General features: G+C 40.2%; 9 protein-coding genes across 12 annotated transcripts in view; 5 read left to right on the top strand and 4 right to left on the bottom strand.

The window, feature by feature from the left end:
- Positions 1-5,432: 5,432 nt before the first annotated feature.
- Positions 5,433-11,009, bottom strand: LOC134538809 (uncharacterized). Its single transcript, XM_063380311.1, has 2 exons — positions 10,935-11,009; positions 5,433-7,418 (listed from the first exon to the last, which is right to left on the bottom strand). The coding sequence occupies exon 2, from the start codon at positions 7,414-7,416 to the stop codon at positions 5,584-5,586; it is 1,833 nt and encodes a 610-aa protein (XP_063236381.1). The 5' UTR covers positions 7,417-7,418; positions 10,935-11,009; the 3' UTR covers positions 5,433-5,583.
- Positions 11,010-16,498: 5,489 nt separating this feature from the next.
- On the bottom strand, positions 16,499-57,247 carry LOC134538810 (uncharacterized). Its single transcript, XM_063380312.1, has 10 exons — positions 57,107-57,247; positions 55,134-55,199; positions 50,987-51,218; positions 50,820-50,839; positions 50,604-50,639; positions 46,474-46,597; positions 44,288-44,373; positions 41,901-41,928; positions 37,995-38,125; positions 16,499-16,634 (listed from the first exon to the last, which is right to left on the bottom strand). Exons 1-9 carry the CDS (start codon positions 57,146-57,148, stop codon positions 38,010-38,012), a joined length of 750 nt encoding a protein of 249 aa, XP_063236382.1. The 5' UTR covers positions 57,149-57,247; the 3' UTR covers positions 16,499-16,634; positions 37,995-38,009.
- Positions 57,248-69,805: 12,558 nt separating this feature from the next.
- LOC134538812 (chromatin complexes subunit BAP18) lies at positions 69,806-85,079 on the top strand. The gene is made up of 4 exons (XM_063380314.1): positions 69,806-69,944; positions 73,803-73,894; positions 80,356-80,454; positions 83,674-85,079. Exons 1-4 carry the CDS (start codon positions 69,927-69,929, stop codon positions 83,912-83,914), a joined length of 450 nt encoding a protein of 149 aa, XP_063236384.1. The 5' UTR covers positions 69,806-69,926; the 3' UTR covers positions 83,915-85,079.
- Positions 85,080-87,778: 2,699 nt separating this feature from the next.
- On the bottom strand, positions 87,779-120,018 carry LOC134538811 (protein king tubby). Its single transcript, XM_063380313.1, has 9 exons — positions 119,789-120,018; positions 118,613-118,760; positions 114,225-114,314; positions 113,578-113,756; positions 112,694-112,861; positions 106,458-106,691; positions 103,425-103,542; positions 102,669-102,821; positions 87,779-101,272 (listed from the first exon to the last, which is right to left on the bottom strand). Exons 1-9 carry the CDS (start codon positions 119,828-119,830, stop codon positions 101,139-101,141), a joined length of 1,266 nt encoding a protein of 421 aa, XP_063236383.1. The 5' UTR covers positions 119,831-120,018; the 3' UTR covers positions 87,779-101,138.
- A 506-nt stretch (positions 120,019-120,524) lies between these two features.
- Positions 120,525-160,063, top strand: LOC134538813 (RNA-binding protein 28). The gene is made up of 12 exons (XM_063380315.1): positions 120,525-120,651; positions 122,304-122,425; positions 124,336-124,504; positions 136,445-136,713; positions 137,388-137,556; positions 139,040-139,295; positions 142,707-142,926; positions 149,244-149,418; positions 149,764-149,981; positions 151,422-151,571; positions 152,478-152,819; positions 159,769-160,063. Exons 1-12 carry the CDS (start codon positions 120,642-120,644, stop codon positions 159,889-159,891), a joined length of 2,223 nt encoding a protein of 740 aa, XP_063236385.1. The 5' UTR covers positions 120,525-120,641; the 3' UTR covers positions 159,892-160,063.
- Positions 160,064-172,293: 12,230 nt separating this feature from the next.
- Positions 172,294-177,423, top strand: LOC134538784 (basic proline-rich protein-like). The gene is made up of 2 exons (XM_063380275.1): positions 172,294-172,297; positions 176,186-177,423. The coding sequence occupies exons 1-2, from the start codon at positions 172,294-172,296 to the stop codon at positions 177,421-177,423; spliced, it is 1,242 nt and encodes a 413-aa protein (XP_063236345.1).
- A 6,171-nt stretch (positions 177,424-183,594) lies between these two features.
- On the bottom strand, positions 183,595-196,179 carry LOC134538814 (probable cytochrome P450 6a14). Of its 2 annotated transcripts, XM_063380318.1 has the most exons (6): positions 196,088-196,179; positions 190,321-190,414; positions 188,803-189,776; positions 188,071-188,292; positions 186,224-186,475; positions 183,595-184,158 (listed from the first exon to the last, which is right to left on the bottom strand). In XM_063380318.1, the coding sequence occupies exons 3-6, from the start codon at positions 189,770-189,772 to the stop codon at positions 183,986-183,988; spliced, it is 1,617 nt and encodes a 538-aa protein (XP_063236388.1). In that variant the 5' UTR covers positions 189,773-189,776; positions 190,321-190,414; positions 196,088-196,179; the 3' UTR covers positions 183,595-183,985. The 2 variants fall into 2 exon arrangements, with proteins under 2 accessions (XP_063236388.1, XP_063236386.1); XM_063380316.1 differs by lacking the exon at positions 190,321-190,414 and having other exon boundaries at positions 196,088-196,173.
- A 7,637-nt stretch (positions 196,180-203,816) lies between these two features.
- LOC134538815 (probable cytochrome P450 49a1) overlaps positions 203,817-288,358 on the top strand; it is a 123,224-nt gene continuing 38,682 nt past the window's right edge. The window contains exons 1-13 of one of the 3 annotated variants that reach the window (XR_010076213.1): positions 203,817-203,902; positions 212,360-212,541; positions 246,266-246,512; positions 253,602-253,718; positions 258,414-258,490; positions 261,355-261,556; positions 263,146-263,302; positions 266,352-266,521; positions 267,446-267,524; positions 268,710-268,931; positions 280,097-280,240; positions 282,607-282,914; positions 283,034-284,087. Coding sequence is in view for 2 of the 3 variants with exons in the window: in XM_063380320.1 (XP_063236390.1) it covers positions 212,394-212,541; positions 246,266-246,512; positions 253,602-253,718; positions 258,414-258,490; positions 261,355-261,556; positions 263,146-263,302; positions 266,352-266,521; positions 267,446-267,524; positions 268,710-268,931; positions 280,097-280,210 (1,533 nt within the window). In the remaining variant the exon portion in view is untranslated. Of the gene's footprint in view, positions 203,903-212,359; positions 212,542-246,265; positions 246,513-253,601; positions 253,719-258,413; positions 258,491-261,354; positions 261,557-263,145; positions 263,303-266,351; positions 266,522-267,445; positions 267,525-268,709; positions 268,932-280,096; positions 280,386-282,606; positions 282,915-283,033; positions 284,088-288,358 lie in introns of those variants that run through there. The other 2 variants (XM_063380320.1, XM_063380319.1) reach the window with 2 other exon arrangements.
- Positions 283,252-288,358, top strand: part of LOC134538816 (endo-polygalacturonase-like) — a 47,288-nt gene continuing 42,181 nt past the window's right edge. Inside the window, exon 1 of the mRNA XM_063380321.1 lies at positions 283,252-283,339. Within this exon, the coding sequence (XP_063236391.1) occupies positions 283,252-283,339 (88 nt within the window). The remainder of the gene's footprint in view (positions 283,340-288,358) is intronic.

A 288,358-nucleotide genomic window follows, 5' to 3' on the forward strand; every position in this document is an offset into this window, starting at 1 on the left:
GCTAGCTAGAAGCCTGCGTGCTCCGGTGACGTCAGGAGACGACTGCAGCGCCGCGGAGCGAGCGTGGCGAAGCGGGCAACTAGAGCGCCGCTAGCTAGTAGCCTGCGTGCTCCGGTGACGTCAGGAGACGACTGCAGCGCCGCGGAGCGAGCGCGGCGAAGCGGGCAACTAGAGCGCCGCTAGCTAGTAGCCTGCGTGCTCCGGTGACATCAGGAGACGACTGCAGCGCCGCGGAGTGAGTGCGGCGAAGCGGGCAACTAGAGCGCCGCTAGCTAGAAGCCTGCGTGCTCCGGTGACGTCAGGAGACGACTGCAGCGCCGCGGAGCGAGCGTGGCGAAGCGGGCAACTAGAGCGCCGCTAGCTAGTAGCCTGCGTGCTCCGGTGACGTCAGGAGACGACTGCAGCGCCGCGGAGCGAGCGCGGCGAAGCGGGCAACTAGAGCGCCGCTAGCTAGTAGCCTGCGTGCTCCGGTGACATCAGGAGACGACTGCAGCGCCGCGGAGTGAGTGCGGCGAAGCGGGCAACTAGAGCGCCGCTAGCTAGAAGCCTGCGTGCTCCGGTGACGTCAGGAGACGACTGCAGCGCCGCGGAGCGAGTGCGGCGAAGCGGGCAACTAGAGCGCCGCTAGCTAGCAGCCCGGGTACTGGTACTGGTACTGGTAGGTTGACGAGCAGAAGAACTGTAGCGATTCCCACCGGTCGCCCAGTGCTATCGTCGACGAATCACAAGAGGAATGACGCCGCGGACTGAAAGGTAGGTGTCTATGGCAGGCCTTACCGACCTTCCAGTGGCGTCAGCTGCAACAGGTGGGTCGTGAAATGGCGCTACAACACAGTCTGCAACGATCATGCCCGACGCCCCGGACTTGTACCGTGAACCCCAAAGAAAATTATATTTCGTGAGTGGAAGAGTGCGTTAACGAAAAAAAAATTGGTTGTCTGTAAACTCGGTTTACGGACGATAGTTAAACGTGACGACGTCATAACAAAACATTAATAAAATGATTGCATACTTTGATGAATAAAATTGAATATTTTTTATTAAATTATCACTATTTTGTATGGATACAAAGGAGTGAACTGAAATCTACAATTCAATTGATGAATTAACTTTTATTTGCACTCATTAATTCAAATATGTTTATTATTTTAACGAACAGATTATTTTAACTATAACTTTTATCCAAAGAAGGAGTGAAATTAAATCTACAATTTAATGATAAATTTACTTTTATTTGCACTCATTATTTCAAATATGTTTAACGAACAGATTATTTTAACTATAACGTTTATACATGTTTGCTATTTAACTTCTTCCAATCTGTGTTATTCTGTTAAGGATAGGACGATGGTAGGAAAAGTAGGAACGAATGGGAGTGTTTCAAGTTTAATGTGCCTCGAAAAAGTCAAAATTATGGTTGTTCCAATCGAATGGAAGAGATTGATGCGGCGCAAGCGTACAATGAGCGTAACGGGACAAAGCATAACGGGACAATGAGTCATCCTTTTTCGTGCGTGCAGCCAGCGTTCAGCGATTTATTAGACGTTGTCACGTCAAAAAACTACAAGGAATCTCTAAATTGGGATCCAACCGGTATACATGATATAATATAGTGCGCGCAGTTAAAGACTTATCCTAAAAGAACTATTTGGTTATATTAATTTTAAAATTTGCTAGTTATGCTTTTTTAAGAACATTGTTTTGGAAGTGAAAACTTATTTAGCCGCGTTGAGCGATTTTCGGTAGCGGCAAAACTGATGGGTTCGCGTCACCGACATGCTAGTGACGTGTTGCGCCAGACTGGCGACGCGCAGCGGCCTGTGTACGTGTATACGCATATACACACTAATACATTGTATATACTCGACTGTATCATGTGCGTGTTGAACTCTTTTTTGGATGTAAAATCTTGTGAATTCGCATCACCGACATGCTGTAGTAGCAGCAAGTGAAGTTAAATTGACCGCGCTGAGCGATTTTCTTTTGTTTATTTATTTACCTAGTGAATGTAGACTATTTGTGGATTTAAGTTAATAGTTATTTTGATTTTTCAAGGATAAAATTTCATTTATTCTATTTTTAAAGTTATATGATTTCCTTTTTATTTTCATTTTCCAAGGAAATTTTAACGTAATTATATGGTACATATTGCGAGTACTTATTGGCTATTATTTAGTAGGTTGTTAAGTTGAGGTTATGTTTTTCTTTTGTTTATTTATTTACGTAATGATGTTCTTCAAATGTCAGGTTATTGATTTATGAGAGGTCTTTTGAGTATTTGTGGATTTAAGTTCTTTTATTTTTTAATGATAAAACTTCATTTCTTCTAATTTTAAAATTATTGTTGGTAGGAGCAAAAATTATGGGTTCGCGTCATCGACATGCTAGTAGTGATGTAATACCAAGATCATTTTCTTTCGTACATTTGACGTAGAAATGATGTCATATTACACATTTAAAGAAACAAAATTTTAAGTTTTCACTTCTGCATGGCTGCCTTTTCGGTTTTTTTTTTTTTTCATTGTACCATATATGTACTTTACTCATAAACTGACCATCTTCCTTGTTTTGGCACTTGACGAGACTAAAAATAACGTTATCCATCCTTACTTAATATTATAAATGCGAAAGTACTAACTCTGCCTGTCTGTCTGTCGCGCTTTCACGCCAAAATTACTGAACCGATTTAAATGAAATTTGGTACACAGATAGTCTAGAGCCTGAGAAAGGACAAAGGCTACTTTTTAATGCGAAAAAAAAGGGTTGTAAGGGGTTGAAAAGGGGGATGAAAAGTTGTATGGAAGTATCGTCATTTTTAGAGCTTGAAACTTATTTTTTTTAGGCTGTTGATTCGATATAAGTAAATATTACATTCAAAGTTTGTAAAAGTTTTACCCTCAAGGATGTAAAATAATAGGGAATAGGGGATGAAAGTTTGTATGGAATAATGTAAGGTTTATGTGAATGTTTTATAAGTTTGCGACAAGAGTCAAAGTATTAAGAGCTATTCTGATGTAACATTTACGGAGTCATTACAAAATGTGGAACTGAAGTTAACGCGAGTAGGAAACTTGCCAAGCACCGCGCCGTACACAATGAGCGCTGTGCTGCGCGGGTGGTGGGGGGTTGCAGAAGGGGGGGGGGGGGGGCTGAGCGCAGCCTGGTCTAGGTGGGGTAGTATGCCTAAGTGTGCTTACCCGAGTGGGCAGACACGTGAGGGCAGACGACTGTGCCACACGCATGCGAATACTGATTTTTTCCGCTGAAAATTCATTATTAATTGTAAAATAATTAGCCTGAATAATTTAAAATGCTACCCAAAGACAATATTCCACGCGGACGAAGTCTAGTAGCAAATAAGTCCTCAGAGTGTCCGACGGCTACGCTATGCAAACCGCATCGTGATGTAAGAATTTCATTGTACGGGAATGTCCAACCTACAGTATGTAAGAACGTTCCAAATTGAAAATCAAAATTCACCAAATCACTTCCAATTTTTAAATGTTCTTCGAAAACTGACCATCTTTAATTATTGACAAAAATTTTATTTATGGTTAGAAATTTTATTGAAAATTCGTGTCAATAAAAATAAAATATGGAGAGATAAAAAGAGGTAACGCACATCCTTGATTAAAGAATTTGATGTTAAACGAACAAATTTAATAAGATGTTAGATCCTCACTAGACACAACTTTTGCTTAGTGCTTTATGACTTATATCCATTTTAATTTGGTTAAATTCTTAGAACACAGCAATATAATATAAGTAAATTAAAAATAATGATGGTGTTCGTTGGTGGTGTACGCTAATACATTGTAGATTTTGCATTTAAAAACCACTTGCAGTAGCAAACTCTACTATAAAATACGTCTAAATCATCAGCCATGATTATTTACAATTAAATCAGATTAAAAATAACAATTAACAAAAAATAAAATTATTTGTTTACAATATTTCGTAGTGGTGTGATTGGAAAAGGTATTTATTTCCCTATAAATATTTATAAAACAACTAACTTGCTTTATATAACGTATTATGCTTCAAAAACCGTTAAAATGCTTACTATCTGGCAGTAAAATTTACGTGAAGGTATGCCAAACTTAAATGATTTAGGAAAAATAAATACTTTGTAAAATTTAAGGGTGCGTGTCCTAAGAATCGGAGATTTCCCTCATAGGTCTTCGTCATATACATATCGAAGAAGTATTTATACGTCCTTATTCACACAGCTTTGTACATTAAATTGTCTTAGTGAAAGCCAGGTTTCTCAAAAGCGAGATGATTCTCTGTTTGCCGATGCCAACTGCTGTGAAGATGGGGGAGCTGAATTGTTGCCCCTTGGAAGGGCAGCCCATCAGGATATCTTTAACAGTGGTGTTTTTGAAAGGTTGTCTGAATGGTTGCCCCTTGGAAGGGCAGCCCATCAGGATTTTTTTTGACAGTAGTGTTTTTGAAAGGTTGTCTGAATTGTTGCCCCTTGGAAGGGCAGCCCCTCGGGAATTTTCTGGCAATGGTTTGTTTGTACAACGACTGGAAGAGCAACCCATCCAATTTCTGAAAACATGTTTCTTTAAGTGTTTAAATAATCCTGAAAACTTACTATCCACTGTCAGAAAAATCCTGAAAGCCTGCCCATACAAGGGGCAACAATTCAGACAACTTTTCAAAAACACCACTGTTAAAGATATCCTGATGGGCTGCCCTTCCAAGGGGCAATAATTCAGGATTATAAAATTACGAAAATAGACACATTTTAAGATACTGGAAGGGCTGCCCTTTCAGTCGCTTTACAAACTAACCACTGTCAGAAAAATCCTGAAGGGCTGCCCATCCAAGGGGCAACAATTCAGACAACCTTTCAAAAACACTACTGTCAAAAAAATCCTGATGGGCTGCCCTTCCAAGGTGCAACAATTCAGACAACCTTTCAAAAACACCACTGTTAAAGATTTCCTGATGGGCTGCCCTTCCAAGGGGCAACAATTCAGGATTATAAAATTACAAAAATAGACACATTTTAAGATACTGGAAGGGCTGCCCTTCCAGTCGCTTTACAAACTAACCACTGTCAGAAAAATCCTGAAGGGCTGCCCATCCAAGGGGCAACAATTCAGACAACCTTTCAAAATCACTACTGTCAGAAAAATCCTGATGGGCTGCCCTTCCAAGGTGCAACAATTCAGACAACCTTTCAAAAACACCACTGTTAAAGATTTCCTGATGGGCTGCCCTTCCAAGGGGCAACAATTCAGGATTATAAAATTACGAAAATAGACACATTTTAAGATACTAGAAGGGCTGCCCTTCCAGTCGCTTTACAAACTAACCACTGTCAGAAAAAAAAATGAAGGGCTGCCCTTCCAAGGGTCAGCATTTCAGTCGCCCCGTGAAGATGAGAGTTTCTCAAGTACAATGTTTCAATTAAATATGTATTTGGCATTCTTTGAGACTGTATTATTTTTCTTTGACGTTCATAAATAAATGAGTTATGGACTTTCATGTATATAGCAATGGACAGATATTTTAAGGCATTTCCTTGTGAGAAGACTTCGTTAAGAAGTTGCACTGACTTCGTTGAAAAGTTCACAACATGTGAAAACTGTTGACTATAAATTCTAGCACTGCAGCCAACATTCCGAGGAGTAGTCCAACACCAAGAAGCGCGAATGGAATCAGCAGGTAGTTCAAAGTCAAGATTTTAAGTGTTCTTGTCTTGCCGAGGGTGGTATTCCTGAGCGGTTCGTCCAGGTAATCCCGCCTCACCTTGGCCAGGACGCCGGCCTCGCTCAGCCGCTGCACCACGGCGTTGATGCGGTGCAGGAAGGGGTTGCTCGTGCTGCGCCCTATGAACGCCAGCGGGAACTTGAAGAGGCAGCCTTCCAGCACGTGCATGAGGGGCAAGCCGTCCCTGCGGTACTCGGGGCGCGACACCTGGCGCTCAGCCGGAGTCCTGAAGTACACCCGGCTCACGTTCCTGTGGCGCGACAGCATGCGGAACGCCTCGTCGTCGTCGATGATGACCATCAGCTTCTCCGCCAGCTGCAAGGTCTGCTCGTCGAACTCCGTCTGATCGAACATGTCCTTGGTCTCCTCGTCGTCCATGGCGATGGAGATGGGCCAGGAGGACAGGAGCAGCTCTTGGGCGGAGCTCATGTCCGGGTAGAAGTGCGCGGTGGAGAGGTAGCTGCCCAGGGAGCCCTGGTAGCAGCTGGTCATCACCAGGCTGTGCACCAGGCACCACCACACCACCAGCCTCTGCGCTAGTCGGACGGGCCTGCGGAGCGTGGAGCCCCACAGCACCAGGGACACTGCATCCATCGGGGAGGTCCCGGCGACTCCCAGCCAGACGGTCCCCAGCAGCGCCGAGGTCCCCCAGTACGCTCCCCAGGTCCCCGCCGTGAAGGGCATCACCACGCCCAGGTACGCCGGCACCTGCTCCGACTTGGGCACCACGAACGTCACGCACGCCTGGTCGTGAGGGTACACCGCGTACCGCCTCACGAAGTGCATGAGCAGGTACTCGTTCGCGATCAGCAGCTTGTTGTGCGTCTCGTCGTTCCTGAAGAATGCCCTGGACTCGGGGAGCGCGTTCACACTCCCGTTCAGCTTCCGGACGACTATGCCGTCGATGATTCCGTCCGGACCGGCAAGTTGTAGTTTCCCGCTTGGATCCGTTTTGTACTGCAGCATCGGGTGGTACTTGGCACTTGTGTAGTTAAACACGTGTCCATTGCAGTCGTACAGTTTTCTTACGAGAGCATCAATACTTGATTTGTCTACCGGCAAGGTCACAATTTCCCCGTTACCCGTACCAAGAAATGGATTGTAAGTAAATGCGCTAAAAAGATTTTTTGTTCCACTTATGTCATCAGGATAGGTTGTAGATTGCGTTCTACAGATGACGACGGCATTTAGTATGTTATACGATTCCCAGCAGTCTCTCAACATTTGGTGTACTTGTGAAGACACGTTTAAAGCTTCTTCTTTTACAACCAATACAAAAATTGCTCTTGAACTCCAAATAGCAGCTCGCAGCCATTTTGGTTCCACGAAACATTTCTCGGTGAGACTTTCTATAAAATAAACAAACCCCACGCTGTTTTCTGTTGTGTCTGTTACTGCAAACTGGTGGTAATGTGTTTCTTCTGTCAAATTTTGCACGATCAGAAGGGGAGCTATAAATCCATCATGTATTTTGAATATGAAACTATCTATTCCCGTGTAATCCTGTGTGTATTCCGTACAAATAACTAGCAAGTACGTTCGGTTTTCGAAAAAAATTCTGGTTAAGGTTTCAGTAAGGAATATTTGTTCTGATGATACATCACTAGGATGCTGGTGTAATCTCTTCGACGATAGTCCATTCAATGTCGCTATTGCGTGGGCTATCACGGCTGACTTGAGTAGACAGTTCATTCCTGAAACAAAAGAAAAACATGTGTGTTACATATAAATGAATGTTTGGTTGGTGGGTTGGTGAGTTGGTTGGTTGGTTGGTTGGTTGGTTGGTTGGTTGGTTGGTTGGTTTGTTGGTTGGTTTGTTGGTTAGTCGGTTACTCGGTTACTCGGTTAGTAGGTTGGTTGTCCTTATGTGTAATTAAACCATTCATCAGATTGCAATGAAACTTGCACACTACTTGATCTTTGAAGTACGAGGAATGTCACTGTCTGGGTGATATAACGTACAATAGGTGGCGTACGAGACGTCTCTTTTCGATGGTCCGAATAATAATGGTGGTGCGCGATCTGTATCCATGATGGTATTAATCTCTGGAGTGGTTTTATGTCTTGAAGTTGGGGTCAGCTGGTTAGCAGTTGGGTAACAAAACAAATCGTACCTCTACAAAGGCTAATCTATACGTATAATAAGCTTATAGTTTAAAAATAAACGCTTTTATTGTTGAGTGAACTAAAAATTAAAAAATTAAATTAAATTTTGGGTTTTTTTTGTCCAACATCCAAATAATACACCACAAGTCTGTATAACTAAAAACGTGATGTGCTTGATATCATTTGTCTTAAATTTTCTATCAGTAATAACAATATGATTTGTAATAGGTTTTTCTATCACAAATATAGGATGTAGTCAATACGAAAATTTTAGAATATAGTCATTATGAAAATGAATTTATGAACTTAATAACGATAATGAACTTAAAATTAATAAAGGGTGCTTCATGGACGCAAGAGGGGCCCGCGGATATTTACTGAAGAGGGGGGGGGGGGGTTTGCGGTCCGTGAATTTTGCACATAATCTACAGTGCAGCCTTCAATTTTATGCACGGTAGATACCCAACTCAGTGATAATGGTAACGTTCGCCTTTCAGCCGTACCACAGCTGTATTTCGCTGGAAACTGAATGGCTATCGGTTTAATTATATGAACATAATCTGTGCCGAAATCAACACGGACTGATGGAATGTACGTATCATACACTTGATCACCCCGGAAGAGTGGCCAGATAATTTCGGATTTAGTACCCATATTGCCATTAACGAACCCCGCGCACATTTTCCACCATAACCTGACCTCGGAAACAATCTAAATTAAAAAAAGGATATATTTTTTAAAATTTTCGAAATTTAGGGTTATTAATCCCTCCCCCCTCCAAGAGGAAGAAAGTCGAAACCCGGGTACATTTTCCATCATAACCAGACTTCAGAAAAACTTTAAATCCGAAAGAAAGTATTTTTAAAATTTTCAAAGTTTAGGGGCATTACAGCCACCCAACCACCCCCCACCCCCTTTTTTTTCTTACCCGGGCACATTTTCCACCATAACCTGACATTTTGTATCGGAAACACTCCAATTCGAAAAAGCATTGAGTTTTAACTTATGTCTTAAGTTATCAAAATATTGTATTGTCAGGTGTTAATTATATGTATGCAAATTCTCAACACATTCGGGCGTCGAAAAGCGGGTAAAAATTGAATGGAAAGAGTTTATTACATAGTCCGTTCATACATACAGGTGAAGCTAATAAAAGTGTGGTAAATATGAATGTTTGTTTGTTTGTTTGTTCCGTATGCGTTCCTATGCGTTTCGATGAACCTTTGGTGAGTTGTTGTGCGCATGCCCGCGAAGGTTTCTGAATCAGTACAACCATTTTGGGTGGCAAGCGTATCGTTTCAACAAATGTGCGTGTGTCATATAATTTAGAGACGGTTCATGTGTTTTCGGTGTATGAGTGAGTGCACACGCATTGCAGAATTGAATTAAATACAAGATAGGTAGATAACTAGACTAAGGGATATAGCGATATAAAAAGAGATTAGAGAGTGAGAATTAAAAAAGAGTGATAGAGGGAGATAGAGTGATAAAGAAAACCATAAAGATACAGGTAGTTTGAGAGATTGAGAGAGGCATAAATAATCAGCTAGAGTGATAGCTATAATAATATATACTGATATATATAGAGCGAAATATATAGATTTATAGAGGGTGATATATATAGGTGTATAGAGGCGAGAGATATATATAGAGAGATGGAGATAAATTGATAGTGATAAAGCTAGAGAGGTAGAGAGACGTAGTGATATATATGTAGATATATATAGTTAGAGATACAGACATAGAGAGATATTGATAGAGAGAGATAAACGTATTAAGCAATAATGTAATAAAATTCACTGACATTTATCTCAAGCTCAGGTATGGCGCAGTAGAAAGTGAACCTAAGTTACATCTACACCAAAACTTAATTAAAAGCCAGATATATATGCTAGTATATGAAATAAAGTGCAAACTAAAAAATATTTTTGCACAAAAACAGTTGTGATCTTGTTTGTCATTTTACAAGTGAAATTCATTACATATTATTACTTACTTCACTCGTAGGACTCACTCATTGCAAAATTACTTGGTATTGAAACAAACTTCACCGTGGGTAACAATGTAAATGTTGATAATCTTGTGTTGTCTTGTCTGGTTGCTATGGAAATACGTCTCGTTTGTGTTTAAGTAATGAAAACTGAAACAGACTAATGGAATTTCTTTGCAATATAAACCAATAAAGATAGTGTCAGTATAAAATAATCGATAGTATCACTAAAGCCCAGTGACGGTGGTTTAGAAGCATTTAACACGCAATCACTCCGACAAAAAATGGCGTAACTAAGGTGCATATACCCTGTGCACTGATGTCAAATTTAAATGATAGTAGTTTCACTATGTGGGGTGTGTAACATAACTCGTGTGTAGTTTGTAATACCCTTAATCAGGTTTTATTATTGATTATATCCGCTCAAATTGACCAAGAATCAAAGTGCAGTATTCCTATTTTCTAGTGAAAATGTAATGTTCGTTTTACAATCTGTATTACAAAAATGTTTTGTTGTCCAATTGTATGTCTTATCGCAGGTAAAATTTTATAAGCGAGTTAATTTTGTTTCCGAAGTTGTACATTGATCAATAGTGGTTGCTCATTCCATCTTTTCTCACTTATTTCTGATTATTTAAATTTGTACTAGCTGCAGTACCCGGCGTTGCCCGGGCTAAACACATGGAGCTTTATTGTCTGCGAGTTAAAGCAAACTGGATAGCGCTATATGACAGTGTGTTGGACATATAGAAATGTCACACAATAACTGTTTGTATGTCTATGACCTATGATTTTTTGTTTACCCATGGTGATCGGTTATTTATTTATTATTAATTATTAATTATTAAGACCATTAATCGAAATAAAAACTATATTATCTATCGAGTTGGAAAAAATTACACATAAATGCCAATTTTCATCGAAATCGGTTGACATCAGGACACTGGATTTATATATATATATATATTAAGATTAAGATATTGTTTCCAGTGGGGTGGAACAGTTACGGAAAGGATAGCCGAATTAATACAATTTAGAGCTTTTTTACTAACTAATATTTACACTATTTCTTCAATTATAACAATCCTGATGTCTGTCCAAAAATTAATCATACCTTCGTAAGTTCCGCAGTTCACTCTCCCCACTGGAGCCGGGTTCGTCTCTTGCCACGCACCTTTGCCCCAACACGGGAAGCCTTCATTTCACAGACGAGAGAGCCACACCCGAATTCCCCCGAAGTTCATGCTCGCTTTTGTTTTTCCCGTACCACAACAGGTGTATTATTTTGGTATGTAGCTTACTCATACGTCATACGCCGTTCTATCTCATTGTATGAACCGGTGTGGCATTAAATTTTGCGGTCGATCAGGATAAGTTAGCTACATTATAAATACTTTAAAACATTGTGGACGGTTGGTTATATTTGGTAAGTATAGCTACACCAAAAATACTGTAAAATCATTTTATGGTTGCTTAGCAAATAACTTTTTAATATGTAGCTATCCAGCGCTAGGAAACCGTTTACATGCTTTCACAGTATCTTTAATGTAGCTATCCTAACCAAATCAACCGTCCGCAAAGTTTTAAAGTATTTATAATGTAGCTTACCACCAAACCTAATTGACCATTAGTTATCATTAGTTGTTAAAAATAAACGTTCACGGACACACGGCAAACGGAAAATATGGCGGCGATTACAAATAAATACCGTTTGCCTTGTTTATGGTCTTTCCTTTTATCAACACCGCCATATTTATTTACAATGAACCAAAAAAAAAACCTTAGATGCACGATCGGGGGTTTGGCTCTCTCTCACTGTGAACAGAAGGGTTTTCCTCTTCCCCCCCCCCCTGCATACTGCCTCACGCTGCTCGCTTGTCCGCCGCGCACACAACAGCGCTTCCCGACGCAGCAATCACCACACAAGAAGCCTGTCACCACTCGTACTTCATCACTCACCCTCTTTCACTTAGGTCACTCCGAGTGTCCGCCTGTGTCGCCACCTGCCCGTCACTCACTCACTCACTTGCATTCAGTCATTTGATGAATTTATCATTCATTTAATAAAGTTACTAAACGGTACACTTTCCACAACAATGGCTAAAAAAAAGTCTATGATTTGTTCCACAGATCTCTGAGCATCGCATCGTCCATAAATTAATCCATTCCGATTTAATATCATTCTTGCTTGATTTAACCGTCCAGATGAGTTTTTAACTTATCTTGGTGTTAATGTTCAAGAATGAATTACATCTTTTAGATGTCACAATTATTCGGATAAATGCGTTTGATAGTAATACTATTCGATTACCTAGGTCTAGTAAACGGAAGTTTATTGTTTTCTCTGTTTTTTTTTTATTTGTGAGTCAAATTCTATATTATTAAAGTCTGGGTTATTTTTATACACCCTCTCGGAGCCCCGCTCTGGAAACATCTCGTAGCGCTTTGAAGCGACGCGTCATCGAGGTCGACGAAACACCTGGAGTTGCGAGAACAGTGGCGTCCTGGTTACGCCACTTTACGCGGGCGTCAACTTCTGGGGACGTGCAGCATTCGCAAAGGAGCAGACAGGCGCCGCTCTAATCGGATCACCATGTGGCATGGTGACGGGCACCACCTGTGCCCGGGACCGCCCCGGGACCACCGGGCCGACTGGCCTGCCTCGTCGCTCATCTCTAGCATCCTCGAAACAATATCCATGCATGCCTACACACATGCTACGTGCATTAAATATGAGAAGCTCGTTATCACGGGCAGCTTAAGCCACAATTAAGAGTGGGGTTAGAGGTTTCAACTCAAACGACTTCCAAAATATCTTTGACTACAATACAACTGTCACACCTATCACTGTGTTGTTGTTGTGTGAGTGTGTGCGAATCCTATAGGGAATTAAAGGTGATGCGCGCAAAGGACTGTGCATTGCAAATTTGTGAGAACGACATACAGGGTGCTTACGAACACGTCACACTTTTTCATTTGACCAATCAACGTAAACGTAAAAATATGTACCGGGAAAAATCAAGAAGTGTTAATAAAACTGATGCTTTCTTAATTTTTAATCATGGCGAAATAAATCAAATCTATTTTAAAACGCATTACTTTTTTTCTTAAGTTAGCGTTTCATTACCACAAAATGTATCTACAAACACTCTAAATAAAAAGTCACAAACCTGAGGAATATCGTGTGTTTATTTTCTCATCCTGTATCTTATAGTTCACTATTATCAGTGTAAAAGAATTTTAAAAAAACCTTTTATTAATTCACTGTTTTGTAAGTTCTTAGCACGTTGAGCGTGAATCTACAACGCACTACCGAGGTGTGTAAACTTGAGTGACATGAGTTCTGTGCGCTAACGCTTTCTACGTGACGATTTTTAAACAGATCGATGGCTTTTAGGACGGACAATCAGGTGGCTCGTGTAATTGGGCTCACTGCATCCAGGGAGCGTGGCCTACTTAGCCCGCGACATGTAGGTTCCATTTCAGGAAGGCAGTTATTCGGCGGGGAAGCCGCACCAGTCATGCCTGCGTGTTTTAAAATGCGGTATCATTCACGTAAGGCATGCAATACACTGTACGTAAGGAGCTTATGTTTTTGAATGACGTCTAATAAATCTATGAACGTCAGCCGCACGTACGAAAAAGTGTCCCGTTAAGCACATTGACCCGTTACGCTGTGACCCGTCACGCTCATTGTACACTTACGCCACATATATCTCACTTCCACTCGATTGGAACAACCATCGATTTGACTTTTTTCGAGGCACATTAAACTTGAAACACTCCCATTCGTTTCCTACTTTTCCTATCATCGTCCTATCCTTAACAGAATAACACAGATTGGAAGAAGTTAAATAGCAAACATGTATAAATGTTATAGTTAAATTAATCTCTTCGTTAAAGTAATAAACATATTTGAATTAATGAGTGCAAATAAAAGTAAATTTATCAATTAAATTGTAGATTTCATTTCACTCCTCCTTTGCATCCATACAAAATAGTGATAATTCGATAAAAAATGATTAAATTTTATTCATAAAAGTATGCAATCATTTCATTAATGCTTTGTTATGACGTTGTCACGTTTAACTATCGTCCGTAAACCGACTTTACAGACAAACAATTTTTTTTTATTCAATAAATTGTGCACGTTCCAACGAGTCCAGTGTTTTAAATCTGCCACACCTCGCGCCTTACGTAACTGGTGAATATACCTGTGCATAACACTCTCTTTTTGTAACTTACCTGATGCTGTGAATTCAAGACCGTGGTATTTATTCGCGATCCCACTCGCTTCGCTTTATCCTTGTGGTATCAAAGCAGCTCGGTCCGTGCATGATAGTTGGCCTCTGCAAATGGTATCATCTGGCTAAACAACAGGTTGCTTACATTTTTATCTTCAATAAATTCATTTTATACCAGAAAAAAAATATTCTGCCGAAAAAATAGTAATTGCGAAATCACAAATTTATATGCTCAATATTTATTGAATTCATAACTTTGTTTCGTGAAAGTTATATGTGCATGTATTCGTTGCTACGTCCTTCTATACTTGTTGCAGTAAATATTTAGTTTACTTTTGGTATGTTAATCTTGGTGAACAATTAAGAGAAAAAAACTGGTTTTAAGAGTCTTATAGTTCCCGATGTGTTGTGTCATGTATGACCTTTAGAGTGCTTTCCAAATGGCGACGTTTCTTCATCTGGAAGCAAGCGAGTAAAAACATTTGTTTGTTCACTTGCGTACCTGCATGCTTCACTTGTAGTTTGAACAACTCTTGCGATGTCACTTCCGAGATGAAGTACATAAATGCATATTATGCCTCAGGTGAATTAGGGCATTTTTTTTTTTGGTTTCAATAGTTTTGTGCTGTCATCATTTGTGGGTTTTTTTTTTTGCGTTCTCTTCTGTTTTGGAAAACTATTGTGTTTGTTTCGTATTTTAGTTTTGTCGTGTTCAGCTGTTGTGCTGAATTTTTTTGGGTTCAATATTTTTGTGCTGTCATCATCATTTGGGGGGGGGGGGGGGTCGTTCTCTTAGTCCATTTTTCTTTGTCTTTTGGGTATTTTTGTAGTTTTCTTCTACAGACATACATGTGCTTAGCAATGGCGTATGTCCAAAAGCTTACATCAAGTCAGGGATGTTGGAAGCAGTGGTCTGTATAATGGATTACACAATAAGTAACACGGGATGTAAGAAGATTATTTTCATGTTGAAACAACAATAAATCATAGGCTGAAGCATAGAAAAATTAATTTTTATAGATTAAAATTTTTCTCGCAATAACTACGTGCAAAAGGCGTAAAATTATAGGTGCGCGCGGGGGTATGTAAAGATAACGATAACTCTTTCAAGAAAAAAAAAGTGAGCTAGTTTTTCATTACTCGCCAGTGATGTGTGTAGATATCTAACCTCGGTCTTGAGCAAATTTTTGCTGTGTTATTTATGTTTTTCATGTTGCAAATACGTTATAATACATTATATGTCATAATACGAAATTCGGACACAAACTTTAAAGCAAATTATTTCAAATAATGGCGAGCGTTGTAAATATACTAACTGATCAATAAAATTATTCGCTTTTAAAGTAAATACCAAAATTTCTAGACGCAAATCACACATTTCTGTTTAATTATGACAATCTAATGCACTATTTGTAATGACCGGCTCCTATAAATTTTACGTGTCTCCTATGAAAAATGAAAACGACAATGTTCACAATCAACAAATAAGTGAATTTACACTAGTTATGATAGACCCTGTCAATAGTGTAAAACATTAACTTTTCTTTGTGAACACACAATTGTTGGTTTACAAACTTAAATTATATAAACCTCCTACTGTGATAAATTTATAACTCTTAAATTTCAATATTAAATCTAAAAAGCATAAATTTTATCAAAAATGTAAGCCCTATAGGAAGTAAATTCAGGCATTATATGTTTCTAAGTTCCTGGTACTCATCCTGAAAACTTTCGGGTATTTAAATTACAGACAAAAAAATGTTCGCGTCTCGGACAGAAAGTAAATACCGCAGAGCGGCGAACACGATTCTAATCCCTCCTATTTACATTCCGGGCTCTGGATGTTTTCTCAAAGGAACCGCTTGAACATACGCTCTATATATTACGTTGAAAAAAAATTGTCTTTTACTTTTTCTATTGGCTTAAACATTTCGTTGCCCACCACTTTCTCTCAACCTCCCCTCACAGCCATTCTGGGAACTGACAAGGTCGTAGAAGTGTCATAGAGACTTCTGGTATGAATCAGAGCCTAAACTCTCTATGTTATCTTTAACATGTGGGTTTTTTTTTTTTTTGTAAAATTTCGCCATGCAGTAATTCAACTTTTGATCATTTAAAAAAAAATACTTTCAAGTACACGTTATCGTTATTGGCATACGATGGTTCCTGTAACACGACACTAAAGGCATATATTCATGCGCTCGTGCATACCGTGATTATGCTTCTCACTGGCGGTGAATTTTCTTTTAGCTCTCCCGTTTCTTCCTTCCCTTGCCGGAAACATACCATTGGTCCCTTTGGTAGAGAACTGTGTGTGTGTTTCATCAATATCATCAACATCATATTCAACAACAACAACAACAGTTATTTATAACAGTTATATATAACAGTTAGAGGTAGGAACTCTACACATTCTAAAAAAAAAAAAATTGGGTTTCTTGTTTCTAGTTTGCCACAATCCACTTTATTTAATGATTTCATGGTTGCACAGTTTGTAATACCTAAAATATAGCCGATACGTCAGGTGCCAATATATGACATTTTCATCGATCTTGCCTCGCATTCAGCATCTGAAACATAAACATCAAAGTAATATCCATAACACCATAACCCTATTAAAGGTTCTGTGGATAGCTTCGTAACGTTTTGTAGTATAGACAACTGACATCGAAACTTAAACGTTGTACCACTCGATGAAGGTACGCATGTTTATAGCTATTGTAATGGCATTCCAATTCGTGATGGCTACAAAAATTACTTCAAAGATGTAGAGTGTTTTGATTCTGAAAGAAAGCATATTGGCAAGAAGAATGGCTAAGCTGACCAACAGGATATCCAAATGAAAATAAGAATATTTCATGAAATGGGGCTTTTTTTTTCCAACGCTCTTGTCTCTTTAACTCGTCGGACATAAATCCATCCAGATGGTCTCCCCTCGATTCTTTTTCCTAACCCGGCACTCTTAGTGTTAGCCCTTCCACCTTGAGGCCTCCGTGTGAGTGGATACGGATGCGCCGTATTCGCGAATTGGGAAAGGTGTTAGGGCTCTGGCTATGACCAGAGTTTAGGGCCACCCATTCCAGCACAGTCACACCTTGAACCCCTGTATCACTCAGCTGACCAGACAGTTGGCTGTGTTCTTAGCCCTATAGATAGGGACAGGCATTTTTCGCGAAAAGATCTGAATACCTATTAGACTGCAACAAGGTATACCCGCACCTGTTGTTTCTTCCTTGTGATTGGCGGCCGTCTGCGAGAGAAGTCGTTGTCTTATTTGGCCGAGCCACTCAGGACGCGTTAGTAGGTATATATAGTTCATATGGGGACAGGGGAGGGGGGAGGGGGATTCGGGGATTCGAGGCGGCCATCTTGGATTACGTCAATCCGGCGGCCATCTTGGATTACATCACTTCCGGCGGCCATCTCGGATGACGTCACTTCCGGCGGCCATCTTGGATTACGTCACTTCCGACGGCCATCTTGGATGACGTCACTTACGGCGGCCATCTTGGATTACATCAAGTCCGGCGGCCATTTTGTTTTCTAGAACATTTCACCATTTTGAGTTTCGTCCGCCATCTTGAAAATCTTTATTTATTATCTGATTTTAATGGAAAAAAATTTAAAAATTAAAAAAACTTAAATAATCAAAATTTTAAAATAAAATTAAAAAAATATTATTTAATAAAATTTCAATTAAAAAAACCTACGCATCGAACACCCCACTCCTCTACATTACGAATACACCATCTAACACCCCGCTCCTCTGTTACAATGACATCATCATCGAACACCCCACTCATCCCTGTTACAATTTTTCGTTACATCCACCATCTTAGAAAATCATAATTATTAACTTAGAAAATCAGGAAAAAATATATATATACCATCGTTGACTGCTGGAGGCAGCCATCTAATTGAATGGAGACCGCCATCTTAATTTCATCTGAAGGATGTCATCATCGGGTGTAGGTTTCTAAAGTACGTAGTGTACGTAAGGTAGAGTTTCTATCCCGTACCAGCATTATTATGACCCTTATAGACAAAAATCCACAAAAATCCACAAAAATCCACAAAATCCAAAGTAATTTCTTTGTTGTAACCACCATTTTTTCTTAAAGTCTTTTCATTTATAGGTTTTAACTAAAATATATGTTATTTATACTAACGTTGTGGATGTGATAGTTAAAGTAATGATAATATTAAAAAAACATTTATTACCCCATCTTAGCGGGGCCAGAAATTTTTCAGAGTCCTAACTCACAAGTAATATTCTCTTCTCATGTTTGCGTACTCGTATTTAAAAGGCTGCATGGAAGCAATTATTTTTAATGTCTGTGTATAATTACATTTCTAAACAATTTCATGTTTGCGTACCCATGTTTTAAAAGCTGCATGGAAGCAGATATTTTTAATGTCTGCGTTCTATTTCACTTTTATAAACAAGTTCATGTTTGCGTACATGTGTTTAAAAGCTGCATGGAAGCATATATTTTTAATGTTTGTGTATAATTACATTTCACCATTCTGTAAGACATTTATAAGTATCAGTACCTCGTGGGATATTGGTTCTATATTAAAAATAATAAACAATATGTAGGTAAAATTGTATTTATTAAATTAAGAACATATTTTACACAACAAAAGTGGAGCAAAAACAGACACTACACATCAAAAAACTGAAACTTTACAAAAACAATGGAAACTATACATCAAAAACATAAACTGTACAACAAAAATGGAAAACTGTACAGCAAAAACATAAACTGTACAACAAAATGAAAACTATAAAACAAAAAACAGAAAAACTATACAACAAATGGAAACAACTACCAAACTGCCAAACTATTTAAATCAAAAACTATTTACAGAAAAAAAATTATTCGTCGCCTCCAACATATCCGTGGGGGACTGTGTGGATACCATCTTCGCAGATCAGCCGTTTGTCGTCCTCCCACGTTATGGCCAGCTTATTGCTGTACTCAGTATAGAGTATGTGCTGACGGGAGCGAATTGCTCTAACGCCTGCCCTCATTGTGCGGTGGTCTTGCAGGGCTTCCAGGTAGTCATCGAATGTTATGTGGTTTTTGACCACACATCGCTGGATGCCCTTGGCCTTTTTCTCGCTCTTACCGCCACACCTGTAGGCGTAGAGTTTGGCCCGTAGGCTTACAAACTCCTCCATTACTTCTCCCCCACATTCATCTTTGAATTTACCGACAACTTTCTCGTTGATGGGGGAGAAGCATGGGTGGTCGGAAGGGTAGCAGCTGGTGTCGAATTTAGCCATCAGTGTAGGGTCGGCTTTGAGGTCTGAGTAAAAGTCTGTTGTCTGGATCTCATACACAAAACTGTCTGTATCCATATACATCAGGTGAATATTGTCATGGTAACGGGGTTTCATGGTATTGTAGTGGAAGTCGTACATGAGAGTCTTTGAAAGATCTAGTACAGCCAGTCCGGCATAAATCGGCTTGTCGAAAATGATGGTCTCGTGATTAAGGTGGACTAGAGACAAATTCGGTTCGTACATTGTACGGTCCTTGAAGGACGGACGACACACCAACTTCTTGAACCTCTTCTCAGAGCACACCAACTCCATTTTGAGCCTCCGCCTTTTATTTTCCATCAGTTTACCAAATGTCGAGTTCACAGCGAGCTTAAAGAACTCCTTCTCGAACTCGTTAGCTGCTGCTTTCCGCTTGTTGGTATTCAGCCGAATATAGGGCTCCAACCATGCCGACTGCTCAAACTGCAGGATTCGGTGTATCTTAGTCACTCTCAGCCCATGAGATACCGCTTGCTGGAGGTTTTTGTAGTGGACAATGTAGTGCTCTTTATTTTCAAGTGTTGTCATCAGCTTTGATTGATTTGAGCCGGGCGGACACTGATTTACAGGAAGAAATGGCAGGTCTTTGTGACTTTCGTGGAGCTCGGGAGGGTACTCCACATCACACTCAATAATGTAGCCTGTAGGAGAATCATCTGGGACAGACACGACATCAATTGATGTGTCTGCCCATTGGAAATGCCGAATTGGAAGCGGCAGAGACATCGCCCACCCGTACAAATTATTCGCATCAATGTACTCCAGGAATGTGGATGGCTTGGAAGCATCATATGTCTCAGGTATGTAGGAGTTATTGGCTACGCAATGACGTTTAATGCTTTGCGCTACTCCCCCCCTAATACCAGCCTCCACAAACATGTACATATCATAATCGGTAAGAAGCTCTAGTTGTACACCTTTGGTTCGAAGCATCGCATCGAAAGCGAACCCTGGACAAGAAATATAGTGAGATGGATCTAGGCTGTATGTCTCCAAACATATGGAACGAAAATTCTCGAATACATCCGCCAAAATCAGAACATCCGTCTTTAGGTACAAGTCAGCGTACTCCCCCAAAGTAGCACACTGAAACTTGTCCCAGACTTTCACTGCATGAGCGTACTCCATCTCTGTAATCATGGAATCAGTCAGACTATTATAGAAATCATCGATGGATGGAAGACGAGTATCATCTAGTCGAGCAAAAGAATCTACAAAATCATACGGGAATATACCCTTGCGGGTAACCAACTCCAACTCATCAGGCGCGAAAAACTCAGTAGTACTTATAAACTTGTCTGCAGGCAAGAACTCAGCGAGCGAAGCAAGACCCCGACTCATAAAACGGAACGTATCGACAAACTGAATGCTGAACTTATCATGTAACTTCTTGGAAAAAGTTATCAGCTTCTCCTCTGAATTCGGAATGATGAAGATGTCTTTACTATCATACCCCAACTTCCTGATAATGAAGTTCTGATCGTATGCAAGGTTGTGGAAGAACACAATCAACTTTTTCGGTCTGCGCCTGAGAAGGTTGCAGTCATTACATGCAGGCCCAATAAATTCGCCGGTGAAGTGATTGTGGTCACGAACTTTCTTTACAGTTCCTCCGAACTTTCCTCCACAGTAGCAACAACACCTTGCTTGCAGAAAAGCAGTGTTTTGTGCATGTGTGAGCGGAGTCATAGGAACAGACGTAGAAAATATTTTCTGTACATCATGTCCAATCTCCACAATGCGGGATATGAAATTATCCTCTGCATCACAACCGCGATACAATTCAGGCTCTGATGGAAGTGCTGAAGTGAGGTGTGCAGGAATGATGGTATTATCAGCTTTCACGTAAATGCAGTAGCTGTATGCTTTATGCTTTTGGTACTGCAGCGTGTATGACTCATCAGGATTCGGGTGACATGTATGGATTTTCTCTAGAATAGCTTCAAAGTCGCAATATACCACGATGGGCATCTTATCACTGTGATGGAAGTTTTTGAACTGCAGAACAGGAGGCAAGCCATTTTGATCGGGCGATGGCATCTCCATCCTAACAGCAGCATGCTGTTTGCAGAGCTCACGGTGTTTTTCCAAACACTGAAGACCAGTGAGCCCGCTAACCCTTTCCTGATCATCATAATGCTTGAAGCATCTTTTACAAACATGAATAGCATCATGATGTGTAGTGATTTGGGCCCGAACCAGGGCAGAAAAATTAGTGATGTAGGCGAAATGGGATGAATTGTCATTGACCAAGAGCAGAAGATCGAAATGATGTTCTTTTTCTTCAGGAGTGACTCGAGCAGGAACAACATTCAGATTCTCGTCGATACTGTAGATGTTGATGGAGACTCCGGGGTTCTGTTTTTCAAACAGTGGTATTTGCTTGATTGGAGTAGGGAAGTCAATGTTGTTGAAGTTGAACTCCCCCTCCAAGTCATGGTAGCGCTGGTTGACACGTTCAGGATGCTCACCTTCCACGTACTTCACAAGAATCGACCACTTAAAGCACATGTGGTCTTCGAGGTTTTGCGGATTTATCACTGCGTATTTGTCTTTGATGCATGTAGGTAATTCGATGTAGGAGCTGGCACGGAGTGGATCGAGCTTGTTTATCCGTAGTTGAAGCCGCTTAACGGAAGACAAAGTCCATCCAGACCCCTTCCCCATGTAGTCTTCCTCCTCCTTGCAGATCTTAGAGATGGACTCGGTAACTGCCTCCTCCACCTCATGAACTGCGTAGAGGGGGACATTCATGGTTTTGAAGGCCCTCTTGTCTTCACAGGCATCTACGGGTTTTTCGTAGGCGCACTCGAGCACGATATTGAATTTGAGAGGTCCATTCTCTTCAATCTCCTCCACAAGTTGGTTGATTATTTTGTTCTTGATGGAGTCCAGGTACGTACAAATATCCTTGGCAGAACTTGACGTATTTTCTGCCACGTACGTCTTCAAGTTACCCTTGAAACCCACTTCGGCGGTGATGAAGCCGTGGGTATTGGCCAAACCAGTCCCGGTCACCACCTTTGTTCGGCTGGTCGAAGGCTTGGGCGTAACTGCAGGCTTAACTGCTACCATCCTCTGCTTCTTTGTTGGAGGCGGAGCAGGCCCCTTGCATACCTTGATGTGGGCTTTTAACTTATCAGCCCTGGCGAACTCCTTAGCACAGTTGTCGCAGGTATGTGCTATGCGGTTTGGGTTAAGACCGCAAGCCGACTTCTCATGGCGTCTAGCCAAATCAGCACGGGCGAAGGCCTTGTAGCACAAGCTACACCGCATGCCTGATGTCGTAGCGACAGCTCCAGCACATGATGCAAGGTGCTGCTGCATCTTATCGCTGCGTGCGACCATCTTTCCACATAGGTGGCACTGCTGGTAGTCACGATGCTGGTTCTCGGCACACTGTCGCTCGTGCCGGTAGCGGTTGTGGCCTGCCGTGAATGTAGCAGAGCAGAAATGGCATTTCTGAACGGTAGATGCCATCATCACGGCAATCGCTAGACTGGTCTCAACGTACGGAACACGTAACGGTAGCTCGACGCACGGAGAACTATAACAAAAGAATTAAGAATACAATGTAGCTAGATGTTAACACGAAAAAGTTGCAAACATAACCTCAAAACTATATCCCTTAAGCCTACTAACCTAAACTGATAGCAATGTAACTAAATAAAAAAGTTACAAACATAACCTCAAAATTCTAGCACTCAAGCTTACTAACCTAAACTACTAGCATTGTTACTAAATAAAAAAAAGTTGCAAACATAACCTCAAAGCTATTCCTTCATGTACAATCCTAAAAATGGTAGAATATTTAAAGTACTGATAAAAGTTAAAGCTGAAAAATATTCAATGCTAACTCAAAATGATTGATTACATAACCTCAAAACTACACTAATGCACAACTCAAAAATGCTAGAATATTTAAAGTACTGTTAAAAGTTTAAGTTAAACAATTCCTGGTTACCCACACATAAGTGTACAGAGAAAAAACTAGCTAGCATATAACCTACGAAAAAGCTGAGAAACATAAAAATATTAACGAAACATGTAGCATACCTCAGAAAACGATGAAGTGGAGCTGTAGAACACGAAGTAGCGTTGGCGGTAGAAATCGTGGTAGCAGCGAAACTCACACATGAACTAGCTCACTCAAACTCCAAGAACACACTGAAGCTCCGACAGCTAATCCTGGCCTTTTATAGCCTCGGACCTGCCTGTTCTTGGAAAAACCATTAGGAACAGAGTATTTCTGTTGTATCCACCAATAGGAATGTAGTACATGGAAGTACCATTGTCTTCGGAAAAACCCAGCATGACTCATTTGCATGTCGTAGCAGGTCTGTGAGGGGTGGGGTTAGAAATGTAATCTGACAGCCAAACATGGGAAACCACGCTCGGGTAAAACCACTAATGACCTAGGTGATTAGAGATTAGGGCGCGAGGCACTGCCTGCATCGTGACTCATCACTCAGGAATGTCGTCTCGCAGTGTCGAGGGGACCCAAACAATAGACTTGACCGTGCATGTCACAACTGGTACATTAGTCCGCGACTTTGTGGCGCCATGAGGCGCTCATGAATGTCTGAGCCTGCCACAAACAGCTCGTCAAAGTGTCATCACCAAGCACTCGAGCTTCAGTCATGACGCGCATGCTGCAACAGGCCCGTTAGTCACCGACTTCGTGGCGCCAAGCTGACACTCGGGTAGACAGGTAGCTAAATGATAATACTAGTAATGCAAGGAAATAAAAAAATCGGGTATGTTTAATACATTTATTAAAAGTAAGAACACATTACAAAACTAAAACATTAAAAATTTATTTTACATTTATTATGACCAACATTCGTTTAAAATTTTTTAGCATTTCATTGCGAACAATCAGTTGAACATCCACAGTATGACACAATTTGCTTATGTTCCAGGAACAAACCCTTTTCACAAACATTTAAGGAGACTTTCCTTAAGCTTTCTTTTCATTGGTCAAATAAAACATCTCCCTCTCTTCCCCTTTTACAATGATGCTGCTTCACCATCATGCTAAAATTCTGTAAGACAATAAAAAAATTTACTTCCCTTAAACCTTACGGTAGAAATTTCATCCTAGGTTGCTGTTACTGCATCTAGAAATTAAAAATTATATTATCTCATACAGGTTTTATTTACATGTTATACTTAACCATCCTACCACACACACGCACACACATGCACACACTTACACACATGCGTGCGCATGCGTGCACTGAGATGAAATACATACTTGCCCACATAATGTACTTTTATTTACAAAGGCAACATATTAAAACACATAATATTTTAATTTTGTGTAGATTGGATGGTACCAGAAACCATACTACAAAACGAGCGGACAACACTTGAGTCTTTACTATGATTGGGCTGACGGATTGCCTCTGGAACGCCCTTGTTACCTTCAACGACTCAGAATTAATACTTTTTATCCATCAAAAAACAACAACAGTTTAACTAAGCAAACATACACCCCACACCCCTCAAAAATTGTTATTACACAAGGCATTATTTACATGGTAGGAGACCGCACATACGAAGTGCGCAACTTCAGATTAGAAATATTGATTAAAATAACTACTAAAGATGCTAATTTGTTTATGAAAAAATTGCACATGAAATACAGACACTTGGTTATTTACACACACATACATACATACATACATACATACATACATACATACATACATGCATACACACATACACCCTGCATGGCTTCAGAAGTAAGTACGATATTTTGAAAACCACTCAAGACTTACATCTGTTTATGAAAAGGAGCTAAATATTAAAAAAATTTCAAAGTTAATTTTAGAGATGAAATATCATGTGCAAGTCCTTGCATGCGAGAACATTTTATTACGCAATTATCTTCATTTTTCCCAAACCATAGGTCTGATGTTTGATTACCACACAAATCTCATACTTAACATATGCACTACGAGATGACTGCACGCCAGTCCAAGCCCCTGCGCTTAGAGACGAAACTGCACTAGAAGCGTTAGCAAGCATTGCAATTATCTCGCTTCACTAATGCAGATTCACCTCTGACTAGGTAGACCTCCTGAAACAGTAAACATAGGACAGTGAAAAACATTAAAATAATGCATTTCAAAATAATTGAATAATATAAAACACTGCATATTTCACGAAAATCACCACGCAACTGACAGCCCTTTCAGTCACAATTCTGCGAATGCTATCACAGAATGCTAGATTTAGAAAGAAAGGATCATTCATGCCTTCATTATGGAACAAAGTAATACATCACATGAAGAGAAACAAAAAAGGTACACACTTCGTTCTTAGACTCGTGCCGCCTCCTTGACAGAGAGAAAAGATTTTACACATAAAATAGTATATATTTCATTTCCAGCGATGAAGATGTACTAATATCACCTTGACAAGCTTAGATGATCTACGGAGAGACAAAGTAAATATATTAACAAAAAAAGTCGACTAAAAATCATTTACAAACAAAATACTTATCATTCCTTCGATTACATATTTTTCTCAATTTAATAAATGAGAGAACACAAACATTTGCTTAAATCACTATTTATCAATTTTAAACTCTCGTGCACATCAGGAAAAAATATATTGTATCATTCATTATTAGTTGTAATGTAAAAAATGCAAAACAGTTTCTTTGTGGGATGTGGAATGCTCACTCACGATCGAAAAAAAGAGGGGCTTCGCTGTAAATCAAGGGGAGGGGGAAACCATCTTGAAAGTTGAAGTTTCTCATATATTTAGATGTATAGTAATCAAGCAAGTAATAATATTTGGTGGTATAATATCCGTCTGATTAAAGTTTATTTGCTAACATGAATTCACAAATTAAACGAATCTCTGAGTACATTTGCTTATCTTTTATAGGAAAAAAATGCACAGATTGATTGTTTTATCATGAATAACCAGGAGCACACTAAAAAAACAGACGAAATTCTCGCCAATAATAACCAACAGCACACAAACAATAAAAAAACGATGTGTCAGTAATAACATGCAGCATGCGGAAAAAATCACCAAAATATTGTCAAGAATAACCATCAGTACATGTAGAATACCAATAAAGTCTTGACATGAAAAAGGCTGAAGTGCACGGAGAAAATCAAATTCTCGTCAGGTAAAAAAAGCAGAAGCACATGAAAAAAAACCCAACAAAATTATAACACAGTAAAGTTGAAGCACACGTAGAAATCTATCGAAATTCCATGTGAAAAAATAGGAGCACTCAGAAAAAACTATCCGGGAGAAGATTAAAATCATCATAAATTATCAATTTTTTAAAAAAAGGTCAATTTAAATCCTGCCAGATATCTCATGTTGCTTAAGCAAAGAGTTCACAAGTCAACTTGTGAACTCTTTGCTTAAGCAACATGAGAGTTCTGGCACAAGTCAACTTGTGAACTCCTTGCTTAAGCAACATGAGAGTTCTGGCACAAGTCAACTTGTGAACTCCTTGCTTAAGCAACATGAGAGTTCTGGCACAAGTCAACTTGTGAACTCCTTGCTTAAGCAACATGAGAGTTCTGGCACAAGTCGGCTTGTGAACTCTTTGCTTAAGCAACATGAGATTTCTGGCAGGATTTAAATTGACTTTTTTTTAAAAAATTGATAATTTATGATGATTTTAATCTTCTCCCGGATAGTTTTTTCTGAGTGCTCCTATTTTTTCACATAGAATTTCGATAGATTTCTACGTGTGCTTCAACTTTACTGTGTTATAATTTTGTTGGTTTTTTTTTTCATGTGCTTCTGCTTTTTTTACCTGACGAGAATTTGATTTTCTCCGTGCACTTCAGCCTTTTTCATGTCAAGACTTTATTGGTATTCTACATGTACTGATGGTTATTCTTGACAATATTTTGGTGATTTTCTCCGCATGCTGCATGTTATTACTGACACATCGTTTTTTTATTGTTTGTGTGCTGTTGGTTATTATTGGCGAGAATTTCGTCTGTTTTTTTAGTGTGCTCCTGGTTATTCATGATAAAACAATCAATCTGTGCATTTTTTTCCTATAAAAGATAAGCAAATGTACTCAGAGATTCGTTTAATTTGTGAATTCATGTTAGCAAATAAACTTTAATCAGACGGATATTATACCACCAAATATTTTTACTTGCTTGATTACTATACATCTAAATATATGAGAAACTTCAACTTTCAAGATGGTTTCCCCCTCCCCTTGATTTACAGCGAAGCCCCTCTTTTTTTCGATCGTGAGTGAGCATTCCACATCCCACAAAGAAACTGTTTTGCATTTTTTACATTACAACTAATAATGAATGATACAATATATTTTTTCCTGATGTACACGAGAGTTTAAAATTGATAAATAGTGATTTAAGCAAATGTTTGTGTTCTCTCATTTATTAAATTGAGAAAAATATGTAATCGAAGGAATGATAAGTATTTTGTTTGTAAATGATTTTTAGTCGACTTTTTTTGTTAATATATTTACTTTGTCTCTCCGTAGATCATCTAAGCTTGTCAAGGTGATATTAGTACATCTTCATCGCTGGAAATGAAATATATACTATTTTATGTGTAAAATCTTTTCTCTCTGTCAAGGAGGCGGCACGAGTCTAAGAACGAAGTGTGTACCTTTTTTGTTTCTCTTCATGTGATGTATTACTTTGTTCCATAATGAAGGCATGAATGATCCTTTCTTTCTAAATCTAGCATTCTGTGATAGCATTCGCAGAATTGTGACTGAAAGGGCTGTCAGTTGCGTGGTGATTTTCGTGAAATATGCAGTGTTTTATATTATTCAATTATTTTGAAATGCATTATTTTAATGTTTTTCACTGTACTATGTTTACTGTTTCAGGAGGTCTACCTAGTCAGAGGTGAATCTGCATTAGTGAAGCGAGATAATTGCAATGCTTGCTAACGCCTCTAGTGCAGTTTCGTCTCTAAGCGCAGGGGCTTGGACTGGCGTGCAGTCATCTCGTAGTGCATATGTTAAGTATGAGATTTGTGTGGTAATCAAACATCAGACCTATGGTTTGGGAAAAATGAAGATAATTGCGTAATAAAATGTTCTCGCATGCAAGGACTTGCACATGATATTTCATCTCTAAAATTAACTTTGAAATTTTTTTAATATTTAGTTCCTTTTCATAAACAGATGTAAGTCTTGAGTGGTTTTCAAAATATCGTACTTACTTCTGAAGCCATGCAGGGTGTATGTGTGTATGCATGTATGTATGTATGTATGTATGTATGTATGTATGTATGTATGTATGTGTGTTTAAATAACCAAGTGTCTGTATTTCATGTGCAATTTTTTCATAAACAAATTAGCATCTTTAGTAGTTATTTTAATCAATATTTCTAATCTGAAGTTGCGCACTTCGTATGTGCGGTCTCCTACCATGTAAATAATGCCTTGTGTAATAACAATTTTTGAGGGGTGTGGGGTGTATGTTTGCTTAGTTAAACTGTTGTTGTTTTTTGATGGATAAAAAGTATTAATTCTGAGTCGTTGAAGGTAACAAGGGCGTTCCAGAGGCAATCCGTCAGCCCAATCATAGTAAAGACTCAAGTGTTGTCCGCTCGTTTTGTAGTATGGTTTCTGGTACCATCCAATCTACACAAAATTAAAATATTATGTGTTTTAATATGTTGCCTTTGTAAATAAAAGTACATTATGTGGGCAAGTATGTATTTCATCTCAGTGCACGCATGCGCACGCATGTGTGTAAGTGTGTGCATGTGTGTGCGTGTGTGTGGTAGGATGGTTAAGTATAACATGTAAATAAAACCTGTATGAGATAATATAATTTTTAATTTCTAGATGCAGTAACAGCAACCTAGGATGAAATTTCTACCGTAAGGTTTAAGGGAAGTAAATTTTTTTATTGTCTTACAGAATTTTAGCATGATGGTGAAGCAGCATCATTGTAAAAGGGGAAGAGAGGGAGATGTTTTATTTGACCAATGAAAAGAAAGCTTAAGGAAAGTCTCCTTAAATGTTTGTGAAAAGGGTTTGTTCCTGGAACATAAGCAAATTGTGTCATACTGTGGATGTTCAACTGATTGTTCGCAATGAAATGCTAAAAAATTTTAAACGAATGTTGGTCATAATAAATGTAAAATAAATTTTTAATGTTTTAGTTTTGTAATGTGTTCTTACTTTTAATAAATGTATTAAACATACCCGATTTTTTTATTTCCTTGCATTACTAGTATTATCATTTAGCTACCTGTCTACCCGAGTGTCAGCTTGGCGCCACGAAGTCGGTGACTAACGGGCCTGTTGCAGCATGCGCGTCATGACTGAAGCTCGAGTGCTTGGTGATGACACTTTGACGAGCTGTTTGTGGCAGGCTCAGACATTCATGAGCGCCTCATGGCGCCACAAAGTCGCGGACTAATGTACCAGTTGTGACATGCACGGTCAAGTCTATTGTTTGGGTCCCCTCGACACTGCGAGACGACATTCCTGAGTGATGAGTCACGATGCAGGCAGTGCCTCGCGCCCTAATCTCTAATCACCTAGGTCATTAGTGGTTTTACCCGAGCGTGGTTTCCCATGTTTGGCTGTCAGATTACATTTCTAACCCCACCCCTCACAGACCTGCTACGACATGCAAATGAGTCATGCTGGGTTTTTCCGAAGACAATGGTACTTCCATGTACTACATTCCTATTGGTGGATACAACAGAAATACTCTGTTCCTAATGGTTTTTCCAAGAACAGGCAGGTCCGAGGCTATAAAAGGCCAGGATTAGCTGTCGGAGCTTCAGTGTGTTCTTGGAGTTTGAGTGAGCTAGTTCATGTGTGAGTTTCGCTGCTACCACGATTTCTACCGCCAACGCTACTTCGTGTTCTACAGCTCCACTTCATCGTTTTCTGAGGTATGCTACATGTTTCGTTAATATTTTTATGTTTCTCAGCTTTTTCGTAGGTTATATGCTAGCTAGTTTTTTCTCTGTACACTTATGTGTGGGTAACCAGGAATTGTTTAGCTTAAACTTTTAACAGTACTTTAAATATTCTAGCATTTTTGAGTTGTGCATTAGTGTAGTTTTGAGGTTATGTAATCAATCATTTTGAGTTAGCATTGAATATTTTTCAGCTTTAACTTTTATCAGTACTTTAAATATTCTACCATTTTTAGGATTGTACATGAAGGAATAGCTTTGAGGTTATGTTTGCAACTTTTTTTTATTTAGTAACAATGCTAGTAGTTTAGGTTAGTAAGCTTGAGTGCTAGAGTTTTGAGGTTATGTTTGTAACTTTTTTATTTAGTTACATTGCTATCAGTTTAGGTTAGTAGGCTTAAGGGATATAGTTTTGAGGTTATGTTTGCAACTTTTTCGTGTTAACATCTAGCTACATTGTATTCTTAATTCTTTTGTTATAGTTCTCCGTGCGTCGAGCTACCGTTACGTGTTCCGTACGTTGAGACCAGTCTAGCGATTGCCGTGATGATGGCATCTACCGTTCAGAAATGCCATTTCTGCTCTGCTACATTCACGGCAGGCCACAACCGCTACCGGCACGAGCGACAGTGTGCCGAGAACCAGCATCGTGACTACCAGCAGTGCCACCTATGTGGAAAGATGGTCGCACGCAGCGATAAGATGCAGCAGCACCTTGCATCATGTGCTGGAGCTGTCGCTACGACATCAGGCATGCGGTGTAGCTTGTGCTACAAGGCCTTCGCCCGTGCTGATTTGGCTAGACGCCATGAGAAGTCGGCTTGCGGTCTTAACCCAAACCGCATAGCACATACCTGCGACAACTGTGCTAAGGAGTTCGCCAGGGCTGATAAGTTAAAAGCCCACATCAAGGTATGCAAGGGGCCTGCTCCGCCTCCAACAAAGAAGCAGAGGATGGTAGCAGTTAAGCCTGCAGTTACGCCCAAGCCTTCGACCAGCCGAACAAAGGTGGTGACCGGGACTGGTTTGGCCAATACCCACGGCTTCATCACCGCCGAAGTGGGTTTCAAGGGTAACTTGAAGACGTACGTGGCAGAAAATACGTCAAGTTCTGCCAAGGATATTTGTACGTACCTGGACTCCATCAAGAACAAAATAATCAACCAACTTGTGGAGGAGATTGAAGAGAATGGACCTCTCAAATTCAATATCGTGCTCGAGTGCGCCTACGAAAAACCCGTAGATGCCTGTGAAGACAAGAGGGCCTTCAAAACCATGAATGTCCCCCTCTACGCAGTTCATGAGGTGGAGGAGGCAGTTACCGAGTCCATCTCTAAGATCTGCAAGGAGGAGGAAGACTACATGGGGAAGGGGTCTGGATGGACTTTGTCTTCCGTTAAGCGGCTTCAACTACGGATAAACAAGCTCGATCCACTCCGTGCCAGCTCCTACATCGAATTACCTACATGCATCAAAGACAAATACGCAGTGATAAATCCGCAAAACCTCGAAGACCACATGTGCTTTAAGTGGTCGATTCTTGTGAAGTACGTGGAAGGTGAGCATCCTGAACGTGTCAACCAGCGCTACCATGACTTGGAGGGGGAGTTCAACTTCAACAACATTGACTTCCCTACTCCAATCAAGCAAATACCACTGTTTGAAAAACAGAACCCCGGAGTCTCCATCAACATCTACAGTATCGACGAGAATCTGAATGTTGTTCCTGCTCGAGTCACTCCTGAAGAAAAAGAACATCATTTCGATCTTCTGCTCTTGGTCAATGACAATTCATCCCATTTCGCCTACATCACTAATTTTTCTGCCCTGGTTCGGGCCCAAATCACTACACATCATGATGCTATTCATGTTTGTAAAAGATGCTTCAAGCATTATGATGATCAGGAAAGGGTTAGCGGGCTCACTGGTCTTCAGTGTTTGGAAAAACACCGTGAGCTCTGCAAACAGCATGCTGCTGTTAGGATGGAGATGCCATCGCCCGATCAAAATGGCTTGCCTCCTGTTCTGCAGTTCAAAAACTTCCATCACAGTGATAATATGCCCATCGTGGTATATTGCGACTTTGAAGCTATTCTAGAGAAAATCCATACATGTCACCCGAATCCTGATGAGTCATACACGCTGCAGTACCAAAAGCATAAAGCATACAGCTACTGCATTTACGTGAAAGCTGATAATACCATCATTCCTGCACACCTCACTTCAGCACTTCCATCAGAGCCTGAATTGTATCGCGGTTGTGATGCAGAGGATAATTTCATATCCCGCATTGTGGAGATTGGACATGATGTACAGAAAATATTTTCTACGTCTGTTCCTATGACTCCGCTCACACATGCACAAAACACTGCTTTTCTGCAAGCAAGGTGTTGTTGCTACTGTGGAGGAAAGTTCGGAGGAACTGTAAAGAAAGTTCGTGACCACAATCACTTCACCGGCGAATTTATTGGGCCTGCATGTAATGACTGCAACCTTCTCAGGCTCAGACCGAAAAAGTTGATTGTGTTCTTCCACAACCTTGCATACGATCAGAACTTCATTATCAGGAAGTTGGGGTATGATAGTAAAGACATCTTCATCATTCCGAATTCAGAGGAGAAGCTGATAACTTTTTCCAAGAAGTTACATGATAAGTTCAGCATTCAGTTTGTCGATACGTTCCGTTTTATGAGTCGGGGTCTTGCTTCGCTCGCTGAGTTCTTGCCTGCAGACAAGTTTATAAGTACTACTGAGTTTTTCGCGCCTGATGAGTTGGAGTTGGTTACCCGCAAGGGTATATTCCCGTATGATTTTGTAGATTCTTTTGCTCGACTAGATGATACTCGTCTTCCATCCATCGATGATTTCTATAATAGTCTGACTGATTCCATGATTACAGAGATGGAGTACGCTCATGCAGTGAAAGTCTGGGACAAGTTTCAGTGTGCTACTTTGGGGGAGTACGCTGACTTGTACCTAAAGACGGATGTTCTGATTTTGGCGGATGTATTCGAGAATTTTCGTTCCATATGTTTGGAGACATACAGCCTAGATCCATCTCACTATATTTCTTGTCCAGGGTTCGCTTTCGATGCGATGCTTCGAACCACAGGTGTACAACTAGAGCTTCTTACCGATTATGATATGTACATGTTTGTGGAGGCTGGTATTAGGGGGGGAGTAGCGCAAAGCATTAAACGTCATTGCGTAGCCAATAACTCCTACATACCTGAGACATATGATGCTTCCAAGCCATCCACATTCCTGGAGTACATTGATGCGAATAATTTGTACGGGTGGGCGATGTCTCTGCCGCTTCCAATTCGGCATTTCCAATGGGCAGACACATCAATTGATGTCGTGTCTGTCCCAGATGATTCTCCTACAGGCTACATTATTGAGTGTGATGTGGAGTACCCTCCCGAGCTCCACGAAAGTCACAAAGACCTGCCATTTCTTCCTGTAAATCAGTGTCCGCCCGGCTCAAATCAATCAAAGCTGATGACAACACTTGAAAATAAAGAGCACTACATTGTCCACTACAAAAACCTCCAGCAAGCGGTATCTCATGGGCTGAGAGTGACTAAGATACACCGAATCCTGCAGTTTGAGCAGTCGGCATGGTTGGAGCCCTATATTCGGCTGAATACCAACAAGCGGAAAGCAGCAGCTAACGAGTTCGAGAAGGAGTTCTTTAAGCTCGCTGTGAACTCGACATTTGGTAAACTGATGGAAAATAAAAGGCGGAGGCTCAAAATGGAGTTGGTGTGCTCTGAGAAGAGGTTCAAGAAGTTGGTGTGTCGTCCGTCCTTCAAGGACCGTACAATGTACGAACCGAATTTGTCTCTAGTCCACCTTAATCACGAGACCATCATTTTCGACAAGCCGATTTATGCCGGACTGGCTGTACTAGATCTTTCAAAGACTCTCATGTACGACTTCCACTACAATACCATGAAACCCCGTTACCATGACAATATTCACCTGATGTATATGGATACAGACAGTTTTGTGTATGAGATCCAGACAACAGACTTTTACTCAGACCTCAAAGCCGACCCTACACTGATGGCTAAATTCGACACCAGCTGCTACCCTTCCGACCACCCATGCTTCTCCCCCATCAACGAGAAAGTTGTCGGTAAATTCAAAGATGAATGTGGGGGAGAAGTAATGGAGGAGTTTGTAAGCCTACGGGCCAAACTCTACGCCTACAGGTGTGGCGGTAAGAGCGAGAAAAAGGCCAAGGGCATCCAGCGATGTGTGGTCAAAAACCACATAACATTCGATGACTACCTGGATGCCCTGCAAGACCACCGCACAATGAGGGCAGGCGTTAGAGCAATTCGCTCCCGTCAGCACATACTCTATACTGAGTACAGCAATAAGCTGGCCATAACGTGGGAGGACGACAAACGGCTGATCTGCGAAGATGGTATCCACACAGTCCCCCACGGATATGTTGGAGGCGACGAATAATTTTTTTTCTGTAAATAGTTTTTGATTTAAATAGTTTGGCAGTTTGGTAGTTGTTTCCATTTGTTGTATAGTTTTTCTGTTTTTTGTTTTATAGTTTTCATTTTGTTGTACAGTTTATGTTTTTGCTGTACAGTTTTCCATTTTTGTTGTACAGTTTATGTTTTTGATGTATAGTTTCCATTGTTTTTGTAAAGTTTCAGTTTTTTGATGTGTAGTGTCTGTTTTTGCTCCACTTTTGTTGTGTAAAATATGTTCTTAATTTAATAAATACAATTTTACCTACATATTGTTTATTATTTTTAATATAGAACCAATATCCCACGAGGTACTGATACTTATAAATGTCTTACAGAATGGTGAAATGTAATTATACACAAACATTAAAAATATATGCTTCCATGCAGCTTTTAAACACATGTACGCAAACATGAACTTGTTTATAAAAGTGAAATAGAACGCAGACATTAAAAATATCTGCTTCCATGCAGCTTTTAAAACATGGGTACGCAAACATGAAATTGTTTAGAAATGTAATTATACACAGACATTAAAAATAATTGCTTCCATGCAGCCTTTTAAATACGAGTACGCAAACATGAGAAGAGAATATTACTTGTGAGTTAGGACTCTGAAAAATTTCTGGCCCCGCTAAGATGGGGTAATAAATGTTTTTTTAATATTATCATTACTTTAACTATCACATCCACAACGTTAGTATAAATAACATATATTTTAGTTAAAACCTATAAATGAAAAGACTTTAAGAAAAAATGGTGGTTACAACAAAGAAATTACTTTGGATTTTGTGGATTTTTGTGGATTTTTGTGGATTTTTGTCTATAAGGGTCATAATAATGCTGGTACGGGATAGAAACTCTACCTTACGTACACTACGTACTTTAGAAACCTACACCCGATGATGACATCCTTCAGATGAAATTAAGATGGCGGTCTCCATTCAATTAGATGGCTGCCTCCAGCAGTCAACGATGGTATATATATATTTTTTCCTGATTTTCTAAGTTAATAATTATGATTTTCTAAGATGGTGGATGTAACGAAAAATTGTAACAGGGATGAGTGGGGTGTTCGATGATGATGTCATTGTAACAGAGGAGCGGGGTGTTAGATGGTGTATTCGTAATGTAGAGGAGTGGGGTGTTCGATGCGTAGGTTTTTTTAATTGAAATTTTATTAAATAATATTTTTTTAATTTTATTTTAAAATTTTGATTATTTAAGTTTTTTTAATTTTTAAATTTTTTTTCCATTAAAATCAGATAATAAATAAAGATTTTCAAGATGGCGGACGAAACTCAAAATGGTGAAATGTTCTAGAAAACAAAATGGCCGCCGGACTTGATGTAATCCAAGATGGCCGCCGTAAGTGACGTCATCCAAGATGGCCGTCGGAAGTGACGTAATCCAAGATGGCCGCCGGAAGTGACGTCATCCGAGATGGCCGCCGGAAGTGATGTAATCCAAGATGGCCGCCGGATTGACGTAATCCAAGATGGCCGCCTCGAATCCCCGAATCCCCCTCCCCCCTCCCCTGTCCCCATATGAACTATATATACCTACTCGCGTTTACTTCCTCACTGAATCACTGTGATTGGTGTTGTTACAATAGATATTTACCTGGGAGAAACTCTCCCAATCACGAAACAAAGACGATGCTATAGTGTTTTAACTTTCATCTAGTCCCGAAATCTTTTCGCGAAATCTGCATGCCCCTACCTATAAACTTTGTCAGAACTGCTGATCTCCCACATCACACTGGGACCCCTCAGTCACCCAGTGAACCCGTGGTCCGGTGGAGGCCTATCCAATCTCTGCCAGCTGTCCAGGCTGGTACCGGAGCTGTGTCGTCGCTCACCACGTCGACTCCGCATCGGGCTAGGAAACCCTTAAAGTCTGCTCCCTCCACCATCAAGTGCGAAACCTACCCATTGTGATCCTGGGTTGACAGAGAAAACCTCAGCGGACACGTCCGTTCACAGCAAGGATCATCCCGCACTCCTACCAACTTGGGTGTCGTCTAGGGCTAACCACTGGTGTCACACCAGAGCTAGCAGGAGGACCTTGGAGTTATCTCGGACTTCCCCCTGGCCCCTGTACCTGAGCCCAGGGGTTACAGCCGACCAGGGTCCGGGTGCCCCATCTACTGCCAGTGGCAGACACAGACTCCATTCTATTCACCTTGGTTCATCACAGTCAACCAGGCCATTGGGATTCGTCACCAGGGCTCAGTAGACGAACCCTGCCAGAAAGGTTTCTGTCGCCCGCAGATTCTGGTACCCCGCCAGACAAACTGAGGATGACTGAGGCAAGGGTATCCCCGGTAGAGTGGCTATGACCAGAGGTTGAGGCTACCCATCCCAGAATAGCCGCCTCCATGAATCCCATCAGCGGTGCCCACGTGGAGGCAGAGGATTTGCCATGTGCAAAGAGGCCGTGTACTCGCATCCTTGTACCCATTATGTGGGCCTGTTGGGTCATAACTCGGATAAGGGGACGCACCACAACGCCGAAATACAACAACGCCGAAATACCACAACGCCGAACGTACAATAACGCCGAAAAAACCATAATGCCGAATGCCAAATTGACTACAACACCGACAGCTAGAAAACTGCTGTGTACCACAACGCCGAAATACATCAAAGCTGAAAAATGTCATTGCAGGACTGCCACAAAGGTTATGTTAGGTAAGGTTAGGTTAGGCTATGTTAGGCCAGGCTAGCCTAGGTTAGGTTAGGTTGTGGTATTTAGGCGTTAAGATACATTTAAGAAACACACACATTCATTCAGTGGTTTTTCATTTTGCTCCTGAAGGCGCCCCCCCCCCCCCTCCCCGCAGTACGATTTTTCGGCGTTACTGTATTTCGGCGTTGTGGTACACAGCGTTGCGGGCAATATGGCATTCGGCGTTATTGTACGTTCGGCGTCGCGGTATTTCGACGTTGTGGTAACGACCCCTCAGATAACCAGAGCCGGCAACAATGCCCGGTGAAGGATACGAACCCAGTATGACTGTGAATGATTTTTTTGTAGTGATACAGTTGTTTTGATGTAAAAGTAAAAATTTTGCAAATATCTTTAATTTTTAAATGAATATTTCGGTTCCATTTACAAAAAAAAAATTACAGTGAATTGTATAGAGAGCGAATTGGCAACAGCGCGAGCGCTGCGCGGGCACTCACCTCCGGCGCCGGTCCTCAGAAGACGTACCAGCCCTCCTGCAGCTGGTCCCCGCGGTTCTCGTACTGCGACTGTACCTCGGGCTTGATGGGGCAGTGCCTCACGTACTCGCGCGCGTCCAGACACTGCGGGCCTGCGCCACACACGCGAGCGAGTCGCACCCTGAGTACTACCTTTGAATATATACACTGTATAGAAGTCGCGAGTGGATAGGATTTACTCTACGTTTTTCAGAAGCGTATGAAGAGCAGCTTGGGAACTTCACCGCTGCAGTGCGCTGCCGTAACGCCCTGTATCGTCTTGGGTTGTTATTTACACGTTAGAGCGCAGCACTGTCGCCTGCTGTCATTCCCCGCACCCCCCATCCAACATTCACTGCAGCTCAAGGTCGTTCAACGGGAGGGGGAAGGGGTGTTTGAAGATTTCGACACTTGTCCGCTAGGGACCACCACAAGTCGATGCCCTAGAGATGGTGGCGATTGCGTGAATTAACCAACTACCTCAAAACCGTATTAGAAATTTTAACCTGGGCTGGCGACTTCTATACAGTATATATATTCAAAGGTACAAAACTATCGTAACTCAAAAAATTGAGTTTGTGAGATATTTTTACCATAAGCAGGAAAATATCATTATCTAGGCACTGCAAGACTATCGCAATATTATATTTACTTTTACGGGACTTATGGCAAATAATGTAGTGTTGCACTCCGGAAAACATTATACAAGAATATGTGCAAGACTATGGCAGATGAGTTGTGATAGTATTGCACTGATTTTTGAGTTACGATAGTCTTGTACTCAGAGTGCGAAGTGTTCACAAGTGCAAGTACCAACACTTCTGAGGCTCCGATCATGACGACTTTCCAAGCTTTTGAACGCTTCTGCGTCGCCTTCAATCGGCTAGCAGTTGTTTCCGACGCGCCCCAAGCCAGAGTTCAACAATCTCAAACCAACACGTGGGGGGGAAAAAGGGGGGGGGGGGGTTGTCTGTAAAGTCGGTTTACGGACGATAATTTTACATAATAACGTCATAAGAAAACATTGATGAAAAATTGCATACTTTTTACGTGAGAATGTCTAATAAATCGATGAACGCCGGCTAAACGCACGAAAAAGTGTCCCGTAACGCACATTGTTCCGTTACGCACATTGTCCCGTTACGCTCATTGTACGCTTGCGCCGCATCTATCTCTATTCCACTCGATTGGAACAACCATCGATTTGACTTTTTCGAGGCACATTAAACTTGAACACTCCCATTCGTTTCCTACTTTTCCTATCATCGTCCTATCCTTAACAGAATAACACAGATTGGAAGAAGTTAAATAGCAAACATGTATAAAAGTTATAGTTAAAATAATCTCTTCGTTAAAGTAATAAACATATTTTAATTAATGAGTGCAAATAAAAGTAAATTTATCAATTAAATTGTAGATTTCATTTCACTCCTTTGTATCCATACAAAAAGTTGATAATTCAATAAAAATAATTCAAATTTATTCATAAAAGTATTTAATCATTTAATCAATGTTTTGTTATGACGTTGTCACGTTAAACTATCTTCCGTAAACCGACTTTATAGACAACCGATTTTTTAATTTTTTAAAAATATTATTTACAGTTTTTACAATTTTAATTGAAATATTTTGTTTAAATATAATCACAAACAATTAGTTAAAAAAGCATGCCTTAACCTGTTTGATATTATGGAAGTATTTCTCGCACGGTGGTCGGCCGGTTCTTGCACTCTCGGCTCAGGCGGCACGTGACGATTTTTTGGTGCGTGCAGCCGGCGTTCATCGATTTATAAGACCTTATCACGTCAAAAAATTCTGTACTTTTACACATGATTGTTTTAAAAACCAGTTTGCAATATAACGAGACAGATATTGTAACTCTCCTCAACACGCATGCATAAAATCCATTTTTCGAGATAATACTGAGTTTTTTCCTTACGGAAAAATTGCCTATTAATTTTATATTTTAATGATGGTTCATTCAAGCATTGTTCTTTTTTTCTATACCATGGACTTGATTTTGGTTTATTATAGTTATTAATATGCGCAATTTTTCACTGGAAAGCTATTCAGGGAACGGTTTTCAAACATTTTTTTTTTTTACTATTGGAGTTACTTTTGGGACAACACAAGGCAAAAAATGTCAGGTTAAGGATACGAACCCAGTATTACTGTGAGTGATTTTTTGTAGTGATGCAGTTGTTTTATTGTAAAAGTAAAAATTTACAAATATCTTTAATTTTTCAATGAATTTCGGTTCCATTTACAAAAAAAAAAAAAGAATCACAGTGAATTGTCTAAACAGGTTCGAGTCGATCCTTCTAGAACTGTCTTTTCTAGAGGCCAGCAGCCAATGAGGTTCGAGGAAACACTTGACGTTCAATTCTGCCCTGTGTCTCATCGAAACCGCAAAGTGTCCGTGTCTAACAATGACCCTTATAGTCTTGAATTCACCTGTTATTTTGGGTGATTGCGTTTGCCTGCCATTAATATTTCCACCTAGGAATATATCTTTGGCAGTCTCGCTATGTACACAAGCATTGCCGAATAAGCCTATGTCCAGCAAACACATTTTTTTTTGACGTGACAACGTCTAATAAATCTATGAACGCCGGCTGCACGCACGAAAAAGTGTCCCGTTAAGCACATTGTTCCGTTACGCTGTGTCCCGTTACGCTCATTGTTCCGTTACGCTATGTCCCGTTAGGCTCATTGTACGCTTGCGCCGCACCGACAGAAGTGAAAACTTAAAACTTTGTTTATAAATGTGTAATATGAAATATTTTCTATGTCAAATGTACGTAATAAAATGAATCTGATTACTAGTATAATTTCAAGTATTTATTCTTTTATTATTAAAAAAAGTAGCATCTGTCGGCGAGTGCAGTAATAATAGGTTATGTTAGATATTTGATTACAGTTTATTTATATGAAAACTTGTTCATAATTATATTTAAACTTTATAGCTAAACGCCAGTTTTTAAAATTAATTACGTCATCTACACGTGAACTGTTTCGTCGACTGTTTATAAAGTGAAGTGAATAGTTAATGTGGTTTTCATTGCATATTACAACAATAATTTCGACAATAAAGGTTAATTATTCTTGCATTTTAAAAATCTGATTACTAGTATAATTTCAAGTAATTATTTATTCTTTTATTATTAAATTAAAAATGATTCAATTGTATTCATAAAATTACGCAATAATTTCATCAATGTTTTGTTATGACGTTGTCACGTTAAACTATCGTCCGTAAACCGACTTCACAGACAACCAATTTTTTTTCAAGGAATTTAGTAGATTTATCCGTTACAAACTTATTAACTGAGCTATTTATTATTTGTTACAAAAAATTACCTTTAATTACAATTCCATTGTATTCTCCACTGAATACTGTATTAAAGTAATATTTTTTATTCAATTGTAATATTTCTGTACTGCATACCGTATAATTATAAAGTTATTTAATATACATAATTATGTACATCAGTAGAATCAACTATCTAAAATATTTTAAATAACTTATATAGCGTTATTTTTTGCATATTGGCATATCGGCTAAGCAAATATTGGTTTTGATAAGACAGTTATAAACATGTATAAGATTTTTAATAGTATCAAACACGGAGGCTTTCCAGAAAAAAACTTGATTTAAAGCCGATCAAAATATGTCCAGTTCTTTGAGAATCTGCCACATTTTCTAGTGTCTCACAAACAATGTACACGCCATAATAATTTTATACAGAGATATAGTAGCGAAAGCATGCAAGGTTTAGTATTGGTGCATTCAGTAGCTCATATAATGAAAACTTATTACATTTCTATAGTGTGACTTTGCTAAGGCTTGGTACTAAAGTTATTTAATTTAAATTCATAGCGACTTACTGTTCATCCAGTTATTTTCCGGACAGAACTGAAACAAAAAATAAATATGCATTCTAAGACACATACTTGTTATACATTCTCCAAATATCTTAATGTTTCTTGCAGTGATATATTTTTAATTTATTTTGTAACACTAGCCTACAGTTACTTTTTATTTATTACGAGACTACTTTAAAATATAATTTTATTAAAGATACAATTTAGTTTGAAAATTTTTCAAAATATTTAAATAACCTGAAAGTAACATTTTCTTTAATGTAAAACATTCCGGTACCTTTTTTTTAAAAAACTCTTTTCTCACACTCAGCTCCTACGAAACTCGTTCAAATAGGAAAACCTCGAGGACTGAGTGTGAAAAGGTTGGTTTTCTCGGGGTTTTCCCACTATCTAACTAGAATCATTCCAACGCTGCTCTGTCTCATCTCGTCTCATCCTTCCAGGCTGCAGGCGGCTAAGGCCCTCGCCTCGTCAGGGGTGTGTGTGTGTGTTAGTGAGGCGGGATGATAAGCGCGACGCTCGCTGGTGCTTCTAGCGCGGTGTCTCCTCTGGACTGGCGCGCAGTCTTCCTGTCACCCATGGGAAAATGTGAAATTTTAGCTATGATCTTAACATTATATGGCGGAGAAATGAAGATAAACGTGGAATGAAAATCCCTTAAGTGCTTTTGAGAATCTGTAACAATTTTCGTATGCCTGAAAGTTACTCTGAAAACACGCCTTTAAGCTTTTCTAAAAATAAAGTTTAATATCTTAATCCGAAAACCAAAAGATTTTTAAAAATTTTCCTTTTATGAATTAAAATGGTTCCAGCTTTTCCTCATTTTATTAAACTATATATTACCAAGTGTAAATTGGTTAAAAGAGCACCATGAGCTAGAGTATCAATTCTGTAATATACGGAACCAATGTAAAGTGTACGTTATATGTAAATAAATCTCTTGAATTGAATTGAAATCGGCCCTCAACAAACTATTTAATGATGTTCGTGAGCAGACCCCTCTCAGATATCTTGAGTAGTTTTCAAATCGTCGTTGTTTTTCCTGAAGCTCTACTTATGCACCGTATGTGTGCCCGGGTAGACCATTAATGAGCATGTGCCTACCTTTTCTAATCCATCTTGGTGCTACCTGCGGTCAGGATCAAACCCATATTTTTGTAATTTACACAAATTACTCTAATTTTAATTAATTACCTTCCGTAACATGAATCAAATGTTAAATATTAAAATTTAATTTTTTTTTTAAATATTCCGTAACAAAAAAAATTTATGTGAAAAATTTATAATTTAATTCGAAAAGCAAAGCTTGAAATCCGAGGCGTTGAGAAATAACCTAAAGAAGAAAGATCGAATGAATTGTTCTACTGTTCAGAAATAGTGTGTGTGTGTTCAAACAATATGTACATCAATGTGCGCATGGCGGTAAGCAAAGAACCAAGTGTCTTACTTGACAAATAAAATGTTATAAATCGGTTTATTAATTGAATATTATTTTCTACAATGTAATTTATTTGCTTTTGGCGCAATATCAGCACGATCGCTTAAGTTTTCGTCAATGAGGCCATCATACCAAACACGCTAAAGTTACCTAATTTACTTTTTTGAGTGACAAATGGGTATATTCCGGTGAAACACCAATGAATCTATCTCGGAAACTCTTGCTCTTAAATCCTGGTCAAAAGGTCTCAATGATTTGTTTGAACGGTCAGTAAAGCCAGGCATATAAAAGCAGTACGCAACTCCAGGGTCCAATGCAGAACACTTACTGTTAAAAAACTTTCATAGAACGTTCTATGTTGCCATAAAAACTTGCGTGGAATCTTCCATGAACATTCACATCCATTCAAACCCGCTTGTTCCGTAACAGAGGATTTTTTTTAGCAGCAAATAAAAATATTTTATATATGAATATTTGTAAGAATGTCTAGCTGCACGCAAACTGTTTTGATTGAAATGCGTATTAGCATTAAGAGCAACTTCTCCTGTCATTAAAATAGTGCGCTAACTATCTTATTTACTGTTTTAATTACTTTGTGTTGTACGCTAAAAGAGATAATTACATATTAATGCCAAATACCGAAAAATATCGAGATATATTTTTTTCGGAATGATCATATATGTAGTTATTTCATATAATCATTAATATGATTATTAAATATGTAATTTATTTATCATGAAATTTTTAAAAATTATTTATTTTTCGAAAAGAAAGGTAATGTGTGTTTTTTTTTTTTTTTTTTTTTTCGTGCAACGCATGTGTCTTGACTGTATTTCCGACAGCCGGTCTGGCAGCTATAGGCACCGGGTCTTTAGCGTACCTTCAAGGCCTGTAAGCTGGTACTGAACGCTCGGAGGTCAGCCACAAATGTGATGGGCTGAATTAAGCTCACCTCAAAGAAGTACAGCTCCAGGCATCGCTTGAACTCGTAGGCACCCGACTTACACATTGTGAACCCAGCCTGGCCAACTATTCCGGCTGCAAAACATCAAACATCAAACATCAGTTCTTGATAATGGCTTTTAGACATACGCCATTGCTAAGCACATGTATGTCTGTAGAAGAGAACTACAAAAAAACACAAATTAAGCAAAAAATTGCTGTTGTCAGGATATAAACACCACAAAATACTCCACAACAGGAATATGGTCAACAAACAAAGAAAACAAAGAAAAATTGACTAACAGAACGAAAAAAAAAAAAAAACCACAAATGATGACAGAACAAAAATACCGAACCCAAAAAATTCAGTACAACAGTTGAAACGAGACAAAAACACAGCAAAACGAAAATACGAAACAAACACAACAGTTTTCTAAAACAGAAACAAGCGACGTTTCAGGAACTGCTATCTGCTCCCGTCCTCAGGCAGAGACGCACATTTATTTGCTTAGTTTGTGTTTTTTTGTAGTTTTCTTCTACAGACATACATGTGCTTAGCAATGGCTGTCCAAAAGCTATTATCAAGTCATGCACTCCCATTGCACAAATCTTTCAAAGATCATATCAAACATCAGCAAGTTCAGTTCTCAGCACCGAGTCGCCATTTTATTTTTTTGAAGTAATTAAGTAAATATATATGTATACAAATTTAATATTTGCATTAGATAGAATTAGATTAGCATTAGATAGATTTTTAAAAAATGCTTTTTTATAGTATGCCTAGGTTTAATACATTATACTTCAAGTAGCTCATGTGTATATTTTAAGCGAATTTTTTGTTATTTATTTATTTGTACTTATCATTTAATTGAGTTTTTATTTAAATGTATTTGTGACGATTTTTGGTATTTCTAGGCTGTAAAATTTATCAGGTTTATTTTGCATGTACCTAGTTAGTAAATATGTATGTGGTTAAGTGTAAGACAAGGCGGTACGCCTTAACGTCGCCACTTAAAATAAGGCAATAAATAAATAAATAAATCTCCGAAAGTTCTTCACCGATCGCTTTGAAATGTTGACTCAACGTTGCATTTGTGTGTGTGTGTGTGTATCTATGTTTGTGTTTGTCTTCTGTTTTTAAAGATAAATAGAGATAGGTATAGAGAGGTATAGCACTTTGAACCGTTATTCGTATATATGTGTTCATCTTTGTTTATTTCGTGATGAATTGTAGCCGAAGATTGTTAATATTCTGTATCGTAGTGGTCACGATATCCTCTAAAAAATGTAAAATTCAAATTAAGCCTTATACCTATTATTTCCCTATTTAATCTACCATTGTTTAGTATTAACGGTTTTTTTTTTTTCAATATTTAAGAGATACAAATTTTTTAATAAAATTACTAATTATAATTTTTTTTACTGAATAAATGCTTGATGATGTTCTTTTGTTAATGATCGTTAATATAATTTTTAATTAAATATTAATCTTCAACTGTTGAACACCGTTAACTTTACCTGGACTGGCCTTCCCTGGCCTGGCCTTGACTTGACTTGACTTTTGACTTGACTTGACTTTACTTTACTTTATTGAAGTGGAACTTCTAATGCGACTTCCAACAAGGTTGCGTTAAACTTTTAACGCTCCTGGGGAGGGGGAATAGAAAGAGACAGAGCGAGAGTGAATACGTGTTTCATAGACACATAAATAGTGATTGTGTGTCATTTCTCTATGTTCACGAGGTCTCACCGCGTCAATTTTCTCCTTGGGGCGAACCCGTCCGCTTGATTAAACAAACAGCTTTTATCGTTGAATGATTTCATGATTTATTTTAGTTTGATTTGGTACGATATATGATTTCACTAAAGATCAATTTCTACCCCTTCCTATTTTCATTTCCACATTACGAAGTTTCACTTCTTCCGCGCGGAGGGACTCCACACACTATTTTTTTTTTAATTTACTTTAATTTAATTTAATTTACTTGATTTGATTTTACATGACTTGACTTGACTTGGCCTGACTTGACTTGACTTGGCCTGACTTGACTTGACTTGACTTGACGTTAACAGTAACCAGAGGCTTGAGTATTTACGAGATAGAAAACAACTGTCACTTATTCTGAACAGATGGTTGTTTCCCTGCTCGCCGAGTGTACTCGAAAGCCAAGTGGGAAACTGGTGTGGTGCGCTCACCAGCTCTGACGGCGCACCAGGTGGTGGCGTTCCTCAGGAAGGGGATGGGCCAGCTGGGGTCGTTGACGGACACCGTCAGGTAGGCAGACACCTTCTCCACGTCGATGGTGCCGTCAGGGGTCAGCTGGGGGGAGACACACCACACACGCGCGTCTTCAGTCGCCAGAGAGCCGGGGGGCTCGAGGGAAGGGAAGCATACAACTCACGTAGTTTCGGTTCCCTGCAAGAATTTCCGAAGATTTCCCAAGTTTTGCGTTTTGGTATCAACGCCACTTCAGCCGCTAAATCAGAAGTTTTCCAATGAAAACAAGCATGTTGTGACTGACCTAACCTAACCTAACCCTTCGATTTTTATTTTTTTTTAATTTCAATTTTTGAGAGAAATCCGAAGTTTGCACGAACGTGGTAGGGAACCGAAACTACGTGAGTTGTAGGCTTCCCTCGAAGGAAGCCTTCTTTTCACAGACGAGAGAGCCAAACCCTCGATCGTTAGGGACACCTGTATTTCGCGAATACATTTCGCGTCAAGGTATGTCACAAAACACTGTAGCTTTTTCTCAGAGTAATGGCGAATCGTGTGCGCGCAGCAGTACGGTATCCACATTCCCATTGGCCCCGTCAAGTGCGGGAAAACACCTCTCGCCGACCACAGCCAATAACTACAAGAAAAAAAAACTACGGTGTTTTGCGATGTACCTAGACACGAAATGTATTCACGAAATACAGGTGTCCCTACCGATCGTGCATCTTCGGGTTTTTTTTTTTTTTGGTTCATTGTAAATGTGTTGATAAAAGGATAATAATGGTCAATTAGGTTAGGTTAGCTACATCATAAATACTTTAAAACATCGTGGACGGTTGTTTTGATTAGGATAGCTACATTAAAGATACGGAAAAAGAAAAGCGAGCATGAACTTCGGGGAACTTCGGGTTTTGGCTCTCTCGTCTGTGAAAAGAAGGCTTCCCGTGGCTGCCTGGCTGGGCCGCCATTTGCAATCCGCCGGGCGTTTGTTTAACTACGCCTGGTTGCGATAACACTGGGGAAGGTAAACCTTTAAAAGCAACGAGAAACTTGTATTTCCACAGGTACGTTAATGTATGTTTGATAACATTTAGGTACTATCGAACAAACTGGAAATTGTGAGCAGTTTCCTTAGACATTACATATACTAAACTCTGTTACCTATAGAGAGTTATGTAACAAAAATTATTTTTGGTTGGTGCCATAGTAGTGTGTAAAACGGAATAATTACAGATTTTAAACTGCTATTCAAGAGTTATTTAACAAACAAATATATATATATAATGGGTGGGTACTGTAGTAGTGTGTAAAAGGGAATAATTACAGATAATTGCAGATTTTAAAGTTGGCGGCCAAGATGGCTGACAAGATGGCGGTTGACACAACGATCTGGTGATTAGTACTGCTGCACTCTAGCAGGTAAAAACTAAACCAATATGGCAGCAGCGCGCTCTAGCAGACGAAACAAAAATGGTGGCTCCAAGATAGCCGCTGTGACGACATAATAACGGAAATAACATTTTTTTTTCTTGGTGTTAGTCCGTCTTTTTAGCGGAAATGTTTGTTTAAAGTTGCTGTTTACAGTTACAAGTACATTCGCCGAGATTCAAACCGAGTACTTCAAGGTCAATGATGTGCGGTTCACATTTAAGTAATTGAATAATTTGTTTCTGGATTATTTTTAATTTTTTAATATTTTATTAAATTGACGTTAGTGGTAATCAAGCTGAGAACACTGGACTTGGTGTTGTAAGAGCTTTTAAATTAAATTAATTTTACAAATTTTAAATTTTTAGTAAAAATAATATTTTACACTAAAAAATGGGAAATGGCGTCATATTACACTAGAGGTGTCACATTTCAGTCGTCATGAAGGTCAAAGGTGACGATCCAGACCACGGTCTAAGAAGGGGAGGTCTGGAGTCTGGACACTCGCCAGATAAAAGTGACAACTTACTGTCTCCATAGTTGGTTCGACGTCCGCTATTCAACTCTAGCGCTAGGTGTCTTGCGGTGGAAATATATCACTAGGCGTTATGATGAATTTGTCAATTCTCGTGAAAAACAAACAAGAGGTAAATAATATACGATACAACGATAGTTTAAAATCATCGCCGGATGTCGCACAGTAACGTGATAATCGGGCATAGGGCCACGTTTCCGCAAACTAATATGTTAATATCTATAAAAACTTAAAAAATACACTAGTTTAAAATGGTAATTTTATGCAAATTACTGGAAATATCGCAATGCCGTTTTGCAGAATTATCTGGAATCATGTAAGGAAGTAAAAATAAGTTTTTTTTTTTACTTTTTTATTTCCATGGTGGCCCTCTATTCCATAATTACAAGTGTAGAGAGTTACGACAGTATTTGATGCACTGCAATGAATTTTAATATAATTACACTATATTTTAACATTTAAAATTAAAGGCTGAATCAAATGACATAACTTGGCTGATTTACGTATTTGATTAACAATACCAAACCTGCATTTACAATACATTATTTGCTACACAAATAAGTGCCATCTTCAATGTTTTGTGTCTCATGTCAAGGGTTGACGCTTCAGCTTGGGTGCATAGTAGGGACGTATTTATTTTATTTTTTATTTACATTGCATTACAACATCCAAATAAAAAATATATACGTTTTTATAAGTTGTCGAAAACAAACAGCACATACACAGCAAGCAAATGAATGTACAGGTATTGTAATGTAAATTACAAACGGCGATTACTCCTAAACAAGTTGGATTTCCGTATCTGCGCCTTTTGAAATAACAAAGGAAAGTTTAGAGCACTGAATAAAAGTATTTTGGGATTTTTATTATGATTTTAAGGAAGAAACCGCACTTGTTTTGCAAATTTTGTATTTTAATAAAAAATGGTGTAGGCCTATTATCAAACTTCTTACAAACAGGTATTATCAGGGTTGTGCTGGTCATTAATAAAATTCGACATCATACATTCCATTTTTAAAAAAAGTCGGGCCTATACAAAAATAAGTAATCTTTAGACTACATTCATACAAATAATAAAATTTAACTTACTATTCCAATGACGTTTCCGAACTGATCTTTGTGTTCCTTTTTTTGTGAGAATGTCGTCTTCCACAAAATGTTTTTCGCATACATAATGGGATCTTTTAAGTACAAACTTGTCTCGTGGAATTGCTTTCTGCCACAATTGCCTAACATTGCCATCATTGGGAACTCGGAATATTGCAACTTTCTCGTCCGACTTTGCCTGATAATTTGTTTTGCACCCAGGTGCAACACAATGGTTTGGCATTTTCACAATTACAATAATACACGCTTATTCTCTTTACTAACATCAATGCTCCTTTCTCACAATGAAGTTCCCGGCTTCCCGCCAATGCCAATGTGGAAACTATACTTCGTAACCTAATTTACCTAATTTATGAAATAATTCTCAAACTTATAAACCATAAACACATCCAATTTAATACTGTATCGATATCGGGAGATTAATGCATTTTTAACATTTAAGTGAATATTTAAATGATTATTATGTTGAGTTGTTCATAACAACAAAGCTTGAAATACCACCGCAGTACAACCAGCGCTACAGGTCAGATGGTGGAGCGGAGCGGAACTACGGAGACTTTAGGTGTGCCACTTTTGCATGCTGGCCTGGTTGGGGAGTGTCCAGACCTCCCCTTCTTAGACCGTGATCCAGGCTTAACGGCTTCAATATAATTTTTTTGCTGCGACTTAAGCCAATTTGCGGACTTTTCGAGACCACGACATTATCGTGGAATGAAACGGGAAAATTTTTAGTCATGTTGAGTATTTTTAAATCTTTTTGAGGAATTTTGTGGAAATGTTACTAAAAAAAAATCCTAAGATTGCGGCCGATTTTTTGCCTTCACCACAGCACCACTCCCTAGTACCCTGTCCCAAAATCCCCTTTTACACACTACTTACCTTTTTCGTCGCATACATCACAAGCAGTCCAGTACGTATTGGATAAAGAATCCATCAGTAAGACTGTAACAAGTTTTTTTTTTGCCAGTTTCAAAATGCATAGAACCTTACATTATCTATATTACAAAAGAGAAACCGTTTTAAGTCTGACGTACTTACCAAGTTCTTTGACCTAAATTCTTCCTCGCTCCTGCACTGTGAAAATAAATACAAAAAGATTAGTCAGAATACGTTTAAAATACTAGCTCATAAAAACTGTTTTTTTAATTAATAAATTAATTTAGCAATTCATCTTGTACGAAATAAAAATAATAATATAAATTTAATATAAATTATTGAAATGTAATACTTAAAGTATTGTCTGTAGATACTTACTCGTACTTCTTTGGACTCATCTGAAATGAAATAAAATTTTATTAGTTAGTCTGCTTAACAAAGTTTGGTCATGAAGGTATACCAAGTTAAAAAGTGCACCAGCACTGTATTGCGAGAAGTAAGGAGTAATGTTTGTGCCGTGGTACATAAGCTCGGAAGGAACGCACCCTGTCCCGCCTGGCCGCCGGCGCCGGTCTGGTTGGCCGCCATGACGGGGTTGTAGGACTGCACGGCCTGGGGCTGCTGTGTCTGCTGGGGAGCGCTCTGCGGGGTGTAGGAGGTGTAGGAGTTGTAGGAGATGGGCTCCTGGACTCCGGGACCCGCCTGGCCCTGCTGCAGCTGGCTGCAGTGCCGCGTCACCATCCTCTGCAGGTTCCTGCAGCACGCCCTGTGCAGGCACTGCCGCCACCACACGCTGCGTCACTGCGCGACACTATACTCCACTACACTACCCTACCCTCCACTACACTGCCCTACACTCCACTGCACTGCCCTGTACTCCACTACACTACCCTATACTACACTGCACTGCCCTATACTGCACTACCCTATACTGCACTACCCTATACTGCACTACCCTATACTACACTACCCTATACTACACTACCCTATACTACACTACCCTATACTGCACTACACTGCCCTATACTACACTACCCTATACTGCACTACACTACCCTACACTCAACTACACTACCCTACACTCCACTACACTACCCTACACTCCACTACACTACCCTATACTACACTACACTACCCTACACTCCACTACACTACCCTACACTCCACTACACTACCCTATACTACACTACCCTATACTGCACTACCCTATACTGCACTACCCTATACTACACTACCCTACCCTATAGTGCACTACACTACCCTACACTCAACTACACTACCCTACACTCCACTACACTACCCTATACTACACTACCCTATACTGCACTACCCTATACTGCACTACCCTATACTACACTACCCTATACTGCACTACACTATCCTACACTCAACTACACTACCCTATACTACACTACCCTATACTGCACTACCCTATACTGCACTACCCTATACTACACTACCCTATACTGCACTACACTGCCCTATACTACACTACCCTATACTGCACTACACTACCCTACACTCAACTACACTACCCTACACTCCACTACATTACCCTATACTACACTACCCTATACTGCACTACACTACCCTACACTCAACTACACTACCCTACACTCCACTACACTACCCTATACTACACTACCCTATACTGCACTACCCTATACTGCACTACCCTATACTGCACTACCCTATACTACACTACCCTATACTGCACTACACTGCCCTATACTACACTACCCTATACTGCACTACACTACCCTACACTCAACTACACTACCCTACACTCCACTACACTACCCTATACTACACTACCCTATACTGCACTACACTACCCTACACTCAACTACACTACCCTACACTCCACTACACTACCCTATACTACACTACCCTATACTGCACTACCCTATACTGCACTACCCTATACTGCACTACCCTATACTACACTACCCTATACTACACTATACTACACTATAATACAATACACTGCCCTATACTACACACTACAATACACGACACTAAACTATAACCAACAACAATACACTACACGACACCAACTACAATACACGACAATACATTGCACTGCCCTACACTGCACTACAAAACACGACACTACAATACAATCCACTACCGAGTATTTTTATTGGTTAAATTCGAGGAAAATGTACCCGTATTTACTAGTACCTACATCGTTTCCATCTTGTTTGGAGAAAAGTTCGCAATAATTTTTGTGTGAAGCATGAGACAATCGTTGGCTCACTTTATTAGTAAAAAAAAAGTTAAGGTAGTTTAACTGTTTTCTTATTTATATCCAATATAATAATTTGAACTGCTTACAATTATTGCTATGGTGTTCACAAACCGGTTTAATAGGGATAGCAGCATACAGTACTGTGTTCGTTTAAAAAAAACACTTTGTGAACACTATAAATTTTGTATCGCCACAAAATAGTTGTGATGGGCTGAATAGTCTCAAAAATATTTTATTTTCATGTTAAATCTGTTTTATTTTTATGTTTTGTAATATGTAATTAATACTGAATAATAACATAGTAAGATCTATGTAGACAAAAGGTTTTGTAGTCTCCATAAATCTTTTAATTTATTTCGTGATAACGTCTTATAAATCGATGAACGCCGGCTTCACGCACGAAAAATTGTCACGTTCCACTTGAGCCGAGCGTGCAAGAACCGGCCAACCACCGTGCGAGAAAATCTACTATAATATCAAACATGTTAAGGCGGGCTTTTTAATTAATTTTTCGTGATTATATTCAAACAAATTATTTAAATTAAATTTGCAAAAACTGTAAATAATATTTGAAAATTAAAAGGAAGCAATTTTTCATCAATGTTTTCTTATGACGTTATCACGTAAAATTATCGTCCGTAAACCGAATTTACAGACAACCCCCCTTTTTATTATTATTCTAGTTAAGGAAGGTAATAAGCAAACCTCTGTATTGAGCTGAGGTTGGTGCATTGACGAAACTATGTAATGGCTGCAGGGAAACAGGAGTTTTTTGACGTGACAACGTCTAATAAATCGATGAACGCTGGCTGCACGCACGAAAAAGTGTCCCGTTACGCACATTGTCCCGTTTCGCTGTGTCCCGTTTCGCTCATTTTATATTGCTCTTTGCTAACCTGAACCTCCTAGCATTGCGACCGAGTCGGTGGCGTAATTCTGTTTTCATGCATTTCAATGTACCATTTTCATTGCTCTTTGCTAACCCCTTCCTCCTAGCATTGCTGCAGAGTCCGTGGCTCAAATGTATTATTTTTGACTGCATCTTGGTGTTGGGTAAGCCATTTACCTTCACATCATCCTGGAAATACTCCCATTCGTTTCCTACTTTTCTTATATCGTCCTATCCTTAACAGAATAACACAGATTGGAAGAAGTTAAATAGAAAACATGTATAAAAGTTATATTTAAAATAATCTCTTCGTTAAAGTAATAAACATATTTGAATCAATGAGTGCAAATAAAAGTAAATTTATCAATTAAATTGTAGATTTCATTTCACTCCTTCTTTGTATCCATTCAAAATAGTGATAATTCAATAAAAATGATTCAATTTTATTCATAAAAGTATGCAATCATTTCATCAATACATATTTTGTTATGACGTTGTCATGTTAAACTATCGTCCGTAAACCGACTTTACAGACAACCAATTTTTTTTTTATGTGAACCAGTCGTTCAACTTTGACTTCAAACGGCTATGCCCACAGGCCCACGACACAACGTATGCCACATTTCCAGCTCGCCTTTAAGTCCGGGTGTTGCCGGATCCAACCCGGATCACTTCCGTAGCAGACGAGTGATCCGACCTCCCACCATCTTGGCATGTGACACAGTATTTTTCCCCCGTGCAGACTGTTCGTTCAGTGAGCGTAAGCCAACGTTTGGACACAAAGTGCAAGTGCAAAAACTAATAAATTACTCTGAAGAACATGTCGAACGTGTTAAGTAAAATGAACCCAAATTATTTCATATACTAGCTGAAGTACCCGGCTTTGCCCGGGCTAAACACATAAAAATGTAAGGAACAAAATTACCATCTGTAGGACAGACACTTGAAAAATGGAAAATTCGGATTTTAAAGTCCCATTGATTGCACAATTTCGGTGCGTCAAGGCTACGCATCAGCAAAACCGGGACGCTAATCTTCAGCTTCATTTTGTTGGAAAGAAAGTAACCCCTAGGCAAGACGTGACGAACGCACCAAACGATAGCGCGTTACAAATTCAAGGCTAAGCCATCTATTGACGTAGTTCTAAACTAAACTGTTACTAGCGCCTTTGGTTCGCTAGCAGCCGCAAGCTTCACAAAACGAATGGATTTCGCCAAGGAGAAGGATATGAAGTTGCCCGATCTTACTATATGACCGTGTGGCGGACATACAGAAATATGACACTCATTATTTGTTTGACTATGAACTACCTCCTATGAATTACTATTATAAACTGAATTTACCCTTTTTACACTCCCTTGGGGATGTAATTTCATAATTATATGTAATCTATGTCACTCTCCGGTCTATATTCAAGATGCTCAAAATACCCATGTCAATCCGTCGCTCCGTTGCTGCCTGAAGGAAGGACAAAACAAACAAACGTACTTTAGCATTTATATTATTAAGTGGGGAATTCTTTTCATCAAAGTGTATTTCGCACATTACTTACCGGTCCTCCGAATTTGCTGTGGTCATCGCAGTTAGTCGCAGTGTATTGTGAGTTCACAGACAGCACCTGTAAAAGCAAATTAATTGTGACCTTGAACCAACACTCTACAGCGTTTACAGTTGACACTATTAGAATTTATAACTGGGGCATTATTATATAGACATACTGTATTTTATCCCTTAGACTAATACGTAGTCTTACAAAAAAAAATTGTTTTGAACTAAGGTTTAAGATAATATTTAGAAGGTTGGAATAAGTTGAAACGAATTTGATAGTGTGCGTGCTTAGTCAACATGGCGAAGTGTCCACACGCCCATGGTGAGTTATTCAATATTATAGTAACATGGCATCTGGATGAATTCTAGAACTCAACATTACTAAGCCAGAGACGTTGCCGCATTACAAAGAAATCTTTTCTTTTTTGTAGAGACAGATAAAATTACAGGTGCTAGATGGTTGCGAGCAATGTTTTTCAACACTTGTGTCTGAGTCAGGTTTGGCTTCGTTGACATCTTTGATCCCCCCTCTCCCCCCTCCCCTCCTCTCCTCAATTCTAGCGTGAATATAGTTATCTAGAACTCATCTCAGCATTGGATACATATTGTGATCCCAAAAAAAAAAAGCAATAATTAAATAACATCATGCCATCATGCTTTGTATTTACAAATCAAACAGCGATACACAGAAACCATTTCAGAAATTGTGGCAGAGTTGTAAAAGTTATCAAAGGGCTGTATTCTTTTAAAGATTTTAATAAACAGTAAATGGTTGATAGTTCGTTTGGTTTGTGGACTCAGATGTACGATTACAGCATCACTTCTTAGTATAATATTATGTATTATTTCTCTAGCTTGTTTTTCTGTCGGTCCACGAGATCTTCCTTATCCATTATTAACCGTCATTTTAAAGTTTATCGCGCCGGCTAATGACGAAAAATAGACCTACGGTCTAAAAATGTACCCCTTCTCTTAAATTTGAGATTTAAAGGCTTCTAAGAAGAGGTCCTTTAATGGATGCGTCAATTTTTCGATATATATCGAATTGGATTCGATAAATATCGAATCGTATATCCACTTGAAACATTAGCGTTTACATATTTATTTTTTTAATTGCACTTCCGTCATAATAAACATAACTTATGATAAAGAAATCTGAGAGGATCCTTCAACTTAACCAAAAAACCACTTAACCAAAACTTCTGGCACATCAGACTTTTATTATAAGTAAGTACTTTTAAAATTACTGTTGATATTTTGTATCACAAACATAACCTACAAATATTATTTCTCAAAGGTGTTATTTTGTGGCAACGCTGTATCTCCCTTAATTCTTCATTAAAATTAATTATTCAAACATAATTTTAAAGCCTACGTTTCCTGCTATTGACGAAAAATAGACAAATAGTTTAAAAATTATTTTTTCGAAAAAATTGATAAAAAATCTTTTTTTAATAAAATACATCAACAGATGGCATTCCTAATGAAAATTCATTCAACTAACATGTAGTAGGCGCCAACTGCTTATTTAAAATCTGTTTAACGTTGATCACTATGCTGTGCGGGATAGTCGCACGGGTCGACTAGTATAATTCCAATTTAAATAAAGCTCTGTGCACTTTTCGCTGGCACGGGAATGGGCTAAGATGTACATCAAGTTCTGTCCCTGACCGTACACACCCGAATATTCACCTTCGGCCAACCTCGGGTTTATTTATATATATTTATATTTCTCTGTTTATTTTAATGTAGCTATACTAACCTAACTAACCGTCCATAGTGTTTTAAAGTATTTTAATGTAGCTAACCTAACCGACCACTTTTAATATTTGAATTCATTTTTCCTGCGCAAAAAATATAACAAATCCCGAGGTTGGCCGAAGGTGAATATTCGGGCGTGTTCGGGCAGGGACGGAACTTGATGGACATCTTAGGCTACTCGGAGTGGACTACGTGGCAGGCACTGCAAATGCTCACCCAGCAAGCAGCGACGACCAACACAGCGGTTTGCAGCTCCATGTCTGACAGCCACAGGAGCTCGCGGGCGTATAAATACACACGACTCTGAGACAGCAACAACTCGAGCGCGGCTAATTGCCGCGGGCAGGCGACCACCAGCGCTGTGTCGCTCCCGCGGGGGAATCCCGAACTACCAGCGTCACCACGTCACGCCTCGGTGGACGCTTTGCTTTTCAGAACGTGTCCAGATGCTCGTTGCGATAAATGCGGACAATAAATATACTACCCGCCGCGTTTCTGTATGAAAATTACATCCTGGGTAAGTATGTAATTTGATGCACAGGGGTGTTGCGGTTTAATTTCATTCGATTGCGCGAGAAACACAGACCGATTTTAAGCCCGGTACATACAACAAAAAAGTAGGTTGTCTGTAAAGTCGGTTTACGGACGATAGTTTAACGTGACACCGTCATAACAAAACATTGATGAAATGATTGCATACTTTTATGAATAAAATTCAATCATTTTTACTGAATTATCACTATTTTGTATGGATACAAAGAAGGAGTTAAATTAAATATACAATTTAATTGATAATTTTACTTTTATTTGCACTCATTAATTAACATTAATCACTTTAACAAACAGATTATTTTAACTATAACTTTTATACATGTTTGCTATTTAACTTCTTCCAATCTGTGTTATTCTGTTAAGGATAGGACGATGACAGGAAAAGTAGGAAACGAATGGGAGTGTTTCAAGTTTAATGTGCCTCGAAAAAGTCAAATCGATGGTTGTTCCAACCGAGTGGAAGATAGATAGATGCGGCGCAAGCGTACAATGAGCGTAACGGGACACAGCGTAACGGGACAATGTGCGTTACGGGACACTTTTTCGTGTGTGTAGACGGCGTTCATCGATTTATTAGACGTTGTCACGTCAAAAAAAATTCCCTTTTGACAGGGCTACAGACGCAGATATAGGTATTTCGAAGTTAATGTTTCGTTTAGACCATTCTAGAAACTTAATGTTCTAAAATATCCCTAAATGAGATATAGAACATTTTATCACATATTCAACAAAAAAAAAAAAAAAAACCTTTTTCATATATTGGCTGCATCCAGCAATTACGTAGATAATTTTTTATTTTCCTAACCTAACTAAAACTAAGTGTATTTTGTTTGGGAGGGGTCTGGGTTAGGGAAGACTCTAGGTGCGTCCCAGGCCGAAGCCCTTACGCCTAATCATGCTGGGTTTAAGCCATGCAGAAAGGGAGGCATGCATCGTGTGCTTTGTTCGGGGATTGGCCAACCATGGCAGCAATTGGCGCCATGGCTAACTCCCCTATCTTAATTCTAGACTAATTACTAGATAAGTTGGGCCCAGGTAAAACCTGCATAGACACAGGGAAAACCCTGGGCACTTTCATGCGGGATGCAAAATATCATGCATTATTAGCAGGCAGGTTGAGTACAGGAAAAGAAGGATGGTCCTGGAAGAAGAGTTGGGCAGATAGAAAAATTCTACTAAGCAATTTGGGAGCTTGGACCTTTTGTCCGCATTTGTTTTGGTGGGCACTGGTCTTTAGGGGCAACATGTTGTTGTTCCCACCAAGCTGCCAGTCAGCTCGCGTACCTAAAATAAAAGAAGAGTGATATGTTGTGTACGCACGGTGTTTTTCATTGCATTAATTAACCGCGAGTATTGGCACTGGGTCGTACTCCGGAACAGGCATAGCTTCAGGTCGCCTGTCGCCAAGATGGCAGTCGGTCAGTTAGAGAAATTACCTGATCCGTCATTGCAAGACCCTAGCCGCAACATCTACGCTATGAAGCTACGAGTAATTAATTTGTATTGTGTTACCCGCAAGTTGATGTGTCGGGACACACTCTGGACAGGACATAGCTTCAGATCGCCTGTCGCCAGCAAAAGGCAGTCGGTCGGTTAGAGAAATTGCCCACTCCTTCATCGCGGATCCCTAACAACAACTCCTACGCTTTATTTCTAACGGTGTTGTACGGGCTGTGTGAGAGCTTGATGTAAGTGTTTGAGCTGCCAGCAGGCTCGTGTATTGTGCCCAGCGGCATGGCCACCCATTACAGTATAGCCACACTCGGCGCTGGACGGAATTCTCTGAACAGTCCGCAACCATTTGGTCGGGGTCCGGACTCTGGGCGCGCGCGCGCTGTGATTGGCTGGAGGGTCCGGCCAATCACAGCGCTCTACGGTGGTCGGTGCGCAAGTACCATTTTCGGTCGCTTAAATTTAATTATTTCATCTGGATCATATTGTCCTAGTGATGAAACAAGTGGATTTTCGTGTGTTGCACATTTGTCATAAAATGTCTGTGTGGTTCGGACGTAAAAATCATGTAATGTTTCTGTGTTCGTTTCCCGATGGAGAGCCTCGACTGGGCAGTATCGGGGAGCGTCTGTGGCGATGCGAATGCATCTGTTCTGTATTCGCTGTAGTTTTGCAAGGTGTGATTTAGCTGCTATAGCCCACACAGGGGCTGCATATGTAATTATTGGGCGGATGAGGGCGTTATAGAGCAGCAGTCCGTTTTTTACTGTGCCTCCGAGGCGCCTACTCATTACTGGGTACAATGCACACATTCTGCCATGTGCCTGTCCCTTCTTCGAATCTATGTGAGTCCTGTATAGTAGTTTGCGATCCATTTGAACACCTAAATATTTAGCAACGTCTTTATGGGGAATTTGGTCGCCGAACAGGTTTAATTCAGGCCTGCGATCGTGGGGTGGTAGATTTTTACGCGTGAAAATTACAGTTTCTGATTTTGTAGTGTTTATTTTTATGCGCCATTTTGTGCACCAATCTTGCATGGAGCTCAGTGCGGTTTGTAGCCTGTTTGTGGCTAATTGTAGGTTATGCGATCGGCTGTAGAGGACTGTGTCGTCCGCATAACAGCCTAATTTTACAAGGCGGTGTGCAGGTTTTGGCATGTCGCTCACGTATATATTAAATAAAACTGGGCCTAAAATGCTGCCTTGTGGCACGCCTGCATTTATAGGTTTTATGTCTGATTTAGAGCCTTCTGTTGTGACTCTAAATGTCCTATTGGCTAAGTAAGATGTTATTAATTTAATGTAACAGTCAGGGAAGCCTGTTTCATACATTTTATAGATTAGACCTGCGTGAAAGACTCGATCAAAGGCTTTTTCTACGTCCAGGAATGTAGCTACTACATAATCCCGCACATTAAATGCGCTAGTTATTTCTTCCGTTAGGCGGACTAGCTGTTGTACAGTCGAGTGTGCACTACGAAAACCGAATTGCTCGTCAGGCAATATGTTATTTTCTCGTATGTGTGTTTTAAGTCTGTTCAATAATATACATTCTGCTACTTTAGAGAGTGTATTTAGTAGGCTAATTGGCCTATAGTTTTGCGGCAAGGATTTGTCTTTTCCTGGCTTATGAAATACTATAACATTAGCCTCTTTCCATTGTGTCGGAAAGTAGTGTAGTGTTAGCATAGCATTTATGCATGCTGCTAAGTATTCGAGTGTTTCATCTGGTAGTTGTTTTAGGACGATAGCCTGTATACTATCATTCCCCGGGGCTTTTCTAGGTCGCATGCGTTTAATAACACGTTTGACTTCTTGCGCTAGTGTAGGGACTGGTTCTGCAACTACAGGTTGTTGTAGTTTCATGCGCAATTCCCTGTATATTTGGGCAGTGAATTGTCTGTCGCACGGCTGATTGTGAGGCCGGAACGCAGCTTCAAGTGTATTCGCGAAGGCTTCTGCCTTATCGCGGGGTTGGAAGGCAATACCAGTGTCTGTTTGTAGTGGTGGTATTTTATCTGTTTTATTTAGGAGACGTCTGGTCATAGTCCAGGCACTATTGTCCTGGATTTTGAGCCTAGAAATTTTTGCGTCCCATGTGCTCGCTCGCCAAAGGGCAATTTCGTCTGATATTACTGTTCGTAATTCATTTATTCGGCGCTTGGTTTGGGCCATTCTACGTCGTGTGTATTCGCGGCGCAGTCGACTTTTTTGTGTGATTAATTGGCCTATGTGTGCTGGCAGCTCGTCATGCATTAACCTAATCTCCTTTTCTGGAATGCACCTGGTTACTCCGGTTTGAATTTTTGTTGTTAATTCAGTGATTGCTGCCTCTAGATTTTCACTGTCTGTTATGTTTATTTCGGCCGCGTCCGGTAGATTATTTCGGAGATAATTTTGAAAACCCCCCCAGTCGGCTTTTTTATAATCTTTGATTTTACGAGGCGTGTTTGACTCTGTTTTTGCATCATCAAATATAATGTGTACCGGAAAGTGATCGGAAGACATTTCATGCACAACTTCAAGTTCAAATCCGGAATTTACTCTTTTATTAAGTGCAATATCTAAAATGTCTGGTTGTGTGTTTTGTCTACCAAAATCATGCGTGGGCTCTGAGGGAGCATAGACATGATAGTTTCTATTTAATTGGTGCATGTAGAGTAGTCTACCATTCGCTGTTTGGTACCTACAGTTCCACTCTATATGTTTCGCGTTTATATCGCCGATTGCTAAAAACGAAGGGCCTACATCAAATAGTAAATCTAGGTCTGCTACTTCTAGTGATCTGCCTGGTCGCGCATAAATAGAAATTAATTTAATTTGCTGCCTATTTATTACAAGATTAATTTCTACAGCTTCTAAATTTGGAAAGGGAGGGAGCTGGCATTCTGAGTGTTTTATACTCTTATGCACAGCTAAGGCCACGCCCCCTCCTCTATTATTTGGTCTATCGCATCTGTATGTGACGTAATTTAAAATTGTGAACCGATCGGATTGTTGCAAGTGTGTTTCATTTATTGCCGCAATATTTATTTTATATTTGTCGAGGTGATGAATAAATTCGTTCATTTTATTTTTTATTCCATTTGCATTCCAGAAAAGGATTTTGTGTAAGTTTGTGTGGTTGGTCGATTGTGTTATGTCGGGTCCCTGATTATTTGCTGCCATTATGGCGAGCAGTGATGACCTGGACAAAGCCCATTGTGGCTCTGATTTTTTCTTTAAGCTCCGTTGCGGGATTGCACCATATGGCCATGAGTTGGCACATAGGGAGGATGGTCGCGGCCAGAACTGGGTCAGCCTTAAAGGTCTCGGACTGTTCCAAGACCTGGAGGAACTGCGACATGTCTGGCGCAGGTGCGGGCTCACTGTGTGGCACAGCCTGTGGTTCGGTCGATGGGCCTGGGGCCGCGTCTACTGCCATTGTTTCGGCAGATGCTGGGGCGGGGGGAGCCTGGGTCTTGACCCGCGGAGTCGGTTTTGGTGAGGGGGTAGGTGCCGCGGGTGTGGCCGGCTGCCTGTCTCGCTCTGCGTGCTTCGCGTGGGAAGCACCACCGCCATTTTTGTGGCCACTATGGTGCTTCTTGAAGTGCGGCTTTGGTTGTCCCTGGTGCTGCCGGCGTGGTCTGTAGTCATTCGCGATGGCCGGGTAATCTACCTCATTGTAGGTAGGCCCCTGCGTAAGTGGGGCATACCGGTTTTGCAGTGCCGGAGCCAGGTATTGGCCGAAGTACTGCGGCTCCGGGTACCTGGGCGGGCCCCATGGGTTGGGCCTCGGAGGCCCCTGTTGGCCTGACGGGCCTGGATGCTGGCCAGAGGGGCCTGGGTGTTGGGGCTGCGCCTGTGAGGCAGCCGCAGCTCGCCGGTTTTCCCGCATGGCCAGCTTGGACTGGCGTTCGCGTTCCTTCCTCTGCTGAGGGGGGAGGTGTCGGCGATTCTCGGCCTTGTACACCGAGCAGCCGCGGTAGTTGGCCGCGTGTGGCCCGCCGCAGTTCGCGCACCTCACGTGGTCGCGGTGTCCTCCGTGGGGGCAGTCGGGAGCGCGGTGGGGCCCGCTGCACCAGCGGCACACTGGTTTGGCGCTGCAGCCTCTGCCGACATGCGAGAACCGCTGGCAGGTGCTGCACTGTGAGGGACCCGCGGGGTGACGGTAGTCCTCAACGCGGATGATCATGCCCGCGAATTCTCTGATCGCGAGAATTGTGTTTGTGTCGCAGGTCTGAGGGACCTCGACAACCAGTTTGTCGCACTTCTGGCGCGTTTGGCGATTCTCCAGGAACCAGAAGGACTGGACTGGGAGCTGCATGTCGGTGAAGACTTCGGTCAGGAATTCGGCCGGGGTTTCGCGATGTACGCCGCGGAACACGAATTTCTTTGGAATTTCGTCCTTCTGGAGAAGGACGGAGTACTGGGCGCCGATCGCCTTTAAGGCCCTGATCGCGGTGTGGTACTCGGTGACTGATGCCGTTTGGACCTGGAGTTGGTCGCGGCCTCGGTTGTACACCGACCATTTCTCCTGAAGGGAGTTCTTCAGGGCGCTGAAGATGGTCGGGTAGTTGTGCCCTTTGTCCAGGAAGACAAAGAGCGGCTTGATCTGAGGTTTTTTTGTGCTAGCCTGTTGTGGCTGTGCGGGCGCTGCGGGCGCTGCGGGCGCGCCAGGCGCTGAGGGCGCTGAGGGCGCTGCGAAGGGCGCGGGGGGTGAGGGGCCCCCGGCCACGCCTACCATGTCATCGTGGTTGCGTTTCGGCCGCTTGCCCTGGACCGTTTGCCATGGGCAGTCACTCGTGGTTTCGCCGGAGGGCATGGGAGCCATCTCCGAGGTGTCCATCGTTGTGGTCTAGTCTCAGTCAGTCGTGCCTTTCACACAGAATCACCCACTGACCGCAAGCGGCTAGGCCAAGGGGGACTTAACCCCGGGTGTAGTCAGTGTTGCTTGGCTGTTGAGTCCAAGTCAGTCGTTAAACAGCAACAGCTTTAACCTTTCCCCCTGTGCGCACTGGGCGCACAGGAATTTTTTCGGTGGCTGTGTAGCACTTGATAAGCGCTAGCACAACTTGTCGAATCTCTTCGCTCTTCACTTCAGGGCGGCTCCTTGAAGATCGGGATGGTCTGGCAGAGCAGCTCCGTCAGACGACCTCTCTCCTCGGCAGCGCAGCTCCTTTCTCTACGTAGATAGTTGTATGGCATAGCAAAAATAGTATACCTTTCAATGTTTCCCTGCATGTTGTGTACCATGGTAGTTTATAAATTGTAAACAACGGCTGTATCCGAATACATAGGGATGCGTCCTTAGCACACACATCCCTACATCCCTTAGCAAATGCAGCCACAATGTAGAGGACGCATTTCTAATGGATTGATTGTATCCGAATACTTTTACTACTAGCACCACCTGTTGACTGTCAGTCGTACTAATGTTCACGCAGCCATTTTGTGTAGGAATATCTACGAATATTCAGCAAAACGTAAATAATAAATACCTACCAATTAAAAAATAATGTAACGTGTATGTTATAGATGTTAGTGATCCAAATAAAATACATTTTATAAATTGTAAACTTTAAAAATACTTATGAGTTTTGAATTATCCTTTAAGTTTAAATTCGTATTTTTATTATATTTATTAACGTCTTCATTTGTCTCTGTTTAAGTTATCACTTTCGCTTATAATGTTTTAAACAAATATAATGCTGAAAATCTGAAGTAATATTATACACAAACAAAATAAAACCCGATTCCGAAGCTAATGGATGTAGGGACGCGTTAGTGGATGCGAGTGTCGCATCCCTAGAAATCTCGAATTAGTGGATGCGTGAAGGGATGCATCGGCATCCCTTGTGAGAATTCGGATTCAACACAAAGATGGCCGCGTCCACTACGATGCACTTTTAGTGGATCCCTTAGCTAAGGGATCCATTAGGCCAGTATTCGGATACAGCCATCGTAGGTACTCGTTATTTTCTACACAGACCGCCGCAGGTATTTGAAAACGTCTATGTTGAAAAATTTTGTGTTTTGCAATTCATGCATAGCTTATAAACCAGACCTTAGTGTGAAATATTTTTAATTATTTCAATAATTTTTTTAAAATGGGTGCGTGTACTTATTATTTACACCCGTTAGAAGTTATACTAACTTGGCATAGTGAAAAACTAACTTTAATTTTTAATGCAAATAATTATTTAAAGTAAATTAATAACAGAATTAGAGTGATATAAATATGGTTGGTAAAGTATAAATGCAATCAAATTAAAAATAAATAATTAATCCATATTCAATATTAATATAAACACATATAGGTATACATTAATATTGAATATTGAGTATTTATTTATAAACATATATATATATGTTTATATATATTACACATATATTTTACACGTGTATAATAATATTATTTAATTCAGTAAAATAATCGCGATAAATAATACATACGGGAACATAAATTCACTTATATAAACACTTGAAAATACACTTGAAATTGGTTATAAACACAATTATTTGAATCACTGATATTCACAATAAATAAAGGTTTTCAACTATATGGGCCAGTATTCAATACCATAAGCAGGGGTGCGCACAAGGGGGGGGGGGGGGGGTAACGACGCAGACTGCGTCATTAAAATTTCAGGGGGGGGGGGGTTAAAAGACGAGAAAAATGTATATATTATTTACATAATTATAGCTTCTAATGTGAAAATACGTTTCTGGTGCTTTTATAATTGAAAGGGATCTTGTAAATCAAATTGGCAAACCCGCACTTTCCTCAACAAAAGCAGTCGGTTCAGGATGGAAATATTACCTGATATGACCAAAATTATTATTAGAAAATCAGTTTTAATTAATGCAGAATGTGATAAAATATAATACTAAAAAAGTATAATATTATAAAATAATTGAGTAAATCATTGAGAAAATGGCATAAAAAATTTCGTGGGGGGGGGGCGCATCATTAGGTTAGGGGGGGTGAGTCATAGTGTTTGGGGGGGGGGGGGGCACTTCTGCCATACGCTAAAATATACGATTTAAAAGCATATATAAAATTATTTATTTGTTTTTAACCTTTTATCATCCTATCCATTTTGGTTCTTTATTATGCACGCATTTAAAACATTTATTCTAATCTTTTTTTTCCCACACTTATATATGTACTTGAAAATACACTAGAAAATCTTATAAACACATTTTCTACCACTAATATACACAATAACTAAAGGTTTTTAATTATATATGGATCAGTATACAATATCAGTCACTAAATATAAGACCTAAAAGCACACATTATTTTTATTTGTATGCAGCCTTTTTTTGATCCTGTGAAAATCGTTTTGCGTGGGGCCCGCGAATCATAAAAATTCACTCATCATTTATAATTATGTGCATAAATAAGTATAACTTCAATAATAGTAATTGAAAATTACGGATTAAAACAATTAGGCTATCTTTCAAACATTATATTCCCCACTTGTAACACTAAATATTTTATTTTTTATTTTTTCCAACAATGGAAAGAGAGATACCATATTTCTATGGTTAAATTCCCTTCATTCAAAAGTGCCCTTGACTAGGTTCAGGGGCGAACCCAGGGGGGGGGGGGGGGGGGTTGTGGGGTTCTAACCCCCCTTAGCCACTATTTTTTTTTTTTATCTGAAAGCAGGTTAGCTAAAAGCCTGGGTGTCTTACTGCTATCACCAGCCACTGCACTGGAGGGGAAGAGTAAGCGAGCCCTACCGATTCTCCTTCCCTTCCCCTAACCCTGTCGCGAGCAGAAGCTATAAGGTTGTGACGCCGTGACGGGTCCCAAGCTTTCAAATATCTTACACCTACTGTATTTAACCAGCGCGGTAATTATAAGCAGGTGGTGACTGGGTAACTCTTCAAGCTAAAGCTAATTGTTTCCAGGAATAGGCCAGTTCTGCCGAAACCCAACCATTTTTATTCTTTTTTTTTTGTACTGTCGAGCTTCGAGCATGATTTATGATTTTGAGAGGACACGGACAAGGCACTTGAATTGATTAAAATATATTTAATTAATTTCTTACTTCATCATTCAAACAATTTTTTTATTAAAAAATTAATAATATGTTTACCATTACCTACAATATTTAAAGTTAAGTAACGAAAACTGCCCAAATAGCACTATTTTACACCTTAAAATCCAAATTTTTCCGGGGCAGGACACCCGGACCCCCTGCTTTAATAGGAGGGAGGGAACATGCTTCTTAATCCCCCCCCCCCTCATACACAAATCCTGGCTACGCTACTGAATAGGTTGCATTAAAGCTCTGTAGAAGCCCCCCTGCAGTAGGGTTTTGGGGGAGGGGGGCAAAACCCCCAAAGGTAAAAATTGGAGTTAGAATAATTAATTTTCGCAACAGATATGGATTCTGGATGTGTCTTATATGGAATAGCAAAAAAGTAAACTTTTAAATGTTTCCCTGCACGTGGTTTACCATGGTACACCCGGTAGACTATAAATTGTAAACAATGTAGGTACTCATTATTTCCCACAGAGGCCGCAGCTGTAGCGGTACCACACTGCTACGACCTCCAGTGGCATTGCGTGCGGACCAACACGGGGACTCGTGCTTCGCCGCTCGGCCGCGAGGAAGCGCTAGTTGACGTGAAAACACGGGTTTCGACCGGACGATGGTAGTACCGTGAACGCCTCTCCTCTGGTGCGGGAAGCCTTTTTTTCACAGACGAGAGAGCCACACCCGAAGTTCCCCGAAGTTCATGCTCGCTTTTTTTTTCGTTCTATCTCATTGTATAAACCGGTGTGGCATTAAATTTTGCGGTCGATTAGGATAGGTTAGCTACATTATAAATACTTTAAAACATTGTGTATAGTTGGTTTTATTAGGTAAGTAGAGCTACATTAAAAATACTGTAAAATCATTTTATGGTGCTTAGCAAATAACTTTTCAATATGTAGCTATCCAGGGCTAGGAAACCGTTTACATGATTTCACAGTATCTTTAATGTAGCTATCCTAACCAAATCAACCGTCCACAATGTTTTAAAGTATTTATAATGTAGCTAACCTAACATTTTACAATGAACAAAAAAAACCGAAGATGCACGATCGGGAGTTTGGCTCTCTCGTCTGTGAAAAGAAGGCTTCCCCTCTGGTGCCGTTTCGGGATTTTTCCATGACGCGCCGCCGCGAGTGAATGTTGCGTCGTTACCGAAAACGTTTTCCGTGATTTTTGCGGGTTGTGGAAGGAGGAGGAGGGGAGGGTCGGACCGGAAAGCGCGGCATCATATCAACTCACATCTCGCCCATTCCATTGAAACTACAGAAACTAACACTTCCCGTGTGGGGACTCTAGTGTGAAATTATGGCTAATGTAACGCACAATCCAACACCTCGTCAAGGACACTTTTGAAGTATTACGTGTCGAAGGCCTTTGAAAATGGCGCTGGATACAGTTTGCAGCACTGAAATCCAATATTTTGGTTTATAAAATTTGTTCTTTGGTTTCATTTCATTAACTGATGACTAGTTTTAGACATTTTAACAATACGGTTTTCCTAGCAGAATATAATGCAGAAAATTTACTTTTAATCTTCTTGATATATGTTATATTAAAGGGGACAGATAGAAACCTAAAAAGACCATCTTGGTTTCAGCAGTTTTTAGGCATTTAAAAATTTGGCATTGTTAAAGAATAGAATACAAATTTAATAGAATGCCTACTGCTTGCTACAAATAGTTTACTCTGTAAAGTTATTGGCATTAGGTTTTTTAATTTATTTTTGGGAACTACATCTGAAATATAACTGTCAGTAAAAACCATTGAACTGTCTTCAAAAATTTCTTGATGTTATCTCTGATGTAATGAATGCGAATTTTAATTACCAAACGATAAAAAATATTGTTATGAATGATATTAAAACTGTTGGAATCAACATGGCGTGATTCGGTTCATGTCTTCCCTCTTACGACTTCGATATAACTAGCTACCGTGATTGCCACTGAGCTGCCCTAAGTCACATGGTCCCAGGAATGTGTTTTATTCCCATATTGCTCCCAGACTTGTACATTAGTGGTGAGATGAACAAATTCGATCGAAACAAAATTTCTTGCACTAAAGATATGTCCAATAAGATATGTCCTACCTCCATACCATAGATGCTGTTTGACCATGTAAATCACAACCCGAAGTCTTCAACTTGTTGAACCAAAGATATATGACCAAGCAGATGAACACGATTTCTCCCAAGCCGTATCCACGAGTTACCTCAGGACGAGAGACAGTATCATATCTGAATTACATTCGTGGATATTATCAAGTAATTACAATTGCAATAAGTCTATATAGAACCTGTTTTAAGTGCTCCAGGTGAGCCTCCCATGTGTCACTGTACACTATGATATCAACCACATAGTTGAAAACGCAACGAAACTTTAGAAACCCTACAACAATATATAAAACACAAGACAAGTTTATAGAGCCTAAAGAGGCTCCAAGCAGGAACATATTGTAAGCATTGAGAAAACCTGACTTCAAGTCTAGGCCCGAAAAAAAAAAAAAAAAAACTGAGCCTTTCCCAGAAGTTGAAGATCACTTTCCACTGTGGACAAGGGGAATTGATTGAACATGATCTGCTTGGTGACCTGAGTGTGAGAGTTCACTAACCTAAATTCACCAGGCTTCTTCTTAGCTACAAGAAAAATGGGAGTACATACTACGACATCGAGGGTGAGACAACACCCGCACATAATTCCACACATTATTTTAATCTTCGGAGAGTGCGGCAAATTATTGGTTTTCTATTTTATATATTTATATATTTATATATTTATATATTTTATATATAATTTCAATAGGAAAATTCTACTATGAACGTATTAACTCGTTGGCAATCCTGAACCTATGTTATTCGTCGTTTATTTACTCTATGATTCGTCGCTTTGTGTTCAAATGTGTACTTATTTTTAAGTATCAAGAATTGCTTAGTTTTTTGTAAGAGTATATGAGCAAATATTTGATATAAGTAAAGTTTATGTGTGAGATCAAGTTGCAATGAATTCCGCTAGCAAGGTAGGTTTACATAAGTAGATATATGTTACTACTGTAAGTGCACCTGCGTGTGTTTAAATACACTACATGTTTAAAACAAATTTATCATTTCTTCTTCAACCAACAAAAATATATTATTCAGCATCTACAATGAACACTCATGGAGGAGTATCTATTTTGGTTAAAGAAAATTGTTTTAAAACCATTGAGTTGGTTAATGTAAGTGAATTTTGTATTGAAAAACAGTTTGAGGTAACTTGTATTGCCTTGCTGAATGAAAAATTAATTATTGCTACTGTTTATAGGACTCCTGATACTAATATTGAGGAATTTACGAATATGTTAAATAGTGTGATAATATTTTTTGGTAATTTAACTAAATATAAAAATTATAATATTGTTATAACTGGTGATATAAATATTGACGTTCGAAATAGTGATTTTAAAACTCTAGAATTTCTTAATATGTTGCGTTCCGTAAATTTATATTGTCTAAACAAAGAGCCAACAAGGTTTAAGTCCTGCTTGGATAATGTAATATCAAATAATCATTTAATTGAAATAGACTGTGCAGTGGTTCATCCATATATATCTGATCATTCTGGTATAAGGATAGAACTTAATGTAATAGAAGAAGTAAATATACCTTATGTCAAATCTACAAATTTGAATAAAAACAATGTAATGCTATACAGAAATATTAATAAATTAAATATTTGTATGTTTAAAATGGAACTGGCCAAAGTAAATTGGCTTGAGATTTTTAATGATGTAAAAAATATAAATATAGGTACTGAAAATTTTTTAGATACACTTACTTTCTTATTTAATAAAAATTGTTCTAATATACAAAAAGATTGTATAAATGGAAAAAGATATACACCTTTGAAAAGAAAATGGTTTACACCTGAATTACATAAATTGAGAACTTTTGTGATTTTATGTCATGAATTATATAAAGCAAACCATGAATTTAAATCTACATATAATAAGTTAAAATCTCAATATAAGACCCAAATTAGGATAGCTAAACAGAAAGCTAATGATGATTATATAAACAATTCCAGAAATAAATGCAAGTCAGCCTGGAGAGTCATTAATGCAGAAATAAACAATAATAACCTTAGGGATAATGATACTGCTATATCTGCTACAGATTTTAATTTATATTTTACAAATGTGTGTGAAAGTGTTAGGCCTAATGACAATGATGTTAATTTAGATCTTGTTTTACAACTTTTAAATTATAAAAAAATAAATCTTGGTGTAAAAACCTTTAAATGGTCTGCAGTAACAATAAAAGATGTAAGCAAGATTATAAATAGATTGAGTAATTCTCATTCTGAAGATTATTATGGTTGTTCAAATTATTTAATCAAGCAACTACAAGATGTTTTAATATTTCCAATTACTTTATTGATAAACTGGATGTTTCGGGAAGGTATTTTTCCTAATTGTTTAAAAATAGCTGTGACTATTCCCATTTATAAAAAAGGTGATAAAAAGAACCCTAATAATTATAGGCCTATATCGCTTGTACCTGTCATATCTAAAATAGTGGAAAGTATTATGAAAGATCAATTAGTGAATTACTTTGAAAATAACAATCTTTTTACATTATCACAGTTTGGTTTTAGAAATGGTATGTCTACATGTAAAGCGGTTGAAAATCTTGTAAAATATGTTTTAGATGGATTTGAGTCAAATACTAATGTATCTTCAATATTTTTAGATTTAAGTAAGGCCTTTGATATAGTAAATCATAAAATATTAATTGAAAAACTTAAATTTTATTGAATAGAACACTTAGAACTAAGGTTATTGTCATCCTATCTGGATAACAGGATGCAAACAGTTAAAATAAAAGATAAAAAGTCAGGTCTATTGCCTAATAAAAATGGTGTACCACAAGGATCAGTTCTTGGGCCCTTGTTGTTTTTAATTTTTATAAATGACTTGCCTGATTATATGTTTAATGGGAAATGTATTTTATATGCTGATGATACTACTTTTTTAACTTATGATAGTGATCCTGATATTTTAAGAACTAAAATTGAACAAGCTATGGAAAAGTTTTATTACTGGTTTAAAACCAATAAGTTAGTTATAAATAATGATAAAACAGAAGCTATAACTTTTACATTAAAACCCTCTCTAGACATTAAAACTGTTAAATTTTTAGGTATTTATCTAGATAGTAAATTAAATTGGGATTCACACACAACTGCTTTATGTAAACGTCTTTCTAGAGTAATTTATTTACTTAGAAAGTTGAAATATTGTACTAGTCAACAATTAGTAATTAATTCATACTACGCCTTTTTTCATGTACACTTATTATATGGTATTTTACTGTGGGGCAATTCACCCGGAGCCAAAAGAGTTTTTATATGGCAAAAAAAAGCTATAAGAATTATCGCTGGAATCACTGAAAGACAATCATGTAGAGAACATTTTATAAATTTGAAAATACTTACATTACCTTGTATATTTATATTACACTGCTTATTGTATGTTAAAAGTAATTTTCAAACTTTGATTTTAAGAAATAATGTACATAATTATAAAACCAGAAATAGATATCTTATTGATGTTAGTTATAAACGATTGCGTAAATCTCATATGGGTTTTGAAAATGTAACTGTAAATTTTTTTAATAGATTACCTTTGTGTGCTAGGGCTATATCCATTGATAGGTTTAAACAAAGCCTAGAAAAATGGCTAATAGCTAAACCTTTATACTCTTTAGATGAATGTAACAATCTAAATTTTAATGACATTAAGTTTGAGTAAGGTATAAGAAAATTAAGTTGTTTTCTCTTTAATTTACTAATGTAAACTTATATATTATATATTATGTATTCTGACTTGACAATGTCTATTGCACTCTGTGTTTAACGACAATAAAGATTATGATTATGAACCTGTTTTCCGAAAAGATTTTTTTTTTTACTTCTTGACATGCCATAAGTTACTTTCTTTAAAATATTCATTCAGTGGGGAATTTTAATGTAATGCAGTTTATTGGACATACACCATTGCATTGCAAAACTGCAGTGTTGTATGTCCAAAAAAAGTTCATTAAATGCCATAATTTGTAGAACTATATATTTAGTGATTAAAAAAAAAAAGTAAATTTTGTCCCTTCTTTATCCCATCTGTAAATAAATGTCTAGTTATGCTTCACTTAAAAGCTGCAAGAACCATATTTCACTAATACAAAACATTTATCAAAACAGATGTCTTTTCTTCAAATGTATTTCATACTATTCAAGAATGTCTCTCATAAATATAATGAAGTAATGCAAATGTCAATTTTATACTGTTACAGCATTGTCTGCGTTCCGATTTTTTTTTAAATGTAAGGGTATCCACAACATGGCGATATCGAGATCAAAGGCTTGATCGTGGAGAAATGTTTTTCATCATACCACACACACACACACACACACACGCACACACACACACACACACACACACACACACATATGTGTGTGTTACAGAGTCAGTCACTTATGCCTCTTGTCTAATGTCTTGTAGAACTAAGTAATCACAGGCAGGGGCGCAACAGCAGGGGGGAGGGTATTTTGCCCCCCCCCCCCCCCCTCTGAAACATTGAAGTGGGGGCAAACGGGGTCAAAGAAAGTACCGTTTAATCAATTTTTAGATAATAAAACTGCTTAAATAGCACCATTTTCCACCTTGAAATACAAATTTTCCCGGGGGGTTCCCCCCACTTCAATAGGGGGGATTGATGATTCTTTATAAAAAGGTATATTGCCCCCCCTTTGGAAATTTAGTTGTTGCGCCCCTGATCACCGGTATTGTGACTACCTACATCATAAACAAACAGGCTGGGGGGCTGGTTGTGTGTGGCAGGTGGGGGAGATATTCACCGCGGCGGGGGAAGCGTTCTCCAACCTCGGAGCACTGACCATGCAGCTGCACCCCACGGCAGAGTCCCCCGCCGGGTACGTATGCCCTGCTGCGTCAGTCTCCACTCCGCTCACAGCCGGTCGTGCCAACTGACAGCCAACCAGTTGGGAACGAATGTCAGTCCATTACGCACAGCGCAAAATAACAAAGTGCTGGGGAAAAAAAGGAAAATGATCAGTTATGCTCTTTACACGCAGTTTTTTTTTTTTTTTTTTTAACCTATGAGTGCCATGGCTAAGATAAAATTTTAAATTTACATCCATACATTAATTTGGTCCTGTCATGGGATTTCATCTTAAAATACATCTAACAATATGATTTGTGCTGTAATTTTTTGGAGCACTGAAGCTTTGCAATACATTTTCGGGTTATTCAAGCTAATATTTAAGTAGGTATTGAAGTATTTGCTGTCTCGTTGCGAAGTTCCCTCCAAGCAGAAGCAATCTCAGCTGACTTGTAAACTTGTTATTAAGTTTGATTAATGTGCCAATTTTTATAACTCTGACAATTTTCTATTATGGAACAGTTAAGTTTTACAATTGTGATTCTTTCACTTGTAACTTGCAGTTTGAAGCTTGCGGACTTGTAGTTTCGTGAAACGGGGCCCATGTGAGCAAATTGAGGTGCCTCCTCCTTCGTCTTGCCACCATTGGGCTGTTGCTCGTCCTTTCCCCAGCAACTGTCTGCCCCTTGCTTCGCCCCCCTCTTGGGGCTTGCTCGGGCCGTCTATTCTACTTTCTTCAACTGCGGAACAGCCTTTCCCCGATCAGCTCCCTGGGTCTCATCAGTCTATTTGGCAAGATAACAGCTACATTACAACGCACAGTACCTACTATCAAAACACAGTTCAACAAACATAGGTACATAACTTGCATAATTAACTTTACATGCTTTCCTGCACAATGTACAGTTAGCACCATTACATAACCAACAATGCCAAACTCAAAATGCTATATTTGTTTTATCAAACTTTGAAATGATGTTTTATTGATTGTAATCAGGCGAAAAACTATAGAGATTAGATTTTACTTCAAATTAATACACAGGTCTGTTCTTTTGTTTAATTAATGTTTGTAAAAATCATATGCAGAACACAAACATCACACAAGTTGCTGATTAAAATGCATAACACCCACACTCGCCAGTATAACCGCGACTCCATGATCGTAACTTAGGGTCTGTTTGTCGACCCCAGACCTCACCGGCTAGCTTCAGCTTGAATGGCACATATACAGAATAGCTTGAATAATGTTTTTGCGGGGCACCAAGAATTATATCGGTTCCATAGAATTTAACTTTTTGAATTTATGTCTGTGCTTACTGCAAAGATTGCCTTGAATAAATAAGCAAAATTGACAAATAAAGTGTGTTTAATTATTTCTCTCTTCTTATCAAACAATTAACACGGCTGCCATTTTTGGACAGAGTAGCATTTACACACCGAAAACAACAAAAAAAACTTTCAGACAAACAAAACTTCTCAAAAACACCAGTTCATCCCTTGTGCATTATACTTTACTCACAATTCATTAATGAAAATCCCGTGATCACGTGCGGTGCGTGGTACGAAGGGCCGACAGACCTTTGTCTGCTCGACGTGGCCACCGATTCACAAAAATGACTCCAACTGGGCCTGGCTGCCGCCTGTGGTCGAAAATGTCTAAAGGCCCTGTCACACTCAGATTTTTACTTCCAACACGTTCCAATATGCTGTGTCAAATAAAGTTGGAAGGTTATGACACCACCGAAAACATTGCTATCACAGCCATGTTTGTTTGACAATTTGGATGACATGAGTTTCCATCAGATATTTGGCATATAGGACAGCTTCTAAAATAAGTTGGATGTTGAATGCGATCGGCCAATCAAAATCGTGCCTGGCGAAAACGGAATTTACATCCTTTTCCGCCTTGGCGATTCTTTAAAATGGCGAAGAGCACATGGCCAATTAAAGGGTTTAAAAAATTTAAATAACCAAAAATAATTTTAATATGAATGTCGTATGCAAAAACATTTTATGTGTAAAAATGAATTTTTTTCTTAAACTTAAATAAAATCTCTGAGAATTAATGTTATTATGTAATGAATATTATGATTTAATTTATTCTTATTCAAAAAAAAAATTAATTCACAAATGTAATAACAAAATCAAAATTGAGAAAAAAATTTGAAAAGTTTGTGATAGCTCAGACCAAAAATAAACTTTGATAGTGTGACATGATTTAAAACATATTTGAGGTGGTCTGCCCCATTATATTTGATGGAGAAAATTGGAAGCCTTTTCCGACCAATACTTCCCCTCCAGCTATATTGTCAAATAGGTATATTGGAAACAAATATTTGACAGTGTGGCAGGGCCTTAGTTAAAAATGTCCGAAACAATGTTTGTCAGCACTGCCCAGACCACAGAAGTGAAATTATTCTCAACTCTACATTAAATGTTAAATTTGGCGAACTGCCCCTCAACACAGCTACTCTTGCAGACGCCCAAGTGACGACTAACGTGTAGCATTGCAAAATGGGTCATAATAATATTAAGAATAAGTTTGAGGTGAAGGATAATTTTTTTTGTTGATATAGAAAACAGTTCAGATATGTTAAGAATTGTTATTAATTACTTTGGTTAAATTTCATGGAAAGCCTTAAAATACTTATTTCCTTGAGATACTTAATTATTAATTTGAGGGTTAACTCTAGTTCATAATAATTAATGTTGACATTTGATAATTAATGTCAGTAATTAAAGCAGTATATATTATAATTTTACAGGACATCATTTTTAAACAAAAGTTTTTATATGAATTTCAACTTTGTTTACTAAATTTTTAACATTGTATTTGAATTTTTTGGGTAATTTTATATTCTATTGGATATTGCTAGTGTAATATTTTGAGAATAGTCTGGAAAGTACAGAAGGAAGAGCGGACAGGCGCGACACTCTGGCGCCAGAAAGCTATTTTTCACTTTGTAAATGCGTGTTTGGGATTTACGCGTCACGTTGTATGCACAGCTGTAGCGACCGTCTGGAAGGGTCTCTGGAGGCTACCACTAGCCAGCCAATCAGGGCGAGTCCTGGCGTGGTGTGATGCGCTCGGCCGAAATTCCTTATTTGGGCATGTTGATGAATGCTGTACTGTGATTGGTCGGTTGGCCCACGGGGTTGCTTTCCTTGTCTTCACCTATACAAGGGAGGTAATCTCGTCTACCAACTCAGTTGTCGCTCGATTGTCGTCCAGTCCGGTCGCGTCGTCGGCAACTCGCACAATATTATGGAGTTGCACTAAGGGACAATTTAACGCCTAGGGGCTGGGGCCAGGCCGTAATTTTTTAAACTAAGTTCATTTTTTTTTCCGGAATAATGTATTAGAAATTTAGGCCCTAGGCGTCGGCAACGGCCCAACTTCGCGGGACTTCGGTCAGTGCGCGACCGTACCTTGAGTTACATCGCTAACCAAGGGACAGTAATAAATTCTATTTTTTTGTGAGCGACAAGACTCAACGACCATCAACAGAAAAATGTCTGGTATGGTATGTATTTGGACCTCATCCTATCAAAATTCAAAGACGTCGTTAAAATTTGAATAAGTAAAGACAAAAACTGTACAAGTAACGAAGTTTTTCTAATTAAATTCATTTGTAAAATTGTGTATTGAAGCCATGTAACGATGAGAAAAAACATTTTTTTTAAAGAAATAAACAAAGATAATTTAATAAACTCTTTTATTTCCAAATAAAGCAGAACCTCAGGAACATTGTTTGTTTTGTATTGTTACGTTTCTATGTGTGGTTAGCCGGGCAAAAACATACAACGTAACAACATGGTGCCCAGTCGTGGGGCAAAAACAAACAACGTAACAAACGAGGCTACATGCAATACCTCACCAACCAATCACAGCACAGCCCTCACGCAAAACATACCAGTATGCAATAAAACTTTACTGGAAAAATGACAGAAAAAAATCACAGAGTCTGGTGACATCACATTTAACCAATCACAAAAATAGCAGACAAAAATGTCAGCGAATCATGGCTCATGGTCACAGCCCTCCGACTAAATCTAAGATCCTTTTTTACAGTTACCCAACTCTTTACTATTCTCTAATTATTACGTGTCAGGCAAACTATTGCATCTGCTCACTCAAACAAAGAACCATGGCAAAAAAAAAACTACCATGGAAAATTATGCTAATGCTCATTTATGAATAAAGGGAGAAAAAAAGTGAATGCAATTAAAAAATGCAACTACACAAATAACAGACAAGTAAAAATAAAATACAAAGGTTTATTCACTATAAAGCAAACAAATCGTTAGAACACCTTAAAAAATATAAAATAATGTAGGTAAATTCTGATCATAAATCATATGGCAAACACATACTTCTTGAAAACAATAACAAACCACTATTTAAATGATGTCAGAAAATCTAACCATAGTTCTGAATATGAGATTACATATAAATTGTTATTTGAACCATTTAACAAGTAGGGAAGGTAGTAAGTAACCTGGGTTGTTACAATGTAAACACCTTGATCTACACACACTGTGTATGCCTGCCGCCTGCCTCAGAGTTTCTTCTATCTCATGCTTCTTTTCTTCCTTCCACCAGTACAACAACTGTAGCTAGACATGGGTGTTAGTGGTTAAGTATACGGTGAAAGTAAGCCTTTAATATTTTAAAAATAATGTGTGTTCGAGATGGTATTAGAACCAGTGACTACAGCGTTAGAAGTCAGTATCTTGACCCTTCATGAGCCAGGGAAAAGAGTAGTCTAAGATACATGACTCACATAAACCCTTTATAGCTGTGTAACCTGGTTTCAAGCAGGTAAGAATTTTTAACAACTAAATGTTGCTTTTGATTTGCTGTAATTATTGATATTTAAATAAATGTCTAAGTTCTGGCTAATTTTTTTTTTCATCTGGCTCTGAAATTCAATTTCAAACAACCAATACTGTGCTGATATATAATGGTAGAGGTAATTATAGAAAGACACTATTGAGAACAGCTTAATGGATGTACTTAACCTCTGCCCCCCTCCTCGTGGGTTACGTCTGTCCCAGCATGAGCCAGCATGACAGCTGCACGTTACATGTTCGGTATGAACATGAACATGTAAAGAGTTATGAGGATGCTAGAGATAAGGCAGGCCACTCGGCGCGGCACGCCGACCCGTGGAGGGGAGTCCGTGGCAGGCCCCAAACTTCTCCCTACCGCTGCACGGAAATCCAATGATCGGTGGTGCTGCCGCTCTGCCCCTCTCAAGGGTTCGACACGTCCCCCAAAACCCCGTCCGCTTGGAGTGGTTGAACTAGGACGCCATGGTTCCGCAGCTTTGAGTGTTTATTAGGCGGTTGGAGGGGGGGGGGGGGGATTGTGGCACCCAGATGCAGAGATTAGAGAAAGTTACAGTTGGAGCATAAACAGTTTGTAGGTATCTCTCCTGAAGCCAGGGGACATAAGGGGGAAGCAGGTCGCCGCCATATTGTTCCACGAAGAAAATCACATTTTCTCATACGTGATGTATGTATGGTGGTGGAAAAGTGCATGGACATTAAAAAAATAAAGACTGTTGACTCGAGAAAAATGATTGTGTACAAGAGCATGTAGTTAACTACATTTCTGCATACTATATAAACTAATGGCCGCCATCTTCTTACGTGAACAAACTGCTGGCCACAGTGCTCAGAGCTAATGCTCCATCTGTAACTTTTTCTAATCTCTGCCTTGATGGTGATGATGATGATGATGATGATGTGAAACTTCGGAGCTATGAGCTGGGCTGACTGGCCTGCTTCGTCTCTAGCATCCTCTTAACAGTATTATAATCAGATAAAAAAAATTTCTGTTACTGCCTGTTGTTTTCGGGTTGTTAGTATTTTTTTTTTTTTCCCCACGTGCTACCTTTTCGTACAGGCGTCAAATTGTATAGGAGAAGAAAGTTCCCTTTACTTATTTTGTAGGTCATGCTGTGGTTCATTCTGTATTACACATGCTAACCTGTAATATGCATGTAGTTACCTATATGCACTGTACTGTGTTTAGAATTGGCTGGCTAATAATAGTGAGATGTTCAGTATCTACTCTGGTGAGTATACTTACTACAGTTTACAAATTCTCGGTATCATCAAGTACCTAATAGTATTATGTTTCAGTGTGACTAGTGTGCTAATCTACAGCTGGATAATGCAAACAATAATTATTTTTTATTTGATAGTGTTAGTATGTAAATGGTAAATGTGTTAATGCTTTTTTACAGTTGAGAAGCATTAGCTGTCAAAATACTGTACAATAGACCAAAATAGGAAGTAATTTACCTTATTTTCTATTTTGATTAGGTAACTCATCTTAGTATGTCAGTGGTACCTTTAGCTTATTAATTTTTTTATCATCGATAGGCCATGTCAAAATAGTTGCTGATTAGTGGATTAGTGTTCTTTTCCAAAATTATCATTATAATTTTTTTCCTCTTTTTTTTTTTTTTTTTTACTCTGCAGTAAATGGACTGATGAAGAAATTGAGTCGCTTCGTCAGTCGGTGAATAGGTTCGGAGATGATCTTAAGAATTTAAGTGAACGCATCAAAGCAAGAACAGTGTAAGTGCCAGAATTTGTTTTCATGGACCAGTGTGGGGAATTGTGTAGGTGAACTTCGTATTTTGAAAATACTTTTACTGCTGAAAATTTATTAAAAAAATGTTTTTATGTAATGTGTTGGAGATAACTTTTTTTTGATCTTTTAAAATGCAAATTGTAGTTCACTGAAATGCTTAAAATCATATGACTTAAATAGAGCACTTGTTAAGGGATTTGTTTTGGGGGAAGGAAGGTGGATTTAACACGAGTGCTCCGTTTGACTACCGTTTGATCGCCTCATTCACTCTGTCTCTGTCCTACCCTCTTTCTTCCACGTACAGAGTGAGTGATGGTGAACGCTGACCTCATAGTTCAGAGGTCGCCGGTTCGAAACCTGGCACCATTCTGGTTTGAGTTCTCCATAGTCACAGAATCACTTAAACGGGGCAATTATTGGGATGGTTCCTTATGTTAAGTATTTCCCGGGCTTCACCGACTAGTAATGCATGCGTCTGTCGGATGACCTCGGTAGCAATGAGAGGGAAAACCAAAATAAGGTTTAATGTCGTTAACTCAGCCTTCTTTGGTGGGGTAGCCTACATTCTGTGATCCATCGCCACTCCAGGTCCTTGCATTCAGATTTTTTCGGGTGGATTTTGGATTGCTCAGCTGCCGCTATTTTAGGCTCGCTCAGAGATTATCGTTGCTGTTAGTTTTCATCATGGGCGTCACAAGGATATATTTTTTGGGGGGGACTGCAATTGATTTAGTGTTTGAGGAATATCCATCCCCTGGAAAAAAAGCGGGTGGTCCGGGGGTCCTCCCCCGACAAAATTTGGGGTTTGAAGGTGCAAAAAGGTGGTTTTTAGGCAGTTTTCTTTCCTAAATATTCTAATTATAGTGGGTTGCAATATATAATTTATTTTTTTATAAAAAATATTTTCAGAGAACAAATTTGTAAAAACGCAGTGCTCACATTACCACGATTGGACTAAATGCACCATGCGCAACATAATGGGTTATATCACAGAAATCATATTTTAATATAACTACGAAACCAAATATATTATTGGAGGGGACGAAATTGAAAACTTTTATTATTGGGGGGGGACGTGTCCCCCCCGTCCCCTCCGGTTGCGACGCCCATGGTTTTCATTTCAGTACAGTGTTTCCATTTTCGAGCTAGTTACAGTTTGTTTTTTCACATTCTTTTCACATAGAAACCACAATCAGCCGAAATCGCAAATCTTGGATGACCTCCACTGCACTCTCTTGTGGCCTGTACAAATGTTAAAAGGGCATTCCACGCCAGATCATCCAGGGGTGTCCACCCCACCATTTCAAATTTGGATGAAATTTGGTACATGGTATCTTAAGACAAATATAAGAACCCATATTTTTCATTTTTGGAATATTGGCTCCAGTTTGGAATTTAAAGCCCTTCTAAGTTTCCTTCTGTTGGAATTTTTTTAATCCACAACCGAAGAAGAGTGACACATCTTGATTCAACTAACATTTGTACTTACAGTTATTAATAGAGAATCGTGAAATTCATCATACTTATTCAGAATTTTACCTAGATTTCAAATATTACTAGTGAAATGTAATTAATTGCCCATAAGTACGTGCAATTTATGTTAGAAGGGCAAAAAATGAATTACAAAAAATTGTAAACATCAATTCAGTAATCCTATTATAACATTTTTGTATAAATCTTTACAATCTCGGGCTTGATACCAACAGAAAGAGCTCAAAATTTGCTACAAAATGGTGAAATAAAATTTGAGTATATTTACCTTCAACCTCACCCCACCTAAATAAATGTTTTGGTGGATATATTTTTTTGTTAACATGTTAGTAAATTTTCTGGAATTTTGTACCTGATATTTAACTTTTAAACGTTTCTTCAATGCAGATTTTAAGTTTGGCAGTGTACAGTGCTGATCAGAATAAGTAGTAATCTATGCATTCAATGCCCTTCAAAGTTAAATCAATAATAAAATAGAAAATTTACAGAAATAAAAAAAATTACAGAGAGAATAAATTCCAAAATTGTTCATAAAAAAATACATTTATGTCATTGTACAAAAATTGATAATACTGTAAACAGTCTGAATATTGTATTTTTTTTTGTCCCAAGTACTATTATCGGCCTTAAAAAAATATTTTAACTTACAGTTTCAAATCAGCAGATATAGTTACATAAAAATACATACATAAGTTTTGCAGGAAATAAAGGATCTAATATGGACATCTTGTAATTATTGACTTCCAGTCGTTATTTCAGCCGACGACTTCAACTGAACCAGTTTTTCGCCTTTTTTTCCCCCAAAATGACACTGAGTGGCAAAGGATTTCATTTTTCTCTCTCTCTGTTTTGATTGGAAGGAAACAGAGCCAGAGTTCAAGTGTTCACACGGATGAGCTAGAACGAGCAGTGTGCTGTGTGGTTGATTTGATTTGATTTTTTATTTCATTCAATGGACCATACAATGGTATAGAATATGTCAAAAGAAAAATTACAAATAAACATAAATGCAAACACACAAACCGGTACAAGAACAGTATTAAAAGTATTACAAAATTAAAAAAAAAATAATATAACAGCTGCTCTGCCATGAATAAGCACCTATTATATATTATATATAAAAGAAATTAGATATAAAAGAAAAATCATACATAAAAAAAAATTACGAAGCTACCTCCTGTTCATAATCATCTATATCAGCGGTTCCCAAACGGTGGGTCGCGTCTCAAACCTAAAACTATCAGAAACCATTGAATAAACCACCAGAAAAGATAAGAAAAAATCGAAACAAATTGAATTGTGTGCAAACACACATCTATTGTTAAATAAATAACTGTTTTGCTACAGAGTGCTTAGTGTATTTTTGTCAACCATTTTCAAATCAGAACACAAATTGTTCATCAATGATCAATCGGTATCTTAAAAAAAAGAAGCATATATACATGTAAGCAATAATTATATACATAAGGAAGGGATACGATACAAATAATGTTTTTTTACTCCACCACGGAGCGATGGACCGTGGAGGTATTCCTATAAGGAAAGGTGGGTCGCCAGATTGAAAAGGTTTGGGAACCGCTGATCTACATTATAAAAAGCCTTGTGTGATAAATAAAGAAATGATTCCTTTTCAAATGGATTATATCGGTCCGTATTTTTTTTTCAGAGCTGGTGGTGTAATTTGTTGAATGAGTGCTGTGGGCGGTTGGCAGGTCGCAGATCCGCACCACCTTGAAGAAGAAGGCGTTCGAGGACGCGGGCGTGCCGATGCGCTCGCCGCCGGCGCTGCAGTCCCCCCCCGCCGCCGCGCCGGCCCAGCCCCCGGGCGCGCTGGTCAAGTCGGGAGACGTGATGCTCGGCATGAGCGCTGCCGAGTCGGAGGTGGACGTGGAGGGCCTGGCCGAGGAGGTCAAGCTGGAGTTCGACGGGGCCACGGAGGAGGTGACCTCGTGAGCCGGGCGCCGCCCCGCTCCTCGGACCGGCCGTCGTCAGGTCCCCGGCTTCCCGCACGAGCCCCGTCACAGTCGGAAAAATCCCACAGAATGCCGAGATATTCCTTCTCTTCCCCCGCTTGTTGGGGAACACTCGAATGAATCGGCGCGTGCTTAAAAAAATGTCCCTCGGTCCGAGCAACCAAACTTCTGATAAAACATAAAACAAATAAATCTGTCTCTCAAAGGGCCCCCGCCTCGTCAGGTGTGTGTGTGTGTGCGTCAGTGAGGCGGGATGATAAGCGCGACGCTCACTGGTGCTTCTAGCGCGGTGTCTCCTCTGGACTGGCGCGCAGTCTTCTCCCAGTGCATATGAGCGGAGACCGTAACATTATATGGCGGAGAAATGAAGATGAAGGTGTTATGCAAGTCCCTTAAGTGCTCTCAAGAATCTGTACCGGTGTTTTTACGCCTAAATTTACTCAGAAAACACTCGTTTTAGCCATTTTTACGCTTCTGAAAATACAGTTTGAAAACTTATTCCGAAATTAATAGTACTTTTCGGCCCTCAGCGAACTCTTGAATGCTATTCGTAAATAGGCCCCACTCGGATATCTTGAGTAGTTTTGAAATCACTTTTTTTTTTTCCTGAAGCTCTGCACACCGTATGTGTGCCCAGGTAGGCGGGGCCCTTAAGCAAACCTTTTGGCGATAGTTAAGAATTTCCCCTAGCTGATATCAGCTATCCCTTTTAGCATGGATAGTTGAAGCTGTCCTTTTAACTTGCGATTTGCATGCTTTAACTCACCTTGCCATTTTTTTTTGTGCCCGAGGTCCTTTGAGCGTGTGCCGATTCAAAAAGTATGTTCTGCGAGTGTTTGAAAATAGTGAATATTTTGTTGCCGATAGATAACAGCAAGTGGGACTCGTAATGAAGAATGAAGCCAAAGGATTTAATGAGAAATTATCAAATTATGATTTGTTTTCTGCAACATATAACATACGTGGTTTATATATTAAGCAATCTGTTATTGTTTTTCATATATTTCTGGTTTTTTTTTTTTTTTTTACTGTATTTTGCATCAATTATGACTCCTACGAACTGTGAAAAACATATTTTCTCTATATGTTTAAATTTTTGTCAAAAAAAATATTGATATGATGAATAAATAATTTTATGTTCATAATTCTTAGTTTATAATTATGCCTGTACTATTAAGTAAAAATAATTGGTATATTTCATTATGTAATATTGTGAGCCTTATTTGTATTTATTTGATTTAAGGAATAACAGATTGAGGTCTTTAGATCTTCTGACGGCCAACTTTAAAGGTCGTAAGAATTTATTTCTAAAATCTGATTTACACTATTATTAAATGACACACTGCTATTTTTGAAAGTTTGGTTCCGAAATTTGAATTCATTGTTCATGTTTTTTTTTATTATTGTTATTCAGAACAACACCGATAATTTATAAACTGAATGCACTCTTAAGAATTTTTTCTGTTTTGCATTGTTTGATTATTTTTATTATCCAGTAATCTATGAATCTTGTACCTTGTTTTTAGATAACAACTGTATGCTAATTTTTTTCCCAAACTCCTTATTTAATCGTTGTTAGTGTGGCATTATTAGGAATACATATACAGTAGAATCTCGTTATAGCGAGCACGGTAATAGCGAGAACACGGCTATAACGAGGTATTTTTGAGGAATTTACGGCGTGATCGCTTGAAGCGCGCTTTTGTTATTTGTCTGCTTTATCTCCACCCCTCTCGCTCGCCATTAGACATCTTGCCGTTGACGCCTGTCACATTCTTCAGCCGTGCAGTTGCCACCTAAGTGCGTGGCTTTAAAAATAGAATCCCATCCTTTCTTTCTTTTATCTAACTTCCGTTAGTTATCTGTGCCGTCTGCCGTGTGTAGACAAAGTTTAAGATTGGAACAGAAACAACGTAAGAAAGTATTTTTTTACAAATTAGAAATATGTATGTTTTTGTTTTTATAATCGCGTATATTTTCACGTTTTTTTTGTTATCTTAAGAGATAATATTAAAAATCAGCTCTAATGAGATTTAATTGTTTCTTGGTTAACAAAAACTATTAATTGTTTATATTCTATTTATTATTATTTACGCGACGTCATACTGTACGCGTACGCAATACGACTGGATTCGTTGCTGCAACATAACATAGCATGTTATGCGGTATCAGAAGTAACGAGTAACGTAACGATAGTAACGAGTACTAATTGTTATAGTAACGAATACATACGGGTACACATTTTTTCGTTACTTTTACACCTCTAGTAGGCACTACCGTATTTATTTCCGAATCGGTAGGACAGTTTTCTTGTAACTTTTGTTTCGGTCAGTTGTTGGGGTATTTGTCCGGGAAAGGGGTGGTGATGGTTTAAGTTTAATCCCAAATTTATTTTCTAAAAAAGTGGACAGGTTTCTTTAAATGAAAAAGTATAGTTTTCCAGCGACTATTTCGTTTGAGGCGTACGTGCGTTGCCGCAGCCGCACTCCTGCTTCTTTGTAAGGAATTAAATCGTCGCACTACACTAGCACCACCTGTTAGCTACATCCCAAACCAACATGGCCGCCAGCAGACAGCCCGCGTCGGCAATAGATAGCAGGACAATGCTGCTTCGGCCGCGGGCTGAGATGCTATACTTACGTGGCGTGGTAGGGTATTCTGGTTATTTTGATGCAATCGGTGATCGCATCCGTACTTATGGGGTATCGTTTTAAAGAGAATTCACACATCTGCTCACAGAAATTAAGATTTCGTTAATATAACCTGTTATTTTCCAATTATACAGGTTTAAACACAATTTTTATGCTATTTTCGGTTAATTTTTATTTTTTGGGGGCCAAAATCTGTCCAATTCGGTTATAGCGAGGACACGGTTATAGCTTTGAATATATATACTGCATAGAAGTCGCCAGCCCAGGTTAAAAATTCTAATACGGTTTTGAGGTAGTTGGTTAATTCACCGCCGCAATCGCCACCATCGCTAGGGCATCGACTTGTGGTGGTCCCTAGCGGACAAGTGTCGAACTCTTCAGACACCCCTTCCCCCTCCCGTTGAACGACGTTGAGCTGCAGTGAATGATGGATGAGGGGTGCGGGGAATGACAGCGGGCGACAGCGCTGCGCTCTAACGTGTAAATAACAACTAAGACGATACAGGGCGTTACGGCAGCGCACTGCAGCGGTGAATTTCCCAAGCTGCCCATCATACGCTTCTGAAAAACGTAGAGTAAATCCTATCCACTCGTGACTTCTATACAGTATATATATTCAAAGGTTATAGCGAGGATCAAACCCGGAACCGTGACACCTCGCTATAACGGGACTCTAGTGTAGTTTTAATATGTTATATAATTCTTATGAGAATATTTGGTAAATGTTTTAATAAAAACATTTTTTATGATTCAGGTTGATAACGGTTTATGAACTGTACGTTTCAGTTCTTCCATTATTTAAAATAAATAGAAACCGAAATTAATACATGTGTTATGAATTTTAATTTTACTTAAGGATCATTGCATTTTAAATCAGAAAAATTAAAAAAAAAATTCTTTGCGTCATCATTTTTGATTTCAATATGTCATCTTTTAAGGGGAAAAAAAAATTTTACAGTTTAAAAATAATTTTCTTGAGAGATAGGCAATATAATCCAGTGTTTTGAAGAAAAACTCAACATTTCAGGATCTTTAAGGAGTTGTATCTTTTTACTTATTGCTTCTACAAAGTTCCACCATAGCTCTTTTTTCTGTGTCCTGAACAAATATTATGTAAAATCAGACCTCATTATTTTTTAAAAGGGTTGAATATGACTTAAAACAAAAATGTATCTGCAAAATTTCTTTAGCTACTAATTACTTATGGGTTCCTAATAACAAATTTTTTAATGCTTAAAAGACACACATGAATACTACTAGAGGAATTAAACATTAAGTTGTTACTGCATTCCCTTCACAAGTTATGACTACCAAAAATCACAAATGTTGAGCAAAGTTCCTATTTTCGAGGTAAAAAAAAAAGGCATGTATGGGGAAGGGGGGATTTTTTTTTTTTTAAGATAGTATGTAGTAATAGCTTTCGTACAAAACAAATTTCATCTTGTTACTTTCAGTGATTTGAAACTACAAGCATCTGAATATTGAGCCAGTTAGTGTTAGTAAATTTAGTAAACATGTGCGATTATCAGTTTTTTAGTTTGAATTTAATACCAATACCAAATTATTCTCAGATACAAATATCGTATTCAAATAGTGAGAATTAGAAACCCACTGAAAGAAAACTTTTTACATGTATCAAATACATAGGAGAAGAAAAAGTAAATGTGTAGTGGCTTCTTGGAAATAAAACAAATAATACTAAATTGTATATACGTTTCTATTCGACCTATTTTCCAGAACCTGCTACTTTACATATCAAGGAAAAAAGCAGCAAAATACCATATGACCAAAAAGTGAATTTCTTATATAATGCTTTGTTCCTACATTAGTGACTAAATGACTAAATACTAGTTGTGCCCTTGACTTTGTCCATGTGGAATTTAGTGTAATCTTGCACCACTTAAGATAAGTACTATCGTTCAAAGATAAAATGGGAACAATAATAACTGAAAAAGTAATACAGCTACAATATTATTAAGTTAGAAATTAGAAACAAACAAAGGTAACAAATCAATTTTTTTTTTAGGAATGAACTGAATCACAGGTCCCTTTGTTCTTTACTCCAGGCATCATGTCAGTAGACCGGGTTGTTGGTGACCATAGATATTGACACAGTTTGTACGTCTGGTGGCCATAGAGAAATGACACACACACACACACACAGGTTGTATGTCTACCAGATGGAAATCTTGCACTAAAAACATTTTCCACGATCGCAAGCCAATTTACAAAAAATACCTTGACAAAACCTGGCTCTCTGACCCCTGTTGCGAGTGATTCCCATGTCGTGATGAGAGCGCCGGCCAGCCTAGAACTCGGGGAGTGAACGGGTTCTCACCTTGTGGCTTACAACAGGTCTAAGTGGTTAAGGCACTGGCTGCTAAACGGCGAACCACTCACGAGTCGCTAGCGGCCAAAGCGCGTAGCAGCGATCAGACGCGTCCATCGCGGATGAGAGGCGAGCTACTACTGCCCCCCATGCACCGGCGCACTGCGAGCGGGAAGCAGGGGAGGGGGACGCACGAGATGCGTGGGAGACAGTACGCTGTCCGGGTCCGATTACACTGTCATTTATCACACCAGCGCGCTCACCCCTCGAAGCCCCACTCAAACACTTTGTTACACTCATGCCTGGACCAGACGGCTACGGACCAGGATAGACACGACAGCTGTCGTCAACCTTAATGAATTATTATGCACCTTCCTCGTGAATCACACTGTCCATTGGTGAAAACTGTATGAAAATATGTTCTGTAGTTTTCGAGTTTATCGCATTCAGACAGACGTGGCAGAAGTACTTTCTTTTATTCCTGTTATGCAATTTTAATGAAACGAAGCCTAGATTCTGCTCCCAATTATACTCTATCCACCTGTGAGAACTACATGAAAATCCGTTATGTAGTTTCGGAGATGTGCGCCGATAGACAGAAGAGGATTCTAAAAACAACTGACTTGTGTTCTATTACTCTTCTTTAGTCACCCCCTTTCTTTTTTATTACTTTTCTTTCACTGTACAGACATACTGGGTTCTGCCGTTTCATAATAGGGATCGTACGGCCGTTCTTCGCTGGCATTACGAATTTTAAATATCTCTCTTTCACTAACGCTGGTATATTTAGCAGCTCTTGCTGTTGCCCTTTGAAGGGGCTCGTGCAGACCACCTCTCTTAGTCTCTTCGTCACAACACTGAATACTGAATCACCGACTATGATTACTCGTTCAGCACTGTGGATAACTTTCCCGCACTGTTGTACCCTTCCTTGTTAGGAAGTGTGGGAATTGGATTACAGTACACTCCTGATTATCCGCAAAATTAAGTGGCAGGGCCACCACGGATAGTTAAATTGCCGATAATACACAAAAGAGCTGAAAATGGTAAACAAAAATGGAACCATTAATTTCAACTTAAAAATTAAAAAAAAATTATGTACAGTAAAAGTTATAATTAACAGCAAAAATTTTTTAAATGATGCTAAAATTTTAGTATTTTACTGAATAATTAACATACACTACATTTCAGTATCGTAAACATAAAAGTGCTCAACCATACGACAAGAAACAAAGCGCGACGGAGACAAAAATAGCAACGCATGCCAGCCTACTGTATGAGTTCCGAGAAGGCCTGTGGCGTTTTACTGTATACTGCACGCAATACACTCGTCAGTAGAGTTCAAATTTGCTCACTTTTAAATACAGATTTACATATGTGCTGTATTTTTTCGTAGCATGCACGGATACTAGGGAGTTTACTGTAGTTGTAAATATGGGGGAAGGGGCCCGCCTCACACCCTCCCGTAGTAAAAGTAAACACATGAAGAGCGGAGGGTCAACGCCAGTGTCACCAGTGCTGTATTTCTTAAGCGCCAATAAGCTGAGAAAAGGAACACTTCGATTGAATCTATGGAACTCTAGTGAAGACAGATATTGGCGCTGCGATCCATGTGCAGGGGCGATACTTACTGTGAAAACATTAAAAAAATTTTTTTGGTCAAAATGAAGGGTGTGGGTCAATACGGTAATAATAATAAAAAAAAGGTAAGTACAACAATAGTGTTTTGCTGTGGAAAGTTTTATTTACAAAATAATCTATGACTAGAAAATACTGTTTAATACAAACTCACTAAACAGTGGTATAAAATATGTAAAAAAAAATTGCAAAAAATGCTTATAATCTACCAAAAAAAAAATACTAAAAAATGATTGTACTTCCAAATAATTAGTCTTTTATGGCAACGAAATTAGTACATAATATTTTGATTTCCAAACTAGTCTATATAATGTACAATCAAACTAAAAAAAAAAGTGTATCTACAATCACAAACATGTGAAAAATACAGTTTTGAACACAGAAGATTTAAAATAGTTACCACATTGCATTTCTTTCTTGAACCATTTTAAAATTTTATGACATCAATACTTGATTTTCAAAAATTTAGGAACTTTCCAGGGTGTGTGATCTTGGACCACTCCACTATGTAGTTGACAGTAAACATTTATTATAAAACTGAGCAGTCAGTCATAAAGAAAGCTAGTACTATGTATTACCACTAAAATTAAAAACTTGTGCGAGTTACAATGCAAACAGTCCAAATGGATTGTTAATCCATTTCCAATTTGAAAGCAACATGGTAATGTGGTAACATTGGTGTATTAGAATTACGCACGAGATAATTATTTGATAAATCTGATACAAAACATCTTGCGGGCTTTAACACTGGTGCAACACTTGTCAAAAACCAAAATATTTCACACAATTTCTCACACATTGTTCACTTAATGCCTTAAAATATATACAATATATGAATTTCTCAGATATCACAAAACCATCAAGAGAATATTGAGAAAAAGCACTTGCAAATATGTACAGAGTTCAATTTAACCCTCTTTTTAAAACATCAAAGATGTGCAATAACAAAGCCTATTATTAAATCTATGAGAAAAATACACTATGGTTAAGTTACTTGTGATAATTAGCAATGACATATTTATCAAATTATATATTTGCACACTGTTATTATGTATACAATGAAAATTAGTATCATTTCTGTCTCTCTTCTAATGGTGTTATAGTGGTACTGCAAGACATTATAAAGAAATACATCATATGGTAAATTGCAATAGAACTGAAATAACCCACTAATACATGTCACACCCATGAAGCAACTAAGTGCAAGTTTAATCATGAAATAAGACTTTGTTCAATGAATGTCATCATTTTAATATGTAATTCGTAGAGACAAAATTTATGGTTTTATTTAAAAACCTATTTAATTTATAAATATGAAGGAGATTTTGATGTTTTTATTTTTATATGAATTCTGTTTATTTATAAACGTAGCACATTATTGAACAAAAATGATACCTACTTCCAGGGCTGTGCAAACCATTGCAATCTATTTTAAGAAAAATGTTAATATTTTTTTAATGCTGTATTTCCAAATTGGTGATTATTCATGAGTTTTCGTTGTTGACGGCCATCAGGTAAATGTTATTTTAGTTCCAGCAATATTATCAAAACAATTTTTGCTAATTTCATCGGGAATCTTAAACCATTATTTAAGTTTTTTTTATATATTTTTGAGTCGCAATGTCTGCTTTGTCATAGATGTGTACAGCAAGTAAGCTACTGCTGTATCACATGGTGTTAGCTTGTGACTATCGGCTATCGCTTTATAAGCCGTTTAAATTATGACGATTACTTCTTTTAATGCCCAGCTCAATTATGTCCGTGTTATGTGGTGTTGTAGTCAATGATTGTTGACGTTTGTTTATGTTTTCCCAACTTCTGGTGCATGTGATGAAATGAATACAAATAATATTTTGTTTTTCCAGTTTGAAATGACAAATGTGTCGTGTTTCGAATTGTCCACGCGATTTTTCCGTTACTGCTTAGTGGCCGGTAGTGGAATTTTTTTTTTTAAATACTTGTTGCATGTTTAAACCGTTGCTTATTGTTCATGTTGTTGATTATAAAGTCCCATTAAAACATCAAAAAAGGGCATTTATATTGCAAAAATGACTTAACCTCAAAAGTGAATGTTGATATAAAAAAACCTCACGAGGTATGCTATGTCTAACATTTGTTAGGAAACAAATATTAGTTATCTTATCTCAAATATTTAGTAATCAAGGTCAAATAAAGTATTAATATAATACAAAAATTTAAATATTCGCACATGCCTCCTTAATTCACCAAAACTGTGTCATTTCAACTGACACTAAATGATGCACTTTTACAATATAATAATTTGTAATAAGCATGTCTAACTACATGGGACAGTAAAAATATTAACTGGCTATTAATTGTATTTGAAAACTGTACCAATGCCATAATGTAAAAATGTGTCACTAATAACAGTTGCAGGTTCAAAAAAAAAGGTAAAATATTATCCAAAATATTTCTTAACACATTTTGGTACTAATTTTATGCTAAATAAATTAACATTAATTGAATTTACTATCATTATTGTGATTTGAGTTAAGTTTTGTATAAAAACCCTTAATTATTTCATTAATTTAGTTGCATTTTGATGGTTTGTTGTGTATAAATTTGCGTTTTGGTGTTATATGGTGCATTGACATTCTTTCTGTTGTAACCCTTCTTCCTCCTTAATTGGAAGAGGGGTTGCGTCCCCGACTCACTCTGGGCGCGAAGGGAAAAAATAAATATTAAAACCAGGCATAAAAAGCTAAACAATATAAATTCCCCACACCACTGCCCAGGGGTCAGGCCAAAAAATTTAAAGGATATAATAGCAGAGTAACCATTAAACAAACAAGAGGCAAGACTTTGGACGTATGTTATTAAAAAATAGAAATTTGCAAAAATAATTTTTTACTATACATAACCATACAAGCTTAGTTACAAAAGCTGACGTTAATAATGGCAGCATCTTATCCCCATTTGCGATACTAACAATAACCTTTAAAAAATCGTAAAAATATAAATACTGATAACAACAAGTATAAAAATATATAAGGGCGTGAGGCGTGGCCACTATAAAATATCAAAATTTACTGACTGCCCTAATACCAAAAAATCAAACAAGACAATCAATACAAATATATAAAAAATCTACAAAAATAATACTGAAGTACAAACAAATTATTTAAATAAAGTTCTTAAACTCTCAATCAACGGTTTAGTCTTTCTTCAGATGTTCGTTGCTAAAGACTTGCCAAAAAAACAAAGTTAATATCCTAGGCGTGCGCTGGCTTCCTGACCTTCCTCACCAACTCCAGAGTCTAATGCCACGCCGGGCCATAGGTACGAATTCACAAAGGCGTGAACGATGATCAAAAAAAAATTATCTTATTTTTAAGGGAAATGTAGCAAAAACTCTTCACGTAACATAACTATGTTACCACAGAAGTATTTATCATATACTTCAAACAAAGTCTTACTTCTTTATTAACTTGCCAATGATTTCATAAAAACGTAGAATGGCCGCACCAACCAACCAACATCAGGCTGCGCATGTAGTCCAATACCGATCGCATACATTTAATTATACTGCACAAGCTGATATATTAGCTAAATGCAACTTTAAGTATGCAAATTCCGAAGACAAAGTCTCAAAAACAAATTGCAAAATGTTCGTTTCTTCCAAACTTATACTTTTATTACAACTACAGGCAAACGGGCGACCTTTTTAAAAAATCCCACACTGGAACAACGTGTGAAACAAATGGGCCTCTTCACCAAACTGGCTAATAAAAGTTCCGTCCAAATAAAATTTAGTATGGGAAAATACACAGTTCACTAGGTTTGCCAAAAACCACTGCAGTACCACGAGGGTAAAAATCAAAATTGCGGCCTCTCTTTACCTTGATAAGTTCAGTATCACAGGGCAATCCATTGCCCTGTCCCCCAGCGTGGAGCCTCCAGCCCAATACTCTTCGTGGCCCGTTGCCGTCCGGCACACCAGTCCGCGCCGTCACATGGCTCTGTCCTCGACGGTCGCTCGGCACACTCTCCCCCCGGCCCAGCTGATTTTTTCTTCCCGGCAAGCCGAATGTCTGACGTCATCAGCCAACCGCCGGGCGCTCACCAAGTGGTATTTACGTGAAACACAATCGATATTCTTAAACTCATAATCGATAGCTACCAAACTGCGTATAACTAATTAACAGAAACAAATATAATTAAAAAAATTTACAGATAAATTAACATTAATTAAAAAAGGCGTAAAAATACGTGAAATAAAAACCATATAAAACTAGAGACCAGCAACAAAAATAAATTACAAGTAAAAATGTGGCCCTGCCGGCCACAACCTCCGCCTTGAACAAAAAAAAAATTTAAACAGCAACCTTAAAAAACTAAAACGTCAAAAAAAAAACCTTGGACTTGGAGACAAAGTATTCTCAAAAACTTCTAATCCAACAAACCAGCCCAAACTCAAACAAACAAACCTGCAACAAGGAAAACTTGCCTCCAAAGCCTCAGTCAAAATTTCAACGCTCAAAAAAAAAAAAACAAGAGAAGGATTTTCCAACAAGTAACGGAAAAGACAAACTAAACTCACAAACCGAACAAACGGGATCTAAGTATGCCAAAACAAAACAAACAAGCTCCAAAGTCAAGACCGAAACGTATTAGACAAAACCTTCTCTCTCAAAATTATCAATAACTAAAGGTTGCAAACTAAAGCAAAGAACTATAAAAACTATAACCTCACAGGAAAAAAATCAAAACCATCACTGGAAATCTAAAAGACCACTAAAATTCCTGGTGCTGATCCTGCTCCCGCAGCTTGCAAATTAGCGTAAACCTGTTCTTTGGGAAGTTTATAAATCCAAGAAACTGCCATTATTAAAAAAATCAAAAAAGTCAGCAAAATCGCAAAAGTCCAAAGTCTCTGCCTAGCAGAGTGGCGCAGGTTGTAACCCTTCTTCCTCCTTAATTGGAAGAGGGGTTGCGTCCCCGACTCACTCTGGGCGCGAAGGGAAAAAATAAATATTAAAACCAGGCATAAAAAGCTAAACAATATAAATTCCCCACACCACTGCCCAGGGGTCAGGCCAAAAAATTTAAAGGATATAATAGCAGAGTAACCATTAAACAAACAAGAGGCAAGACTTTGGACGTATGTTATTAAAAAATAGAAATTTGCAAAAATAATTTTTTACTATACATAACCATACAAGCTTAGTTACAAAAGCTGACGTTAATAATGGCAGCATCTTATCCCCATTTGCGATACTAACAATAACCTTTAAAAAATCGTAAAAATATAAATACTGATAACAACAAGTATAAAAATATATAAGGGCGTGAGGCGTGGCCACTATAAAATATCAAAATTTACTGACTGCCCTAATACCAAAAAATCAAACAAGACAATCAATACAAATATATAAAAAATCTACAAAAATAATACTGAAGTACAAACAAATTATTTAAATAAAGTTCTTAAACTCTCAATCAACGGTTTAGTCTTTCTTCAGATGTTCGTTGCTAAAGACTTGCCAAAAAAAACAAAGTTAATATCCTAGGCGTGCGCTGGCTTCCTGACCTTCCTCACCAACTCCAGAGTCTAATGCCACGCCGGGCCATAGGTACGAATTCACAAAGGCGTGAACGATGATCAAAAAAAAATTATCTTATTTTTAAGGGAAATGTAGCAAAAACTCTTCACGTAACATAACTATGTTACCACAGAAGTATTTATCATATACTTCAAACAAAGTCTTACTTCTTTATTAACTTGCCAATGATTTCATAAAAACGTAGAATGGCCGCACCAACCAACCAACATCAGGCTGCGCATGTAGTCCAATACCGATCGCATACATTTAATTATACTGCACAAGCTGATATATTAGCTAAATGCAACTTTAAGTATGCAAATTCCGAAGACAAAGTCTCAAAAACAAATTGCAAAATGTTCGTTTCTTCCAAACTTATACTTTTATTACAACTACAGGCAAACGGGCGACCTTTTTAAAAAATCCCACACTGGAACAACGTGTGAAACAAATGGGCCTCTTCACCAAACTGGCTAATAAAAGTTCCGTCCAAATAAAATTTAGTATGGGAAAATACACAGTTCACTAGGTTTGCCAAAAACCACTGCAGTACCACGAGGGTAAAAATCAAAATTGCGGCCTCTCTTTACCTTGATAAGTTCAGTATCACAGGGCAATCCATTGCCCTGTCCCCCAGCGTGGAGCCTCCAGCCCAATACTCTTCGTGGCCCGTTGCCGTCCGGCACACCAGTCCGCGCCGTCACATGGCTCTGTCCTCGACGGTCGCTCGGCACACTCTCCCCCCGGCCCAGCTGATTTTTTCTTCCCGGCAAGCCGAATGTCTGACGTCATCAGCCAACCGCCGGGCGCTCACCAAGTGGTATTTACGTGAAACACAATCGATATTCTTAAACTCATAATCGATAGCTACCAAACTGCGTATAACTAATTAACAGAAACAAATATAATTAAAAAAATTTACAGATAAATTAACATTAATTAAAAAAGGCGTAAAAATACGTGAAATAAAAACCATATAAAACTAGAGACCAGCAACAAAAATAAATTACAAGTAAAAATGTGGCCCTGCCGGCCACACTGTGTTATTTGTGTTTTACAGCAATTAACCATATAATCTTGTCCCTAGTCATCTGTTATAAAATGTACGAATTGTAAAAAAGTTTTGTATTCCATGTTTGATACTCTCTCTTAACCACAATTTTACGTTACATTCAAACATGCAAATGCTTGTCAACCACTTTATTTGCAAATAATTATCAAAAACTTTTCAGCTTGTCAAACTTACCAAGCTCTACTATTTTAATGAAAATACGGTAATGTCTTACTTATCCAACATAAACACCCCGGCAGAACGTGGATAAGTGAAAATGTTGGATTGTAAGGCGGTGGTTATTAAAAGCGAATTAGCTATTAAACATAAAATTATGTAATAGTTTTACACATTACGAACCCAATAATAAAGTTTAACAACAGAAAATAATTAACTTAAAAAATTATCTGATTTTAGAAAAGTTCATACTTAAACATTTCAGTCCTGTGATGATTTAAAGAAGGTTTTGATTGGTGGGTAACTAATAACAATTAGCTGTGTTATAGTCCTGAGGAATAAAAGTTAGCCTACGATTACGCTTGCAACTTACATCTATTGTTGCCAACTGAAGCTTTTTTCTGTGGGACGTCGGATAAACGAAGGTTGGCTAAACAAGATTTGCAAAGAGATAAAACGTGGCTTTTAGTGTGAATAAATGCTAGAAGACAACTTGCATCGTACTACAATTAGGGATGGAAATAACTTGGATGAATGCAAATATTAAGAAGAAAAAAAAAACAATTTTAAAAAGCTGTGCACTACTTGGTGGGGCAGTAAAAATGTAGATACTGATTATACGTAAGCTTATAACCAAAATGCTAATTATGGCCCCACATGCTGAGTAAAAAAAAATTATTTAGTATTAATATTTAATAATAAGATAGCAGCACAAGCATTGGTATGTTTATATACTACTTTTCAAATTTAGGCATAAATTATGGACAAATCTTTAGGGATGTGCGAATCCTTGATTTTCAGTTCGGTTCGAATCCGATTCGAATCCCTGGCAATATTTGAGATATGAATCCGATTCCGAATATTAAGCACAGAATAATTAAAAATAACTGATTAATTTAAAAATAATGTGTGTTTTTTTTTTCTAACTGTAACTACTGGCAATTATTTATTACACTGAGATTGAAATGTTTATAATTATGTAAACTTAATTAATAATAAACACTTTATAATATGAAAACCAAAACATATTTGATTCTCCAACTCAATCGTAATAAAACTGCACGGCACAGGGAAATCTCAGTTTTAAAAACGTTTCAGAAGACGAAAACATTTTTTTCTCCAATAAATAGTCAAGACGTTTTTTCTCGTAGGTATGTAATTGTTCAGTTTATAGTCTGCTATACGACGAAATTCGTTATTATAGTTTAAGCTTTCGAAATCTCGAAATTCTTTTAATGTCACTGTGTTAATTATTTAATTTACATATCTTTCTTGATAATCATATTATAAATACTTACGTAATAGTAGCCTAATTTTATTTTTCACTGCTAGTATTTTTGAGCCATATTAAATTAATTTATAACTTTTGTGAATATTCGTAATAATGTTCGAATCCATGTATGTACAACGATTCCGGGTTCGGGTAATTGTGGATTCGAACCGTACCCGAAAATATCGGGTACTCGCACATCCCTACAAACCTTACATGCTCTCTATGGGACAAACTAAATGTTCCTTGCAATTTTTAACGTACTTATCTCTGTATTTTACATGTTATTTGCTATAAAATTTACATGTGGTCCCTTAAAGATCACACAAGTTTCAGTAATGTACGGAATAAAAATCATACACACAAAATAAATACATTTGCAAAATTTATAAAACACCTATCCAAAATAAATGTAACTACATAACCACAGCTACATCTTTGTTTTATAAGGATATTCTAGTACCAAAAAAAATTGAAGTGACAAAGACACACAAATAATGCGACTAAATAAATTTGTTTTGTTTCAATATCCGTGTACATGCAAATTGAAATAGAGATATGTGTTTATATGAGCAAGGAAATATTCAGTTGCACACAGAGATAGTAGTTTCTACAAATGTCTCAAACAGGGACAGCTATCACATGACTTCACACATTCCCTGATCTTATAATGAAGCTCTGAACCACAGTGTGTATGAGGTACAAACACAATCTGCAATGCAAATACTGAGCTTTTTTTTACATAGGCAACACTATTTTACTGGCATATACCAGAGACTTTCAAAACATTTATGTAAGTATGCAACCACTGAAAGTGAAATTTAAAAAAAAAAACACATACTTTCAGTTGTATGTAGGTGGGCCCTTGCAAAGCTTCGACTAAGCGAATCAAAGTTCTTTTTAATATTCTATTTGATTTTTCCGTAAAATTTCCTGTTCGTTTTATTTGAAGCTTCAGTTGTGATGCAAAACTTTGTGTCTGATGTGAAAAATAGTTATTTGTTGCAAAGCTTTAAAACATTGGAAGCCTAAGATTAGCTCATGAAAATATTTAGATTTTTTTGTGTGTTGAATTATGTTATGCTTGAATAAAGTTAAAAAAAAATCGAAGGATGGCTCACTGTTCACTTTTATGAATGCTCAATATTAATATTATGCATGGTTATTTGATAATTTTTATTGAATTATATTACTTATAAGGCCCAACCAATTGGTTAATCAGTTCATCACTTTAATCAAATCAAACCTTACAAATGACAAGCGTCTATCTGGAAACCCTACCACGTGATTTTACAACAGCACATTAAAAGAAAATATGATTGAACAAAGTTCTACCATCTCCGACATATGTTGTGCGTGTTCGTAGCAAACACTACCTCTATCACTCTGAAGCAAAAAAAAAAAAACTGTTAAAAACTTGGTTTGCTCGATTGAGCTACTGCAGAGTTCCAATCTTGAGGACGGAACGACCCAGTCGAAAAGCAGTGCTTAATCATTCCGATGGCAAACAAAGGAATCCAAGACAAACTTGTAAGAGAAAAAAAAAAAGCACCAAACGGCTGACATATCAGATGTCTTACGAGGCAAATATTTAATATTTCTGTAATGACATTTACAAATCTTTCTATCAAATGTGAGTACTCTCTGTGTATGATGATTGAAATTGTGTATTTTCCTTTGCAAGCACACTGAATATGGGAAAGGTGTTACAGTTACTTGGTAAACAAGAAAGATGGTAAACAAAGAAACCAGCGAAACATGCAAAAGTCCAGCCAGCAGACAGTTTGCCCCGAACTATTTGCTCAGAAGGAAGTGAATCGAGAACAACCTCAACGACCAGAGAGCATTCTGACGCCTCCAACAGAATATCCGCCGTATTGCTTTCCATAGATTAGGGCGCAAAAAGTTAAAAGTTATAGATAGGCGCGTTTGAATAAACCTTTACGAATATAATACATGCTCACAAACATTTCATAACTAATAAATAAATAAATAAACACGTAAATTTTCTCAGAAAAGATATGACATGCAGCAAAAATTTCAAAATAGCAAAAGACAACATCAACACACATTTACTTCATATCTGGTAACCAGCACCAAAATATCAAGTGTGCATTATTAGTTTTTTTTTCTGCGATAGTTATTGTTACACTATAACTTTGTTACCAGGATGCAGTAGAAACCTGCAGAGAAGTTCTCCGAGGGAACCAAACATGCAACACCATTAATTCGAACGGGAAAAAGGACTTAAGTGACCAGGAGAACTGTTTTAACAGGGTTCTACTGCTTCACGTTTGCGCTCTCCACAAATATAAAATATTAACTTTCTCACACAGAAGCTCTTCTCAACCGGGGGAAAAAAAAATCTTGCTGGAGACATTTTTTTCTTTAGCACGGAAAAGAAAATGCCACCGGCGGATATGTTTAGCAAACATTCGCTCGAGGGATACGCTCGCAAACACGTATCGTCATAAGGCAACGAAGGCAGCCCGAGGAGAGGGGAGCGGGAGGGGGGAGGGGGCGACTACTCGCACGCCAGCTTGCTGTCGAAGCTGCTGAGCGCGATGGCGAACGCCTGCACGGCGCACAGCGGGTAGCGGTAGTCCATCGTGAACACGTCCTCCGCCACGCGCCCAAACTGCATCACGATGTACTCCGCTGCAACACACGCATAACGCACACATCAGCCTGTGTGGCTCTCACGCCCCGTTCAGCCACTACCCTGCCACCACTTCACACATTACTAAAACTTTCGTGCAAGAGATTTAAAAAAATAATAATTGGAATTTGGAAGACTAACTTCTTACACTATTTTTTATGTCCATACATTAAGATGAAGGTTTTATTAAGATAGTATTTGTATTATGAGATCATAATTTACAGAAGTACGGACGCAACCTACTTCGACCAATATTTTTAAAAAATCAGTAAAGCCCTGATGTTTCCAATGGACTCAACAAAAAACTTCTAAGACGTTAACATGACAGTAGTATGTAGGTCTGTGCAAATACCAGTTTTTTTAATTTGAATTGAATAAGAATACAAACATTAAATTTGAATACTATACTAAGAATAAGAAATGAAATTACATTTAAAAAAAAATTTCTTTCACGCCATCTTAGTAATACATAGGAAAATAAAAAGGTAATATATTAAGTTTAGTGACTCTGGAAAACTAGACAAATAATACCCTCTTTTATCACATAATTGTCGCACCTATATTTTAGGCCATCAAAATTGGCATAAAAAAAACTTCACGCATAAATGTCGCATGACGTTTTTGGTCCTGCTATTAGATGCAGAGCGCTTTGTGTAGGTATCTTTTCCGTATAAAACAATGTATTTTAAAGTAGAAATCTAATTATATTCGGACATTACCAATAATTACTTATTTAATTAACGGAAATACGAAGTTGTCTGACGTTTAAATTTTATTTTAAAGACTTTTTAAACGTTATTATCTTTATCTGATAATCTGCGTCGCCGCGGTGTAGTGTTTATAAACATGTAGCCAGCGCTAATTATTGGCATCATTCATGTTTGGTTATGTTGCCTCTTGTATAGAGCGCGCGCATGTAGTCGAATATCGATATCTCACCGATTGCATGCAACGCGCGCTCTCTGTTGAGTGCCGAGTCAACTACATTTGATGGCCCGCACTCTTTCGTGGTGTGTACTACGGCACATTAGTTCACGTCACAGATTCAAGTGGCTTGCGTTCGCGTTAAGAGTTTTGGTTTTTCTATTTAAAGTTGAAGAAAGGTTTTTATTGCACAACATATTAATTTAAATTGTTTGGCGTGCTCCTATAAACTTCACTTTTTAAATAAACGTACTTTCCATGAATGGGTTTCGTTTGCATAAATAACTTTATCTAGCAAAAATTTTTTTCTCTCGCATGATCGTCGCGCCCCTACTTTTCAAACTTGATTTTAGAGTAAAATGTGTGACAATTATGCGAGAAAACACGGCACTCAAGTAAAAAGGTTAGTTAATTTTGGTACACAGTGGTTCCTTGAAGTCTACGAGGAACAGCGCTCTCGGCTCTACTCACGGTCATTGTCGTGCACTATCTGAAAGTTCTTGACCGACGCCTGGGTAACCCGGCCGTGGAAGTTGAGCACGTACGACTGGGTGTCGTCGTTCCACATCGGGGTCTTGTTGTGGAGCTCCAGGAGGGAGTCCGTGGTCTTGCTTCGCCAGCGCTCTGCAACAACGCGCACCAATCAGTCACAGCTCCTCTGCACACACTCACAAACCTTGTTCGGACTGGTAAATATCGAGTGTTAATGCAGTGTACAGTGTTAGAAACGTTTGAATTTTGAACTTCCTGCGCTGCTTGCAAGCAGCGCCAAGTTTTTCAAGGTGGGTAGCCCTGCAGCTTCCGGCAACGAAGCAACAGTTGTTGTTCAACCATCATGGCGGTAAGTTGTGCTATATCGTGCACGATTGCTGCCAATCGAGAATTTGGATTTTACAGTCTCTCAAGTCTCTAGACAAAACAAACCTAGAGGCATTTAGTAGTGATCATAAACTTCACATCACGTTGCATCGTATCAAGTAACATCGTTTCATTATTCGTAAGAAAACGAATATTCGTTACTTTGAAGCCTAAGTGTTTGAGGTCGAATCGAACACAAATAAGTTTATTATTCGTATTCGACAATTCGAATGTTCGCACAGACCTACTTGACAAAGCCATGCCACTGCTGCAAAAACACTAAACGTAAATTTCCAAATGAAATTTCAAACTCTTTGAAAAGTTCGAACAAAGAGAGAGAGAGAGAGAGAGAGAGAGAGGGGGGCTTACCTAGGAGCGTTTCGCTGTCGTCTTGGGGACAAACTTTAACTCGCTTCAACTCGGGCGTCATGCCAGGTAAGATCACAGTCATTTTCCTTGGACCCTTGAAACCCAAAACATTGGTCTCCTGAAAAAAAAAAAAAAATTGGTTGTCTGTAAAGTTGGTTTACGGACGATAGTTTAACATGGTGGCCACTCACAGTCACCAAAAATATTCCCTGATTTTCCCCTGATTTCCCTGATTAAAAATTCAAATTTCCCTGATATTTACAATTACAAAAAAAAAAACATACTTTTGATGAAATAATATAATATTATAGAAAGAGATTACTCACGTTTTAGCACCCTGCTGTATTTTTTTCATTATATACATACGGAAGTTCGTTAAATAACATAATACATTTTAAATGTCACTTTACATTATAGCATCCCTTTCAATGACCTGCAGTCTGTTTTGTTTTATGGATCTTCACAAATAACAAATAAAAATTAATTAAATACACACTAGCATATCTTGTTACAAATTGCAGCAATTTCAAATGCACACTACAGTTTTCATTTATGATAATTATAAATTATAATGATAATGATAAAGCAAACAAGCAAATTGTCAATAAACCAAAATGTTTTCTCCGCAATACATGTATCACAGGAGCATCCTGTTGGAGAAATAAATTTACTTGGTTGAAAACAGGAAGTGAACTGCTAAGAAAATAACAGTAAAGTTTCGTAAGTGGATCCTGCATTAGAGATTTTACATTTTCATACTGTGAAGTTGAAGACTCTTTTAAGGATCACTACAAAATAATAGCTTTAGTGCCTCCCATTGTTTCAGCACTATGTCAACTGAATCTAGGAGAGAGAGCCAACGCGTGCTAACATATTTCAAGATTTTGTGTGACTTTGCCTCACATACCTCTTGATACACTTTCAGATGATTCTGGCATTTTGAACTTTTTTCCAAGTAATAGAAAATATTAACCAAAAATGTCACAATGCTAATTGTTAGCTGTGCACTGGCTTTTTTAGCAGCTAGATAAACGAGGTGACATGAGCAGCCTTGCACAACAATAGCGGGATGTTTTTCTTTAACAAATGCCACATCTTTGTGCCAATCATAGTATTGGCATTGTCACATGCAAACGCTACACAATTTTTCCAAGAAATTCCAAAACGTTCAAATACCTTATCCAGCACAGAGAAAATACCATATCATGTGTTGTCTGTACTCTCAACAAGGGATAACAGTACAGTGCAAATTTTACCTTGTGTTTGATTTAAAAATGAAACAACTAATGGATAAATCTTCACTGCATTACAATCAGTACTCCCATAGATAGCTAAAGCAAATGGTCCACTTACTAAAGATTCAACAATTTCACTTTTAGTTTCACCAGCCATATACTCCACTAAGGCAGATGTTTTTGTTCTCGCACAGCTGTATTTCTGTGCAATTTTTGAGTCCGGAAACATAGCTCTATACAAATTACCGGAATGATTGGCTACTGCTATTGGTAAATTGTATTCTACCAGAAAACTTGTAAACAATAACTCTGCGTTTGTTACTTTCGTTTCTTCAGATGTAGCGAAAAACGACCATATAGATTTATTGCTCGTCACGGCTTTAAGATGTTCTGCATGTTTCTTTGATTCAATATGCCGTCTACAGTCATCCCTTCCACCATGTGCAATTAAAAAGTCACACATTACAAAACGCGTGGCGTTCCGAAACATTTTAAAATGACAAGCATGGCCATTCTTTTGAATAGTTTGGACAAAAGTTCTGAAGAATAACGTGCTCTTTTTTTGCCCCAGATACACATTGTTCTGTCACACGCTTCATTTCTACAACCGGTACTGAAGAACACAACACTATCGAACAACATAAAAAGGTTTCACGTCTGTAGACACGACAAAAACACATTGATGAAAAAAATGGCTTTCAAGAAAGTAAATAAAACAACACAGGTTAGCCAAAGTACCGTACAAAAATTATCGTGATGTAAGTAGCTAACAAACGATAAGTCCGAGAATTTGTACCAGTTGTATCGTACAAAGGACGTAATACCATACAATTTATATTACAAAACACAAGAATTAATCTACTTATTTCGACAGTACATGCGCACATTTATTAGTTCCGTTATCTGCGCAATCACGTGATGTATTCGAACTACGTTCACGAAACACGCACATCAGAAACGGAATTTTTTTTTCCGTTACCATGCAGCACAAAGCCTCGTTTCCGTAATAAACCAGCGATGTTCCGTAATTCCGTGATAAATCCGTAATAATTACGGAAAATCCGTAATGGTTGGCAGCTCTGCGGAAATATACATGACACAAATAATTCCCGGTTTTAAAAAAAATTCCCTGACATTTCCCTGATAATTCCCGATCAACGTGATTTCCCTGATAAATCCCGGTTTTCCCGGTGAGTGGCCACCCTGTTTAACGTGACGTCATAACAAAACATTCATGAAATGATTGCATACTTTTATGAATAAAATTGAATCATTTTTATTGAATGATCACTATTTTGTATGGATACAAAGAAGGAGTGAAATCAAAAATCTACAATTTAATTGATAAATTTACTTTTATTTGCACTCACTAATTGAAATATGTTTATTACTTTAACGAAGAGATTATTTTAACCATAACTTTTATACACGTTTGCTATTTAACTTCTTCCAATCTGTGTTATTCCGTCAAGGATAGGACGATGACTGGAAAAGTGGGAAACGGACGGGAGTGTTTCAAGTTTAACGTGCCTCGAAAAAGTCAAATCGATGGTTGTTCCAACTGGGTGGAAGAGAGATAGATGCGGCGCAAGTGTACAATGAGCGTAATGGAACACAGCGTAATGGGACACAGTGTAACGGGACAACGTGCACAACGGGACACTTTTTCGTGCGTGCAGCCGGCGTTCATCGATTTATTAGACGTTGTCACATCAAAAACGTGTCATTAAAAGGACTGCTTGATGCTGAACTGAAGCAGAGCGTCACACTAGTGAAGGGGGACGAGAACCGGACGTACGTAGACGATGGCGGCCAGCTCGTTGCGCGGGGCGTTCCTCTTCCAGCCCTCCTTGGCCTCGCCGCGGCGGTGCGAGAAGCCGCTGTCGTAGACGGAGAAGTGTGTGCCCAGCAGGTTGGAGCGCAGCTTGCCCACGAAGGACTCGCCGCCCCGGGACAGGTCGGTGGGGTCTGTGGAGATGAGGTAGTTGCTGGTCGCGCTCTTCTTGCGCTTGCGGCCCGCCAGCATGAACACCTGAGGCAGGCACGAACGCAACCTCACCGCGCGAGGCCGTGGCGTCGGGAGAGTTCAGGCAACAACTCAACAACTTATCGATGGCTTAGAATGAAAACCTCGTATCTCAATTTTTAGACGAAAATACGCTTTTTTTATGTTCCTGGCTGGAAAACCTCGTATCTCACAAAATGTTTGGCTGAAAGAAATAAAATGTGCATCCTACTGCCTTCTATCGAAAAAAAAAAAAAAAAAGAAACTACATATATCAGTAGCTCTACGACATTGTAGAAAGAAACGGTTTTTTTTTGTCTCTGCTGTAAAATTTGCATTTTATGAGATACAAGGTTTTCATTCTAAGCCATCGTTATATTTCTTCTGGAAAGATTTAATTTTGCTAGCAAAATCAACTTGGAAAACAATCATACGTATTTAAAACGTTCCACCACAACTATTACAATTTATAAACTTATTGCTGTAGAAAAAAAAGTGTGTAAAAAAACTTTTTTTTTAAATTACGTACTTTATTCTTTTTCTATACAAGTTAAAAATCATTGACTAGCAACAAAAATGTGTAAGAAATGGCTAATACATGCAGTATACTCTTGAGTCTATTAAAAACTGGATCTTAACACCTAAAATTCAAAAATTTAAATTTTTCACACAAAGCCTGTGTTCAACTTCTCTACCACAAAATTGAATATTTTTTTTAAAAATTAATTAATCAAATGTTTTTTTAGGCAGATGCCTTGAAGAAAATTGATGCCACTATCTATAAGTGCATTTACATTACACCTTCAAGGGTCCACATGCCCAATTTCACATTGTGGCCCCCGTTAGTAACACCCTTGGGAGTTAGGAACATCCTTAACAAGTCCCCTAACCAAAAAAAAATTGACTTCCTGGATCTCAGGATAAATGACTGGTACGACAACGATATTATTACAGGTCCTTTATGAAGCCCTGGCAACTAATATACTCATGGTATGAGCACCAGACACCATAATCCTACTGCTGGCGCAGGATGCCCTATAATATACTACTCCTTTATATAATATAATGTTTTAAATGGCAAAAATCTTTCAATGAACATAACTTGTAAGTTGTACGCTCATGGGCGAAGAGGGGAGAAGGTTACTGCAGTGGTCGCGACACATGACGAGAATGCTGTGTGTGAGGTTGGTTGCCCACCCTGCGATGGTGAGCAATTAGCAATTAGCGAAATTTAAAAATGAAAGAAACTAAATTTGTACAGATGAGAACTCGGTGACTCCAGATTTTTTTCGTGCAATCACATCAGGGTTCCCACCAACTTGTTTCAGTAAATTTCCCTGAATTTTCCCTGTTTTCCCTGTTTTCCCGGTCGTTGGGAACCCTGCACATCACGTGATCTTCTTGCATATCATGCATGTAACAGTCTATGCTACCTGCCTTAGCCATCACTCCACAGGGACTGATGCACTTTCATTCCAAGGACACAGCAACATGATGGTAAAAACAGCAGTGAGTTATTTATAACCTCTACAGTAAAAATATGCTTGTTTAGCTATAAATGCATTTGAAAATGACGAACATGCGTAAAAGTATAAACTGACTCAGCATTACATCATCTCTCGTGTATCCGCACACAGTTTCAGGACACACACAAAATTATAAATGCTGCTCAAATAAAGTTCAAATAGTCAGCTACACCACCTGTTTGCACATGGAATATAAATAAACGCTCGCAAAAAAGTGAAACGTAAATAATGTGTGCTGCTACGATTTGTCAGTTCTAGTTTACAGAATAGCACTTGTTTTCCGTAAGCCCAGTCACAACATAAACTTACGAGTCTTGAGGTGTTACAGCCATTGCTTTACTCCCTTGATCCCGACTGCACCTCATACTTTACATGCCAACTGTCAGTTTGTCTCACTAACTATCTATTAGTCCAGCCATTTTGGCACCAAGTATTTTCTCTCATGGTTCTAAAAAAAAACCCTCCTTGATATGACACTCCTAAAATGGGGTCAAAATTAATTCTAGGTAATGACAGAGAGGTTTTATGGTTTGCTGGCAAGAATTACAACATGCAGCTCGCACAATATGTGCAACAAACTTGCGTTTTGGCCCGTTTCCTTCCTTTTTTCAAGTTCCTAAAACCACATTTTTCACGGTTCCCCAGAAAATGTTGATTTCTAAGAGAGGGTCGTTATTCTCGGGGTTGTAGAATCAAGAAATAAAATGACAGAATTGCACACTAACGATTGAACGGTTAACGGTACTACATTTACTCCTAGAGCGTAAAAATAAAGGTGATGGTATTTGCACAGATTATTGGTGGTGTCAGCAGCACAGTACCAATATATGTATATGTGTATGTATACACACACACACACAAACAGTACACTCCCGATTATCCGCAAAATTAAGTGGCAGGGCCACCGTGGATAGTGAAAATCGCGGATAATCCGCAGAGCCGAAAATGGGAAACAAAAAAGGAAACATTAATTTCAACTTTATGCACAGTAAACGTTACAATTAACAGTAAAAAAATTTTAATGATGCTAAAATTTTTGTATTTTACTGATAATTACGCATGCCAACCTACTGTGTGAGTTCCGAGAAGGCCTGTGGCATTTTACTGTATACTGCACACAATACACTCGTCAGTAGAGTTCAAATTTGCTCACTTGCAATAAAATACAGATTTACATATTTGCTGTATTTTTTCGTAGCATGCGCGGATAATCTGCACCACGGATAATAGGGAGTTTACTGTATATATACACTAGAGTCCCGTTATAGCTAGAGCTGGGCCGATGCCGATCCCAGATCGTAATAATCGGCCAATTTTGTTAATTTTGCCGATCATAATGATCGGCAAAACGTAGCCGATTATTTGAGCCGATCATTGGTCTCCTACTGCAAACTTATAACATTGAATAATTACCTATACCTAACAACTTTCCATGTTTGTTTACGGTACTGTTCGGGAAAAAAATTTCATTATTCATCAAAAATAGTATGATTTAATAATTTAAAACTAACCACACACGAAAAAAATATACCAATAAAGTAAACAAATACTGTAAGTTTTATAAACATTGAACAGTTACATACCGAAGTATCAATTTCCACGTATATTTACGGTACTTTCGGTAAAATAATTTTTCATTATACTATTTGCAAAGTTATTTATCATTTACGAACCTAAAACTATGTATTTGTTTACAATTTACGGTTAATATTACCGGAATGGCGAATGGCGACTGTTGTTTAGGTTGGTTATGTGACGCCAGAGATTAAAGTGACGCGCGTCGCGCGACGGAATTCGTACGGATTAATGGCGCAAGTAGTCTCGTGGTTAGTAAACAACTACTCTTCGGGAATTCATCTATTTAGTTTTTTATCGCTAAATATGGCCTATTGAAAGTTTTGTTTAGCGAAATTAATATTCTTATCCGGTTTAGCGGGAAATAGAGCTTAACTTTCTTTTGTATAAAAACCTGGTTGATGAAGAGTTTTGTTTCCCACAGTAGATCCTCGTTAATCCGTGACGCGCTAATACGGTAATCGGATAATCCGGGACGATTTAAAAGTGCAGAAAAAAAAGAGAAGCTAAAGTTGTCAGCGCTTAAAATTAACGTCACGCGGGCCGGCGGCCGGCAAACACTGCAAGCCATCGCGTGGGCCGCCAAACTCTGCAACGCTGTTTGTACCTACCCTTTGTGTCGCCCCCCCCCCCCCCCCTTTCCTTTCAGCTGTCACATTTGTCACTCTTTAAACTTGAGGGGGATGTCCTGACTTCTGCTTCCCGTCTCCCGTTTGTTTGAATGTTGTTTCACGTGCTGCAGAGTTACTTTCCGCCCGCCAACGCACGGCAGGCGCCTGGCGAGTGACGTGTCTGGCTGGCATTCGGCTGGTCGAAGGGGTGGAGGGTGGTGGGGAGCTACCCAAAATTTATGTGTACAAGGTCAGCACGATCTTATCTTTCTCTCTTCGGCTGTTGTAAATGACCGTGAACTAATGGCTAGGCAGTGCCGTATTTTTTTAAGCCGAGACAACAATTCGAAGGCGGCCCTTACCGTTAACCGATTATCCGGGTTTATTTATTTATTTATTTTACAGAATTTCAATTATCCGGGCATCGGCGGGTCCCAATGAACACGAATAATGGGAAGTTTACTATTTTTATCCATCTGCTGCCAAGGCGCAGTAAGCCTCGGGAGATGTTACGTCACATGACCTTGGCCTTAACCCAGCTGCACGCTGGTGTCTGAGAAGCTTGACAAGACCTTCCGGGCTTACCTGTATAATCGCTAGTCCGTGAAATTTATGATGTCGTGATTTTTAAGTAATCATGTCAATGAAAAGTAGTTTTGTCTGGGAATATTTCACCGTTTATAGTGATCCGTCAAAAGCAACGTGTAATCAGAGGTACTTGAAAGGCTCTAATCGGCTCAGAAGATCGGCAAGATCGGCAGCAGATGATCGGCATCGGCATGATCGGCAAAATAGGTGATCGGCCCAGCTCTAGTTATAGCAAGGTGTCACGGTTCCAGGTTTGATCCTCGCTATAACCGTGTCCTCGCTTTAACCGAATTGGACAAATTTTGGCCCCCAAAAAATAAAAATTAACTGAAAATAGCATAAAAATTGTGTTTAAACCTGTATAATTTGAAAATAACAGGTTATATTAACGAAATCTTAATTTCTGTGAGCAGATGTGTGAATTCTCTTTAAAACGATACCCCATAAGTACGGATGCGATCACCGATTGCGTTAAAATAACCAGAATACCCTACCACGCCACGTAAGTATAGCATCTCAGCCCGCGGCCGACGCAGCATTGGCCTGCTATCTATCGTCGACGCGGGCTGTCTGCTGGCGGCCATGTTGGTTCGGGATGTTGCAACAGGTGGTGCTAGTGTAGCGCGACGATTTAATTCCTTACAAAATAGCAGGAGTGCGGCTGCGGCAACGCACGTACGCCTCAAACGAAATAGTCGCTGGAAAACTATACTTTTTCATTTAAAGAAACCTGTCCACTTTTTTAGAAAATAAATTTGGGATTAAACTCAAACCATCACCACCCCTTTCCCAGACAAATACCCCAACAACTGACCGAAACAAAAGTTACAAGAAAACTGTCCTAACGATTCGGAAATAAATACGGTAGTGCCTACTAGAGGTGTAAAAGTAACGAAAAAATGTGTACCCGTATGTATTCGTTACTATAACAATTAGTACTCGTTACTATCGTTACGTTACTCGTTACTTCTGATACCGCATAACATGCTATGTTATGTTGCAGCAACGAATCCAGTCGTATTGCGTATGCGTACAGTATGACGTCGCGTAAATAATAATAAATAGAATATAAACAATTAACAATATTTGATAATTAATAGTTTTTGTTAACCAAGAAACAATTAAATCTCATTAGAGCGGCTTTTTCATATTATCTCTTTTAAAATAACAACAAAAAAAAGTGAAAATACGCAATTATAAAAACAAAAACATACATATTTCTAATTTGTAAAAAATACTTTCTTACGTTGTTTCTGTTCTAATCTCAATCTTTGTCTACACACGGCACAGATAACTAACGGAAGTTTGATAAAAGAAAGAAAGGATGGGATTCTATTTTTAAAGCCACGCACTTAGGTGGCGACTGCACAGCTGAAGAATGTGACAGGCGTCAACGGCAAGATGTCTAATGGCGAGCGAGAGGGGTGGAGATAAAGCAGACAAATAACAAAAGCGCGCTTCAAGCGATCACGCCGTAAATTCCTCAAAAATGCCTCGTTATAGCCGTGTTCTCGCTATTACCGTGCTCGCTATAACGAGATTCTACTATATATATAATATACGACTATAAACTTACGTTATGCGTCACAAATACAAAGAACTAGTAACCAAAATGCTATGAGGAATGACGTTTTCCGACTTCTTGTCACAGTTACGTTTTTATTGACTTTCACGACCAGTCCTGGAGTCGCGACGGCGCAGTGACCGGCGGAGCGGGCAGCAGGGTTACCTTCTTGCCGTAGTCCCGCTCGAGGTGCAGGAAGTAGGTGGGGTAGAGGCCGCGGTCCATGCCCTTGCGGTCGCGGGTGATGCGGCACTTGTAGTGCACCCGCTGGCTGCCCGGCTCCAGCACGAACGTCTCCAGGCTGCCCTCCACGTCGCCCTCCTTCTCCCGCTCCTGCCCAACATGCGACGCAGCTGCGAGACCTCACTCGGCCCTTCCGGCTTCCGCTCGCCGGCTTCCCGAACAATTCTCGTGTTTAACACCCAAGTACTACCTCGAAAATTATAATGGCCTCTGTCATTTTTCCTGGATCATTAAAAGGTAGTTAAAAACCATTTTACAGCACATAAAAGAGGAATACACCCTTTGCACTAGTCTAATAAATTGTTTTTAAAGTATATATTTTCATGTCAACCACAAACAACAAGTTAATAGACCGATTGAACGGCAATACACAATCCCCATTTTCTAGTTCCACGTTATCTGCAACATTTTTCTTAACGATTAGCACAAGAGGGACGCCAACATCAACGTTAAGTACACCCCTTTACGTCCCTCGTGATGGCGTGGTTCTGGCAACGACCGGCCAAAGAGCATTGACAGGACGTAAAGGTACGTTACGTGTTGGTGGATCCGACAAACTGTCAAAAATGAGTATGCAGGTAACATAGCATTAAATTTTTTTTAAAAAAAATATGTGATTCCTTTTATAAAAAGAGAAATTAATTTTAGTGGGAAAAAAGTACGAACTAGCAAACATCCCAAGAAAGCACCAGCCAATAAGACGGATTCACAGATGCACCGCGAGTCAGGGTATGCTCGTCTGATCATTGGGTGTGGCAGAAGAAGGGGTAGGAACCGTCGAAAACGGCAGCGAACAAGCCACGTACGTTGGGGTCGGAGCTGACGAGGTTGGCGGGCCCGGAGAAGGGGGCGACCGGGGCGCTGACGTCGTCGGGCGTGGGCGGGATGGCCAGCTCGGGGAGCACCGGGGACGACTCCTCGTCCTCCATGTCCGGCCCGTCGTCCGCCCACAGGCTCAGCGACTCCACGCGATCCAACACCTCGTCTGGAGCGAGACCACGTGCCATGCTTCAACACAACTACCCCCGAACGAGACTCGGTAAAAGTGTTTTTGATGCAAACGGCACACCGAACACGCTGTTTGAAGGTAATCCACTCCACTGCAGTGACATCAGAGGGCGGTATCTCAAGTCAACCACTCCATTGCAGTGACGTCAGAGGGTGGTACCTCAAGTCATCCACTCCACTGCAGTGATGTCAGAGGGTGGTACCTCAAGTCATCCACTCCACTGCAGTGATGTCAGAGGGCGGTATCTCAAGTCAACCACTCCATTGCAGTGACGTCAGAGGGTGGTACCTCAAGTCATCCACTCCACTGCAGTGATGTCAGAGGGTAGTACCTCAAGTCAACCACTCCACTGCAGTGCGAAGAAGGTAACAACACTGGACAGCTGTCAAGAGTTACCATCGTGCCAACCCCGCGGAGTAGCGAGACACGACCCGAGGCACTCACCGTGGTCCTCCTGGGACACCGGCGACTGCAGAGGTATCACGGAGTCTGGGTTCCCGGGAGGCATGGTGTACTGCAACGGCCCATCGTACCCTGCGACACACGCATCGCCCGTCCACTACACGTCCAGTTCAGTTTTACATCAGAGAAGCAGCAAAACAATGACTTCTTTCACATTCACATTAAATGGTACGTCATCCATTACACAAAGTCTAACTAATAATATTATGCTATGCCCCATAGATAATAACTGTCTCTACACTAAACAACTTATACTCCACTGAAAGTACAAATAGAAACAAAACTTTAACATGAAACAGTTCCTTAAATAATTACACTAAAAACACAGAACATGTACAAATACCAGGTCAATTAACTTCATAACTTTTTCAGGATGTTTAAATAAACTTTGTAACAAAATCTATTCTATACAAGGTTATTTTTTTTATATGACAAACCCAATCCAACAAAGTACCAAATACATTTCATACCCATAGCAATGTCCCTATTTTTATGTTGGTGATGATTTCCACACGATTTAAGTGGACTGCATTTAACCATAATATGAGTCTTTAAACTGAAATGAGGTGTTAGCCAATTAGCAATATGTTGCTGGAAATTTAAAGTTTTGTAACTTGACTTACAAACAACCTGCAGCTTTGCTCGTGCCAATTTATTACCAATGTAAAAAAAAAAGTATGTAAATAATTCCAAATGTTTTTACTAAAGAACTTGACAAAACATCAGGTGCATACAAAATTTCATTCATAACAAAACCACTTAACGTTGAAATTTTAAGTGGTAATGCATAACCCCATTTAACCTCATTACAGATATCTACTTTAATTTAAGATTTTTGAAACTATCACATCTTTCTTTTAAATGTATAACTCAGTTACCAAAATGCTTAATTCACATGTATTAATAAAAAAAAACAACTAATAAAACTCCAAATATTCAGGTGCCATAAAATATTGTTATCTCTTTAAAAGTATTTTGACTATGATATTGCAAGTTTAAAATAACTGTATTGTGGGTGTACCTCAATGACCATAATAATTATAATTAACATTATTGGACCACTTTTAATGTTTCGAACTAAAAATAACATTTATTAACTCTGTAGTCTAGAATTTCAAGTAAAAGGAAAATTTTCATGTAATGATTACGTGCTTATGATCTATGATTCAAGATAACAGTTTACACTTCCAGTTAAACCAATACCAATTTGAATCTCTGTATTCTTGAAGTTGAAAAAAAACATTAAATTAAGAAAGTTCAAAACAATTAAATATAATAGCTAAACTAAAAATTAACTCATTACATTAAAACTCTTGTATTAAATCAATATTAATATAATGTACCAGTATTCAAATCATCTCTAATAGATTCAAACATACTATAGCATGACTTATATTTTTTACTAACTGCAGCTTGAAGAACTTGGTTTGTAGACGGAGTCCAAATTAAATATTTTTCTCAGACAGAAATGTAGACATCTGTCTCTTTGGAACGTTAGTCGCTTGTAAATAATTCAAAAACATAGAATTCTCAAAGATCTTGAAGAAATTCATTATTTAAATAATTAATGCAATGGAAAAGATTGTTTAAAATTATTATCTTGGACATAATCCACTGCTCTGGCATATGTTCAAAATAATTATTTAAATAAATATTAACTATCATCGACACTTGAACTTGAAAGCGTAGCAAACATTTTAGATTATACAGAAAACAGTTCCATCAAAGTTTTCATCAAATAACTACAACCTGTTATAGAAGTATTTCTTGGCACACTTGAATAAAGAGTTTAATTAATAAAATGCTAATACATAGTTCCAGTATAATTTTTCATTATTTTACTCACAAATAGCTGTAGTGAATCATATAAATCCTCAAATAAAATACAATTAGGTCACACCTGACTAATGAATGCAGACCCTACTTAAGACCAAACTGCAGTCTTAAAAATATATTATTGTATTTTGTCAGCACAAGTAGTAGTCATTATTAGGAGTTGGTTGGAAGCATGTATTGCTTTATGGAAGGCTAAGGAAATTTTTTTCTTTCCATTCATTTTGAACTAACGTTCCAGACAGTTTTATGCAAAGACCAAATTTGTAAGTGCTCAAAACTAACCAAATTTAACATGACTTTCCCGTACACAGAATAATAACATTGTAAATATCACAGGCCACTGTCTGAAGTTGCTTGGCTTTTGGGCTGTCGCCATGTCCAAGACGAATATATCACCAACGTTTCGGTCGACATTGCAGTTGCCGTCATCGGGGTGGATAGAGTTAACCTTGGATGCAGTTACAACCCCGAAACCAAACAACTTCCTAGCGGAAATACGTAGTCCATCTCCGAGAAACTAAAAATCAAGGATAATTTCACATGTTTATTTCATGTGAAATACGTGAAAAAAATTACATAAATAATAAAATTAAAATTAAATCTGTATCCTTACAATGTTGCATCCTGATTCAAAAAATCATAATGTGAAATATAACCATCTAGAAAACAGGAAACAATGAACAAAAAAGAAAAGAGTAGCCACTATGCAATCTCAGGGAACTAAAACCTGACTTTCTTGATCTGCAGACCTGTCTTAAAACACCAATAACGATATAATCCCAAAAGCACTTATTTAAACTACATAATGACTTTTATTAGTATGCGTGCATTCAGGTGGGGCTACTTAAACGCATTGTATTATTTACAATGTAAATTGTTTCCTCTCCATACCCATTACAACTTTCAATGCAGTCATAGAAAATACACCAACATGTGTACATAGATATCATTAAAAATAACATATAAATTATTAATGTTTGTACTACAATGCAATGTTAATATTTCCTTTTTCTAGAGCAACTCTGTCTTGATAGTATGTATTCTAAAATAATTTAGTTTCATCCAAATACTAGCCTAATGGGTCCCTTAGCTAAGTGATCCACTAAAAGTGCATAGTGGTGGTTGCAGCCATTTTTGCGTTGCTTCCGAATCCTCACACGGGATACATACATCCACTAAAATCAGGTTTTCTAGGGATGTGACACTCGCATCCACTAATGCGTCTCTACATTATTATTTTCGGAATTGTGTTTCATTTAGAATGTATATAATATTTTTGATCTAATATTAGTTTAAATAGTTATAAGCATGAGCAATAACTCAAATACAGACAAATAAAAACATTAATAAAAATTATCCAAAGGTGAACTGAACTTACAGGGGTATTTAATGCTCATTATAAGTATTTTTAATATTTAGAGATTCATAACAAAATTTTTATTTTGATCACTAACATTAATAACATCCATGCCACATTAATTTTTTTATAAATGGTTGTCATATCATTTTGCTAAATATTATTAGATATCACGACTCAAAAAGGTTATGTGCACATTAGTACGACAAACTGTCAACAGATGGTGCTAACAGTAAAAGTATTAGGATACTATCCATCCTTAGAAATATGCCCTTTACATTGTGCTATGGATGCATCCCTATGTATTCAGATTCTACCTTTATTTTATATTACCAACATTAAAATTTACTACATAAGCCTCAGAAGATGACAACCACAAAACTTTTTTGAGTTGTTTCTCAAGGAGATGCCCAAACGACTCATTCATATGATGTGACAATTGACATCGTCCCGGGTTTTGCATCCCGCATGTCAGTGCCCAGGGTTTTTCCCTGTGTCTATGCAGGTTTTACCTGGGCCCAACTTATCTAGTTTTTAGTCTAGAATAGTCAGCGAGGGGAGTTAGTCACGGCAAAAACGTTGCCATGGCTGGCCAATCCCCCTCCTAGCACATGATGCATGCTTCCTCTCCTGCATGGTTCATAACCTGCATGCTTAGAGCGTATAGGCTTCGGCCTGAGACGCACTTAAGAGTCTTATCTACCCAGACCCCTCCCAAATACACTTAGTAATTAGTTAGGTTAGGGGGGAAAAAAAACTGTCCCGGGCTTCACCCTTTTGAGCCCGATGTGCCACCACCTCCCCACTTACACGTTGCGAGCCCCCTCCTTCTACCACCACCCTCTACGACCGCCCGCCGAAGTGTGTGTGTGTGTTTGTGTGTGTGTTGGCCTGTGCCCGCCAATGTGACGTCAGCGCTCCGCTCCCGAGAGTTGCCGAGCGAGGACGAACAGGCAGTGAGTCGCGAGCGCTGCGAGAGGAAGGAGCTTCATGCACCTGTCGTTGTTCTCGGAGATTTTCAGTGCTACAGGGGGAAACGGGCCTCGCCACACACGGGCTACGTCACGGCCCTGAGAACAGAGCAGCCGGGTCCACATGCCCGTCATACATGTGGTGGCGCCCTAGGATTCGACGGACACTTCAACCCCCGTTGCGGTGTCACACTCCAGGGACGCACCGTGCAACTCGCGCGGCCGGGCCTGCGCGGATGCAGCTTGCGGCCGGAAGCCGTTCCGGGACTTGGCGGACGCGCTGCGGACGTCCGACGCCTGGACCATCCCCGAGGTCTGCCGCTTCTGCCGCATCTTCTGCTCCATGAGCTGGCGCTGGAACAGACACCACGATCCAGGGTCGCGGACAGGCTCAGACGGGCGTCACAAGCACTAGCCCACAGATGTTACATTCAAAGGCATGGCCACGCAACTACCAAAACAGAAACATTAACGAAACTACACCTGACTGCTTGCAGCATTTTACTCCTTTTATCCCATTAAAAAACAAGAAAGTCTGAACATGAACAGGTTTTCTCTCCGTTCTTGATCATAAACAGAGTGGTTCAGTTTTAGTCATTATTAGTTCAACTCATTTTCAGTTACAATTCTTTTTTTTTGCAGCTTCCTTTCTATTATTAAGTAACTTAATATCTATAACAACCAGCGGCATAGCAGGCGGGTGGCAGGGATGGCCCCCGCCAGGGATGCCTGGAGCAGGAGTGGGGGGGGGGGGGGTGCGCCTCCGCAACGGTTTTGCGGTTACTGAACCATCCTCCCCTCTCTTTGAATCTAAGAGGGGCGCCATTTTCAAGTCTGGCCAGAGGCACCAGTCACCTTAGCTATGCCACTGATTACAAATATGATAACCAAGAGTCATTTTAACATCTCATTTTATCTTTTAACCTAACAATTCTTCTGGTTTTCAAACACCTCTCCACTATTGAAATTCTTATAATAACGCGTTCCATGAAGCCACGTACTGCCGCCAGCAGCAGAACAGGACACTCGCGCAGTACACCGTAGTGCGAGGGCAACTACTAACCTAAAAATAAAAACATCAAAAAGCACTTACGAAGGCCAGCTAACATAGGTCATGTAAAAGTGTTGTGACCCGAAACTTAACTGAGCACGGGAAATATTTCAAATCGCAAGGCATCGAACGCAATAAAAACCACAATGTACTTAATTAACACTTCTGTTCACAAAGGTCAGAGAATGAATTAGCCAATGAACATAAAAAGAAAGCAATAGCAGGTGTTAATTAATGGCTAGCACACAGTGTGACTAAAACATAGAAACCCGGTTAATTACAAGCATCAGACCGTTACGAAAGTTTTTATAAAAAAATTTACAGTAACTACCTGTTGTTCCAGCTTCTGTTGTCGTAAATTCACGTCCGTCATTTTATCAAACCAGTTGTCTAAACAACACGAATGACAAACTTATAAATTAAAAGTCAATAATTCAGTGTATCTTTAACATTCTTATTACATAAATCAAACTGCCGCTCTTTTAAGATTTTATTTCACTTCTAATATCGCTTCCTCTTTTTCCATTGTTATTTTGCAACAAAACGTAGATAACAAATAGCAAGGGTGGAAACTAACGAGAGAGAAAAAGTGTTCCAATTTGTGTCTACAGATTGGTATATTACTTCTTCTTCTTCTTTTTCTAATAATAATTATTATAATAGTAGTAATAATAAACTTCGTCGTATTATAATTTAAAATTTGTAACTTACTAATTCAAAACCAGAGCTTGACGTCTTGTGACAGAGAATTTGTAGATCATTAATATAATACTAATATATTCTGTGATTCTATGTAACGTATAATAATTTGAAATGTTTCATTTATTTTTCCAATGTTCGATTAAGCATTGAAGAATCACAAAATATTACTAACTTAGCATAGTCGGATGCACACCGGCTTACGTTATGTGGGTTTCTGTGATTGTGTTCCGGGTAAGACATGGGTGTAACATATACATACTGATATTTGATTACGTTTTGAGAACAAAGTTTGAACGAGGACAAATCGACTCTTTGCCTGTTGGTAACATATTGTAGGCCACGTAGAAAAACAATTGTCTCTATAGTTTGTCACCCCCAGTGCTGGCCGTTATCTATGCATTAACCATCAAACTATGTGTGCATGCTATAATGAAAATAAATATAAATGTCAGTGGAATTAATTTTTCGTGTAATCTGCAGAAATGACAAGTAGTAAGTTACTTGTTTGGAACTTTTTTTGGTTATGCAAGCGTTAGTTTAGCATGTTTTTATATGTACAAAAATTTTCAGGGAGTTATATGAAATCGATACCGTGTCTTCACCAATCGTTCATACAATTTTATAGTATTTAAATGAAGCAGACTTAACCCATTTAACCGTTCCCACGGTTTAACAGCATTTAAAATTGGTCTTCTTAAGTTCTTTAGCTATAATCTCAATAGTCTCCAAACAGCACATAAATAACACATTTGCACACACACTGCTCATAAGACGAAGTTATATTTGCACTCTAACACAGCAGTTCAAATTGTAGATAATTCCAGCAGATTTTTCCCCTCATGCTTGTCAAAATTTTGTCAACTATGTTTGAATTCTGTCGGCTATTATTCACAGAAGCATTTGAAGCATTTATGTTTTTGTTTTAGCATGTAGGTATTTGAAGCTCTATAAAGTATTTCCTAGAAATAAATACAGATTCAAATTTGTTTTACTTTATATCTTTGGAACGTACATATCAGAACAACCGTCAGTTATTCTACGCTACTGACGGGTACGCTGATTGGCCACAAACAGAAATAGGCTCGCAGCATAGAGGAAACGAAAGTTAAAATTTCAACAACTTTCTGTGTGCGGTGTGCATACTATTTTGCTGTGCGGATGCTATTTTCCATTGTGGCAGTCACTGTGTATTTGTGTACATTCAACTCCTTGCAACCCTGTTGTGTGGGTGCTGTTGGAGAAGTAGCCCAGCCTTTACTTAACTAACTGTTCAAATGGCACACTATCAGTGTAATACTTGAAACATTGCAAATTTTTGGAAGTTATAATTTTTAGATAGACTCTTAAGAAAAAACGATGAGAGTGAATTTTTACGATGCGCGTGCACCATGCAACAAAATTTTCACAGGATGACAAGAAAGCTAAATAAAAAATAAAATTTACATACAAATAAATATTATATACGTGCTTTTAAATAATATACTATAGTGATTGATATTGAATACTGGTCTGTATAATATAAAATATTTATTTATTGTGAATGTTTGTAATAGAAATTTTGTTTGTAAACTTTTTCAAGTGCATTTGAAGTGTATTTATATAAGTGAGGTTAGGTTCCTGTATGTATAATTTATTTGTAATTTAAATAATTACATTTTAATTTATTTAATAAATGAAATTAATAATGATCAATAATTTGTTAATAATTAAAATTGATAAATTAGAATAAACATTCAGCACTGTTATTGATTTTAATTATTAGTATAATTTTTCTTGATTATTGTACTAAATTAAATAATAAAATAAATAATTAATTATATACATGTTTTATATTATTATTTAATACTGAGTTATTATTTAAATTTTAAAATTTTATTGAGTTTATATTACACCAACTTAGTAGGTAACTCTTCTTTAGTTCCAGCTTCGTCCGTAGCTAGCCAACACGGTCTGCTCACACTGTTTTACGCCTTCTCTACATCCAGGAATTTCATTACTAGATATTTTCCAAATGCATATATTCTCTCCTTCAGTTGTCTTTTTTTTGTAGTAAAACAGCAATATGACACAACTTTGCTGGTGTGCTGCCATTTGTCGTGTTACTTAAGACTAGAGTAATCTTTGTTTGTACATTTTTATTTCAGGAAAGAAGCAAAACAAGACGAACGGTTCAGGGAAGGCTAAGTCCGGGGACAAAACAATCAAAAATAAATTAAAGAGAAGAGACAAAAGGGGAAGGATACTCGTCAAGAACTTGCCTTTTAAAGTTAGTTTTAGTTTCCGGTAATTTAAGTATTTTGTGCTTTGAGTAACCAGTTTTAACGTCATTCATGGCAAGTCGGTCCAGATTAATAATATTTATGTTTGTTTGAATGAAAATAAAGATAGTTGATGAGAAGAGCCTATTGAAGTAGGCCTATTTGCATGGAAGAACTTTTTAAAGTATTTTATATTCATACTGCATATGTATATCAATAACTACTTTAATTTAAACCACTATTTAATCCATTGTACAAATATATTTAATTGAAAAATAGCGCGTTTGTTAAAAACATGAAATAAATGAGCAAATTTGACAAAATTTAACTCAAAACTACAAAACTGTAATCTTTTATTTTGGTAAATGCATTGTAAGGAATTTATTTATCCCAAATTTTTGTACCTAAATTAAATAAAGTAGTGGATTGAAAAACAAAAGTAATTTTTTCTTTGATATTGCATTTTTTATTACTTAGTTAAAAAAAATTTCATTTTATAACAATGGCACTCATTTCAAACACAGAAAAATTTGCAGTAATATTTTTATTTTTCTGAGAAGTTCTGTTCTAGAAATGCTTATTACAAAAGATTTTATTCTTTCCATCATGTGTCAAGTCAAAATGAGACTATTTTGGTGAAATAAATTATAAGAATTATTTTAGTTTGATATTTGTTGAATAATACACCCGTTTTATTAATATAAACTATGTATAAAAATTAAAAAAAAAAACAATATCACCGAAATATTCTGTTTTAAAAACAACTTGACTTATAAATAAAACCATAAAACCTTGTTTCTACCCATTAGCCATTACCTTAAGCTTTTGTGCATAATTGCGTCCTTTTTTTTGTGTGTGGTATGGATTCAATTTTTTTTCTGTCACTATAGTAGGTAATATTTTGTGTAATCCTTCACCTAGTTGTGAGCATAGTAATGCCTATCGGTAGAGTAAGATTATGTGGTGAATAATAATAAAGTGAAATAACAGATTGAAGTCAATACACCGCTAAACACTGAAAAGGAAGTCGTACATGCCAATCACCGAAATTTATGTAATTACACGACAACACCGAAGTGCAAGGCCATACACAAAATTCACGTCAATAACCTCGTATTTTCCATTAAAATGTAATTTTTTTGTACATATTTAGTTTAGGTTTTAATTTAAAATCCGAAAATAATATGTACCAATTAAAAATATGAACTTATTTTCAATTTATGGTTTGTTAAAAGTTAATAATAGCAGTCTATAGCTCATACTATACAGATATGGTTGAAGGCCTGCAAAGAAACATCAAAAGTAAACATTGGGATTTCAACTTTGCATAGTGATTTTTTTTTTATTAATTTCAATAGTGGTAAAAACTTGGCATTAGTCATTCCAGATAAAAAAAAATTGTTTGTATCTGTTCTTTTAATTTTAATATTTATAACTTTCCCATGAACTACGGATATATTGAATGTTTTAGTGACAGGTTTTTCGTTAATACATATGTAGAATTCATTTCATTTTAAGTTTTAAGTATCTTACCGTGAAATGTTGAAGTAGTTGATCAACGTAATTGTGCTTGATATACACTTGTTTTAGTTTTTTAATGGCGATAAAAAATGAAATGAAGTAGCTTTGGCTTCTGGGTTGTACCAGCATAGCATACTTGGCGAATAATTCACCAAAACGTCTGCGAATTATTCGCCGAGGACGCGGCTAGAACCCAGAAGCCAAGCTACTTCAGACGATGGCCGTGAAAGCCTGCGAACATTATTAAAAGAAGAAATCCCACTGTTTTTTGATGACGGGAGTTCACTACTCTGGAACGCCACATAGTTTTGGCTCCGACCGTCGGCCAGAGTGTTCTCGGGAGAGTGAGAGTGAGAGTGGGGCGCGGACGAACGGGCGAGGGGGCTGCTGTTCGCAGGCGACGGAGGCGGATGTCAGGCGGCTCTTCTCGCGGTTCGGGAAGGTCAGCGAGGTGCGGCTGCCACGCCGCGACGACGGCTCCCCCGTGGGCTGCGGCTTCGTGCAGTTCCCGGGCCGGGACAAGGCGGCCCGGGCCATCGCCGGCCTCAGCGGCACCGAGTTCATGGGTCCGTGTCTCGTCCCGAGTTGGCACCAGGGCTGGCTGGTTCCCACCAAGTGGTTTCTATAAAAAAAAAAACATTTTTGACGTGATAACTTCTTACAAATCGATGAACGCCGGCTGCACACACAAAAAAAGCGTGACTCATTGTCACGTTCCGCCCGAGCCGAGCGTGCAAGAATCGGCCAACCACCGTGCGAGAAAATCTTCCATGATGTCGAACAGGTTAAGGCGGGCCTTTTTAACTAATTGTTCGTGATTATATTCAAACAAATTATTTAAATTAAATTTGCATAAACTGTAAATAATATTTTGAAAATTAAAAAAGTACACAATTTTTCATCAAGTTTTCGTATGACGTTATCACGTAAAATTATCGTCCGTAAACCGACTTTACAGACAACCCCCTTTTTAATAATGTGTTTGTAAATAGAATATCTTAATTTTTTTTTTTTAACTCTTGTGATTTACAGGAACTTAAAATTATATACTAATCAAGATCGGAATATATTGTAAATTATACCTGATTAAATAGTCCTCTAAAATTAAAAATATATTAAGTAAGTTAATTCCTGTTCTGTGGGAAATCTCCGACTGTACTGTGAATCCTCCTCCTGTGGGGAAATACCCTTTCTGTGGTTAAGGTTCGTATCTATACGCGTGAGAACTCGGTATGTGTCCGGATAACCTTGAACGGAACGCCCTGGAGGCGGAGTTTGTAGCTGGGGGCGTCACCGTTCTGGGCTCGCCGCGTATCTACAGTAGGTAGGGAGGGGATGACGGCGCAGTACCCCCCCCCCCCCCCCCTCTCGCTTGGACAGTCGTCTGCACGCGCCGTAGAGGAAGGAGGGCTGGTCTCCACCGCCAGTTCTGAGAATGTACCTGTGTTTGGCTTTCGTCCCAGCACAGTCATATGCTACTACGTAGGCTATGCACATTAGACCTAGCCCAGGAATATAGGCAAATGACTATAATCTATGGCAAATTTGTCGAAAGCTTAACTTTTGCACAGCTGTACAATTTAATTTGTCTAACAACATATCAAAACTTTACCGTTTAAAACTGAGTGTGTAATGTCAAAAACGTGCAATGAAGACATTGTTGAAATTTATACGCAGTGTACTGAAAAATTATTTCCCGCTCACACAATTTCTGTCACAGAAATTGAACAACAATAATAATACAAACTGAAAACTTCATGCTAAGGACGTATACATGAATTGACCGTAATTTCTATCCAACGCTACTCTGTAAAGCGATAAATTCCTGAAATTAAAGTTTTTTGTTATGGTTACTGGAAATTAAATATTATTTGAAAATATTCGTACGTCCTTGCAAAATACATGCTAAAGACACACTTCTAAAACTGTTTTTGAGATTTCCCTCTGCTTTACCTTTGTGTGACATGTAGCTGACCTTGTATTATATTAAAAATATTCATGTTTCTTATTTATAGCGACATAATTCATTTTATCATCGGAAAACGTCAGGTACTTCAGTTTTCCTTCGTTCGTGGTTTCTCTTAGATCCTTTTCGTATGCTGATGCTGGGCACTTTATTTCCACTATTGTATGACTTCCAATGAGGCCATCAGGTGCAGCACCGATGAAGGGGTGATTTTATTCTGCTTCAATTAACTAAAACTATTATGTGGAAACAGAAACAATCGGTGAATATTCACTAATTCATTTGTGAAATATTGACACTTTTAAACGAAATCTGTTAATATTCACTGTTTTAACATACATTATTTTCACAGATTCAAATAGTTAAAACTGCTTCATCCATCTTTGTGAATTAGTGAACTTTCAATAATTCAGCTTTAGAGTGTATGCTGTCAAAATCATACTGGCGCAAAATTAGAACTGTCAAAAATTAGCTTTTTTTTTGAAACTGATACAGAGGTAATACATATCTTTTTGGATGTCTGTGTTCTGGCCGTCACATCTATATCCATGCTGATAAATTGAAACTGAGATAGACGCAATTGGATATTTAGGTATGTTAACTTATACGAATAGATTACAATACGAAGAATAAAAACGGATATAGAACAAATGTTACACTACTGTTACAGAATGATAGTAGTGAAATGTAGGCCTATATTTACTTAGCTACCTACAGAAAGTGAGGGAGGGTAAAAATGTCACAGTGAAAGTATGAAACGTGCTCAGGAGGAAAGACAAATAAAAAAGAAAGCAAGTTAATGATATGAATAACTGTGCCCCTGCGAAACTTACTTATTACGAGAGGTTCCTTTTGCCTGTGCATACTCAGTCAAGTAAGATATACATATAAAATTTAATTTGTATATGTAATTTGGTAAATTAGGAAGTTATTTTTTAATTTTATTAAATAATTTCAGATATCCTAAATCTGTTACAAATAACCAAGGTAAAAAAGGATTTAGTTTAAGATGAATTAATATGTTGGGATTTTTGTAAATTTCTGAGTTTTCTGCAATTACGTATTTTGCAGAAACTTGATATTGTATGCCTTACTTCATTTTTATGTGTATATATTAATATATATTTATTTATACGGTAGAATTACGCTAATCCGGACGCCGCTAGTCCGGACATCCGGTTAATACAGACGAATCTTTAAAAAAAGTGTTGTGGCACAGAAAAACGAGAAATTACAATTCTAAGAGAGGGTCCGCTTGCTCTCAGTCGCCTGAAGTCTTATATACATATGTACTTTATGATGAATAAACGTTAGTTTCATCAATTATATATATATATATATATATATATATATATATATATATATATATATATATATATATATATATATATACTTTTTGGCTATAAAGCTTGTTTTTGAAACATTTTAAAGTGGTTTTCGTTTCATCCGGACATTCGGTGATCCAGACAGGGTCCGGTTCCGACAAGTCCCTATTAGCGAGACTCTATCTACTGTATATAATAATATTTTTTTGTTATGGAAGTTGTATTACCTGCGATTAATCTGAGACTACATAGTTTTAAAACGTGGACACACGTTGATTTTTTTTTAATTTCAGAAAAGAGCAGATTTGTTATCAGAACTAGAATTCTATCATAGGTTATGAGCATGTTATAGATAACATCAATATTATGAAACACTTAATTTTGAATTATGTCCTGAAGTTTTTGACGAGTTACAAAAACACGTTTTAATGGATTTCTGGCATGCTGCAAACTTTAAGGTTTTGGTTACATCAGATTTCGGTAAACGTTTTAGGTGTACTACCGGTCCTGAGTAACAGAGAAGGTATATTACAAGTATTTGCCAGTGATAATTCCAGTTGTATACAAAATAAAATAGCCGAACAAAAACATTGCATTTTTTTAGTGACTGAAATTAATTGCAGTAGGTTATTGCAAAACCACATTCTAACTCAAATTATGTAGGAAGACGGTATGCACAGAATCTTATATTTTTGCAACTTCAGTTTTTATTTGGTTTGAACAATACTTTATAATGTGTTTGAAAACAAATAAGAAAAAAAGGTTGGTAATTATATGTAATGTGCCAAGTCCAGCAGGCTGTGGTGGAATTCTACCATGCCATCACACGGGGAATAATCATTGAGAGAAATGTTTACAATAATTAATGGCAATCATAAACAGAACAAACATGAGACGTAATATTTTCATCCTAAAATATCACGAGGAACATTTTCATAAGGCCTTGTTTTAAAAAATTCATAGGCCTACGTATCTACATAGTTCTCTTATTGTTGCTGATAATAACTACCACATCGCCACGAGCACTGTTCCATTAACTGCTCATGTGCTGACCAAATAATAAGCCAAAACATTGAAATTGTTATTGCAACTACGGTAAAAGGATTATTTTATATGGTAGTTAATTTTTTAGATTCCCCATTTTTGCTTTTGAATAGCTATGGTAGACCGAGAAGATGTTTAACAGTCAATTATGTCCCATGACCTCTTTAAATACTCATCCACATGTAAATAGTAGGTCTTACATACTCTACACGGTTGATGATCGAGGAGTTACACACCAGTTTCCATATTTTTTTTCCCCTTATAAAATATCGTCATTTAAAACGCAACAAGTCAGTACAAAGATGTAGGTACGCAAAGTAAAACAACAAAAGGGTAATTTGGTGATAATAAGTCAGCAATTACTAGACCTGCAACTGCATAAAACTTCCACTTTATGTTTATACAGTAATTACATCGTCACTTTTTCTGAAACTGTGTGACACAATAATTCCAATAAACAATACCTCATCTTTAATATGAGATGCAGACAAAGTTTTAGAATACACATTGTACTACTTATCACACAATATTACAATATGTTCACAATAACAACACTAAATGTCTGCATAGTTACAGCACTATCACACATACATTGGCATACTATTGATAAATTACAATATTAAATTAGCCTCCTAATTCTAACGCTTTGTAACAGATTATTTTGCGTTCGGCTTCTCTCTTATCACAACACTTGAATACATGGTTATTTATTCATATTCGTAGGCCTATTCATATAGCAAATGTAGCCAAATTGAAGAATCATTTCTTTCTGGCCTGCATATTCAAGGAAAATGATTCTTTTTCTCTGAGCGTTAATTTAACTTTAATGATTTGTTTGAAATTAAATTCAAAGTAGTATTAATTATATGCATAAGCTTTTGCAGAGATATTATGCTGACTTATTGTGCCAACATATAATGCATACAGAATGTCCTGAAACGGCAGTATAATAAAGCACACCACGATATTCCTGGACAAAATTGAAGACGAAAATGTTAGTGGCAAAATGTTGTACGGCAACATTTTTCGCATGCAAAGTGACAACACATCATGCCGGTTATTCCTCTCTTACGCTCAACAAATATAATACAACTACCGTTCTAGCGAAAGATAATTTTTGGACTGACCATAATTTGAACCCGCTTACTCTGTTAGTATGAAACCTATTGAGCGCAAGAGGCGACTAACCGCATGCTGTGTTGCCACATTGTGTGAAAAAAACAGAAAAAATTGGTTGTCTGTAAAGTGGGTTTACGGATGATAGTTTAATGTGACGTCATAACAAAACGTTGATGAAATGATTGATCCAGAAGAAAATGAAATATCATATTCGGCCTGAGACTTAGCCGTAATAGGTTTTTGCAACCAAACCATTTAGGCATTTAAAATATTATATCCTTTGAGGAAGAAATTTTTTTAAAATATTTCTATCTTTTGTATGATAAATTCTACCTCTGCATACTTTTATGAATAAATTTGAATAATTTTTATTGAATTATCACTATTTTGTATGGATACAAAGAAGGAGTGAAATGAAATCTACAATTTAATTAATAAATTTACTTTTATTTCTGAGACGCACTTAGGTCCCTCCCTAACCCGGACCCCTCCAAAACACACTTAGTTTTTAGTTAGGTTAGGAAAAAAAAAATAATAAACAGGACACATCCGTAGTGGGACAATTTTTTGTGCGTGCAGCCAGCGTTCATCGATTTATTAGACGTTGTCACGTCAAAAATGTTGTTATTTTGCCCACCATTCACGTGCGGTGTGCTTAATTTACGGCCGTTTCAGGACTTCCTGTACATAGTCTATAGTTTCTATATAGTCTATATATATTATTAAGTCACACAAAATATACCCTAGCCTACTCATTTATGAACATGTCATCATACAATTGATAGTTATAGCCACCTAATACTATAATCCAGTTTAGAATACTAATTAATGCATCACAGGATTTGCATCAAAATGCAAAATTAAAACACTAAGTGATATATATTTGGAGGAAAGATAAATTACTCTTGTTACATGACATCGGTGAACAGCATCCAAAATCCTACAATATTGATTAATAAACATTTACTCCTTAGAAAAACAGTTCTGCTAAGGCAGTTGTTTGTGATCTACAAATAATGTACATAATATTATAAACTTAATCAGGTAAAATGACTTATATGTCAGTCTACTACTTTTCCTATGCGCAGCATGTTCTTGCAGTCCCGCAGACTGTTACGGACTTGTTTGCATAATTTATTTCTTGTTGGAAAATGGGTCCCTAATCTCCATATTACATGTATGTCTGGGGTCGACAAGTTCTGGGAGCAAACATTCTTCATAGAACTTGACCAATTTAGGTTCCATTTCATTCTTCCAGAATATATCTACTCTTTCTATTCTTATAATAACCATTTCTTGTTCTTTTGATGTCCATATACCGAAAAGGCATACATTTTGATCTGTTATGTGGAGCTGTCCTTGTATTTGGTAATAATATTCGTTACATTTTTTCAGTTGTAATTCGTTTCCAACAAGTGACAGATATTTTATTTTCCCTTCGGCAACTGATTCCGCAACGTTTCTGCCAGCTGCTGAAGAAGGAAATTTAATTTCTACAAGCCCATCTTGTCCTTCTAGGGCGTCAGGTGTTGCTCCTAAAAAGATTCGTCTCAAGCCGAACGCTCCGCGCCCTCGCTTACACGCTCGGCTCAGGCGGAACGTGACAATGAGTCATGCTTTTTCGTGCGTGCAGCCGGCGTTCATCGATTTATAAGACGTTATCACATCAAAAACATGTACGCCAATTTTTATTTTTTATTTTTAGGTTCAAAAGATAAGTTATATCAATATTTAAACCCAGGTTAGCACAGTTTAGTTAGTTATTCGGAGATAAAAGCATATTTTATTTATAATAATTGGTTTGCGTTATAAAAAAAAGGAACCTATGTCTTGACAATGCCCGTCTGTAACACAGTGGCGAGGCGTGAGGTTTACATGAGGGGAAGCAATAACTCCGTTCACACCAAAACATGATGAGGTTGGGGGGGGGGGGGGGGTCTGGGGGCCCTCCGCCAGGAAAATATGGATTTCAAGGTACAAAATGGTGCTACTTAAGTAGTTTTCTTAACTGAACATTGACTATTCCACAGGTAGAAAAATTGAAATTTTTTTTAAATACATTATTTTTGAAAAATAATGATTGACTTACATTATTCTGATAGTAAAATACCTACTCTACATTACTTATATACTAAGTGGGAGTGTAGTATCATCGTACACCCACAAATCCCCCACGCACTGCCAGCCAACAGCCCGCGGGAGAGATGCGCGCGCCCCGAGAGACGACCGCCGACTGAAACGCGACATCGCCACCTACTTTTTTTTTTTTTCCTAACCTAACTTAAACTAAGTGTATTTTAGAGGGGTCCGGGTTAGGGAGGGACCTAGGTGCGTCTCAGGCCGTAGCCTATACGCCTAGTCATGCTGGGATTAGCCATGCAGGGAGAGGGTCGCATGCATCGTGTGCTAGGAGGGGATTGGCCAGCCATGGCAACGATTGGCGCCATGACTAACTCCCCTCACTCTTAAATCTAGAATATAACTAGAGATAGGTTGGGCCCAGGTAAAACCTGCATAGACACAGGGAAAACCCTGGGCACATTCATGCGGGATGCAATTTGGCATGCATTACGTGTAGGAATTTACAGGAGACAGAGGATGGTCTGGATGAAGTGTTGGACAGAGTAGAAAAGAGTCTACCATGCGGGGGTTGGCCACTTGGACTCGTGGTCCGCTTTGCTTTTTATCCAGGACTGGATTTAGTGACCAGGGACGCAAGCGCCCCTGGTGGTGAGTGGTTACACTGACCACTCACTCCGCCGCCAGTCAGCACGACATCGCCACCTGCCGTGCCGAACTGTACCGGACATAGCCGAAGCAGTCGGCGGAAAAATTCCACCGTCTGCTTCGGCCATGTTCGCTCCAGTTCGGCAAGAAAGCGTTACCTTCGTAGCTTCTACCGCGTATTTTTCCAGCCAATCCCCTCTCTGAACCTTTGTACCATGCCACCCCCCTTCCGAAAGGAAACTACTGCGGCAGCCTTCCTGCTGAAAGCGATCCTACCAGCGCTTCTAAACCTAGCAACGCTTCTAAAACAGCATGTTTTTGTGTCAACGAGTTCTTTTTTTATAGCGCACAGCGCACAGTATTGGGTCCCAAGAAGATAGTGTAAAAAATACATACACCTAACTGCACGAGCCAAAGTAAAATACTATTTTGAATAAAATATTTATTTAAAAAATACAATGTCTGGAAACTGCCTGGGCAAGCACTGCTTGCCTTGCTTGCCCTGACGAGACGCCACTGCTGTAACATCAAGTGTATCCCTAAAGTTACTCTTCTTTTTATGAGTGGGCGCATTTATTTTCTTCACAAATTCAATACGTGAATTCATACCTTTCAGTGTTTCAATTGTGCTTTTATTTTAACTTTTTTTTTAACTAGTTTTCCACAGATTCCCGATGAAGAAGTTTTGACAAATTAAATGGGTGAAAAATCAGTCAATCTCTGAATGTTCAATGGTTCCGATTTGGAGTGTAGCATCAAATAATTTTTTTAATAATACAGGTACTCACATACATGTAACAGTTTAGAAGTAAATGCCATACCTTGCTTTCCTTTCGAAAAGATATAGCTGCTGTTTCATCTACTGTATTTGAGCTGATATCAGTGCAATTTTCGTCTATTACTTCGTTGTCAGTAACACGTGCGGACCAGTACAAAGCGCCTTCCTCTGTCTCCAGTAGCTGCAGGGGTGACTGAAGTAACGCGAAGGATTTAGGAGACGTCATGTACACACATTAAATAGTGATCTGAACATGGGAATTTATTTCAGATTAAAAGGTTTGAATAAAAACCAGTTTTAAGTTGATTTAACCAGTTAGAATGTCTAACATATGATATAAAAAGTATTTGAAGAAGATACATGCTGAATTGTTTGTTTAAAACAGACAAAATTATTTTAAAAAATTTAAACAATCAAACCTTACTTTTCATGTGACAGATTTTGTAAAATTTCGATTACAGCCAAAGTTGCTATTTGTTGCGAAAATAAAAATGCTGTAACTTCATTCAGTTCATACGTGTCAAAGTTGCACGGTTTTTTTTATTGGTAAAATTACTGATGATAAAATGAAAGCCAAAAATAACAAAGGCGAAAAACAGCACCTCTATACAGTGTTAACTTATAGTTTATCAACTATTTTGAATTTCATTGCATATTAGATTTAAAGAAAGTTAAATTAAAAATGAACCTCGGTTTTTATTGTTTGCTCAACTCACCATTCAAGGCATAGTATATATCATTTAATGTCTGCATGCTATTGCTCCACATTTATAATAGTATTCATAAGTGAAATTAAATGTACTCTACAATTATTATGTACAGTTCAATTTGGTTGTTCATAATACGGGAAAATCTAATTACATAGGTGGGTACTTGCAGATTTTGAATCGATTTTTGTTTCTCGAATGTCTAAATAAACCCGAAGTTTAAACTTTCATTAAAAATTTTATAGTTGAACGAGTATTGGAGAATACATTTTTTTAACAGGAAACTTACTTGTTATACGTTTTTTGTGCCTGTATTTCGTTCTCCGTATAACTTGTTCCTGGTCGTGAACCTAACTGAATTTCTTCGTGCTCCTCAGTCAAACATTTTTCTGAATTCTGCCAAGTATCCTCTGTTACTGTAAGATTTTCTGATATTTTTTTGCACTTCCTGTGCATAGAAATATTATTTTTCACGTAAAAAACCTTTAATTACCATATATTACAAATTACAGATTTCTTCAGACGTAGACGTACACACTAACCTTTGCTTTTGATATGCAATGAAAGCAGTTGCTTTTCGTTTTCTTCGGTGTGCACTCAAATTCAATTGGCCCCATTTCCCCTTCCTTTTATCACATTTCTGTTTCATAGTCGTTCTTCTACTTACATTCAAGGAACACCAATGCGAACTACTTGTATAACAGCAAGCATTTCAAAATTACTATTTTTTCGTGCTAAACCATAACCATTAGTCGGACACATCACGTCAATGGAATTCATTCGCTCTAGCATAGGCAGACAGAAGCCTTGAGCACTGAAGATACCGGGGGTTTCCCGGAAAGCCACACGCTACCCCCCTTTCACCCTCCCCCCTTGCCAGGCTCCCCAAACCTCACTTCCCCTACCGCGGCTTCAGGCTTCCCCCACCAACCTCGGTATCTCGGAAGCTTCATGCCTTCTCCCGCACAGGCAGCACAAAGCAGGCCCTAGCAGCACGAAAAATGTCCATCTGCGATTAAGAATTTCTAAACTATTGTCGCGGTAACCATATACTTTTAATATACCATTTTATTCGCAATAATGCGAACTTTAGTCCTATAGTTTTAATTTTGTGAAAATATTAATAAGTTACTCGTAAGATGAAGTTATTGTTTCTTACTTTTATGATTTTTTATATATTTTAAAAAGAACACATACACAATTTTGAAACTGTAGGTGGAATTTTATAAGTATCTTCTTGTGGCATAAAATTATTGAACTCTGTGTCTTGAATGGTTTACGAAAAAAGCTTTAGAAAAAAAAGAGATGTTCTTCGAGTTATTATGGGGCGTAGATACAGCCCTTAAGTCCCAGTCAGATGTTCAGATTTGCTGGACTTCAGTTTTTTGACGTTATAACTTTACTGGTTCAACATGAGTGGCAGAAAGCAGGATGTTGCTTAGCTTTCATTTGAACATGCTGAGAACTAAAATAACTGACATAATTATCAAAGCTGGTTTAAGCCTAAGAAACCTGGTTTGAACAAAAAAAAAAAACAGGTATTTTTCTTCAACCCTGGTTTGCAGTGTACATAATTTACTTGTTAATTCCAAAGCACAATTTTTGGCCATCACGCTATACTTGTTTCTCGTATGCTCTGTTGTCAGATACACACAGTTTATAAAGTAATCAAAAATTATTAAAATGTAGTTAACAAATTTTAAATGTTTTAATGAAATTTTAAAATGAGTAGTATAGAAATACATCTTTGTTGTGTTTCATCAAAAGCATAATCATGGTTGCTACAGGACTAGAAAACCAGGAAAAGTCAGGCAATTTAAATCGGTTAAGGAATTCCAGGAAATGTTGAGCTGGTCATCGTGTTGAGACTGCGTGTTGCAACTTGATTTGAGCAGTTTTGTGTGTACAATAAACTCCGTATTATCCACAGGCGGATGATCCACGGTGCGGATTATCCGCGCATGCTACGAAAAAATACAGCACATGTGTAAATCTGTATTTGATTACAATTATGCAAATTTAAATGCTACTGACGATTGTATTGTGTGCAGTATACAGGCCTTCTCGGAACTCACGCAGTAGGCTGGCATGCATTGCTATTTTTGTCTCTGTTTTGCTTTGTTTCTAGTCGTATGGTTGCTTCTTTAGTGTTAAATGAAGTCTCAGAGTACGTACAGTAAGTACTGTATGCTTGTTACAAATTAAGTACAGAGCACTTTTATGTTTACATTACTGAAATGTATTGTATGTTAATTATTCAGTAAAATGGTAACATTTTAGCATCATTTAAAATTTTTTATTATTAATTGTAACTTTTACTGTACATAATTGTTTAGATTTTTTGACGTGACAACGTCTAATAAATCGATGAACGTCGGCTGCACGCACGAAAAAAGTGTCTCGTTAAGCTTATTGTCCCATTACGCTGTGTCCCGTTACACTCATTGTACGCTTGCGCCGCATCTATCTCTCTTCCGCTCAATTGGAACAACCATAGAATTGACTTTTTCGAGGCACATTAAACTTGAAACACTCCCATTCGTTTCCTACTTTTCCTATCATCATCCTATCCTTAACAGAATAACACAGATTGGAAGAAGTTAAATAGCAAACATGTATAAAAGTTATAGTTAAAATAATCTCTTTGTTAAAGTAATAAACATATTTGAATTAATGAGTGCAAATAAAAGTAAATTTATCAATTAAATGGTGGAGATCATTTCACTCCTTCTTTGTATCCATACAACATAGTGATAATTGTCCGCGATTTTCGCTATCCGCTGTGGCCCTGCCACTTGATTTCGCGGATAGTCGGGAGTGTACTGTGTGTCGCGGTGCAGGTCGCACGCTGGACGTGAGCTTGGCCTTGTCGAAGCTGACGTACATCATCGCCCGCCCCGACGGGGTCCCGGCGCCTGGGACCACCACCGCCCCCGGCGACGAAGAAGGGGGGAGCGACGACGCGGGACAGGTCAAAGAGGAGCTCGAGGAAGTGGTCGTGAAGGAAGAACCGGTGGATGAGGTCGCCGAACAAGTCGGCGGGCAGAAGAAAAAGGAGAAGCCCGTGCAGAAGAGAGGACGGCTTATCGTCAGAAATCTTCCATTCAAGGTCGGTAACATTGTGGTTTCCACTACAAGTTTATCTTTCGTCACGAGGCAATTTAAATAGTTTAATTTTTAAAACTAAGATTTTGAGTTTAATGGTTTTAAATTTTTAACAAAGCAGTACGCATACCTATTCATATTAAGTGGTTTATACCAGCATTGTTTATATTTTAAAAGTTAAAAAACAGCTTATTTTTTAAGGTAAGATAAAAACCATATCAAATCATAAATCTTTACTACACACAATTAGATTTGAAAAACCACTATGTAACAATTTTTTTTAAAATCATTCGATTCTTTGATTTCCTTGTTTAAAGAACATATAACTGTACGATGTGAGAAAAAACAAATTCTGCAAATTCATTCCAAACTCACATATGTACTTAAAAACTACCAGTTACATTTTCAAATGATTTAATAATAATATTAAACAGGACTGTACATCCCACTACCTGCAATTTCAGATTGAAAATTTTTTCAAGTGTTTCCTGTATGTATGTGCAAGGAACGATCTTTGTGTCGGACGGGCACGGTCGCGACTTGTCACAAACGGGTCGTTTTTTTCGAGTGTTCCGTGCGATGATGGACGGACGACCTAGCGTCCCTAGCTTGTTCTGCGGTCTGTGAGGAGCCCGCTCGGCCGCCGGGTGCGTGATGCGTTTCGTTCCCCTGCGCCAGGTGACGGAGGCGAACTTCAAGGAGCACTTCGAACAATTCGGCCAAGTTCACGAGGTGAAGCTCCTGCGCCGGCCGGACGGGAAGCTGGTCGGCTGTGGCTTCGTGCAGTTCACGTGGAAGCAGAACGCGGCGAAGGCCATCCTCAAGACGAGCGGAAAGCCCTTCATGGGTACGTTTGTGGTTCCCGCTTGTGGTGTGGTCTGTCCGGGACTGTCTTGGGATTTTGACTCACGACTAGAGACCTGCAAAAATTCGCGGATTCATTCGGCTATTGGCTAGAATTCTAACACGTATACCTCTTAGCTAATTTTGCTATTGGCTTACTGTTCATCTGGATGAATCTCAAGCCACTTATAAACCTTCAACCAAAGAAGGATCGAATCACAGACAAGCCAGCTGAGACGACTTACAAGTCAGCAGCCAGTGAACTTGCGTTATTTGCCCGAGTGTACAGGGGTATGTGCGGTCTATCCTGAAGGCCATCGAAACCGCGAATTTTGCAGGTCTCTACTCATGACAGATGGTTTTCTATTGCACTTTTATATTTTGTCTCACTGAAGAAAGCTTGTATGTCCGGGGAAGTACACACGTTTAGTTAAACGGATTACTAGTCGTGAACTTGAGCGCCACCACGTGGGATTGGCATGTGGACCCAGCTTCCGGGGACGTGGTCTGTACGGGTGCCAGGCTTGATCCCTCGAATGATCTGATTCAAACTGTATCAGCCCTCTCTGAGCGGTGGACACCTTGTTGCGATGCCGGTACGAAGTCGTCAGTGAGTTTCTCCAAGCGTCCCACCCGCTTTCGTCCCTGCACCAGTGCACAAATGGCCTGGCGGAAAAAAAGTACTCGCAGTTTCTGGTAAGATAGTTTTTATTCGCGCAATTCCACGCAATAGCTTTACTTGCAATGATGCTGTGAAAACGCCAGTGCTTAGATGTGGACCAGGACACCACATGATCTGGTCTAGAAGTTTTAGTCTCGTCGGTACGTTTAAAATGTCAATTCCCTGAACTTAAACTATTAAATAAAGCTGCCTCCCACCCGTAGTAGGCTCTGAAGAAAACGAAAAGATTAATTGTAAACTGTGTATGCTGATAATGTTCGCAGGCTTTCACGGCCATTGTCCGAAGTAGCTCGGCTTCTGGGTTGTAGCCGTGTCCTTGGCAAATAATTCACAGACGTTTCGGTCGACATTGCAGTCGCCATCATCAGGGGAGCAGTTTACCTACTGAGGTTCTTACCAGTATTGTCCTGCCTTCATGGCTAATGGATCAGAAAAAAAAAAAAACGTAGTCCTCGAGGTGCGGCGGTTGCTTCCCGATCCGGACGGTGGTCGAGAGCGATACTCAACTCGGTAGTGGTCAAAGAGGTCGTGGCGACAGGGAAGCTTCTCAATTACCCTTAGGTCCTGAACAATTACGCGAGGAAACTTTCAACATGGACAAACCCTTCAAGCTTTTAATATTAATTTACGAGTATTTATCCCGTTTAATATTATTTTATTATGTCCTCATTTGGTAGGTACTTGAGTTGAGATCTGAACTGCTCGACTGAGGGGTGGCAGATGGCGCAGGCCCGACCTTGTTACAGTAGCCTGGAACCCACACACACTCGCAGATGTGCCTGAAGAGGCTGTGTTTGTGTTCCAGGCAGGACCATCATCGTGGACTGGGCGGTGCCCAAGAAGGTGTTCACGGCCCAGACGCAGCAGGGGGAGGGGGCGGAAGTCAAGAGCGAGCCCGAGGACGAGGCGACCGCCGTCAAGGAGGATCCTGACGATGACGACGACGACGTGGACGCGGACGAACGCAAGCTGGACGCGAAGAAGCGCAGAGTCAGCAGCTCGGAGGAGTCCGGCCCGTCTGAGTCGGAAGACGAGCTGGAAGATGACGGCGGCGAAGAGGGGTATGTGGGTTTGGTATTTATTTTCTGTGTTTCCGTATTTACTTGCGTAAAGGCCCGCCCCCCCCCCTTTTTTTTTCTCCAAATTTTCGAGTCCAAAAAAGGGGAGGGGGCCTATATGCGAATTTGGAGGAAAAAATAGATTTTTCTTTTTTTCAGGTATGAAAAACTAACATTGTAACATTTAATAAAAGCAAAATGAAATACCGCCACAACTTATTTAAACGCCAATTAAATTTTGATTAAATGAAACAGCGGAACGACTGGCAAGTCGGCAAGTCGTGCGTCTTTGTTCCAATGAGGGTGGGTGGGGGAGGCAGCGCTTTAGCGGGAGGGGAGAGAGGCAGAGGCGTGGCTTAACCTCCCTCCTGCCAGCTAGCCAGCCAACCAGACACCACTTCCCTTCCTCCTTCACTTCCCATCTTCTTCCCCTCTTCTTTTCCGACAACACTCCACATCAACACAAGCGCGGGAGTCCAGCTTTCTTTATCTTTATGTCGTTTGAGATACGACTGACTGCGTACGTCTGTCACGCCTCACGACGGTCCTACTGAGAGCGGACAAACTATAATACCAGTCTCTGTATCACTGCCGCTTACAATACATGGCTTGCTGTTTGATGCATGCCAAGCTGCCCTGCCCTCAGATAAACCCAGAAAAACACGTTTTTAAATTTTTTCTCAAAAATGTTTACAAAAGGAGTGGGGGCATATATGCGGGCAGGGCCTTTACGTGAGCAAATACGGTATTTTTTGAAGCTATCACAGAAACTTTTTTTTTAATGAATCTTCTTTGCAGTTGCTAGGGTAAGTCAAGGCAATGACTCTTCAGAACACAATGAAAAATGAAAAATTCTGGTCTAGGGTGGGGTGCTTAATTTGTAGAGAGGGGGTGGGGGAAGGAGAATAAAAAATCATGTAAGGAATCTGACTCTTTGCAGGTGTTGTTTCGTCATGTTTGTTACGGTTGTGAACCTTCAGTGCAATGCTATTCCGTGTACTGTATTAAAGGTGATAAATGTGTCGTGGTTTTGCTATCAGCCTGCTTGCTGCGTGTACTCACTTGCTCACTTTCTTACTTCCGCACACTTACAGTAGGACCTCTTTTTTACGTACCACCATAAAAAGTGGACATTTTGAGGTCCTTCCAACATTCAAATCTCTTACTCAAGAACCAAAAATTTCATGTTAAACTTTAAACAACTGTGAAAATATCAAAATCAAAATATCATGTGAGATATTGAAGTTTTAGTTAATATACAAAAAGTAAGCATCTCTGACATTTTATTCAGTGTGGCATATATTTTGTTATTGTTTCCATCATAGTGAGACACACAAAACATTTTTTAACTCTTTCCTGATTTAAATATCCTGTTTTTTTTTTACATATTTTGGTCCTGATCCCTTGAAAAATGTAAAAACCAGGTTCTACTGTACTTGCACACATTATTTTTTTTATACAATTGTACACTTTCATGTATGCTTGTATGCTTGCACACTTGTATACGTGTTTCTGATATCTGTTTACCGTACAAATTTTCTATCCATGTGAAGTTTCACTTTAAACGCGCATGGTGGCCATGCACTATTTTTTATTTTATTTTTTATTGCATTATATTCCGAGGCTTATAACAGGCTACTACAGCACACGTAAGCCCAAATGATGAAAGCAATTAACGTTTAATTGTAGTGGGTAACTCTCCAGTAATAAATTTAACAACACCCAACTACAAAGAAAAGCTTTATTTTCACCACCTTTTCACAGCTCCTTCCAATCCACCGTCACATGACTCTCTCCCTCCAGAGACAAAGTTACATATCCTTCCGCGGTCAATATTTGCAATTACTTCAACCAAACACACACTTCAAAGTAACATGAGCTTAACAACAAATAGATACAAGATTTTAAACCACAAATTCATTTACTTTACCATTATGTAACAGCTTACAATAACTTCTGGCTACCTATAAAGAAATAGTTCCGGCACAATATGGCGGCAGCCTACAGCGATTTTCTCCCAAATGAAGTGAAACGTCCCTTGGCCAATCACAGCTAACTAGGTCACAACACAACACTTTCAAACACCTCTTGGCGCCAGCTGGACGGCCCTTCCTAACTCATTCTTTCCAAAACCCGGCTTTACCTTGTATTTATAAATCACCTCTGCCAGAAGCCACCAAAGGAAAAAAAAAAAGGAGTTATAGAAAAAAACATCTAAGGAATGCAAAGACAAATACATATTTCCACACCAAACATAACACAAGAATAAATATTTTTTTATATTCTCAATACCCCCACGTTAGAAGAATCAATGTTGAGGGTAGGCCAATGCCTAACCTCCTTACATTAAGATGGACAGGACATGTAGCAAGAGTGCTAGAGCACCGGCGGGTCAGGGCAGTTGCTGTTGTGCGATGAGAAAGCACTCGCCCGCTCGGCAGACCGGGAGCTCGTAGGCGGACCGACCTTGGGCGGGATCCGAGCGATCCGAGGCTGAACGGCAGTCGGTCGCTGGTTGCACCGAGCGGACTGGAGGCATCTACTGTATTTTTGTGAGAAAAAAAATTTTCTTTATTTTATTTTTTTTTTTTTTGCAGTTTAGCAAAGCAAAAAAGTCTTGTGTTAAAATATCAGAAGTGACAAATGATTTGATTTAAAATAAGGATAGTTCATTAATTGTAATCACTTCAGCATTGAGGATACATACAGGAAAAAAAAGGGAGGAAATGTAACCAGTGGCGTAGCCAAGATTTGTGTATGGGGGGTGTTAACAAGCATGGTCCCCCCTCCCTCCCCGTATTAAAGCGGGGAGTCCAGGGGTCCTCCCCCGGGAAAATTTGGATTTTAAGGTGTAAAATAGTGCTATTTTAGCAGTTTTCGGTACTTAAATTTAAATATTGTAATCGTAAAAATTTTATTAATTTTCATATGAAATTTGTTTGAGTGATGAATAAGAAATTAATTAAAGATTTGGTGCTAAGGAGGGGGGGGGTTTGAATCCCTAACCCCCCCCCTGGCTAAGCCCCTGAATGTAACACTACTCAACCAGTTTTTGGGGCCCAGTTTGTTACTTCATCTGCGTTCAACCGTGTAAAATAATAGGTTATTTATTCCAGGTTATGAAAGCATAAATATTTATTTCTTCTAATTTTTGCTAATAATTTGTAAAATTAGTACAGTTATTAAGTTATAGCTGGAAAAAAAAAAGAGAGAAATGCCATTATTAGTTATGTGCTTGCTTGTAAGTGGCCAACTTCAGATGCTTCTTTTTCAACACTGCTGCATCTTGCACCTGAGGTTCACTGGGTTTTAACTCGGTGAGGGTGTCACGAAATGGGGTAAAGGAGTCCTTGAACTGTATAGTGTGGCAGTTGTCTGTGGGCAAGGTTGCGAGGTCTCGCCGCTCCTCCGAAGGTCCCCGGAGGACGACGAGGGCTCCTCCGGGGCCCGGCCCCGGGTGACTTCCGACGACGTCGCGGAAGGCCGCACCGTGTTCCTGAAGAACATCCCGTTCTCGGCGACCAACGAGAATCTGCGGGAGTGCGTGGAGCAGTTCGGCGAGGTCATCTACGCCCTCGTGTGCATCGACCCCCTCACTGAGCACTCCAAGGGCACGGGCTTCGTCAAGTTCAAGGTGAGCGCGTCGGGCGTGTTTCCACTCCCAGCCTTCCATCTGGAGGCAAGACTAAAAACTAGGGATGGGACGAATCCACATTTTGGTCGAATCCAAATCCTTGTTCGAATCCTCAGTGTTTGTCATCGAATCTCGAATCCCAGTCCCACACTAAACTTCACCACATGTTATTAAAAAAAATCACACATTTATTTTAAAAAATTACATAGGCCTATGTATTAAAAAAAAACATGTGTATTTATAAAATTGTAAAATAAGTGCATAGTGTATACACCTGATATAAAATAGAGACAAATAACCTCAAAAACCACACACGTAAGTTTGCATCTGTCTAATTCTCTGTTAAATTAATCCTTCCTATGTTTTCAATAAAATACGTTTGTATAACAGACACCATTTAAAAAAAGTTACATTTTTTTCTGCAATGTTATATTATTGAAAGTTGGAAATGATAGAGTAGTTATGCTAATTGACAAAATGCAGCGTAGTTTAACTTATGTTTGTGCCATTTCCATTACCTTTATAATATAGTTTAGGTATACAATTTTCTAGAGCTGGACGAACCTCAGTTCTCTGGTTTCGAACCAAACTGAATCGAACCATAGCAAAAAAATTTTGAACCAAACCTCATACAGAAATAATTGTTTTGAATTAAAATGAACCGACCACCAACATTTCGGTCTTTAACTGAATGGTGAGAAAGAAAGGTTCTCCAGCCATATGTAAAATTAAAACATTATAAGGCTTAGCTTTATTAAAACATTATATAGCTTAGCTTTATTAAAACATTGCAAAACATTTTATAAGTAAAGTTTATGCAATAAATAATGAAGGAAAGAAAACAGTTTAGAGAAAATCATTTTGCATTTAATTTTTTTATATGTATATATATGTATACTTTTAATTCATGAAGAAGTTCCATCTAAATTTCAAAAAGACTATCTTCCTTTTTCAGTGTACACTAACCTTCATTAAAAAAAAATATAAGATTATAAAGATGACGAACATTCAGCATAAGGCCACATAACATATTTTTGTGGTAGACATAACCTAACATTTTTAAAAAGTAAAACTTTTTAATAGGACATTAAAAAAAAGTCGAATGTGAATTAAGTTACCTATCTACATTACAAAACCCGCTGACTGCAGTTGCTGTTTTCTTGGAAGAATGCTGCTCGTCAGAAGAAACTTTAGACATTTTTTTGGGGTGGTTCTGGGTCATCTGGGTCGTCATTATCTTTTCTCCATTTGAAAAACTTAAACGACGTAAGCCTGCTCATCGCAAATCACCTCAAGAACAAAAATATTGTAAACGTAACGTAAGTCAGTGTGGTTATAAAAATTTGCGTCGTAAAAAAGAAAACACGAGAAATAATGATGGCTGCCGCGACTACGCTAGTCAACTTTAGTACCGTACTGTAAAATTTACTGGACCAGTACTTTTAATACACAAGATTAAATTAATATTTTCAGTACCTGACTGCTATAACCAAAAAGGCCAAAGAAAATAAATACATTCCAGTAATTTAAAATACGTAATTTACGTAATCATTTCCTACCGCATTTGTCTTGTGTTAACTTGATCACGTTAGTTTTGCCGAAATACGAGAGTTCTCGTACATGAGCTTTAGTTTAACGTATGGGGTACGCAATCTTTGGTGATTTTACAACACTTCTCGTACACGCACTATAGTTAAAGGTATAATATACAATACCTTTGGCATTTGTACAATAGTTTATATTACGTAGTACGAGAAATGCATACAAAATTCTCTAAAGTAAACAAAAAACAAAGCGCGCCTCTATGAAAAAATGCTATGAGAGTTATGCGACGATTAATCATTTTTTTATTATTATTTTGTCTGCGCTTGAAACTGTTGAGGCGACGATTATGCGATAAAAGTCGGAATATTACAAGTAATGGAATTTTGTTGTGCTGTTTTGTGAACGGTCTCAAATGGGGGTTAGAAAATTATAAAAACGTAATTTTTTTTTAAACGAACGTTCGGTTTTTCGAATATATTTTAAGGGGTTTCGAACCGAACGTAAGGGTTCGGTTCGGTTCGGTTCAAAATTTTCAAACTTCGCCCAGCACTACAATTTTCAATTACTACCTAAAACTCTTAAAAACCCACCTCAAATCCCACCTCGAATCCCACCTCGAATCCCACCTCGGATCCTACGAATCCTCGAATCCATAGGATTCGGTATATTCGACGAATCCAAGATTCGAAAATCCCATCCCTACTAAAAACTCTTTACAATTTTAAAAACATAGTAAGAAATGGAAAAAGGGGCACCTAGCGCCCGGAGAAACCACAGATCATGGGTGAATTAAAAGTAAAACTAATCCCACCATGCCCCTGGGGCCCATTGTTCTTCCTGATCAGATCTTTCCTACTAGGGTCCTGCTACGCTTTCCTAGCGCTGCAACCGATAGCCTGGTGTGGTTTCGCTAGGCAAGTATTAGATCTTATTTTTCTTCCCGCCTCGGAGCCACGAACGCGACCAGTATAACAGTGTCCGTCTTCGTGACAGAGAGCGCTTTTCTCAGCGTCCTCCCAGGGCGGCCCACTTTCCAGAGCTCGGCTTAGGTTAGCAGCTTCCAGGTGCTTTTATTACAATATTAATATAATGTTTTCTTTAACTACACAAGGGCAGTAATATGGTGAATAGCGATAAAAGGGAAATAACAGTGAATATGAGTTTTTTATTTAAAAAATTAAAATAATATGTTTCAAGTTTTAAGTAAAAATTTGAATTTAGTTTCGATTTTTAGTTTTTTGAAAGTTAATAACCACAATTTATAGCTGACTCTATACAGATATACTTAAAGGTGTACAGAGAATCATCATAAGTAAACATACAAGTGTACAGATTTTGGGATTTTAACATTGCATTATGTTTTTTGATTCATAAATATTGCATTTTTTATTTTTAGCTTTTTTTTTAACTTTCATCAGTGTATGTAGAATTCTTTTATGTACACATTTTAAGTACAGTAGAATCCCGCTGATGCGACCCCTCACGGTTTCCGGAAAACGGACTTATAAACGGAATGGTCGCAATAGAGAATTCGGGGTGTCACCGCATCGTCAGATACATCGTGTGAATGCCGCTCGGGCAGTGTCTAGCCGAGCTCGGCGCATCCACTATCGCACGAAAAGCCGTCTCAGCTCTCATGATATCTTTCCCGCCCCTCCCTTTATCCAACTAACATTTCAACACATTCCCTCCCTTTTCAACCTTCTGCGTGAGAAACTGTCAGCATCCTCCTCCCATCCCACACCGCGTGCGACAAAAGCCAGGTTGTATAGTCCATTATCGGTAAAATAAACATTTTTATGGGCTTATACGACTGTCCTTCCCCATTAATAAATACTTTATAAGTTTTTATGATACAATTTGTTTATCAGTCACACAGCAGTTTCTACTGAAAAATCACTAATACCTAAAATTTTATTGAGTAGAAAAGTTTAGCGGGGCCGTAAATATATTTATTTTACTGCATAGTTACTTTTCCGTCTTCATTCCTACATGTTTTTTTTTTTTCTTTATTTTTACGCTGTGAAGGGCCGTGGAAAAGATAATTGCTTGAGCTGTCAAAATAAGCATCGCTTACGGCAAGGGCGGGAGCGCATCCTGTCGGTCTGTCGCTGTGATTATCTACTCAAAAACATGTCACAGCATTTCAGGATAGCATTGTTCTTATATCTTTCGTTTATAGCCGAATGTTTTCTACCTGATCCACACAAGTTCCTTCGCCGCGTTTTGAAAGAAAATAACCACCAGCCGGCTAGCATAGCCGAACTCGCGTGACGCGAGTTCTCTTAGCGCGAGTATTTATCGGAACCCATTTTTCGGGGTATGCAAGTCTGAGGTGTATAGCATAATTCCACGCAATTTTTTTTGTTTAGCTGCGCATGTGCGAAGTCAGCGATGTTATAGAAAAATAGCCGAGAACCAAACACCTGGCGACGTCACATCACACTAACCAGTCGCAAGACAAAGGCACGGGACCGGGACGGCAATAGACGCACGCGTAGATGCTATCAGGTGATGCGCGCAGTTTTGGTATTGGCTAGCGTGGACAGTTTAGAGGGGTGGTATCTATTTTTAGCCGTCTTTTGTATGCCTGCCTGCTTACAGTACAGCGCTCACCAAGATAAAGTGAACACATAGCGCCCAACAAAGTGTAACAGACAGACTTGTTTTTCAGCCGATTTTACTCAAATTTTCGACTTTCTCTGCTCAAATTTTTCACGGTTTCTCAAAAAACGGTCGTATAAACGGAATGGACGCATCAGAGGGGGGTCGCATCGGCAGGATTCTACGATTCATAAATATTTCATTTTTTAGTTTTAGCTTTTTGTTTAACTTTCATCAGTGTATGTAGAATTCTCTTATGTACACATTTTAGAATTCTTTTATGTACACATTTTAAGTATCTTACCATGTAATTTTGAAGCATTTGATCAATTTAATTGTGCGCTTGATATATGTATACTTATTATTAGCGTACATGTGATTTAATTTTTAAGGATGACAATAAAAGTTCACTATTTTTAATGACCAAACCACTTTTTTATAACACTATAACATCTTGGCTCTAAATTATTTCCAGTTTTTATGTCTGAGAATTACTAACTAAACGTGAAATTGTCTAAAAACATATATTCATACCTTTTTTGATCACTGCACCCAACTATAGTTTGCTGTAATCTGAGGCGCACTGCATTAAAATTATTGTGCTATTCCTTTTACTCATCAGTGGTTTCACATATATTTTATTGGGTTTTAAATTTTATAATTTTTTTATGATCTGTACTAATACAGACTAATAAATTATCGATAATGGTTGTATCAATAATTAGCATGAAAAAATTCACAAAAGTTTTTATGTAATCATAATCATCGTCATCATCATCATCATCACCATCATCACCATCATCATCAACATCATCATCATCAACGCAACAACAAAAACAACACAACAAAAACAAAAAGACAACAAAACAACAACAACAACAACAACAAAACAACAACAACAACAACAACAAACAAATTGCTTCCAGTCTGCGGCCAGGTCAGCAAAGTCCACCCCCTGTGACTCCACTTTTCCTCTTCCTTCACTACATTCCAGTCTTTTCCCCTCACCTGCAATCCTTCAACTATCTGCCCTTCCCACCTCCTCCTTCTAGGACTTCCTCGAGGACTTCTTACTGGGTACTTTCTAGGCAACTTCCCTTTTCCTATTCTCTGGACACGGCCATACCATTTCATCGTTGCTTTTCCACTGACCTCATTTAAGTCCCATACTCATGCCTTTTTACTCGAACCATCTCATTACAGATCCTGTCTCGCCTTGTAATTTACCAACATACCGTATTTAACTGCATAATGTCAGCAGTAATGTGGCTACATTTTTGACCAAAAAAAATGGGGTGCGGACGTTATGAGGTGAAGTCCGAAAATAAATTTTTTTTCCTCAAAATTTTACATGTTTTGTGTAGAGTAAAAAAATTATTCTCTCATAATTAGTTTACTAGTACCCTGATTACACGTATGCTCACGGTTCCGCGGATTGCATTAGTAAAATCGCTGCTTCGTAAAATTGGCACCCTTCCCTCGGCCCAGTTGAAAAATATTAACGGCGGCACACTACTTCGCAGAGCGCTGGTGACTGGCGACCTTCCGCAGCGGACGTGAGAAATGTGACAGGTGTCGAGATAATTGGGTGCCGACGATTAGTGGAAGACACCACTCATTTTTTTTTTTTCTTCTCTCACTTGTCCGCGCATCTGCGCGTGGGATGTGTACTGGCTTGTGCTATATATAGTCCATCCCCTTGCAACTCGCGTGACGTCGCAGGCAGCTGCGCAGTGGAGTGCGAGTTGTTTCTGAGTCCGGAAGGGTTTCACCACGCTACAAAACCCTCTCAGCGACCGCTCCGGAGAAATGAACAACTCAAGGTCAAAGCATTGTTGAGACAGCGTCGGTAAATTTCCATCCCGTTACTGTGCCTTTCAGGGGTGGCCGAGGTTGCTTTGTGTCTGGTGCGGACTTTATGCGGATTTTAAAAAATTCAATTTCAAGTATTTGAAAAGAAATGTGCGGACATTATGCGATGGCGGACATTACACGATTAAATACGGTACTCCTCATAAACTTCATTCCACTTGCTCTAATCCTCCCTCTGCTCCGTAAGTTGCCATGGGCACGTGGTAGGTATTGTAAAACACTTGTTTGCATGTCAATGGCGCCTCCCTGTTCCACGCCAGCAGCGAGGGAGGCAAGGCAGGGTGGTGTGCTCGCAGGGCAAGGAGAGTGCGGAGCGCTGCCTGTCTGCTGGCGGGCAGTTGTCGCTGGGGAGCCAGCAGCTGCAGGTGCTGCCCGCTCTGCCCCGGCAGGAGATCCAGGACCGCGCGCACGGCCGCAAGGAGGCGACGCGGAACCACGACAGCCGCAACCTCTACCTCGTCAAGGAGGGAGGTGCGTCGCCCCAGTCGCTCTTGTCCCCGGAGGTCGCATTCGGCTAAAAATAAAGTCACTGAAATGTGTTGCTCTTGATTGAAGCTTAATGACATTTCACATAATTATATATAATTTTACCAGTAAATAGAAAGGCTTGTTTGGCTTGGTTTATCGTTAATGTAAGAAGTGAAGCCGTGCACAAATGTCGTTAATGTAAGAAGTGAAGACGTGCACAAATGTCGTTGTGTAAACAGAAAGGCTGGTTTGGCTTGGTTTATCGTTAACGTGAAGAAGTGGAGACATGCACAGATGTCCGATGAACGCGATGAGCTCCGTGCTGAGGCGGCGGAGACGGTGTTGCAGTGGTGCTGGCGGGCAGCGCGGCCGCGGCGGGCGTGTCGGCGGCCGACATGGCGCGGCGCCTGCAGCTGGAGCAGTGGAAGACCCAGATGCTGCGCAACCTCAACATGTTCGTGTCGCGCACACGCCTGGTCGCGCACAACCTTCCCTCCTCCTGGGACGACGCGGGGCTGCGCGGGCTGTTCTCGCAGCACGCCCCGCCGGGGGCCGTCATCAAGGAGGTGCGCGACAGCAGCGCGCACAGGGTTTAGTTTGGGCTTTGAATATACATACTGTATAGAAGTTGCCAGCCCAGGTTGAAATTTCTAATACGGTTTCGAGGTAGTCGGTTAATTCACCGCCGCCAATCGCCACCATCTCTAGGGCATCGACTTGTGGTGGTCCCTGGCGGACAAGTGTCGAACTCTTCAAACTCCCCTTCCCCACCCTCCCTCAAACACGCGTTGTCCTCCACCCACCCTCTGCCCCAACTCTCATCCCTACAGCTTTGTGACACACAAACTCCCATTGAACGACCTTGAGCTGCAGTGAATGTTGGGGGGGAGCGGGGGGGGGGGGGTTGCGGGGGAATGACAGCGGGCGACAGTGCTGTGCTCTAACGTGCAAATAACAACCCAAGACGATACAGGATGTTACGGCAGCGCCCTGCAGCGGCGAAGTTCCCAAGCTGCTCATCATACGCTCCTGAAAAACGTAGAGTAAATCCTATCCACTCGCGACTTCTATACAGTATATATATATTCAAAGGTTTGGGTGTGTGCTTGCATGCGTGTTCGTGAGGTTTGTGTGTGTGTTTGTGTGTGGGTGTGGGTGAGCATGGGGGAGGAGGGATGGGTTAATAGAACCTCTTCGCTTGATTGATGTTTGCTTTCAATTTCTTGCCTTATGTTGGTGGGAATGATAGATATGTTTTAGGTTTTCACAAGGGGGGGGGGGGGGGTGGAGATATGTCTCCTCCCTTCCCCTCTCCTCTCGTATGCTACTGATGGAGGAGTCTGCAAATTTTTTGTGTCGCCTGGAACTGAGTTCAGTATTCAAACATTTGATTTAAGTCCAGCCGAGAGCAAACGTGATTATTTTCTACTTGAGTAGAACTTTAGAAGTTATGGTTTTCTTTAGTTTCTATAACGTTTTAAAATGGATTATGCCAAGGGGCAAAATTAAAAAAAAAAGTATGTAAAAACTTAATACCAGGAACAGAATAAATCTTGTCGGCATCTAGGTTTAATACTGTGTTTGTCACCTTTTTTTTAAGACTGTAGTAAACATTTTGGTTGTCCAGCAGAATGGGGGCTACTTGGAAATAGGTAAAAAAAGAAAACTGTATTTATTTAATCCAGCTATCCTTTCTGGACCTGTTTTCCCACTTTTGTTTCCATGCTATAAGTCAGTATTTTCTTGTGTCATTTATATAACAAGTAATGTCTGGTTACGTGTGGACATAATATTGTTTACAAAAGACTAAATTTTATTCAAATAAATTCGCGTGTTTCGTATTGTATGTTAGTTAACACAAATTTCATTAAAATTGTAGTACAAACGTTGTGCTTTGTGCAGAGATGTGTCTGGTGCTTTGTATCAGAAACTTGAAAAAATTCATGTTTATAGTTTAGCGCATGTACTGAGCGGTAGCGAAGAGGCGTGCGCTGGTTTGTTTGCAGGCGCGGGTGATGAGAGACTTGCGCGACGTGGACGCGCAGGGCGTCGGCAGATCCAAGGAGTACGGCTTTGTGACGTTCGAAAGCCACGAGGCAGCTCTGCAAGCGCTGAGGAGCATCAACAACAACCCCAGGATATTCACCGCGGCCAAGGTGGGCCACGCCTTTCTTTGTGCGTTTTACCGCCACGCACAGCTGTCCGAATGTAATGTTGAGTTGTACTTGCAATGATCCATCTCGTCCGTCAACGAGCCGAGCGATTCACAGTGGTCCTAATGTCCGTCATTAAATTTTTCCACTTTGATGCGGCCAGCTAACAATTAAGACTTAAATATTTGAGATAATTTCTCTTGTAAAGGTTTACAAGTCCGACAATAATATACGCTAAACACTTATAAATGATTTAGCCTACTCTAAAAATTTTTTAAAAATATATTTTCGAGTTAATGCATTTTTGATTACTTCTGTGTCGCAGCCATTTTTTGTTTTAAAAATATCAAACATGTCCACACTGTAGAAAGTCAGGAAAAATCTTGGTAACGTCATGGAAATTCCCCAGTGGTAGCAACTTGAAAGGAAAACGTCATGCTCTGGTCTGCCATCATCTAGGTTCAGAAAGCATTAATTTCTTTCAGACAGCATTTTAGTTTAGTACGCAGTTTAAAACGGCATATGCAGGTTCTTTTTAAATTTTGAATATTTGTTATCTAATATTAGTTAAATATAAAAGAGAATATAGAATGTGGATATGTAACTATGTAGATATCTACAGGGGTGGGAAATAATAGATTTGATAATTTTTTATTAAATCTGCAAAATAGGCAAATTATTTTATAAAAAAACGTTTGGATGGAAAATTTGAAATTTCGGTCAAGAGAAAGTCAGGAAAATTATGTTTTTTTTTTTAATTTCATTTATAATTTTGATTTTTGTGATTACATTATTTGTTGAGTTTACTACTATGTCATATTATATTTATTCTTAAGTATACTTATGTTGTTTTATTCTTATTGCGGATTCCCTCTGAGACGTGGCCCTTGTGCGCGCCGTGTGTTGCAGAGGCCGATAGTGTCGTTCTCCATCGAGAACAAGGCCATCCTGAACCTGCGGCAGCGGCGGCTGGCCAAGAGCCGCGACAGGAACCCTCTGGCGGCCGGGCGGGAGCGTCCCGGGCCTGAGCGCGCGCCCCGCCAGGGGGGGCCGGAGACGGAGGCCGAGGCCGAGGCGTTCGCGGGCGTGGCCGCGCAGCCGGGCCGGGTGAAGATGCGGTCCCGCTTCAACCTCAGGACGCAGGCGGCCGTGCACGGGGAGACCCTGCGGCGCGAGAAGCGGCGGCGCAAGGACGAGCGGCGGGCCGCGCAGGCGAGGCAGGCGAGCCGCAAGGCTCCCGCCGCGCTCCCGGTGAGCCTCGTCGTCTGCCGTGACGTTCGCGGGCCTTCACCGCACTTGTCCGGAGTAGCTCGGCTTCTGGCTTCTTCTTGGCGAATAATTCACCGACGTTTCGGTCGACATTGCAGTTGCCATCATCAGGGAGCAGTTACCTGCTGGTGCCACGTTTGTTTCTCATACAAATCTACTGTTTCATCCCGAGCCTGATGAAATTTTGCAAACCGGTACTTCGAAACAAGACTGATGATTTTGAAATTACTCTTTCTCACCCCTTAAATAAAAATTCAATTTGGCACAATATAATGTTGGTAATAAGAGAAAAATTACTTCCTGCATCTAATTTTTAAAAAAAAAAAGATGGTCACTGTCTACTTAAGATTTAAAAAAAAAATTTTTTTTAAGTGTAATTTTGTTTTATAACACCACTTATATCTTTATTAATAAATATGATTTGTAAAAAAAAATAAATAAACGATAATACGGAAATATCCTGTTTTAAAAACAAAATTAGACCAGAAGTAAAACCTGCTTCAGTCAAACTTCTCTGAAACGACCCCTCACGGTTCCCAGGAATAGGGTTGTAATAGAGGGGGGGGTCGTACTAGATGTTTTCAGAAATTCTCAGTTGATTTCAACCCCCTCCCCCCCCCCCCTCCTTCCCAAACCGCTAATGGCTAAGAAACCAGCTGTACAATGGCAGGATGCTGTCACTCACAATGCTAGACGGTCGCCCTACAGGCCACCTCTAAAGAAAATATGTCAAAATTCAGTTTATTTTTACTGGTTAGTTTACATGTACGTTTTCTGCTTGCCACAGTTAAATACACTAGAACCCCGATGTCACGAACCCCGGATTTAATGAAGCAGTGATTTTACAAATACATTCTCGGGAACCGTCAAAAAATTGGACATTTTGACCAAAATGTGAAAATCAGAAAAAAATAAATAAAAATTAATGAAAGATCATTAAAATCTGTTAATTTTAACACACAGCGTTTTTTTGTGTCGTCTTTAATACTTCCAATAATGTTCATGTAAGAATAACAAAAAAATAATGGGACATTTCCTTTAAAAATATGGCAGCGGTAGGTTCTGCAACACGAGTGGGCGCACACGAAGCTCGCCCGGCTGGCTGGCGGCAACGGCTTCATGACGTATAAGTAGAGAAGATGAAAAATAGCATTTAAAAAGCTACTTTATAGCATTTTTTTTTTTGTTATATAGCATTTATAATTATTATTTTTAAATCCTGTAGTGTGTGATGTTCAAAAAATGCTTTTTAAAAATATAGGAATATAATATAACAATACTGACTTGTAATTACATATAGCAATAAATTAATAAAGAATTAAATCAAAATACAAATAACAAATACAGCTACATGGGACAATCAATCATACAAATTTTTGTTTCTGACCACTAGTAACACAACATACTGTAGCAGAGAAATTTGACACACTAAAAAAATTACACATCATGTTAATGATAATTCATGAAGCATAAGCTCACTCCTCCCTCCCCTCGGTAACATTCTTCAAGGCTTGCTCATCCCTCCCAGACACACAAACCATCTAGTGTCCTCCCTTATAACACCCCAACTTCGCTTCCTTTGAAAAACCTTCAGTGAGAAAATGCTTGTTTCACCCTCCCTTCACCCATAAAATTGGGCTATTATGAATGGTGTACTAAAGCCGTGAGGGAGGGGTCAAAATATGTCACTTTTCACACAAAGTTCGAGTTCAGTCATCTTTGGCAAGGAATTTACAAGCTTTCAAACTTAAATATAAATGTATTTTAATAGCAAGGGTCCTATGAAAAGGAATATACCGAATAAAATCAAGCTGCTGTCACCAAACAAAGCATAAAACGGCCCAATGCATGGTCGCTTCATTGCTCGCGCGAGATAAATGCGGGCGAGACAGACGGCAGCCAGTGTTTCCTGTGTGGGGAATAAGTGGCGTAGTTTTTTTTTTTTTTTTTTTTTTTTTTTTTTTTTTTTTTTTTTGCTGGGTGAAGCGACCTTTTTCTATCAACCCACAGGAAAAGATCATTGCTTGAGCTGTCAAAATAAACATCGCTGCGGCAGTTAAAACAAGTCGAGGCGGGCGTGCATCCAGTCGGTCGCTGTGTATTGTCAACCGATAGTAATCAAAATCAAGAGAAATCCAGCAGGTAGCTTTGCCTTAACTGCGTACCACACTAGACACTCGCAAAAAGCTAAACGTAAACACGTTGCCACAAAAACCTTTATCTGCACCCTGCCGGCAAAAGGACGTGGAATGGGGGTTGTCAAGCTCTGACAGCGGTCGACAGGAAGTGGTATCTATTTTTAGATATGCGCTGCCTACGGCAGTACAGCACTCGGCAGTACAGCACTCGGCAAGAGAAACGCAGTAACACGCTACTCACCACAAGAAACTTATTTTCTGTCCGATTTTCTTCGGATTTTCGGCAATTTTTTCACGGTTCCTCGAAATCGGGTTGTAATAGAAAGGTGGTCGCAATAAATGGGGTTGCAACAAAAAGGTTTTACTGTATTTTGTGTCTAAACATTGTCTTATATGGAGGGATTTCAGGAAATTGCAGGAAACTGAAATCAGGTTTGGCTGAGCTGGGATCTAAGGAATGTGAGGAGTCCAGGGCTTTGCTGCTGTACCGCCTCGCTAGTTGGAGAAGATTGGCGCAAATTCTATGTTGCTTTCTACCAGTAGCTTGTGTTTGAAAGTTGACTATCAAATTATAATTTTTTTAGTCACCCATCTGTGTATTACAGTATGGGCTATAAACATCTGCAATTGAAATTACAACATGCTTTAGAATTTAAAAATACAGTTGGGTGCCTGCTAAAGCCAGTAACGAGGGCAGTCACACTGTCGCTTGTCTTCAAGGGATAGAGATAAAGAAAACTGAAAAGGCCATGACAACCGTTATTTTTCGATTACAATCAGGGCTAGATTTTAAGGAATATTTTAACCTGCCCAATGGACAGGTGTAATCGAAAATTTGCCTGTCCGCCATCCAATTTGCCTGTCCGCTGTTTTACCCAAATAAAAAAAATTTCAAAGTCGCTGAAAAAGTGAGGAAAAAGGATTTTTGCTATATTTTGCACCTATTTTTATCACACACTTAACATCCTTATTTAATCATCATTTTCAGACGAGTCACTGCACGAATTACTTGGCTGATTCTGTCTTGAACATCTTCGATAAGGAGGCTGAAAGGGTCAACGTTTTCTCTGAACATTATGATATCAGAGATTTATTGCTGGTGCTGGATCAAACTCACTTTCAGAAGGTGACTGTATTTGAACACGCATGAGGGCAGACAGTGTATCATCATTTAGACAGTTTCGCCAGTCTGTCTTTATAGACTTCTGATCCAGATGATTTTGAATGCGTTTCACAGACTTTGCAAAACATTTGTTTTGTTTCTGTGTCGTAACGAACCAAAGAAACTCGGAACACCAAGACGTTAAAAAGGTACGGGACCGGGCGATTTTGTCATATTTAACATTATATTCTGACTTGTCCTCGTCCGTTTTTCTTTTCTTTTCTGGTGGTTTTTAAGCACCAGTAATGAATTTCCACATTGTGTAACGCAGTTAATTAAATACTTAAACAATCGCCGTAACAAGATAAACTGTAAAAGATTACAGTGTCCTCTGTAAACAAGTAATGTTTATTTTTTGATGCAACAGTTGACAGGCGAATTTTCAAGCAGTCTCAGTCACTGCGGCCACTGTCACCTGCATCTGGAGTACGCCGTGAAATGTTAACCACGCGAAAACGCTTTTCTGTTAACAAACTATATTAAAGTAGAGCAAGTAATTAGTAAAGTCGCGATTTATAAAGACAATAAATTTAAAAAATTATATTTTGAAAGTAAACAACGGTAAATTACGTAATTGTTGGCTGCACTGCAACGAAATTAATATTAAAACATGGCAACAAAAACATACATAATCGGTGTGAGACGTTTTGCATCTCTAGCATACGAATACGACTATGTTATGTGAATCATGACGTGAACGTAAGATTTTAAGAATTATGATTCAGAAGATTTCAGCACGGTTTGTACAAAACCTATTTTTTTTCCCGCGGTATACAATAGCCAGAGTCGTCCGTCACAAAAGCGCAGCTATTATTGTTTATTTATAGATATTGTCAAAGATGTTTTATTTGCGGTCGCGGTCGCATAAATGTTATTAATCACCTCTGCTGCATTAGTGCGTGCGAATAACCTCGGCGTCACAAGTTGCACCTGTCCACCGGACAGTTGCCTTTTTTATTTTGCCTGCCCGGACGAGATTTTACCTGTCCCGGGCAGGCGGACAGGCGCTAAAATCGAGCCCTGATTACAATTAATTGTAGTTTGTTATTGAAGATTTAGCCCCATTAAGGTATAGTATTAAAACGTTATAGAATGCCCTAAGTTGACAGTGATTGGCTGCGATAAAAGGATTCCCTGTAAAATTGTTGGGGGGACAGAGTTTAATTTATTTCAAAAATGACAACTGTAAAACTAGGTATTATCAATAGTTACTTTTTTTACAGTCTCAGAACATCTTTTGTTACGTCCACTCTGCCTGTAAAAAGGCTAAGTTTTAGTAATGAAGTAAAAGTGGTTTTTGATTACCTAAAAATACAAATTAGTTTTGACGTGAATATGTCTTTAAAATTTCTTCTATAGTGGGAGGCAATTCAAAAAACCAATGATAACAAAATCGGGGGATAGAGTTTGGTGTTGCAGCTACATACTGTATTTACTCGCATATAGGTCGCTATCGCATATACGTCGCACCCATAATTTGAGGTCTTGAATTTGGTATTTAAGATTCCCCCCATATAGGTCGCACCGGTAATTTAATGACGCGAACGGCCGGCGCGCCGTTCCTAAAAGTGTTAACGGGTACTGTAAAACTCCGCTGCTACAAGAGCTGATAATAGCGTGATAAATTGTTGTAACAACAAGTACTCGTAATAACCGAATATAGAAAATAGAAGTCAAGTTAGATTCCTGACTTCTTAAAAAGTCTTAATTGTAGACTATAACTCGAAAACAGTGCTTTGTATTGAAAAAATGTACAGAATAAAAGTTGTAGTAAATTTAATTTTGAATAAAAAAGGCCTGTTATGATTTTTTATATCTACAGCGGTTTGCGTTTTAAACGTGCGATTGGTCTGACGTGTGAGGAATTTCCCGACACAGATAATTGAGGCTGGGGAAACCATTGCTTCTCCCCTTCCCTTTTTATACTTGTTTGCCATCCAATGCAACATCGCCCTTTGTTTACCTTTTTTTTTTTTTTGGCGCTAAGTGAATTCGCGTCATGCAAGTTCAGCTATGCTAGCCGGCTGGTTGTTATTTTCGTTCAAAACGTGGCATAGGAACTTGTGTGGATCAGGTAGAAAACATTCGGCTCTAAACGAAAGATATAACAACAATGCTATCCTAAAATGCTGTGACATGTTTTTGGAGTAGATAATCACAGCGACAGACCGACAGGATGCGCTCCCGCCCTTGCTGTCAGCGATGTTTATTTTGACAGCTCAAGTAATTATCTTTTCCACGACCCTTCACAGCGTAAAAAAAAAAAATAATAGAAAAAAAACCACGTTAGAATGCAGATGGAAAAGTAACTATGCAGTAAAATGAATATATTTACGGCCCTGCTAAATTTTTATATTCAATAAAATTCGAGGTATTAGTAATTTTTCAGCAGAAACTGCTGTGTGACTAATAAAAAAATTGTATCATAATAACTTAAACTTATAAAGTATTTATTAACGGCGAAGCACAGTCGTATAAGCCCATAAAAATATTTATTTGACCGAGAATGGACTATACAACCTGGCTTTTGCCGCACGCAGTGTGGGAGGGGAGGAGGATGCTGACAGTTTCTCATGCAGAAGGTATAAATAAGGGAGAGAATGTGTTGAAATGTTAGTTGGAAAAGGGGGGGGGAGGAGGGTGTTTTTACATGGTTTTTGGCTCTGGTAGGGATGAGCCTTGAAGAATTAGTAGGGAATGGGAGAGGTAAGCATCGCGTCACGTATGACGTCAAGCCGCCGCCGCCAGCCTGGCCGGATGAGTTTCTTATGCTCTTGCAGAAGCTACCACAGCGGCTTTTCGTGCGGGCGGGTAAGATAACATGACAGCTGAGACGGCTTTTCGTGCGATAGTGGACGCGCCGAGCTCGGCTAGTCACTGACCCCAGCTCTCGCCAAGATAAGCGTGAACACATAGCGCCCAACAAAGTGTAACAGACTTGTTTTTCAGCAGATTTTACTCAAATTTTCTACTTTCTCTGCTCAAATTTTTCACGGTTTCTCAAAAAATGGTCGTATAAACGGAATGGACGCATCAGAATGGGGTCGCATCGGCGGGATTCTACTGTATTGCAAAAAAAATTCCTCAAAAATTTTATAAATTTTTTCTTCACATATAGGTCGCACTTCATTTTTCCCCCATCAAATCTGGTAAAATTGCCGGGACCTAAATGCGAGTAAATACGGTATATCATCTCCATCCAAAATTTAATTACGCCTCTGGACAACCACAGGATCAAAGAATTCGTTACGCTGAGTGAGGACTGTGACGCATCATGCACGGTGGAGGGGGAAGCGCCGCCATTTTGAGGTAATTTCGCTGCAATTCGAGATTTCCGTTTAGTACAACTTTTGACTCTGAGAAGCTATGACGTTCGTTTACAATCGTCAGCTCTCGTCAAAATCTATCGATTGCATATATAAAACATTAGTGTGAAATAGTTGCAGTGAATATATAGTGTTAAATAAAAAATAGTGTATTTTATATTTTGTATAGAACATATTACCTGTTACGTACACGTATTCCCGTACAACACACGGCCACTCCCCATTTTTTTTTAAAATTTCTATTTATTCGGTTTCAGCCTTCCGCGCATGTTACACGTGCTAATTCATCGAGTTTGTTGTTGCAGGTCAGACAGAAGAAGGGGAAGTTGAAAGGTGAGCAGAAAGCGGAGGAAGTGTTCAACCAGCTCGTGGAGAAGTATAAGCGCAACCTGTCGAGTGCGTCTGTGATGAAGAAGTGGTACGAGTGAGCATGCCAGTCGGGCTCTGTGTGACTCACTGAGGAAGACTCGAGTGTTTGGCGTCCAGTTGAGGGAGAAACAGTACAACCCCGATTGTCCGCAATCAAGAGGAGCAGGGCTGCGGATAATCCGCAGGTTTATGTACATCTGCTGCATCAGCTTAATAAAGAATATAAGCTTACACTGTTTTAATGTTTCATTGTAATCTTAGTGGTTTCTTATGGAAATGTAGAAATTTTTTTTTGGTGTAAAATAGTTTTTTAATATATTATTTCTTCCCAAAAAAATTATATTTTTGAAGTGTGTATACGATGTCTCTCATTGCCAAAGGTACCAGACCAGGTTGTGAAATCATCAAGCATGCTTGTGATTGCATTCAGCAAATTATTGGGCTAAAGTTCTAAACACTGTTAATATTGTTGAGAAAACTGTGAAATTATTAATTTGAACCGTACCTACCTGATATTTTGTTACATCGATGTTGAACAATTTTTTAAATCGAATGGTTATATCTACTAAGCTGTGTGTTTTGTTTCACCACAAAAGTCTCCCATTGTTATGATTCAACCTAAAGATGATCTTAATTATTTACTATTCTAAGACAGGGTGATAGGGGGCTCAAGACTAACAATGAAAGGCAATTCAATATAGAGACTTGATTTAATGTCACGTACTATTATAGAGTTAGCGGTCACCAAATTAGACAATTATCGGGGAGCCTCGCTACCACACCTCGGCAGGTTCCTTACCCACGCTGTGCTGGGTCGCGCTCGCGGCAGGAATTCGACGACGGACTGCGGCGGCCGAGGACACGGCGCTCCGTGGTTCCGGCGTCACGACTTCAGCCGTCCAGTCGCCGGTGACCGGAAGAAGCCCCTTCTCGACGGTGGCTGTCGTTTTTATTCTTCCGTCCGCGTCCGTGTTGATGTTCCGTGTTGTCCTCTTTTCTCTCGCAGCGGCGGTCGGCCCTCGGCGACTCGCGTCGCTGTTTCGCTGGCGGTGTTGAAACTGCTGACACCTCGTGTTTGACTCAGGGCGAGCCTCGAAGCCGCTTGCCAGAGTGCTCAGAGCGAGTCATAACACTCTCCCCCTGGTTGGATTAAGAGGCTGTCCTCAGCCTAGTTCAAGAGGACACTGGAACTGCATCTTGGAGCGGGAACGTAGGTGTCTTGATGCATCGGCCGCGGACCCGATCTTCCTGTAGGTGCCTTCACGCTCGGAGCGCCGCGTGTCCTTTCTTCTCTCGCGGTCGGTTACGCGGATCGACTCGCATTCCTGACGTGGTGTGACAGCGAGACTTTCTATAGTTGTTATAACATTTCTATTTAGTATTCTGAGGGTACCGATTTGTGATTACATTGATTTTTTTTTTTTTTTTTACAACCGATATAACATAACAAAACACAAATTAATATAATCAACGTGTTAACAACTTGATACATGTTAGTTGTATTATAAATATATCAATACAATTCATATGAACATACTCTGACTATATGTGTGGTAACCAGATTTTTTTTTTTTTTTTTTTTTGTAATTTTACTCTATCATGGATTTATTTATTTATCCAATGTTACATTCACAGCAACACTCAAAGTGAGTCGAAACGTTGTGCACGACATACAAGACAACTACTACATACAAAATATATAAAATAAGGTGAAATAAATTATAAATACAAAAACAAAATTAAGACAAACTTATAACAAAATATACAAATTACAATACAAACCGCTTTGGACAACAAAAATATACAGACACATTGATAAAGGAAGGAAAAATAATTATATCATCTAAAAGAAACATATCTTTGACACAAAAGGAATATAAAATTAAGTTTTGTATGGAGACATAAAAACAATTTCCATATAATTATGTTCTTATTTTATATATATACATACATATCATTTTCTTTCGTATATCTAATTAATAACATTTCCCTACTATCTATAGCATATGTCATCCTCCTGTATTATAAGCTGTAAGTTATAATTTATTGTATTAACTATTACTAATATCATAATTTATTTTATTAAACTACTCCTCATATCCGAAATCTCAGTAAGTTATTGACATGGACACTTATCTACAATATTTATACCATTATTTTATTGTACAAAAACGGGTCGACCCTTAACTCTTGTCCACTGTAGCGCTACATAACGTGAACTCCCGGGAGTGAAAATTGGTACCATGGCGAGGGAATTTTATAGGATAAGGATTTATTAACTATTTTACTATTTTACCTCACCTATATAGGTGCTTTTTTCTTCATATATACTTGTACCTTGGCTGCTGGTTGGAACGGGTTTGCGGCCGTCTTGTTGTATCCTTATACTTACCTACTCTTTTATATATATATATATATATATATATATATTTCCCAATACACACACGCTTAAGTACGAAGGCTAGGCATATTGTTACTGACGACACTGACTGCAAACATGCTGAGTATGACTAGATGCCAAATTCCCTGAAAGAACTCCATGATTGGCTCCTCCCCCTGTAATAAAACACATGCCATAAGGTTCATACATACTCTACTATGCTATATCAGTATCCTATATATTTGTCTTGCCTTACTGTCACATTGTTATCGTTATTCTTATTACTAGGCCGAGCATTATCACTCTGATAACAGCACGAATTGTCGGTTTATGTATGCTCGCTTTAAATGACGTGTTGACACTGTGTCGTTGATCATTTTATTACCTTTCTTCATTCTCAACACTACTGTCGCTGGCCCCAACACCTTGACAACCTGGAAAGGACCTATGTATTTAAATGATAGCGACTTATGCCGAGCTTTACGTCTAAGCCAAACGGAATCACCTTCCTTGTATGTATTGACTTTAAATTTCTTATTAAAATTGGTTTCCTGTGTTTTTTGACTGTGCATGATATTTATTTTTGCCTGCTCTCTATCACTACGCAAGTGTTTTTCCCAATCTACCGGCCGACGTGGAAATTTCCCAAGCACAGCGTGTGATGGTTGCATGGCCTCAACCCCGTGTACAAGGAAAAAGGGTGTGTATTTACTGCTGGAATTTACTGTCGTGTTATAATTAAAAATTATGTATTGGAGATATTCATCCCATCCGCGGGGGTCTTCAGCTGCCCATATTGTCAGCTGTTCTCCAATTACACAGTTAATAGATTCCACCAATCCATTACAACAGGGATTGAAACTTGTTGTCTGGAGCTTCTTGATCTGCAGTTTTTGTAAAAGTTTTGTTACTAACTCGTTATTAAATGACGTTCCTCTGTCCGTCAGCAGCCTGTCTGGACATCCAAAACGTAGAATAACGTCCTTGATAAATTCTGCACAAGTCTCGGCGTCGATTCTTGGTACTGCCTTAGCAACTACAAATCTTGACGCATATTCTGTCATAACAAGAATATACTTGTTCCCATTCCTGGTACAAGTAAGTGGACCTTTGGCATCCAGTGCCCACTGTTTAAATATTGGTAGCGGTTCAATTGGTTGCAACTGACCCGATGGTTTTTCACGCCCTTGTTTAGCTCTTTGACAAATTTCACATGATTTGACATAATTTTGTACGTCCTTACTCATTGTATCCCAATAATATGCCTGGCGTATTTTTGCAATTGTCTTAAATATGCCGAAATGGCTGCCTCCTAAAAGTGCATCATGGTGGGCTTGTATAATTTCCCGTTGAAAATTTTTAGGGACTAATGTCAGTTGAATTTCTCCTCCCGGTGTATTTAATTTATAATATATTTCCCCATTATTTTTCATTCCATAACGCCGAGCTAATTTGATGTATTTTCCCTCCGCATGTTCCGGGTCTGTAAGGGCTACTTTTAATTTTTGAATATGAGGGTCTTCACTATATTCTCCTTGGAAGGGTGATGTGTTTACAATGTCGTTCACTGAAAATAGTAAATCTTCATCTCGTTCAATACCTATATCGTACCTGGAGTTCAACACTACTGTTTCGAATACTTGTTTATTATGTTTGTTATGTTTGAGCAGCACTATTGTGTGAGTAGGCATTTTAGTTTCGAATGTTTTCTCTTGACCTGTTTCTATATCAATTATCTTAATATTTATCTGATAAATTTCCACGGCTGCGTGTAATATAGGCTCACTTAATACCTCGTCCTTACTCATGTTTATTAGTAGAATTTTTTCTTTGTTCAATATAGGGCTACCCAGGTTTTCGTAAAATGTTTTGTAATCACTCCAGTTTTTGTGGATGTGTTTAGCAATGGTTGTTTGTATTTCACTTTCCTTATTTTCTTCCGGAAATATTGCGTCAGCAAGAGAGTGAAAAATTGAATTACCTCGAGCGTGACATGCTCTTACTATATATTCCTTGTTTCCTACGCGCTTATTTATGTATTGCTCATCTGTCGTCGGCACACGTGATAGAGCGTCTGGAATTTTATTGTTCGCACCTTTCACTATTTTTGCTTCGAAGTCGAACTCAGCAACTGATGTGGCAAATTTTTGTATTCGCGTATTGTGTTCCGCCATGCTTCTTAAGTATCTCAAGCTAGCATGGTCTGTCTCAATAATTAAATGTTTGCCATATAAATATTGCTTAAACAGATGGCAGAAATATTTTATGGCGCCTAATTCTCGTTCTGTTGTTGACCAACGAGTTTCATTGGATGTCAGTTTCCTTGATGCGTAAGCTATAATGTGACGGTTTCCGCGTTCATCCTTTTGCATTAAGGTTGCACCTATTGCCGTTTGTGATGCGTCACATGCTAAAATTGTTTCTCGGTTTTCAACAAATTTTTCTAGTAGTGGTACTTCCGAGACTGCCTGTTTTAACTGTTGGAAAGCAGTTTGCTGTTTTACCCCCCAATGGAGGTTCGTTTGTTTTTTTGTAAGCTCTATTAATGGTTCTGCCACTGTTGCGTAGTTTTTTATGTATCTCCTTAAGTATGAAGTCATGCCCAGAAATGACCGTAACTGCTTAATGTTTTTTGGTTGAGTCATACGGTTTATGGCTTCCACCTTGTCTGTATCTGGTTTTATTCCATTCGGTGTTATACAATGTCCCAATATTTTTATTTCATCCTGTGCAAATTTGCACTTTGCAGGGTTGACTTTTACGTGAAACTGCCGTAACCTGTTAAATACATCCTGTAAATTTTGTAGATGTTCCTCGAATGAGTCTCCCATAACAAAAATGTCGTCTGCGTATGCTATCACAGAGTGCCACCTCAGTGGTCCTAATAAAATATCAATAAATTCTTGAAAATAACCTGGTGAGTTTGAAAGTCCCATTGGCATTCTATTGTAGTGGTATAACCCTATTTTGTCAATAGTGAAAGCTAACTTATGTCTGTCTTCCTTCCTTACGGGTATAGCGTAAAATCCTGAAAATAGGTCCAGTGATGTTATGTATCGCGAGTTCTGTAACGTCTGTAATATATCGTCCGTTCGTGGTGAAGGATATGACTTTCTCTTGACGTAGTTATTTAAGAGACGAAAGTCTGTTAAGAAGCGTATTCCTCCGTTCTTCTTCTGTATCACCAGTGATGGTGCTGCGTACGCACTGTCCGACCTCTCGATAATTCCGGCTGCCTCCATTTGCTGCACCTGTGCCATCAAAGCTTCTCTAACTTTTGGCGCGATTCTGTATGGTCTTGTGTGGATCGGTTTGTCTGTTGTCAGTTCGATTTTTATGTGATAATTTTTAGTTTCTGTGATATCTTGTATTTTAAATGCAAAGCGATCTTCGTTTTCTTTAATAAGTCGTCGTAACTTTGCTTGTTCCTGCTGAGATAACTTTTTATTTATTCCTTCATATGGTGACTTCGCTTGTTCGTCCTGCATTTCCTCTACTTTACGAGTACATTCTTGAATCGAACCTGCATATGTTTGGAAGTTTTCATTTATCATTTCTATTTGAATCATTTTCTGGGATTTTGCTGTTTCCATGACAATTATACCTTCTTTCATAAATGGGACCACGTTGTAATTTTGTAGAAAGTCACACCCAAGTATTATATCTAAACTTAAATGTTCGATTACCAGGAATGTATGTGTGTATGAATATCCTTGTATACTAAATTTTAATTTCACCTGGTGTGTCGGAGTCGGGAGTGATTCTGTGGCTCCCACAAGTGTGATTTTTTCCTTCAATGGTTCTAGTGGTTGGTTGGTGATGATAGTAGACGCAATGCAACTGCGCGTACTTCCTGTGTCTATTAACGCAATTCTAGTGGCCTCTCCTATCTTGACAGCGACCTTTTTCTAATGATTCTGTATTAAGTGTTGTGTTTTCAATGTTGTCTTTGTACCTACTATTTCCTATTTCTATTTTTCTCAAGCATGATTTCATGTCATCTAACGTATGAATGTTTTGCAAAATCAACTTGTCCACGACAGATGGTAAAAGTGACTTCCACAAAATGTCCAAAATCTCTTCATCCTTCATATCTGCCTTATAGCGTTTTGCTAGGTACACTATATTTTCTACATGCAAGAGACTGCTTTCGTCTGTCTGTTGTCTTCGAGAGAGCAATTCTTGTCTGCGTCTATTAATTTTGTCTGACGGCGTAAACAAGTCTTTTAATCTTTCGACCGTCTGTTGCCACGTCCTGTTTGAGTCCTGTACTGTCTGTAAGTTTTCATACGCCCTCTTGGCTGTACCTCGTAGATATAGTCCTAGCCGCTGTAGTCGGTCCTGGTCTGTCCATCTGTTGATTTCTCCAATTGTATTGTAATTGTGTAGGAACTCTTCTATATCATCGAACGCTTTGCCTTCGAATGTACCTATCGGTATTTGTGACTCTAGGAAAACTTTAATTGGTTGCTGTGCCATGTTATTATCGTATGTGTGTGTTTCCATGTGTTTGTCCTTTATGTCTACAGTGATCCTACCGTTGTCTTCCCCAGTTGACTTTCCTGAATCTATCTGGTTAAGAACGTCGTCATACTCTATGTCAGTGTTTTGTGTTGGTTCTACTCCTTGTGAAACAAGTTTACTGAGGAATGCTCGAGTAATACGTCTCCCTGTGTGATCCAACTGTTGTACCACCTCTGGATTAGTGGTAACAAGCTGCTGTGCTCGTGCGACTAACGAGTTAAAATCCTGTGTGGCATTTGTGTTTGTATCCTGACTCAGCCGTACTTGCGAGGCGCTAGCCTTGGAGCCGGGGCTTGCTGACAGTGTTTCAAACAATCGCTTGGCTGAACTTTTAATAGGTCGTGGTCCCTCGTCATTCGCCATATATTAACATTACTAACAAATTACACTCTTAATACTAGAGTTAGTATAAGCAAAGCAGCATAAAAGAGGTTAGTTTGCATGCAAATTTTATATAAGCACTATGTCTATTTAATAGGTGTGATAGGTCTGGCTACACCCGAAAAACAAAATATGACAGAAAAGGGTGGGTGGTGGGGTGATAAACTCGTAGCTCGCAGCAAGAGGTGGGAAACTTAAGGCGCCTCCACCATTGTTATGATTCAACCTAAAGATGATCTTAATTATTTACTATTCTAAGACAGGGTGATAGGGGGCTCAAGACTAACAATGAAAGGCAATTCAATATAGAGACTTGATTTAATGTCACGTACTATTATAGAGTTAGCGGTCACCAAATTAGACAATTATCGGGGAGCCTCGCTACCACACCTCGGCAGGTTCCTTACCCACGCTGTGCTGGGTCGTGCTCGCGGCAGGAATTCGACGACGGACTGCGGCGGCCGAGGACACGGCGCTCCGTGGTTCCGGCGTCACGACTTCAGCCGTCCAGTCGCCGGTGACCAGAAGAAGCCCCTTCTCGACGGTGGCTGTCGTTTTTATTCTTCCGTCCGCGTCCGTGTCGATGTTCCGTGTTGTCCTCTTTTCTCTCGCAGCGGCGGTCGGCCTTCGGCGACTCGCGTCGCTGTTTCGCTGGCGGTGTTGAAACTGCTGACACCTCGTGTTTGACTCAGGGCGAGCCTCGAAGCCGCTTGCCAGAGTGCTCAGAGCGAGTCATAACACCATGTTGTTTTTAACAGACTCAAGAACTTCTTGAGTATAGTATAAGTTTTATTTTTTTTTTTAACCCCAAATTAAACTAGAGATGGTCATTTTTGTTTACTATTTAGAGAACTGTTTAGTGGAATTTTCATAGTTCCTTCATTCGGGAATATAATTTTTTTTTTATATTGGCGAACAAGAAGATGGTGGTTTATAATGTTCTACATAATGCTATTTTCTCCACCTCTTCTCCATCACCCTTCGTCAGACGACTAAGGATTTCACCTGTTTGAATGAATGCTAGGTTATTTTATTAAATTATGTACTACTCTTTAATATACGTACACAGTTATACAGTTACCAATACAGTTAACTTTTTGTTGTTGTTGTTGTTGTTGCGGATGTTGTATGGTTGATTTAGATACTGTGCAAGACTCGTGTGGCAAGTCTTGGCTTCATCCTACTGTTTAAAGGTCGTTTGTGTATCGTATATCTTTCAGGGAATAAGTCTGTACATTGAATGAAATTTAATGATCGACTGATGTAATCATTTAGTATCAGTATCCACTGATATTCACAATTGTATTTCTAGTATATGTAATTGTTTACTACTGATATTTCTAAAACCAATACACACGACCAGAAAATGTTACCTGTTACACCTTTTACTCCCATTTTTTCTGTAATATAAGACCATACTTGAATTTTGTGTTTATTAGTTGTAGGAATAATGTGTATTGTGCTATGCACAATTATTTTTATTTAATAATTTACTTTTTTTTTGTCATCCAAAAAAAAATACTTTCAATAAGTTACTGTCATTACTTTCAAATATTGAATTGTGGAGATTTGCGCAGTGATTATTAACAAGAAATATTGAATCGTTGTATCGTTAAAAAAAAAAATTGGTAATTGAATCAGTCATCATCATCATTTCCAGCCCTTGGCCAGAGCTGTCAAGTAAAATGCCTCCCTTCCTCATTCTCCACTTTATTCTAGTCTTCACCTCTCTCCTGCATTCCTTTAACCATCTGCTCTTCTCATCTCTGCCTTGGTAATCCTTGGGGTCTTCTTCCTGTGTACTTCAATGTCATAATTTTCCTAGGCAGTCTCTCTTTACCTATTCTCTGGACATTTCATTCTTGCTTTTTCAGTGATGTTCTTCAGGTCCTGTACTCCTGCTCTTGCTTGCACTATCTCATTCCTGAACATGTCTCGCCTCGTACTTGACAACGTACTCATAAACTTCATTCCTATTGTGCTGATCTTCCCAGCATCTCTCTTGTCTACACATCAGTAGGTTCACACCGCATAAAAATACCAAATCTCCCCGAGGCAACTGATCCCGGATAGGGCATAGTCCTGGCTAGAAGAAAAGATGGATCTTTTACATGCCTGACACTGTTACCAGTGTCCAACATGGGTTCCGGGAACCGGGAAATAGATTCGCTATTTCCAATCGCGGCATGTTACTGGTGAGCGCACGGCTAGGTCGAGAGGTTGAGGAGACCCATCCCAACTTCGGCCCCCCAGCTCCGCCGTGAACCCACAGACCTCCTGCAGAGCCAGCCCCCTCTGTGGGATCTGAGCAGCACCGACACGAAACCACACCTCTCACATCCCTGGGACCCCTCGGTCACCCAGTTACTCGTGATCCAGCTGAGGCCTACCCAACCTCTCCTAGCTCAGCAGGCTAGTACCCGAGCTTAAGTAGCTCAACACTACCACTCGTCAACAGGGCGGGGACCCCTCAGAATGTTCTCCAAGCGTAGGAGGACCACTACTACCACGTTTCCTACTCCAATCCTGATCCTGAGCCTTTCTCTCTTATCTACAAGTTGTTTCGGGCCGAAGCCCGGCCTAGCCTCACCACCTCCACCTCCTAGGACTGAACCCGTGAGGGTATTCCAGGAGCACTAACTTTTCTTCTTTTCATCCTGATGTCACCTAGTCTTAATGGCATCAGGATGTTTGGCCTCAGATGTTCATATGCCATGATTTGAATGGTTTAGCACCATTCGTTTGCCTCAACCAGAAACAACTTATCCATTCTGTTTGAGCCGCCGTGCCTGCAGCCAGAATATAGCTTTGTCAATTTTATAATATACTTTGTCAAATGCATCCATGCAGATTTTAAAACACGACGGCTGATGTTAAAACTCTTCAGTCATTCCGCGTGGGATCTCTTGTATGCCATTGCTCCGGGACGGTTGCCAGTACCCGGGGCAATGAACATGCAAGGGCACCGATCCCACTACCTTTCTGGGTTTTCTGTCTTTGCCTTCTTTGACTGCTGTCCTTTGCCACTCTTCTCCTTCTTGCTGATTCTTCAGCCCACTCCATCACCTGCTTTCTTGTTCCCTTCCTGTTCGTTCTTGTTCCGTCTTCTTTTGTCAATCCAGTTAAAATTTTGTCCATTATAAAAATTTTGGTCTGAGATATAAAAATCCTCTGGATCTTGATGAGCATCCGAAAAAATATCTCAAGTCTTTGCTTAAAACATCCAATATTTTCGTTTTGATCTAAAATTCTTTTAAAATGGTGTCCAATCTTAAAATCTCTATCTCTACTGTTTTTCTTCTACTTGGTCTCTCCTCGGTTGTACTTGTCACGTCCATGTTCGTGTTTTTGGTAAGCTGGTCTGCTGCAAGCCTTATTGTCTTTTGACCAATTTATATTCATAAAATGGCTTCGTATGGTCGAACACGAAACGACCATAGGTCATTGCAGCTTGCTTTTTAATTTCCTCGAAATCGATGGAAATTCCGAGTCTTTCAAAGTTGGTGCGCAGTAGGGATCTCAGCTCGTCCAAGTCCAAGGGGATGTTATTCCTTGCGAGGAGATGTCGATCCACGATTTCCATATTTGGAAAGTTAATCATCCTCCCTCCATCCATACTGCGCACCAACACAGCTTCTTTTGTTATTACCTCTCTTGCAGCTAGCAGAGCCAGTTGACCTCTTTCTTTAACTTTGAGATCTATAGGTATTATTCCTGCCACAACTTGCAGTGCTTCCGTAGAAGTGGTACGATAGGCCTTGGTCATGGTTAGTAGGGCTGCTCTCTGTGCCCCTTCTAGTACCCTTTTTTCTATGTGCAAGTTCTGCCTCATAATACCATGTAGCTGCAGCATAGCAAACTACTCCTAGGAACACTCCAGCATAGATCGTTCTCAGAGTTTCAAATATAAGGCCCCAGTTGGCGGGTGCTACAGCTCGCAGCTTATGGAATAGCAACATGGCCTTGTCACTTGTCTTTTTTATGTGCGTAGTATACCGTCCACGTGTATCTATGTGAACGCCAAGGTACTTGAGCGCCGTAACTGCTTTAACTGGTCTGCCTTGGTATCTGACGACTGGTGGTCTTGCCGTGCTTAGGGAGCCTTTCAACATTATGGCCTCCATTTTATGTGGTGCAATTTTGAGTTTACATTTACTTGTCCACGTACTAACAATGCTTAATGCCTCCTCTGCCTTCTCTTCTAGAGTCCTTCTAGAGTTGCCTGGTATTAGGAGCAGTCCATCATCAGCGTACCCGTAAACATAACATCCTTCTGGCATTTTTGTATTGAGTATTTCATCAAAAAGGATGTTCCATAGAAGCGGTCCTAGAACCGAACCCTGGGGACACCCTTTTGTTAACACCTTCTCATAGCTGTTTTGTCCGATGATACATCGACAGGTACGATTATCAAAGAATGCCATTATAGCCTTGTAGATGTTTCTTGGACAACCAAGCTCTTTTAGTCTCCTCAGGACTTGAGGCCACCAAGCATTGTCAAATGCACCAGCAATATCAATTGTGACTGCAAGTACATACTGTGCGTCACTGCTATTGACTTCCCTTATTACATCCAGTATTGCAAGTTCCGTGCTCTTTCCTTTTCTAAATCCATATTGGCGTTCACTGATACCGTGGACGGTCATCAGGTAGTCATTCAATCTAATGTATAGTAGCTTTTCATACATTTTGCCCAGAATCGGGAGCATGGTCAGCGGTCGGTAAGAGCTCAATTCTCCAGGATCTTTCCCATTTCCTTTGTAGAGAATTTTTAAGATTCCTGTTTTCCATTCTTTTGGAAAGATTCCCCTTTCCAATGCATTATTGTATAGTTCAAGAAGAACTATTTTTAATCTGTCAAATACTCGCCAAATTATCTCAGTCGTGATTTGATCATGGCCAGGGGCCTTTTTGGGCTTTAGTTGTTTAGCAATCCACTTTAGTTCCTCAATTGTGAATTGTGGTGTATCTAATGTGTCTGGTAGTTCTTCTGCCTCTTTCCTTGTGTTTTTTTGCTCAAAGGTGTCTTGCAACGGATCGTCATCAGGTAGTAACCCATTGACTATGATTTCCAAATTCTCTTGGATGGAGGCTGTTTGTATCCCATTTATGATAAGTCCCGGTAGCTCAATCGGACTTTTAATCTTACCAGCACACATTTTATACACCAGGCCCCATGGGTCAGTGTTCCCTTTTTCACTGACTAATTGTTGCCATGAACAGCGTTTTGCTCTTTTAACTGCCTTAGTATACTGTTTCCTTTTTTGGCGGTATTCAAGAAAATATTCCATTCTTGTTACAGGATCTCTCTGTGCCTTCATTTTCTTCCTTAATCCTTTAACAGTTTTTCTCATTCCTTCGAGTTCCCCGTTCCACCAACCATGTCCGCCTCTTTCTTTGTTTTTCAGTTTCTCCATATGCTTGTCGCATATTTTAATTATCTGTTCCCTTAATTTGACCGAATCTTGTTCAGGGTTGCCTGTTTTCTGAACATTGTATTCACCCAGCAGAGTCAATAGATCTTCATCGAACCTCTTCCAATTGACTCTGTTGCAGCCGTAACGAACATTTTCCATGTTGAATACTTGCGGTTCTTTTCTGCCATGTATCTCGTATGTTATTAATCTATGATCGCTTGTGATTTCGTCCAGTACAGTCTAGTTCACAATATGATCTCTCGTTTTGTGATCAGTTACTGTGACATCCAGGAATGATTCGCTATTACATGCAGGCGAGATGTATGTTGCCATTGTGCCTGGGACATTAACTGTCCAGAGATCTTTGGCTGTTATGTATTGCGATACAAGATCTCCTTTATTGTCATTAAAATGTGATCCCCACATTTCTGACTTTGCGTTTACATCAGCGCCTATGATTATCCTTTCATTACTTGCGAATTCAAGGATGTTATCCCAGTGCCTCAGATGTATCTCCGTATCGTCCGAGAACTGAAAGTACGAGGACACAAGTATCATATTCCATGGCTTCACTTCAACTTTTATGCAGATATGATGTTCATTACTTATTTTTGGTAGTAGTAAGATATCCAATTTTGGATTTCTTACCCATATTGCTGCTTATGGGGAGTCCCCAACCGTATAGAGCCATTAAGGAATTTCCAGCACTTTCCCTCTTACCGTATAGGGCTCCTGGATGAACACAATGTCCAGTTCCTTTTCCTTTGCATACCTTACAAGTTCAGTAGAGGCGACAGCAGACCTCTGGAGGTTTATTTGTCCGACTCTGAGCAAAATGCATACATTACTCATAATTGGTCCTGTCGAGTTCCCTGGACAGGGCTTTCTGGTACTCGGGGCAGTCAAATGAGTCAACACGATGGTTATGCTCCCTTTTGGCCTTTTTGCAATTAGCGCACTTTTCTCCTTTATCCTTCTCCTTGCACTCAGCAAATTTATGCCCAGGATCTCCACATGCAGAGCAGACTAATTGTCCACGGCACTTGGCTGCTGTGTGGCCGTAAGCTTGGCATTTATAACACCTTGTTGCCACAATGTAGTCCTTCACTCTAAAGGATGAAAATCCAATGTAAATCCTTTCTTTGTCCATGAGTAGATTCCTTATCTTGGAGTTCACCTCAAGGACAATGTGGACCTTTTCTTTATTGTCTTTAGGCCCTTTTCTGAGTCTGATGGTCGACTCACGGATAAACATTTCCTTACTTATATCGGCCTCCTTAAAGTTCTGCGTGTGTATTGACTCAATCAGATCGTCCCTGTCCAGGTCTCTAGGGACATCATATATGATAACCTTTGGTCCTCTGCCCTTTGGGGTTTCAAACCTAAGACCCAGGGCTTTTAATCTCTCTGCATTTTTTATCTTTTCAATTGAGCCAGCATCTTCCGCCTCAATTACAACACCTCCCTTTGCGATTTTTCGTAGTCCCTTCACGTGCAGTTGGTCCTTGATGGTATCTACATTTTTCATTAGCTTGGTTTTCGTCTCCTCACTGTTCTGCGCCTCATCCACAGGATACGCAATTATCAGTTGTTTCCGAGGCCGAACTGTTTTCCATTGTTCTTGTGAGGTTACATCCGTTCCTTTTTTCAGTACAGCCGCAAAGGAGGGCTGCAATTGAGCCACAGCTGGCACCTTCTTTTCTTTAGTCTCGAGTTGGCCTCTGAGACGAGCGTTCTCCAGTAGGGACCTGTCAAGCAGACCCTTCAGTTGCACAATTCTCGGCAGGATGAAGTTTGCCGCTGATTTATTCACTTTGGAAATGTCCTCGGTGGTATATGTGGTTATTTCCCTCAGCAGGATTTCCGCCTTGCTCAGGATTACCATTTCCGAGACATCATCATTGCCATCATTTTTTTCTGTTATAGTTTTTTCCTTTTTTGCCATTAGATCTGTTATAACCATCTTGGTTATTGCCACATCCTGTCCGAATACCACAGGATAAATGGCCATTATCCATCTCTTTTCTGCCAGGTTAGGAGCTGGCAGACTTCCCCAGTTTGTCTTGGGGTCAAGTAATTTGTCAATCCAGTAGAGCATCTTGCTCAATTCCAAACTTCTTTCGTTTAGAATACGTCCGAGCGCCGCCCTTCGCTCGCTCCAGTCTCCTTCGATTGGGTTGGTGGGAGCCTCCATGAGGTCCTCATACCACATTCCCTTACTAGTCGCCATCTTAGCTTCTTGATTCCCTTCAGTCGTGCCGATTATCTCCTTTATTTATATAGGCCTCCGCCTCCCGGCGGGGGGATTAGTATCCCACACGGCCTATGCCCTCTTAGCCGTCTGAGGTGCTTATGGCGGCGAAGCTAGTAGTGCTTCCTCGGTCCAGGAAGAAATGCCAAGGACCTGCCGGGTTATTGCCTCAGAGCATTGCCACCCTTCGGCCCACGTTGAGGGGGGGTATTGTCCGACCACAAAAGAGGCTCACTACCTTCCTCAACACAAATCGCTTTGTGGGGTTTTTCGAGGTACGGCACAATCCTCAGGGTAAATAGGAGATACCCCGAGAAAACCCTGTCTCTTATCTACAGTCCAAGTCTCTGCTCCACTAGTTACTATGGGCACAAAGTAGGTATTGTACAACACTCATTTGCAATTTAATGGCACCTCCCTCTGCCATACCAAATCTCTTGCGCACCTGTAGAGTGCATCCCCTTGTCCTAATCTTACAGTTTCCTCATTTTTGTCCCCTTCCTCCAAAACACTTCCTAGATACTTGAAGGATTCTACCTGTATTAACTCATTTTTGATCCTCGTCATGCCCATCATTTCACTCTCTTCAGTGCTTAATCGCATTCCACATTTCCTCACTCCATGCCTTTAACTGCTCTTGCACTTCATCTTCCTTTTTTTCCCCAAATCATTAGTAAATAGCACAGCCATTATCTTTCCTTCTCAAATCTTATCTTCCACACACTTTCATTATTCTCTCCATCACTATGATAAATAACAATGCGAACAATGCACTACTCTGCTTCACTCCGTTGGCTTGTTTAAACCACTTAGTAATCCCTCTTCCAGTACTCAAACTGTTAATGTTGCCCTTGTACATCCACCGAATGGGTGGGAGGGCAGAAGCATCATGGGTAGACACGTGAGAGTGCTTGGGGGCAGTACCAGTCACGTGGCCACAGCCACACCGGAACGTGCAAACAGCACCGACACAGGATGTGACGAAAAACCTGTAAGATTTTAAATTTACAGTAATTACAGATAAACTTCTAGACTTTTTCAATTGTTTAACTTTCGCGTTATTATACAGCGCATACTTTTTACTTTATTAGCTGCCACTGTTACATTTTTAACATTTCTGGGTTGTACAAATAAAAAGAACTTAATTTAATGCAGAACTGACTCTATTAGGTTTAAATGCAATGCCACTGCCTACTACAAGAAATGGTTTGAATTTCTCTCAGAAAATATTAATTAATTTTACCTGGCATTTCAAAATTATCTACACGGCCACCGCCACCCGGCCACCGCCACACGGACACCGCCACCCGGCCCCCGCCCACCCAGCAACCTCCAACCCAGCCACCACCCACCCGGCAACCGCCCACCCAGCCCCCGCCCACCTGGCCACCACCCACCAGGCCGCCACCCACCCAGCCACCACCACCCGGCCACCGCCTACCCAGCTCCCGCAACCCGGCCACCACCCACCCAGCCCCCGCCACCCGGCCACCACCCACCCAGCCCCCGCCACCCGGCCACCACCCACCCAGCCCCCGCCACCCGGCCACCACCCACCCAGCCCCCGCCACCCGGCCACCGCCCACCCAGCCCCCGCCACCCGGCCACCGCCCACCCAGCCCCCGCCACCCGGCCACCACCCACCCAGCCCCCACCACCCGGCCACCGCCCACCCGGCCCCCGCCACCCGGCCACCGCCCACCCAGCCCCCGCCACCCGGCCACCACCCACCCAGTCCCTGCCACCCGGCCACCACCCACCCAGCCCCCGCCACCCGGCCACCGCCCACCCAGCCCCCGCCACCCGGCCACCACCCACCCAGCCCCCGCCACCCGGCCACCACCCACCCAACCCCCGCCACCCGGCCACCACCACCCGGCCCCCGCCCACCTGGCCACCACCACCCAGCCCCCGCCACGCGGCCACCGCCCACCCAGCCCCCGCCACCCGGCCACCACCACCCGGCCCCCGCCCACCTGGCCACCACCACCCAGCCCCCGCCCACCCGGCCACCGCCAACCCGGCCACCACCACCCGGCCACCACCCACCCAGCCCCCGCCACCCAGCCCCCACCACCCGGCCACCACCACCCGGCCCCCGCCACCCGGCCACCACCACCCGGCCCCCGCCCACCTGGCCACCACCACCCAGCCCCCACCCACCCGGCCACCGCCAACCCGGCCACCACCACCCGGCCACCACCCACCCAGCCCCCACCACCCGGCCACCACCACCCGGCCGCCCCCCACCCAGCCCCCACCACCCGGCCACCGCCCACCCAGCCCCCACCACCCGGCCACCACCACCCGGCCACCGCCCACCCAGCCCCCGCCACCCGGCCACCACCCACCCAGCCCCCGCCACCCGGCCACCACCCGGCCGCCCCCCACCCAGCCCCCGCCACCCGGCCACCGCCCACCCAGCCACCACCACCCGGCCACCGCCCACCCAGCCCCCGCCACCCGGCCACCACCCACCCAGCCCCCGCCACCCGGCCAACACCCACCCAGCCCCCGCCACCCGGCCACCACCACCCGGCCGCCCCCCACCCAGCCCCCACCACCCGGCCACCACCACCTGGCCACCGCCCACCCAGCCCCCGCCACCCGGCCACCGCCCACCCAGCCAGTCTGCTAAGACCAACTCAGGACATTCGCTCAACGACAAATTGTTAACCGGACCTAAGCTCCAATGTGACATTGTGAATGTATTGCTGCAGTTTCGGATTCCCACAATTGTATTTACCGCTGACATTAAACAGATGTACCATCAAATTTTGGTACATCCCGACCACAGAAATTATCAATGTATCCTGTGGCGAACAAGTGAGGATCAACCAGTACAGACATACAAACTGAATATTGTTACATATGGCATTTGTTCGGCTCCCTACCTGGCTCTACGCACACTACATCAGCTGGCTGAGGATGAAGGGGGAGATCTCCCGTTAGCTGCTAAAGCTCTGTTACAATACACATTGATGACATTGTCACAGGGACCAATGATTTGCAGTCAGCTCGAAGGCTGAGGAAAGACCTCCAACAGTTACTTTCACTTGGTGGTTTTGAACTGCGGAAGTTCGCCAGCAACTCTACTGAACTCCTCAATGACCTACCGCCAGAAGCTATACTACACCCTTCTGAGACATATTCATTTGATGATAGTTCCTCTGTAAAGGTCTTAGGGTTACACTGGAATCCGATTCAGGATACCTTTTCATATGACTTCCAATTTCGATCACTTGTACTCACGAAGCGAGGGATTTTGTCCGAAATAGCTCGCATTTTCGACCCGTTAGGGTGGTTGTCGCCTTTGATGCTTCTAGCCAAGCACCTGATGCAATGTCTGTGGTCAGTAAACATTGGATGGGATAGTCCTGTTCCATCCGACATAGCAGCAAAATGGGAAATTATAAGAAGTGAGCTGTCTTTGTGTTCTGCCATTGCCATTCCTCGCTGCATCAACATGCATCATCCTCAGTCCCTTATCGAACTACATGGCTTTGCTGATAGCTCTGAGAAGGGATATGCTGCAGTTGTGTACCTGCGCCTGGTGTCTGCCTCAGGTGTAATTTCAACCCAGTTGTTACTTGCAAAATCCAAGGTTGCCCCTTTGAAACGAGTGACTCTCCCTCGTCTTGAACTATGTGCAGCGCTCCTCTTGGCACATTGCCTACATACTCTGATCGAAGCATACTCCCCTGAGTTGCCAATGAGAGAAGTATATGCTTGGACTGACTCATCAGTTGTTTTGGCCTGGATCCAAGCGTCCCCACATCAATGGAAAACCTTTGTGGCCAATAGGGTAAGCAAAATTCAGGATTATACATCCTCAAACTCCTGGCGTCATGTTTCTAGCGCAGACAATCCTGCTGACTGTGCATCGCGTGGCCTTACTCCTGCACAATTAGTACAGCATCCACTTTGGTGGTCTGGCCCTCCTTGGCTTCGTCAGCCCAAAGAAAACTGGCCTGTCTCCCCAATCACGATATCTGAGGAAGTCTACTCGGAGAAACGTTCATCTGTGGTTCTTCACACTGTCATAGAGTCATCTCCGTTAGCTACGTTAATGGATAAATTCTCCTGCCAGCGTAAAGTAGAAAGAATAGTGACTTGGTGTCTTCGATTTAGCTATAATGCACGTCCAAACTGTACAAGAATTCTAGGTCCACTACAAGCTAAGGAAGTGCAATCTGCATTTAAGACCTTGATCAAGGAAACACAAACTGACTTCGCTGAGGAATTTGCCAGACTCTCACGCAACCAGTTATGCCCTCCCGCCATTCAGAGTTTGACACCCTTTGTGGATGGTGATGGTATTCTACGGGTGGGCGGTCGGCTTCATAATTCTGCCTTACTGTCGGATCAGAAACATCCCATACTACTTCCTAAAAACAGTCGCCTAGCTGTTCTCCTCATTGACAAGCTCCACCAGGAATTCCTGCACCCAGGCGCCCTTACGGTACAGTCACTGCTCCAGAAAGAGTTTTGGATAATAGGTGCGAGGAATTGAATTCGCCGGCGCTTGAAAGCGTGCCTAAAATGCTTCAGAACTCGTCCAAAGAGTGTTTCACCTGTCATAGCTAGTCTGCCAGCATCTAGAGTGTCTCAGGCTAAACCCTTTCTCCACACCGGTGTTGATTATGGTGGCCCCTTGTCCATTACCATGGCCAAGGTAAGAAAACCTCGAATTCTCTCAGCATATATCTGCCTGTTTGTGTGCTTTACCATTAAGGCCATACATATTGAGCTTGCATCTGACCTATCTACAGATGCCTTCCTCGCTGCTTTTCGACGCTTCATTGCGCGACGAGGACTCTGTGCCCACATATATAGTGACTGTGGCACCAATTTTGTTGGTGCAAATCGTAAATTGACTGATCTTGCAAGATTTCTGGCTGATGCCACCACGAAGAAACTCCTTGTTGAGACTGCAGCTCCCAAAGGGACAACCTGGCATTTCAATCCACCCGCTGCTCCACACTTTGGCGGATTATGGGAGGCAGAGATTAAGAGTGTGAAATCCCTTCTACTGAAGTCTGTAGGACTGCAACTTCTCACCTATGAAGAACTATGCACCGTGTTGGCTCAGGTGGAAGTATCCCTAAATTCCCGACCTCTGTGCGCACTATCAACTGATCCCAATGACACATCTGCATTGACCCCAAATCATTTCTTAACCTTTGGGCCTCCACAAGTGCTCCCAGATAACGACACTACTTTTACTCCTGTGAACAGGTTACAGCGATGGTCCCTGGTCCAACAAATCCATCAATCCTTTTGGAAGCGATGGCACCAGGAATACCTGCATCACCTCCAACAGAAGAAAAAATGGATCAGTGGAGACAACAATGTGACCGAAGGACAACTAGTGCTCATCAAGGACTCAAACCTGCCCCCACTGCGTTGGCGGATAGCCAGAATTGTTAAGGTGTATCCTGGCAAGGATGGAGTCGTGCGTGTCGCAGAAGTTCGCACTCCTCACGGCACATTCACTCGACCTGTAGTGAAAATGTGTCCCCTCCGCATTCAGTAACTCTTGAGGATGGAGTTGGTGGTCTGTACATAGGCCATTATGACTAGTGTTTGTTGTTAATAACTTTGTTTTGAACTGTGGACACTTCAAGGTGGGCGGGATGTTCAGGCCGGGTGTAAATGTTGAATTTGAATTTCCCGCCTGCAGCGTTGGAATCGTGACGCTGCTGCTCCCACGCCATCTTGTGACCAGTTCGTTCTCGTTTGTTTTTCGCTTCAGTAGGTCGGCCATGCGCGACAGTAGAAGTTTGTGATTATTAGTAATTATACAGTTTATTATGTCGATTGAGCCCAGACACAGCTGTACCACTGTCGTTAATAAATGCAGGATAGAACAGCGGATAAAAAAATATAAACAAATGTCCGCAATATTGGCATGTGAAAATTAGAAAAAAAAAGGGAGGTGATAAAGCGGCCTAGTGTGTGTATCCTTTCCTGAATTCCATTCTACAACCTGTATGCGCTCGGCAGAGAGATTCACGTCTGCCAACACAAACAGGCGCGGGCTCGTTTTGCTGTTTGCTCCTTCACTAGTCGCCTTGGGGGCTGGGGGCGGCAGGAATGCAGGGCCACAGGGTTGGCCACACTGTTGCAAGAGCACTTTCCCCCCGGCATTCCGGGACTCGCTAACAGGGCGGGCAAGCAGCCAAACTTAGCTGCGCGGGAAGAAGTAGGTGACAGGTTCCGCTCGCTACTAATGGTAATAACCAGCCCTCGGCCTTGACGGCCTGACGCTATCTTCAGGCTGCGGCATTATGGCCCGTCTACAATAGCAATGTCCTAAACTGTGTCCGAAGGACACTCGTCGCTGATTGGTCCACGTGACCCTCTGATGTCATGCGTCAAGTGGGCGAAGGTCCGAACCTACCTGGTCCGAAGACATTCGTCAAATTGAACTTTTTGTCCCAATCCGTGTACTTCGGACACAGAAAAATAACAGAATACTCACGATATTTGAATTTCAGGTTACCGTTTGAAAATGTGGTGTTTGTTTTTGTTATCGAAGGAAATGGAAGGTACACACGAATACATTTCTGGCAGTGTGATATGAGTTCATTTTTTAGCATTTACATTTGCCACTTTGCCTTACTGAATAAATATATAATATTGAACTCCCACAACTTTCATAAGTTAAATCTCAAACTACAAAGCATCAAAACAATAAACAAAAACATTTGGTGTGGCACATTTACTGCTCTCTGGTGACAACTTTAGAAATCAATACATTCGGATATAGGAAATCGCAATTATGGACAGGGCAATTTTCGGTGAGACAATGTGACGTCATTCACATTCGGATAAGAACACGGACCTCGCGCAGGTTCGGACTATTGTAGACTTGATCTCGCCTCCCACCTTCGTAACAATCACGGGCTCAAGGATTAGATTTCCCCGCGCCCCCCCCCCCCCCCTTGCCAACACTATTTCGAAGAGATGCAAACCACCCTTCCAGACAATAAACCCATCGTCATATAACCGATGCTGGCTGAGTGACAACAGTTAATGAAGTTTCTAGATTCTAGGCCGCATTTGGCAACCTGTACAGGGTTGAAGTGAGACCTCTTTCAATACACAAATTCCTTCTGTAGGAATTTCCTTCACTGGAAATATCGGAAGTACCAATGTAAAAGAAAACACGAAGAATAAAATACCTGAGAGCAAAATGCAAACCTATTGGCACCCATGGTTATGGAAATAAAGACACTGGGTGAATAGGCAACATTTTAGAAAAAAAAACACAACGAGCTTATATTTGTAAGAACAACAATTGTTAGTAACAATAACAACGAATAGAAATAGAAAGGAAGAAGAAAAAAACAACCGGATGTGTGACCAATAAATGCGTGAGAAGTAAAACTTCATATATAAGAGATAAGATTTTTTTTTGCACTCTAATATTTGAAGAAAAAAAATAAATATGCATTGAAAATAGAACTTTATATGCTATGTCTATTCATGTTTTCTCGGCTATCTAAGAATAAACAAATAGTTTTATGAGAGATAAAATATGATACACTTGCTAATAACCCGCTCTTTTCGCTCGCACAATTTCTGAGTATTGCTAAAATCTTACAATTGAAAAAAGTTATGTGATTATCTTGCAAACACGTTTTCTGAATAAATAGACCAAAATTGTCAGATGCATAAAATATTTATTTCATAACATAACTGTTTAAGATTTATATTTTTAGAGTAGTTATGCGTAGGCCCTTTTTTTTTTAAGTATAGATTAACTATCTGATTTTAAAACTTCTTTTTCAGTGTGTTCGAATATTTTTTTTTTACCTTGATAAAATCACACTTATTTCTTTTTCACTTCACGAGGTAGACAATTAAAACCAATTCATAAATTATTTAAACAAAGTTTATGCCATCATTTACACTAAAACTTTCATTTACCATGGTTAGAGATATTCTTAGAATTATTAAATTATTTTATATTATTACAAATACCTCCCATTATTGAAGGATATTTGAAACAATATTAATCTTTATTTTAAACATAAAACACAGATATCAAATTAATTATGCAACATATTAGTTGACTTAGTTTTCTTAGTATTACTTAAACAAAATTCCCAAATTTTTTACCTTCACCTCTTTGAGTTAAAATTAATTTTGCCAATAATGATTTAATATATAGCTACCATAACTTTTTTTTCTAAATAATATTAACCTGTGTTACAACTTAAGAAGTGATATTTCGGAAAATGTTGAATAAGATAAGGTAGGTTAAGACATGTTTATTTAACATTTCCTATTCTTAAATTAAGTTTGATATGATCAGAATATTTTTTTAAATGTTAAAACACTCTGTTAAAAATTTCACCTTTTAAAAAGTAGAACTTCAGCATGTTGTTAGAAAGATTTTGTAGATGTTGCATGTCTGTAAATAATACCTCATAACTTACATTCCGCTTGATTAGCTTCAGAGATACGACTTTTACAATAAAAAATATTGTAACGCCCAAAACATTGCTGAAATGATGGTTAACAACGTCTGAAGGCTAGTTATTAGAATATCCGACTTTAGACATTGTCACTCTCAAGAAATACAGTCATTTAAAACTGTTTCCACAATAAAAACACCAGATTTCAGCCAATGTTCATGACATAGGCCGGTCACCATGTAATCATGCCTATATGGCCACTCCCTGGGCAAAGGACACACATGCCTAGTATTCGGAAAGAGTGATGGACCATTTGCCTTGGTACACACCGTATCACAAACTCTCAGAAACTCTCTTATGAAAAAATAAGTATATACAGCCCGTCCATGAGATACATATTTATTTTAAAAGATAAAATACAATATACATTTTGGTATTTTTACCAGACATGTCATGGGAGTTATTAACCTATTCAATTACACGGAGCATTTACCATGCAAGTGTCGTAGGTTTTCCTATGAATTTGATTTTTTCCTAAACAAATCTAACAAACGTACCAATGATCTTTGAGAAATTTCTTTAAATGGTTATATTTTAATAACTTCAATTATACATTTAGTAAACTTTACAAAATTATTTTAAGAAAATGTCTGGTTACAATTACTAGAATTTTTAAAAAATAAATACATAGTTTTTTAAAGATTGATACACAAGAATATAGTTTTCAAACTTAAATGTATTTTGAATGCAAACAGAGAGATTTCTTGTGTTTGCTCATTTTGCCATTCTCTTTGTTATCTGGAGCCTGAGTGGGCCCTTCACGGATGCCACCGGTGAGTTGACGTCGAAGCACAGTGGCGAGGGGGTCTTGGGGCAAGGCGTGAACCTGAACTTGGACACAAGCGCCGCCAGACCGACCTTCGCCTGCAGCAGGGCAAACCTCATGCCTGGAACATGAGTTCATCACGTGTTCAGTTACAAAAAACACTTAAGTAGTACCAGACACAGTAACTTGTTCACACTTGAAATCCAAGTTCAACAGTTATTATTTAGCTGTATTTGTTAATGTAAATCGTTAGGTCTCGAAAAAATTTTTTTTTAACCGAAACTAGTTAGCTTATTTAGGTACGAAAAATATAATTTTCTAGATAAGTTATATCCTCGTGAACTTTTTAAAACCGGAATGATTTCTATACGGAATCATTTCTTCGTTTGTAATTTTATCTTTTTTTTTGTTACAATATTTTTTTGTCTAAAAGTTGCATTCTGAAATAGATCAAATTCTATGCCAATTTAATTAATTTAGAAAGCTTTGGTATATTTATTCACATTAATCAAGTTATATAACTCAATCAGTTATTTTAATCACTCGCTAATGTTTTTTTTTTTAAATTTCATTTTACAGGACTTAAGCAGGGGTATCAGGCTGGTTCTGGATCAAACTTGACCGTGACCATGACCAATTAAAAGCCATAAACACTCTGCCCCTCCCACACCATTATCAGTCAGCGTCAATTACGAACCCACCAATCTCAAATATAGTCAATCCCATCAATCACAATAATTAGTGTGTGTGTGGCTCACCACCACCCCTTCTGCCCACTCCCTCACCACGAACACCACCTTTCAATTGTATCAGTTGTCTTCTTCTCAAGTCTGTTGCATGGAGGGTGGATTATTTATTTGTGTCTGAAGGGTGGTACGACACACATCTCTTCACCCCCCCCCCCCACTCTTCTAACACAACTGCTGCTTAGTTACGAACTTTGTTCATAGGTTTCGTCCATGTTGACTCTGAGGTTGTCTGCCAGGTCGCGCTGATGTCGTTGTAACGATGACATCACACAAGGTGTGAAGGGTAGCTTTTGAATGGTGCCACCAATGCCGCACATAATTGATTTTTATATTTTTATTTAATTGTGAGTGTGGCAGGAGGGTTTTGAACCACGTGAGCGGGATGATCCCGAGATTGTGGAGCGAGCATGCTATTCACCTGACCGTGAAAGCTCGGAGAAGTGGTCACTCGGACAAATGGTCCTTTGAACAAAAGGATCTCGGAGAAGTGGTTCTCAGGATTGACATTGAGGTTGATATTCGGACAAAAGGAGCTTGGAGAAGTGGTCATTTGGACAAGTGGTCCTTCGAACAAAAGGAGCTCGGAGAAGTGGTTATTCGGACAAGTGGTCCTTCCAACAAAAGAATCTCGGAGAAGTGGTTGTTCGGACAAGAGCTCCTTCGAACAAAAGGAACACGGAGAAGTGGTTATTCGGACATGTTGACATTCGGAAAAATGGTATGCTCCCCATTTTAAAACAATGGTTATTGTAAGAAAGTATGTATGTTTCGAACAAATAAATATGTGTGAAATTCAATATAAATATTCGCAAATAAATATTATAAGATAAAGGCAGATATTTATTTTCCGAAATTCCATCCATAATAATTTAATAATTCCAGGCTATCTCTACATTCATTAATACTATAGAGATACATAAGTTATTTGAAAAGTATGTTTGCAAGAAAATAATAAATAAGTTTTCTAAATAAAAATATTAATTGGTGTTTGTTCTGTTAGTACACCATATGAATTCACTCTAAAATAATAAAAACCAAATTTAAGAACTATATAATAAACATAATACTATGTGCTGTCCTGTGAAACAGTTATATGTTTTGGTTTCAAACAAGAACTAATATCCAAGGAGACAAATTATAAGTATTTCCTAACGACAGTACAGTCCATGCACTATCTTACTATTCACGGGAGGTAGGGCTTGTTGTACTAATTTAGACAATTGGAGCCACAATATAGTGTAATATTGTAACTCCAATATAAATATGTGCCAGTCGTAGAATACCAGGTCAAACAAAAGGCTATCTTAAAGCCCACCTTGCAACATTTTCTTAAAAATGCTTGTCAGGCAGCTAAAATAATAATAATTGATTAATTTAAAGTCTTGTGTAACATGATATACTGGACTATTTGATGTTATTATCAACATTATAACTTACCTATACACATTCTCGGACCATCTCCAAAGGGCAGATAAGTGAAATGATGCCTCTTGCTTTTATTCTCTTCAGAAAATCTCTCCGGATCGAATTTTTCAGGCTGTGGGTAATATTTAGGATCGTGGTGAAGCGCATATATTGGAACATGCACGATCATGCCTTCTTCGATGAGGACTTTAGTTCCCGGAATGACATACGGCTTGTTACAACGTCTACTCACAGATCCTGCTGGTGGATGTTTTCTTAAAGTTTCTGCAAAAAATAAAAAATAAACATTTGCATTAGACAGTTAAAAAAAAGGTTATAAGTTTAGTGAGGGAAAAAAGTCATTCAAGTAAGATATCATAGTTCACGTATAATGACAGGACCAAAAGGTGAACAGAGCCATACAGAAACAAATTATGCCGACTCAGCATGGTCCTTTTACACATAAACTATTCTAAATACATTACCAATGCATTTAAGAATCTATTATATAGCATTACATGGTTAATATATTTTGGACAGGATGTGAAGAAAAATGACGCACCCAAATATATTTTTTAACTTTTTTGGCCGCACACCAACTGATGCGTATTCGCTTTCCCCACGGTCCCTTTTATTCATGTGTATGCATGCGCGAATGCTTTTTACAGCTGTGATGGTGTTATTTCCAAAGGAGTTATACCAAACACTGGTGTATTTTAAAATACCTGTATTTATAGTCTTCAGAGGCAGCAATTTTATCTCGTAAATAAGACAATCAAAATAAAATGTATTGATTTTGCAGCGACTTACTTCTCTGCACGAGTCCACGCCAAACACCGAGCATAATGAAACAGTGACAGTGACTTTGCAGGGAGTGGAGTATTGGCAACCCTGCGTGCATACGGTGGATCGCATTGCTGTGAATAGAAGGTACCATACAACACAGACGTATTAGGAAATGCTAAATTCTGCATTTCGCAACTACCAGCGTTCCGACTTACAAGTCGCAACCATTGCAAAAATGATCCTCTGTGAATAAAAAGTCTAATTTTTCCTGATGTAGTTCAAAAACGCGTCGTTCCAGTAATCGAGAACGCGATCGCGTGAATAAAAGGAAACTACATCCCCTCCCACCACAAATGGCTCCTTCCACACTTCACCTACTCGCAGAAAGCTAAGAGTTCTGGACCTTACAGTTTATAGGCCCCTCACCTACAAGCTGACCGCTAAGACTTTTGGCCCACACTAATTGGGGCCTCTCACACACTGATAACTAGGACTTCTGACCCGCACTATATTGGGACCCACTTCTACGTGCAGACAGCTAGGACTTTTGGCCCGCACTATATGGAACCGCTCACGCGCTGATAACTAGGACTTCTGACCCGCACTATATTGGGACCCACATCTACGCGCAGACAGCTAGGACTTTTGGTCCGCACTATATGGAAGCTCTCAAGCGCTGATAACTAGGACTTCTGACCCGCACTTTATTGGGACCCACATCTACGTGCAGACAGCTAGGACTTTTGGCCCGCACTATATGGAGCCTCTCACGAGCTGATAACTAGGACTTCTGACTTGCACTATATTGGGACCCACATCTACGCGCCGACAGCGAGGACTTTTGGTCCGCACTATATGGGACCACTTACCACGTGCTGACAACTAGGACTTCTGACCTACACTATATGTGGACCCACATTTACGCGCTGACAGCTAGGACTTCTGACCCGCACTATATTTGGACCCACATCTACGCGCTGACAGCTAGGACTTCTGACCCGCACTATATTTGGACCCACATCTACGCGCAGACAGTTAGCACATTTTGCCTTCACTATATGGGATGTGAGGTACACAATAATAATTTAACTTACCATCAATCACTTGATCCAGGTATTTCATGTCCTTCAAGGCATCATAAGTCAGGAGGCCATTGTGTCGCCCTAAAACAGTGTCTATCTCTTGTTTCAATTTTTCTTGGATACCCTGGTTGGAGGCCAGTTCGTATAGACAATAGCTCATTGTAGTAGAAGTGGTTTCAAATCCTGCTACGAAGAATACTATACACTGTGCAGCCATTACACGGTCGTCGAATTCTGTAAACAAATATATATGTTTGTATTGTACTAAATTATAGAAATTTTCTGTTTTTAGGTTATCCAATCATCACTTTAAATAAACAGAGCACCTATTGTTAATTCTAGCATGGCATTCCCGAATAATCAGTAGCCTCCCAGCTACAAACTGCTATATTTATTTGGATGTCAGAATTAATATACTAACATTAATTGCTCATGCCAGCAGCATCTTTAAAGATAAAGTTTTTTTTAAATCTAAAACTGTTATCTACAGAGGCTTATAGCCACATGAACTTAAAGCTAATAGTGGGCTAAAAATACATTAATGCAAAAAACCTATATAAAAGTGAGATTACACATACATACAGACATACTCAATCACTTGCTGAATGGTGAGCTCATCAGCTTCATGACTGCAATTTTTTGATAGTGAGATATCATGCAAAAAACTTAAAGTTGTCAATCATTATACCAAAGAAATTTAAATGGTAAAAAAAAATGTGTTGGCGCATGAATAATGCCACTTACCTATATTGTCCGACTCATTTTCGTTTCCTCCTTCACCATGGTTAGTCCCATTCGATGTTTCCGATGACTGCTTGAAACCATCAGATACAGCTGCTTTCTCAGATTTTTCTTTGTTTCTTATGTCGAGGAGCAACTGCAAGAAGTCGTTTCTAACTATACCTTTTTCTTCGCGCTCCTTGACGGTGTCAGCTATCAGTCTCAGGAAGTACTCGGAATTTCCTTTCCTTTTGAAAAAAACGAGTAATTTCTGAAGGAAGCGCGGGAGGTGCTGCAGCAGCACGGAGCTAAGAAACAGGCTCGCCGACGGGGAGAACAACTGCACGCCCATCTTCCTGAAGGCCGAGTCGGGGTTGGAGATGGCGTCCGACTGCAGCCCGAAGACGCACGAGCCAACCACGTCCGTGGTGAACCTGGCGGAGACCTCCTTCACGTCGGCGCAGCCGTCGGCGTCGACGAGGGTTGGCATGCAGGCCGTCAGCTCGCCGGCGCGCGCCGCCATCGTGGAGATCATGGCTTTCAGCTGGCCCGAGCTGAAGGTCGGCGTGAGCTTGGAGCGGAGGTTCTTCCAGCTGGAGCCGCGCAACGCCAGCAGGGTGTAGCCCATGAAGCCCATGCTCCTGCCGCCGGAGACGCTCGTCTCCCGGTCCTGGAAGTGGGTGAAGTCCTTCACCATGCACGCCTTTATCAGCTCCGGGTCCTTCAGCAGGACCGCCGGCTGGGAGAAGAAGTACACGCCGCCGAACGCGTTCCCGCCCAGCTCGTTGTACACCTCCTGGTACACCTCCGCCCGGATTTTCTTCCTCAAAACAATATCCTTGGCGTTCCAGAAAATAACACTTGGTTTCGGTCCGGGAACCCCTCTGTCGCTCCAGTAAGTGTATTTGGAAGACAACCACCAGTAGACAGCGCCCAAAAAGACTATGGCGAATGTGATTATGTCACCGTAGATTGATTCGTACAGTAAAGCCATTCTTCTGAAAAAAAAAAAAACAAGAAAAACCAGATTTATCATTTCCATTGCTTTCATAATAATGCAAGGCCATTACACACTACCTTAAATTACACACTAATAAATGTCATCTAAGATGGCTGCCATGACATCACAATCCAAGATGGCGATCACCCTCTAGGCTCCTCAGCCAGAAGCCAGTCCTCAGACCGCCATTTACATACTACTTTGGTCTCTACGCAATGGAAGTGATGCAATGTAATGCTTCACAACTTGAAATATTTACACGCCTTCGCTTTACCAGTTCACTACTTTACCACTGTAATGAATTTCGCATGGTGGAGCAAAGAAAAATTATTTTTCAGTCATTGAATATCTTAATTATAAAGGATTTACAATGTAACTGTAATGGCAATGCAAAGCCTTTTTTGCTGACTCTTAAGTGTAAAAAAAATTGGGGGCAGAATAAATAAAAATAAGGGAATTCAAAAATGTAATCATTTTCCAGCACAAATAAAAATACGCGTACAATGTGTTTGTAAGAAGAAAATTTTTTTAACGGTTATTACCTTAAACAATGATGTCTACAGGCCTCTTAACATAGAAAAATTCCACCTTCAAGCTTTTGGTTTATTCTCAGAGCCTCAAGTTCACACATAATCTCTGAAAATAAGATAAGTTCTTTTATGATATCACTCTTATTAACTACATTATTCATTGTTTCTAACATTATCTTTTAATGTATCACATTTCTCTTAATGCGTCTTCGAAAATAGTTTTGTGAGAAAGTAAGATAATATGCTTTTTTTTTCAATTTTAAATATGATACTGAAAAAAGTAATCAAAGAAATTATTACTTAAACATTATACAATGTAACAACTGATTTGTGACAAACCAAAAATAATGTTTGTCAGTAAAAGCCCATTTCAGTCGTTTCTTAGGAGTTTAGAGTATCTTGGCTTACTAAAATTTCACCCTCAACGTTCCCAAAGAAACAAACTTCAATAATATTGATCTTGTTGCTAATTATAACAATGTGTAACTATCAAAGAACACATAGAACGAATAAATCTAAATTTTGACAACTAAAAATGTGTCCAGCTTACTAGCTAGAAAACGCGTCACCAAACATTTTGATTCTTAAAAATATTTATTCTGTAACACTTCTTACAATTTTTTTTTTTTTTTTTTTTTTTTTTTTTACTGTTGAAGGAACCAAAATATTGCAAGCTACGTTGCTGGTAACCAGACTGCCTTCGGAATCTTTTGTAAATATTTCGTCATCGTAGTCTATCTTGGTCGACATATTCTTGCCATAATTCTCCAACGATGATTTTCGTACTTTCGTGTCTCTCTCATGCAGGTTAGATAACCCCTTATGTTTGTTTCTTCATGCATGTTCTTCATGTTTGACAACTTTTCGATCCTGTTGTTCACACATGGAGGAATTTTGGCTACCCCTTCAACCCCACTGTTCATAAGTCTTTGGAATTAGAATTGAAGACATCCCCATATTATGATGCTTTTCAGTGCGTAAGACGATCCGACAATCACTCCTGAGCTGATATTCGGTTGTGTAGGAATCTCGAGAACATTTTTTACCTTGTTGTTCACGTACGCCAAAATTCCGAACACACATGCTGTTCTGGTCTTCAGGTATGTAGGAGTGTCAACGATGTATGCAGTGATGATATTAAATTGAGTAGGGATTTGGACAGTCTTATCCATGAAGACTGTTTGTTGCCTGTGTGGAAGAGGGACCAGGGACCTCTAGCAGCAGTAGATCCGTGTGCCAACCAGGATTGCCACGAGGGCACCCAGCAGCAGAGTGTAGTGCCTGACCAGCAGATGGCAGCAGAGGAAGATGAAGTAGAGGGAGCTAGTGGGAACAGGAGCAGCTAACAGAAGCAGAACGGCGTAGTGACCAAGTGGACCATGAGGGCACCCAGCAGCAGAGTGTAGTGCCTGACCAGCAGACGGCAGCAGAGGAAGATGAAGTAGGGGGAGCTAGTGGGAACAGCAGCAGCTAACAGAAGCAGAACGGCGTAATGACCAAGTGGACCACGAGGGCACCCAGCAGCAGTGGGTAGTGCCTGACCAGCAGACGGCAGCAGAGGAAGATGAAGTAGGGGGAGCTAGTGGGAACAGCAGCAGCTAACAGAAGCAGAACGGCGTAATGACCAAGTGGACCACGAGGGCACCCAGCAGCAGTGGGTAGTGCCTGACCAGCAGACGGCAGCAGAGGAAGATGAAGTAGGGGGAGCTAGTGGGAACAGGAGCAGCTAACAGAAGCAGAACGGCATAATGACCAAGTGGACCACGAAGGCACCCAGCAGCAGTGGGTAGTGCTCGACCAGCAGGCGACAGCAGAGGAAGATGAAGTAGGGGGAGCAAGCAGGTACAGGAGCAGCTAACAGAAGACGAACGGCGTAAGGACCAAGTGGACCACGAAGGCACCCAGCAGCAGAGGGTAGTGCCCGACCAGCAGGCGACAACAGAGGAATATGAAGTAGGGGGAGCAAGCGGGTACAGGAGCAGCTAACAGAAGACGAACGGCGTAAGGACCAAGTGGACCACGAAGGCAACCAGCAGCAGAGGGTAGTGCCCGACCAGCATGTGCGCAGTGGCAAGGCCCGAGCTGATCCCGGCGGCGATGCAGACTGCAGCCGTGACCGCCAGCAGCGCTAGCATCTGCCACGGCCGCGCGCGCACCAGGAGTGCGACCAGGACTCCCAGCTGCCAGCCCATCTCCATCTCCCCGACAGCGAGCAGGACTCGGTCCACAGTCCGCAGCCTCGAGTCCCTCATGGTGGTCATCCTTCACCCGTGGCTGCCTGGCCCGGCATCGCCGGCAACAACGCGCTCGTCTCCACGGTGGCTAGGCAACAACTGGCTTCTGCATAGAGGTTACAAAGAAGTATACGAGCCTACAATGTCTGTGTAAATGCCAAACGTATGCTATATTTAAAGGTAGAGACAGGAAGAATTCGCGAATTCATTTCGCGATAGGCTGAAATACAAATAGTTATACCTCAGTGCTGCCTCTGCTATTGGCTCACAACTCACCTGGATGACTCTGGTCCAATGAGAAACACCCAACCAAAGTTTTATCGAATCACAGGCTGCTACGTTGGGACGTCTCACAAGAAAACAGTTAATGAGTGGGTGGCATTTGACCGAGTGTACGTAGAACTATGGAGTTCATCCTGGAGGTATTTGAACCTGCGAATTTTATCCGGTCCCTATTTATAGGTTAGCAGGAATTTGAGCAAACTCTTATCCAAACAAACTCTTTCAAAGGCAATTTTTAGTTTATATCTGTACAGAAAATAGTTACTGTCATGCTTGCTCATTACTTCTGGAGCAAAATATATAATTATATAATTATGTATGCTGAGATAGAAAAAAAATTGTTTTAAGAAATCTTCATTGAAAAAATTGACGATTTGTTTGAGGGGAGTGATGCAATGAGACTGAAAAACGACAGCAGTTTAATTCGTGCATGTACCAAATGGGTGGCATTTGTTTTATGTAGTACCTATCATGTATTATTGATTGCAATAACACCAGTGTTTTTCAAGATGGATGATGGAAATATTTTAGTGGAGTAATTAAAATAACCTACATATTTTAAGCTACTATTAAAGAGAATAAATCAAGAACTTTTGTAAAAATGGGCAATAAACGCTAATAAATATGTAAATTTTCATCATTTTGGTATGTGAATAGAAAATACACAGTTAAATTTTGAAAGACAGTATAAATAATCGATATGATTAGTTTTTCTAACTATTCATATAATTATACATAAATGTGTTATAAAAATCCATCAAATTACCTTTTTGGGAAATGTTCTGTAATTTAAATATAAAAAACAATAGCCCACAATAACTCACAGAGATATCTGTTACATAATTCTCAGTACATTGAATGTGCAGTAACACCATATCCTCCTAAAAAGTAAAATGTAATTTAGGGTTTCTTGCAAGAAATGGATGTGTCGATACCAAATATAAAACTGAACTTTAATTAACGAGAACAATGTTGAACACATGTATGTAAAGTCATGCTATATTTTTTTTAATGATGGAAGTAAATTATGAAATTCCTTTAACAACTTCATGTGTTTCCAGTCTAATGTTGAGCTTTGTAAGACAGCTGATTAAGTGATATCCAAAGGTTGTCCATTGATTGGTGTATCATTCTTAATGGTAATGGGAGAGATGCCTCACTGTTTCGATCCCTGCAAATGCACATAATTTGTGGCCTTCAATTTTAAAGCCTCATCTCTAAGTTTTACTTCACAAGTGCCACACAAGCTATAATAGATTATAGATTTCTACATATTATTTAGTCAAATCTAGTTACTGATCTTTCTCATTTGGAGGATACTGTGCTGGAGGTACAGGACTAGAACATAAAAAAAAAGCCAGGACATAAGAATTAAATAATGCAATAGGTACTTGTGTTCTAAACATTAAGATTGCCTTCTGCTAAAAGATTATTTAAACTTTTGTATGAACTCATGACTGAAATTTTTGTCTTTGGTGTAGAAATGACAACTGCCTTATGAAGTTCAGTAACTGGTGTATGTTTCATACATAACGCAAAATATGGCAAGTTTATTTTAAAGTAGCATGCAATTTGTATGTATGTACAGAATGGCACAGGAGAAAAGTATTATCCCATTGAGTAACATAAGGCTTTAGCAAAAATGATAATCACCTTTGGGTTCGCTACCCACTTACTATAGCCTAAATATATGTGAATACCATTTGTTGTGCTGTATCTTCGATGTGATGTTCAAACAGTGAGTTAAAAATGATAGGGTTCTGTAGAATGTAACACCTAAGTGTTTAAGCATGTTGATATGATCCAGAAGTGGGTTATCCCTTTTCACTATCATCTTTCTCCTAGCTTACTTGGAATGTAAATGAAAATAATTTAATGGGTTTGGTCTTTCCTACTCGTCACAGAGGAAATGTTTCGGGTTTAGTATATAATTCGTGTGGATGTTAAATAATCTCAGCAGGAATAAGATATTTCTTGGGGAAGAATTATTTTCTGATTCTTCCTTAAGAACTTTTTTTTTCGAAGGCTTACATAAAAGTGTCTGTTTTGAAGAAAAGATTGAATAACTTTTAAAATCGCACATTTATATGCATATCAACAATAAACAAAACATGAATGACATTACTGCATGTCAACAATAAATCTGACAGCGCTAAGCCTGTGACAACATCTTCTTCCAGTCCTACCTCATTAAATCCTTCCAGGTTCAGTATTTGTATTACATTTGGAATAATTAAAGTTTTTAAGCAATTGTTGCAGACATGCATTAAATAGCTCAAGATATTTTAGCCGTGGCGTATTATTCAATTGGTTCATTAGACTTGTTTCCTTCGTCTGTAACTTACTGTTCTTCATATCTCATCAGTTCAGAGTCCAATGCAGCTACGTTGAAAGGTTGCTCATGTAAAGTTCGTTCCAACAGTTGGTCTCGTTCGATCATATTATTTTTTTAATTTTTATCAAGGCTTGTAACTTACATGTTGCAGCATCCTGGGATCCCTAGGTCCCAGTAGCCTACACTTCCACGCTGAACGACACACAAATACAATGCCCAATATGGTTTAGGCAACCAAAGTCGGGTGTTCTGAACATAATAGCTGAGTGATCTTAAACAAGAGAACAAGCATAATTGTATTAACTAGACGTTATTTTTATTTATTAGTTATTAAAATTTACAGGGTTTCTCTCAGCTCTTGTAACTGGGCAGCCTGTCTTTGATGGACCTCATTTTTTTATTTGTATTACTCGACCGCCTGTAACAAGGTCTTCTTTAAGAGTGTCTGTCTCGAACTCAGAACCCTCGTGCTGGACACTGCATGCGCAAGTCAGCACGGGCGGCTGAGGCGCTGACTAATTACTGCCAAAAAATGTTTATTCTTTCAATCGCTAACAACACCGTCCAATTAAAGTTCAACTACCTAGCGGTTACGATATGATCGTTCTACGTTTTTTTGAAAAGTTTACATCCCTCATGCACTGATAAGTTACAATCACCGACAGACTGTGTGCAGTAAAGTCACCTCCACTTGCAACTGCTTAACTGCAACTCGACGTGTTTCATCGGCGAGCGAAACCGATTTCAGATTACACACGTGTTATCACTCTAAGGCCAAGAACGTGGGTCGCTTTTGAATACTATCCTCCACACATTGCTTAGTTTCAAAACAATTTTTTTTTAGCAAAAATTTTATTGCACTACATGTTGCTGTTCTCATGTAAGCTTGCAAATATATTCAAGGAAATGTTCAAATGAAAACATTTACCTTAACGGGTTCACGTGAAGAAACTCGGTGCCTTTTTTTGTGCGTAACTGTCTCCTTCCCTGAGCAGAACTCAGCAATCTACACACACAAGCGCTATCTTGTGGGATCTGGGGGCTTTATATACCGTCTTACGAACAAGCTTCATTTACACCATGTCATTCTCAACTATGATAAGACAACCGAACAGACAATGCGGCGCAATCATGTATCAGTAGGGGCATGTATTTATTCTTCGTGCGAAGATTTAGAGACTATTCTGTGAGTTTGAAACATGGTACCATTATTCTTTTCCTGATAAGCTGAGTTTCTCTTGAAGTCTTGACTGTCCGCTTTCGGCACAACAATCAAAGCAATTTTCGTGTGAAAGATGAAAGCGTCCTGAATGACCCGGCTAAGTGAGGCATGACTTCTCTTGCTGAAGGTCATCACTTACGACGATGAAACCGCATCCGCTGGCACAACCTACTGTAGTCAGATTTGCAGTCAAATGTTGTTTTATGTAAAAAAAACTCTGATCTGTAAGCCTCTTCCTAAGTAGTGAAAAGTGTCACTGCTGAAACTAACGTTATCACTGGCCCATGCAGCGGCCCGCAACCGCTTCAAATGATTTCCAATTTACTTTATTTAAAGTTAAATAGTGTAGTGACGAGAATTTGTAGGGAATTCATAACGTGTACCAAATTGGAAGTGAATATCAACTTATCAGTGCTTTTACTTTATGTTTTCGAATTGGACTAAAACTGTAAACAAGAGCACAGCGGGCGTCAAACTCGACTAAAAATGAGACAATGGATTTAAGAGATAGTGGGATAGCGCTTATATATTTTGAATCGAAAGATTATATAATATACTAGCTGCCCGATCCGGCTTCGCACGGCTATACTATTGGAAACAAATTAAGCCACATCTCCCATTTACAGTAATGGTAAACTAAAAAAAATTCAGTGAAAATTTAATACAATGCTGTATAATGTACCAGAGAGAAAATGAATAGCACCGATGGTTTCCCGACTCGTGAACGCAACGTACAACTGATGTACCCGTACTTCGCTACGGCAGTCTACAGGCAGATCACTCTTGCGCCGCTCATTATACATGCCCCTCCTTGTGGGTATGCCACTGCCGCGCGATGTCCGTTGCCATGGAGACGCAGAAGGCATGAAAATCCTGTTCTCATGCAGACAAAGTACCCACTGTTGCCTGGTTTTAACCACCCATGGGATCTAATTTTCGGAAAATGTCACCCTGCGTAACATAAGAAACATTACTGTGAAGTTTCAAGTCTGTAATATATATATATATATATATATACACACTTGAAAAAAAGGTCAATTTTTGATATTTAAAGTACCTGCAAATTTTCAATGGTGATGAAGACTGCACTAGCAATGAAATAGTCGTTGCCATAGAGACGAATGAAGCATCAACAAAGCAACAGCCGTTGCCATGGTGATTTCCTACCAAAAACTCCCCTTGGGATTTCCGCAGAATCCGTTCTTAGTGAGCGTCTACATCACAAAATGAGTAACTATGCTAAATTTCAAGTCAATCGGGTGTATAGTTTTAGAGATCTCGTGATGAGTGAGTCAGTGAGTGGTATTTCACACACACACACACACATATATATATATATTATATATATATTATATATATATACACACACATATATGTATATACACACAAGTCCTTGTCAGAATTGTAACGGGAGAGGAAAATTATTGATGGTCCGAAAAATGAAAGTAATTAAAAATAATAAAAATAATTCTAGTAAAAGAAAAAAAACAAATTAAACACAGAGAGAGGAAAAAAACAATAGTTTAGGTTTGCGATTTAAAGTGATAAAAAGTATTTAAATACTAATTGAACTCTTATGAGGGTACTGATTGCTTCGTTGTTAATATCACACGGGTGTTTTTTACTTGTATGGGAAAATTAAGAATGATAAGGCATCTCGTGCGTGGCAAAAATGTTAATAGGCAATAGGAAATAAACTTCTAGCGCCTGCGGCATTGTCAACACACACTTCGTACGTGTACTGCATGTTGTATCTAACCCTCTCCAACGCATTTGATTCTAAATTGGACTTTTAGTAAGGATCCCTAATGTTATTGATAATATAATATAGCCTATAGCCTTCCTCGATAAATGTACTATCCAACACTGAAAGAATTTTTCAAATGGGACAAGTGGTTCCAGAGATTAGCGCGTTCAAACAAGCAAACAAACTCTTCATCTTTATAATATTAGTATAGATGAGCGAGTATTTCAGTACTCGCCAGTGATGTGTAAACATTTAATATCGGGATCGAGAATTTTGCCAATAAACTTATAATACGAAACTTGGACACAAAATATACCGTGGAATTCTTTAAAATAATTCCTGAGCATGATAAATATACCGGTAAATAAAATATTCGCTTTTAAATTACCAAAATTGTTGGATTCAAATCACACGCACACTTTCTGCGCCCGCCGTTAGAATTCGCTGCCTGAATATTAAACATTGCATGCCACCATCGCGCGCAGATGTCAGCACGAAACAGACGGAAATTTTAAACTATTAGAAACGGCTTCAATAAAAGTGAAAATGACTTTAAAAAAAAAGTCATAAATCCCGTCTTTGGATCTGATTTTCGACCAAGGAATTTTATTAAAATACCGCCCATCTTTTTAAAATTCACTAAACACTCAATACTATAAAGCTTTTACACACGTTAGTAGTTATACTTCAATGACATTTCTAATATATTAACCTTAAACATTTCAATACGCATATTACAACACTAAGTAGTTATATTTTTGTATATTTGTCTTTGCTTAAACGACTAAAAACTGTCTGTAAATATGTCCTACAAACTAACCTTGAATGTTATTGAGCTGATTCCACAGTTTTATTACACAATACTGTTACAAACGGAAGCAGGGCCGCGACCCGCGCCGGGCTTGGTGCTGGCTGGCGTCAGGTGCGGGTCACGTGTCTTCCACTGACATCAGATGTGCCACGCGTGTCTGGCCGGATTACAAGGGTCGTCGCTACACCCTCCCCCCTCTTCACCCCGCACCGTTATCCATCGCTGAGCGGCCTTGAGGATTCCGTGGACCGCCGCGTGAGCTGCCGACGGCCTTCTCAAAGCTTCTGGATGACGCGACTGGCCCCCAGCTACCCTCGTCGCTTCTAGAAGGGCGCCAGGGTCTATATAAGCACAGGACGCTGGCCTCCACGAGAGCTGCTCGACGAAGGGACCCACAAGGAGTCCCGCGGCGGAGACCCACGAGGGGTGCTACGGCGAGAGTTGCGCCAGAGGTGCGGCCCAGCCAGGTGTGTGGTGTGTAAAAACCGAGTGACTGGGGAGTAAACATATTTAACAATGAGAAATTGGTGATTGGGCATTTATGAGTAAGATTATTTATTATTACAGTAAATATTAGTTATCAATAAAACTGGGTAATAAAATTTTAAATGGGCTATCCATTACGAACCCAGTTCTCCCAACATTTATAAACTCGTAACAATATTATATTATTTAGTTATTAGAAAGTATTTTTGACGTGATAATATCTTATAAATCGATGAACGCTGGCTGCATGCAGGACAAATTGTCACGTTCCGCCTGAGCCGAGCGTGCAATAACCGGCCAACCAACGTGCGAGAAAATATTCTATAATATCAAACAGGTTAAGGCGGGCTTTTTAACTAATTGTTCGTGATTATATTTAAACAAATTGTTTAAATTAAATTTGCAAAAACTGTAAATAATATTTTAAAATTAAAAAGTATGCAATTTTTCATCAATGTTTTCTTATGACGTTATCACGTAAAATTATCGTCCGTAAACCGACTTTACAGACAAACCCCCCCCCCCCCATTTTTGCAAGATTTTTATTATGAAACAGACCAAACATAACCTAGATTTTACCTTTCCAGCAGTAACTATATAAAATGTACAGGTATAAAAATCCGAAGAAGCGCTAACGCGGAGTATTGGGGTCTGTGAATGTCAGTTGTCTGTCTGTGCCCGGAGGCTCACACGCCCTCAGTCAGCTTCCAAGTAAACAACACCTCGTGTTCCGCGACAGCGCGGGGAATTGTCTCACGACGAGAGGGCGTTAGAGGACGTTCCTGACGACGGCTCTGATGGCTCTGCCCCCAATGGCTTCCCGCTGCGTGACGCAAGTGTTACGACACAGTGGCAATGCGACTTCGCGTGACCACAAGCAACACAGCCTTACATCCTGTGCAGCGCCGGCCGCCTCTGTGGCATTGTGACACGAGGCGAACACGAAACAAGTGCCTTGAAGTAGGAGAAGCTTAAGATGTACATCAAGTTCTGTCCCTGCCCGAACACGCCCGAATATTCACCTTCGGCCAACCTCGGGATTTGTTTTATTTTTGCGCAGGAAAAATTAATTCAAATATTAAAAGTGGTCGGTTAGTTTAGCTACATTCAAACACTTTAAAAAACTATGGACGGTTAGTTAGGTTAGTATAGCTGCATTAAAATAAACAGAGAAATATAAATATATATAAATAAACCCGAGGTTGGCCGAAGGTGAATATTCGGGCGTGTTCGGGCAGGGACAGAACTTTATGTAAATCTTAGGCTTCCCAGAAGTAGCTTGGCTTCTGGGTTGTAGCCGTGTCCTTGGCAAATAATTCACCGACGCTTTCGGTCGAAATTACAGTCGCCATCATCAGGGAGCAGTTACCTACTGACTGCTCCCTGATGATGGCGGTCTGCAATGTAAACCGAAACGTCGGTGAATTATTCGCCAAGGACACGGCTACAACCCAGAAGCCAAGCTACTTCAGACAATGACCGTGAAAGCCTGCGAACATTATTAAATGCCTTTTGGGCTTTATTTACGTTAATGCTGCATCACGTAAATATTGTGTTTGATTTACGTCTTTATTTATGTCTAGATGTAGTGCATCATCTCTAATTCGTTTAGTTTCACATTTTAAGGTTCACTTAGAACTGCCGAGCGTAAATTTGTTTTACGTGCTGTGATTGGTTGAAGTCATCTCGGCGCGCAGTTCAAAATATTAGTGTGCCAGTCCTAGCCTCGATTGTTGAGATACTTGGGACTTAAGTGCATTATGGGTCATTATAGCTTAGCCTATCGTAATCACGCGAATTAGTGTGTGAATTTTCGACATCCTCAAATGTTGTAGTGAAATAGTGCCTACGAACACTAACTGTGTTCAACAACGTTTGTTCTGAATAACGAGGCTGACTTTTGTTTTCATCCGAAGCTCAGTCAGAACGTTTGCAGAAATTGTAAATTTTGCTTTCATCATGTGTCGAATTACTGAAATGTTTTGTCTTTGTGTTCACTTACGTTACTTAATCACACATAGATAATACCTAGTCGATAGACATACTAATATGTATGAGAATAAATAACAGCATTTTATTAAATTTTTCAAATTACCAAAATTTTTTTTAGTGTAAATATTATGATAAAAAGAGTATTGTTTAATAATGAAATGATTAAATGTTAGCTATTTCTTTAGAGATTGTTAGTAAAGGTGTAAAACTGGGTGATGTAGAAATATGAAGTGTAACTTAGAATATCTTTACTAAGTATGGTGTGGTGTAAACAGAGCGGGCAAGCACAGACAGACTGACTAACGCAAGCAATAATACACATAACACAATATCTACAGAAAGAAATGATTACGCCATGTTAGCACAGTCAAATGAACAAAAGTACCGCTCTATTTATAAAGGTACGTGATCAAAAATGCAGCATTCTCCTTATTATGAACGTTATGATTAAAACATGAAGCAGTCAACTGGGCTTCTACGAATATTTGCTAAATTAACGGAAATGACATAAAACAATTAAACTAGCCGGATTCTTCTTTAATAACCATCCAGTGCGAAAAATGCACTGGTTAATTGCGCGGAATGCTAAAGAGGTTCCTGAATACAGCGGCGTCTACAAGAACACGTAATACTCGTTGTATTATCAAACTTTCACAGCAGAGCCCTGTTATGCGCCGTTGCACGACTTCATGGCACCTGAACATACAGTAGGGGGAGGGGGGAGGGGGAAAGATGTCTGTGTAAGCTTTTACGATAATAAGCACCAAATGACTGTATCCTGGGCTGCCGAATAAACCAGTTCATTGGCGAATCTCTAGCCTTATCGAGATACTGGAACGCAGAGTGGTAAGATGTTAAAGCAGTGAAAATAATAACTAATTAAAAAAATTCTTGTAATGAACCTAAAGGTATTTTTTTAAAATTAAATTTACATAAAATGTAATGAATTAGGTCTGGAAACGAATATAATTAAATGACACAAGAATAGACTAGAAAGTTCTCAAAAGTAAATTAATTGATTCTTGAACACGTTTCAAGCTATGAAAAGTTTTTTTATATTTATTTTTAACCCTTTGAAAATTCACAGATAAATAAACCTTGACGTCTAAGTCTTTAAACCTGTGTGCTATGCAAGAGTCATTTTTCGAATAACTGTAAATAATTTTATCGAAAGACTTCACGTAAAATTTTATCTGGAATTTTTTTTTTGAAATTAAATGGGATTGTATAGTTATTTACAAACATAATTTAAATAATTTAAAAAATATCTAACAATTTTAACCAAAAAGTATTTAATTAATGATGGTACTTGTGGTTGTCTATTAAAATATAAAATATTTTACTGTAAGGAAGAACCTTTGCATAATTTTAAGATAATGTTGAATATTTAGTTTTTTGCTATTTACAAATATTTATACAAATGTATTTCGAAAAAGTGACCATACTATTAACGTTGTGTTGCAAAAACCTATTCTGATGAATATTCGAGGCGCAGAAAATTTAACGAAACTATTAATTATGAATACCGCCGTGAAATTTGAATGCTTATAACCAGACACATTTATCAAGCAAAAATTTTTACAATTTAACATAACATGTAGGCTTTTATGTATGAATTAGCTTATAACGATAAACATTCATCTGGTAACCATATTTACAATTTAACATAACATGTAGGCTTTTATGTATGAATTAGCTTATAACGAGAGACATTCAAATGGCTACCATATCAACAATTTAACACATAACATGTAGGCTTTTATTTATGAATTTGCTTATAACGAGTGACATTCATATGGCAACCATTGTCACAAATTAACATAACATCTAGGCTTATGTATGAGTTAGCTTATAACAAGAGACATTTATCTGGCGACCATATTTACAATTTAAAAGAATATGAAGATTTTTATGTATGAATGATTTTTTGACGAGATACATTCATCTGGTGACCATATTTACAATTTAGCATAACATGTAGGCAGTGGCGGATCCAGGATTTTGGTTTGGGAGGGGCTTGACCCAGCTGAGGCTAGGCTTTATCAAGGCAAACACTAAAAAAATAATGGACCCAGATGCTTTTGGAGGGGGCTTGAGCACCTTAGCCCCCCCCCCCCCCCACCCTCTCTGGATCCGCTACTGCATGTAGGCTTTCATGTGTGGATCATTCTAAAAGAAAGATGGCGACTAGAAGACGCGTGAAACGAGTCACCGGACGCCGCGAACAACGACGACCAGGAAGACGCCGCCGGTATGTCCGTGTCCGTGTCGTGTCCGCCGCTGTTCCTCGTGTTGCGACACACGGACACGCCCAGGTGACGCAACCGCCCGCCCCCTCCACACGCGCTCGCACCGCCCCTAGCGGCCAGGGGGGAGCGCCAGTCTCCGCGAGACAGCAGTCTGTGACGGCAGCCCTGGCAGCGCGGGAGGTCGGCCGCCATAGACTACACGACACACCGGCGGACGGCGCACTCCAGTGCTCAAGGTACGGCGCGTCGACCCGGCTTCTTGCTGGGACCACGGCACCGCGGAGGAGGCGAATAAAATAATTTTTCTAACCAATTGCGTGGAGGTTACAGACGCGTGTTGCTAAAATGAACAGAGGAATATTAACGTTTAAACTTATTTGCTAATACAAATTATTATTCACTTATTCTGCAGGTTCTGTTAACTTTATCATTTTACGAACATTTTAAAAATACGTTCAAGTACAAGGATTTTTACCTATTGAACAAGAAATTTTATTGAAACAAATTTTTCTTCAACAGGTCTTTAACAAAAAATATGCAATTATCCATGGCTGTCTTGTTTGGAATTTAAAAATAATATGTATGCCGAATTATTTAATTTTTTTGCGTGGTTAATAATCGCATCACATCTGTTTCTGTATTTTTATTCCAACACGACGCAAAAACCGTGTGCAAACATCTATCTCCCGGTGTACGGCGTTTGGTAGGAGTAATTTCGTGAATGGAACGGAAGTCTAGTGGAACGGAAATGTATAACCACGGTGCTGCCAACTGTGGCGGATGGCACGAACCGAAGTTCACAAAGCCAAAGGAATAGTTTATGGAATTAACTGTTTAATGAATTTTAACAAGAAGGGTTGTATTTTAATAAAATTCCATGCCGAAAACCAGGTGAAAAGCTGAGGTTTAGTATTTTTCAAGTATTTTTTCGCTTTTATCGGAGCTGTTTAATTATAAAGCTTAAAATATCGATCTGCAATTCTAATGATTCGATAGTCAACGTAGCGTCTCCGAAAACGAATTCTAGAGGTAGATATTTGATGTTGATCTCAATAGCTGGATATTGTATGTCTTCCTTATATTGGTAATCCAGAACCTTACTAACCGAAAAGTTTTCTAGATTAGAATATATAATGTTCAGCTGTCGGTTGGAATATTGGGAGTAGTTAAACTACGATAAACTCATTGCCGATGCAAAGTTGATTAATATCCGGTCTTTTGTTTTATTACTCAACTGTGATATATTTAGAGTATGCACTTGAATCCAGTCAACACCTGTAATGTTGAAATCACCAATTACTAACAGATTGTCTTGAGTGTTAGCAAATGTATCTTCAAGATCTTCAAAATAAGATGTATACTTTGAGGGTGTTGTTTGCGTAGAAATGTTGATTTTACCAAGAGTTAAGTATTTAGTTCGTGATGTTTTTAATTCTATCCAGACAGCTTAAATTCCGGGGTGATCAGATTCATGAGCTGGAATGTAATCTTAATTTTATGTTTCTTATCTGCCATCAAAACGCCTCCTCCTTTTACATCGAAGTTTGCGAGGAGTCTCTTGTCTGTTATAAATATATGGTTGTTATCATTAAAAATATTGAGAGTTAATGCTATCTTTAAGGAACCATGTTTCTGTAAGACTTATTATACCATGATATGAATGAGAAAGATTATTATAAAACTTTATGGTTTGGGTTCTTAATGCTCTTACGTTTGGGTAAAATGTTTCCCGCTCACAAACCCCAGACACGGACATGTGAGGCGTCACTGATGTTGTCCTCCCAGCACCTTGTTTGGAGATGTTTCATTACAATCCAGAGCAGTATTTCTGGCTGATTCTTGAGTAATGTGACTTCTTTCCGTGGTGTTTAATGTTTTATCAAGATTAAGTTTTCTGATAAGAAGGACTTATAAGATATTCAGAAGCCAGAAAACGGTGATATGAATTATGCAGAAGTCTTATTCCGGTCCGAGACGCGAAAGGAAGCGTTGGTAATACAGTACACTCCCGATTATCCGCGAAATTAAGTGGCAGGGCCACCGCGGATAGTGAAAATCACGGATAATCCGCAAAAGAGCCGAAAATGGGAAACAAAAAAGGAAACATTAATTTCAACTTAAAAATCTAAACATTTATGTACAGTAAAAGTTACAATTAACAGTAAAATTTTTTTAACTATGCTAAAAATCTTAATATTTTACTGAATAATTAACATACAATACATTTCAGTGATGTAAACATTAAAGTGGTCGGTATTTACTTCGTAAAAAGGATACAACTCAACAAGGTACATACAACTCTTTAAATTTACAACTTTTTGAAAAAAAATCAGTCGCTTGCTTTTGTTTCTTACTTTGGAAAAATCTTTTCTTAGTTCTTGATTGAATTTCCGCAACATAAGTTTTTCAGCCAACTGCGCATCGTCGTCTTGTTCCTCTAAATAGTGAAGCAGTCCGACGATGTGTTGCAAAGCCGCTTCGTGAGTCATCTGCGCCTTCGCACTGGGCTCTTCTGTGGCGCTTTACTGTATACTGCACACAATACACTCGTCAGTAGAGTTCAAATTTGCTCATGTTTAATAAAATACAGATGTACATATGTACTGTATTTTTTCGTAGCATGCGCGGATTTTAGGGAGTTTACTGTATACTTAGAACGAAGTTTTATCATTTTTACATGTGAAATATTCAGTCAACGAGAAATTTAATCCACTTATTTTTTTCCTCGCACAGACGGATCAAATCGAATAATAAAGAGGTTTTGTTTTTCCTAAGTTTAGCGACTGTGTTTAAAGAGGAAATACTCCTGATTAAAAGTTGCATTGGTTTTTTTTTTTCTTGTGATTCGTTGAGGTTTTGGCGTCTTGATTCAAGTCAGACATGATGGACTTGCGTGAGTGTTGCACTACGGTAAAGCCCTGACCGTCAGTTTCGTTGTTGTTGTTGTTGTTGTAGTTGTCGCCACGTGAATCTTGCTGAGTCGGATGTGGGTCAGCCGCCCTGCGAGGCAATGTTGCAACATTTCTCGCCGTCCGTGCAATGTATGTCACTTGAGGGCTTTCAAGAAGTTGTACCGGATGTTTGATGCCCAAAAACACTCGTTATAGCCGTTTTTTACTCTTCTTAAAACACAGTTGAAAAAGAAACACGGAAACAGAACTGCACACACTCCCTCGGCGTAGGCTATTCGTAAATGATTTCCGCAAACAGACCGCACCGGGATGTCTTAAGCAATTATCCTAATCACGTGGTTTCCTCTGAAGCTCTGTAGGTACACAGTGTGTGTGCCCGGGTAGGTAAGGGCCTTAATTATTTATTTTTTTGACTCTTTAGAGCAGAGGCTTGTATTGGCGTGACTTAATTAAGTTAACATTCGTGTGACCATCGGCGCTCCTCACTTTTTCCATCAAATGGGTACATTCTTTAGCTGTTAATTAACACCAGGCTTAAGCAATTTTGGAAATCGTTAAATTGTGTTATTTAAAGATATTTTTTAATAAATACTTTGAAATAATAATCAGGGCAAAATAATTTTAATCAATTTTTTTTGGGCTAAATCCCTTTCTAACGTTGCTAAACAACCCATCGTTTTATTCTCCATAGAGTCACAGCGGAAGTTGGTTGAGGTGTCATACAGTTTTGTTAGACAATAAATGGAAAGACCCCTAATTAAAAAAATAATTAATCAGGCCACGGTTTGTTATTCGATTAAATGTAATAATGTTTCTGGGTCTGAATATGTTTGAAAGTAATAATCATTCACCTATCGTGTATGCGAATAATACAAATGAAAAATAAAGTTTGAATTATTAATGGCTAATTAAGTCTTCGAGTATATTGCATAATTTCCAAGTAAAACTTTTTAAGTGAGTCACAATCTCAGTTCAGCATTAAATTGTGCAAAAGTCAGTTTACGTTTGTTCTCACAAATGGGTTAGTTATAGTGGATTTAATATATAAAAAAATTGTAAAAGAAATTTATTAATAGAAAAATAAGTATAGTAATTAATAAAATAACTTTAGTTAACATGCTGTAAAAAGTACTAAGTTGTAAAAAAATATTTCGGTATTTTGGTTAAAAATTAATACGTATCTACATTAATTCAGAAAAATATACGAATGGTAATATACCTTCTCACCACCAAAACTTCATTGGATTACTAAAACGTGTTTCTGAATATTCTACTATATAGAGTATATATACACTAGTAATGATAGTAAGGAATGTTATAGAGGGGGTAGGAGAAAAGTGAGGCAGTATTGCACGGTGTTGATTTAATGCAAAGGAAAGTATTTCTCCGTTTGATTAACCTGCACTGTTTTTGCTTGTGTTTTACTCACCAGACTCATCAATTGGGGGAAGCCTTCTTTTCACAGACGAGAGAGCCAAACGCCCGATCGTGCATCTTCTGTTTTTTTTTTTTGGACAACTCGTGATAACTAATGGTCAATTAGGTTAGGTTAACTATATTATAAATACTTTAAAACATTGTAGAAGGTTGATTTGGTTAGGACAGCTACATTAAAGATACTGTGAAATCATGTAAACGGTTTCCTAGCCCTGGATAGCTACATATTAAAAAGTTATTTGCTAAGCAACCTTCGGGGAACTTCAGGCGTGGCTCTCTCGTCTGTGAAATGTAGGCTTCCCATCAAACGGCCCTAAGAACCCAACGAGCCGAGAATGAAAACACAATATGCTTATGTATTTATCACGCTCGGCAATATTTTTAAGAATTCTACCATAAATGTCGTGTCCATTTTTGGCGTTATAAGTGTATTTGCAAAATGAGAACACATGGATTTTCTCTTTACTGGGGTTAGATGGATTACTGGAAGTCTCGCTCACATTAATATTACTATTTGCTTTTCAATTCTTGCATTATTTTAATGATTATTTTTTTTAAATTCACAGTTTTCATTCCAAGAATCATCTACGTAGTTTTTAAACAAGTTTTTTCTCTTTTTAATTAATCAAATTCAGTAAAAATAAATTCATGAAATCAGTGAACTCATTTGTGTTTACCTGAGGCTATTGTCCCAGAAGCAAAGTTGGCCATTAATTAAAAAAAAGGGGGTTGTCTGTAAAGTCTGTTTACGGACGATAATCTTACGTGATAACGCCATAAGAAAACATTGATGAAAAATTGCATACTTTTTAATTTTAAAATATTATTTACAGTTTTTGCAAATTTATTTTAAATAATTTGTTTAAATATAATCACAAACAATTAGTTAAAAAGCCCGCCTTAAACTGTTTGATATTATAGAAGATTTTCTCGCACGGTGGTTGGCCGGTTCTTGCACGCTCGGCTCAGGCGGAACGTGACAATGAGTCATGCTTTTTCGTGCGTGCAGCCGGCGTTCATCGATTTATGAGACGTTATCACGTCAAAAATTCAGAGTTTTTTTTTTGACGTGACAACGTCTAATAAATCGATGAACGCCGGCTGCACGCACGAAAAAGTGTCCCGTTACGCTCATTGTACGCTTGCGCCGCACCTATCTCTCTTCCACTCGATTGGAACAACCATCGATTTGACTTTTTCGAGGCACATTCAACTTGAAACACTCCCATTCTTTTCCTACTTTTCCTATCATCGTCATATCCTTAACAGAATAACACAGATAGGAAAAAGTTAAATAACAAACATGTATAAAAGTTATAGTTAAAATATTCTGTCCGTTAAAGTAATAAACATACTTGAATTAATGAGTGCAAATAAAAGTAAATCTATCAATTAAATTTTGGATTAAATTTTCACTCCTTCTTTGTATCCATACAAAATAGTGATAATTCAATAAAAATGATTCAATTTTATTCATAAAAGTATGCAATCATTTCAACAATGTTTTGTTATGACGTTGTCACGTTAAACTATCGTCCGTAAACCGACTTTACAGAAAACCAATTTTTTCTTTTACTAGCCGCTGCAATGAGATGGGAACAAAACACGCACGGTTTACTCGGAGCAATGCGCACGTGTGTCATCGCTGTTGCGAAAGTGGCCATGTCTCGGGTGTCACCTGTCCGTCACGAACCATTAGCGCTCAGCTAAGCGGCTGAGGTGACACAGTTCTGCGCAACACACAGCTTTCCAAGGTGAGCGGTTACGGAAGTGAGATGAGCTGGGAAAATATCCATAACGAGCACCGTTGCGTCAGTTCGAAGCTGAAACGTGCGCGGGACACACACAGTCTCGTTCCACACTGCCACCTGTCATCATTTCTGCATTTATTTGTTTGGTAATACGTGCAGCAGTTTTGAACTGAAGACGACTACGCGATATGATCGCGTGAGCATTGTCACAAGAAACAGTACAATACCAAAAGACGCAAGTGAAAAAAAAAAAAATAAAACCAAACTGAAAATTAATCAAAATAATTTTTATTTTTTTATTTTTCAGGACCTTGTTCAATACTGATTCTAGTAATCATGATCGATTTTAGTTACGTAATTTAAAAAATAAACGAACTAATTTTGGACGTAAAATAATATTTTCACGTAAGCACGGAAAATGTGGAGGTTGAAAAAATTGAAGGCACGTGTTAAAGTCCAGAAAATATCGAAGGATTAGTTTACTCATGGCCACGGATTTATAGGATAAATCTTTGTACATTTATTCACAGAACTAGCTTCAAACCCACTGCTTTTCTCACGCAATTTAAAAGTATTGGTAAAAATCTTACCATTTAAAGAAAAGTTTTTGATTAACTGCAAAAAATTTTAATATATAAACAGAAACAATAAATTTGTCAGGAGCATAAAAGATTTATTTGATAACAAAACCGTTTAGAAAATATATTTTTAAAAGTGGATATCCGAAGGCCTTTTAAATTTCTAGTATAGATCAAGTATCTGATTTTAAATCTTCTTCTTTGGAGTCTATATTTGGAGTACATATTTTAAACAAACCTCCTTTTTTTTCATGATGTAGACAATTAAAAAATTTGTTAAAAACGTACCTATTTCATTTTAACTATGTTTATTCTAAAGTTTACACACTTTCATTTACTCTGGTTAAACCTATGCAAAGAATAATTAAATAATTTCACATTATTACAAATACCTCACCTTATTTAAGGATATTTGATACAATCATAACTTTGTCTGAAATAAAGTGTACATATATAACAAATTTATTATCCAACGTTTACGTTGATTCTTAGTTTGTTTATGTAAGGTGCATGCACACGAACATACAAAGTGATGCATGATCATCGTAACCTAAACAAAGCATCAGCTATGTCCGCCACTTCATAATATTCTAACAGTTTTATCGGCAGAATAATTGTACAATTTTGGGTTCAAATATACGAAAATCTGAAACTTTATGTTGCGATAAATCCTGGAATATTTGTCAAGCTTAGTTAATATTATGGGAAAGTATTTGTGCAGTATAAACAATTAATTTATTATTATATGTACCAGTGTACGGAAAAAGAAATCTCATAAATACATTTTCTAAAGAAAAACCCTTTTTTAAGTCAATATAACAATGAAATACAAAAAGAAAACTAAATATGAAAATATTGGTTGTCTGTAAAGTCGGTTTACGGACGATAGTTTAACGTGACAACGTCATAACAAAACATTGATGGAATGATTGCATACTTTATGAATAAAATTGAATCATTTTTATTATAATAATAAAAGAATAAATACTTGAAATTATACTAATAATCAGATTTTTAAAATGCAAGAATAATTAACCTTTATTGCCGAAATTGTTGTTGTAATAAGCAATGAAAACCACAGTAACTTTTCACTTCAATTTATAAAAAGTCTAGTGGAAGAGAGATAGATGCGGCGCAAGCGTACAATGACCGTAACGGGACACATCGTAACGGAACAATGTGCGTAACTGGACACTTTTTCGTGCGTGCAGCCGGCGTTCATCGATTTATTAGACGTCACGTCAAAATTAAATTTCAGAGTGTTACATAACGTATGCCAGCAGATGATTATGATTAGCACAATATTAAATTCCTTAAAGATGGCGATAGTAATCTCTTTGCCGCTAGGTTATCTGTCACATTCTGGCCTGTGTTATCAGTTTAGAACTGCCCGGTATTTGTCTTTACCGTCTTTTGCTTACACTTGAGTTCTGTGTACTAAATATGTCTCAATGTGGGGCAATCAGGGCCCCATACACAGAAATAAAATTTTCTGTACTTTTACAAAAGATTCCATTGGAAACCAGTTGCTAAGAAAGTGTTCGTAATACAACAATAAATATATTGTACATTTGTGCAACAAAAGTCTATGGTTATTTTTGGATGTATGAAATACGTTTATAGAGATATTACTGAGTAATCATAAGATAATTGGCGCATATTTTCAAATCATTTTTAATGTTTCATTCACACGTAAATGTTTTAACCATGCAAAAGATTAACGAATTTTCAAACAATTTGACTTTTATGTTGTGTCATACTTATTAGGTGAGCAGTTAATACTGGAAAGCTATTGAAATAACGGTTGACAAAGAACTAACTATTGGAGGTACTGGGACAACACAAAGTATAAATTCCCAGGTAAGAATATCAACCTTTATCACTGCAAAGGAAAAATGTCATCAGTAGATGAACTGCAAAGGGTTAAGCACGTGAAGCTAATATGCAGTCGAGTGTGAAATGGCTCGAAAGCAATGCAGTGGATGGTCTCGTCCAGTCACTGTGGTGCTGCGCAGGTGCGAGTAGAGGCGAGTATCGCGTGCCGGGGCGATGGCAGCCTCGAGGTGCGGCGCGGTGACTGAGGCGGCCCAGCAGGTGATGTGGACCGCCAGTCGAGCACCTAGGCCCTTCAGCGAGGTGCCTGGTCCCCGGGAGCTGCCCCTGCTGGGCAACGCCTGGAGGTTCCTGCCGCTCGTCGGTGAGTGTCTCACTGTCCCTCTCTGACAGCCGTCACTGCCTCTGTCTGACTGCCATCACTGCCTCTGTCTGACTGCCATCACTGCCTCTGTCTGACAGCCATCACTGCCTCTGTCTGACAGCCATCACTGCCTCTGTCTGACTGCCATCACCACCTCTGTCTGACTGCCATCACTGCCTCTGTCTGACTGCCATCACTGCCTCTGTCTGACAGCCATCACTGCCTCTGTCTGACAGCCATCACTGCCTCTGTCTGACTGCCATCACTGCCTCTGTCTGACTGCCATCACTGCCTCTGTCTGACTGCCATCACTGCTTCTGTCTGACTGCCATCACTGCCTCTGTCTGACTGCCATCACCACCTCTGTCTGACTGCCATCACTGCCTCTGTCTGACTGCCATCACTGCGTCTGTCTGACAGCCATCACTGCCTCTGTCTGACAGCCATCACTGCCTCTGTCTGACAGCCATCACTGCCTCTGTCTGACTGCCATCACTGCCTCTGTCTGACTGCCATCACTGCCTCTGTCTGACAGCCATCACTGCCTCTGTCTGACTGCCATCACTGCCTCTGTCTGACTGCCATCACTGCTTCTGTCTGACAGCCATCACTGCCTCTGTCTGACTGCCATCACCGCCTCTGACTGACTGCCATCACTGCCTCTAGCTGACTGCCATCACCGCCTCTGTCTGACTGCCATCACCGCCTCTGTCTGACTGCCATCACTGCCTCTGTCTGACAGCCATCACTGCCTCTGTCTGACAGCCATCACTGCCGCTGTCTGACTGCCATCACTGCCTCTGTCTGACTGCCATCACTGCCTCTGTCTGACAGCCATCACTGCCTCTGTCTGACTGCCATCACCGCCTCTGACTGACTGCCATCACCGCCTCTGTCTGACTGCCATCACTGCCTCTGTCTGACTGCCATCACCGCCTCTGTCTGACTGCCATCACTGCCTCTGACTGACTGCCATCACCGCCTCTGTCTGACAGCCATCACCGCCTCTGTCTGACTGCCATCACTGCCTCTGTCTGACAGCCATCACTGCCTCTAGCTGACTGCCATCACCGCCTCTGTCTGACTGCCATCACCGCCTCTGTCTGACAGCCATCACCGCCTCTGTCTGACTGCCATCACTGCCTCTGTCTGACTGCCATCTCTGCCTCTGTCTGACAGCCATCACTGCCTCTGTCTGACTGCCATCACCGCCTCTGTCTGACAGCCATCACTGCCTCTAGCTGACTGCCATCACCGCCTCTGTCTGACTGCCATCACCGCCTCTGTCTGACAGCCATCACCGCCTCTGACTGACTGCCATCACCGCCTCTGTCTGACTGCCATCACTGCCTCTGTCTGACTGCCATCACTGCCGCTGTCTGACTGCCATCACTGCCTCTGTCTGACTGCCATCACTGCCTCTGTCTGACTGCCATCACCGCCTCTGTCTGACTGTCATCACTGCCTCTGTCTGACTGCCATCACTGCCGCTGTCTGACAGCCATCACCGCCTCTGACTGACTGCCATCACCGCCTCTGTCTGACTGCCATCACTGCCTCTGACTGACTGCCATCACCGCCTCTGTCTGACAGCCATCACCGCCTCTGTCTGACTGCCATCACTGCCTCTGTCTGACTGCCATCACCGCCTCTGTCTGACTGTCATCACTGCCTCTGTCTGACTGCCATCACTGCCGCTGTCTGACAGCCATCACCGCCTCTGACTGACTGCCATCACCGCCTCTGTCTGACTGCCATCACTGCCTCTGACTGACAGCCATCACCGCCTCTGTCTGACTGCCATCACTGCCTCTGTCTGACTGCCATCACTGCCGCTGTCTGACTGCCATCACTGCCTCTGTCTGACTGCCATCACCGCCTCTGTCTGACTGTCATCACTGCCTCTGTCTGACTGCCATCACTGCCGCTGTCTGACAGCCATCACCGCCTCTGACTGACTGCCATCACCGCCTCTGTCTGACTGCCATCACTGCCTCTGACTGACTGCCATCACCGCCTCTGTCTGACAGCCATCACCGCCTCTGTCTGACTGCCATCACTGCCTCTGTCTGACAGCCATCACTGCCTCTAGCTGACTGCCATCACCGCCTCTGTCTGATTGCCATCACCGCCTCTGTCTGACAGCCATCACCGCCTCTGACTGACTGCCATCACCGCCTCTGTCTGACTGCCATCACTGCCTCTGTCTGACTGCCATCACTGCCGCTGTCTGACTGCCATCACTGCCTCTGTCTGACTGCCATCACTGCCTCTGTCTGACTGCCATCACCGCCTCTGTCTGACTGTCATCACTGCCTCTGTCTGACTGCCATCACTGCCGCTGTCTGACAGCCATCACTGCCTCTGTCTGACTGCCATCCCTGCCTCTGTCTGACTGCCATCACTGCCTCTGTCTGACTGCCATCACTGCCTCTGTCTGACTGCCATCACTGCCTCTGTCTGACAGCCATCACTGCCTCTGTCTGACAGCCATCACTGCCGCTGTCTGACTGCCATCACTGCCTCTGTCTGACTGCCATCACCGCCTCTGTCTGACTGTCATCACTGCCTCTGTCTGACTGCCATCACTGCCTCTGTCTGACTGCCATCACCGCCTCTGTCTGACTGCCATCACCGCCTCTGTCTGACTGCCATCACCGCCTCTGTCTGACTGCCATCACCGCCTCTGTCTGACAGCCATCACCGCCTCTGTCTGACAGCCATCACTGCCTCTGTCTGACTGCCATCACTGTCTCTGTCTGACTGCCATCTCTGCCTTTGTCTGACAGCCTTCAGTGCCTCTGTCTGACTGCCATCACTGTCTCTGTCTGACTGCCATCACTGTCTCTGTCTGACTGCCATCCCTGCCTCTGTCTGACTGCCATCTCTGCCTCTGTCTGACAGCCTTCAGTGCCTCTGTCTGACTGCCATCACTGTCTCTGTCTGACTGCCATCCCTGCCTCTGTCTGACTGCCATCACCGCCTCTGTCTGACTGCCATCACCGCCTCTGTCTGACAGCCATCACTGCCACTGTCTGACTGCCATCTCTGCCTCTGTCTGACAGCCTTCAGTGCCTCTGTCTGACTGCCATCCTTGCCTCTGTCTGACTGCCATCACCGCCTCTGTCTGACAGCCATCACTGCCTCTGTCTGACTGCCATCTCTGCCTCTGTCTGACAGCCTTCAGTGCCTCTGTCTGACTGCCATCACTGCCTCTGTCTGACTGCCATCACTGCCTCTGTCTGACAGCCATCACTGCCTCTGTCTGACTGCCATCACTGCCTCTGTCTGACTGCCATCACTGCCTCTGTCTGACAGCCATCACTGCCTCTGTCTGACTGCCATCACTGCCTCTGACAGCCTTCACTGTCTCTGTCTGACTGCCATCCCTGCCTCTATCTGACTGCCATCACCGCCTCTGTCTGACAGCCATCACTGCCTCTGTCTGACAGCCATCACTTCCTCTGTCTGACAGCCATCACTGCCTCTGTCTGACTGCCATCACTGCCTCTGTCTGACTGCCATCACTGCCTCTGTCTGACTGCCATCACTGCCTCTGTCTGACTGCCATCACTGCCTCTATCTGACTGCCATCACTGCCTCTATCTGACTGCCATCACCGCCACTATCTGACTGCCATCACTACATCTATGTGACTGCCATCACTGCCTCTTTCTGACTGCCATCACTGCCTCTGTCTGACTGCCATCACTGCCTCTGTCTGACTGCCATCACTGCCTCTGTCTGACTGCCATCACTGCCTCTGTCTGACTGCCATCACTGCCTCTGTCTGACTGCCATCACTGCCTCTGTCTGACTGCAATCACTGTTTCTGTCTGACTGCCATCACTGCCTCTGTCTGACTGCCATCACTGCCTCTGTTTCACTGCCATCACTGCCTCTGTCTTACTGCCATCACTGCCTCTGTCTGACTGCCATCACTGCCTCTATCTGACTGCCATCACTGCCTCTATCTGACTGACATCACTGCCTCTATCTGACTGTCATCAGTACCTCTATCTGACTGCCATCGCTACCTCTATCTGACTGCCATCACTGACTCTATCTGATAGCCATCGCTGCCTCTATCTGATAGCCATCACTGCCTCTATCTGACAGCCATCACTGCCTCTATCTGACAGTTATCACTACCTCTATGTGACTGCCATCACTACCTCTATCTGACAGCCTGACAGCGGCCACAGCCCTTCTCTGAGTTTTACCAACATTTCTCTCTGACAGCTGCCTCAACCCCTCTATGACAGCCATCTCATTCCCTCTCTGACAGCCATCACTGTCTCTATCTGATAGCCATCACTACCTCTATTTGACAGCCACTCTCTTACAGTCACTGTATCCCCTCTCTGATAGCCTCCACCAATATTTATATAGCCATATTTTTAAGAATATTTCTGTAAATAATTCTGAGATTATAAAATAAACATCTAACTTGAAACCAAATAATTAAATACAAATAAAGCGTCTGAAAAATCGGTAGCATATCAACAGAATAACATCCCGTGAGTATTAATACTAGACATGGGACATTGTTATAGAGTGACGCATATAGGGATATAAAGATGCATAAATATAGGTACATAAAGGCAACAGATAGAGAGATATTGAGGGAGATATAGATATATAGATGTAGATGTATATAGTTATAAAGATAATTAAAAAAGAGATAGAGAGAAGTATATACATATATGCAGATAGAGGTATAGAATTATAGAGAGATATAGAGTTATACATAGAGAGATAGAGAATCAGAGAGGGATAGAGATATGCTTTGTATAAGTGTACCTACGTTGAAAAAATTACGAAAATATACGACTGAGACATAGAATCTCATGCCGGGCATGAGAAAGTTTGAAATATTTTGATATGGCTTGCCATAAAGCTTCCGTAAATTGTATTTTTTTTGTTTAACATGGCATAGGACTTATCTTTGGTTACTTGTTGAAGTCAGTACTTGTGAACTGGTGTGACTGTCATGATAGTTGTAGTCGCCTGTGTGAAGTAAGAAGTTATTACCTCACAGCGCATGCAGACTAGAGCCTGTTAGTAAATATGTGGTTGCAACACTGTATAGAAGGTCTGGGGGGTAAGAATTATGCTATGACATGCCGAAAAAAAATAGGATAAATTTTTCACAATTAGAACTATAGAAAAAAAAATTGGTTGTCTGTAAAGACGGTTTACTGACGATAGTTTAACGTGACAACGTCATAACAAAACATTGATGAAATGATTGCATACTTTTATGAATAAAATTGAATCATTTTTATTGAATTATCACTATTTAGCATGGATACAAAGAAGGAGTGAAATTAAATCTACAATTACTTGATAAATGTACTTTTATTTGCACTCATTAATTAAAATATGTTTATTACTTTAACGAACAGATTATTTTAACTATAACTTTTATTCATGTTTGCTATTTAACTTCTTCCAATCTGTGTTATACGTTTAAGGATAGGACGATGATAGGAAAAGTAGGAAACGAATGGGAGTGTTTCAAGTTTCATGTGCCTCGAAAAAGTAAAATCGATGGTTGTTCCACTCGAGTGGAAGAGAGATAGATGCAGCGCAAGCGTACAATGAGCATAACGGGACAAAGCGTAACGGGACAAAGCGCGTAACGGGACAATTTTTCGTGCGTGCAGCCGGCGTTCATCGATTTATTAGACGTTGTCACGTCAAAAAAAAAAAAGATATAAAAATCCAAGATGGCGAGGGTCTATTCCCCCTGGAGCGACTGCTCTGGGCTTCACAAGGGGGAAGACTCGTATCGCAGTTCAACAACTTCCTGTGCAACTTGCGTATCTCGTTTTCTACGTGCGCTCGTAAGTGTTCACGCAACTGCGTACGTGCGACGAACCTGCGTGCGACTGCGCAGTTCGTGTGCCGTTGCGGATGTGATGTCCCACTCCGTCACGCAGTGGGACGCACCCGGAAACGAACCCCGCCCGGAAACAAACGAAGCACTCAGCCAACTTCCGACAATCCCCGTGGAGACGGGCATGTAGTTACCCATCGCAACTACACACCAGTGTTCGTGGAGAATACCTTATTTATTACAAATTATTGACGTGACAACGTCTAATAAATCGATGAACGCAGGCTGCACGTACGAAAAAGTGTCCCGAAACGCACATTGTCCCGTTGCGCTGCGTCCCATTGCACTGTGTCCCGTTACGCTAATTGTTCTTTTACGCTGTGTCCCGTTACGCTCATTGTTCCGTTAAACTGTGTTCCGTTACGCTGTCGGCGAGTGCAGTAATAATAGGTTATGTTACAATTGACTAAAAAATTATGGTGATTCATATAATTGATGATAGATATTTGATTACAATTTATTTATATGAAAACTTGTTTATAATTATATTTAAACTTTATAGCTAATCGCCAGTTTTTAAAATTAATTACAAGTCATCTACACGTGAACCGTTTTGTCGACTATTTATAAAGTGAAGTGAAAAGGTTAATGTGGTTTTCATTGCTTTTTACAACAACAATTTCGGCAATAAAAGTTAATTATTCTTGCATTTTAAAAATCTGATTGCTAGTATAATTTCAAGTATTTCTTCTTTTATTATTAAAATAAAAATGATTCAATGTTATTCTTTAAAGTATGCACTCATTTCATCAGTGTTTTGTTATGAAGTTGTCACGTTAAACTATCGTCCGTAAACCAACTTTACAGACAACCAATTTTTTTTACTACCTATAATAGTTTATCCCCCCCCCTTTTTTTACACTTTGATAACAATATTCACTCAATTAACCAGGAAATTGAGCACTCACGAAAGCAAGCTTGTATGTGAGTGCTTCTAGTCACTTCAATTTTCATGCGGTATTTTGACAAACGTAAACATTTATTAATGTACAATAACTGAGAAATAAATATATAAAGTATAACCTAAGAAACCTTACATTAGTTTTATAAACATGAAAGTTAAAAATACCAATTTATTGTAATTGAATATAATGTATAAAAAAACTGTACATACATTGCTAGTGCTGTGTTACGTGTGAACACACATTCTATGTATGCAGCGACAGATGTTGAATAAACTTGGTTCTGTACAAAATTTACCATGATGAAATGAAAATTAATTTAATCCAAATCACACACTACATACATATAGTTCTCATTCGTTTTGGCATTTCCTGTATTGTACTCGTGGAACAGTAAATAAAATGCCTTACAATCCATAGTGTATTTTAGGTGGATTTCGAAGAATGACTAACTCTTATAGTTGTTAACATGATTCGACTTCCGAAAAAAATATAGTTTTTTTGTTTCATGCTGTTCCATATACCACACAAACATCGTCAACTCAAAAGTTATATATATATATATATATATATATATATATATATATATATATATATATATATACTAGATAATGACCAGCATGCGTTGCAATGCCTCAATCAATTTTTTTAAACGTATACTAAGCATCTCTCTTTATCTCTCTAATTCTCTATCTCTCTATGTATATCTCTATAACTCTCTCTATCTTTCTATTTATATCTCTATCTCTCTATATATCTTTCTACATATATATCTCTATATATCTTTCTAGCGGACCCGACAGACATTGTCCTGCCCAAATGTACTTTTTGTGAGATATGGATATGGCGGTAAGTATTTCTACGCTGGACATTTTGTATCTTCTCATTACACATACCCCTCCTCTTGGGCACGCCACTGCCGTTACCAAAAACCTTTCCCATGGTTACGCAGAAGGCAACAACAATGCAAAAGCCCGTTGCCATGGAGGCTAATTATCAACAATGCTTAGTTTTTTTGCTTTTAAAGCGTGTTTTTTAAGTTTTTTCTTAACTCAGAATCGAGATAAAATATCCAATTGTGAATCTAAACCATCCTCGAATCCTCGTGAACTCACACAAAAAAATTTCATCAAAATCGGTCCAGCCGTCTAGGAGGAGTTCAGTGACATACACACGCACACAAGAAATATATATATATATAAATAAAGATATATATATATATATTTAAAAAATCATATTTTAATGGAAACAATAACTGTCGTAAATTTGCAAAAAAAAAAAAAAAAATCACTTCCTAACTGATACATAAAACCTTGAGATGGAAAATCTCGGTCGAGTTCGTTCATGGTTAATATCCGACCAAAGGGGTATAAATACGGAAGATTTTTTGATAAACAGGAAGAAAAAAAATAGCTATTAACGCCCATAATATGACGAATGTCGCTTCCGTTCGGATTATCATAACTCGGGAGAGAAATATCAAAAACTTTTGTCTAAATATATTTTTGATACACTTCAAAACTGTGTAAACACACAAAATTAATTTTTCGTAAATAACAACTACACGGTTAGAAAAAAAATATACCTGTAATCCCGAAAACGTGTCATGCTCTTTACAGGCAACAACAAGTGGCAGACCTACATAAATTGTCTCTTTTTAAAAGAAGACATAATATTTAATGTTTGTGCAGTGAAACTTAAGTGGAATTTTCCCTAAAACGAAGAATATGAAAATGAAATTTAAATAACGGGTGAGACAAAGCCTTAAAGATATTTCCTGTTTTTGAGACACTTAACTTTTTTATTTCTCATGATTTAAGCTTTGTTGTTATATGATAAAAAAGGGGGGTTATCTGTAAGTCGGTTTACGGACAATTTTACGTGATAACGTCATAAGAAAACATTGATGAAAAATTGCATACTTTTTAATTTTTTAAATATTATTTACATCTTTTACAAATTTAATTTAAATAATTTGTTTAAATATAATCACGAACAATTATTTAAAAAGCCCGCCTTAATCTGTTTGATATTATAGAAGATTTTCTCGCACGGTGGTTGGCCGGTTCTTGCACGCTCGGCTCAGGCGGAACGTGACAATTTTTCGTGCGTGCAGCCGGCGTTCATCGATTTATAAGAAGTTATCACGTCAAAAATTCTATTAAAATTAATTCAAAGGCTAAAGTTTTGGTGACAGCGAATTTCATGTGCATAAACGTTATGGTTACTTGTGTTGTAGATAGTACAGAACGATGCGCTAAATATGCCAAGGTAACAAATTATAACGGGAGTTGTTTCGTTTATCGAGTGATTCACAAGCAGTAGAGCTGTGTGTCATGACCGCGAGCGTGTTATACCCAGTGTTGTTGTTTGTTCAAGTGAAGTGTCAAGTTCTTGCGCGGACAGCCGATGTCAGTCACTACCTCGGCCCACACTGGGAAGCCTACGATTCACTCGTCCTTCTGGACATACCCGAACACTCACGCACGCAAGCCTTCTTTCAACAGACGAGAGAGCCAAACCCCCGATCGTGCATCTTCGGTTTTTTTTTGTTCATTGTAAATAAATATACAACTCATGATAACTAATGGTCAATTAGGTTAGGTTAGCTACATTATAAATACTGTTACGATCGCGCTTGGCTGCAGTGCTTGGCGTCGCCGCGCTCGTTCGGCCTGTCTGCGCCCCCTTCCACCCGCATCCTCTCCCTGGTATCTCGTGTCATACTATCTCGCGACATCCTGACCGTCGCAGCTCGCACCTGCCTCAGATCGAGTTACTTAAAGAGGCCGCACTGCGGAATAAAAGGACTCAGACATGTTTATCGGCGTGTTCTGTGGGAACCCGATGCTTGTTGCGTTTATCGGCGTTCTTTGAGCAGCCGCCGCGTCCTTCGAGGACTCACGACGCGTTTCTGGGCATTTCGACGGCGAAGGTCACGCGATATCTCGGAGACATGCCCGATTGTTCTGGACGGGAACCCAAGGGCTATATAAGGAGGTTGGGCCGACCTTCGAGTCAGTCAGAGTTCAGTGGGGAGTTCTCCCGCGGCGGAGTTTCCGGGCGATAGTGCCGCGGGTGCGGCAGAGTGGCGAAGTCCTTGGACGAAGGTTCCAGGGCAGAGAGTCTGAGTGAGTGAGTGGAGTCGGGAGTTTCCGGGTGATAGAGTCGCGGGCGCGGCGGAGTCCCGAGTGAAGTTGCGAGCGAGTCGTCGTGTGGGATCTCGGTGAAGGGTGTGACGGCGGCGGCGGAGTCCCGCGGCGGAGACCCACGAGGGGTGCTGCGGCGAGAGTTGCGCCGGAAGTGCGGCCCAGCGAGGTGTGTGGAACGAGTGACTGGGGAATTGACATTTCTTTACGTGTAATTAATTATCTGCCAATTTAGAAGATTATTTGTAAGTGACAAGTAGTGGTAATAAATAAAACTGTGTGTGTGAAATAAAATCTATTAATTGGGCTATCCTTTACAAACCCGCAGGTAAATCGTAACATTTTGGTGTCAGAAGTGGGATAGCCCTAATTAATAGATTTAGGATTCAGTTACAGTATTAGATTAAAAGTTAAGGATAGAATTTAGTTTACGAGAATATAGTTAGTGTTTAGAACTTTAGTGAATTTGAAATTTTCTAGAGTTAGTATGAGTATACTGTAGTCAGTGTTAGTTTTGAATGTAATAGAGATATTTTTAGTTTAATAAGAAGGTTCGGCTAGGTCATTTAAAATTTAGAACAGTATTAGAAAAAAAAATTATTTAGGTTGTTTAATTAGTAAATCCTTTAGAGAGAGATGGCTGCTGAAGAGTTAAGTGTAGAAGATATTGGGAAGATAAGGGCTGCCCTAGAAGAGATCAATAATAAAATGGAAGATATGGTGGCCAGTGTGAGGAAATATAACAAAGAAATGTTAGCCAGTATGAAGAAGGGTCAGGAAGAAATGTTAGCCAGTATGAAGAAGGGTCAGGAAGAAATGTTAGCCAGTATAAATAAGGGTCAGGAAAAAATGTTAGCTAGTATGAAGAACTTTAAGGAAGAAATGGTATCTAGTACAAAGAACTTTAAGGAAGAAATGGTAACCAGTATAAAGAAATTTACGGAAGAAATGAAGAGTGAAAGGAAGGATAGTAAGAACCACCATGAAGAAAAGAAGAGTGAGTCGAATAATAGTGTAGAGGAACTGAAGAAGAATCAGGATGAAATGAAGAATGGCCTGGAAGAAATGAAGAATGAAATGAAGACCGAAGTGAAGATAAACCAAGAGAAGAATAGCCAAGAGAAAAACAGCCCTGGATAACATATTAAAAAGTTATTTGCTAAGCAACCATAAAATGATTTTACAGTATTTTTAATGTAGCTATACTTACCTAATATAACCAACCATCCACAAGGTTTTAAAGTATTTATAATGTAGCTAACCTATCCTAATCGACCGCAAAATTTAATGCTACACCGGTTTATACAATGAGATAGAACGAAAAAAAAAGCGAGCATGAACTTCGGGGAACTTCAGGTTTGTGTCTCTCGTATGTGAAAAGAAGGCTTGCCAAAGTGAGTATTCGGGTATGTCCAGAAGGACGAGTGAATCGTAGGCTTCCCGCCGACACTGCATTCTCGCATGCTGACAACATTGCACTTATCAAAGTATCCTCGTCTGTTGTGGTATTCCCTACTGCAGCTGCCATCGAGGTCTCTGCAGTCGTTGGCATCGCTGTCTTCGATGTTTTTGCTGAAGACGGCACAACTTCCCTCGAGGTTTGACATCGAAAATGCACAAACACCAACTATATCCCAGTATACTTAACGAAAAGAGCTTATCCATACTCTGCCAAAACGACAGGTGAATAGAGGACCCCCGCAATCTGGTTCGCAAGTTTATACTCGCAGTCACTGGTATAGAATGTGAGTGAAAACAAAAACAATGATCATATATTTTTTACTGTTTAATTATTCCTTTTTTTTAAATTCACCAATCATATTCAAAAACTATCTAATTGGCTACATTTAGATAAATTTAACACCAATTAAATTTGTCTCTAACCAGTAACATTTGGCTAACATTTCCAATTGCATTTGGCTCCACTTGCACTAGTTACTCAAACGACTTCAAATTGCTCCATTTGCTTCGGTGACTCAAACTATCTGAATTTAGGTCTATCTAGCCCCAATTGAATTTGGTTGTAGTCAAATTTGTCTCTATTTTGGTACATTTGGACACAACTGGCTCAAAAACATTTGGTTCTAACAAGCTCCAAATGCCACAGTTGCTCCAAATAGTTACATATGGGTCCAACTAGCTCGAATTACATTGAGTTCCACTATCTCAAATTGCCTCAGTGGCTCAAACTGGCTACATTTCGCTCCAACTGGCTCTAATTGCACTTGGTTTCCAACTAACTACATTTTCTCCAATAGCTCCAACTGGGTACATTTGGCTTTAACTGGCTCCAGATGGGTCAAATTTGCATTAGGCTCCAAGTGGTTACAATGGCTCTAATTGCATTTAGCTCCAATAAGCTCAAAGTGCTACAATATTCCAAACTAGCTACATTGAACCTTGTATTATTAAAATATATATAACATGTCTTACTTTTAAAACATTAAATCTTTGGGTTTTTGCATACAAATATTGCATTGTAATTTTAAAAGTTATACACTTCACAGTTTACAACACAATGCTGTAGGACGAACAATATGCTTAATGTAACTCTATAATTAGTATAATTTGAGAGACTTAAATAATGTATTCTTCTCATAAACAATTTTTTTTTATTTATTTTAACGAAATAAATTGCACATATATTTTCACACTGTTCTACTTGAAGAGAAAGAAGAAAATATTTTTTTTTGTAGCCGGTTTTTTAAGAAACACATTGTAAAGCTACACAAAACAAGAACACAGTGTACTAAGCTGTACCGCGAATCGCGCAACTGAAATGCAGGAGTTGTACCATAACAGTGTGACGTAACCCCCCACGCATCTCTCATTCTAAAAGACAGGTTGGAGTTACCTTTCCAATCTGTCTTACGTCGCCCACGGTTGTGGGTGAATTGAACTTTAATTCCCTATTCAGAGCTGGAGAGTTAAGGTGTGCTGAGTCACAACCATTACGTGGCTTGTGTCAATGGGCCACTCTCTCCGGCAGAAAATTTCGGCTGCCATTCAGAAGCGTAGCAGCACTGCAATGCAGTGACGGAATAATGAGGTACGCGTAAGAAAACCCGTAAGATGTTGCATTAGATGAGTAGCAGATTTATTAGTTACGTAATCACGTTCGTAAAGTATTACCAAGTTTCAGGTTTCAAACGTCTTCGTGATCTTATACAACCAGATTGAAAAAGGAAATCTGCCTTACTGAAGGAAAGATAAAAAAAAATGTGTTTGGGTACATTATGAAAAATGTCACCCTGTTCCTTCATAAAAACATTTTACTCCTGTGTGAACATTTAAATAAGCAACAAAAATAAAATAATGTGTGTAAACAAGATTTTAAAAACTGCTAATGCCGACACTACCACAAAAAAATTATTGCTACATTCAACAGCCACTCTCAATTAATTAAATTATTATTTTTAATTATTACTTATAGCTGATCTCCGAACCTACATAACTGCTTCTTTTCTAAGGGATTAGTTAATAAAACTACTATTTGAACCTCCCTTTTGACATTACTAATAAACAATATTTTCAGATAAAGTATCCATGATAGAGTGATATTTTATGCATACATCTTGAAGACATATAATGTTCTTAGCAATTTTCATTGCTGATTTTTGTGCTCATAAATACCAATGTTTGTCGTATAAGAAAAATTTAAGTCACTGAAAACATTTTTCAGCTAAGTAATACATATGCTGCTTCTGTAGAGGAAATTGCTACACAATATTGTTTATTTGAGCACAAAGCAATGACATACAAACTTGAAACCAAATCCTGTGGTACACATTCTGTCGATTACATTACCATCATTGAATTGCACCAACATAATCTGTTAAAATATTACTTTCATTTGTAAACTCACATGTGGTCCAAAGTACCTTACACGTATCTTCATGTCCTCTTTATAGCTTTCAGGACAAAAACATTCGCACCACTTTGGTATCTACCTTCTCAGTAATGTCACTGAAGTGTACATGTCTGGCCTTGATCCTGCTGCTGCATAAAGCAAACTACCGCTCAATTGGCTGCAGAAGTATTCCACATTTTCATTACTACATTCTTCATTATTTAAAATCTCGACCGCCAAATTCCGATCCATTGGTGTGTTAACTGGTTTACAGTCAGTTATGCCATACTTATCATGAAACCATCTCAAAAAATGTTCATATTTCAGATAAAATCAGTTTGTTTACATTTCCAAACGTGGATCTAACTTCTTCAGCGAGTCGATGAACTCCATGAGCAAATCACTTCACATGAATCAAATTGGGATAAAATACTTAAAGGGCTTTGGCTGCCTGGATCATATATGGAGCAGCATCTGAGAGAAATATAAACTCTCCTTCATCTGCAGAAACTCAAAGAAATATTTTTGAGGTGACAACGTCTAATAAATCGATGAACGCCGGCTGCACGCACGAAAAAGTGTCCCGTTACGCACATTGTACGCTTGCGCCGCATCTATCTCTCTTCCACTCGATTGGAACAACCATCGATTTGACTTTTTCGAGGCACATTAAACTTGAAACACTCCCATTCGTTTCCTACTTTTGCTATCATCGTGCTATCCTTAACATAATAACACAGATTGGAAGAAGTTAAATAGCAAACATGTATAAAATTTATAGTTAAAATAATCTCTTCGTTAAAGTAATAAACATATTTGAATTAATGAGTGCAAATAAAAGTAAATTTATCAATTAAATTGTAGATATCATTTCACTCCATCTTTGTATCCATACAAAATAGTGATAATTCAATAAAAATGATTCAATTTTATTCATAAAAGTATGTAATCATTATATCAATGTTTTGTTATGACGTTGTCACGTTAAACTATCGTCCGTAAACCGACTTTACAGACAACCAATTTTTTTTAATACCCTCATTCACAACTCTGGCGATTGTTGAATGATTTGTCATTTCAAGTTGTTTGCAGGCCACCAGACCGGAAGCAGAAGAATCCAGTCGTAATGAACCGACAATTAAATTCGCAATGTAGCGACCACAACTATCGGTAGTTTCATCAACTGAAATCCAAATAATGCTATCCTGGAGTTGATTGCGTATTTATTCCACAACATGTAGGTAAATTGTTGAGTAGTTGGAAATACATACATCGACACTGTAGTCAGTAAATATCAATAAATCATGTTGTCCTACGTACAATATCTTTGCATTATTTTTCATGATTACCAAATCAATTAGTGTTTTAGAGTACGGTGATACTCTTTTAGACACTGTTACCATTTTTTTAAAGCCGAATATTGATAAAATCGTGTTAATATATCTTACGTCAGGTGTTTATTTATTAAGTATATTAGTATTAACATATCCTAGACATATTATAATGTGAAAGCTAGAGACCGGATTATATGCAATTGGATATTTGCATATTCATTGGCATATTTAGTCCATTTTCATTGGTTAGTGCATATTTTACCTAAATTCGTGTGATGATGCATATTTTCGCTATATTTGCAATATTTATAGGTAGGATAGTTAATGATTGATAATGAACAAATGCAATCTAACGTTGAAAATGGCCATATCGACTAGCCGCACGTCCTTCGAGCGCGCTTAGCAGCCACCCGTCTATTGTTTTCAGAATACAAACCTCTGGGGTTTGTTACCGTTAGTTCAAATTCACAGTTTGGAACACAACCGTACACCACTATCACGGGAAGCCTTCTTTTCACAGACGAGAGAACCAAACGCCCGATCGTGTATCTTCAAGTTTTTTTTTTTTGTTCATTGTAACTAATGATAACTAATGGACAATTAGGTTAGGTTAGCTACATTATAAATACTTTAAAACATTGTAACCGTTGATTTGGTTAGGATAGCTACATTAAAGTTACTGTGAAATCAAAAATCAAAAAAGCGAGCATGAACTTTGGGGAACTTCGGGTGTGGCTCTCTCGTCTGTGTAATGAAGGCTTCCCCCACTAATCACTACGCAATTAAATTACGCATGTTATTGTTGACGCGCTCTCATTGCGTTTGTGTGGTGTTTTATTTGTTTGTGCAAAGTTTGAAGTGTACCATGCCACCCGAAGGAATTTTGTTTTTCGTGGATAGCTGACTATCCTTAAATATTTACATACGACGGAAGTGTTTTATATTGTCGAATTTGCGAGAAAAATATTCCGCCTGCGAAAATAATTTCAAATTGACCAGCAGGTCTAGACAAGTCTTCATGTCGCAGGATTAAAAAAGAAAGGCCTAAAATAACTTATAACAGCGGCATGTAGCAATAGTTCTGCTTCAGAAGGCAAACAAAAAACTATTTAATATGGATTTATGTGAAGCATTGTAATATTCCTATTCATAAACTTACAAAGTCTACATTCAAAAATTTTCTGCGAGAATATTGCTTGAATCAAAATACACCAGACGAATCAACTTTGCGTAAACATTAAATACCAACAAAGTAGTTGGAAATAGGGGGTTCAAGCACAGGCGCAGGAGCCAGGAGCCCGCCATCTTGGATGACGTCATCGGCGGCCATCTTGGATGACGTCATCATGACCTTTGACCTTGACCTTTGACCTTGTCAATCTATGCTAATCTATGCCAATCTATGCTAATCCGTATGCCAATCTATGCCAATCTACGCTAATCTATGCCAATCTATGCTAATCTATGCCAATCTATGCTAATCCGTATGCTAATCTATGCTAATCTGTATGCTAATCCATGCTAATCTGTATGCCAATCCATGCTAATCCATCCGCCATTTTTGTATTTCTAGAAATTTCCACCAACTTCGAATCGTGACGTCACCGTTGCACTTTGTGTCACGGACGCCATCTTGGATTTGAATATTTTTTTTTCGAACTTTGAAATTCGATGTAAACATCAACCGCCATCTTGTTTTCGTCTGCTGGTGGCCGCCATCTTGTTTCGTCTGCTGCTGGCCGCCATCTTGTTTCCGTCTGCTGGAGGCAGCCATCTTGCGACGTCATATAGTTCTGTTGGTCACCACCAGATAGCGGCAGGGATTATTTTATTTTTTTCTTTAACTAAAATATTTTCAGTGCCGAGGCTGGGATTCGATCCATGGGACGTGAAAACGTCCAGGATGTCGTGGTTACGAGGCGGACACCTTGACCACTAGACCACGAGACCAATTGGGATATGGTGGAATAAATAATCTATATATGCCACGTACTGACGTCAAGTTTTATGATAAAAGGGGGGAGGGTGACTTTGCCTTCCCAAATGCATGAAATTCAAATTATTATTATACCATCGCCATCTTTAATTCCAACACAGACTACCAGATGGCGCCAAATTCAAATATTAGTTAGGGAGTCAGCAGGCAGGTGTCGCATGCCGCCATCTTGGTTCTCAAGTTGGCTGGTAGATGTCGCTAGTATCGCGCGCCAAATTCAAAAATTAGTTACCAGAGGCGCCGCCATCTTGGTTCTCAAGTTTGCTGGTAGATGTCGCTAGTATCGCGCGCCAAATTCAAAATTAGTTGCCAGTTGACTAGCGTATTATTCCATACGGTGCATGTATATAAGCGAGTCCTAGACAGCAGGATGCTCAGTTTGTTACTGACGTCGGCGGTGTAAGGATCGCCTAGTTTGTTTCTTCTGGTGCATGAGTCGTGTCAATTAGCTGTTCTTGAGATTTCGATGGCATCACAGAAATGGAAACAATACAACAAAAATTGAGACTATACAACAAAATGAAAACTATACAACAAAAAAAACTGAAACTATACAACAAATTGAAACAGCAACATCCAAACTATTCGCAGAAAAATATTTACATGTCATCACCGACATACCCGTGGGGGACCGTGCGGATACCGTCTTCACATATTCGACGCTTATCGTCCTCCCATGTTATGGCTAGCTTATTGCTGTATTCACTATACAGCACATGCTCTCTCGACCGTATGGCTCTAACACCTACCCTCCTTGTGTGGTGGTCTTGCAGGGCATCCAGGTAATCACCGAATGTGATGTGGTTTTTGACCACACAACGCTGGATGCCCTTAGCCTTCTTCTCGACCTTCCCACCGCACATGTATGCATAGAGTTTGGCCCGCAGACTGACAAACTCGCTCATTACTTCTCCCCCACATTCATCTTTGAATTTGCCAACAACTTTCTTGTTGATGGGGGAGAAGCATGGGTGGTCAGGAGGGTAGCAGCTGGTGTCGAATTCAGACATGAACTTAGGGTCGGCTCTTAGATCATGGTAGAAGTCCTGTGTCTGAATCTCATACACAAAGCTGTCTGTATCCATATATGCCAGATGAATATTTTCCTGATATTTCGGTTTCATATTATTATAGTGGAAGTCGTACATGAGTGTTTTTGATAGATCAAGTACTGCGAGTCCGGCATAGATCGGCTTGTCGAAAACGATGGTCTCATGGTTCAGGTGGACAAGACTCAAGTTTGGCTCATACATCGTGCGGTCCTTGAAGGACGGACGGCACACCAACTTCTTAAATCTCTTCTCAGAGCACACCAACTCCATTTTGAGCCTACGACTCTTGTTTTCCATCAGTTTACCAAATGTAGAGTTCACAGCGAGCTTGAAGAACTCCTTCTCGAACTCGTTGGATGCTGCTTTGCGCTTGTTGGTGTTCAGCCGAATATAAGGCTCCAACCATGCCGACTGCTCAAACTGAAGAACTTTATGTATACTTATGATTTTTAGACCATGCGATACTGCTTGCTGTAGGTTTTTGTAGTGAACGATGTAGTGCTCTTTATTTTCCAGCGTTGTCATCAGCTTTGATTGCTTTGAGCCGGGCGGACACTGATTTACGGGAAGAAATGGCAGGTCTTTGTGACTTTCGTGGAGTTCGAGAGGGTACTCCACATCACACTCGATAATGTAGCCTGTGGGTGAATTTTCCGGAATAGACATGAGATCAATTGATGTGTCTGTCCATTGGAAATGACGAATGGGGAGCGGCAGAGACATCGCCCACCCGTACAAGTTGTTTGCATCAATGTACTCCAGGAATGTGGATGGCTTGGAAGCATCATGTGTTTCTGGTACGTAGGCATTATTGGCTACGCAATGACGTTTAATGCTTTGCGCTACACCACCGCGAATACCAGCCTCCACAAACATATACATGTCATAATCTGTGAGTAGCTCTAGCTGTACACCTGTGGTTCGAAGCATCGCGTCGAAAGCGAACCCAGGACAAGAAATGTAGTGAGACGGATCTAAACTATATGTTTCCAAGCAAAGACTGCGGAAATTCTCGAATACGTCCGCCAAAATCAGAACATCCGTCTTTAGGTACAAGTCAGCATACTCCCCTAAGGTAGCACACTGAAACTTGTCCCAGACATTTTGTGCGTGAGCGTAATCTGCCTCAGAAATACCAGAATCAGTCAGAATATTAAAGAACTCATCGATGGATGGAAGACTAGTATCGTATAGTCGAGCAAAAGAATCAACGAAGTCGTAGGGGAAGACTCCCTTGCGGGTAACCAACTCCAACTCATCAGGAGCGAAAAACTCAGCAGTACTTATAAACTTGTCTGCAGGCAAGAACTCGGCGAGCGAAGCGAGACCCCGACTCATAAAACGGAACGTATCGACAAACTGAATGCTGAACTTATCATGTAACTTCTTGGAAAAAGTTATCAGCTTCTCCTCTGAATTCGGAATTATGAAAATATCTTTAGTATCATACCCCAACTTCCTGATAATGAAGTTCTGATCGTATGCCAGGTTGTGGAAGAACACAATCATCTTTTTTGGTCTGCGCCTGAGAAGGTTGCAGTCATTACATGCAGGCCCAATAAATTCACCGGTGAAGTGATTGTGGTCACGAACTTTCTTTACAGCCCCTCCAAACTTTCCCCCACAGTAGCAACAACACCTTGCTTGCAGAAAAGCAGTGTTTTGTACATGTGTGAGCGGAGTCATAGTAACATATGTAGAAAATATTTTCTGTACATCATGTCCAATCTCCACAATGCGGGATATGAATTTATCTTCTGCGTCACACCCCCTGTATACTTCAGGCTGTGAAGGAAGTGAAGAAGTTAGGTGTGCAGGAATGACTGTATTATCTGCTTTCACGTAAATGCAGTAGCTGTATGCCTCATGCTTTTGGTACTGCAGCGTACATGACTCATCAGGATTCGGGTGACACGTATGGATTTTCTCCAGAATAGCTTCAAAGTCGCAGTATACCACGATGGGCATCTTGTCACTGTGATGGAAGTTTTTGAACTTCAGAACAGGAGGCAAGCCATTTTGATCGAGCGATGGCATTTCCATCCTAACAGCAGCATGCTGTTTGCAGAACTCACTGTGTTTTGCCAAACACTGAAGACCAGTGAGCCCACTAACCCTTTCCCGATCATCATAATGCTTGAAGCATCTTTTGCAAACATGAATAGCATCATGATGTGAAGTGATTTGGGACCGAACCAGGGCAGAAAAATTAGTGATGTAGGTGAAATGGGACGAATTGTCATGGACCAAGAGCAGCAGATAGAAATGATGTTCTTTCTCTTCAGGAGCGACTCGTGCAGGAACAACATTCAGGTTCTCGTCGATACTGTAAATGTTGATGGAGACTCCGGGGTTCTGTTTTTCAAACAGCGGTATTTGCTTGATTGGAGTAGGGAAGTCAATGTTGCTGAAGTTGAACTTCCCCTCTAGGTCACGGTAGCGCTGGTTAACACGTTCTGGATCCCGTCCTTCCACATACTTCACAAGGATCGCCCACTTAAAGCACATGTGATCTTCGAGGTTTTGTGGATTTATGATTGCATGTTTCGCCTCGATGGAAGTATGTAATTCTATGTAGGAACTGGCACGGAGTGGATCAAGCTTATTTATGCGAAGCTGTAGGCGCTTGACTGCTGACAAAGTCCATCCGGATCCCTTTCCCATGTAGTCTTCCTCCTCCTTGCAGATCTTAGAGATGGATTCAGTAACTGCTTCCTCCACCTCATGAACTGCGTAGAGGGGAACATTCATGGTTTTGAAGGCCCTCTTGTCTTCACAGGCATCTACTGATTTTTCGTAGTCGCACTCAAGAACGACATTAAACTTCAGCGGTCCATTCTCTTCAATCTCCTCCTCAAGTTGGCTTATTATTTTTGCCTTGATGGAGTCCAGGTACGTACAAATGTCCTTGGCAGAACTTGACGTATTTACAGCAACGTAAGTCTTCAAGTTGCCCTTGAATCCCACTTCGGCGGTGATGAAGCCATGGGTATTGGCCAAACCCGCGCCGGTCACCACCTTTGTTCGGCTGGTCGATGGTTTAGGCAGTACTGCTGGCTTAACTGCTGCCATCCTCTGCTTCTTTTTTGGAGGCGGAGCAGCCCCCTTGCACACCTTAATGTGGTTGCGAAGAGTGTCAGCCCTGACGAACTCTTTAGCACAGTTCGTGCAGGAATGTGCTATGCGGTTAGGGTTAAGACCGCAAGCCGACTTCTCATGTAGTCTGGCGACATCAGCACGGGCGAAGGCCTTATGGCAGAAGCTACACCGGGTGCCTGATGTCGTGGCGACAGCACCAGTACATGTTGAAAGGTGCTGCTGCATCTTGTCGCTGCGTGCGACCATCTTCCCACACAGGTGGCACTGCTGGAAGTTACGAAGCTGATTCTCAGCACACTGACGCTCGTGCCGGTAGCGGTTGTTGCCTGCCGTGAAGGTAGCAGGACAGAAACGGCATTTCTGCATGGTTGATGCCATCACAGCTATCGGTAGTCCGGTCTCGACGTACGGAACACGCGAAGGAAGCTCGACGCACGGAGTACTGTAACAAACGAATAAAGAAAACAATGTAGCTAGATGTTACACGAAAAAGTTGCAAACATAACCTCAAAACTCTAACCCTCAATCTTATTAACCCAAACTGTTAGCAATGTTACTAAATAAAAAATTTGCAAACATAACCTCAAAACTCTAGCCCTCAAGCTTACTAACCTAAACTGTTAGCAATGTAACTAAATAAAAAAGTTGCAAACATAACCTCATAGCTGCTCCTTCATGTACAATCCAAAAAATGGTATAATATTTAAAGTACTGGTAAAAGTTAAAGCTGAAAAAGTATTCAATGCTAACTAAAAATGATTGATTACATAACCTCAAAACTACTCTAATAGAAACATAAAAATATTAACGAAACATGTAGCATACCTCAAAAAACGATGAAGTGGAGCTGCAGAAGATGATGTAGCGTTGGCGGTAGGAATCGTGGTAGCAGCGAAACTCACACACGAACTAACTTACTCAAACTCTAAGAACACACTGAAGCTCCGACAGCTAATCCAGGCCTTTTATAAGCAGTTCTGCTTTTCAACAACAGATGACACCAGGTGTTGTGTTGAGTCATAATTTATTTAGTTCTTTTATGTGGTATGCGGGATGCTCACTAACGTTCGCAAAACAAGGATGGCTTCGCTAGACATCAAGGAGAAGGAAGTTTGTCTTTCATGTTAATGCTTCTCAGCTGTCTCAAAGCATATTATTTGTCTGAGTAAAGTTATTATTTTTTAAATCCACCTGATAAAAATATTGTATGTTCTGATTTATTGACAGAATTTCACTGATTAAATGTAACTCTGAATAAAAATGACATGACTCAGTAAGTAAAAAATTCTTCATGCAGAGATAGATCTCTAACAAATAATCAGGAGCACTCGGTGAAAACCATCAGATGTCTAGCCAGGAATAATCAGAAACACTTGGAGAAAGCCATCAATATAATATCAAGATTAATCAGAAGCACTCGGAGAAATCCATCAGATGTCTAGTTAGGTATAATCAGAAGCATACGGAGTAAACCGCCATAATATTGTCAAGAATAATCGCAAGCTCACGGAGTAAACCGCCATAATATTGTCAAGAATAATCAGGAGCACACGGAGAAAACCACCATAATATTAACAATAATAATCGGAAGCACACAGAGAAAATCATCATAATATTGACAAGAATAATCGGAAGCACACGGAGAAAACCACCACAAGTTTTCTTTGATATCATAAAAATACAGAAAAAATATTTAATAAATAACAAAAAAAATTAATAAAAAATTTTAAATGACAAAATAAAATACAAAAATACATAAACAGATTCTGCTAGCTTGTGAACTTCTCATTGTTGAGCAAAGATATAGTTCTAGTACAAGCCAGAATTTTATGTATTTTTGTATTTTATTTTGTCATTTAAAATTTTTTATTAATTTTTTTTGTTATTTATTAAATATTTTTTCTGTATTTTTATGATATCAAAGAAAACTTGTGGTGGTTTTCTCCGTGTGCTTCCGATTATTCTTGTCAATATTATGATGATTTTCTCTGTGTGCTTCCGATTATTATTGTTAATATTATGGTGGTTTTCTCCGTGTGCTCCTGATTATTCTTGACAATATTATGGCGGTTTACTCCGTGAGCTTGCGATTATTCTTGACAATATTATGGCGGTTTACTCCGTATGCTTCTGATTATACCTAACTAGACATCTGATGGATTTCTCCGAGTGCTTCTGATTAATCTTGATATTATATTGATGGCTTTCTCCAAGTGTTTCTGATTATTCCTGGCTAGACATCTGATGGTTTTCACCGAGTGCTCCTGATTATTTGTTAGAGATCTATCTCTGCATGAAGAATTTTTTACTTACTGAGTCATGTCATTTTTATTCAGAGTTACATTTAATCAGTGAAATTCTGTCAATAAATCAGAACATACAATATTTTTATCAGGTGGATTTAAAAAATAATAACTTTACTCAGACAAATAATATGCTTTGAGACAGCTGAGAAGCATTAACATGAAAGACAAACTTCCTTCTCCTTGATGTCTAGCGAAGCCATCCTTGTTTTGCGAACGTTAGTGAGCATCCCGCATACCACATAAAAGAACTAAATAAATTATGACTCAACACAACACCTGGTGTCATCTGTTGTTGAAAAGCAGAACTGCTTATAAAAGGCCTGGATTAGCTGTCGGAGCTTCAGTGTGTTCTTAGAGTTTGAGTAAGTTAGTTCGTGTGTGAGTTTCGCTGCTACCACGATTCCTACCGCCAACGCTACATCATCTTCTGCAGCTCCACTTCATCGTTTTTTGAGGTATGCTACATGTTTCGTTAATATTTTTATGTTTCTATTAGAGTAGTTTTGAGGTTATGTAATCAATCATTTTTAGTTAGCATTGAATACTTTTTCAGCTTTAACTTTTACCAGTACTTTAAATATTATACCATTTTTTGGATTGTACATGAAGGAGCAGCTATGAGGTTATGTTTGCAACTTTTTTATTTAGTTACATTGCTAACAGTTTAGGTTAGTAAGCTTGAGGGCTAGAGTTTTGAGGTTATGTTTGCAAATTTTTTATTTAGTAACATTGCTAACAGTTTGGGTTAATAAGATTGAGGGTTAGAGTTTTGAGGTTATGTTTGCAACTTTTTCGTGTAACATCTAGCTACATTGTTTTCTTTATTCGTTTGTTACAGTACTCCGTGCGTCGAGCTTCCTTCGCGTGTTCCGTACGTCGAGACCGGACTACCGATAGCTGTGATGGCATCAACCATGCAGAAATGCCGTTTCTGTCCTGCTACCTTCACGGCAGGCAACAACCGCTACCGGCACGAGCGTCAGTGTGCTGAGAATCAGCTTCGTAACTTCCAGCAGTGCCACCTGTGTGGGAAGATGGTCGCACGCAGCGACAAGATGCAGCAGCACCTTTCAACATGTACTGGTGCTGTCGCCACGACATCAGGCACCCGGTGTAGCTTCTGCCATAAGGCCTTCGCCCGTGCTGATGTCGCCAGACTACATGAGAAGTCGGCTTGCGGTCTTAACCCTAACCGCATAGCACATTCCTGCACGAACTGTGCTAAAGAGTTCGTCAGGGCTGACACTCTTCGCAACCACATTAAGGTGTGCAAGGGGGCTGCTCCGCCTCCAAAAAAGAAGCAGAGGATGGCAGCAGTTAAGCCAGCAGTACTGCCTAAACCATCGACCAGCCGAACAAAGGTGGTGACCGGCGCGGGTTTGGCCAATACCCATGGCTTCATCACCGCCGAAGTGGGATTCAAGGGCAACTTGAAGACTTACGTTGCTGTAAATACGTCAAGTTCTGCCAAGGACATTTGTACGTACCTGGACTCCATCAAGGCAAAAATAATAAGCCAACTTGAGGAGGAGATTGAAGAGAATGGACCGCTGAAGTTTAATGTCGTTCTTGAGTGCGACTACGAAAAATCAGTAGATGCCTGTGAAGACAAGAGGGCCTTCAAAACCATGAATGTTCCCCTCTACGCAGTTCATGAGGTGGAGGAAGCAGTTACTGAATCCATCTCTAAGATCTGCAAGGAGGAGGAAGACTACATGGGAAAGGGATCCGGATGGACTTTGTCAGCAGTCAAGCGCCTACAGCTTCGCATAAATAAGCTTGATCCACTCCGTGCCAGTTCCTACATAGAATTACCTACTTCCATCGAGGCGAAACATGCAATCATAAATCCACAAAACCTCGAAGATCACATGTGCTTTAAGTGGGCGATCCTTGTGAAGTATGTGGAAGGACGGGATCCAGAACGTGTTAACCAGCGCTACCGTGACCTGGAGGGGAAGTTCAACTTCAGCAACATTGACTTCCCTACTCCAATCAAGCAAATACCGCTGTTTGAAAAACAGAACCCCGGAGTCTCCATCAACATTTACAGTATCGACGAGAACCTGAATGTTGTTCCTGCACGAGTCGCTCCTGAAGAGAAAGAACATCATTTCTATCTGCTGCTCTTGGTCCATGACAATTCGTCCCATTTCACCTACATCACTAATTTTTCTGCCCTGGTTCGGTCCCAAATCACTTCACATCATGATGCTATTCATGTTTGCAAAAGATGCTTCAAGCATTATGATGATCGGGAAAGGGTTAGTGGGCTCACTGGTCTTCAGTGTTTGGCAAAACACAGTGAGTTCTGCAAACAGCATGCTGCTGTTAGGATGGAAATGCCATCGCTCGATCAAAATGGCTTGCCTCCTGTTCTGAAGTTCAAAAACTTCCATCACAGTGACAAGATGCCCATCGTGGTATACTGCGACTTTGAAGCTATTCTGGAGAAAATCCATACGTGTCACCCGAATCCTGATGAGTCATGTACGCTGCAGTACCAAAAGCATGAGGCATACAGCTACTGCATTTATGTGAAAGCAGATAATACAGTCATTCCTGCACACCTAACTTCTTCACTTCCTTCACAGCCTGAAGTATACAGGGGGTGTGACGCAGAAGATAAATTCATATCCCGCATTGTGGAGATTGGACATGATGTACAGAAAATATTTTCTACATATGTTACTATGACTCCGCTCACACATGTACAAAACACTGCTTTTCTGCAAGCAAGGTGTTGTTGCTACTGTGGGGGAAAGTTTGGAGGGGCTGTAAAGAAAGTTCGTGACCACAATCACTTCACCGGTGAATTTATTGGGCCTGCATGTAATGACTGCAACCTTCTCAGGCGCAGACCAAAAAAGATGATTGTGTTCTTCCACAACCTGGCATACGATCAGAACTTCATTATCAGGAAGTTGGGGTATGATACTAAAGATATTTTCATAATTCCGAATTCAGAGGAGAAGCTGATAACTTTTTCCAAGAAGTTACATGATAAGTTCAGCATTCAGTTTGTCGATACGTTCCGTTTTATGAGTCGGGGTCTCGCTTCGCTCGCCGAGTTCTTGCCTGCAGACAAGTTTATAAGTACTGCTGAGTTTTTCGCTCCTGATGAGTTGGAGTTGGTTACCCGCAAGGGAGTCTTCCCCTACGACTTCGTTGATTCTTTTGCTCGACTATACGATACTAGTCTTCCATCCATCGATGAGTTCTTTAATATTCTGACTGATTCTGGTATTTCTGAGGCAGATTACGCTCACGCACAAAATGTCTGGGACAAGTTTCAGTGTGCTACCTTAGGGGAGTATGCTGACTTGTACCTAAAGACGGATGTTCTGATTTTGGCGGACGTATTCGAGAATTTCCGCAGTCTTTGCTTGGAAACATATAGTTTAGATCCGTCTCACTACATTTCTTGTCCTGGGTTCGCTTTCGACGCGATGCTTCGAACCACAGGTGTACAGCTAGAGCTACTCACAGATTATGACATGTATATGTTTGTGGAGGCTGGTATTCGCGGTGGTGTAGCGCAAAGCATTAAACGTCATTGCGTAGCCAATAATGCCTACGTACCAGAAACACATGATGCTTCCAAGCCATCCACATTCCTGGAGTACATTGATGCAAACAACTTGTACGGGTGGGCGATGTCTCTGCCGCTCCCCATTCGTCATTTCCAATGGACAGACACATCAATTGATCTCATGTCTATTCCGGAAAATTCACCCACAGGCTACATTATCGAGTGTGATGTGGAGTACCCTCTCGAACTCCACGAAAGTCACAAAGACCTGCCATTTCTTCCCGTAAATCAGTGTCCGCCCGGCTCAAAGCAATCAAAGCTGATGACAACGCTGGAAAATAAAGAGCACTACATCGTTCACTACAAAAACCTACAGCAAGCAGTATCGCATGGTCTAAAAATCATAAGTATACATAAAGTTCTTCAGTTTGAGCAGTCGGCATGGTTGGAGCCTTATATTCGGCTGAACACCAACAAGCGCAAAGCAGCATCCAACGAGTTCGAGAAGGAGTTCTTCAAGCTCGCTGTGAACTCTACATTTGGTAAACTGATGGAAAACAAGAGTCGTAGGCTCAAAATGGAGTTGGTGTGCTCTGAGAAGAGATTTAAGAAGTTGGTGTGCCGTCCGTCCTTCAAGGACCGCACGATGTATGAGCCAAACTTGAGTCTTGTCCACCTGAACCATGAGACCATCGTTTTCGACAAGCCGATCTATGCCGGACTCGCAGTACTTGATCTATCAAAAACACTCATGTACGACTTCCACTATAATAATATGAAACCGAAATATCAGGAAAATATTCATCTGGCATATATGGATACAGACAGCTTTGTGTATGAGATTCAGACACAGGACTTCTACCATGATCTAAGAGCCGACCCTAAGTTCATGTCTGAATTCGACACCAGCTGCTACCCTCCTGACCACCCATGCTTCTCCCCCATCAACAGGAAAGTTGTTGGCAAATTCAAAGATGAATGTGGGGGAGAAGTAATGAGCGAGTTTGTCAGTCTGCGGGCCAAACTCTATGCATACATGTGCGGTGGGAAGGTCGAGAAGAAGGCTAAGGGCATCCAGCGTTGTGTGGTCAAAAACCACATCACATTCGGTGATTACCTGGATGCCCTGCAAGACCACCACACAAGGAGGGTAGGTGTTAGAGCCATACGGTCGAGAGAGCATGTGCTGTATAGTGAATACAGCAATAAGCTAGCCATAACATGGGAGGACGATAAGCGTCGAATATGTGAAGACGGTATCCGCACGGTCCCCCACGGGTATGTCGGTGATGACATGTAAATATTTTTCTGCGAATAGTTTGGATGTTGCTGTTTCAATTTGTTGTATAGTTTCAGTTTTTTTTGTTGTACAGTTTTCATTTTGTTGTATAGTCTCAATTTTTGTTGTATTGTTTCCATTTCTGTGATGCCATCGAAATCTCAAGAACAGCTAATTGACACGACTCATGCACCAGAAGAAACAAACTAGGCGATCCTTACACCGCCGACGTCAGTAACAAACTGAGCATCCTGCTGTCTAGGACTCGCTTATATACATGCACCGTATGGAATAATACGCTAGTCAACTGGCAACTAATTTTGAATTTGGCGCGCGATACTAGCGACATCTACCAGCCAACTTGAGAACCAAGATGGCGGTGCCTCTGGCAACTAATTTTTGAATTTGGCGCGCGATACTAGCGACATCTACCAGCAAACTTGAGAACCAAGATGGCGGCGCCTCTGGTAACTAATTTTTGAATTTGGCGCGCGATACTAGCGACATCTACCAGCCAACTTGAGAACCAAGATGGCGGCATGCGACACCTGCCTGCTGACTCCCTAACTAATATTTGAATTTGGCGCCATCTGGTAGTCTGTGTTGGAATTAAAGATGGCGATGGTATAATAATAATTTGAATTTCATGCATTTGGGAAGGCAAAGTCACCCTCCCCCCTTTTATCATAAAACTTGACGTCAGTACGTGGCATATATAGATTATTTATTCCACCATATCCCAATTGGTCTCGTGGTCTAGTGGTCAAGGTGTCCGCCTCGTAACCACGACATCCTGGACGTTTTCACGTCCCATGGATCGAATCCCAGCCTCGGCACTGAAAATATTTTAGTTAAAGAAAAAAATAAAATAATCCCTGCTGCTATCTGGTGGTGACCAACAGAACTATATGACGTCGCAAGATGGCTGCCTCCAGCAGACGGAAACAAGATGGCGGCCAGCAGCAGACGAAACAAGATGGCGGCCACCAGCAGACGAAAACAAGATGGCGGCCACCAGCAGACGAAAACAAGATGGCGGTTGATGTTTACATCGAATTTCAAAGTTCGAAAAAAAAAAATTCAAATCCAAGATGGCGTCCGTGACACAAAGTGCAACGGTGACGTCACGATTCGAAGTTGTTGGAAATTTCTAGAAATACAAAAATGGCGGATGGATTAGCATGGATTGGCATACAGATTAGCATGGATTAGCATACAGATTAGCATAGATTAGCATACGGATTAGCATAGATTGGCATAGATTAGCATAGATTGGCATAGATTAGCGTAGATTGGCATAGATTGGCATACGGATTAGCATAGATTGGCATAGATTAGCATAGATTGACAAGGTCAAAGGTCAAGGTCAAAGGTCATGATGACGTCATCCAAGATGGCCGCCGATGACGTCATCCAAGATGGCGGGCTCCTGGCTCCTGCGCCTGTGCTTGAACCCCCTATTTCCAACTACTTTGTTGGTATTTAATGTTTACGCAAAGTTGATTCGTCTGGTGTATTTTGATTCAAGCAATATTCTCGCAGAAAATTTTTGAATGTAGACTTTGTAAGTTTATGAATAGGAATATTACAATGCTTCACATAAATCCATATTAAATAGTTTTTTGTTTGCCTTCTGAAGCAGAACTATTGCTACATGCCGCTGTTATAAGTTATTTTAGGCCTTTCTTTTTTAATCCTGCGACATGAAGACTTGTCTAGACCTGCTGGTCAATTTGAAATTATTTTCGCAGGCGGAATATTTTTCTCGCAAATTCGACAATATAAAACACTTCCGTCGTATGTAAATATTTAAGGATAGTCAGCTATCCACGAAAAACAAAATTCCTTCGGGTGGCATGGTACACTTCAAACTTTGCACAAACAAATAAAACACCACACAAACGCAATGAGAGCGCGTCAACAATAACATGCGTAATTTAATTGCGTAGTGATTAGTGGGGGAAGCCTTCATTACACAGACGAGAGAGCCACACCCGAAGTTCCCCAAAGTTCATGCTCGCTTTTTTGATTTTTGATTTCACAGTAACTTTAATGTAGCTATCCTAACCAAATCAACGGTTACAATGTTTTAAAGTATTTATAATGTAGCTAACCTAACCTAATTGTCCATTAGTTATCATTAGTTACAATGAACAAAAAAAAAAAACTTGAAGATACACGATCGGGCGTTTGGTTCTCTCGTCTGTGAAAAGAAGGCTTCCCGTGATAGTGGTGTACGGTTGTGTTCCAAACTGTGAATTTGAACTAACGGTAACAAACCCCAGAGGTTTGTATTCTGAAAACAATAGACGGGTGGCTGCTAAGCGCGCTCGAAGGACGTGCGGCTAGTCGATATGGCCATTTTCAACGTTAGATTGCATTTGTTCATTATCAATCATTAACTATCCTACCTATAAATATTGCAAATATAGCGAAAATATGCATCATCACACGAATTTAGGTAAAATATGCACTAACCAATGAAAATGGACTAAATATGCCAATGAATATGCAAATATCCAATTGCATATAATCCGGTCTCTAGCTTTCACATTATAATATGTCTAGGATATGTTAATACTAATATACTTAATAAATAAACACCTGACGTAAGATATATTAACACGATTTTATCAATATTCGGCTTTAAAAAAATGGTAACAGTGTCTAAAAGAGTATCACCGTACTCTAAAACACTAATTGATTTGGTAATCATGAAAAATAATGCAAAGATATTGTACGTAGGACAACATGATTTATTGATATTTACTGACTACAGTGTCGATGTATGTTATCGTTTCCCAAAATCTAATCATGGGCCAAACAAATAAGATGCTCTTACACGCAAATCAACTACAAATAATTCTACGATCAGATACAAAATATTAAGTGGGAACGCACCCATACGCTTAGCAATATTGACGATAAAGTAAAGCACTAAATTCCCATTTTGTACAGACATTTTACCAGCACGCGCCGCTTAAAATGTCAAAGTACGGCATATACCAGAAGAGTTGCATTCAACACCTTATTTTGTCCTACATTTAAATGAGGAAAAGATACTACAATGAACTACAGTGAACAAAACAGCAGATTTAGCTGTTTCTTATGTCACATATTTAACTCAAATAATGGCAAAATTTCTAAACGAGAAAATTTACACTTTTTATTCCATGCAAAACAATATTCGGAAGACTTTTCTGCGGGTGTAGCCCGATTAACTAACAATAAACAAAAGCTCACGCATTAGCCAGCCATCCATCCTATATCCCCTCATTTCATTCATCATGACGGTTCTTTCACAGCTAACTTTCACGTTTTAGTTCTACACCTTGAGTGGTCGTATTTAATCTTTTATAGTATGATATGATAAGTTTCTTCGCATTTATAATATATATATAATTTTTAATTTCTCGTGCGAAGCATATTATCATAAAAAATAAAACACCCGTGCGCATTTCGTTATACAGTGAGCGTCAATCAGTGATTTTTTTCTTTTGTTTTGCGAAAATGCTTTAAAAATAGCATCTTGTTGTGAAATTTTGCCTAGAAAACACACGAATCGTGAAATTTTTTATAAGGTTTGTGCGGTCGTGGTAGTTTTTGACAAAACGTTGCATTCGAATAAGCACGTGTTTTTAAATACCTATGTCACATCTGTGACAGGTAAAAAAATATATGAAAACATAGATAGTTAAAAAAGATTTTTATCATACGTATTCATTGCTATAGAGTGACCTGTATACGTATATGGAGGAGAAATATATATATATATATAATGAGAGAGAAATGTACTTGTGTGTATATGTAGATAGAGCTATACACAAAAAAATATATAGCGAGATAGAAAATTAAAGAGAGGAATAGAGAGATGCTTTTTATGAGTACCTATTTCAAACAAATTCAAAAATAAAATAGATTGAGGCATTGCAACGTATGCCGAACATTGGCTGTTATATATATTATTTAAAAACAATTAAAAATAAATTGAATCTATGATTGAGTATTGTGGCTGGTTATTTGAGCGATAGTTTATAACTGTCTTGTATTACTACCGCAGGGGTTGTTGAATGACTCCGAGTGCCTTAGACTTAGAGGTCCAGTTAACGAGAATGGCCGACCACGCAGTCGAAATGAGTGGATCGTTACCACAACGCCAAACGTACAATAACGCCGAATACCATAACGCCGAATGCCAAATTGACCGCAACGCCGACAGCTAGAAAACTGCCGTGTACCACAACGCCGAAATACAGCAACGCCGAAGAATGTTGCTGCGGGGAGGGGGGGGGGTCAAGGGAGCAAAATGAAAAACAACTGAATGAATTTGTGTGTGTTTCTTAAATGTATCTTAACGCCGAAATACCACAACCTAACCTAACCTAGGCTAGTCTAACCTAGCCTAACCTAACGTAACCTTACCTAACCTAACCTTTGTGGCAGTCCTGCAATGACATTTTTCGGCGTTTATGTATTTCGGCGTTGTGGTAATTCGGCGTTGTGGTACACAGCAGTTTTCTAGCTGTCAGCGTTGTAGTTAATTTGGCATTCGGCGTTATTGTTTTCGGCGTTATTGTACGTTCGGCGTTGTGGTGCGTCCCCGAGATTAACCACCGAACCCGAAAAATCACGCGGGATTATACATTGAACGTAACATTAGACTCAGAACAAAAACACTATTACGGGTTTGAAAAGTTTTCAATCGGACCACGGTTGTCCAGACACGCCCACCAGATAAGTCTCCGCCAATGACAAACCAACAAGAGCCTGAACGGTCGAATAACACTCAGGGTCGGCGCGTCCACATGGGCGAACTAGGCGACCGCCTAGGGCGCCGAGTAGCTGGGGGCGGCGCAGCACGACACACACAAAAGCTGATATAACATGTTTAACGATTACTGAAACTAGATGAAAATGGATTTTTGTAACAGATTGGAATGTTTATATTGATATAAGTAATCATATTTAAAGTCCACGGTGACCTGTTTATGATTTGTAATAAGTAAAAAAGTAAAAAAAATAAAAAACAAGCCTGCTTACATTTGATTGTTGACAAAATCTTAGGCTTACGTGATGTATTTTGAGGCAAGAAAATTTTTTTTTTGGGGTGTCCGCAGGATGGTTTTGGGGGGCGGGTGCTGGGGGGGGGGGTGCTGGGGGGGGGGGGGGGCATTAAGGTTTTTCGCCTAGGACGCCAATTTACCTTGCACCGGCCCTGTCGGTACTAAACAGGTACCTCTCCAGAAGCACGAGTCTGTTCCGAATGGGCCTTGCTCGGAGCCGGGGTTCAGGCTGGTGGGTTGTGACGTGGCTGGTGCCGCAGGCGAGCACTCGACGGAGCGGCTGGACGCTGCGATGCGCGCGCTGCACCTCCGCCACGGCCGCCTCGCAAAGCTGTCGGGGCTGGTGGGGCACCCGGACCTGCTGTTCCTCAGCGACGCCGCGGAGGTGGAGCGCGTGTTCCGGCGCGAGGACTCATTACCGCACCGGCCCTCCATGCCGACCCTGCACTACTACAAGCAGCGCCTGCGCCGGAACTTCTTCGGCGACACCCCGGGCGTCATCGGCGTGTGAGTGGCACACCTTCCTCCCCGGGACATACCCTGGCTGGGATCAACACACGTGCAATACACCCTAACTGGGATCTGCACCCATGCAATAGACCCTGCCTGGGACACACACCTGTTCAATAGATCCTGGCTGGGATATACACACGTGCAATAGACCCTGGCAGAGGTATAAACCCTTGCAATAGACCCTGGCTGGGACATACACCTGTGCAATAGACCCTGGCTGGGATATACACCCGTTCAATAGACCCTGGCTGGGACATACACCCGTGCAATAGACCCAGGCTGGGATATACACCCGTGCAATAGACCCTGGATGGGATATACACCCGTGCAATAAACCCTGCCTGGGACATACACGCGTTCAATAGACCCTGGCTGGGATCTACACACGTGCAATACACCCTGGCTGGGATCTGCACCCATGCAATAGACCCTGCCTGGGACATACACCCGTTCAAAAGACCCTGCCTGGGAAATACACCCGTTCAATAGACCCTGGCAAAGGTATACACCCATGCAATTGACCCTGGCTCGGACATACACCTGTGCAATAGACCCTGGCTGGGATATACACACGTTCAATTGACCCTGGCTGGGACATACACCCGTGCAATAGAACCTGGCTGGGATATACACCCGTACAATACACCCTGGCTGGTATCTGCTTACATGAAATAGACCCTGCCTGGAACATACACCCGTTCAATAGACCCTGGCAGAGGTATACACCCATGCAATAGACCCTGGCTGGGACATAATCCCCTGCAATAGACCCTGGCTGGGATATACACCTGTGGATTTGACCCTGGTTGGATATACACCCGTTCAATAGACCCTGGCTCAGATAAGCACCCTTTCAATAGACCCTGGCTGGGACATACACCCATGCAATACCCTGGCTGGGACATACACCCGTGCAATAGACCCTGGCTGGGACATACACCCGTGCAATAGACCCTGGCTGGGATATACACCGTGCAATAGTCAATGGCTGGGATATATACCTGTGCAATAAACCCTGGCTGGGACATACACCCGTTCAATACACCCTGGCTGGGACATACACCCATGCAATAGACCCTGGCTGGGACATACACCCGTTCAATAGACCCTGGCTGGGACATAGACCCGTTCAATAGACCCTGGCTGGGTAGCTGGGATATACACCTGTGCAATAGACACAGGCTGGGACAAACACCCGTGCAATAGACCCTGGCTGGGACATACACCCGTGCAATAGACCCGGGCAGGGAAATACACCCGTTCAATAGACCCTGGCTGGGATATACACATGTGCAATAGACACTGGCTAAGATATACACCTGTGCAATAGACCCTGGCTGGGACATACACCCGTGCAATAGACCCTGGCTGGGACATACACCCGTTCAATAGACCCTGGCTGGGATATACACCCGTGCAATAGACCCTGGCTGGGACATACACCCGTGCAATACACCCTGGTTGGGACATACACCCGTTCAATAGACACGGGCTGGGATATTAATGCGTTCAATAGACCTTGGCAAGGATCTACACCCATGCAATAGACAATGGCTGGGATATACACCCGTGCAATATACCCTGGCTGGGATCTACACCCGTGCAATAGACACAGCTGGGACATTAACCCGTTCAATAGAACTTGCTGGGATATACACCCATGCAATAGACCCTGGCTGGGACATACACCCGTGCAATAGACCCTGGCTGGGACATACACCCGTTCAATAGAACCTGGCTGGGACATACACCCGTTCAATAGACCCTGGCTGGGACATGCACCCGTTCAATAGACCCTGGCTGGGACATACACCCATTCAATAGACCCTGGCTGGGACATGCACCCGTTCAATAGACCCTGGCTGGGACATGCACCCGTTCAATAGACCCTGGCTGGGATATACACGCGTTCAATAGACCTTGGCAAGGATCTACACCCGTGCAATAGACAATGGCTGGGATATACACCCGTGCAATAGACCCTGGCTGGGACATACACCCGTTCAATAGACCCTGGCTGGGACATACACCCGTTCAATAGACCCTGGCTGGGATATACACGCGTTCAATAGACCTTGGCAAGGATCTTCACCCGTGCAATAGACAATGGCTGGGATATACACCCGTGCAATAGACCCTGGCTGGGACATACACCCGTTCAATAGACCCTGGCTGGGACATACACCCGTTCAATAGACCCTGGCTGGGATATACACGCATTTAATAGACCTTGGCAAGGATCTACACCCGTGCAATAGACAATGGCTGGGATATACAACCGTGCAATAGACCCTGGCTGGGACATACACCCATTCAATACATTCTGGCTGGGACATGCACCCGTTCAATAGACCCTGGCTGGGATATACATGCGTTCAATATACCTTGGCAAGGATCTACACCCGTGCAATAGACCCTGGCTGGGACATACACCCGTGCAAAAGACCCTGGCTGGGACATACACCCGTTCAATAGACTCTGGCTGGAACATACACCCGTTCAATAGACCCTAGCTGGGATATACATGCGTTCAATAGACCTTGGCAAGGATCTACACCCGTGCAATAGACAATGGCTGGGATATACACCAGTGCAATAGACCCTGGCTGGGACATAACCCCTTCAATAGACCCTGGCTGGGACATACACCCGTTCAATAGACCCTGGCTGGGATATACACGCGTTCAATAGACCTTGGCAAGGATCTACACCCGTGCAATAGACAATGGCTGGGATATACACCCGTGCAATAGACCCTGGCTGGGACATACACCCGTTCAATAGACCCTGGCTGGGACATACACCCGTGCAATAGACCCTGGCTGGGACATACACCCGTTCAATAGTCCCTGGCTGGGACATACACCCGTTCAATAGACCCTGGCTGGGATATACACGCGTTCCATAGACCTTGGCTAGGATCTACACCCGTGCAATAGACAATGGCTGGGATATACACCCGTGCAATAGACCCTGGCTGGGACATACACCCGTTCAATAGACCCTGGCTGGGACATACACCCGTGCTATAGACCCTGGCTGGGACATACACCTGTTCAATAGACCCTGGCTGGGACATACACCCGTTCAATAGACCCTGGATGGGACATACACCCGTGTAATAGACCCTGGCTGGATTCTACACCCGTGCAATAGACAATGGCTGGGATATACACCCGTGCAATAGACCCTGGCTGGGATCTACACCCGTGCAATAGACACAGCTGGGACATTCACCCGTTTAATATACCCTTGCTTGGATATACACCCCTGCAATAGACACTGGCTGGGATATATACCTGTGCAATAGACCCTGGCTGGGACATAAACCCATTCAATAGACCCTGCCTGGGACATACACCCGTTCAATAGACCCTGGCTGGGACATGCACCCGTTCAATAGACCCTGGCTGGGACATACACCCGTTCAATAGACCCTGGCTGGGACATGCACCCGTTCAATAGACCCTGGCTGGGATATACACCCGTGCAATAGACCCTGGCTGGATTCTACACCCGTGCAATAGACCCTGGCTGGGATCTACACCCGTTCAATAGACCCTGGCTGGGATATACACCCGTTCAATAGACCCTGGCTGGGATATACACCCGTGCAATAGACCCTGGCTGGGACTTACACCCGTGCAATACACCCTGGCTGGGACATACACGCGTTCATAGACCCTGGCTGGGACATACACGCGTTCAATAGACCCTGGCAAGGATCTACACCCGTGCAATAGACCCTGGCTGGGACATACACCCGTTCAATAGACCCTGGCTGGGTCATGCACCCGTTCAATAGACCCTGGCTGGGATATACACCCGTGCAATAGACCCTGGCTGGGATATACACCCGTTCAATAGACCCTGGCTGGGACATGCACCCGTTCAATAGACCCTGGCTGGGACATGCACCCGTTCAATAGACCCTGGCTGGGACATACATCCGTGCAATAGACACTGGCTGGGATATACATCCGTGCAATAGACCCTGGCTGGGACTTACACCCGTGCAATACACCCTGGCTGGGACATACACGCGTTCATAGAACCTGGCTGGGACATACACGCGTTCAATAGACCCTGGCAAGGATCTACACCCGTGCAATAGACACTGGCTGGGATATACACCCGTGCAATAGACCCTGGCTGGGACATACACCCGTTCAATAGACCCTGGCTGGGACATACACCCGTTCAATAGACCCTGGATGGGACATACAGCCGTGCAATTGTCACTGGCTGGGATATACACCTGTGCAATAGACCCTGGCTGGGACATACACCCGTGCAATAGACCCTGGCTGGGACATACACCCGTTCAATAGACCCTGGCTGGATTCTACACCCGTGCAATAGACCTTGGCTGGGATATACACCCATGCAATAGACCCTGGCTGGGACATACACCCGTTCAATAGACCCTGGCTGGGACATACACCCGTTCAATAGACCCTGGCTGGGACATACACCCGTTCAATAGACCCTGGCAGGATTCTACTCCCGTGCAATAGACCCTGGCTGGGATATACACCCGTGCAATAGACCCTGGCTGGATTCTACACCCGTGCAATAGACCCTGGCTGGGATCTACACCCGTTCAATAGACCCTGGCTGGCATAGTTAAGGCCCCCGCCTACCTGGGTACACACACACACGGTTGAAATCAACTCACGAAATTCGAGTAGGGTCTGTTTACGGAAAAGCATTTGAGATTTTGCCGACGGCCGTTGAGTGGTTTTGGTTTCCGGATTAAGAGTAGGAAGAGTTAAAATGGCTTTTAAGGCGTTTTTTCAGAGTAATTTGTAGGCTTAAAACAACCGGTACAGATTCTTGAAAGCTCTTAAGGGACTTGCATTACACCTTTATCTTCATTTCTCCGCAATCATAGGCGTGCCTACAGGGGGGGCCAGGTGGGCCATGGCCCCCCCTAATGTAATCACTCAGATCGGCATTTTCTCTAATGCCTTCGTTAATATTCGTATATTCCTGGCACGGTGACATTCAAACTGTTTTTCAGTGTTGCAGCGTGCTAATTAACAATATTTTTAAACATTTTATCGTTCTGAAAATACAGCCGCCTTAGTTTATTTAAAACACGAGGTCCCTTAAAATGGCCAAGCAAAAAAAAATTAAGAGGTTTGTTAAAGTTCTGTTGTCTGAATTGCTGTGTTTGCATTCACTAAAAATGAAGTTTATTTCAAGGTAGATCTGGACCAAGCTATTGGAAAATTCGAGAGGGAAAAATGTGTAAGTACCCTTTAGACATTGTCTATTAAAAAAAAACATATTTTCAAAATTGTTAAAATTATACGGATATAAATATTAGTTAACTAGTAAACATATCTCGTTGATACTGCACAAAAATATAAACACGGCAATGAGTGAATGTATTTAGGCTATTTAACATTCTAAATTCAGCTTCTGATTCAAAAATTTAGCAGGGCCCCCCCTAATGGAAATGTCTGGGCACGCTTATGTCCGCAATATAATGTTACGGTCACCGCTCATGTGACGACGAGAAGACTGCGCGCCAGTCCAGAGGAGACACCGCGCTAGAAGCACCAGCGATCTCGTCTGCACAGATACACCCCTGACAAGACGGGCTTCTTAATGAGTGTACGCCTTCTCTTACACTGAACCACGAGACATAAAAAATAGTATAATGAGTTACATCTAGGTATCAGACATGAAATTACATACTATCAAATTACAAGTTACAGCAATTACTGATCAATTATGTACCAATTTAATATCCAAGTTCAATACATATATAAACCATTCAAAAATAATGTATTTAATACTAAAATATTGAAATATATTTGAATACTAATCTGAAACATATTAAATATTGTTTTAGATAGAAAAATATTAAAATACATATGATGAAACTGTCATTCTCTCACACACCTCACTGCAAATCGGTAGACCTCGGTTTCTTTCAGACAACACAATCTATCTTATCACTCAACATACCGATGTGATATGATCCACAGGCAAAGGTATATACCAGTTTCTTTGCATTCATAAATAAAATGTTTATGAATTATATAACTCGGCTATAAGTATCAAGCTGTGGGGGAAAAAAAACTTTACCGCCTTTCAACACCGGCTAGAAGAGCATATTTTAATCACTAACATGGCATAATCACATAATATTAATTGAATGCTCATATGTTTGAATGAGTGTATGATTGGGATTATGTTAAGTTAACTTTCTGTGCATATCCTTTTTTTAGTAGCAAGTAATTTTTCTACCATATTTTAACTTGTAGGAGGTACATACTGTGTAAAATATTAATAAATATATACCACTTTCAGTTATCTTCAATTGTGCTATTGCTGAATAGTTCGGTTGCTGAACTTTTCACGTAGCTTATTCTTAAATGTTTTCAGTTACAAGTCTATGTTTATAAAAGTTTTAAAAATTAAAGCTAAGATAAATATGCGCCTGCATTTTTAAGATTTCATTAAAATTGGTTTAGTAAAGAAATTAAGTCGTTTTTCTGGCACTAAAAAAGTAATAATAAATAGGTAATTTATTTTTTGGGTTTAATACAATTATTACAAACAATTTGTATAAATTCAAATTATTTTACTTTATCTTGTGTTAGACATTAAATTGAAACAAAATATTATACTTAGTTACAACCAATATAGTCTCCTCCAAAATTCGTATTTAAAGCAATCCTTCGGATTCGATTATTTCCCAAAATATCACTCAACATATTTACAACTGAACATTTTAAAATCTGTTGCCCTATAAATGTTTATAATTGTACTGCACTGCCTCAATTTTTTTTTCAATTCCAACATTATCTTAAGATGTTTAAATTAATTTATATTAAAAACGTATTGGTTTTGATATAATTCCTACTTTAAAAATAACTATAAAAATAAACAAGTTAATTTTAATTAAATAAATATTCTTTATGTTACAAAATGAATGTTTTGCAATCTTAAGAAGCCACAACAGAAATATTATTCGGTTTCTCATGCAAAGTTTCAAGCCACACGTGTATCTGGGCCTGATGAACCCCTGCTAATGTCCAGATGATGAGACTTGTGCCTGTGTTGCAGTCACGGCCGCAAGTGGGACGAGTTCCGCTCGGCGGTGCAGCAGGTGATGTTGCAGCCGACCGCCGCCAGGAAGTACGTGGCGCCACTGGACCAGGTGGCGCAGGACTTCATGCTCAGGTCAGTCCGACCTTCAACACCCCCCCCCCCTTTACACTATACAAGAGCGCACACACACATCCTGGTGTATCACTTCCCTCCCTCACCATCAGCGCACACACACATCCTTGTGTATCCCTTCCCTCCTTCACCATCAGCGCACATACACATCCTGGTGTATCTTCCAATTTGTGGCATGTTGAGACATAAACCATACCTTCCGGACCTTCAATACCTTGTTGCGACCACATGTTTACTAACAGGCTCCAGTCTGTGATCGCCGCGAGGAAATAACTTATTACTTCACGCTGGCGACTACAACTATCATGACAGTCACACCAGTTCACCAGAGTTGACTTCAATTAGAAGCCAAAAGATAAGTACTATGGCGTGTTGAACCAAAACATTTTACAAGGAAGCTCATTGCAAGTGGTATCAACATATTCGAAACTGCAAGATGGTAAAGCCTAATCCCATCATAGACGAAAGTCATATGATACCATCTTGGAGGACCCTTCTGCCGTTAGCGTGTAATGCCCCTCGTTCCCCTAAATTATATCATTTTAACTTGATAATAAAACCTTGGAAACTGCTGGGTTCACAAATATTAAGAAAATTAAAATTATTTACCAGAGGGGGCACGAGGCGGTGAACAAGACAGATTTATACTCCCTGCACACAAGCCACTTGGGAGTTCGTGGATCGTTAAATAGAAGAAGGTATATGACAAATAAATACACTACATAAGAAGCTTGGTCTATAGGTTTTCCTGGTTTATTATGAAGAGGTTTTGTTTTCGCATTATTTCGACATGACAATAAAGATCTTAGCAAGTAACAAAAATATGGTGGCGCCCCGAAATTATTTAAAACAATTTATATTATATCAATTAAACATTGTAACAGAACAAAAATAGAAATATTCCATCCTCTTAGCTTCTTTCGATGATTGCAGATAAGTCTCATGAATTTTTACATATTCCGTCGATTAAGTTCTTAAGGCACTGTTCGCTGGTCTATTTTAAAATGAATTTAGTTAATTCTATGCAAGTGGAAAAAATATTGCTCATATCACCCGGATCTTCTCAGGATGACGTCGGACCGGGAGGAAAACTCTTCTTAAGGGGAAAATCAGATGGAGGTCCCGAAGAACATGCGGGGAGCAAATTGTCTCCCCAGCACTTGGACCCTGTCTGAAACAAAAGTCAAATTCAAAACGAATTAGACCTGCTTCCAGACAGTCATACACAGTCGGCGCGAAAGGCTAACAAACGGGAATTTGGGGAGGAGAAAAAAGGGCCGGATTACTCACCAAACAGGGTGTAGATTCAGGGCTCACGAGATGTCTCGCACCGACATCAGGATGGCGCGCACCGAGAAATCGCGGATGTGCGAAAGAAAACAAATTTTTAGGAAAATAAAAAAAAACTAAAATTTAACTAAACATGACTTTTTCTAAAGACTACATCTGACTGGCTACAGTACAAATGGGATCACATCCCTTAAAGAAAATGACTACATCTCTTATGCACACGAATTCACCGTTTCCGCGAAAACCCTCTTAGCGCGGAGGACGCCGAGAAGACATGGTCAGTAGTCGAGGTCAGAGTACTGAGTCCCGGCGATGGCGGACAAGGCTCCTAATTAAATCGGGCGGTCGTCCCTAGGAAAAGGGAGGGTAAAGGTTCGGCCCAGGGCCGAAAACATGCGAAGGAGTCCGAGGCGGTCGTGACAACAACACGACATGCTCTCTCTCTACCGGCGGTAACAGGAAGCTACAAAGAATCGACTTTAACAGGACGCGACTAGAAAGCATAGTGCCTTATGGTGCCGCGGCGCTGCTCTCTAGTGGCGTAAATGGGAACTAACTGAGGTGGTGAGCTGACTTGCCACCAGGTGTCACGAGTGTGTGCTCTGCATGCTGGCGACCAGGCCCGAAGTTGCTTTTTCTGCTGCTAGATGTCGTGGAGGTCTCTGTAGGACCAGGGAGAATGTCCTTGAAGTAGGCCAGCGTCTTGGCTAGGTTCACATCAGGTCACTGCACCTAGCATAATTTCTCAGAACGAAGGAGGGGTGGAGAGAGAGGTGAGGGTGGACAGAAAACGCCACTAATCTGGGAACGGAGGTCCACTGGAGACCCGTTCGTGACGAGACTAGTTAGTCTCAGCAGGCCTCTAAGAAGTAGCAGCTAGCAGGCCAGAAGCTGCTCTATGCAATTTTGGTCATGCAGTGAATTAAAATTACAAACCCAGGGCGTGACTGCAGGCGAGATAAATTTCAACCGGCCTGCCCACGTCCACATTAGACAGCAAAATATCAGATTGGCCCCTGAGAAAGGTGCTTCAGTCTGCAGCCAAACGCCAGAAAACTGCAGTTTGACTACTAGTGCCTCGATTACAAAGAACAATAATGAGATATTAAAATCCCTTAGCATGGGCCAATTGTTGTGTGTATAACTAAATCTTGTTTATACGGTGCTTCAATAATACATGCGTCTATCATCAATATAAGTTTATTTATATTTACAACCATTAACAGCATCATTTCTTTACATACGAATCTTTACAATTTGGGTATAACCTATATATATATATCTCTTTATATGCTGTGCATTTACTAAGTACGAATGTTGTACATATTTGATTAACACTTTACTTTTACGGCACAAGGCAATAGTAACTGCTCTTTAATGTCTTCCTTTACAACAAGAATAAGCAAAACTATGTCCGCCTATGTGTAGAACCAATGCTATATGCATATTGCCTTATGATTTTACGTAACATGTTGCGGAAACGTTCCTAACGTACATAGGGATTGGTTACAGTGTTCTCCCACTAAGAAACGTTAAGACTTCATAATAAAAGCTACCTAAAACATGATCTTTTATATATATTTGAAACGCGTCTCGTAAATATGTAAGCGTATATTTTACCTACACCGGCTATGCGCTAACGTCTGAGTAATAACGAAATAGCAAGCTAAATTAAATAGTGCTGGCGCACAACACGCAGTTGTAGAAAGCCGAACTAACAATATAAATTGCATACAAATAATGGCGGGCCCAACACTCAGCGATCGCCGTCACTCTTACCAGCATTTACTTTGCAAAATGTTATGCCGCGCATTTACGGTTTCAAGATCTACGTAACACGAATCTAGGTTCATGACGGTCAGTACGTATTCGGGCAGCATGACGACGCTGAGCGTAGACGTAACTCGTTAGCGCTAACCGGCGGACTGTCCCCTTAGACCTACTGGGCAGACAGCAACTATAGCGAGCTGAGAGCCCGCTTAAATACTCTAAAAAGAACTAAAATCACAGATGTCGCTAGTGTTGAATCTAGAGGGAAAAAAGGGGAAGGATGAGAGGCGGTGGAGGGGGAACAAGACACCTAGAGTGGGAGTAGGGGAAATGAAAGGAGGTGGCGCTGCATCGCGACTGACGGCGACTGAGCGCAGCTACTGCTGCAAGTCCACTGGCACAAAGTTTAAACACGTGGCGTACACCGGCCTAACAAAGAGTAAATCACCCCTTTAGCAACTAGATAAATTGAAAAAAATAAAATTTCCAAAATTAATTTAAAATTATAGTAAAAATTTTAAAAAGGTGTCGAAATGCCTAATTTCCGGCACAAGAGACATCCAACTTCATTGAATTGTTTTAAATATTAGGTTGTGCCTTGTAAAGTTTTGAACATATTTCAAGACTCAATGGGCCCTATAAACTAGTTTTGTACTCTTTCCGAAAACACAGGGTAAATTTTTGACTGCTGTGAAAATTTTCAGCAAATTAAAAAAATTATAATTTCTGGTATTTTGAAACTGGAGCTCGACGAACTACGTTTCCAAGCTCAAAACGCTCTTACGAATGCTGTGTTACCATCCCGCATGTTGAGATAAATTACATTACATAAATATCACATAAAGCATTTACAAAACTGGGATAACTGGTGTTAAAAGCTCCGCCTACCTGGACACACACACGGTGCGCAGAGCTTCAGGAAAAACAACGCTTTTTCAAAACTACTCAAGATTCCCGAGTGGGGTCTGCTTACGAAAAACATTTAAGAGTTTGCTGAGGGCCGAAAAGTATTTTTCATTTTGGATTAAGTTTTTAAACTGTATTTTTAGAAGAGTTAAAATGGCTAAAACGCATGTTTTCAGAGAAATTTTTAGGTGTAAAACAATGAGTGAAGATTCTTGAAAGCACTTAAGGGACTTGCATTACACCGTTATCTTCATTTCTTCGCCATGTAATGTTAGGTCACCGCTCATGTGACTACGAGAAGACTGCGCCAGTCCAGAGGAGACACCGCGCTAGAAGCACCAGCGAGCGTCGCGCTTATCATCCCCCCTCACTAACACACATACACCCCTGACGAGGCGGGGGCCTTAACATCTACAAAAGAGGGCGTGTCCGAAATTTTAATGTTTGCAACCATTGTTGACGATAATAGAAAACATATGGTGTAAGATAGCATAATAGCCAATGCCACGTGCATAAAACGGTCATCATTAGCTGTGTAAAACTTTGAAGAAAATCAAAATTTTCTAGCGTACTTCTTTAATTATTTTAGAGGTGTGGCTGATTCTATTCCAAAATAGTTAAAAAATATTTTACCATGGTAGATGTTAATGATTTGAACTAGTTGAAGTACTTTTACGAGCACGCATCTATTATTTATGTATCTTGTTTAAAAAATTGTTTTTCATACAGGGTCCATGAGATGAGAGACGACAAGAAAGAGTTACCTGGCAACTTCCTGTTCGAGCTATACAAGTGGGCTTTGGAATGTAAGTACAAGACGTCGCTTGAAAGTCGAGTAAACCGCTTTGAAAAAAGCCCTGATTGTATTTACCTCTTAAAGCTTTTGTGAACTATTCTACAGCCTTTTTTAAATAAATAAATGTCAAGGAGGTTTTAACTCATATCTATATGAGGTGGTTATAAACGAAGGGTTAAAAGTGAATATAGGATATTGTGGAGGCTTTCAGGATTGTTTACTAATATGTTTTAAAAGTAATTTACAAAAAAAACCTTTTTTACATGGTAGCTCAACTCATAGAGTACTCATGCATACCTATGGACCAAACAGTTTTCTTTTGCCTAAAAAAAAAGGGGGGGGGGGTTGTCTCAACAGTCGGTTTATGGGCGATATTTTATGTGATAACGTCATAAGAAAACATTTATGAAAAATTGCATACTTTTTTAATTTTCAAATATTATTTACAGTTTTTTGCAAATTTAATTTAAATAATGTTATGCCCCACGTGCCCCAAAATTAGATTATCTTAAATTTAAAAAAAAATCCTAGGAAGCAGCTGAGCAAATTATAAAGAAAAATACAAGTATTACCAGAGGTGGCACGAGGTGGTGAACAAGACAACTTTATACTCCTTGCACACAAGCAACTTGGGAGCTAGTGGATCGTTTAAAATGATATAGGTAAATAAGAAATAAATCACTGCATATTGGTCTATAGGTTTCCTGGTTTATTTAAAAAGAATTAAATCTGTTTGCCATTATGTTTTAGATTCTTTACGTTTCACAATGAAGGGTATTAAAAAGGGCCGGATAAATATGATTAAAAGAAGTTATACTATACTTTTAACAACAGATCAAGCACAAAATTTTTTTAACTATCCTTCCTGACATATTGTAGCATTTATATCCGTCCACTCATTGCTGTAATTATCGTTTCATTTGGACAATTTCACATATTGTTATTTGTTAAGTTCTCTCTGCCACTGCTCGCTGGTATTCATTGATAAGTTCGTTCGTTGGTTGTAGGGAGAAATTATATTTTTTTTAAATACCACCCGGGGCTTCAAAGTTGGACGTCTGGCCGGGATAAAGCTCTTCTTAAAGAGGCTCGAAGCTCGAGGTCCTGGACAACATGTTGGGTGCAATTTCGGCCCCCAAGTGTTGGACCCTGTCTGAAACACAAGTCAAATTCAGACGAATTAGACCTGCTTCCAGACAGTCAAACACAGTTGGAGCGAAAAGGCCAACAAACAGGAATTTGGGGAGAAAAAGAGACCGAAGTACTCACCAAACAAGGTGTAGCTCCTGGACTCACGAATAGTCTCGCGCAGAAATCCAAAAGGCGCGGACCGAAAATAGTGCAGAGGTGGCGGAAGAACCCATAATTTAGAAAAATAAAAAAAAATTATAAAATTTAAACAAAGACATTACTTGTTGCCTAATTAGAATGACTGACTGGCTACTACTAAATTTCGAAACTGGGATCACATTCCTTAACACAGGTGACTACATTCCTTATTCGAATGAATAGTTTGTCGTAGCCGCGAAAAAGCCTCTCAGCAGAGGTGACGCCGAGATGGCACAGGCCGACCTGCTCCACGGTAAGTAGCCGAGGTCTAAGTGCCGTAATGGCGGACAAAGCTCCTGATTAAAACCGGCACTCGGCCCTATGGAAAAGAGGGGGAAGGTTCGGCTCTGGGCCGAGAACTGCCGGAGGTGACCGAGGTGGGCATAACAACAACACATCAGTTGAAGTGCCGAAGGACGACCACCGCGCTCTCTACCACCGGGCACAGAAAGCTACATAGAATCGACTTTTTCTTGACGCGAGTTGAAAGTATAGGGGCTTATGGTGCAGCCGATGCTGCTCTCTGCCGTCCTAAAGGCGAAGGTAGAGGGAAGTTAGCAATGTCGCCACCAGGTGTCGCGGGCGTTAGCTCCACTCGCTGGCGACAATTGCAGAAGTTACTATTTCTGCCACTAGATGTCGTGTGTGGCCCATATTTGAACATATTTTTTTCTGTGGTAAATCGTCCTTGAAGTTGGCCACTCCCTGGCGAGTTCACGTCAGGGCAATGGGCTAAATTCTGAGAACCAAAAGGGGGGGACTGGGGGTGAGGGTGGACAAAAAAACCGCAACGAGGCTGGGAAAGAAGGTCCATGGGATTTTCGGTCGTACCGAGACTCGCTGGGCTCAGCGGGCCTCTAAGAAAAAGAGTTTGCAAGCCAGAAGCTACTTTATGCAAATTTAGTCATGTAGGGAATTAATATTACAGACCCCGGGCGTGACTGCAAGCGGGAGAAATGTCATCCGGGCTGCTAACGACGTCTTTAGACTTGCAAAATATCATATTGGCCCCTGAGAAAAGTTGCCTCGGGCCACTGCAGCAAAGTTTAACTATGTAGAGTACACCAGCCTAACAAAGTGTATATCACCTTTGTGTAACCAATTTATTTGGAAAATAAAATTTCCAAAATAATTTAAAATTATAATAAAAATTAAAAAAAAAAACGTGCCGAAATACCTACCTTCCGGCACCATAATTTATTTCAATATAATCACGGACAATTAGTTAAAAAGCCCGCCTTGACCTGTTTGATTTCATACAAGTTTTTCTCGCACGGTGGTTGGCCGGTTCTTGCACGCTCGGCTCAGGCAGAACGTGACCATTTTTCGCGCGTGCAGCCTGCGTTCATCAATTTATAAGATGTTATCACGTCAAAACCGATTCGCATTAATGTTAAACTGAACGTAATATTTACAGGTATGTGTTTCACTTGTGATCCCTCCGCTTGTAAGCGCCTCGTGTGATAGTGGGCAACGACGTGTGCTCGAGATATGAGTCAGCGAAGAGCAGGCGTCGGTAGGAAGATGTCTCACATGTGTCGGCAGCGGTGGGACGCGTGTCATTGGACGCGAGGCTGGGCTGCCTGAGCAGAGACCTGCCCCCCGACCACGACGCCCACGGCATCATCGCCGCCATCCACACCTTCTTCAGCACCGTGGCCGAGGTGGAGCTGCGCCTGCCCGTGTGGCGGCTGTTCGCCACGCCGGCCTTCAGGGACTACATCGGCGCCCTCGACCACTTCCGCCTGTGAGTGTCCCCGCTGCCCCGATACCTCGACCTGACTGCGAACACGGCGTCTCGCGCTCCACGTTGGGACAGCACTTTCCCGCCCGCCTTCCCGGGCACACACACACACAGACACACACACACAGACACACACACACACACAGACACACACACAGAACCACACACAGACACACACAGACAAACAGACACACAGACACACAGAGAGAGAGCAAGAGGAGCTTCAGGAAAGACATCCTAGTGGTGACTGCTCACGAAACGCATTTAATAATTCACCGAGGATCGAAAAATACTTTCGACGTGAATACGTCTTTAAAATTCCTTCCATGGTGGGAGGCAACTAAAAAAAAAATTGATAACCAAATCGGGGGTTACAGTCTGGTGTTGCAGCTACATATCTGTCATCTCTATCCAGAATTTAATTACACCGATGGATAGCTAAAGGATCATATAATTCGTCACGCTAAGTGAGGACTGTGACTCATCGCGCGTGGTGGAGGGGGAAGGCCATTTTGCTTGCGTTTCGAGATTTCCATTTAGTATAACGCTTGACTCGGAGAAGCATCTACGTTCGTTTAGGTTTCAATCGTCAGCTCTTGTCAAAATCTATCGATTGGGTGTATAAATATTAGCGTAAACTAGTTGCAAATAATATATATGGTGCTGAAATAGAAACATGTGTATTTTATATTTTGTATAGAAAATATTACCTGTTACGTACACGTATTCACGTACTACACACGGCCTGTCCATGACACAGCCACATCCCAATTTTTATTTCGGATAGAGGTTTTAAACTGTATTTTTAGAAGAGTTAAAGGGGCTAAAAGGAGTATTTTCAGAGTAACTTTTAGGGGTAAAACAACCGGTACAGATTCTTGAAAGCACTTGAGGAACTTGCAGTACACATTTATCTTCATTTGTTCGCCATATAATGTTACGGTCACCGCTCAAATTTCACAGTTGTCCTATGACGACGAGAAGACTGCGCGCCAGTCCAGAGGCGACACAAAACAGCACAGTTGGACTCACTTTTACTAAGTAATTAGTCGTCAAGTAGATAAATAACATTACTAACATAAAACTTTGTACTAGAACCTCTATACCAACTTTTTTTGCCAGTAGTTATGGGCCCGCCCAACAGATAGCGACACGTGTCGCCAGGGGCGTAGCCAGGGGGGGGGTTAGGGGTTCAAACCCCCCCCCCCCCTTAGCACCAAATATTTTATTAATTTCTTATTCATCACTCAAACAAATTTCATATAAAAATCAATAAAAATTTTACCATTACAATATTTAAATTTAAATACCGAAAACTGCTAAAATAGCACTATTTTACACCTTAAAATCCAAATTTTCCCGGGGGAGGACGGACCCCCCGCTTTAATACGTAGGTGGAGGGGGGGGGGCGGCGTGCGCATGCTTCTTAACACCCCCCATACACAAATCCTGTCTACGCCACTGCGTGTCGCGCGGAACATGGTTTCAGTTTCCAGTGTAAGAGTCGCACTTCTGTATCTTCCTCCTTGTTCTGCGGTTCCGTGCACTGACGCTGGGAACTGTGAGAGGCAGTGCATTCCGTTTCCTCGCAGGCTGTGCATGAAGCACATCGGCGCGGCGACAGCGCGCCTGGCGGCTGGGGGAGGCGACAGCGAAGAGTCCATCCTGCAGCAGGTGCTGGCGCGGTGCGGCGACCCCAAGATGGCGGCCGTGCTCGCCATGGACCTCTTCCTCGTCGGCGTGGACACGGTACTGCGCATGCGCGCGGCTGACTTCATCTCCTCGTATGGTTCCGTGGCGGTGCTGCTCAGATCCCACAGAGGGGGCTGGCTCTGCAGGAGGTCTGTGGGTTCACGGCGGAGCTGGGGGGCCGAAGTTGGGATGGGTCTCCTCAACCTCTCGACCTAGCCGTGCGCTCTCCAGTAACATGCCGCGATTGGAAATGGCGAATCTATTCCCCGGTTCTGGGCACTGGTAACAGTGTCTGGCATGTAAAAGACCCATCTTTCTCCTAACCAGGACAACGCCCTAACTGGATCAAATGCCTGGGGGAGTACTGATGTCTTCCTCTCCTCGTGCCGTAACACCGACAACTGCAGTGGTTGCATTAGAGTAGCCACATGCACATTCAATTCAAAGTCACGGCAATAGTAATAACTTTATTTAAAAGTGGCATCCAGTAAGTAAGTAAGTAGTAGCTTGCCTATAGGGTTGTAACTTGATGTAAGCTTTTCGACATACGCCATTGCTAAGCATATGTATGACTGTAGAAGAAAACTACAATAAACCCAAAAGACAAAAAACACAAATTAAGCAACAAATTGCTGTTGTCAACAGGATATAAACACCACATAATATTTGTGTTTTTGTCTTTTGGTTTTTTTTGTAGTTTTCTTCTACAAACATACATGTGCTTAGCAATGGCGTATGTCCAAAAGCTTACATCAAGTTATGGACTCCCATTGCACAAATCTTTCAAAGATAATATAGGGTTGTAGCCGCGTCCTGTAGGTAACTGCTTCCTGATGATGGTGACAGCAATGTCGACCGAAACGTCGGTGAATTATTCGCCAAGGACGCGGCTACAACCCAGAGGCCAAGCTACTTCAGACAATGGCCGTGAAAGCCTGCGAACATTAAGTAAGTAAGTAGTTTACCGACACAAAAAATAAATACATTAAAATGACGCGTAGCATGCAAGGCTGCCCGTAATACAATGTGAATCATTCATTTCGTGTTCCAGACGTATCGGCTCTTCCTTTCACTTTGTCTGGAAATTGTCAGGGGAATCTCAAAGAAATCCTGATTTTCTACAGCATAATTCTCATCCTATCTATGGTCTGAGGAGGAAGGTTCTTTCTAGTTCACTTTATATCTATCTGTGGCAACTGAGTACATCAAAACAATAGACGAATGTTTACATCTTGAACCTAAACGTAATACATGAACACGTGAAAAAAAATTAGAAGAATTAATTTTGTACCGTAGAAGAACCTTATTTGTGAAGGATGATTTCAATGGCATTAATAGTTTAGACATAAAATAAACTACACACGGTCCTGAAACACTCAGAATGTATAAAGCCCTATGAGGGATACAGTTTCTTGTAGTCTAATACAGTCTGATGTTTTCGGGGTTTAAGTCACTTATCTTGGGACAGGTCGCAAATCAGCAATTCGTTTCAGCGCCCGACGATAGGTAATCCTTCTAACTTTCCAGTGATTTACAAATCAGTAAAATACTTTCTGAAGTATCCGGCGTTGCCCGGGCTAAACGCATCATAATATAAGGAGCATCACGACCGAGTTTCGATTCTATAGGACATACACAAGGGCATACACTCGGAACGAATGGGGCAATGGAGGGGTAAAACTGCCCCCCCCCCCATCTTCTCCAAATCCTAAAAATTGTATACTAATTAAATTTTGTTTCGTTGCCACGTTCTAAATTGATGTTTGGTTTCACGAGTCTTTTAGCTTGGTTTACCTGATTGTCTTACCCATGATCGGCACCCGGATGACACGCTTCGCGTATTATTGCCTTGTTTGTAGAACCCTAACATTAGGGTGTGTAGAAGCATTCATTATTGTTGTACCTTAATAAATTTGCCTTGCCTTTGAAATGGTTTTCAATGTCAATGTCAATGTCAATGTTGAAACACATAGGGGAACTAACGCTTTTCACATTGTTCCTACATGAAAGGACTAATTAGTACTTCTGTTTGTATTTTATCCCCTTCGCCGCCTGGAGCTTTTGTACGCTTCAAATTTTATCAAAATTTATAATTCTCATTGAAAAGAAAATAGCAAGCGATGATTGAAATCTTGTGCACGCTCCTGCCGGATGGTACAGTAAGATAGTTGCCTGAGTCCGTCACGTCTCTGGGACAGTCGGAGAACCCAGAGTGCCCGTGATCCGAGCGTGTATTGTGTGATCAGACTGGCCTTATCGGAGTGTGACCAGCCTATCCTGATCGGAGTGTGACCATGCTAGCTGATCGGAGTGTGACCATGCTAGCTGATATGAGTGTGACCATGCTAGCTGATATGAGTGTGACCATGCTAGCTGATATGAGTGTGACCATGCTAGCTGATATGAGTGTGACCATGCTAGCTGATATGAGTGTGACCATGCTAGCTGATATGAGTGTGACCATGCTAGCTGATATGAGTGTGACCAGACTGGCCTGATATGAGTGTGACCAGGCTGGCCTGACAGGAGTGTGACTAGACTGGCCTGATAGGAGTGTGACCAGGTTAGCCTGATAGGAGTGTGACCAGGTTATCCTGACAGGAGTGTGACCAGGCTGGCCTGATCGGAGCGTGACCGGGCTGGCCTGATCGGAGCGTGACCAGGTTATCCTGACAGGAGTGTGACCAGGCTGGCCTGATCGGAGCGTGACCGGGCTGGCCTGATCGGAGCGTGACCAGGTTATCCTGACAGGAGTGTGACCAGGCTGGCCTGATCGGAGCGTGACCGGGCTGGCCTGATCGGAGCGTGACTGGGCTGGCCTGATCGGAGCGTGACCGGGCTGGCCTGATCGGAGCGTGACCAGGTTATCCTGACAGGAGTGTGACCAGGCTGGCCTGATCGGAGCGTGACCGGGCTGGCCTGATCGGAGCGTGACCAGGTTATCCTGACAGGAGTGTGACCAGGCTGGCCTGATCGGAGCGTGACCGGGCTGGCCTGATCGGAGCGTGACCGGGCTGGCCTGATCGGAGCGTGACCGGGCTGGCCTGATCGGAGCGTGACCGGGCTGGCCTGTTCGGAGTGTGACGACTACCGTGCCTTGCCGCAGACGTCCGTGGCGGTGACCTCGACCATGTACCAGCTGAGTCGCAACCCGCGGCAGCAGGAGAGGCTTCACCGGGAGCTGCGCGCTGTCCTCCCCTCCGCCGACACCTCCCTGGACTGGGACAGCCTGCAGGCTGTGCCCTTCCTGCGCGCCTGCCTCAAGGAGACTCTCAGGTGCGGGCGGGGTCACGTGGTTCTCAGTAGTGCCACTGGCGTAACTGTCCTGCCACTCTCACTGTTTTAAACTAACAGTACTGATGTTTTGCAAATGGCTGTAATTGTTACTGCTATTTTGAACTTTCATATGTAGGGACCGGAAAAATTCGCGGATTCAGTGACCTCTAGGATAGTCTCCATTATCCTCTGCATTTCTCAAGTAAACACGTGTGTTCATTGGGTACTAAATTGTGAGGCGTCTCCACTGGGTAGCTTGTGATTCGACGCTTCTTTGGTCGATAGTCTCTCATTGGCCCAGAGACCTCCAGTTAAACTGCGAGCAAATAGCAGAACCAGCAGAATTGTACACATGTTTTAATTTCAGCCTATCACGAAATGAATCCGCGAATTTTCCGGTCTCTATTTATATGTCAGACAAGCTACACAGCATTGGCCATAAAGGCTTATTTCACAATAATTGTACACCGTGATGCCCCTGACAGCGATGACATTTTTCAGGGATTATTTATTCATGACTTTTCTACAGGGATAGTCAACACGGATGTTTCACAAGTGAAAAACCTTGGTGGACTTTCCAATAGCCAGTGCATAAACTTGACTCTCTCCCGTATCCCTATTTATATGTATATGCCAACTTACTGTTAACTTTTATCTTGACAAATTTAATTACCTGGAAAACATTTTGTGACCATTAGAAACGCACAGCCAAGTAAGCTTAACTATCATGTCATAAAGTCTGACTGGATATTACACAGGAATAAATTTTTAATTGAAATTGTTTTACGGTAATATATTTAATTGAATGGCCCCAACTATGACGAACTGAGCATTAAAATGCCTAGAGAAAAATTTTAATATCTACTTTCAGCCTTCGGTTTGTAATTCAAAACATGTAAACATATGTTTGCATTATGTTTTAAGGATGTACCCCGTCATCATTGGAAACGGGAGAAGTCTACAATCTGACATGACGATAGGAGGGTACACAATACCTAAAGGCGTAAGTATTAGTGTAATTTATTATTTATTTAATCAATAAATTGGTCGTACATATCATAATTATGTTCTAAGTTTATCTGTGAGATGGTTGGTTTGAACAGTTTTACATCTGTACCTACCACATGTTTTGTGTTTTAGTTTACTGTCGTGGTTTTATATATTTCTTAAGTTCATTGAGGCATTATGGAGTTATCCATTCTTATTTTCAATACTCATCGTTCACCCCGAAGTACACTGATGTCACTGAGGTTGGGAAAAGCTGTTAAGAATATTAAATAACCACTAATCTGGCACGTCCAATTCACCGCTCCCCATTTTATTCGTTGAAATCACCCCCCTCGCCACAAAAAGCCCTATTTTGGATTATACTCACAGTCTGAAGACATGTGGTTATTATTGTAAGATTTTTCAAGGTGCTAAAATATCAAATACATTCCTAATAAGCTTTCAATTGAAACAGACAAACAAAGGGCTATGTTCATGTTTAAATTTGTACCGTTATCATTCCAAATTTAATTGGCTGGTAATGTATACCATGTGTATAACTATCAGTAAAACTATGTCTCGCCCTGAGTTTATCCTATTGGCTCTGAAGATGTTTTACTTAAAAAAAAAATGGTTGTCTATAGAGTCGGTTTACGGTTGATAGTTTAACGTGATAAAGTCATAACAAAACATTGATGAAATTATTCCATATTTTTATGAATAAAATTGAATTATCGCTATTTTGTATGGATTCAAAGAAGGAGTGAAATGAAATCTACAATTTAATTGATGAATTTACTTTTATTTGAACTCATTAATTCGAATATGTTTATTACTTTAACGAAGAGATTATTTTTAACTATAACTTCTTCCAATCTGTGTTATTCTGTTAAGGATAGGACGATGATAGGAAAAATAGGAAACGAATGGGAGTGTTTCAAGTTAAATGTGCCTCGAGAAAGTCAAATCGATGGTTGTTCCAATCGAGTGGAAGAGGAGATAGATGCGGCGCAAGCGTACAATGAGCGTAATGGGACGAGTCATCCTTTTTCGTGCGTGCAGCCGGCGTTCATCGATTTATTAGACGTTGTCACGTCAAAATGTGTAAGTCGGGTGCCTACTCGTGGTCAGAATAATGTATGTTTGTGATCTCGGGTAATGTCTACCACGTGTCCATGGTTTGTGATGTGTTCCCGGGCAGACTCACGTGATATTCTCGCACCTGGTGATGGGCAACTCCGAGCGCTACTTCACACGACCTGGGGAGTTCATGCCGGAGCGCTGGCTCAAGGCGGCGGAGGTAGGCTGTCCCTGGGGCGACTCCAGGGCGCATCCCTTCGCGTCGCTGCCCTTCGGCTTCGGGCGGCGCATGTGCCTGGGGCGGCGCTTCGCCGAGGCGGAGCTGCTCATCCTGCTGGCCAAGGTGCGTGTGCTTGCGCTGCTTCGAGCTGCTTCGAGCTGCTTCAAGCTGCTTCGAGCTGCTTCCAGCTGCTTCCAGCTGCTTCCAGCTGCTTCAAGCTGCTTCCAGCTGCTTCCAGCTGCTTCAAGCTGCTTCCAGCTGCTTCCAGCTGCTTCCAGCTGCTTCAAGCTGCTTCCAGCTGCTTCCAGCTGCTTCCAGCTGCTTCAAGCTGCTTCCAGCTGCTTCCAGCTGCTTCAAGCTGCTTCCAGCTGCTTCCAGCTGCTTCAAGCTGCTTCCAGCTGCTTCCAGCTGCTTCGAGCTGCTTCAAGCTGCTTCCAGCTGCTTCCAGCTGCTTCCAGCTGCTTCCAGCTGCTTCCAGCTGCTTCCAGCTGCTTCAAGCTGCTTCCAGCTGCTTCAAGCTGCTTCCAGCTGCTTCCAGCTGCTTCCAGCTGCTTCCAGCTGCTTCCAGCTGCTTCAAGCTGCTTCCAGCTGCTTCCAGCTGCTTCAAGCTGCTTCCAGCTGCTTCCAGCTGCTTCAAGCTGCTTCCAGCTGCTTCCAGCTGCTTCCAGCTGCTTCCAGCTGCTTCCAGCTGCTTCCAGCTGCTTCAAGCTGCTTCCAGCTGCTTCCAGCTGCTTCAAGCTGCTTCCAGCTGCTTCCAGCTGCTTCGAGCTGCTTCAAGCTGCTTCGAGCTGCTTCCAGCTGCTTCCAGCTGCTTCCAGCTGCTTCAAGCTGCTTCCAGCTGCTTCCAGCTGCTTCAAGCTGCTTCGAGTGGCTGGCGGCAGGCAGGAGGCGTGAAGGGGCACCCCTTGTTTCGGGCCGTGGTCTTATATTCTCCTTTGGTTATTTTGTAAGGTTTTTGAATGGCTTTAACTCCACTTATATATATATATATGCACACACATACATTTATACACACACCCATGGGTGTATATATATGTATATATGTGTCCACTTATATATATATATATATATATGCACACACATATATATATATATGCACACACATACATATATACACACACCCATGGGTGTATATATATGTATATATGTGTGTGCGTGTGTTTGGAAATGAGCGAACAATTTTTTTTTGGTTGTAATATAATAAGTATTTTTTGTTGTAAAATTATAATTTTAATGAAATGGTGTCATGCCAAAAATTTAAAAATTTCAAATAGTTTGATTATTGATATTAACAATATATTTTATTTACTTGTATAATAGTAGAAAATTAAAATAAATAATAATAACATTACATAAAATCTAGGATAGAAAATATATCACGGAACATATATAATTTTTTTTCGAATTAAAAGATAAGACTGCTAGCTTCATTATAATATTGTTAAAACTATTAATTTTTTTCAAATTTTGGATTTTTTATAATTATCGTAACAAATGCAAGATTTTTCAAACAATTTATAAAATTAAATGTTCTAAAAAAATTATAACCTAATCAGAGCCAGCAGCATTTTATTTGAATCTTTAAAGTTTTCCTAACCCAGGAATGTAAAAAAAAAATTGCAGTTATTTATTAGACAATCAAATATAATTAATAAAAACCATTTACAAATCACACCATGCTTAACACAAATATAAAGTTGTTTGGTTGTGCACAGTGTTTCGTCAACACGAATTCATAGTCATAATATTTGGTTTTTAGATTTTTGTATCTAAATTTTGCTACGTACTTTAATTATATGACTGTGTAAGCCATCCTAATAATTCTCCTATGAATATAGACTAAAATTTATGACTACGAGCTACGACTCGTGTTAACCAGCTAAACTCTTGGCTTATTCACCCTGTAAGGTTTTTAGAAATATTTTTAAAATGGGAATACAGAAGTTAATTTACATGAGTTTGGGAAACATATTGAATTAAATTCCAGGGTGTGGTCACAACAAAGTTAGTACTGCAAAAAATTTTAATTTTTAATATTTGTATGACTATTACTAAAAGCATATATTTTACGCAAAAGTTAACAACCAAATATATTTTTCAACGCTTATTAATGAAGTGAATCTTAGTTAAAAATTATAAAAACAATATTGACGTATTAATGCAACACTAAGGTAAGAGCCGAACATTAGAAAATGTAATATGTAGCTTTTTTTTCTACCCGCGCAGAAAACAGTCCCGAATTTTAACTGCTTGCTAGCTAGTAGAACTGTCAAAACAATAATACTTACAGTTCTTCATGAAGGGAATCCGAATATAGTAACACGCTGTATATTTGCGAGTTTTATGGCAAATGATAGTTTATTGATTTTGAATCATGCACTTAAATTTTCTTTGTGGTAGACAACAAACATAAATTTTAAAATTTAATCGAATGCGTAAATACGTTTGTATTCAAAATGCATGGAATTGTAAGTTTATTAGCATTTCGTAAGCCAATGATTGTTAGATGCCCAGAGGACGAACATAATTTTACGGTATTTTAAATTATATAAAAGGAAAACTTAAAAAAAAAAAACGATTTAAATTAACACTGTAAGTTCAAAGCTGCATGAAATTTGGTGTAGTCTGTGCTTGACAAATTGTTTTCCCTATCAGGAGTTTTACATTTAAGATAACATTCATCCAGGTTTAATAGTAATTTCTTCCAACCAAAACATTGTTGCTCATAGTGGGTTGTTGAACATTGTTGTGTAAGGAAAGGTGGCGAAAATTTATTGTATTTTTATGTTTTTTATGCAACACAATATTTTCAGATTCAATTACGATATTTTTCATTTATATTACGTAGTTTTAATCAGTTAGATTAATATTACTGAAAAGTAATTTTAACATCTAATGCTTGATGGATATATAAGTGCATTTTTAAGGATTTATTTTAAAATAATTGAAGTTTATGAAGAACACAAAAGAAATTGACTTGATGTAAGCTTTTGGACATCATGTCATGCACTCCCATTGCACAAATCTTTAAAAGATATTACAAAGGAAATTTTGAAATCGCCGCAAATTAAATTTCTTCGCATTAAAATTTTATCTTGTAACGTATTTTAAAAAGTGTTTGTAAACGTTATTCTTTTTTTAACAAATATGTGTGGCCGGCAGGGCCACATTTTTACTTGTAATTTATTTTTGTTGCTGGTCTCTAGTTTTATATGGTTTTTTATTTCACGTATTTTTACGCCTTTTTTAATTAATGTTAATTTATCTGTAAATTTTTTTAATTATATTTGTTTCTGTTAATTAGTTATATGCCGTTTGGTAGCTATCGATTATGAGTTTAAGAACATCGATTGTGTTTCACGTAAATACCACTTGGCGAGCGCCCGGCGGTTGGCTGATGACGTCAGACATTCGGCTTGCCGGGAAGAAAAAATCAGCTGGGCCGGCGAGAGTGGGTGCCGAGCGACCGTCGAGGGTGAGAGCCATGTGACGGCGCGGACTGGTGTGCCGGACGGCAACGGGCGACGAAGAGTATTGGGATGGAGGCTCCACGCTGGGTGACAGGGCAAGGGATTGCCCTGTGATACTGAACTTATCAAGGTAAAGAGAGGCCGCAATTTTGATTTTTACCCTCGTGGTGCTGCAGTGGTTTTTGGCAAACCTAGTGAACTGTGTATTTTCCCATACTAAATTTTATTTGGACGGAACTTTTGTTAGCCAGTTTGGTGAAGAGGCCCATTTGTTTTCACACGTTGTTCCAGTGTGGGATTTTTTTAAAAAAAAGGTCGCCCGTTTGCCTGTAGTTGTAATAAAAGTATAAGTTTGGAAGAAACGAACATTTTGCAATTTGTTTTTGAGACTTTGTCTTCGGAATTGGCATACTTAAAGTTGCATTTAGCTAATATATCAGCTTGTGCAGTATTATTAAAAGTATGCGATCGGTATTGGACTACATGCGCAGCCTGATGTTGGTTGGTGCGGCCATTCTACGTTTTTATGAAATCATTGGCAAGTTAATAAAGAAGTAAGACTTTGTTTGAAGTATATAATAAAAACTTCGGGGGTAACATAGTTATGTTACGTGAAGAGTTTTTGCTACATTTCCCTTAAAAAAAAAAAAAAAATAAGATAATTTTTTTTTGGTCATCGTTCACGCCTTTGTGAATTCGTACCTATGGCCCGGCGTGGCATTAGACTCTGGAGTTGGTGAGGAAGGTCAGGAAGCCAGCGCACGCCTAGGATATTAACTTTGTTTTTTTGGCAAGTCTTTAGCAACGAACATCTGAAGAAAGACTAAACCGTTGATTGAGAGTTTAAGAACTTTATTTAAATAATTTGTTTGTACTTCAGTATTATTTTTGTAGATTTTTTATATATTTGTATTGATTGTCTTGTTTGATTTTTGGTATTAGGGCAGTCAGTAAATTTTGATATTTTATAGTGGCCACGCCTCACGCCCTTATATATTTTTATACTTGTTGTTATCAGTATTTATATTTTTACGATTTTTTAAAGGTTATTGTTAGTATCGCAAATGGGGATAAGATGCTGCCATTATTAACGTCAGCTTTTGTAACTAAGCTTGTATGGTTATGTATAGTAAAAATTATTTTTGCAAATTTCTATTTTTTAATAACATACGTCCAAAGTCTTGCCTCTTGTTTGTTTAATGGTTACTCTGCTATTATATCCTTTGAATTTTTTGGCCTGACCCCTGGGCAGTGGTGTGGGGAATTTATATTGTTTAGCTTTTTATGCCTGGTTTTAATAATTATTTTTTCCCTTCGCGCCCAGAGTGAGTCGGGGACGCAACCCCTCTTCCAATTAAGGAGGAAGAAGGGTTACAACCTGCGCCACTCTGCTTGGCAGAGACTTTGGACTTTTGCGATTTTGCTGACTTTTTTGATTTTTTTAATAATGGCAGTTTCTTGGATTTATAAACTTCCCAAAGAACAGGTTTACGCTAATTTGCAAGCAGCGGGAGTAGAGAGTGGTCTGGAGGATGACATTGATACCTTACGCAGGAAATTAAGTACCCACATTAAAGAAGGGAGGAAAAAACCTGTTGAGGAAAATGTGGAGAATTCGGAGATCAGCCAAGTAAATTCATTGAATACTGCTATGCAAAGTAAATTGCTTTTTAAGGAACTGGATAGGTTGCCATCTTTATGCTCCGGTGGGCCAAGAGATTTAATAAAGTTTTGCTTGGGGGTAGATAGTTTGAAAACTAATTGTTGTTTACAAAATGAGCAAGAATTGTTAAGGTGTATTTCGACTAAATGTAGCGGGATCGCTAGAGACGTGATTACGTCAGGTATAAATAAGTATGTTGGATGGTCGGTAGTGAAAGAGAATTTGTGGGAATATTTGTGCCCTAAGAGGGTGAAGGACGATCTAATTAAGGAATTGATTTTCCGTTTTCAACGGGAAAATGAAAGCACCTTAGAATTTATACAGGATATTAGAAATCACGTTAATGTATTTGGTCTGCAGTTAGATGATCACCGTTTTGTAGCTATTATTTTGGAAAATCTAAATCCTGCCATCAGACACGAATGCGCATTTATTGGCAGACCTAATAGTGTGGAGGAACTCAACACTTGGGCTATCCAGGTAGATAATATTTTTTACGCTAAATGTGAATTCGATAAGTGTAAAGGCAAAATCAATTTTAAACCGGTTTGTTTTAAAACGCCGGGTAATGAAAAAATTGATAAGACTGGTTTTAAGTGTAATAAGGTAGGGCATTTTGCTAAGGATTGCTCGGTTTCGGAGGTTAATAAATTGGTTTGTGGTTTTTGTGGCAAATATGGTCATTTAGAAAAATTTTGCTTTAAAAAGAAACCGGAGCAGGAAAGACACAAGACATGTTTTAGGTGTGGCAGCATGGACCATTTGATAAAAAAATGTAATCGCAAGAAAAAATTAGTTTGTGGTTTTTGTAATAAAGATGGTCATAATAGCGGGAAATGTAATTTCCGTAAGGAAGTTAAGAAATATCGATTTAACAATAAGCATAGTTTGGCGGTCATTCAGGCAAAAAGAGGTTTATGTGTCAAAGTTTGGTTGTATGATCGTGAGATAGAAGCTTTACTTGATACGGGGACTAGTTGTAGTTTCATCCAGCAGAAATTTTTGAGTAATTTGGTGCGCGATCATAAATTTTTGAAAACTAAGATCGTAAGTAGTCAAGGCATTAATGTGGCCATGGCGGACGGGCAAAAGGTTCAGGTAAAGGTGAAAGTATTTTTACATTTTAAATTGGAACATTTATCTTGGACACGTGAATTCTGGGTAATGCCCGATTTGATCCATGAAGTAGTTTTGGGAATGGATTTTTTAAATGATAGTAAGGCTATAATAGTGTGCGGCGAGAAAGTAATGAGGTTTGATTTTAATGATAAAATTAAGATAAAATTGTGGGAGAATAAAAAAAAAAGAAAGGTGGTTTGTGGTGGTATCGAAGGGTTAGAGCAAAGGTTGGGTGAGAAGGAAAAATTGCAGATACAGCAATTAAGCGAGGAATATAAGGATGTTATCACTACTAAAATTGGCAAATGTACGCTAATGCCATACAAGATCGTGCTGGTAGATGAAACCCCTATTAAATGTGTGCCGTATCAATGTGCCCCGCCTAAAATGAAAGCCTTTCGAGAAATTATTAATGATTTACTTGATAATAAGGTAATAGTCCCTTCTAAATCCAATTTTGCCTCACCGGCCTTTTTAGTAGATAAGAAAAATAAGGGCAAATATCGTTTGGTCCTTGACTATCGCCTCCTTAATGACAGGGTAAAACTAGATCCGTTTCCCATGCCTAAAGTTGAAATTGTTTTGCAATATTTGGGAAAAGCCAAGTTTTTTACGGTGCTTGATTTGAACTCGGCGTTTCATCAATGTGAATTAGAAGCAAGTAGTCAGAAATTTACCGGGTTTGTCACTCCTTGGGGGCACTTTGAATGGACTAGAGTGCCTTTTGGGGTGAATTTTGGGGCCCAATGTTTGTCACGAATTTTAGGGCACATATTACAAGAATATCAGTATAAATTTGTAATAAGTTTCTTGGATGATATTTGTGTTTTTTCAAATAGTTTTGAAGAACATATAGAACATATAAGAAAAGTACTTGAGAAACTAAAGGGAGCCGGCTTTACCGTAAATCCGGAAAAAATAGTTTGGGCCCGTAGCGAGATAAAATTTTTAGGATACATAATCCGAGAAGGTGAATTGGTCATGGACCAAGATAAGATAAACCCCATAGTTAATTTCCCGGCCCCCCGTAATGTTAAGGGAGTGATGCGCTTTTTAGGAATGCTTGGTTATTTTTCCCGTTTTATACCGAATTACGCTAACCTATGCGCGCCTTTAAATAATTTGAAAAGGAAAGATGTTAAGTTTGTATGGGGGGAAGAGGAAGAACAGGCCTTTAGGAATTTAAAGAAAGCCATAGCTCAACCCCCCATTTTAATACTTCCGGATTTTGAGCAAAAATTTATTGTGCAAGTGGACGCTTCGGGAGTAGGTCTGGGGGCGGTTTTGTTGCAAGAACGTGAGGGAGGTTTAAAACCGGTTATGTATGCTAGTAAATCCCTAAATAAGCACGAGTTAAAATACAGTGTATATGAGAAGGAAGCATTAGCGTGCATATTTGCGTTTGAGAGATTTGAGAGTTTTCTTGAACATGAGAAATTTGAATTATGGACTGACAACCAGGCTTTGACTTGGCTTTTTTCCCACCCGCGGCAACTAGGGAAAATAGGGCGGTGGATCATGCGGTTGACGCGTTTTCGTTTTGACCTCAAACATATGAAAGGACAGGATAATGTAGTGGCCGATGCCTTATCGCGCATGTTTGATGAACATGAGTTTCAGTGTAAAGACGAAATGAGAACTGAAGACAAGGAAGAATGTAACATCCTGAGGGAATTCCCTCAAGGATTTATTGATTTGCGCGAAATACAAAAAGAGGATCCTGAGACTAAAGATTTAATAACGCGTTTGGGACAGGATACTACTATAGACTTAGGAATGAAAGACGGGCTTTTGTGTTGGATGAAAGATGGAGAACATAAAGTTTTTGTTCCTAAGGGGGTAAGGAAAATGATAATGCGGTATTACCATGATTCTAATATAGGCGCGCATGGCGGAATCGAAAAAACTATAGATAAAATCTCTAAAGAATTTTTTTGGCCAGGTTTTAAAAAAGACGTAAAAGATCATGTTTTAAGCTGTGAAGATTGCCAGCGCGCTAAGCAATCTAGACATAGTAAGATAGGTAAATACTCTGTTGAAGCTCTGACTAGACCTTGGGAAAGGGTTTATTTGGACATTTTTGGGCCCCTACCTAGATCATTAGGGGGGAATAATTGCTTACTTATAGCGGTAGATGGTTTTTCTAAATTTTGTTTTTTTTTGCCTTTGCGTAATATGAAAAGCGAGAATATTATTAAGGCTTTAGAAACTAAAGTGTGGGGTTTGTTTGGTAGCCCGGAGCAAGTAGTATCAGATAATGCTACATATTTTAAGAGTAAGTGTTTTGAAGTGATGTGTTTAGATTGGGGTATAAAACATATTACTACCAGCCCCTATTATCCCAACCCTAATTTGGTTGAAAGGGTGAATAAAAATGTCAAAGTGGCCCTCACGATTTTTCATCAACGTAACCAACGGAAGTGGGACAGTGTTATCCACGTATTAAATTTAGCTTTTAACATGACCATACACAGTGGTACTAAATTCACACCATCGGAAATTTTTTTGGGCAGAAATGTACCCCATCCTTTACTAAATTGTTGGGGTTTGCGTCCAGCCCTTTTGGAAACCCGAAGCCCCCGTTTGTTGGAAAAAATGTGGGAAGAAGCAGCCGAAAATCTGCAAAAGGTTAGAAAGAAAATGAGTAAGTTTTATAATAAGGGGCGAGTGGATAATGTATTTAAAATTGGTGATGAAGTGCTATGCAGGCAATTTGTTTTGAGTGACAAAGTAGGGTATCAGAGCTCTAAGTTAGAGAATAAGTATGATGGACCGTATAAGATTGTAAAGATTTTAGGGCCGGTTACTGTCTTGTTGGAAGAAGTTGAAAGGAATAATAAGGTAAAAAAGGCCCATGTTAGTCATTTGAAAATGTTTGTAAGGCGGAGTTCCTAAAATGAATGTGGATGACCCTTTTAGGGTGAATATGGCTAAATATTTTTATTTTTATTTTATTTGGAACTTACTCTGGTTGGTTTTTTTTTATAATTTGTAGTTGTGGTTATTTTTAAAATTTTCTTTGCTGTTTAAATTTTTTTTTTGTTCAAGGCGGAGGTTGTGGCCGGCAGGGCCACATTTTTACTTGTAATTTATTTTTGTTGCTGGTCTCTAGTTTTATATGGTTTTTTATTTCACGTATTTTTACGCCTTTTTTAATTAATGTTAATTTATCTGTAAATTTTTTTAATTATATTTGTTTCTGTTAATTAGTTATATGCCGTTTGGTAGCTATCGATTATGAGTTTAAGAACATCGATTGTGTTTCACGTAAATACCACTTGGCGAGCGCCCGGCGGTTGGCTGATGACGTCAGACATTCGGCTTGCCGGGAAGAAAAAATCAGCTGGGCCGGCGAGAGTGGGTGCCGAGCGACCGTCGAGGGTGAGAGCCATGTGACGGCGCGGACTGGTGTGCCGGACGGCAACGGGCGACGAAGAGTATTGGGATGGAGGCTCCACGCTGGGTGACAGGGCAAGGGATTGCCCTGTGATACTGAACTTATCAAGGTAAAGAGAGGCCGCAATTTTGATTTTTACCCTCGTGGTGCTGCAGTGGTTTTTGGCAAACCTAGTGAACTGTGTATTTTCCCATACTAAATTTTATTTGGACGGAACTTTTGTTAGCCAGTTTGGTGAAGAGGCCCATTTGTTTTCACACGTTGTTCCAGTGTGGGATTTTTTTAAAAAAAAGGTCGCCCGTTTGCCTGTAGTTGTAATAAAAGTATAAGTTTGGAAGAAACGAACATTTTGCAATTTGTTTTTGAGACTTTGTCTTCGGAATTGGCATACTTAAAGTTGCATTTAGCTAATATATCAGCTTGTGCAGTATTATTAAAAGTATGCGATCGGTATTGGACTACATGCGCAGCCTGATGTTGGTTGGTGCGGCCATTCTACGTTTTTATGAAATCATTGGCAAGTTAATAAAGAAGTAAGACTTTGTTTGAAGTATATAATAAAAACTTCGGGGGTAACATAGTTATGTTACGTGAAGAGTTTTTGCTACATTTCCCTTAAAAAAAAAAAAAAAATAAGATAATTTTTTTTTGGTCATCATTCACGCCTTTGTGAATTCGTACCTATGGCCCGGCGTGGCATTAGACTCTGGAGTTGGTGAGGAAGGTCAGGAAGCCAGCGCACGCCTAGGATATTAACTTTGTTTTTTTGGCAAGTCTTTAGCAACGAACATCTGAAGAAAGACTAAACCGTTGATTGAGAGTTTAAGAACTTTATTTAAATAATTTGTTTGTACTTCAGTATTATTTTTGTAGATTTTTTATATATTTGTATTGATTGTCTTGTTTGATTTTTGGTATTAGGGCAGTCAGTAAATTTTGATATTTTATAGTGGCCACGCCTCACGCCCTTATATATTTTTATACTTGTTGTTATCAGTATTTATATTTTTACGATTTTTTAAAGGTTATTGTTAGTATCGCAAATGGGTATAAGATGCTGCCATTATTAACGTCAGCTTTTGTAACTAAGCTTGTATGGTTATGTATAGTAAAAATTATTTTTGCAAATTTCTATTTTTTAATAACATACGTCCAAAGTCTTGCCTCTTGTTTGTTTAATGGTTACTCTGCTATTATATCCTTTGAATTTTTTGGCCTGACCCCTGGGCAGTGGTGTGGGGAATTTATATTGTTTAGCTTTTTATGCCTGGTTTTAATAATTATTTTTTCCCTTCGCGCCCAGAGTGAGTCGGGGACGCAACCCCTCTTCCAATTAAGGAGGAAGAAGGGTTACATATGTAACAGTATGAAAATAATCAGTATCGTAATTATTGTTTAATTTATGAAAACAGGCACTACAGTATTTTATAGACAGTTATTTTCGGAATACATATGAGTGTTTACTCGAAACGATTTTTTTTCTCCCCATGAAACTAGATAGCACAACCATAGGTAGGTATATGTACAAGTGAATACTGCGTGTATTTGTCGAGTACAGAGCTCGATGAACCGCGGCAGCTGTGGAGTCGCAAGGCGCGGAGTGGTTCCTGTCGCCCACACGGTCTCCCTTCTTGCGCAGATGTTCCGGAAGTACCGCGTCGAGTACCACTACGAGGACTTCCGGTACAAGGTGTGCTCCTCGTACATCCCGGAGAACCCGCTCAAGTTCCGGCTGACGGAGCGGGCGGACTAGGACGGACAGCGGACAGGTGACAGCCGACAGGTGACAGCCGACAGGTGACATCCGACAGGTGACAGCGGACAGGGGAGAGCGGACAGGTGACAGCGGACAGGTGACAGCGGACAGGTGACAGCGGACAGGTGACAGCCGACAGGTGACAGCCGACAGGTGACAGCCGACAGGTGACAGCCGACAGGTGACAGCCGACAGGTGACAGCCGACAGGTGACAGCCGACAGGTGACAGCCGACAGGTGACAGCCGACAGGTGACAGCCGACAGGTGACAGCCGACAGGTGACAGCCGACAGGTGACAGCGGACAGGTGACAGCGGACAGGTGACAGCGGACAGGTGACAGCGGACAGGTGACAGCGGACAGGTGACAGCGGACAGGTGACAGCGGACAGGTGACAGCGGACAGGTGACAGCGGACAGGTGACAGCGGACAGGTGACAGCGTACAGGTGACAGCGTACAGGTGACAGCGGACAGGTGACAGCGGACAGGTGACAGCGGACAGGTGACAGCGGACAGGTGACAGCGGACAGGTGACAGCGGACAGGTGACAGCGGACAGGTGACAGCGGACAGGTGACAGCGGACAGGTGACAGCGGACAGGTGACAGCGGACAGGTGACAGCGGACAGGTGACAGCGGACAGGTGACAGCGGACAGGTGACAGCGGACAGGTGACAGCGGACAGGTGACAGCGGACAGGTGACAGCGGACAGGTGACAGCGGACAGGTGACAGCGGACAGGTGACAGCGGACAGGTGACAGCGGACAGGTGACAGCGGACAGGTGACAGCGGACAGGTGACAGCGGACAGGTGACAGCGGACAGGTGACAGCGGACAGGTGACAGCGGACAGGTGACAGCGGACAGGTGACAGCGGACAGGTGACAGCGGACAGGTGACAGCGGACAGGTGACAGCGGACAGGTGACAGCGGACAGGTGACAGCGGACAGGTGACAGCGGACAGGTGACAGCGGACAGGTGACAGCGGACAGGTGACAGCGGACAGGTGACAGCGGACAGGTGACAGCGGACAGGTGACAGCGGACAGGTGACAGCGGACAGGTGACAGCGGACAGGTGACAGCGGACAGGTGACAGCGGACAGGTGACAGCGGACAGGTGACAGCGGACAGGTGACAGCGGACAGGTGACAGCGGACAGGTGACAGCGGACAGGTGACAGCGGACAGGTGACAGCGGACAGGTGACAGCGGACAGGTGACAGCGGACAGGTGACAGCGGACAGGTGACAGCGGACAGGTGACAGCGGACAGGTGACAGCGGACAGGTGACAGCGGACAGGTGACAGCGGACAGGTGACAGCCGACAGGTGACAGCCGACAGGTGACAGCCGACAGGTGACAGCCGACAGGTGACAGCCGACAGGTGACAGCCGACAGGTGACAGCCGACAGGTGACAGCCGACAGGTGACAGCCGACAGGTGACAGCCGACAGGTGACAGCCGACAGGTGACAGCCGACAGGTGACAGCCGACAGGTGACAGCGGACAGGTGACAGCGGACAGGTGACAGCGGACAGGTGACAGCGGACAGGTGACAGCGGACAGGTGACAGCGGACAGGTGACAGCGGACAGGTGACAGCGGACAGGTGACAGCGGACAGGTGACAGCGGACAGGTGACAGCGGACAGGTGACAGCGGACAGGTGACAGCGGACAGGTGACAGCGGACAGGTGACAGCGGACAGGTGACAGCGGACAGGTGACAGCGGACAGGTGACAGCGGACAGGTGACAGCGGACAGGTGACAGCGGACAGGTGACAGCGGACAGGTGACAGCGGACAGGTGACAGCGGACAGGTGACAGCGGACAGGTGACAGCGGACAGGTGACAGCGGACAGGTGACAGCGGACAGGTGACAGCGGACAGGTGACAGCGGACAGGTGACAGCGGACAGGTGACAGCCGACAGGTGACAGCCGACAGGTGACAGCCGACAGGTGACAGCCGACAGGTGACAGCCGACAGGTGACAGCCGACAGGTGACAGCCGACAGGTGACAGCCGACAGGTGACAGCCGACAGGTGACAGCCGACAGGTGACAGCGGACAGGTGACAGCGGACAGGTGACAGCGGACAGGTGACAGCGGACAGGTGACAGCGGACAGGTGACAGCGGACAGGTGACAGCGGACAGGTGACAGCGGACAGGTGACAGCGGACAGGTGACAGCGGACAGGTGACAGCGGACAGGTGACAGCGGACAGGTGACAGCCGACAGGTGACAGCCGACAGGTGACAGCCGACAGGTGACAGCGGACAGGTGACAGCGGACAGGTGACAGCGGACATGTGACAGCGGACAGGTGACAGCGGACAGGTGACAGCGGACAGGTGACAGCGGACAGGTGACAGCGGACAGGTGACAGCGGACAGGTGACAGCGGACAGGTGACAGCGGACAGGTGACAGCGGACAGGTGACAGCGGACAGGTGACAGCGGACAGGTGACAGCGGACAGGTGACAGCGGACAGGTGACAGCGGACAGGTGACAGCGGACAGGTGACAGCGGACGGGTGACGGGTGACGGGTGACGGGTGACGGGTGACGGGTGACGGGTGACGGGTGACGGGTGACGGGTGACGGGTGACGGGTGACTGCGTCCAGCGGACAGATGACGAGTGACAGCGGACGGGTGACGGGTGACTGCGTCCAGCGGACAGATGACGGGTGACGGGTGACGGGTGACTGCGTCCAGCGGACAGATGACGGGTGACGGGTGACTGCGTCCAGCGGACAGATGACGGGTGACGGGTGACTGCGTCCAGCGGACAGATGACGGGTGACGGGTGACTGCGTCCAGCGGACAGATGACGGGTGACGGGTGACTGCGTCCAGCGGACAGATGACGGGTGACGGGTGACTGCGTCCAGCGGACAGATGACGGGTGACGGGTGACTGCGTCCAGCGGACAGATGACGGGTGACGGGTGACTGCGTCCAGCGGACAGATGACGGGTGACAGCCGACAGCCGACAGCGAACTCAGCCACGCTCCAGGAAGCCCGACCTGGGATGTGTCCATGTCGGCACAGCCTCTGGTTTGGCACGCAGTCTTCCCCCAGTGCGTAGCGGCCACCACGACTGACGGCGGGGAAACGAAGACAAAAGGTGTGACGCAAGCCCCTTGTGTGTTTTCAAGAATCCTTCCCTGGTGTTTCACGTCTAAAAAACTATTCTGAAAACACTCGTTTTTCAGCCCTTTATCACTCTCCAGAAAATAACAGCTCAAAAGACGAAATTCTGAAACAAGACACCACTGTGACGTGTTGAGCAGTTTTCGAACCACGTGGTTTCTTGCTAAGCTCTGGACACTGAATGCTCCAGCGTTTCCTGACACAACTGTGTTGTGTGGCAACCTTCCATTCACAGTGCTGCGATCCGCCGAGTGCACGCAGGGTTGCCGACCTTGTCACTGTTTCATTCTGCTCGGTGTCTGCGAAATGAGTAAATTTAATGTTGATTATTTATATTTACGAGTAGAATCGAGGCAGTGTATTTGGAAAACTGCCTCACTCAGAAGAATAATAAAAAAAACAGCTATTTTAAGAAGCAGCAGTGGTTGGTAATGCTGAGTTTGGAAAAAGGGCCACCACAGTTTACAATAGCGTTCTTGCATACAAACCTGTGAATGTAAGGGCTATCCCACATGCTTGAAGGCGTGGGCTAGCCACCACAAAGACGACATATTGGTTTCCCCAGTATCCAAGCCTTAAGTATTTCACATCGTTTTATTTTTCATCTTTGTCTTCGTAAAGGCAGAGTTTATAATTGAGCTTATTCAATGAAAGTAATAATGACTGACTGCTATAAATAGTTGACCAAGTGAAGTCACGGGCTTTCAGTGCCTATTTAGTTCGTGTGATCCGACTCTTCTTCGAGTGAGGGTCTCTAATTGGCCCTCAGTCCTCCAGATTAACAGTGAACCAATGGCAGAAGCAGCACTAAGGTATAGTTATTTGAATTTTAGCATAACACGAAATGAACCCGTGAATTTTTCAGGTCTCTATGTGTAAAGCGTCAAGACAATGGCATACAGGTGTTGGACTTGGCAAGAGATTTACGTATTTTAAATTGTAAAATAATAATCTTCTTCCACAGGTTATTGAGTAATCATGATAAATACTATTAATAAATAAAATAAATTTGTTTAAATATTGTAAGTACAAAAATTGTAAATAAATAATGTAACTGAATCACCATTTTTTTCTTCTTCATATGTAATGTTTAAGAATAAAATGCTGGGGGGGGGGGGGGGGGGTCATGATTTTTGGCCTCTTCTGCATCTTCCTTCTTTTATTTACTCGTTTGTGGCTAAGCTACGACAAATATGTTTTAAGACTTCAATTTAACAGGTATTGATTAATTGATTAGCAACGAACACATCCCTTAAAACACCCTCATTAAAGAGAACATATTAAATTATTATTGGTACCCGCAGAAAGTAACTACAATTAGACCTGTTGCTATCGTTACATTTACCTTTCGATTCACTTCCCTTGCAGTTATGGGTATCCGGTTCGCCAATATAAAATCAAATATTTGGTAAATATGTAGTGTACGGATTATCGTCAAACAACTTTTTAAAAATCTGAAATAACTTTTATTATATGCTCTTTTACGTCCTATTTTCATTACAGCCTGCGGAGATAAGAAATTCCAATTACTTTTGGAGATATCGCCGTTCTTATTTTGCAATACAAGACCTATGTAATCATTCGAACTTCGCCATTTTATATTTTGCCGTTTGTGCGTGAATGCCTAAATAACAGAAAATTTCCATTAGGTAAGGTTAGTTACATTATAAATACTTCAAAATAAACAGAAATTAAAAATAATATCAATTAATTTTACTTGTTGTATAGTTTTGAGTATTTATAATGTAACTGACCTGACCTAACAAAACGGGACAAAGGTAGATTAGGTCAGGTCAGCTACATTATAAATGCTTTGAAACTGAACGGACATTAAAAATATTAAAATTAATATTAATGGTTGTTAAGTTTTAAAGTATTTATAATATAGCTGACCTAACGTTATTTTTTTACGCGCAACTAACAAATAAAGCATAAAAATTTGAAACGTTAAAAACCCACCTAAGTTGGAGGCGGGTACACTTCCTTTGCCATTAGTAGGAAATGATTATAAATGAATAAATCATCACCTATTGGTTCATTTGAATATTGGACTATCACGAACTATCACGTGACAACATTATCCAATAAAAACAATTGATACTCGTAAACAAAAAACAATTGTGAACGCCATGTGAATGTACAGGTATAGTGATTAAAATTTAAAAATTCGATATCTCCAAAATTAATTGGAATTTCTTATCTCCGCAGGCTGTAATGAAAAGAGGACCTAAAAGAGCATATAATGAAAGTTATTTCAGATTTTTAAAATTTTGTTTGACGATAAACCGTACACTACATATTTACCAAATAATTTTTTCAGTACCATCCTGTTTTGTATTTTTTTCTCGGTAAATCAATAAAGCAATCCATATATATTACACGTAAGTAAAGGGGTGATTATGTTAATCCTCAATTTTAAATTTTAATCACACATGGTGGTTTCAGTTTATCACCCGATAAACAAAATTGTTGAGATACATTTATAGAGTAAGGAAGGAATTTTGGTCACGATTCGTCGTAGAAGAATGGTTTATATTGTTACGATCGCACTTGGCTGCAGTGCTTGGCGTCGCCGCGCTCGTTCGGCCTGTCTGCGCCCCCCTTCCACCCGCATCCTCTCCCTGGTATCTCGTGTCATACTGTCTCGCAACATCCTGACCGTCGCAGCGCGCACCTGCCTCAGATCGAGTTACTTAAAAGAGGCCGCACTGCGGAATAAAAGGACTTAGACATGTTTATCGGCGCGTTTTGTGGGAACCCGATGCTTGTTGAGTTTATCGGCGTTCTTTGAGCAGCCGCCGCGTCCTTCGAGGACTCACGACGCGTTTCTGGGCATTTCGACGGCGAAGGTCACGCGATATCTCGGAGACATGCCCGATTGTTCTGGACGGGAACCCAAGGGCTATATAAGGAGGTTGGGCCGACCTTCGAGAGAGTTCAGTGGGGAGTTCTCCCATGGTGGAGTTTCCGGGCGATAGTGCCACGGGTGCGGCAGAGTGGCGAAGTCCTTGGACGAAGGTTCCAGGGCAGGGAGTCTGAGTGGGGAGTTCTCCCGCGGCGGATTTTCCGGGCGATAGTGCCGCGGGTGCGGCAGAGTGGCGAAGTCCTTGGACGAAGGTTTCAGGGCAGGAAGTGAGTGAATGAAGTCGGGAGTTTTCCCGTGGCAGAGTTCCCGGGCGAAAGAGTCGTCGCGGGTGCGGCGGAGTCCCGAGAGAATTTTCGAGCGAGGAGTCGAGCGGACCTCGGCGAAGGGCAAGTGCGTCGGCGGCGGCGGAGTGCGGCGGCGTAGTCCCGCGGCGGAGACCCACGAGGGGTGCTGCGGTGAGAGTTGCGCCAGAAGTGCGGCCCAGCGAGGTGTGTGGACGAGTGACTGGGGAATTGACATTTCTTTAAGTGTAATTAATTATTTGACAATTTAGAAGATTATTTGTAAGTGACAAGTAGTGGTAATAAATAAAACTGTGTAGTGTAATAAAATCTTTAATTGGGCTATCCTTTACGAACCCGCAGGAAAATCGTAACAATATATATAACTTCCCGACAAGCTTAGTTAATTAAACTATTTAAATGAACATATAGCTTCAACCATAAGTTAAAGGAGATAATTTTTTTCGTTATTACTGAGATCTGTAGTAACAATTTTAACATGGTAACAGTGCAAATCTGTTACATAGTATCCTGTTTTATTGTGAGTGGTTTTAGAGATGAGGACTTACACAAATGAAGTGTTGATAGTCCTATCGGCTTCGTTATCATCCAAGCAATGTGGTTGTTATCAGCAATTAAACTGCTCGAAGTAATGTTGAATGACGTAACACATATTTTCAACGAGCTCCTTAAAGTCCGTCTCTTGGAGTGGTCTGCTGTGATTGCGAACCCTATCAATGGCACTTTTAATGAGCGCTCGGACGGGTTCACTCACTAATTTGCGACAAAAAAATTTGGCAAGTGAGGAATCTACTGGTTATGAAATTTTGGGCATATACAGAAATTTTAAATCACGTAATCAATAAGTTTAAAATTCACATTTTATTTTGAAATAATGTAAGTTACATATAAATATTTAAAAGAAAAGCGTTCATTAAGCTGTAAAGGAAAATGAAGGAAAAATTTGGAGGGAATAGGGAATTTTTTAATATACTGGTTGACTACCAACGGTGGTATAAAAGTCTATAATTGCGTAGCATAGTAAATACGATTCAAAATTGCAAAATCTAGGTTAAAATATTAGTATTTAAACCATCAATAATGTTTGTCTTTTTAAAAATTTCTTATAATTTTTGCTGACTGCCACATTATTGACTCAGCTGGTTAATCAAGCAAAAACTCAAGATACCTAATTATGAAACCTCTGTAACTAAACATTAAACGAATTGTTTTTTTAAAATGAAGTTTCACATAAACATTTTATGCAATTTCTATCCAAGCCTCATTAAAGAGAAATTATTTCACAAAACACCATTCCTATACCAAATAAAAAAAAATTGGTTGTCTGTAAAGTCGGTTTACGGACGATAGTTTAACGTGACAACGTCATAACAAAACATTGATGAAATGATTGCATACTTTTATGAATAAAATTAAATCATTTTTATTTAATTATCTCTATTTTGTATGCATACAAAGGAGTGAAATGAAATCTAGAATTTAATTGATAAATTTACTTTTATTTGCACTCATTAATTAAATATGTTTATTACTTTAACGAAGAGATTATTTTAACTATGTATAACTTTTATACATTTTTGCTATTTAACTTCTTCCAATCTGTGTTATTCTGTTAAGGACAGGACGATGATAGGAAAAGTAGGAAACGAATGGGAGGGTTTCAAGTTTAATGTGCCTCGAAAAAGTCAATTCGATGGTTGTCCAATCGAGTGGAAGAGAGATAGATGCGGTGCAAGCGTACAATGAGCGTAACGGGACAATGAGCGTTACGGGACACTTTTTCGTGCGTGCAGCCGGCGTTCCTCGATTTATTAGACGTTGTCAC

Source organism: Bacillus rossius, chromosome 14 (genome assembly GCF_032445375.1).
Source record: "Bacillus rossius redtenbacheri isolate Brsri chromosome 14, Brsri_v3, whole genome shotgun sequence".
Taxonomy (NCBI): domain Eukaryota; kingdom Metazoa; phylum Arthropoda; class Insecta; order Phasmatodea; family Bacillidae; genus Bacillus; species Bacillus rossius.

What these genes read in the sequence shown, in the direction of transcription:
- LOC134538809 (XM_063380311.1), bottom strand. Translation starts at nt 7,416, where the DNA reads ATGAACTGTCTACTCAAGTCAGCCGTGATAGCCCACGCAATAGCGACA.
- LOC134538812 (XM_063380314.1), top strand. An exon ending in ACGGCAGAGTCCCCCGCCGG is followed by an intron (nt 73,895 to 80,355) that starts GTACGTATGCCC and finishes TTTACTCTGCAG; the next exon opens with TAAATGGACTGATGAAGAAA. An exon ending in CGCATCAAAGCAAGAACAGT is followed by an intron (nt 80,455 to 83,673) that starts GTAAGTGCCAGA and finishes GGCGGTTGGCAG; the next exon opens with GTCGCAGATCCGCACCACCT.
- LOC134538811 (XM_063380313.1), bottom strand. Translation starts at nt 119,830, where the DNA reads ATGACGGACGTGAATTTACGACAACAGAAGCTGGAACAACAG. An exon ending in AGCGGGACTACGGCAAGAAG is followed by an intron (nt 106,692 to 112,693) that starts GTAACCCTGCTG and finishes TGCCTGCCTCAG; the next exon opens with GTGTTCATGCTGGCGGGCCG. An exon ending in GATAGTGCACGACAATGACC is followed by an intron (nt 101,273 to 102,668) that starts GTGAGTAGAGCC and finishes CGTGTGTTGCAG; the next exon opens with CGGAGTACATCGTGATGCAG.
- LOC134538810 (XM_063380312.1), bottom strand. Translation starts at nt 57,148, where the DNA reads ATGGAGCTGCAAACCGCTGTGTTGGTCGTCGCTGCTTGCTGG. An exon ending in ACAGCAAATTCGGAGGACCG is followed by an intron (nt 51,219 to 55,133) that starts GTAAGTAATGTG and finishes TGGTGGCGGCAG; the next exon opens with TGCCTGCACAGGGCGTGCTG. An exon ending in CGGCGGCCAGGCGGGACAGG is followed by an intron (nt 50,840 to 50,986) that starts GTGCGTTCCTTC and finishes ATTTCATTTCAG; the next exon opens with ATGAGTCCAAAGAAGTACGA.
- LOC134538814 (XM_063380318.1), bottom strand. Translation starts at nt 189,772, where the DNA reads ATGGCTTTACTGTACGAATCAATCTACGGTGACATAATCACATTCGCC. An exon ending in AAATGAGTCGGACAATATAG is followed by an intron (nt 188,293 to 188,802) that starts GTAAGTGGCATT and finishes ATTTGTTTACAG; the next exon opens with AATTCGACGACCGTGTAATG. An exon ending in TGGTCCGAGAATGTGTATAG is followed by an intron (nt 184,159 to 186,223) that starts GTAAGTTATAAT and finishes CTCATGTTCCAG; the next exon opens with GCATGAGGTTTGCCCTGCTG.
- LOC134538813 (XM_063380315.1), top strand. An exon ending in CAGCGGCACCGAGTTCATGG is followed by an intron (nt 124,505 to 136,444) that starts GTCCGTGTCTCG and finishes GTCGCGGTGCAG; the next exon opens with GTCGCACGCTGGACGTGAGC. An exon ending in CTACCTCGTCAAGGAGGGAG is followed by an intron (nt 149,419 to 149,763) that starts GTGCGTCGCCCC and finishes ACGGTGTTGCAG; the next exon opens with TGGTGCTGGCGGGCAGCGCG.